The sequence below is a fragment of the Diadema setosum genome, chromosome 2 (genome assembly GCF_964275005.1).
Source record: "Diadema setosum chromosome 2, eeDiaSeto1, whole genome shotgun sequence".
NCBI classification, from domain to species: domain Eukaryota; kingdom Metazoa; phylum Echinodermata; class Echinoidea; order Diadematoida; family Diadematidae; genus Diadema; species Diadema setosum.
In genome coordinates this window covers 213,650-501,686 of record NC_092686.1, presented here as the reverse complement: position 1 = coordinate 501,686, position 288,037 = coordinate 213,650, and the positions used below count along the sequence as shown (strand labels likewise).

The window sequence follows — 288,037 nt, the reverse complement described above, 5'->3', positions numbered from 1 at the left end:
AAATATACTTTTGTATGAGGAATCACAGACAGGGCCAGTTGAACATCCATGGCATGTTGCACACCGTAAAGCGATTCGGTTTCGCGCCAGAAAGCGAAGAAAAAAAAAAGTTCATGAGAACTCGATATTCAGAAATGCACAAACCGACTTCAGCTGAAATGCTACTTCGGAAGCAGCAATGTCTGCTGGACAGCAATGAATCGCTCCTAAAATTGAATTAATTTTGAGTGTGTCATAAGTATATGTATATATATATATATGTATATATATATCTATATCTATATCTATATCTATATATATATATATTATCATCAGAAAAGAACTCTTGAGAAAGCGAATCGCTCGAAAATTTGTGTGCCGAAATAAACTGTTTGTGAATACAGCATGAACTTTGTTTCAGTTTTATTTTTGAAGATATTGTCACACAAACACGTGGACAACTTACTCAATATAATATAATATAATATATATATATATATATATATATATATATATATATATACATACATACATATATAATATGTATACATGTGTGTGCGTGTTACAGCAGAAATGATATCAAAAGTACAAATGTACTTACAGTAATGTTACTTCCTTTCTACTACATCAACCTGTGTTAATCTATTATGACTAATGCAACTTACTGCTATTACTGCTATTACTATTCCTGTTTAAGATAAAAATGAAAATAAGAATTATAATGGTAACAATAACAGAAAATGTTTCTCGTACTGTGTTGCATGTGTGTGTGTGTGTGTGATTTTTGTTTCTTTTTTGCTTGCTTACAATGTTTAAGGTTTCCAGCCAAATTGTAATTTTCGGAAAGCAAAATAAATTTGAGATGATCTGAGTCCTCTCTTTTATTCTTCAGCTGGACTGCGACCATTCAAAAGGGACAACGTGTTACCTGATATCTCTTCACTATTCGTATATTCTTACAAATTTGATAATAATTTTCTTATTAAGAATTGTGAATCTATTTGGGAATTTGTGTCAAAAATCGATTACCTGCAAGCGACAGTTTGTTCGTGCGCTCGATGCTGGTATAATTCTACGATGGTATAGTTCGTCAGATTCCTGAAGTCACTTTCTAAAATGCTCCCCATGTTAAAGTGGTATAGTTAGATTTATACAATAAGAACAAAAATGATGATGCTAATGATGATTATGATGAAAGTCATACATTCATAAGGATGATCGTGATAATGATAATAATGGTATAATAGTGATCATCGTGATAATAATAATAATAATAATCGTGACAGTGATGACATGAAGAAGAAGTAGAAGAAGAAGAAGAAGAAGAAGTAGAAGAAGAAGAAGAAGAAGAAGAAGAAGAAGAAGCATATTAAGCTTGATTATTACTTTCATCAACACCAGCATAAGCAGATTTGCCATTGTTATCATTTTTATCAATAGAAGAAGATACAGAAAAGCTTCAGATCAGATAGGCACGGTTGTGAGGACTTAAAATCTTGTTATTTGTGCAGGCCCAGTAAAGGCCAAAGTTCAAAGTCACGACTCTTTAAGTTTTTCCCTGCGTCGGCGTTGTTTTCCTTTACACGAACACTTCGCCTGCCATGCTTCAAGATTGGGCTTCCAGACGCTTTCACTCGGAGTTTTCACATTGGCTAATGCGAATAATCCATCAGTATTTGCATATTGTAAGCCACAATCAAATAAAGAAAACATGGCCCGTTTTTCTGTCTCCCTCTCCATTTGTAGACAAGACAACCCGGGTGTGAATCTTGGGTGGCCAAAGTAAATTCACTGTCCTCATTCTTATGCACATCTCTGTTTTCTGGCTGTTCTGTATGTGTGTGTGTGTCAGTGCGTGCAAGCGATGGTGTGGCGGCGTGTGTTTGTGAGTTGTATCGCTAAGATGTTTCCTTCCAAAATATAATGTTTTTATTTCTTCTTTGATACACGCGTATAGAAAGAGATTAGTCCTATGATATATCTCCTTCTTCTTCCTCATATCTGCCTCCTTATTCTCTTTCCGTCTCTGCTTTCTTCTGGTGCTTTACCACTTTTCTTTTCCCCCTTTTTTTCTACTAGTCACGTCGTTTCCTTTTTCTCCCCTATCTCACGGACTCTACCTTCTGATATTTTCCTGAAAAATTTGAACTGTTTCTCGATTTTTTGTCAATCTTTTATTTTTCTTTCTTTTACAAATCAATCCATGACAAAATAACACAAATTTCATTACAACAACATAAATTCCATATTGCCAATATTACGAATGAAAAAGAAAGAATTTTGTATGTAAAAAAGGAAAAGAGACAAACACATCAAACAGAAGGGAACAGCCCCACCAACCCCACTCCCGGTGAACCCGCTCACTCGAATCTCACTTACTCAAATGTTTTAATAAAAAAAAAATGTAGCGCTGATACTGCCAGGAAAATATTACTGGTGTGCAAGGAAATAGAAAAACACTCGGATACAAACAACACCAAAACTTCAAACAATTACATCCTACAGTCTGCCAGATAAAATGATTAAAAAAATCATAAAAACAAAGTGCTACACTTAAATTTCCTAAATGCTTAACTCTTCCCATTTACGTAGCCCTATCTTACCAGTTTTAATCGCTAATTCCTTTTCTTGATCTTTACAATCTATGATCATTAAAATTGATTTCTTTTAAATTCTTTGTCCCATGTACACACACACACACACACACACTCACACACACACACACACACACACACACACACACACACACATACACACACATACAACACGTTTGGGGTTTAATGAAATATTTAACAGGTGGATAGTTCGTTAGAAGCTAACAAAGATTTCGTATTTTACTGCTATTCTACAAACGATTTTCTTTTTAACACCGGCACTGGTTTTCTGAAAAATATCTATGTTATACCTGGTTAAGAAGATGTTTAGTTGCATTTACATAAAACAAAACAAAACAAAACAAGACAAAACAAAACACTTGAGAAGTTTTCTGTTTTGAACGCTGTGATTAGTGTCTGAATAAGTAGATGACCATTTGTGACATCATTATACGGATCATGTATTATCAAGATCCCCTGTGTATAAGAGAAGGTGTATTTAAGAGCTCAGCGAGTGGTGATATGTTGTATTTCCAAGAAAGCAATTGTCTGTTTGCGTAGACTGGTCTCAAGCTTTTGTTGTAATACTTTACCATCGTCAATGACTGCGATCATCAGTGGCCGATGGGTTTACAAAGATGTTCATTTTCCACGAGAACTTCTCAATTTGATCGATCTAGAAATCCGACTCCAGGCAGCTTGGTCAATGCGGTATCCGTTCCTGCTATCTACACTCATAAGTACGTACATGATACAAAAACACAGACAGACATAATCCTTACCTAATGAAATATAAGAAACTTTCTCCACAGAGAATCTCGAATAGTTTATTCTCAAATGACTGGATTATTGATATAATACAGGCATCGATTCGTTATGATTAAAGGGGCTGTACAGTACTGATTGAGGTGAGGATTCATGTTTTGAACAGTCCTAAGTGAGATAATGAGAAACCTCTTATGAAATATGAAAATGCATGTAATTTTAAGACGGATTCAACGTTTATTTGATGAAAAGTGGTTTTCAAATGGCTGAGATATCCCAAAAAATGATGATCATAAAAGACTACAGGCCACGCCTTTTATTAGGATCTCTTTGTTTCACCTTGTTTTTGGATATCTCAGCCATTTCAAAACCGATATTCATCACTTTTGATACCCCTTAGAATTGCATGCTCTTTGACATCTCATAGAGTGGTTTCTGAATATCTCGCAAAACGTTAAAAGCTAAATCCTCACCTCGACCAGAACTGTACACGCCCTTTAAAGTACGTGTTCAACTCTCACAAAACAATCATGCCGAGCAGTAGAAATCGTCACTGCTAAATTTGAGTTATTTACTAATTTATGTAGATGACGGAGTTCTGTGAAAGAAGCTCATGTTTAAATGTATAAAATCCGTTATACTTAGTAACGTTAAAGTGTATAAAATGTACAGTTGATATGCGTACAGATTATAAATTTTCTTTGCAGAGAAACTGCTTTGTTACCTGAACACATTTTGATGTTTAGCTTGAAGTCGTTGAAGCTGCTACACGTGTCCTTATGGAGCTTTTTTGTGTTAGAGATCCATGTTTGTTTCAAAGAGACAGCTAAGAATTGATAATGAGAAACTCTTTAACTATGCTGCTGCTGTTTTACGCCGCACATCAGTAAGAGAATTGTTTAACCTGGTTTATCTCCCCTTGCATTGAAAGACATTTTACAACCATCTATGTTGTATTCATGCAATGGGACTTGCTTTCTGTCTCGAATGTAATAAGTCAAATTAATGATTTCCTTGCATTGAATTATGTGCTCATACCCACGATGCAAACACGGTTGAAGCCCAGCATATGAAATGCCATGTTTCAAATGATGTTGTAGGAAGATTAAAAATGTGTATTGTATAAGATTTCTGGCCCTACACTTACATTCTCTTTCGACAACTCGTACAGGTAAACATGACATGATGGGACGATCTTTTGATGGAAATGTTTTATCTTTGCCAGAACGGGAAGTCGTGTCTGAACTGTCAAGGCGGGACGTCTCAGATTAAACGATAACATTCACTGCATCCTCGATTTCTCCTTGGATGTCGATTTGATTGTCGATTAGGCAACCGCCTGGGTGCTGCTTTGACGACAGCTGACACGACAGTTCATCCACGGCACGCTCGGCATTGCCAGTGTAGGAAGCAAGCACAGGATAGTGAGTTCCTTTTTCCCGCACATTTTTTTTCTCCCCCTACTATTCCTCTATCCATCTCTCCCTCACTCCCCTCCCTCTCTCTCCCCTCCTCAGACTTTTTTTTTTTCACGTACGTCTCAATCTTATTCCTGCTTTTTATGGTTGTTTTTTTTTTTCCTTTGTAAGCTAGTCACTATTTTCTTCCTATTCATGTACAGTACACATTCAAGAATTAAGTTTTAAATTACAATTTATATGATTAATCTGTATCAGTCTCCCTGAACTCCACTTTAACATTCATTTTATAAATGGCTTGAAATAGAAAGCATTATGATACTAGAAGATCTATTTTATGTTGAGAGGATTGTGGCTGTCAGTGTGAGAGATGGTCAATGGTAAAAGAAGAAATGAAAAAGAATATTTTGTGTGTTACTCAGGGACATGGAACTACTTAGTAATTTCCTCATTTTCACACCTCAGGTATTTCACAAAGATATCTCCCTACAGTCACACACACACACACACACACACACACACACACACACAAATACATGAAATGCAATGAAATATAACGGGGGGGGGGGGGAAACAAGTGAAAAGGCTGAACATTAAGAATTTAGTTACTTTTCTATCCAATGCAAAGGGAGCCAGTGTGTATGAAAATGACGGAATCGCTTTTTTATATTGTCGAGATTAACGAGAAAATACATGTATGACAAGTTGATTAAAATGTATATGGCATACAGATATTTTATCTCATAAAACTGAAATATACTCAACATGATAATGGAAGCGATCATACGAGAATCACGGCCAGTTGAAACAATGGCAGCTTTTTTTTTTTTGTCGCATTTCTTGTATTTCCACGATCAAATTAAAAATCAAGAGAGACACAAAGCAAAACTGACAATCAACAACTGCATTATGGGCCTATTCATTTAATAGCCATTGTCATCAACGTCAAGAAAACTTGAAATAACTAGTGTATCATTCACTGAATATCATCCTTAACAGTTATTTACACGTGGGGCCCTACCCAGCACATGTAACTTATACAGTGTACTTGTGCATATTCCATGCTATTTGATAATGAATCATCAATATCAGTGATTACTGTTTGCCAGCTCCTGATTACTTCAGTTGGTTGGAAAAGGCAAAGCAACATTTTTATTCCGACACTTAATAATGGTGTGTTATAGGTCTTATCACACTTCATTACACTCCTCCATATCTACACACACACACACACACACACACACACACACACACACACACACACACACAAAGACACATTCTTGCTTCTTTCCTACTTTTGACGGGACATAATTCTGTGGATGGATATTGAAATATACTGCATCAGATGAAGGAGGTATGATACCTCCTTGATCAGATGAAGACTGTTAACCCCTGGCAATGAACCCTTTCAATGGTTCTGGAGTGCATAGTGATGTGATACCAATATGAAGACTATACCTTATATATTTCTCTCACTTTGTTTGCAGTCTTGACTAACTCTCACTAACCCCCCCCCAAAAAAAAAAAACAACAACAACAACAACAACAACAACAAACAAACAAACAAACAAACAAACAAAAAACCAACCACAAAAGAAAAGAAAAGAAAAGAAAAGAAAACAAAAACAGCACACAGTACAAAATTGATGAAGAAATGAGGCAACAGTCGCAGAGATCTGTCCAATGAAATATATTGCCAATGTATAATTTACAAATCACATGTTATCTTAAATACCATCCTTGCTCAACATGATAATCAATGGTACCACTGCACTGTTTAAAAAGATCAGTGCACAGCAAGGAAGTTATTTGACATTGCTGCATACATGTAATTATTCATTGCATAAAAAGAGTCAACTTGAGTCTGTATATAGTCTACTGTGCACTTGTTATCACCAGGAGATCTTGTTATATAATTGTAATGCAGGTACCCTAAGACAGAGTGGCAAGACACAGTGCCGAATATTGTCACCCGAGAATTGTATTCATTTGCCAGAGACACACAAGTACAGCCAGACCTCCAGGCAATGAAATTATTTGATTTCCTTGTGGACAGAAGACTCTTCTTGTACAACAAGACTAATGATGTGTTTTTTTTCATTGTTTTTTTTTTTTATTGTGTGTTTATACAATGTGGCTTCTTATGCGAGCATGTGTGTGTGGGTGTACATAGTTCTCAGTTGTATGCAATATGTTATCACTATGAAGGCCTGATGTACACAGTAAGTCACAAAACATTGAAATGTGATATCGATGCAGTATTTCAATACTCCTCTGCCTCTTCTTGTCATAATTACTTGTACATCCTTTGCCCCACCCACCATGTTCACAAAAATCTACTAGAAAATACAATTTTTTAGTAGACAACCACATATACAGATAAACAGCCAACCAGAGTTCTGAGAACATGGGCACTAAAGGATTGGTATCATGATGTGTGTAGGAGTTCAGGCATCAAACACAGTGGGGAAATCCCCATGACATCATATCTCAGACAGACTGAACAGTTTCCCAATTTACAACATTGCTAGACTTTGACCCTGTATCTCGGACAGGAGGTAGCATTTCAGATAGAATATCTACCAAGTTTGTCATACCTTTAAAGAAACCTCCCTTTCATATTAAAATTTCATGAGGATAAAAGTTATCTGATTTTCTTCTCACCTTCATGACCTCAATGTTAACCTTTTTATACATTATCATCTTCACTGTCATACCACATATTTTTGTTCACTATACACCTTTACCTATCATCATCATTACTATAATTTTTTTTTTCTTAAATCATATGTATTTTTATTTTCTATATTGAGGCGGGTCTAAGATTTGGGAATTCCAGAGTTTCACATCACTATTTACCTCCCTGCCTCCTTTTTTTGCCATGCTTTGTCATAGAGTAAGAATGTAAATAGAGACTGCATCAGAGGTGTCACTCCCATTAGACCTTGGAGTGTTTGTTTTATAATGTACCTACATGCACCTGATGGAAGTCGTCCACTGAAATGTATCTTGTAAGACACAGTATTGTGAAGCTGCAGCTCAATTCACATCAAATATGTTTTAATGGTATTTAAGTATACATACAATGTATGTCTATGTTGCCCCCATGAAAAGTACACAATGAATAGGACAATGTATGTACACAAATATCAACACTTCCAAGGATCAGAATTTACAAATACATCATTTAACCGCCTCTGATGTGCATAGATGACTTAGAACTTCCCCTAGTCACTTTGAGATAATAATGAATTAAACTTCCTGTTAGAGAGCCTTTCACCTACAACATATTTGCCCAGTTATTTCCATAGATGCATAGTAATGACTATGACATTCCAGTAAAGTACATGAAATCCCAGTACAGAAGGTGTGCTGTGCTTTATCTGACATTAAATTCAACCACCAAACATTACACAAAGAAGCATGAAAAACACAATCCTAAAAATACTGCATCCTGGTGTGTTGCCATCAATATTTAACACTGCAAGAACAAGCCAAGTGCTAGTCACAGCACATTAAAAAGTGTTTCAACACACGGAGGGTAAATAGGCCAGGAATACAGTGCCTGAGTGATAACTGGTAAGACTGCCATAAAAAGTGAACACTACAGGTTGAATGCTAGACAATGTAGGATGAACTCCTCATTTTACATCCTGTCAGTAATCACAAAGATTTCACCAACACTTGTGAAAGAATTAACAATGCTGGCAAATGCTTGGTTCTGTGGATATTGGTGGCTAAAAATTCAAATCAACAAAGAGTATGCAATACAGGCACAGAAAAATTCTAGAGTGACCACATCAGCTTAGTTTTACACATTTCAGACTACACGATGGCACTCTAGAGAAAAACAACATGATCTGCCATTATATGTCTTGTAAGATAAAACCACTTCATCCCACATAACCTCAATGCTGAGAGGGCTTGGGAAAAGAAATTCTCTTCAAATGCTCTTCAGTCCATATTTCTTCTTTTTCTTTCATTAGCATCTCTAATTTCAACTGCAGTATGATCTGATACCAGCATGAAAGGTGAGAAATCAACCACCATTCCTGATTTCTACTTTGATTATTAGTGCTGGTAAAAGTTGAGGTCAATTTTAGCACACCAAAGCCGCTAATCTCTTCCCAAAACGTAGTATCACAGACTTAACAGCACAACACAACACTGGACAGCTTCGTTCCAAGTCAACCAGCAGCATGTAGCCTGACATATCATTTGCCTGAACGTGGCAAACACATGTGCACAGTATCATACAGTATGCAACATATTATTAGTTACAATGTACAAATACATGTATGTACACATGGTGCAGTTCACACAACTATGTGTGAGACTATCAAGTTGTTTTAGATTATCACACACTAAAAGAGTAAAACCTAGTTGTGTAGTACATGTACTTGCTAAAAGCTACGAAATCCACTCAACTCATATAATTACATCAACTTGTTTGTCATTAGTTATGGTATACCTGACCCACAAAAAAAAAAAAAAAAAAAAAGCCACGTCAAAACTAAAAGACAATCTGGAATCAAATGTCGATGTGACAATTTACAAAAGAAAATGTCATCAGGAAAACAACAGATTATTGTCTCAACAAAAAAAAAGTGCAGAACAGCTATTTATCCAACAGCCGTTACTTCGTCTGCAACTGCATTATCATCTGTTCTTAAATGTGCTCTTCTTTTTGCTTAGAAAATCAAACATTTAGTCACAAAAAAAGAGAGATGAAGAACACCTTATATTTTATGTATACACATGTACTACATAAAACGGGCAGCATCATGTACCATAGGCCGGTGTCCGGCATGAGATAGCCCTTTTTCAAATGATTTCTATTAGAAATATCCTACATACAAGCAATAACCTCAGATTTTCCTCCAGGGGCCCGTTGCATAAAACTCCAACCGGATTTTTTTCCGGTTGAAATCACAAAATTCCGGTTGGAAGCTCCCAACCAGAGTTTTTATGCAACGGATTTTACATTCCTAGATTAGCAACCTTAAAAAATTCAGGTTGGGCAAATCCCAACCTGAATTTTTTAAGGTTGCGAAAAAAGTTTTATGCAACGGGACCCTGGACACCAGATTTGCGGGAATACATTCATATCTTGTCAATCATAAAAGTGAAACTACTAAACTTGCACTTTTAGGGATGAGCACTTCCCCATGTGAAGAAGAGACATTCTTGCATAGCTCATCAGCATCAGTCATTAATTAAGTCTGTTTTTGTTTACACTGATACAAACTATTGTAATTCTTTGATCACAATTCAACAGATTTTGCCAACAAAAGTTATTGTGAGGATGCTACAGAAGAAATTACCGCTCCTTTTATCAAATGTAACTATTTTACAAAACTGTCTTCTCGCTGATAAAGCAAAATCTTGACCTTCACTAACTACAATGGATGTAGATTTATTTCACAAATTAACAAGGAGCAACAGAAATTAACCGAGAGAAGCAATAAGTTTTTTAAAAAAAGACAAAAAGAGGGAAAAAATAATTTCACTGTTGTATCTGAGACCTTGCAACATATTAAGAAACTTGTTGTTCCTATTTTTCTGCACTGCCTACAAATATAGTAAAATACTTATACTCATGGTGAAATGTATCACACCATTTGCTTAACCTCAAACCTTTAAATGGATATGACTTTTAACATTTATTTCCTCAAATCACTTAAAAATCCTCCTTTTTCTTTTCAATCTCTTGTCTATTTACCTCCCCCCTGACTTTGTTTCCAGATCTCTTGTCTTCCCTCGACTCATTTTTCCCTTGGTTAGACATCTAGGCTGCAGTGCTGGAATGGACTCCATTTCTGCTTTATACATAACACTAATTTTCACTCTCATCGGTTTGCTCATACACCCACTTCAAGATTTCTCACTTCTCACTGCAATGCCCTACCCACCCTGTAATATGATGACTCAATTCCGAAGCCATGCCAACGATGTATTTGCTTGACTTGGCATCTGTTGATGGCACCTAGTACTTCTTCTTCTTGCTGCCTGCTGCCTTCTTGGGGGCTTGCTGCGATGCTGCTGCATCCAGACTGGCCTGTGCTGCACTCAGATGGCCAAAGCAGTAGATGACGTTGAGGATGGGGACGATGATCCAAGGAATGTTCATGGTCATGAAGTAGAACCAGAAGTAGAGTGGGTGGCCATACTTGCAGTGAATGAGTTTGTCACGGTACTCCGTCATGAAGAAAATGATGGTTCCTGAAAAGAGACACCCATCCAGAAAATAAAATGCCAATGTATAAAGGAGTTTTCATCAGAAAATTATTAAGTCATCTTAAAAGCAACAGGTTGATTGTAGATTGACTTGTGAAAATATGACAGGTTTATTTTGCTATGATACCAGGGAATTGTAACACACCATATGTTATTGAGCTGTATACCCTTTGCATTCCAAGAGCATGTTTAATCACTCGCAGTGGGGAGCAATGTTTCATATTATTTTATGGTGGAGAGCCATGTCCCTGATTCCAAGCAAGCAGCACAGAGTCATGGCTCATACAACATACCTTAGAAGATTGTGTAAGTCACACAAATGAATCCACTGTTAATCCCCCAGAGAAGCAGTTGTAGTTGTTACCTACTTAGCTAGTTGTTTGTGAACAAAGAAGTCCTACTGGGGTAATCTGCTATCATTTTTGTGAAGTTTTCAAATAAATCTGTCACTCAATACTTAACACTGGGTTTGTTTGCTTCCCTGTGATAGTACATTGTAGATTAAAACATTGATATTGGCTGAAATTTCAGGGGGCATATTAAATGGAGTTGGTTGTCAGATACCATAGTTCTTTGACTGAATTTATCTTGCTTAGCTGGCAAATATGTCCACAGTAGTGTATGCTCATCGGTAATGGTCAATTCTAGTTGAGCGAGGTTCTTCAGCTCTGTGTGTGTGTGTGTGTGTGTGTGTGTTGTATATAAAGCTGTACACAATATGCTAAAGGAATTATAAGCCAAGCGCAATTACACTAAGTACTCGACTGAGATTGAGATGTACATACAATGCATGGCATCTAGCTGAGCAAACGGGTTCGGGCAGTCAGATACTGTCAGTAATTTATTTGTTATTCCCCTCAAGCTTTGCACAGACTGGCAATCATGTGTCCCACTAGTGTAAACAGGTGAAAAATGGCTGTGTATATAACATTCACAACTGCTGGTCTTTAAGGGTTAGAGTAGAACAGAATGTTGAATCATGAGACAAATAGTTTCAGAAATTTAAAGAACTGTTCACATTAGGTGAAGTCCTACATAGCCTGCTGACAGAGACAACAGCAAGTAATTAGGTCTGATATATGTGAATTAATAAGATCTAAGATCAATGGGAATTTGTTGGCAGTAGAAGGAGAGAAAATCTGGTGAATGAGGTGCACATCACTAGCAACAGACACCTATGGTAATCAGAACATTTCATCCCAACAGCATACATCTACTACAGTGACTTTCTTTTCTTCTCCTTCTTTATAGTATGACATGATCTTGCTGGTCGATACCGTTTGCTAACTATTGCTAGTCACTTGGGTTGAACCATGCGGAGTTGGCATCATTTGCCTGTTTTCTTGTGTGAGTAGGTAGGAGGACCAGTGCACCTGGTTAAAACCCTGCTCTATGCGATGAATGAATGAAGAGGGATCTTTTACATATATATGTGAGTCATGACTAACTCACACAATGGACTTCCATTTAATGTCCTATCCGAGGGACAGAGTTTTTTGCCTCTTACTAGAGGGGACAGTATGATAACACATAACACTGCTCAGCTAGACTCGGGAATCAAACCCACGTCATAAGACGCCTGCTGCATAAACGTTCTATCGGAGATAACTCAGGTTGACTTTTCATGATTTTTTCTCCCTGTATTAAAGTCATTGGTGGAATCATATCAACCTGAGTTTTCGGTTTTTTCCAGAGTTTTTCTTGAATAAAACGTTTCATGCAAAGGCCCTTGGATTAAAAGGCAGGCGCTCTACCGACTGAGCTGAGTCACTGTCCTGGCTTTCTTATCAAGAGACATCTCTTGAATTGTGATAAAATGTGACTCAAATCACAAAACCACCAAAACTTGCCAGAAGTGGATTTTCAGTTAAAGACACACTCTAAGTTTTGAAATGATGTATAACTCAAAATAAATGGACTTTTCTAACCTATCTCAATAGTGGAAAGAAAGTACACATTCTGGAAAAGGGCTTACTGAGAAAAGAGGCTCTGAAATTTAGGGTCTATTCAAGTGTCTTATCTCATTGCCCTGTCTTCTGTGCAATGAATGGGAGGGGGGGGGGGGAGGGATGAGATGGAAAACTCTGTAGCAACCACAATGAATGGATTATCTGATTAAGCTGCAATTTTTCACACTCAATGGGCAAATTGTATTCATGGCTGACACCAACTCTTAGTGCAATAGCACATTTCCTTCAAAAGTTATTACAATTAGCAAAAACTGTAAACAACGCAAATTCTGAGATTTTTTTTTGATACCAAGCTTAAAATCATAAAGAAGGAATATCGCTCTTTCAGAAAATGTACAAAACTTATGATTCACTAGGTTGACACATTTTAACTGATTTGAGTGCTTTTATCAAACTGGGGGTACAACTTTTTGATGGTTTTGTGAAGCATGGTAACAAATAGTAAACCTCTCTATGTAGAATAGTTGGAATTGATCATGTTCTGATACTTAACATCTTTTGAAGAAATATGGTGAATTGTGACATATGTCTGTTAGCTTTTTGGGTCCTCAACTAGATGCCATGAAGAGAGAAAAGGAAGATGGTTGGAGGGAAAGGGGACTACTGACCATAGAGCTGTCCAGTGGAGACCAGGAGCTGCAGCAGGTAGCGGCTGGGGAAGCGGTTGAGGTAGGCATAGATAATGAAGAAACAGACAGGTCCCTCCAGCCAGGCTGTCACTGTCTCCACACAAACTGTGCAGTTGTCACCACTATATACAGATATTATGCAAAGTATATAGAGGTGTACATAAAAACGTGATTGTCGTTATCAGCGGTCCAGAGCCTTTCTGACATCAAACACTAGATGGCAGCAAACTCACCTAACTCCATTATACAGAAATAACTTAAGATATGAAGGATTGCTCTTCGGCACAAGATGTAACCTCACATCAGTGGAATACTCAGGGATGATGAAAATTGTATCAACTTCAACATACTTGAGTACAAATACTGGTAGATCATGAAGGCCATACATGAAACTTGAATGTTCTCGGCAAATGTGAGACTGTGACGAGGTGACATCGCCATATATTTGCTCCAAAAAGCAGCTTTCAATCCTGTTTAACGATACCAGCATACATCAAAATTTGATGTCTTTAGTCTAGCAATGCTTCTTTGATCCAGAAATTTGTATGGATTTTAAAGGATTTTTTAATCTTTCGGCAGTTAGGGTCAATGATTTTTGGAGTTCAAGCTGCATGTATTTGAGGTTTGCATACGTGCTCTAAAGCGCATGCTCATGCTGTGCTCTGGTGAGGTGCAGCGTAGCTGGAAGCTGCTGAAGTAACAAAAGGCTTCTATAATAGGAAATTGGGTAATTTGCAGCATGCGTGTATAATGGGTGGAAAAGAGCTGCTTGATGGAGGTCTGCGCTCTGCAAGTGCTTTTCTTATTTTCCCTTGTTTTTGCATCAGATATATGCTGCATATTGGTGTAATACAGTCACATCACTAGCAATGAAAATATGTGGTGAACAACTGAGTGACCTAAGAGTGATAGCCTACACCTGTAGCGATGAAAAATCTCTTCGTGTATGTGGTAATAAAGTTAGTAACCAACTGGGCATAGACTGATTTATCAATTGATGACTACTGGAGAGTAAAGGTCAAGCAGAGAGAGGCCAAAGTCTGTGGTACAGTCCATGGAATACCTATCACACTCTTTGGCCTTATTAGTAGTGCTCCATAAGAGGCATGCTCTATTCATACTGATAATAAGACCCCGTTTACAGTGCAGGGCTGGGCCAAGCCCGGCCTCAACTGCGGTACTCGGCCACGCAATTCTGTCCGTTTACAGTGGAGGGCTTGGCCCGGGCTTTTGATTCAAACCTTTCAATATTTTGTCGTAGTGGCACTCTGCTTGTAAACAAATGATTATTACTGGGAGTGCGCCGGCCGCTATTTGGTACCGTATTTGGCCCAGTTTGTGTTTACAGTGAGAAAAGCCCGGGCTGAGCCCAGGCCGAGCCGCGGCCAAGACTACCTCCAGAGCTTAGCCAAGTGCGTGGCCGATTTTGGTACCGCATTTGGCTTTTTGCGCGTTTACAGTGAAATGAAGGCCGGGCTTGGCCGTGGCCGAGCCCGGCCCTTTCACTCACTGTAAACGGGATCTAGTGCTTAAAATGCCCATATACATGTACTTATGTAGCACCTATCAAACAATTTGATCTACTACTGTTCTTAACATGGCATGTGTTAATTAACTGATAGTAAGGCTTGCACAGTCCATGCAACACCTATCAAACACTTTGACCTACTACTGTTTTAAACAAGGCATTTGCTAACTGATAGTAAGGCTCATACAGTTCATGTAACACCTATCAAACACTTTGGCCTACTAGTGCTCTTCAAGAGGCATGCACAAACTGTGAGTATCAGTCTTTAATACACCAAGCTGACACACATACTTCTAAAGTTACAAAAGGGTTTTTCTCTCCACATCAATGAATTTTGTTTTTTGAGGATCCTGATCTGAACAATGCACATGTTAAGCAGGATCTGAAGATATTTGTTCCATATACTAACATGACATAGCGGCTGTCTCCTTTTCCATACTCCTTCCCTGCAAAAATGAAAATTACAGAAATTGGCAAGTGTTATGTGTCTGTCTGTTGCAACTAATAAAATCATTTCTCATTCTCAACATAATTATCATTGCAATGAATGAATCATGCTTAGACATAAGGTAGAATTTCAGGAAGCCAATTTTGTGAAATTAACATAATATGTGACCACCTAGCACAAAACCCACAGAAAGAAACAGATTAGGTTTCTCTGTAATGGACAAAATTAGTCATTTGGCTTGACCCACTCAAATTTTAAAAGTTTTCTCTTCTTTACCTACTGTCAAAATTTGGAGGCTTAAAACTGAACTGAAATCAAAATATCAGCACTTTTTCCAGACATTTTTTTTTTTTTGATGGGTGCTGTTTGCTCTATAATTTTCATTGATACTTTTGCACAACACACCTCTTTAAATACTCTTTTCTTCCATTTCTATGGAACTGCACCTCCTAAGTCTCTCTTACATCAATCACTCTTTGAATGAGTTAGGATGACCCAAGCTTAACAAGTTATATATCACTGTAAAGCCTAGAGCTTACCCTTTCATACTTTGCAGAAAAGTGACATATCATTTTGGCCTACTTTTTGTGGGTAGAGCCGGGCGGTCACATTCTATTTCAAGTGTCATTCCGCTCTCTTATAAAGCACAAAGAGCAATTACATTCCATTAATCAACAGAAGTAAGAAACGATTTGAACAATTAGATAACAAGTGTCCAAGATAAGATCAAACACTTTTTTAAAGATCATTTTTGCCTCCTAGGTCTACAGAATAACTCATGATGTAGGTAATAATAGATTCATTAATCTTTCCATAGCATACTTGAAGTTTTTTTAAAACAAATCTATCACTCGAAACTAGATGATATATTTCTCTTTGTTCTGTAACAATGTGACTTTTTGAAAAATCACATAAACCACAGACCCACCATGTCCATATATCAGTTAATTTAGCTGCCTTGTAGTTAGCTAACTTCGGTCATAGCTTGAAGATACGGACTGTGTAAATGTAATTCATCAAAAAGCTGCATCACTTCGGTGATCCCTCGCATTTATCCCCAAGTTGAATTATCCTTCAGGTTTATGCCAGGTTCAAGTGTGTACGTGTGTGTAACACACAAACACACTGCTATAGCTTCTGACCATTTGAGCATTGAGAATTTCTGGGGTTTCTGGCACGGACACTGAAGTCCTATCACTGTGTGAACGTAACCCGTAATTACACTGTGTGACTGTAGGAGCTTATTTGCCCAATATTGCTCATAGCTGCAATAAATCATAAGTAACAGTACAGACAGTGTGAACACTGCTATCATTTACACAGCATTCAGAGGTTCATTTGCTAAAGGGCAGCAGTCAATAACTTTAGTACCGCAAGTCCACATGCTGTTTGAAATCTTGTCATATTTATCCCATCTCCTATTCTTATTTAATATGTTTTGCACACATTTATTTAGCAGTATTTTACAGCTGTATAAAATATTTGGATTGGTCAAATTGATAATTATTGTATTGTTAACAGTATGTTTACATCAAAGCTTGAAATCTTATTGTAACAACAAAATCATGAATTTGTACTTGCAAGACCTATCAGTGGAGACGACAGCAGCAGGATTTTGATGATAAAGCAATCTTATCAGCATGGTTGACACTTACATACTTGACCAAGGAAGTCAGTTTTGCTGGGAATGCTTTGGTAGAAGATGCTGAAGTAGCCCTCAAGAAAGCAGTGTATCATGCCACACAGCCCAAACCAAGCCAGCATCAGTCGCTGCCCCGTTGGTACGGCGCGCCCTCGTACGTCCTTGGCACTGATGAACCACACAACCAGGAAGATGACAGCAAAGGCTGGTAGAGCAATGCCCAGAATGGCTACATTTGACAATGAGTTGGGGACATAGTCCTTGACAACCATTGTTGATGGGTTGAACGGGTGGCTTTGGTTCGTTGCCATGGTGAATGGACGGCTTCTTGATTTCCTTGTTGATATACACTGTATAATGACCCCAAGAATGAAAAGACATGTGAAGTAGGAACAATCAACAGGTGTAAAATACCTTGAATCAATTATAATGTAGATAAGTATTGTGTCATCAACAGCAAAATATCACACAACACAGCATCACTTCAAACAGATTAAACATTTTACCAGCCAATGAGAGTGGATAAAAGAGACCAGTGGTGCCAAGGTATACATCCTATGTACAGTGTACAGTGGACTCCCGTTATAACGAAGTCCTCGGGACCGGCAGTTTTCTTTCGTTATAACGAAATTTCATTATAACCGAATGAATAAACAATAAAAATACATAGAGTTGATAATGTTGCGGCCCTAAATTTTATTTCGTTGTAACCGGAATTTCGTTATAACCGTGTTCGTTATAACGGGAGTGCACTGTAGTATGATTCATTTAGCTACAAACACAGTTCATTGTAACAGTATACAGTCCACCAACCTTCAACAAAATTTGCAGTGTCTTAACAGCCCCTTTTGAATGCTATGCACTATACAGCAGCACTTCCGTGATACAGTCACCACAGTTCTCCACACTCTCTGCTACTACATCGTATGCACTGACCTTTTCAACACGCCAGCCAAATGCAGCTTTGGAACAATTTATAATTCTTTTGAACTGACTTGTGAACGGATAAGATTGGTTATCACTCCTGTAACTTGCTAAACAAACATGTTGGTACAGTTAGTACAGCATCCATTAAATGGACTTTGAGTAAACTATGATATAAGATCAGAATACAAACAAGGCCTTTAAAGGAACACAAACACACCTATAGCACAATTGTGCATTTATCGAGTGTGAAGAACAAACCATGTCCTCAGAAAGGTGCATCAGTTGAATTTCTCTTTTTTTTTTTTCTATTAAGGCTGCAATACTTATTCCAAACAAATCCCACAACAAATGCAAAAACTGGTCAGCCTGATAAATGATAATTGATAATACATTTTCTCCTACCACTTGAAGCACGTGCCATGTTTACACTTGTCCTGGAGACAGACTGCTATGCACGAGTATGTATGTACATGGGGGGTGTTTCATAAAGCTGTTCTTTACGTTACAAACGACTAAAGAACGACTGGTGATCAGTTCTCATGTGCTATACTTATCAAAATTTCAATAATTCAGCACAAAAACTGATCACAAGTCATTCTTAAGTTGTTCGTAACTTTTAAGAACAGCTTTATGAAACACCCCCATTCCGCTACATTGTACAATAATTAGATACAATGTCAGTTTGAAACAGAAGAAAGGAGATAAATATCTAAGCTGAGCACAAGAAAATGAGATGTGGGTATGAATAAATGCGTACCAAATGTGTTGTATCTTGTAAGGTTGTCTTCAACGAACATAATTTTGAGCCCTCATGCACTGTACAGTACATTGATCAGCTAGTGTTACCAGCAGAACCAGTCCTTTGTAGTTCTTGTGTACAATATGCATGTGATATGCGACAAATATTATGTCTATGCAATGTGTAAAAGATGAGTGCCTTTACTGCGAATCTGCTACTGCACAAGTGGAAATTTCTGCATACAGTGTATGAGTACTTCTTCACACTTAACTATACGCAGCCCAGTCACTGTATACGCACGGCGTCTGGTCGGGCTACTTCACACTGCATGGTAAGATGAATTTTGTGTGTTTAAAATTCATGAAATCAAAATACAAAATAATACTAAATCTACCTGTATGAAACAAACAAAATACCTGAGTGTTTTGATTTTTGCGCAACTTTTGCACAAAATGAAAAAAACAACAAAACCAAAAACTGCAAAATTGTCCACTATATATGAAGTAGACCTAGTCAACCCCTTGCCCATTTACGGTATTTCATAATAAATGTACAAGAAAGCAAATGTGGGAAATCATGACTGTGTTACTTTTAATGTACTCTTGTATTAATGAAACTTTGTTTTGTGTTTCCACATAAAGCTTGCTATAGCCTAACTGTACAGATGTGTACCAAGTGAGTGAAATAAAATAAAATCTGAACTGGGAAAATCTTCTCACACAGAACGCAATCCAAATGTTCCATCATTTAATGGGGTTTGCTTGTATTTAAATATCTACCTGAATCATACATGTACGTGGACACATGTATCAAAGTGAACATTAATGGCATTCAGAATACAATGCCTTTGCAAAGAGCTCTACAGTGAAAATATATCGGAGCTAGTGTGCAAAGTCTCTACTACTCACTAGTACAATCTAAAGCATATAGTGACTGCCCAGCATAAAACCTAATTAAGTAGGCTAGAATTTTTTACATAGGTTTTACAGATTAAGCTTTATGCCTTAAAACACATTGTTACTTGTTGAAAATGAACCATCCTAACCCATTAAAAAAAATCAGTGAAATAAAAAAAAAAGTTAGGCCAGGTTTCACAGAAAAGGGAGAAAAGAGGATTTAAAGATTTGGGTCATTCATGCATGCTGTACAGAAGTGACAATGAAAATCTGTTTTCAGTTTTGACTTAAGCCAGCGAATCCTCAAATGAAACACTTGGACAATCATCTTTGGCAACAAAGGACAGCCATGGCAAAGGCAAGATTTCATGTTTTCCCCTCCCCTACCCTCCACGCATAACCCCCTATTTGCCAAATGTGTGAGTGCCTGCATCTGTGCGTAAGCTTACAATGGTAGGGTAGTGTAGAGTGGTATATAGCAAAATTAGTGGGGGATGACATAAGGAAGTCTTTCCAAGCCGTACATTATTAAGGCCAAGTAAAAATAACAAAGTACTTTCTCATCCCTGTGCACGATCAAGATTCAGTGCCGCTTGAACTTTTTTCCTATCGATCATTTTTCAAAATGCCAATGAAAGTATCCGAAATTTCTGTTTCATGTCCCAGTCCACATCCATCTGAGTTGCCATATCAACTTTCATGACATCTGGGCAATTCTGTATGGGAAGGGCAAAAACAGCAAAATTCAAAGTAAAGTAAATGCTCAGAAATTTAAGTTTCCCATACAGACGGATTGTTGTATTTACGGAAACAAAAATCCCTTTTCCAATAACTTTCCCCGTTTTTGTTCTACACACTTTTAAAGCTGGAAGACTATTTACTGTAAAACGAGGAATTTTCGCGTGCACTTTAATTTCGCGAATTTCGCGAGCGCCAAGATTCGCGAAATTAAAATGCACGCGAAAGTTCTTGTTTACACTATATGCATTGAACGCCAGTGGCACTTCGCGAAAATTTCATGCCACGAAAAAGGCTGTCAGCTCCAATTCGCGAAAATTTCATGCCGCGAATATATGTTTTACAGTATTGTATAAATCTAAAATTTTACAATATCAAATGAAAATTTAAAATGAAACAACTTAAGCATCTCTCTGCTTTATCCATACTTCCACATATTCCTTGTTATGCTTCAATAATCACATTTTATGAAGCATTCAGTCACTGTCATTATATTTTTTTGAGAAATTTTCATTTTTTGAGAAATTTTCAAAATCTACTGACAAATTACAATTGACATAATTCCGTTACTATGAAATTGAAAAAAGTTTTCTCCTGAACAAACTAATCACTGATTTTTTCCCCGCTTATAAATTTTTTCTCTACATGTGACTCCCTGAAAACTCACAAAACATTTTGTGAAATATCTCCTAATATATATACTTTTCTCATGTACAAGAACTACATGAAGACTGTGCTAACTGATCATGATTTAGGTTTGCTAAAGATACTCATTCTCAAATGTTAAAAATCATACTGAATTCTGAGATATCAATGTATATTTTCTTGCTAAAAATATAAGTATAGTGCTGAGGGACTATTGAATGGCTGTGATACAGCATAAATTGAACAAAGATTAGAAAGAAGAGGAAGGACACAGAATTTCTTTAAAAGGAAAAGAGAGCGCTGCTACTGACAGAGAGAAATGAAGAGGAGAATTTTGTGAGGAGAGAGTATTCAAGAGAAGGATCATACATAATATAATAGAAGTTATAAATTGACATGGGATGCCCACTGAATGTGACACCTTTGTGATCTTTCTTTAATGCTAAAGACTTTATTAAGACTAGAACGTCGAGAGTCTGACCTTTTATTCAACATGTCCCTGTTTTCATCCTCAAGTCCTTTTAATCTTTAATGGTACCGGTAGATGTGTATTAAAGTCTATGACTATGACCTTCTTTCATCTGTTTCTTTCATCTGTTTCCTAGATCTTTCCTCCTCAGAGACACTACAGTATTTTGATTTTCTAAGTATACTTCCCATCCTAAGAAGATTTTATATAAAGTCGATGGGCTTCTGCTTGTAGTATGGTTGAGGGGTCTAGATATCGCGCACGAAAATTTGTGATGCTCTTATAATAAAAATTATTCCACAAGCGTACCTGAATTTCTCAATAAATATCACGAAAATGCAGACAAATCACCTCCCAGAATCTCCCGATGATACGATGACGGAGTAGTGCGCTGTCGCCGTTGGTATGTCGGACTTAATTTTATGCGTTCAATTTCTCGGGGTATGTAAAGGTCGCGCAGCTGCCCTATGTAGTTTCATGCGTGAAAGTGTCTGCCCCTCTCTGCGGCTGTAACGTGCTTCGGCTTTCGTAGAATATCATAAACGATCGATCGAACAAATTACGAATTCTATCGGCTACGATCATACGAACGAGACAAGCGAGACGACACGTCTAGGCTACAACATCCTTAAAAAAGATTTTAAGCTAAGGTAGGTAATGTACAAGGTAAAAAATTGGAAGTTTAGTGAAAAATTTGTTCGAAAAAATTGGAAATTTAGTGAAAAATTTGTTCGAAATCAAAATTTCTTACCTGCTTCCTTCTCATGTTTAGCGGTTGTCAGGTACAGTATGTTTATTCCATGTGCGTATCGGCAAATTTTGCGCTTAGTCCTACGCGTAATATTGCTTGCTATACGCAGTTACGCTATGCGCGATCATTAATCCCTGCGCGAGACCTAGTACCCTTACTATACCTTTATTCTTCATGTTACCACATGCTGTAAACGTTTACAATCCAGTTTCCTTAGTCAGTAGTGCCATTACTTATTTACAGTGTATTTTATCATTTGCTTTCAGGAAGTCAAAATACCACTTACTGCAAAAGAGGAGATACATTGTACTCTTGTGAGTGAATACAACAATCAACATGGCAATCAAATACAATTGTACTCGTCTCAGGAAGAGAAAATTGTCAAAGTCAAGAAGAAAGACAGAGACAGGAAACTTGTAGGAAATTTATAGGCCAAGTCATGAATACAGTCAAAGATCAAATCACTGTCATATTTCTGAAGACGTCATTTGGAAAATATGTGGCACTGCACTGTGCTGTGCACAATGCACGTCACTGCACTGGTAGATTAAGATAGAGTCTAACGTTATACATTTCTACTGAATGAAGCTGAACTTCTATCAACACAGCTTGTTGTAAAAACAAACACCTGGGACTATGGTCTCGGGGCCGGGGGCACGTGCTTGGTATACATCTTTTACATGCAACATTCTCTTATCTGGACATACGATTCACACATTTGAGCCAATAATACAATCTCAACACTTATAATTATGTATTGTATGCCTTATAAGAAGTGGGGGACAGGACAGCAACAAGGTCGTAAAACCACTGCAAATTACCTTGTTCTTGAGAAGCTCGAATACACCGGTCGCAGTAACTCGACGCACAGCTGGACTTGAGGGTAGTCTATCTGCATGCACTGCCTTGCGGATGGGCCCAGGCTTCAGAAACCGCTGTGTGGGAAGCAGACAGAGATTGAATGGGGAAGACGTCGTACGACTCCAAGCAACCAATCAACAACGTCTAGTTTTGTACACTATGTCAAGGGTTCAGCAGGCGTACTAAATTCTAGACTTGCTACCAGACTCTTTTGTAACTTCCATGCATAACACGTCCACTCAATGTGATAATCATTGGCAAAGTCTCAAGAATAATTATTCATTTTTAAAGTCCGGATCAATTTTCACAAAATTATAGCAAAAGACATACCATCGATAGCCGTGGCAAATTCATAGGGCAAAATGTACTTTTCTTTCGGACTAATGTTATCAGTACAGTGGGAGATACTTTACACCACTCTATATGAAATTTAAAGAGCATAAAATTCTAAGAGAAATTAAAGTTTATTTGATTAGAATCGGTTTTTAAATGGCTGAGATATCCAAAAACAAAGTGAAACAATGTGTTTGTAATAAAAGGTGGGTTCCGCCTTTTATTAGGATTACTTTGTTTTTGATATCTCAGCTATTTCAAAACCGATTGAAATGAAATAAAACTTATTATTCTCTAACATATTTCATAAAAGTTTCTCATTATCTTAAAAAAAATTACAATCCATCAAAAAACATTGAAAACCTGGCCCTATCTCAAAAGAAACTAAACCATCCCTTTAATAACAATAATGATAATAATTGAAATAAGGGAACTTTGTGATAATCATAACTTTCATTGTCGGCATGAAAAAAAAAAATCATTATTGCATTATTATCATCACTATCATCAGTTTTATTTCAGTCGTTATTCTCCACGAGCGTTGAGTGGTATAAAAACTGATCGTGAGGGATATTTCGGGTGCATGCCGGATAAAAACATCTCGTCCAAAGGACGGATGCAAGTCAGCGGCAGGATTGCTTGCCCCATAATCTGGCATCATGACGCGCTCTAAAAACGCAAATGTTGAATCAACATTTAAAAGGGCCGAGGAGTGACAGCATTTTTGAAGTGTTGCATCCAACTTTTAAGATAGCATTTTAAATGTTGAATCTAGCAGGAAAACCAACACTTTGAAAATGCTGTCACTCCTCGGCCCTTTTAAATGCTAATTCAACATTTGTGTTTTTAGAGTGGGGTTACCGCAGTGCTATAGTGAATATTGTGCGGGGGGGGGGGGGTATTAGGCATATAGCTCACTCTGGCATAAACCCTTTCTTTCCCAGTGACTACTTTGAACGATGTGAATAACCCTACAAGATTTTATTTGCCAATGACGGATCGCAGCACACAAAGGGTTAAATGATTTTTCCCCTTTTTTTTTCACAGAAGATTTCTGGCCAGGAAGATTGCTGTGATTCTTTTTAATGTCTCTTATATTGTTCCATGCATCTGTCAACCAATCAACGTCTGATGATTCAAATTGTCTTTTGGATTAAAAAGCATCATCATTATATCGTCATCACGCATGCTGTCTTTATTCACCATCCCGCAAGACGTTGTACTTCAGCTGTGACACCACCACCCTTACTATCTCAGATCCACAAGATGGGCCCGGAGTGTATTAAAATCTTTTTCTTCGGGAAAAGTAAAAAAATAAATAAATAAAAATAAAAATAAAAATTGATCGTTGTTAGCTAGACCATCGTTTGTCTGTTTTTGTTCCTGTACGAGGAAGGACTGTCGACCAATAGGTTAATTACAAAACATGAGTTTAACAGAAATGTGTTTATTCCTCTAAATTTTACTACAACTCTGTTCCAGCATTATATCTATCATCGAGATCACAACTCTGATGATTTTCACGGGCTCTCCCATAAGATCAATTCATTTTTTCCAATACAGACGACGTTTTACAATAGACAGGTCTAACCCCTAGAGGAGAAAAGGGAGCAATAATGTTCCCCAAGACATTTTTCTTGTAATGACACCAAAGTGTTTACATTAATTTGTTAGCTTTTCTGTTATTCATAACCATGCATGTTGTCTTATACTTTGCGCGATTCCTTGCCTTAGCGGACTCAGGATTGAAACGGAAGCTAGGCATTTGATAAATCAGGGTATTAATCATACCATGCAGTAAAACTGGTCAAAAACTGGTGAAGAAAACCCAAAATATTACTGGACAGTAACCAGAATTCACTCTGCCTCATCCAAGTACATGCTGTCTTATCCAGAAACTAAAGAGCGCCCTCAAGTGTCGCCTGTCGTGAACCCCAGCTGGTCAGCAGAAAAATGGATAACTAAATAAAAAAAATAATCATTGGACATTACGTACTATACAGAGCATTGTAAAAGTGGGTATTTTCGCGCGACTAATTTTTCGCGCTCGGCCGGTTAAGAAGAATCTCATGTTTTTAATTCCGTGGAAACAAGACATCATCCTGGAACAGCGCAAACGAAAATTATATTCGCGTGCTTCTATAGTGCTATTCCATCAGTGCTTCTGGTTGCTCGAAATGCGCGAAAATTTCAGCACCGCGAAAATTTCCACATTTACAGATACAACACGATGAAGTAACACGCAATTACGATTTAGTTGCGACGGATCTTTTTGTTCTTTCATTGTGAGGAAGATTTTTGTTTCTTTTATGACCATAGGCTTATCTTAAAGTTAACTACGATATCTTTTCCGTATACTGTTTTAAACTTTTCCTCTTCTGTGCTAATAAACCAGTAAGATCATGAGTGTTCTTTTCATGTCAAGTTCAAACTTATATTTGCAGAACAAATCAGTTAAGAGAATGGATTTACTGTTGTTTAGAAATATATTGAAGACTATTAATTGATTTTTAGTTTGCTAAAGAATGTCCAAACGTAAATGACAGTTATGATAAGTTTATTGAAAATTTTAATATGTTATAATTATTGTGAATGTTTTCCCCTTAAGATTTTTCTTTATAACAAATAATAAGATAGGTACAAAAATAAACTTACAAATATCATTCGTAGTTCAAAATAAAAGTATCAAAGTGAAAATTTAATGCTTTCCTCAACACAGGGTGATCTTAATTTTTTTTTTTTTTTTTTTGGAGGCATAGGCCTATTATCAATATAAATGAGGGAGGAAAAACACGATGTTATGCCAAATAATGTGTGTTTTGAAAATCTATTGTTCAAAACAGGACATAGCAAATCAAATCAATTCTATTAATATTGGTGAAAAATTGTTAAAGTCAATCTCTACCCCCATCTTATTAATTAATGAGTTTGTGTCATGTTAAAATAAATGCTATTGTTCAAAACAGGACACAGCAAATAAATTCAATTCTTATCTTATTAATATTGGTGAAAAACTGTCAAAGTCAATCTCTTTAAACCCCACCTTATTAATTTCAAGAGTTTGTGTCATGTCACTTGAAAAGCCATGATCTCCTCACGTTATATAATATTATAAAACATCTTCGTTAATTGAGATATCAAAAGCCAGTAGGCCAGATGAAAATTAATCATTATCTCCTCGTCTCATCAAAGATTGCATTCAATTATATTGTTGATATACTAGTAACTTAAACATGTCATTTGGCGTTGATGAACTTGATAAAATAGTTCCTTTGTTCAAAAAAGATTATCCAAAGATAGTATTGAAAATTACAGTTTTGTAGCTCTCCTGTCTGTTTGTTTTTTGGTTCTTTTTTTGGATAAACTGCTTGAAATACTTCTGTATGACAACATGTTCTATCTTATCAAACCAAGGAGAATATTCTAATACCTGAACACTTTGGTTTTCCGAAAAATCATTCAACTTCATTGAATTTAATATGTTTTACTAATTTTATATATCTTACAAGAAATTGATAAAGGTAATAATCTGAGGAGTATTCATGGACCTCTTTAGCTTTCGACATCGACCACCAGATCCTATTCACAAAGTCTGGTTTATGGAATAAGAGGTTTACCTCTACTGACAGTGTTTTTTTTTTTCTAAGTAGGCCCTTAGTGAAAACAATCCGATATAGGACCTATGTGGTGGTTGATGGTGTCTCCACGCAAGGAGAGGTAAACCTCGGTGTATATCAACTAAGGCTCTGTGCTGGGGCCACTGTTTATTTTTTGAATTGTTTCAAAATGTTGAAATTTTCTCTTTGTGCTGATGACACCGTATATTCTCATAGAAATGTAAACACAATATCTACTACATTTTGAATAATGAATTACAAATGTTGAATGAGTACGTGGTTTAAATGCATCATGTATTATTTTTGGAATTTAAAGGGTGTGTACAGTTCTGGTCGAGGTGAGGATTTAGCTTTTAACGTTTTGGGAGATATTCAGAAACCACTCTATGAGATGTCAAAGAGCATGCAGTTCTAAGGGGTATCAAAAGTTTATTCGATGAAAATCGGTTTTAATGGCTGAGATATCCAATAACAAGGTAAAACAAAGAGATCCTAATAAAGTTGTGGCATGTCGCCTTTTATTATTAGCACTTTTTTTCATATCTCAGCCATTTGAAAACCAATTTTCATCAAATAAACGTTGAATCCCTCTTAAAATTACATGTTCTTTCATATTTCATAAGAGGCTTTTCATTATCTTACTTAGGAATGTTCAAAACATGAATCCCCACCTCAACCAGTACTGTACGGTCCCTTTAAGAAAACAAAATGCTTTATTTCACTTCAAGAGGAAGAACATTTAGGCCTATTTAAATTTGAATTTGATCACGAATCAAAATGTTAGGACTTTAGACTATGAATGGAGGGGACGTGAGCAGGGGGGGGGGGGGGCGGGGGTGTTCTCCTCCCATAAGGGATCTTCGACGATCTGGCGCACAATTTTGGTGGAATATCCAGGGACTAATTTGCCTATGAGGGAGACCAAAGAGATCAAAATGTGGAGGAGTATAATACGTATCCTCCACTTACACTAAAAGGAAGGGGCAGGGGTTGGTTGGAAGGGGATGTAAGCCTATCCCAGGGTCCGACATGCATGAGGCATTAAAAAAAAAATGATAATAATAATGAGGGATAACAAAATGACATGTTTGCCCCCCTCCCCTCCGTCATCATTTTCATAAGGAGCAACTGCCCCTTGCAGGGGTGGATCCAGGAATTCCGTGAAAGGGAGGCGCCTTTACAAAATTAAAGGGGGTGCACACCACCCTCCTCCCCACTTTTTTTCTTTTCATTTCTTTTGTTTCAACCATTAATAAAAAGGGAGCCCATGCGCCCCCTCCGGATCCGCCGCCACTGCCTTGTGTCAATTCATACTCAGTAGTAGCTTGTTCTCTTTCTGCAGGCCTAAATTGAGAAACACTATGTCTTGGAAATATTATTCTAAACATCCTATCGTGGTAGGGTCCATAAACGATTTGCTGAGTCACGTTGTGTACACTCTCGAGTGTCCTTGAGCACGCTTGCAGCCCAGCATGCATAATCAACTCGACGCTTTGTGTTGCGCAATTTGTGTCTCTCTGCGATCCGGTACAATGTATTCTTGTAAGCATGCAGCACAGGTGCATGCATGGATGCTTTTTTTACGGTCCTACTAACTGACGCAAACTAATGCAAACTAATGCAAACTAATACAAACTAATGCAAACTAACGCAAACTAATACAAACTCAATGCAAACTCAATGCAAACTCAATGCAAACTACTAATCAATGCAAACTAATGCAAAATACTAATTAATGCAAACTAATACAAACCATGAGCGGTGAAAATTAGGGTGAATTACAGTACCTGGACCTGGCTCTTCCGAGGCCACTCTCACGTTAGTCCTCTCGAAACAAAAACTAGTATCGATCAAGTAATTCCATTCTATCGAAGAATGACTAACGCAACTGCTCAACAGTCAACACTAACTTGAAAAAAAAAAAACATTTTATGAAAATATCATTAAATTCATATTTCTTGACCAAATAGATATCGTTTTGAATATATTTCGCTTTCAAAATTCAGAAAATGTAAAGCAGAATGATGCCCAGAAATACGGATATTAATGATCGATCATAAATGCCGAAATACTAATTGATGCAAACTCGACGCAAACTCCAAAACACAACGTTATCCTATGCGAAAACAACCTATATCGATTACAAATATCGGGAAATAAAACCCCGAAATACTAATTAATGCAAACTCAACGCAATCTCCAAGACACAACGCTATCCTATGCGAAAACAACCTATTATCGATTACAAATATCGGGAAATGACACCCCGAAATACTAATTAATGCAAACTCAACGCAAACTCAAAAACACAACGCTATCCTATGTGAAAACCACCTATATCGATTACAAATATCGGAAAATGACACCCCGAATGCGCAAACTCCAAGTCACATTATAACGTTTTCCAATGTGAAAACAATGTAAATTGATCATGATGATGATGATGATGATTATTATTTTTATCATTATTATTATTATTACTATTATTTATAGTGCGCTTTTCCCACAAGGCCTAAAGCGCTTACAATCAATTCAAAACATGTACGACAGTATGTGTTATTCGATAAATGTTACAGCTATGAACTACGAATATCGGAAATTGACACATCGAAACACTATAGTAATGCAAACTCCAAAACAAAAATTTTTCCTACGTGAAAACTACCTAAATTGATTGCAAATATCGGAAAATAACACCTCGACATTAAAAAGAAAAAAAAATGGTCTCACAGTATTCTATCACAGTCCTGTATCAAATTTCACTCTTGCAGAAGCGCAAATCTATTTAACACCAGATTGAATTGCAGTTTCAAGTTAAGATTGTTTCAAATGCTGTTAGACTGCCGTGGGAATATTTAGAATGCCGTAGGAATATTTATGATGCAATTTTATTTATTTGTTTATTTATTTATTCATTTATTTATTGCAATTCTTTATCCAGAGTAGCCTGATCAGCATGAAATATATAAACAGTATAAAATATTACATTTCAAAACAGTATAAAGTAAGCACACACATCAAGTATTTAAATAAAATAATATCATACAATCACACAGATTTAAAATAGACTAACTGCCAGTCTTCCTCAGGGCTCTGTTTTCATAAAAATCCATGAAACATGAACAACATCAACAACGGTAACAACACCAACAATAAGAAAACAATTTGTTTAAAAATAGATATTACAAATTGTAGCTGATCAGCAACGGGACACGTAATACAGTCAAATATAAAAATGAAGTGAACGCACATGTACAAAAATCTGGAAATACGATAAAACAAACTGAACATCTAGAAAGAGGAGAGGAGAGGAAATGATATTTCCTATTAAGCGGCTGCAATCAGAGTGCAATCAGAGTCCAATTAGAATACTCTTCGAATGCAGATCAATACTTTCCATTTCGAATGCTTCTCGAATGTTTTAGGCATTATGGGTAAAACATTCGAGCTGGCCTCAAGAATGGGCCCGAACACACTAGGAATGTCGTCAAAATTTTTAGAATGCACTTCGAATATGCAGGAATGCAGGAAGAATTTTCATTCCAACGACATTCCGGCTCATTCCGCCTCTGGTTGGACGGGGTATCAGAAAGAATTTTAAAATCCACATTAATTTCATCAAAGAAATGGGCCGATAAACATTTTTTTTTTTCTGCAACACATCTTTACCTTCTTTGGCTATCAAAATAATCATCGCTTGTTTTTGAGAAGCGAATAATTCCCATATTGATACGCTTCACTTTAGGCTACTAAATATCCTACAACCGGTCAAAATGTATGTAATATATATGGGTCAGAATTTTGAACGATGTACAATTGAGCCAAAACAACGCAAAATTTAAAAAGTAGGAAATCCTCAAAATAATTTATTTTATCTGATAGAGTATAATTCAAACATTAATATGAACCCAATTATACTAGGAATTTCCCAGAGGAACAAGTTTTTTATTCACCGCGGAAGTTTACCATGTCCAGAGCAGCGAACGTCCGTGAGGAATAGCACTGCACATACATTTTGAATACCATTTAACATATGCTTGCAACAATCTGATTCAGGTCAAAATCGTAACCAAATATCTTATGGGACATAGTGTTGACAGAATATTAAGCTTGTACTCTTAACCTGTACGTTATGGTAGACAACTGATTATTTAACCAAATACGTCATTTCTGTTGAAATATTACTCTTCCGCTATTCACAAAATACTTTCTCCAATTTACGCGCATTTTACAGAAACTCAATATTTCGACCTCTTATTTCACTATCCCTTACTCAAAAATGATAAGATACTTTTTAAAGATGTATCTGATCTGGGCAGTCTCTATAACCCAACAAATATAACATAGTTTTCATCAGGGAGGTTCGCATATAGCTCACGGACGGTCGGAGCAAACAAGATATTGAACAATGCAGTTCTTTTGAGTTGGAAAAGCATTCTACTCACAACAAACAGCGATTTCATGTCGAGAACAAACTCCTCTGCAAAGTCCTAAATAATTACTACCGATTCTCAATTATAAAAGTTTGTTTATCTTTCCATGCTGAGGAATGAAAGAAAACACTTTTTCCATCTCTCGTACATGAACGTACAAACGTACGTATAATCTCAGTGATGTATCTGTGCATCCTTAAGAACGAATATAATTTATCAAAATTTTGTAATCATGAAGTAAAGATTTAGCTCCTAAATTTGTTATCTAAAGTCTACAATGCAAAATTTGCTTATAACGAACATGGTCACAGCAAAATATGACAATTAAGAATTGACATAGAAAAACAAAATAAATGGGCTCCGTTATCGAATACGATGTTTAGCTCGGGAGGGCAAACGAATACCTTTCAATGTGTATAGGAAGAAATCCCTCTGCGTTTGCTCCTTGTGTTACACACTGTTACCAAGGAGAATTAGTGTTATTTATTCAGAAATGATATACGGTCCGATACTCCGAAGTTTCGTCATAACAAGACACAGTAAGTCCATATAACTTGGATGGATGTTTGCGACTTCGATATTATACAATATTGTTCGTTACAACAAACATTTTGTATAAGCGCGTCATTTCGGAGGATCGCTATTCATACGGTTTGTCAATCCGAAAATTGGTTAAGGTTCGTATAATTATGAAGCTATATTATTCGGTAAATGATAGAAATCTCCAAAGGTTAATCGAAAGGATTGTTAATTGGAACATGAAAAATCTGGTTCGGAATAAGAACATTTTTGATAAGAAAAATCCTGAAATAACTACGAACCTTTTTTTTTTTCATTTTCGGAATAACAAACCTTTGGACATTCGGAGTAACGAGTCTTTGGAAGAGCGAACGCATCAAAGTGCGACCTTACGCTCTTAAAAAGAAAAGGGTAAATCAGCGTTTTAAAAGGGGCGAGGAGTGACAGCGTTTAAAAAATGTTGTATTCACCCCTTTTCTTGCTGTATCTAGCACATCTAACTGTTGGATTCAGCTGGATAAAAGGGTGAATACAACATTTTAAAAACGCTGTCACCCCTCGCCCCTTTTAGATGTTGATTAACCCTTTTCCTTTTAAGAGTGTAATCCTGTTATTTAATCATCACTTTTTTAAAATGTGTTTTCAAAGTAAGCACAAAAACACAAACAACTTGAAGATCTCTCTGTCTCTTTAAGGTAAAATAAAAAAAAAAACAATTCGGACAGAACTGCAAAGTAACATCGCTTTTCATTGATGAGTATAAAAAACACCATGTCATGATAAACGGAAGATTTGCGTGTTTTCATCAGACAATAAATCGTATAATGCATTATTTTTGGTCGCTTATGACGACATTTCGACGAATAAAAAATAAACAAACAAACAAACAAACAAACAAAAAAGCTTCTCCAGAGGAATTTGGTATAACGGGACTGCACTGGCAATTCTTTTCTCTGTGTGTTGGAGCTCGATCCCTTCTCTGTTTCTTCTCATTTTCATTCAACTGCTTCCACGTCCTTTTGAAACTTGTACGTTTCTTCTTGACACATGCCCATTACAGACTTCTTCCTTCATTTCATCCTTTTTGTTTCAATATATTCTGAATGTTACTGCGGAGCACTTTTCTGTTTGGTCGCAGCATGTTCAGGCTACTTAGGGAATGAGAGAAAAATCGTTGTGAGGAGAAAAATGAGAATGTATTCAAGGCATGAAATATTATGACAATCACAGCGAACGTCCGTGGTGGAGACCAAAACTGGATGGCAGCTGGAACCTTACTCAAAAGAAATACACGAGGAGCATCTGTCACAAAAAAAAAGTGGCACTGTTCTTCTATCTCCTACTATGTAATCCATGGACATATTCTACCAACGAACATCCGTGAGCAAAACGTTTTCCTTTTGTTATTACAGGTAAATCGAATGCTGAACGTTATTCACTTTTGGGTATGAGAAACTCAGTGATTTGGTAATATTTTCAAGTAACATTAACTTAATGTATACAGTGATATATTTGTAATTATCAGAAATTTCCTTTCTCCGACCGAACGTCCGTGAGCGAAATTTTCAGAACCTATAACAGTGCAAATTGTCTCCAAAACCTCATCAGAAAGAAATTCAAATGCACAGAAATTACAGATTACGCAAAATTCCATTTTCCTTGTTTTCAGTGTTTAGCTGTTTTTATGTAATCAGAGGAAAAACAAGCATAAATTTGTGAGTAAATTCTGAGCTGCCTGTTCATCACGATCAAATACCGCCTTTAAAATTCTGAAACTACTGCTCTAAGCTCATTGCTTACTTTGTAAAATTCTATTTGTCGCTATTGGAGCTAAAAGATTTAAAGAATATAAGGACACTTTCGAAACAAGTTATCCCTATCGGTCGGATTGCATACGTCACGAACGTTCGCTGATTATTGTCACGGACGTTCGTTCTGTATACTACTACACAGGGTCATGTTCCAGGACGGGTAACTAATCGACGGAGAGTACGTAGCCTTCCTATCTCTTTCCAAAAATTGAAAAGGTATTGTCAATGCAAATTATAAGAAATTTGACACTCTTTCAGCATATATATTGCTCAGAGAGGGATTAGAGGGTGAATTTTCAGAGAAAATAGGTTTTCGGTGAATCGTTATGTTCCAAAAACTGCAGACGAGCCCCAGTCCGCTCTAAACATGACATGCAGCTCCTCGGCTAGAGAGCCAAAGGTAAAATGTATACCTTCGCCATCAAAGCAAGATGGTGCCCCACTCGATAACGTTTTAACCCTATAAAGCCCAAGGGGGGCACATTGTGCCCCCCTACCAGATTTTCGTTTACCACTCCTTCGCCCTTAATCCGATTTCAACCAAATTTGGTGACTTTTCCTAAAATCTTATTGCAAACATTTTGATACATAATTTAGCTATATTTGATGTTGCTGGTTGCCATGACATTCATAAGCTGACAACCATGGCAGTCAGACTTTGCATCTTTTTTCTGTTCCCATTTCATTTAACAGCATTACAGTGTATGAAATGAGTGTTTCTTGGCTGAAATTTGTTGAAGGAGCAAAATTTGAAGCAATTATGGTCCTGGAACGTTTTTCTTATTATTTCCTTTGTTTTTATGTGACAAAGGCATAAAACAATAGATATAATAGAGATAATTGAACAATAATATTTTCTGAAGATTGCCCTTATATTTTGAGTTATTTTGATTCCTTCACCCAAGTTATGCCTCTTACTGAGTATATCATTAGTTTATCATATTATCAATTTGCAATCTCAAAATTCCAGTATTATGCAAATATGAAATGCCATAACTATACATGTACCCATCCCAAACATTTCATCTCAGGTCTCATAATGTATCACTATGTTGATATGAATAGCGCCCCCATGTGGTGACCTTGAGAAATTTCAAACATAAAAATAACAAAATTCCACTTGCGTATCATTTGTGGCAAATATGAAAATGGTTGGTCTATGATAATGGGGATAAAGAAATTATTCAGAAAATCATGTTTTTAGCATATTTCCTATGTATTTCTTTATATTTCGGTAAATAGCGCCCTCCATGGGTGACCTTGTGAGAAAATTCAAATGTACGGTCATGTAGAGTATGAGTTACTCTACCTAGTGCCAAATATGACGATGATACATCAAATAATAAAAAAGTTATATAGGAGGGCACAATGTGCCCCCCCCCCCCCCCTTCGGCCTGCGAGGGGTCAAAATAGCTTGGGCTTAATAGGTTTAATCATCACGGATGTTCTGTTTTTTCAATTCAATTCAATTCAAAGTTTATTTCATTTTCCGACAAAACATAAGTTACACTTCTTTTGACAACAGAGAATGAGGTAAAAAGAACATTATGTATTGAAAAGAATGTACAACAATTGAGGACCTTATAGTAATTATACATTGTTGTAAAAAAGAAACAGAAGTGATCGAAATGAAGTATATGTATAACTTTGCTTAAAGTGTGAAAAATGGAGAGACCCACTAAAAAGACAGAGCTTGTAGAATGTGGGCCCCTCTGGAAAAATAACATCAATGGGAAGATTAATTGAAGCATCATAAATACAAAAGGGGAAAAAAAGAAAAAAGAAGAGGAAGAAGTCTGGAAGCCCACTGAGAATTAGATTCACAGATAAATTCATTTACCTTCGTAGACGCAAACAAACATAGAAAAAGACTAGACAACGAAACAACTACTGAAGAAAAGGCTGTGCGGGACAAAACTGAATGGACAAGACTAACAAACAGAAGACAAAATAGCAAACGAAAATGCACAACAGAGACAGCGATCTTCGACAGAAGCATGTCAAGAGAAACAGATGATAGTTGTGGAGAAAAAAAAAGTGATATTGTAACGCCTGAAAGGAGAAAAGCAAGGAAATGAAGGGACGTATGAACAGGAGCAAGACAGAAATTCAAGTCTTTGACGCTTTGGGCGATAGCGTAGATGGCAGCAGACATCCAAAAGAATACAAAAGAATACAAGTTATTCTTCAAAGAGGAGAAAAGGTGAGTAAGTCAGTATGTGAGAAAGAAGGCCAAATGGCTAGTTCAGTACTGTAGAGTCATACGATTCCAATAGAAAGGACTTCAGTCTCCTCTTGAAAGAATATATGGACGGGGCGTTTTTTATATCATGACTCAAAGAATTCCAATAATTTGGGCCTTTGTAAATAAGTGTATTTTTAGCAAGGATCGTGCGTAAAAGGGGTAAATGAAATTCATTGGAACGCCTAGTGGGATAGTCATGAAATGATTGGTTTTTGAGGAACATAGAATCAAAAATAGATGGAAGCAAATTGTTGCAATAATTGTACATAAATTGGCCTAAATTATACAAAAACAGATCTTTAATTTTTAAGAGCTTGTTAGAGGCAAACAACGTGTTTGTATGAGAACGTACAGGGGAATGGCAGATAACGCGGAGGGCTTTCTTTTGCAAGAGGGACACTCTTTCAAGTAAATTCTGATGCGTATTGCCCCAAACTAAAACTCCATAATTCAAATGAGGCAATATTAACGACGAATATAACATAAGTAATATTTTTTGTGGAATATGAAATTTCATTCTATTTATAACACCTATATTACGCGATATTATGTTACAAATATTATCAACATGTGATTTCCAGGAAAGTTTATCGTCTACAGTGACCCCCAAGAATTTAATATTTGATACTCTTTGTAGATGAGAATCATCTAAAACTATATTTGTGTTTAAACTGTCAACAGTACTACTAAAAATCATATATTTCGTTTTTTGAGCATTGAGTGATAACTTATTAGCTCTGACCCAGTTTGTCACTTTATTCAATTCATTATTGATTTTGTGACCGAGAAAATTAATATCGTTATGGGCGAAAAATAAATTTGTATCATCTGCGAAATGAATAAAAGAGAGATCATCAGATACGCGACAAAAATCATTTATATAAATAATGAACAATAACGGCCCTAAAAGACTTCCCTGTGGGACGCCACATTTAACTTCTCTGATAACTGAATCATTATTTTAAATTGTAACAAACTGTTTTCTATCAACTAAATTACTCTTGAACCACTCCAAGGCCTTCCCACGTACTCCATAATGCGATAATTTATAAAGTAAAATGTCATGATTGATGGTGTCGAAGGCCTTGGAGAAGTCCAAGAAAATACTAACTAAATGAGAATGATTATCAATGGCATGAACTACTCTATCAACGAAATATAAAAGAGCATGCGAAGTACTATGTTTCTCACGAAAACCAAACTGAGAGTTTGTAAAAACTTCATGTAGCTTCAAAAAATTGATCATTCTCTTATAAATAAGTTTTTCTAAAACCTTAGACAGTGAGGACAATAATGAAATTGGGCGATAATTGCTGATTACAAGTTTATCGCCTTTCTTAAATATTGGTATTACTTTAGCCAATTTCAGTTTATCGGGAAACACACCGTTAAGGATTGACAAATTAAATATGTGAACAAGTGGATCAGCAATCGAGGAAATAACACCCTTAAGTATAAAATTATCTATCTCATCATAACCAGAACTTCGTTTGTTCTCAAAAGAGGAAACTATATCAATAATTTCAAATCTATTAGTCGGTGTAAAAAATATGGAATCAGAATTGCGCTGGCCTAAAAATTCAGTAAAATGAGTTTCTGTTGCAGGAATAGTTTGAGCATAATTTTCACCTATTTCACCTATTTTTGAAAAATAGGAATTAAAGATATTTGCAATATGAAGAGAATCATTAATCAATTCATCATTCATTTTAATTTTGTCAATGTCAGAGTTTTTACTCGGAACATTCATGGCCTGTTTTAGAACTTTCCAAGTATTTTTCATATCAAACCTATATCTCGAGAATTGCTTGAAGTAATATCTTTTCTTTTCAGAACGTAAAATCATTGTCAAAGTATTTTTGTATGATGTGTATCTATTCTTCGATCGCTCGGTTTTCTCGGAGATTAGGCTAAAAATGTCATTTTGGTTCGCATTTGACAAGGGATGGACAGAAACTCAAAACATACATATTATCGTGTGGCTAGATCTTACTTGATTACGACTCAGAACAATATCGCCAATAACGTTTAATGTTCTGATACGATCTCTATTAGTAGGCATAAATAGCGGACGCACGTCCGTGACGAAAACTGAGTATAATCTTGCATAAAAGAATGTTACGTCCCATGTACAGTCAGTAGACGTACAATTTTTGCACTGAAACACCAAATTTTCGTATACAGTTGGGACAACAAAGTGGAATTTGCAGCAGCTATAGAAATAAAAGCATCACGGACGTTCCTCAATTTAGGGCTTTGATATTTCAATTGTTCTCTGTAATTTCATACGTGCTCATAAAGTTCTTATAGTTTTGTGGTAAATACCCATGATATGTCAGATCCAGAACACGGTCAGATAGTGGGGGCGCTGTGCCATAGTGGATATGACTCCCGACTCCCGATCGGAGGACCCGAGTTCGAATCCCGCCCAGTGCTTACGTCCTTGGACAAGATGTTTTTACCCACTGTGTCCCTCTCGACCCAGGTGTATAAATGGGTACCTGGCAACGCTAGGGTAATAATAATGGCAGGGCCCTCTGGTAGAGCAGTGTCAACACTGAAGAGGCTACCCTGGGTAAATAAGACCTTATTATTATTATTATTATTATATTAGATTATTGTGAAAATAGCGTTTTTACCTTATTTTTAAGTTTTAAGTCCCTGTCAAATGCAAAATATCAGTCAAAAGTCACCCAACAGGCACCAAACTATACATTTCCTGAAAGGAAATTTACCAGGCTTTGAGATGACATGAAAGAATCTGGTTTCTTAGATCATCCTGGTGTGTTCTATTCTAAAGGGAAAGAATGTCATAAGGTGCGAAAATTGGCAATTGTACATCCTTATCTCTCTCTCTCTCTCTCTCTATATATATATATATAAGATATATATATATATAATTTTCGCACCTTATGACATATCTATTGAAACAAGGAAGGGAAAACTGACCAGAAACAAATAGCAAAAAAAAAAAAAAAAAAAAAAAAAAAAAAAAAAAAAGCTTCTGACCACACGAGCAAAGAGAATTAAGGGTTTGGGACGAACACCGAACTAAAGCTTTCAATAGCTCAGTCTGTAGAGCACCGGTCTAGTAATCCGGAGGTCTCGGGTTCGAATTTTCTTTGCTCAAAATTGTCATTACATATATATGTATATATATAATATACATATATATATATATATATTCATTTATATTTATATATAGACATTTGCCCTTATTTTACTGCCAGATCGTATATATTTTGTATTCCGCGAGGTGGTAGCCTACATCTTTAGATGATCATTTCCAAATGGTAAATTGTATAATTGTGTATAAGCATTTTATTAGCATTATTCGTAAGGTATAACATCTATTTGTTTATAATTTCATGAAATGAAGTTCTATCATAAATAATTAGATATTTTCATGAGATAATATCAGTATTATCATATTACCATAACACAGACAAACAGACACACACACACACTCACAATAGTTCACCGTAATAAAATTTGGGATTTTTTTTTAACGAAAATAAAAAGGAGCAAAAATAAAATGGCAATGGTATGTCTGCACGTATTGACTAACGTCAGTACAAAAATGAGAATGATTTCCTGAATCGTGGATGAGTGAGCACACATCAAAGGCAAATTTGGTTACTTTTTAAAAGTATATTACGGTCTTATTTTTTTTTTCGGGGGGGGGGGGCTGTCACGTATGCTGTTTGTTGTGTATTGTATATAATGATTAATCGCTGTTGCTGTTTCATTATCCATCACTTCGACCCCTTCACATCAACTGTGACGCTTTTCATGTTGTTCTTTTTTAGAGGAAAATAGCTGTGTCTACTCTCATTAAACTGCAAAATCCATTTAGTTTAGGATTGTTGTCAGATAATGCAGCCAAGATCTAGCAACCCATGTCGAGTTAGAATAAGAAAGAGTAGTTGTGTCTTCATTGAGTAAGCACGTACACTTTAAAGATGGAGTAAAAACTGCAAAACTATACTCTTGATATTGAATAAGGGAGTGGTGGTACAATGAATCATGAAATAACAACACCACTAAAACATTCACCGGAAGCAGAATGTTGTATACCCCACAAAAGTAACTTTTGTGACTTTTGAAAAGTGACCATTGTCACTCCTACATGACTATAAAGATCACTGTCATTATTTTCCACATAGAAGTTTGTCAATAAGTGTAGCAATATCCCTGCGAGTCGATTTTGCTTAAAACTTATTTTTTCGTTAAGTGAGATAATTTTAGGGGAGTGTGTATATCGGTTTTGTTAAATACTGTTGAATAAAACAATACATCAAGCCAAACCTACCAAACTTTCAATACCCCATGAGATAACGACATTTTAAAATAAAAAGGCATAAGATACATACTATGCAGTTATGAATTCAAACATATAAGCAGTACTATCAGTTCGGCCAACTTTTTTATATTGAACGTATATCATGTTAGCATTCAAAAAGATTCCATCCTCTTTTTTTATCTCCCATTTCATCATATTTTCTTCATGTATTTCAAAGGAAGGCGAAAGCATTTGTCTTAATCTTTCTTTTTTTTTTCTGGGGAAGAGGGGGCGATGATCTGGGGCCCGTTCATAATACGTGTCATTAGTGACAAGTTGTCATAGATGTGACAAGCTGCTGAAATCCTTGCATCTGATTGGCTGAGAGCGAATTTGTCATAGAAATGTAGTAGTTGTTACTGATGACAAGTTTTATGAAACGGGCCCCTGATCTTCTGTATGCGTTTTTTTTTTTTTTTTTTTTTTTTTTGGGGGGGGGGGTGGGGAAAGGGGAGGGGAAGGCCGAGCATGTCGATTCAATAATCTATTAATTTCTTTAGGTTGAATGAATGGAGGGCCAATCTGAAGTTGTGGCTGACCTAGGTGATACTTTCTCTCTGATGATAACGTAATCGTCATTCGCAATACTGCACAGGTCACGTTGTCATCATCCTATAAACCTGCCAACCCTTAGCTATCATCGATGGTTGTGGATAGTAGGCCTATAATCACTCTGCAGAAGTTAACGAAACAATAAAATCAATTGTCAGCTGAACTATAATATTCCCATTCGGGTCCAATCCCGATCCCGATTGTGAAAGATATTGTATCTTATCTCAACAGCCCGCATTGGTTCGCGGTATTCGTATTGAATTGAATACTTGAATTGAATAACTGAAACGGCACTGGTCTTACACTCGAGACACAGTGAACAGTTCCAGCACGTTTATTTTCATATTTCACTTGACATCAAGATACATCACAAAAAGAATACAAACAAGCGAGATACAAAATATGATATAAGTCGGGTCGTGAATAGAAACTGTGTCAGCATGTACATAAGACAATTGTCTATAACGTGTGAAATATGATGGAACCGCAAAAGCAAAGTTTGTAAGCGCAGGTTCCAGGAAAAAATTACCAATGTAAATTTGCTATGCAATCAATGGAGATAGGACACACAGTAATAATGACGAAACTATATGGAATCTAAAATATTTTTATCAAGGTACAAAGGGAAGAAGAAATAAAAGAGGAGAAAAAGAAAAAGGAAAAACAAGAAACCACAGAATAAGAACTCAGTGAAAACATAGCATATAGATACACAAGTATACGAGCACATATCTAGAATCAAGTCCATAACGACTTCAAAATGTAAATACTGATGTAGGGATTATATAATGGGATAATAAACCAGAGGTAAATCGATCGTACACTGCAGGTTAATGCGTCATACATTGAATGAGGGTACTGCAGATAGCATATTAAAAAATTCTAATCAGGCAAGTTATATTCATTAAGTAACATTGATTTTAATGTTTGTTTAAATGTAAACATATTAGAACATTTGATTAAGTCTGCGGGAAGATCATTCCAGAATTTGGGTCCGGTAAAAACAATACAGTGTTTTTGACTAAGGAGTGTGCGAGTACGTGGAAGGTGAAATTAGTCTCTTTGTCTTGTGGGGTAAGCATAAACTGCATAGTTTTTTTGTTTTACTGAAACACGTGGATTTATACCAACGACGTAAATCCGTACTGAGGAGTGGGGAGGATGGTCGGCGATAGTCATCATCACCACGAATACAATTGACAAGGCCATAACCGGACCGGCGCAGCCTTGTGGGGGATGGGGGGTGGGGGGGGGGGGGGAGAGAAGCTTGGTGGGGGCTGCATGCCCCCCCCCACACACACACACACACGCACACTTTAAAGGGAACAAATGTTTGCATCCCCCACTCTTTTGCATGAAATATAAAGTTGGAGGGAATTAAGTGGCAGCAAAAGTGTGACGACTTTTTGTTCATGCAGTATGTTTGCTTTTTTATTGCTTGTCAGCCGACTTTCGGCGGAAAATCAGACCTTAAATGTAGTAAGACTATTTTGTTGCTGTTTCTATTTGTCTTTTGATTTTATTTCTTCTTGACTGACAGGCGATTTTGACACCCCCCCCCCCCTTTTCAAAAACGTAGCTTCGCCCTGAATAATGCCCAAATAAAATCAATAGAATGGTAAGATGGATCTCCATTTCTTTGTATGTAATAATGCAGTAGATATTTTCACGTAGCTAATGTATTTTTCAATTTTCTTGATTTAAGTCATTAAAGCCATCATCTCCAGGGGCATCGTTCCATTTTAATGATGCTGGGTGAGGCAGCAGCTTGGAGTTTGAATATCTGTCCAAGGGAGCCGAGCAACGGAGCGGGGGAGTGTGTGGGAGGGGGATACCCCCCTCCGACACGAGGAAAATTGTGCATTTTCAGACTTGAAATTCGGCAATCTGGTGCAAAACTTTTGATGAAATTTTGGATTTTTCCTATCAAAAAACAAATACGATAAAGAAATATTCATAGATCATTGAATGACTTAACCGTGGTATCTCAGCTCTTGCTCCGCCTGTGCGACATCACTGTGTAGGCCTACTAAATAGTTGGGCCTATAACCGGTGAAGCCAGGATTTGATCCTGGCGGGAGGGTGGGGGGTTAGATGCGAGGGAGCGAAGCGACCGAACCCGAGCGAGCGGAGCAAGCGAGGGGGGGGGGGGGGGGAGGATGGTGCGGGAGGGGGGATTCCCCCTACCATGGCGCGAACCTTTCATTTTGATGTTGTACATGGTGCAATTTCATGCATGTTTTTGCACGTTTTGTCGAATTGAAACAGTCCCACTTGTTTAAGGTAGTAATACATTTTGATGTTGATTATTATTAAACAATTTGGCAATAAAATGGTATCATTTAAATGGACATCTTGTATTAATTATTACACCGAATATCATGAACGCGACCGAGCTCGAACGAGCGGAGCGAGCGGGAGGGGGGGGGGATTCCCCCTGCCATGGTGAGAGCATTGTGCAATAACATGATGCATGTTCTTGTGCGTCCCACGATTAGTGGGGGGCGCAAGCGATTTGTGGTTCAGATTTTTCCAAAAGCACCAAAATTTGGCACACATGTAGCCCAAACCATACTATTTCGATTTTTGATGGGCGCCAAGAAGGGCGCCCTCTAGGGCGGCCATATTGGCAAAATCCAATATGGCCGCCATATAGGTTTAAAGGTCACTTGCATTTAAAAACATAGAAGGGTTACAATCATTTGAAAAGTAAGGTTAAGAGGTTTTCTGGGTCAAGGAATTCGAATCTGAAGTTGTTTTCATGGTCTGAAGTAAATTTTTCCTTATAAGGTCACCTTAAGGTCATATAGGGGTCAAGCCATTGTATTCATAACAGTTTATTGAAAAAATGGCTTGCCCGTGGTCAGTATTCCAGGAATGCCAGCCTTAGTAATAGAATTGCAGTTGTCGACGGCTGAAAAAAAAAAGAAGGCGTATTTCTTGTGAAAGGCGCCCTCCAGGGCGACATATTTGCAGAATCCAATATGGCTGCCACCTACGTTTAAAGGCCAGTATAACAATTAAAAACCTTTAAAGTGTTACAATAATTTGAAAAGTCAGCTTTAGAGGTTTTATGGGTCAAGGAATTCGATTCTGAATTTGTTTTTTATGGTCTGATGTCAACTTTTCCTTATAAAGTCTCCCTAAGGGTCATTTGGGGTCAAACCATTATATTCACAATAGGTAATTTGGCTTGCCTATACTAGTAGTCAATATAGGAGGAATGCCAGCCCTGCTAATAGAATTGCAGTTGTTGAGGGCTGTGGGAGAGGGAGAGGTGGGCTTTCTCACGAGTAACATCAATATATCTGCTTTCGTGTTAAGATTTCAATCACTAGGTATACACTCACGAATTATAATAAGATCCCTTTCTGAGAGTAATTAGGTTTAAGGCATCTTACTCAGATCCTTATTTCACAATTAAATTTGAAGACTTTCATAGTAACTCTACAATTTCATTTTTAATGACTACTTACGGTGATTTTTTTCTGCATCATTTCAATTATGGCCTGTTATAATATGGCTACACAAGTTTTTAGTGAGGGTCTGTCCAAAGCTATGAAATATCATAGTTCATGTCACAGTCATTCTATTAATCATTTTTGCATTACAGGCGCTAAGAAGAAATGTCCTCACCGACTGGTCATATTTGCGGAATTCATTTGCTTTAATGACAGCCAAAAGAGCTAGTTTGAATTATGGGTAATGCCCTTTCAAAAAGTTTTCAAGATTTGATTATTGGATTATTTTCATCTTCATCTGCAAGGAATGCAATGAAAATATACATATATAAGAAATAGGATCCTATTGCTACCTAATATATCAATAGTTTAGCAATAAGGAGGGGGGGGGGGCTGCTCTCTATATTACCAGCGTCCTTGACGTTGCCACTAAAAAGAGAAGTGTTTTTATTTCTCTGTTGTAGTTCAGGGATCCTCAGTCACAGTAGATATTCATAATTCAGATTTAAATTCAATGGAATAATAATTATGAAGATCACTCCTAATCTGGATGAAAAAAGAAAAAAATCTGAAGTGTTTAAGAAAGTTTTTATTCAATTAAATTCAATTCAATTCAATTTTATTTCCATTTCCATTGAATAAACAGAAATATATATATATATATATATATATATATATATATATATACAATACATTTACAGAACATGTTTGTAACAATTTCAAAGAAAACGTACAAGTGGTCACAAGTAACAACAGAATTTCCTTTCTAAGGTATATACATATACCTAATACAAAGATTGGAATGGAAATGGAGGGTCCCACTAAAAAGCAAAGCTTGTAGGGTATGGGACCCTCGAAAAATACGTACACAAAATCAAAGAAACCAATGTCAACTGACATGAAATTAACTTAGGAAGGAAAAAAAAAGAAGAAAAAGGAAAGAGAAAGAAAGAAAAAGAACAAAAAGGGGGAAATGAGACTATGGTACAACACACGCCATCGTGGACACAAGCATACTGTACTTCATGATGGAAATGCAATAATAAAACAATAAAACGCTCCCTGGTTTGATATTGCGATTGATTGGGTGCATATGCCGGTATGAATGCATAGGATTGTATATAAAAAAAAAGAGAAAGAGAATAGACTCACTGTTGTCTGGTACAATAAAAGAAATATCTTAGGTAAACTTATGTCAGACAGATTGTTTTCCTTAAAAGATGATTTCTGTGTGATATCATAATACTTCTAAGAACATCAGGTTGGCATCAATTTGCTATTTTCGAACTTGTGTAAGAAAGTTCGACTCTAATGTCCATATAGGAAATGTGCCTCCACAGCTAAATATGCCGTTCAGAGAACATGACGGTCCTGGTAACGCCATTTAGGGAACAAGCATATTTCACATGTGCCACAGTGACACCATTAACAGGGTACAGATTAGATATGCTATAGTACAACTTTCATGACACCTTCTAGGGTCTATTAAGATTCTATCCAAAGTGCTTGGACGCAAATTGGTATGATATCACAAGACTTTATAAAATGGTATCTCGTTGGTCTGAAGACTATAGGTTGCAACTCTACTCTCCTCAACATCTCTATATACGACGCATCTGGAGACGAGCCCAATCTCCGGGATTCACAGGAGAATCGAACATTTTTTATTTTTGCAGAAACTATTTCCGTCTTTCAGCTCTCCGAGACGTCTATGTGAAGTCTCCATCACGGTGGCCATGTCGTGGGGACTAAATTTGTCTGCAACAGCTTCGAGATGTCCCCGCATCTTGTGGAGACCGTAATAACATAATGGCGACGAATGGGGGAAGTCGCTGAGAAAAGACGTCTCTGATAAGTCCCTGCGACTGTAAAAGCCGTGCCAACATCCTCGTGACTTCCAAGCAAATAAGTTGTCCCTTTGTTTGAAGACGTCTTGGACGTCGCCCTGGAAATAATTTCTTCGAGACGCTGGTATTGCGACAATGTCTCCTCCCGTCAGATAGGCCCTCAATCCCCTCCCCCACCCCCACTCTAAGTTTGCAGCAATATCAAACTACTGACCATGGCTCGTCTGACAACTGCTCTACATTGTGCATTTTCACCTTCGTTCATTCATTCATTCATTCATTCATTCATTCATTCATTCATTCATTTCATTATCTTTTTTTTTCCCATTTTCATGTTTTCCACCTCCCAATGCATACCTTGAAACAGTTGTGGTGCAGAAGAATGAAATTTGGTTCTGAAGCATTGCGGAGAGCGGCTGATAGTACTAGTGATTGCCATGTACCTGTGCCATCTTTCCTCCAGCTCCACTCCCTGAAGTCAGGGATCACATCATGACCCATGCTGTCATGATTCCAGTAGAAACTCACTTGCAGCAGCACTCATCTTCAAAATGTTGATACAGCGCCGCTTGAGCAGATAGGGTGGTTTCTGATGATCTGCTCCCACGTTATGACGAGATGATGCCTACCCTCGACGCTGGCTGCCCCAAAAATCTTGTTGCTCATCAGTCCTTGCTGGACATGAGCACGATTATTAAAGTAGTTAATGTGTCAGTGAGCTCTGGTTTGCTGACCCATTATACTACTTAGGCATTTTGCATGCCTCATCAAAGCAAGTCTGAAGTAATGTCGCACCCTGTCAGTGCCTGATGTTGTGCTCTGGAAGAGAGGTATGCTGTACAGGAAAGAGCTGAAAAGGTCTCTATCTTTTCAATACCACGGACCATGACGACCCACCCGTAACTCAGATCAAAGGGATTTAAAAAAAAAAGAAGCATACTACCGAAAATGTAATGTTATGCTCATCCGTGCGATTGTACACTGTTTTCAGAAAATGCTTTCAGAAAACATTATGTCATCCTTTGTGAGGATATCTTTGCGTAGATCACATGTAAGTTGTTGGAAAGCTGAAGGGTTGTGAGATCACAATTCCTGTTGGATATTTCCGTCTCGAATCAGGTGATCAGGATGAGTTGTCCGTCCCATTTATTCTTGGATATTTGTGCGCTGATAAATGAGGGCAGTTCTTTATATTTCAATCTTAATTTTCAGGAAGACGCTACGCTCTTCCAATCATAACTTGAGATTTGAGTGGTGCCATCACCATCTCTTGTCAGAGGACTGGACAGTGTTGCTGCGCAAAAATGTAAAGATTATTCTTCAGGGTCAGTATCCCATACAACATCAATAGGTGTTCAGTTTCCCTAGTCTTTTGCGCTTTCAGTACAGAAACGGTTCCGTTTGATAAAAAGAGAATAAAAAGAGATGAGAAAAAAAAAACTTCAGCTGAATAATCTTCACCTACTCTGATGATATACTGCAATTAAAGGACTTTAATGATCGAATTTAGTTAACTGCCCCTAGAATATTGGTCTGACCTGGATTGAGGAGCTCGATTCCTTGGAAGCTTCGGCCATTGCTTCCTTCACTGAAGAAGCAGACGCTGTCTTGTCAAGGGAGAGCAGGCGTACACCAATTCAGCAGGAGGAGAATAATATCGCTTGCCAGCTGGAAAGTTATGTAATTGACCATGAAAGGTGACGAGGTGGCTCAGTCGGTAGCGTATGGCTTGCGGTCCAATTGTGTTACGGCGCGGGTTCGAATCCCACTTATCTCAAGTCTAGCTGAGCAATGGTGTGTGTGGTAGAGGCACAACACTTTGCACCTCATCACTTGGATATAAAAAGTGGAAGTCCCTTGTGTGAAAGAATCACAAACCCAGACACATGAAAAGATCCCGAATCGGCATTTCGTTATCGGAAAACTCAAGGTGCATAAATCGGTAAAGTGGTCCACCAAAGTACATACAACTGACCAGCTAGTTGTATACGGGCGTATCCGGGCACTTACCCCCTGGGCAACCACCCTCCGGATAACTACCACCCGGATAATTACCCACCAGGTCTATTCCCCCTTAGGGCAACTACCCCCCGGACAACTACCCTCCTAGGGCAATCACCCTCCAGGGCCATTACCCCCTAGGACAACTACCACCCGGTCATCTACCCTCCTAGGGCAACTACCCCCAATGGCAATTACCCCTAGGACATCTACCCCCCCAGATAATTACCCCCTTGGTAACTACCCCCTGGATGACTACCCCCCGGATAACTACCCCCCAGATAACTACCACCCGGATAGCTACCCCCTGGATAACTACCCCCCGGATAACTACCCCCTGGATAACTACCCCCCGGATAACTACCCCCTGGGTAACTACCCCCCGGATAACTACCCCCTGGGTAACTACCCCCCGGATAACTACCCCCCGGATAACTACCCCCCGGATAACTACCACCCGGATAATTACTCCCCGGATAACTACCCCCAGGATAAATACCACCCAGATTACTACCCCCCCCCTTAACCATACCCCGAACCCCGCCCCCGAAAGTTACCACCCGTTGTAATTTTTCCATAAGTTCATAACACCATATCAGAAGATGCACCTTTCTCTTGCACTGTCATCATTTACTCTTTTGGCTTGTCATTTTCTACCGTTATAACACATTAGACGATAAACATAAGAAAAGGAGAGTTGATTGCACTGCAATTCATATTCCCTTAACATTAGCGAGGGTCCCTTCGATTAAAGCCATAATTTCTGATAGGATCCGGGCACGGTTTTATAAAAGTTATCAGTCCTGATAAGCTGTCGGTTCCACACAATTACCAATCGTTGTAGGTCGATCAAAGCAGGTCCATGGTAACAAGTCAGTGACTTGAGCTTATCAATCAAGCAGAACCCATGGTTTTATTGAAATTATTAGAGATTAACAAGATGTCATAACTGGCAACTTTTATCAAACGGTGCCCTAATCTGTCATAAGAGTAAAATTACAGCTTGTTTTACATACAAGTAGAATTGTGCTAGTTTTCAAATTAAATGTTCTCGACACTGAAATCAAGTTCAAATATAAGTTAGTCTGATTAGAAAGAGTAAAATATTACGAGTTTAACGGTATTTTTTTTTTTTTTACAAAACACCCCTAGTTGTTAACGAAGTCTTTTGTCCTGCACCCTCTTTTTGAATAGATCTATAGAGAGTTGTAACATAGTTGACAGAATCCTTTTTGCATTATAGGGCTGCTCTGTTTTATCCCGGCCATTTCAAGAGTTTTTTTTTTTCACAAAAATTTGAAACCTTCTTTGAATAACATGCTCTTTAATATTTTGTAAGGGGTTTCTAATTATCTCACCCAAAAGATGTTTAAAACCTGAAGTTAGGTCTCGACTAAAACCAGACGATATGAAAAAATGTTGTTTTTTTTTCCAATTCAAATAGCAAACGTTGTTCGAAAATAAAAATGAGAGACGTAATTTTCTGGGGGAGAGTTACTGTAAGAGGGGTGATTGGTTGGAGCCTAATTTTAATAAGGAGTAATTGTCAAGGGAGGTAATGCTCCGCGGTGATCATACCAAGGAGGTGACAATCTCTTCCCACATCCTTGATAAGTACTAGTAATTGTTAATGCCCAATGATGCAGTAGGGCAATTCTGAAATGAGCGTTAACGGTATAACAGTAAAATAGTTACAAAATTGATGAAACAATGCAAAGAAAGCAAATTAAGACAGAGACGAAGTACACAAATAAAGATACAGTGAACTCCCGTTACAACGAACACGGTTATAACGAAATTTCGTTATAACGAAGCAAAACTTCTGGTCCCAAAATTATCGCCATTAAAGTCTATGGTACAAAATTCGCTTATAACGAAGACGGTTATAACCAAATTTTCGTTACCACGCAGTCTTTTCTGAGCGCCACTGACAAAGAAAAACAAAAGAAATGTGCTCCTTTACCACGAAATGCGGATCGCATTCGAAAATGCGTAGCGGAACAAGCATTTTTATAGCGTCTCTGCATGCATGAGCGAACGCTTCACATCATTGTATGTTCACTCCGTGTATCACGCACAGTTTCCGAGGGGAACTTGCGTTATTGTAATACATGTACAATAATCTGAATTCAGATAAGGTTTGTTTCATTGTTCCGAAGTCCTTTGATACAAAACACACAGATTTTGATACAACTAAATGTCCGTAATAGTTCGGAAATGAAATATTAAGCACATTTTGGCGTTATTCCAAAGGTTCGTTAATCCCATGATAAAATATGGTTCTTATTCTTATTCTTATACGGTTCGTTAGTCCGAAAATGATAGGAATTCAAAACGTTCGTTAATCGGAACATTACAAAAAGAATCGTTAATCCATGGTGGAAAAAGGTGAGTACACTAACAAAACTTAAGAATTGCAATCCTTATAATCGTCTTAAGATAAATAAATCTTCGAAATAACTAACCTGTCTATTTTTTTTTTTCATTAACAAACTTTCTTCGGAATAACGAACCTTATTTCATTTCGGATGAAAAAGCCTTCGGAACAACGAACTTTCTGAATAGTGAACCTTTCTCATTTTTTTTATTTTTTTTTTTAATTTATAGTTAACCTTCAGAATGACGAACCTCATTTCATTTTCAGATCAACGAACCTTCGGAAAATGAACAATATATTATTTTAACTTAAATTATGAACTTTCGGAATAATGATTCTTCGGAAATGCGAACCTTCAGATAAACAAACCATCGGAATCCCGGGAATGGCAAAACTTCGGAATAAGGAGCCTTCGGAGTAACGTAGTTAAGTAAAAAAAAAAAAAAAAAAAAAAAAAAAAAAAAAAAAAAAAAAAAACCTTTGGAATATCGAACTGTAACCAAATCCTACACCGTCATTTTCTACACATGTGTGACAACACAAACAACTTTATGCTCTTTTTAAAATGTAATATTTAAGCGAAATTAAAAAGGTACTCTCCCATTTCACATAGCTTTCCAGCGTATGATGAGGATTCAACAAACAGAAATTTATTTTTATGCGTGGTTTCCTTCTTTTCGTTATACATTGCATATTATTATAACGATATTTCGCTAAAACGAAAAAACAAACAAACAAACAATTGTCGGTCCTGGGCATTTCGTCCTAACGGGAGTGCACTGCACATGAACACACACGAGATAAATCCCTTGTAATGAGAGAAAGAGGAAAGGTGAGTAATGAATGACAGGAATAGACTACCTTCACGGTACATGGACAGAGAAAAGCGAGAGGGAAGAGGAAGATGATGGGTCAAAACCAGGGCACGTGAGGTATGAGATATAAGCTCCTCAAAATAAAGAAGTGTTACATGGAGTTGTGGTAAACGATAGACGATTGTGGTTTAAAAAAATGCTAACAGTGAAGTGTAACATTTCTTCAAAATGTCTTTAGTTCAATGGTAAAGGCATTCAAACTTAAAACTTCTTTTATACTACTATCAAGAGAAATCCGAAATTTCGGAACAGTAAAAGAAAATACAGATTTAGCGAAAATAGTTTTGGTTAAAGGCATTGACATTTACTGGATTACCGGGTAGGATATGCAGGGACAGTTTCGTTTTTGATGAACATAGAGTCAAAATACAGAAGGGAGGAATTAAGCTTGTACATAAATCGTCCTAAATGCAAACGATACATATCGTAAATCCTTAAGATGTTGTTTTCATAAGATGAAGTATCAGTATGGCATCTCCGTGATTCCTGGCAAATGATACAAAGAACTTCGTTTCCTGTAGTAATAATATTCTTTTTATTAAAAGTAAAAGTTGGGGGGGGGGGCAATGACCCGGGAGGTAGTTATCCAGGGGGTAATTGATTGGTGCACTGTCCTGGGGGTAATTTTCCTTTTGATAGTTATATAGGGGAGGGGGAGTTATAGGCTTACTTATCCGGGGTAATCATCCACGGGAAGTTATCGGAGGGGGTAGTTATCGGGTGGAAGTTATATGGGGTCTAGTTATCGGAGGAAGGGGTAGTTAACCTGGGGATAATTATACTGGTGGTAATCATCTGGGGGGTAATTATCCGGAGGGTAATTATCCGGGGGGTAATTATCCGGGGGGTAGTTATCCGGGGGGTAGTTATCCGGGGGGTAGTTATCCGGGGGGTAGTTATCCAGGGGGTAGTTCTCCGGGGGGTAGTTACCCAGGGGGTAGTACTCCGGGGGGTAGTTATCCAGAGGGTAGTTCTCCGAGGGGTAGTTACCCAGGGGGTAGTTCTCCGGGGGGTAGTTATCCAGGGGGTAGTTATCCGAGGGGGTAGTTATCCAGGGGTAGTTATCCGAGGGGTTGTTATCCAGGGGGTAGTTTTCCTAAGGGGAAATAGCCCTGGGGGGTGATTGCCCTAGGAGGGTAGTTGTCCGGGGGGTAGTTGTCCTAGGGGGTAATTACCCTGGAGGGTAATTGCCCTTGGAGGGTAGCTGTCCGGGGGGTAGTTGCCCTAGGGGGGAATTTTCCTGGGGGTAATTATCCGGGTGGGAGTTATCCGGAGGATGGTTGCCCAGGGGGTACTGTTCCTAGAACCGTATACGGGCTATCCAGCTATCTCGTCAGACGGAAAAACGAAGACAAAATAAGATTAGGCGTGTTATTACCCTATTTACCATTGCACCCTGATTCGGCACCTTGGAATAGGGTGGCGGCCGTATTTAAGCATGTATACACATATATATAATATATATATATATGTATATATATATATATATATGTATATATATATATATATATATATATATATGTATATATATATATATATATTATATATTGAAACAAAGGAAGGAAAAACTGACCAGAAACAATTGATAAATAGTGAAAAATTTGACCAAAGAAAATGAGAAAAGAAAACGAAACCAATGGAAGCCCGTGTTCTGTGCTCAAAGATTTCAACTTGAATATAAATATATATGTATCAAATATAATTTTTCATTTATTTTTCATAATCATAATTGATATGTAGGGGAATGGAACCGCTCTTGGCCCTAATTGACCATTGAAGGAGTATGGAAGAGGTGACAGATGGGACAAAATAGGGGTACCAGTGAACTGCAGTTTAATGCTCACAGACACCATTTCGAAAAATGCACAAAATGCCTGATTTAACCCTTATTTGACCTTGAAAGTGACCTTGAGAGGTGAGAGTAACCTTGAATTGCAGACATGATATTTAGAATCACATTCTCTTACCCCGTAAAATCTCCCACATGGGATTCATAACATTAATCAACCTTTTCAATTTGTAACTGCAGTTGACCCTTAACCCGGATGGCGGCCATATTGGATTTCACCAATATGGCGGCCCCAAGGGTTATTAGTCTTGGCGCCCATCAAAAATTGAAAGAGTATGGTACAAGGGACCTATGAGCCAAATTTGGTGCTTTTGGAAGAATTTGAACCAAACAGCCCAACTAGATGAGAACTTTTTGCGTTTCGATATTATAAAGGGTGCTATTTGGTGGGTGTTTCGGCGTGTTTTATTGGGGTCATCCCAAGAGACCGACATCCACGAGTCATACGGTCCACGAGACCGACATCCAAAATAGGTCCATGAGTCATACAGCACATGAGTTATACGGCTCACGAGTCTTACAGCCCATGAGTTCGACACCACGCACAAAAGGCTCACGAGACCGACACTAAGCAAAGAAAGCCCACGAGACCGACACTACACAATAAAGGCTCACGAGACCGACAGTACGCACAAAAGGCTCAGGAGATCGACACAAGGCAAAGAAGGCTCACGAGACCGACACTAGGCAAAGAAAGCCCACGAGACCGACACTAAGCAAAGAAGGCTCACGAGACCGACCGGATGAACAGCGCCATCTACATGTCAATTACCTGTACAGTGTGTTCATGAAGGTGAAAATTACATACTGGCGGGTGCAATATCGTCATGCTATCGAGCGAGAGATTGTAACTACATTGTATTAAAGTTAACATCACCATCTACATATCAACGATATCAAATAACTATGCATTCTACACGTGTGGCTTTTAGAGGGCAGTTCTGTCACGCTACAGGGAGAGAAATTGTTACCAATTTATCTTTTTAAAAAAAAAATAAAATTGTCCTCTTCATGGGACCCCCCCCCCCCCAAAAAAAAAAGTATGAAGAAATAATAGAGGACAAGAAAGATGTATGGTTTGATTTTAGATGCCATTGTGCTATTTTTGATAGGCCTTCCCAGTTTCCAGATAGACGGTGGACAGAATGTAAGTTTTTTTCGCCCTTTTCTTTCTTGCTTCTTTATTTAAGTATTCCTTACTATTACATACATTTACATTTACATTTACATTTCATTTATTTCCACATCCTGATAAAAAACATACAAGTAATACTAGAACAAACACATACACAGTAGAACATTGGAACAATACAGAAAAATGTTCAACTTATAACAATTTCACACCATACAAACACAACATAAAAGCAATTCGTTCAGTTTGTGGGGGGATCAACATAGACCGTTTGGTCTTTCTATGGCTGATCCCAAGTATTACAAATAAGATAGTTACATTGATGGAATACAAACAGGAAAACTATACTACCGAAAAAGCACGTACATTTAAGAAGGCAAGAGTCTCCATAATGGCATGCTTATACACTGAATAAAACTTGAGACTTATAGCATATCTTTATGAACAAGAAAAAATTTATAACTTCTTTTAAATATTGACAGTCTATTAGACAACTTTATTACATTTGGCAAATCATTCCATAACACAGGTCCCGTATATTTAAAAGTATATCTTGAAACACAGTATTTAACATTTGGGATATGCAATCTATTCATCTGTCTAGTATTGTAATAATTCTTATTTTGGATGAAGGAAGTATCAAGAAACTTTGGCATAATGTTGTTCATATATGTGTACATGAAAACAGCGAGAAAGAATTTGTGCATATCAAAAATCGTCAATAAGTTATGCTGTTTAAATAAAGGACCTGTGTGGCTAAGGAATGATCGATTACTAATCATACGAATTGCACGCTTTTGTAAAAATAAAAATGCGCTCTAAGAGATACTTTGCACAATTTCCCCATATTATGTTACAGTAAGATAAATGAGGCATAATCAAAGTATAATATAACTTTGTAAGAATTTCAGAGGGTACGATTGCACGTATGCTATTGATTGCACCTATTGCTCTGGAGACTTTGCAGCATACTTCGTTGACATGATATCTCCATGTTAAATGATCATCAATGATGACTCCAAGAAATTTGGATTAGATAACCTATCCTCCTACTTATATCCGCCTCCTTCATGTCCTTGGAGTTCAGTTTGTAATTGTTTTCTGTAACTATAATGTACGACATTTCAAAGGATGAAAACGCTTTATATCGCAGAGATTCACCTAGATTTGTGGCTTGTATTGAATCATTCTCCTCAAAACGGTGCATTTTTCATGAAATAGAATGGCTGATTTCATGGATTCATGTTCTTTTTTTCCGAATCCTTAACGATTCCTTGATGTTATAGACGATTACATATTATTTCTGCGAATTTATACTAAATCAACAGCTTTGCAGATGACTGTTCCCCTAACATATCATGCAAAGCAAGTGTGCACTGCAACAGTAGCCATTTTGTGAAACATTTTCTTGTAAACTTCAGTGTGGGAGGGGGGGGGTGTCCCCCTCTCACGGTGAGAACTTTTCACATTTCGATGATGTAAAGGTGTAATTTGATGCATGTTTTTGCGTGTTTTATCTATTCTGCAGTCCCACTATTTTGAAGGTAGCGATATATTTTGATGTAGATTATTATAGAACAATTCGCCTTAAATGGTATCCTTTAAATAAACTTCTTGTATTAATTGTTACACTGAATGTGCATGAATGCGACCGAGCTCAAGTGCGTGGGTCGAGCAGGAGGGGGGGGGGGGGTGTGGAAGGGGGGAGGTGTTCCCATACCACGATGAGAACTGTTTGCATTTTTGATGCATGTTGTAAATGGTGCAATTTTATGCCTGTTTGCGTGTTTTATTGACTTGAAACAGTCCCACTTGTTTAACAGTATATTTTGATGTAGATTAAATTGAACAATTGCCTATAAAATGTTATCATTTAAATAAACTAATTGTATTAATTCCTGCAATAATTATCATGAACGCTGTATATTAAACAATTCAAACAGAAAAAGCAAGCACACGACAGCGTAGACAAGGAACGTTTCTCCTCCCACACGAAGGTGATTTTGCATTTTCAGACCTGAAATTCAGCAATCTGGTGCAACATTTTGGTGCAACACTTATTTTTCAGCGCCCCCCCCCCCCCAAAAAAAAAGGAAATAAATTGGGTTTTTTTCAGGGAAGTTTTAAAATCACGGAATTTAGCTCTTATTCCGAGTGTGCATCATGTGTGCGTGTATGTACAAAGTCTATAATAAGGTAGAGCTTAAAGAGAGGGTGTGGGAGGGGGATTCCCCCTCCCACTCGACGGAGCTTTTGTGTTATCAGAATTTAAATAAAGCGATCTGAAGCACACTTTTTGTGGAAAATTCACAAATTGTCATTCCCTCAAGTGTACTTAGTCTGTAGAGGGGACCAAGCAAAAGGAGGGTGGCAAGATACCTCTCCTATATTCGAGGGAGCTTTTATCAGTTTTCAAACTGAAATTTAACAATATGGTGCACACTTTTGTTGGAATATCTGGAAATTTGTCAATCAGAGCGCTTGAGAAAATAATGTATACATTATCCTACAAGACAGAATACTGTTCAGCTCTGTTACCTCTCTAAAGGCGGGCGTAAGAACGGGTGCACGTCACGAGACCGACGTCCACGAGTCATACAGCCCACAAATCATGCAGTTCACAAGAGTCATACAGCCCGCGAGTCATGCAGCCCACAAGTCACAGCCCATGAGTCCGACACTAAGCAAACAAGGCCCACGAGACCGACACATTACGCGCCATGTTGTATCTGTCGAACTCGTGGGCTGTTCCCTACGTAGTGTCGAACTCATGGGCTTTATTTGCCTAGTGTCGAACTCATGGGCTGTATGACTCATGGACCTGTTTTCAATGTCGAACTCGTGGGCTGTGTGATTGGGTGCACGTCACGAGACCGACACCCACGAGTCATACAGCCCACAAGTTATACAGCTCACAAGTCATACAGCCCACGAGTCATACAGCTCACAAGTCATACAGCCCACCAGTTATACAGCCCACGACTTCGACACTGAGTAAATAAAGCCCACGAGTTCGACATCAAGTAAAATAAGCTCAGGAGTTATACGGCTCACGAGACCGACACTACGCACAAAAGGCTCATGAGACCGACAGTAAGCAAACAAAGCCCACGAGACCGACACTACACTTAAAAGGTCCACGAGACCGACGCTACGCATACAAGGCTCCCGAGACCGACATTACGCAAAAGAGGTTCACGAGACCGACACTAAGCAAAGAAGGCCCACGAGACCGACAGGATGAACAGCGCCACCTACAGACCAATAAATTGTATAGGGTGTCCTGATAATAGCAGAGGAAGATATGAGAGATGGAAAAGAAGAGTTGCCATCTCCGGCAGGGTGTAACCCCATCAGTTGCCCCCCCCCCCCCCCCCATGAAATGATCAGGATCTTTAATTGTGTTTGCATGGGTGTTTGTTTGTGAAAAAAAAAGAACAAAGTACAGTAAAAGTGTGTAACAGATCTTTCCACAGTAAACCTGCGAGGGTGTTGAATTAGTATTAATTAAAAATAAAAATAACGTAATCGTCTATTAAGGTAGCGAAAGGGATTCGGAAAAAATTAGATGCATCCATGAAAACAGCTATTGTATTTCACGAAAAAATGTACTGTTTGCAGGAGAATAACACAAGCCACAAATTGAGGTGAATCCCTGCGATATAAAACGTTTTAATCAGTAGCATTACATTATAGTTACAGAGAAAAGTACAAAAAGATCTCACTGCAAAACTTCCAAGCAGGACAGTAGAATATCTAACATAGAAAAAGGAACTAGTGAATCGGAAAAGAGAAGAGGTAAAAATCAAATCCTGTCCATCTTCTAGCTAAAAACTGGGAAAGCCTATTAAAATAGCACGATGGCATTATCAAAGCTCTAAAATTAATCCATACATCGTTCTTGCCCTCTTTTTAATTCATTTGTGGGTTGTTGTTGTTTTTTGTCGCTTTTTTTGGGGGGGGATGAAGAATACTAATTCTTCAATTTTTTTTTTTTTTTTTGGGGGGGGGGGGCATGAAGAACACAATTCTATTTTTCTACTTGGAAACAACGTCACTCCCTGACACACTTGCCCCCCCCCCCCCCGTATGTAGAAATACATGTTTGACGTCGTTCATAATTATGTAGAAGGTCACCATCTTTCAATTGATAGCATGACGAAATTACAACCGCCAGTATGTTATTTTTCCGTTCATGGAACACCCTGTACAGGTGATTGACATGTAGATGGCGCTGTTTATCCTGTCGGTCTCGTGGGCCTTCTTTGCCTACTGTCGGTCTCGTGGGCTTTCTTTGCTTAGTGTCGGTCTCGTGAGCCTTTTTAGCTTAGTGTCGGTCTCGTGGGCTTTCTTTGCTTAGTGTCGGTCTCATGAGCCTTTATTGCTTAGTGTCGGTCTCGTGGGCTATGTTTGCTTAGTGTCGGTCTCGTGAGCCTTTTGTGTGTAGTGTCGAACTCATGGCCTGTATGACTCCTGAGCCGTATAACTCGTGGGCTCTATGACTCATGGACCTATTATTGATGTCGGTCTCGTGGACCGTATGACTCGTGGGTGTCGGTCTCGTGGGATGCCCCGTTTGCTCAATGATTCAGGAAATGGAGGGGGTCAGTTATGGCGGTATCATTTGTTGTTGTTCGTTTTTGTTTTTTTTGTTTTTTTCCTACGTAATTTGCAGATGGTCCCACGTAGCGCGCGTCATAGCATGTATACCTGTAGGGCTATGTCACTTGACGTTGTCAACGTTATATAGGCTATATTGATTAAAGAGTCGGTGGCCCTGGCTTATTTTCAGTGCCAAATACTGGAGGATAATGGTAGACATAATTCAAATACTTACACAATGCATTATTTCGAAATTTGACCAGACGTAGTCAAGAATTTAATACAGTCTGCCAGTTCCAAATCGAACTATTAATCAAATTCAAAGCTTCGTTGACATTACTCACGGTAAGATGATAATGGGATATGCCAAATATTTCATACTGTATATCAAATGAAAGAACTAAGGGAACATAAAAAAAAAAGACATGAGATCGATATGAAAGCGAATCGCATGCCTCGTAAACTGTGACGTAGAAAGACTATAGTGATATACAGAATAGTAACATAAGATTATAAAGGGTAGCATGAAGAGTGTATTAAGGAATTTTATTTCATAATAAAACATTTATCTTCCTGGAAACTTGAGTTGTTTCTTTAACACAGATTTTTGTTTCATATCGCTCCATCAAGGAGGTGCTATAGGCGAGCTTCATGTCATTTTCCTATCAGATAACATTGTGTTTTGTGGTTTTCAGTAATTAGTACTTCGGGTTCCCGATTGGTCGTTACCTTTGCCTTAACAAAGTGTTACGAAATTATTTAGGGGTAAAATTTTCCTGGAAAATGTCCATTTTTATATAACATAATTTCAACAAAAGTATCCCTGTGATGAAAAGTGGAAATAAAGTTGCCACAGAGAATAAAAGTAACTTAGAAAAAAGTAATCTGTTTTTTTGTTTTGTTTTTTGTTAAAGAGTCTGGGCAGGAATTTGGAAAAAGAAGGATACTAGCGCAATGATCTTTTTAACAGAGTAACTATTTTCACTTTCTCAAAATATATAGATGTAAAGGAGTCCAGCTGTTTGTATTTTCTCTTTTTTTTTTGTTCAAGTCATGTAGACTTTGATACTTTATTCCGTCAATATGATTCCAGTTTTGTTACAGTGTATGACAGGGTGTTAAGAAGACACTTCGAACGTCAAAATATATTCTATGGAGAATAATTCAGTAGGTGAGTATTGAATATAGACTAAATAGCCGCAAATACTTATTTCACTTCCATGGAAATCCAATATCCCCGTAAGGACATGGGCCAGCATAATCCTCCAAATATACCTGACTTCTTTTACCTAATTTAGCATTGTTTAGTAAGGAGTTGAGTAAAGTACATGTACCTGTAAAAGGCCTTTAATGTACCATACCTGCCGCTTTTTATTTTCCCGATTACTCTATTTATCAAACATATTCCATTCCTTTTCTAAATATCTTTTTCATACATAGAAGTAATACAAAGTCAATTCAGCGAACTAATTGATGAAGCTGTAAATTAAAGACGAACAGGGAGCTCTATTATCACCTGTACACCAAGTACCATAATATCAAATATTGTGGCAATATGCCTATTGTTGGATTTTGTCGGTTAGTTGGCTACTTCTATAAAAATAATAATGTATAACAATGACTACTGTCGTTGAAGTATATGTTGATGATATTACGCGCATTGCATTCAACTGAAAGATTCAATATGTTAGGAAACAATACTTAAGACTGATAATTATGTGGAACTTTGTTGGCTTTGACAATGGCGCAGACATGACACACCGCAGCGATAAAATAAACATAAGAAATTGCGCCCCTTCCGACATACTGTCGATGTGACTAAGTTATTCATAAATTGGTTACTATTATGATCTACGGTGCATTTTGTTTTACCTGTTGTTGTGAACAAGCATCTATGAAAGTATTAACATACACATATAACTCAATTATCAATTTAGATACACTCATATGTACTATTCCATGGTTTCGGTACAGTCATCGACAGCAATTTGTAGGAATCAGATTTTATAAAGAAAATCGATCAAATGCGCTCAGGAGTTTGCATTGACGACCTGTTAACCCTATAAAGCCCAAGCTATTTTGACCCTTCCCACGCCCAAGGGGGGGGGGGGCACATTGTGCCCCTGTATAACTTTGTTATTGTTCAATGTTTCATCGTCATACTTGGCACATAAGTAGAGCATCTCATACTCTACATGACTGCACATTTGATTTTTCTCAAGGTCACCCATAGAGGGAGCTATTCACCAAAATATGAAGAAATACATAGGAAATATGCTTAAAAAAATGCTTTTTCTGTATAACTTCTTTATCCCAAGTGTATGTGTTTAATGATGGATCAATCATTTTCATATTTCCCACAAATGATGTGCAAGTTATTTGTTATGGTTGAAATTTCTCAGGGTCATCACATGGGGCGCTATTACGTAATAACAACATAAAGACATACGTTATGAGACCTGTGATGCATTGTTTTGGATAGGTATATGCGTAGTTATCACATTTCATATTTCCATAATATTGGATTTTTAAGTTTGCAGATTGATAATGTGATAAAGAGATGATATTAGAGTTATAACTTGGGTGAAGGAATCAAAATCACGCAGAATAGAACGGCAATCTTTGGAAAATACTGTTTTTTCAATTATCTCTATTATTTCTATTGTTTTATGCCATTGTCACATGAAAACAAAGGAAATAATAGGAAAAATATTTCAGGGCCATAATTACTTCACATTTTGCTTCTTCAGCAAATTTCAGCCAAGAAACGCCCATTTCATACACAATATATTGTTAATTGGAATTTGAACAGAAAAATACGCAAAATCTGACTGATATGGTTGTCATTTATGGTTGCCATGGCAACCAGCAATATCAGATATAGCTAAATTATATATCAAAATGTTTGGAATAAGATTTTACGGAAAGTCACAAAATTTGGTTGAAATTGGATTAAGGGCGAAGGAGTGGCGAATGAAATCTGGTAGGGGGCACAATGTGCCCCCCCCCCCGGGCTTTATAGGGTTAATCGATCGACACCTTCCTTTCACGACGTGTTTGCAGGACTGTGATATTACTGAGTCTAAAGTTCAAAGTTCATTTTACTCAACAACCCATATTCTGGCTATCGGGGTCCAATTAAAAGTCATATTTCACATTATTACTTCAATAAATCAAACAGAGTTGCAAGTAACTTTAAGTTTATACAAAACAACTATGATAAGGTAAATAGGAGTGAAGTGCGATTGATGAAAATAAAAACAAAGAAGAATGTACAGAAATACACAGTTTGATAATAGTGAACAAAACAGGAAGGAAAATATGAAGAGAGATGAGACAGAGAGAGGATTAATAAAAAGTAATAGGGAACAGTGAGAAGGACACAAAGCTGATGACAAATTCCTTGGACATATTAACAATAAAAGAAATACGAGTGACATATCATTGATGAAAACAACAAAAAAGATTAGATAACGTTAAAAAAAAAGTACAGAAATATATTCAGACAATAGGTGAACAAAGAATGAAGGAAATATATGGGCATGCGAGAGCAAGAAGAGAAAGGAAGAGAAAGAGGGGAGAGTGGGAAGACAAGTTCCGTAGATTACTCAATATATAGAAAGCACGGCCTGTAAAAAGACATAAACAAGTAACTAAGAGAAGGTCGAAATATACTCATGTAGGCCTACATATGTCATTATCAATTGTAAAACTTGGTTAAACTAGAAAGAACTGCCCTCTTTTCACAATTAGATAATTGATCCACCTTCATTTTTGGTATTTCCTGTGATATCTTATGAAGTATTTCTTTTGCTGTTCATTGAAGAGGCTGCAATGAAAAGGTAATGAAATTCATCGCCAATATCATTCTTATTGCAGTGGGTACAAAATCTTTAATTTCCAGGAATGTGATTATATTATCTTCCAGAAACAATTAGCAATTTGGGATTAACACAACAGAATTTTCATTAAAAAATTATCTGAGAATCATGTAAGTGTTGGGAGTATTTATCAAAATAAAGCTCCTGCTTGATAATTCGAGAGTTCTAAAATAGAGAATGAAAATTCTTCTACATCACTACCCAAACTTTCTCTTGAAACTGCAATTCAATCTGGAGTTAAATAAATTTGCGCTTCTGCAAGAGTGAAATTTGATATACAATGTATGTGATAGAATACTGTGAGACAATTTTTTTTTCTTTTTATGTCAAGGTGTTATTTTCCGATATTTGTAATTAATTTAGGTAGTTTTCACGTAGGAAAACTTTTTGTTTTGGAGTTTGCATTACTATAGTGTTTCAATGTGACAATTTCCGATATTCATGATCAATTTACATTGTTTTCACATTCGAAAACATTGTGACTTGGAGTTTGCATTAAGTATTATTTCGGGATGTCATTTTCCGATATTTGTAATCGATATAGGAGGTTTTCACATAGGATAGCGTTGTGTTTTTGAGTTTGCGTTGAGTTTGCATTAATTAGTATTTCGGGGTGTCATTTCCCGATATTTGTAATCGATATAGGTTGTTTTCGCATAGAATAGCGTTATGTCTTGGAGTTTGCATTGATGTTTGCATTAATTAGTATTTCGGGGTGTGATTTCCCGATATTTGTAATCGATATAGGTTGTTTTCGCATAGGATAGCGTTGTGTTTTTGTGTTTGCGTTGAGTTTGCATTAATTAGTATTTCGGGGTGTCATTTCCCGATATTTGTAATCGATATAGGTTGTTTTCGCATAGGATAGCGTTGTGTTTTGGAGTTTGCGTCGAGTTTGCATCAATTAGTATTTCGGCATTTATGATCGATCATTAATATCCGCATTTCTGGGCATCATTCTGCTTTACATTTTCTGAATTTTCAAAGCGAAATATATTCAAAACGATATCTATTTGGTCAAGAAATATGAATTTAATGATATTTTCATAAAATGTGTGTTTTGTTTTTTTCAAGTTAGTGTTGACTGTTGAGCAGTTGCGTTAGTCATTCTTCGATAGAATGGATTTACTTGATCGATACTATTTTTTGTTTCGAGAGGACTAACGTGAGAGTGGCCTCGGAAGAGCCAGGTCCAGGTACTGTAATTCACCCTAATTTTCACCGCTAATGGTTTGTATTAGTTTGCATTAATTAGTATTTTGCATTAGTTTGCATTGATTAGTAGTTTGTATTGAGTTTGCATTGAGTTTGTATTAGTTTGCGTCAGTTTGCATTAGTTTGCATTAGTTTGCATTAGTTTGTATTAGTTTGCATTAGTTTGCGTCAATTAGTAGGACCCTTTGTGTGCGGTCCGGGAATCCTGTAATCAAGTTTAATGACTGTGGCCTATTTACCTGAATCTTAGCCATTCCGGTAAGTTAACGCGTTTAATGTTGTTAGGTTTATTCTAGGTTAGGCTAGATCTAACGTTAGGCATAATTTACCATTTGCAGATGAAACAAAAACCCAGCATTCGTTAGTTCTAACGTTAAAATGTGAGTTAACGTAACGTTAGGCCTAATACTGTAATACTTAATAGGCCACAGGGCTAGAAACAACCACTGTAAAAATTTGAATCCGGCGTCTAGCCGTAAGCAAGTAGGCTATGAACGTTAGAGGATTCTAAACCATTGTCAATGTTAGGACTAGATCTAAGTGTTGTTAAATACAAAAAATGCGAACAATAGTTATAATAAAATGTTTTCGGATTAAACCGTCTAAGTTAACTGTTAACGTAACTATACACAGCCCAGTCGCTGTACATGGTACGTCGCGACAGGGCTGTACGAGCGCGACCACCAACCACTAGGAGAGCGACGTAATCGTATCACGATATAGCTTTGAATTTTGATACTTAACATCATTTTTGTCACCTCAAACTCATCGAGTATACTCTTCAATATTTACTCTGCATCTGATGTTATCAGTATTCAAATGTACGCAATGAAACTTACTGAAATTGATCATCATATCCAGCATGTCCACACGGTACACAATCTTTCACGCCAGGCCTGACGGTACACAATCTTTCACGCCAGGCCTTACTATACACGTCGCGACGTACAGCGACTGGGCTGTGTATAGGTAGGCCTGGGGCCCGTTGCATAAAACTCCAACCGGATTTTTTTCCGGTTGAAATCACAAAATTCCGGTTTGAAGCACCCAACCAGAGTTTTTATGCAACGGATTTTACATTCTTATGTTAGCAACCTTAAAAAATTCAGGTTGGGCAAATCCCAACCTGAATTTTTTAAGGTTGCTAAAAAAGTTTTATGCAACGGGACCCTGGTGTGAAAGATTGTGTACCGTGGAGTTTGCGTCGAGTTTGCATCAATTAGTATTTCGGCATTTATGATCGATCATTAATATCCGTATTTCTGGGCATCATTCTGCTTTACATTTTCTGAATTTTGAAAGCGAAATATATTCAAAACGATATCTATTTGGTCAAGAAATATGAATTTAATGATATTTTCATAAAATGTGTGTGTTTTTTTTTTTCAAGTTAGTGTTGACTGTTGAGCAGTTGCGTTAGTCATTCTTCGATAGAATGGATTTACTTGATCGATACTAGTTTTTGTTTCGAGAGGACTAACGTGAGAGTGGCCTCGGAAGAGCCAGGTCCAGGTACTGTAATTCACCCTAATTTTCACCGCTAATGGTTTGTATTAGTTTGCATTAATTAGTATTTTGCATTAGTTTGCATTGATTAGTAGTTTGTATTGAGTTTGCATTGAGTTTGTATCAGTTTGCGTCAGTTTGCATTAGTTTGCATTAGTTTGCATTAGGTTCCTAGTTTGTATTAGTTTGCATTAGTTTGCGTCAATTAGTAGGACCCTCCTCCGGAGGAGTCTTTTATTTTTTGACGTTATCGCTCTCCTCCGTGAAGCCAGACGCAGTCTCCGCGGAACATTTCCCCGACAACCAGATACAGACCAATCTTTCGGTCAACATCCCAGCCTGCCTAAAGGAAAAATGTTTTGCACTTTTGTACAGACACGACCGGAGACAGGCTAACCATGCGACCAGCCCGAACACTACGACCCCGAACAAAAGGAGCGCCCCGGCCGGCCCGGGATTACAGTCATGCTACACATCCCCATGCAGCCCTGCCCAACTGCAACGATCTTACGTTTATAGAGAGGTCTATAGTAACTGTTACATTGTAGATTCTAGTTCTCGTCAGAAAGATCCCCAATATAGGATCAACAACCCTAGAATGTCTATATTATCTAGACTCTAGACCTAACCTAACGCCAGTAAGATTCTACAAATATGATCTTAGGACACTATGTGTTCTAGATTTCTAGATCTTATCTAACGTTAGTAGTAGTAGAGTTCTACTTGTAGTAGGCCCTACACATAGACAAGCATAGGATCTTAAACGTTAGGTAAGCCTAGGTCTATAGAAATGATCTAGACCAAAGTCTAACGTTAGGTCTATAAACTTGGATAGAGTTTGGACAAGACGGGCCGCAGACGGGCCGGCTCTAACTTGTTAGGCGCTAACTGCGCCGGCGCCCCCGCACTTGCTTCTGTAGGCCTACCTAACTCAGTTCGGGAAACCCACTCACAAGGGGGCCCCTCCTTATAAGTAACCCGTCCCCAGTAACCCCGTCCCCCTTATAAGTAACCCGCGGGGCGCGATTTTTTTTCCCGTAACCCTAACGCGTCGAAATTGCCAATTGTGGCACTTGAGCAAAGACTATCAGTGTACTAGTTGGTTGCGATACTTGTGTTGCTTTCTTGTATACAGTACCATGGTCGTCTGCTAACCACAGAATCAGATTAGAATGTGAGAATGGCACGCCGCCTTGTAAACTGTCATAACAACGGCTTTGTGTGTGTGTGTGTGTGTGTGTGTGCGTGTGTGTGTTGCGTGTGTGTGCGTGTTTCCACTTCGCCATCGGCATCGCGTTCTGCTTTGCCGTCCGCTTACACTACTGGTATTCCTGTGGTTTTGTTCGCCGTCTGCTGACACTTTTCCTTTGTCTCGCAAGACTTGCGTTGTTAATGATAATAATAAATATCATTTATAAAGCGCTTATTACAATGTTTCTAAGCGCTGAGTGTCTCGATGAAAACATTAGAAAAGAGAAATTCAGTCATGGAGTACAAATTGTTGTTAAGATGCAAACTCGAAGTTTTCATCAATATCTTGCAAAAGTAAATTGGAAATCTAAGCTTGGAATGAATTATGATATAAGTATTATATAGGCCTATATAGGCGTACAACTGCAGCAATTGCTATTGTTAATATTGATCATGTTTATTAAGCCACGCAGAATCAGATTCGAAGTGGGCATTATGTCTAATTGGGTAACATGAATACACTACTTGGTTAATTTGGGTTTATACTTCTCCAACCTCACGATGATTGTGCTTTAAAAAAAAAAATGATTCAGAAAGGCGTAGTAGGCTCCTTTTCAGTTCAGGTTCATGTAGATCAAGATATATGATTAAATTCTCATGCACTAACATCCAAGATGAAGATGGGGAGGGAAGAGAAGCTGGGGGAGAGTAATCATCGATTTCGATCGATAAAATCTCTATATTAATATATTAATTCAATCAGCTTTATAAAGGCATTTTGAAACAGCATTTATAAAGCAAACACCAACTCATTTTCATTCTAACATCACGTACGGTTTGAATTGATCTATCAATATAGATATATAGGTCTATATTATTTGATGTTCACTTCATCATTGCCAACCCTATAGTTCTCCTCATCAAGTGCCTCGTTACCTCTACCAAAACGACCATCAGTGAAGGAAACCCAAACCCAAAGAGAAATGTGGATTGAGTGAAAGCAGCAACATTAGTAAAACACATCAGTGACAGTTAAAGGAAAATCGCACAATTGTAAAAGATGCAAAAGTTATGCATTTTTAACGTTTTGATGTTGGTACAACTGGATAAGGGGATACTATAAAAACCGCTTTCAGAAAGTAGGGGGAATGATTACTGCCTTTTAAACTTATGTCAGTATCAGTCAAGTTGATGGAATGTGTAATATTCATGAAAAATGATTTCTTTGTGGAATTCTCTTCATGTTTTCTTTACATTGTTGTCCACACATGACGTCATGGACTCTAGTAGTCTCCTTATCCAGTGATTACAACATGCACCAAAACTATAAAAATGAATAATTTTTGCATTTTGCATTTTGGGTTTTGGTTTCCTTTAATATCAAGCAATCATCACTACCATCATTGCTTCAATTAGATTATAAAACTGAGGGATCGATCACAGAAAAGAGTTCTGTGGGATCGACCATAAACATCATTACTATCATTTCACAACTGGATATCATCTTATCATCGTCATCATCACCATGCTACTCGTATTACCATCGTATACAAATTACCACAAGCAATCTTCCTCCACCATATTGCACTTATCAATACTTTTTTTTTCATGTCACCAATCCATCAACAACTTCACGAAATCTCTTGCATATTTTCAGCTTCATCATTTTCATCAGTCTAAATAAGCATTGCGACTATCAATATATTCCTACTCGATCCCTCCCTTCAATGCCCACATGGCCTAGCACCCTTATTGTAAGTCGATTCAATGAAATGATGAAGATAAATGATAGAATATTAAAACACTGATTTGTTTGTTTGTTTGATTGTTTATAAGAACACTAGCCGCATTCACACGTGTTAGCTGGTTACCGAGCGCGCTCCAAAACTCGAGTTCTTGTTATACTCGTAACATTTTATGAAACTTCATGATCGATATATTAGATATAGAAACAATCACCTGGCATTAACTGGTGTCAGATTCCCAGGTGGGTTCATGAGTTTATGAGTAATACACATTTGTGGAAGCGACTTGAAACGATCGTTTTATAATGTGTTGTTATTTGGCACAAATTAATTTCATTTATTCTAATGGTGAAGGACAACCAAAAGAAAATTAATCTACCCGATATTAGCCAAATTTAAGGTCTTTTCATTAAGTTGGAACATCAACCATCTGTTCAGAGTCACAGACGCTACTTACGCGTTTTTATAATATGCATTTATAGGAAACTGATATACGTTTAAACGATGTTAGCCATCATATTATGGTGTCCTATATAGCTCCATACCAAGCCTGGACAAAAGTACGGAATCTATCAGCAATGTTGCAATATGTGTGTGTGTGTGTGTGTGTGTTTTCTTTTCACCGAAAACTCGAGGGCGGGCGCCTGAAAGTGCAATGATTGCACCTTCCATGCACTTTGTGTGTGTGTCTTTGTGTGTATGTGCGAGTGCGTGCAATGTGTGTTTGTGTGTTTGTGTGTTTGTGTGGGTGTGGTAGGTGTGCAGTACATCGTTACTTGCAAAGTTTCGTGTATGCTAACGTAAAAATCGTAATCAAGAGTTATTCTGAAAGAAAATGAAAGCTAGGTCACAGCTGGTCGTTGTTCACGTCTGAAAAAGTAAACATTCTGGTTATAATCATAAAAGTGTCAGAAATTGTGCACTCTATTGTTAAAGAAAAATGTTTGGTATTCAAACTTCAGCGTGTTTTATGAACACATATCTATATATTCAAGATTGAGCCTGCTGTGACCTAGTTTAGCAACCATGTCATAAAGCATTACAAATTTTTCCCCTTAAACGTGATACAACAATGCTAGCAACTATATATGAATAGGTGGTAGACGTAGATATAAGGTTTAGGACATTTGCAGGAGTAGGGTAGGTTAGATTTTTATCATGATTTGTACCTTGAGGTGCTCACAAGCGCTTTATTAGATCTTAAACTGAAATACTGATAAACCAACTGGCCGCGACTTCAAAATGACGTCAAAATCACGTCCATTTCCCTTGTTCTTGAAGAAAAGGCGTCTTTCAGTTGTATTTCTTGTTTTCTTTTCCAATATAGGTTAAAAAGTCATGAATTGACGTGTAAACGACGTGCTCATGACGTTCTGACGTACATATTGTCTTTAGAATTGTGATTTACACGTCATTAAGACGACTCTTATATGACCACCAATGACGTCTTTTGGACAACTTCCCTTTGAGCAAAAATACGACATATTGACGTCAGTTTGAAACGTTAATGTGACGTCCAGTATCTTTGTTTATTTTCGTCTAAAAGATTTTTTTGACGTCAGTCTCGTCTTTAAATTAGTAATTTACACGTCTTTATGACGTCTTTGTATAACAACCCAGACGTCAGAAAGACGTCACAAATATGTCGTCTTTTAGACGTCATCCATTTGAGCAGAAATACGACTTTCTGGCGTCAGTTAGACGTCTAAATGATGTCTGCTTTCTTTGCTTATTTACGTTAAACAAACGACAATTATTGCGCCTTTCTGAAGTCTAAATAATGACGTCATTTTTATATCTTCCATTTGAACAAAAATTCGTCTTATTGTTGACAGTTTCGACGTCTTTCTGACGACAGTAATGACGTGATAATGTCGTCATTCTCACGACAGTATGTCGCAAAGCAAACTGATATAACTCTAGGCCTAATTATATGACGTTATAAAGACGTCGAAAAACTTACGTAAACATAACGTTAATATGTCGCTAATATAACGTCATAAATACGTCGCAAAACAACGTAAATTTAACGTCATAATACTTCATTGATATGACGTGATAAATACGTTGCAAAACAAACTGATATAACTCTACAAAACTATAATTCGTAGGCCTAATTATATGACGTCATAAAGACGTCACAAAACTGACGTGAACATAACGTTCACATGTCGTTAATATAACGTCATACATACGTCGCAAATCAACGTAAATTTAACGTTATGATACGTCATTAATATGACGTGATAAACACGTTGCAAAAAAACTGATATAACTATAAAACTCTATAATTCGTAGGCCTAATTATATGACGTCACAAAGACGTCGCAAAACTGACGGGAACATAACGTTCACATGTCGCTAATATAACGTCATAAATACGTCCCAAAACAATGTAGCCTAAATTTCACGTTATAATTCGCCGTTAATATGACGTGATAAATGCATTGCAAAGCAACGTAAATTTTACTTCACTTATGCGTCGTAAATACGACGTGAATAATACGTCACAAAATTGACTTGAATTTTACGTCTTTAGTTCGTCGCAAAACTGAAGAAAATTTCACGTTAATACGTCGCTCATATGACGTCATAAATGCGTTGTAAAACAAAGTATATTTTACGGTATTAAGACGTCATTTAAATAACGCTATGAATACGTTGCAAACCAACGTAGATTGCGTCATTAATACGTGTTTATGACGTAAAAATGACGTCGCAAAATTGACGTAAATTTACGTCATCAATATGTCACCAATATTAGGTAATAAATACGTCGCAAAACTGACGTAACACATCAGGAGGTCCATAACATGACGTGATAAATTCGTTTCAAAGAGACGTTGAAATCACGTTATTTTCTGGTCATTTTCAGACTTGCGACAACTTTGACCATGTAGTTGCGACCAAATTGAGACGTCTTTTTGACCTCCGTCTGCTAGCTGGGATGTTCATAAAGTTTGTTTCATCCCTTTCTGCCAATTCAACCGCTCATATGACTACTTTAGTATTAGTGATATATGTTTTTCCTAACCAATTTTTGTGCATTTTCTGCACGCATCCTAATGCATCCAGGCTGTAGAAATCGACAACTTTGCTGATCTGAGATACAACGTCAAACGATCAAGTTCAATCAAGTTCAATCATAGTTTATTTCCAATCGAAGAAAATCAAAACGTAATGCAAAGTATACATATCATAAAATGATATTGTCTACACTTTTACAAAAGGTTCATGTAATATACGAAATAAATTATACGTTGAAATAAACGTTGAAACGTTGAAAAATAAACGTTGAAATAGATGAATTTACAGGTCTGAAACCTTAAGTAAGGGGAAGTCCAAACTAAAGATAACTTCTTAAAAAAAAAAAAAAACCCTTGGCAAATAAGAACATATTATTGGTTAAAGATTGAGGAAAACTTTCTTAAGAAAGGTATCATTCTAATTTTCAACAAATTATAATCGATCAAGAAAATCAGGCACTCTATGACGTTTCCAGCGACTTCCTATACAAGAGAATAGAAAAGAAAGTACATGTATGCAAAATTTCATATTCTAACGTAAAGGCATCATTTACCTTTTGCATATCATGAAACAAAAACCCAGCATTGGTGCTTCAAAGTAGTTCTTAAATGTGCGTTAGGGATAGAAACAACCAATGTAAATATTTGAACCATTATCATCGATGTTATGTATTTTTAGATATATGTGTACAATAGTTAAAATAAAATGTTTCCAGATTAAACCGTCCACAGTTATGGTTTAGTGAGAAAAATAGTGATATCTCCTTATATTTCATGCTTTATTGAAAACGTTTTATATGGTGGGATGTGGAATGACCTACACGTGCATCAAAAGTGATATCTTGAACATTTTTTAAATCACTGTTTTCAACGGTAAACAGGACCTTTAAAATACATGTTTGTATTCCATTTTAAATTCATCCTCTTTAGTAATCACTCCAAATATTGTACATATAACCTCTGTGACATCAGTTCTATTACTTCATCAAAACATCATGGAAAATACATTTCAAATAAATTTCTCAATGATATCTTTACAAATGCCAACGAAGGAGAAAATTATCAAAATACTCTTCATAAATTAAGTGACGAGCACATCAAAACACCACTTTTCTGCGGGGGAGGGGGGCAGAATGAATTTTTGAACACTGTGTAGGTGATTAATTCCTAGTGGAGTCAACATCTTGGTTTCGAACCAATGTTGGCTCAGCCTTATACATGCACGTAGTTATGTCTTGCCACGCTGGACTAACTATTCATGTAAACGTCACATGGATGTTGGCACAATGTTTCATTGAATACTGTCATTGCTTTTAACATGTTTAAACCTTAGATTTTTTATGTGATACAAATGCGATCCTATACACTAACCCTTCACAGAAAGCTGTTAATGCCATCCTAACAGTTGACTAGCAAATTACTATATCATACACTATCTCAGCTGTTGTAAAACAAAAACAAAAGAACAATCGTATGGATATAATTTATACGGTTTTGTCAAAAAACATAGACTTACATTTTTGTACGTTCACACACGTATACACATATACACGCACACACACGCACGTAAATAGCTTTCGAGATTTTTATATATACAATCACTTATTTAGACGTAAAGATGTATTAATCTATATTGTTTAAAAGTTTTATATAGTTATTATAAATCTGATACATATTTACACACTTGTGTATGTTAATGCACACCACACCCAACACAACGTTGATTTATACAGATTAATATTCCTGACAATGACATTGACATTGTATTGCTGTCTATCTCTTGTGTGTTTATTTAAACGTGTGCTCTGTATATTGTATGTATCGATGTAACTTGTATGCATGCTAACAAAACAAATTTCCAGAAACGGACAATAAAATCGATTTGAATTGAATTGAAATGAAATTTCTTTTACCTCACGGCCTATGTACACATCATTATATCAAGCAGCACTATTATCCTACCCCCCCCCCCAAAAAAAAAAAAGAAAAAAAAATCATTCGTGGCTTGTCAACGGACACCACCTGACGCTCACTCCACTTTTGAGGCTGCCGCGTAAGGCAGCCCATAAATAATCTGAACACAAGTGATCGCTGTCAGTGAAAGTGACCAGTGATTTGTACCTTTGATTGAAAAAGGCACCCTCCCGTGTACCAGGGAGGTGAGAGAATTTTAGTCTCACCTCCCTGCTAATATACCAGCAAGGTGAGTCACCTCCCTGCTTATGTTGTACACGATATACCGAGTGCTGAGTTTTGTAAAATGATATACTTGCTAAACGGCTTGCTCATGTGAAACGTCTTCGAATAAAGCTCCAATTTACCATGTACGACTTGTGTCCTCACTTCTCATTTTCCTCTGGAACTTCGATTAATGGGAACGTGTTACTGTTGAGTGTATACTTGCAGTGCGAACAGAATAATACACACAAAAAAAAACTTTAAAAAAATGATATTCTTCATTAGAATTTCATTGATATCAGGCCCATGTTTACAATGAAATTAATTTAAACAAAAATAAGCAGCTGAATTCTTATCTCTTGTGCTTCTAAATCACATTTTTCTTACACACAGTACAATATAGGCCTATATACAAATCATACCATGCGTAGCGTATTACTTGACACAGAATTCTGCATGAATATCTCAGAAAAGGCTTTCTGATTACTTAGTAACTTCAAGCCAATCCATATCTGCCTTACGCACACACTTGTGCTGCTGAGTCACCTTCTTTTTTAAACACACACACACACGCACACACACACACACCTACACACAAACCCGTTGTTATGTTTGAAGGGCGTGCCATTCACATTCGAATCTCATTCTGTGTTAACAGACTACCATGCCAGTGGTATATGTGTACATACTGTTCAGCAGTACAGTTAAGTCCAAGCGCATGCGTACAAAACCAGCCAAGTACACTGATAGTCTTTGCTCAAGTGACACAATTGGCAATTTCGACGCGTTAGGGTTACGGAAAAAAAAATCGCCCCGGGGCACCCCTTATAAGGAGTCTCCACGCTTTTTTGCAATGCAACGCGAAAATGAAAGGGCTGCGGCAATTCGCTTGATTATGTCCATAAAGCTTCACAAGTTTCCTAGTCACTCACGGAATTTGAGCAAAATCGGTTCGAGGCATCATATCTAAAATCATGGATTTAAATGCGATGTCAAACGACCCATGCGAATGCTGAAATGCGAGTGATTACTGGCGTGAGTGTCGCCAGGCGCGGCGGCGCGGCAATGCTTGAGTGCAGACACGTGGCGACTGACTACTAGTCGCGTGGGTCGGGGGTGCTACAGTCGTGCTAGCTAAACCAGAACTCTGACAGTTGGGCCTAACACCTCTAGACTCTATCTCTATCAGTCAAAATGTTAGAGCGTTTCTAAATCTTATTAGGACAGTCTACTTTTGCAGTAGGCCTAGACTAAATAAAGTTTTCTTTCTTCTTTGGCATCTGGTTTTTTATTATGTTTTTTTTTTTACTTTTGAATAGTGTTCATTATATTTATTGCAGAATGTCTGTGAAGACTGACTTGCAGTGCCTGGTTGAGTGCTTGAAATATCGTCAAGATGATCCCGAAAGAGAAAGGGATACTCTGCTGACCATAGCATCACTCTGTTCTGGATCAAGTAAGACTCTTTTATACTGACCTTAAACTCCCTCTGGGTTCTAGTACTTCTACATGTATCTTGCATCACAAAACTCACAATAACTCATGCAGATCAGACTTAAACTCTTTTATTTCTGGTACTAGATCTGAAAGTAAAAATGTCCTACTCCTAGGTCAGCCATATTGACCCTTTTTTTTTAAAGACAATATTTTCTGATGTTCTAGTACATCTAACGTTAGATCTATCGATCTAAAAAGGCTTCAGATATCTAGACCTGTAACAAGTAAAATGAAAGTGGTGATTGAAAATTTTTTTGACCTGCAGTCTGATGACATTTCATTTCTGCTGCGCGCAGTCTTCTACAGTAAAGTGTACAAACCCTATAAAATCTTTATTAAGCAGTCGTATAGGGGTAATCTTAAAATTTTGACTGTCAAATATCAGGACAACCTGATTTATTATTAAGCCTGCCATTATCTGGTTATGGTTGCTATGGAAGCTTTAGGGCAAGTCCAAGACAAGGTTCCCTCAGAAGGCAAAATTTCATCTTTGCTCAATATTGACATGTTTGGTGTAATTTTGAATCTTATGAGTTTAAGTTTTGATTTCCATGGAGGAAAAAAAGATTTTATTTAAATTTATGCAAAATTCCAAGGGCTTCATTTGCATAAATGTGAAATACAGCGTTACGTATGGGACATTTACAAAATTCATATCTATTCAAAGGAAAGCAGATATTCGATTAATATTTGGACATAAGAAGTTCATCAAATAAATTAACTTGGTATGAAAAATTTGGGATTATGCAAATGATTATGCAAATTAGCTCGTGTCCTATCACGAGATGTCCCTTACGTAACAAATTGAGGTCATTTTTTAGGTTTCTGAAAATTCTAAGGTTTTCTGAGTGCCCTTCTGGAAAGTTCTAATTGTTTAAAAAAGTTAAATACCTTAAAAGAAAAAATAGTAAAAGAAATATTTTTTATCAAGCAATCAGATAATGTTGAATATGGGACAAATGCGTTATGTATAAGACATCCTCATACATATTGCATGTGAATGCATGTAGCTAGCTGGGAAGCTCTCTCAGTACACAAATGGTCAATCATCCTGCAGAAAGCATCCCAACTTTGCAGCTACTTTTGAGTTATAGACATTTTAAACAATACATGTACTTGACTGAGCAATTTTCAGAAAGGGGGAGGGGAATATGGCAAACTACACAATGAAAATCAGCATTAAAGGGATGGTATAGTTTTCGTAGAAATGGGGATTCGGTTTTCAACATTGCATTTACGTGTATATGAATTATTAAAGAGCATATGATTCTACGAGGAATTCAAACTTCTTTTGGTGAGGATCAAATTTTAAATGGCTGAGATATAAAAAAAAAATAAAACAAAACAAAGTAAAATGAAGTGGTCCTAATAACAAGTGGGACCCATATTTTATTAGGACACCACGTTTCTGGATATCTCAGCCATTTCAAAATGGATTTTAGTCTTGTTATCTTTGAATTCCTCTTAGAATTGTATGCTCTTTAATATTTCATAAAAGAAGTGTTAATTATCTTATAAAAGTTGAAATCGGAATCCCCATCTGAACCAGAACTCCCTTTAAGTAGAGACCTCTGATTTAAAGGGTACTGAAACCGAATATACAAGCAGATTGAAAGACTGCAGTTTAACTATATGGGGTACTGTTCACCACACAATGTAGAGCTCCAGCTGCATTGTGTGTTACGCCATTTCCTGACCCACTTCATCTGACACACTCTTTCTGACACACTTTTTTTGCCATTCATTTCGTACACGGGGCAGTTTTCATGAGACGGGCTCTGTTATTGGCTACTGTGCTAATGAATATCCAACAGCCTTACGATTTCTTTTTCATAATGAGTCACTCGGTCTGATTCTGTGTCTGTGATTGGCTTTTAGCTATTGACTTACGCGTGGTATCGTGATATCGATCTCCTCAAGGGGGTCCATGACGATATCTGATTACCTGTGTGCGTGTGTGTGTCGAATTGCGTTTTAGTGTCAGTGAGTGTGGCAGAACTTCTGCAGGTCTCCTGTCCATTTCTCTCTCTTTTTCTCTCTTTTGCTTTCGTATCATCTTATCTCTGTTATTCTTAGAGTACAATCGTATTACCACAAGTGTTTTTTCCCCATTTTTGAAGTGATTATCTCGTTTGCAACAATTTAGAGGTGAGTTTTTGTTCGAGTGTTTGTTGAGTTTTTGTATTGAACACGATGTAGATTATCTACGTGTGTGCGAGAACAGTCATACTTTGTGTGGTACCCACTCGTTTGTTTTTCGTGTGCATTTTTACCGTACAGTGTCTTCATTGTTCGCCTTCCAAGCAGCGGGTTTTCACCCTAGTTTTCTTCAACGTAGTTTTTTACCTCAAATTTGTTTGCGGTGCAAGATGTTCAGTGTATTTTTTTCTACTGTAAAATGCCATCGTTGATGATCTCCATGTATTCATTACTAGTTTTCCACCTCCGTTTCATTTTGTGTACAACTAACATTGATCTAAAGTCTAACGCAGTTAGCTACAAAGTCTGCGATGTCTGTACGTTTGCTGATCAAGATGTGTTTTTTGTGAGCTGGGAGTGACTATGGTGGGAATGATATTCAGGGTTTTGCTGTGGTTGAGATGATAGTGATGATGATCATAATGATTCTGGTGATGATATACGAACCCTTTTGATGATGCAGTTTATTTCGTGTGACCATGACGTTGATGATGGCGAGAACGACACGAGTAGCCTAGCCTAGGCCAAGGACGAGAGTGACACTGTCCACGGGGGCTGTTGCTCGCTCATGCACAGGAGTGGTCTAGAGACCTGCATTTCATCATTTTCTTTAAAACCTTTTGGTTGTTCACTTGGGTGAGTGCTCCAAAAATTCGTTTCTCTAAAGAAACTCAACCAAAAGCTTGACAATAAGGTTGCACCAGGGCTACTCTTTAGTAAATATTAGATCTAAATGGCGATGCTAATTTAGTTTTCATTTAGAACTCGATGATATCCCATTTTCTTTGCTCATTTTTCAAATAATAAATTATTTAGAACTGTACTTAAATTCTGATGTACTGCATTCACCATTGTAAAAATCAATAAAAAAGAGCCCGCTGAGCAGGTGTTTCATTCTATCCTTTTCATTTCCTCCCTATCGTGTTGGTTTCCTTCCTGTCACTTCCTTCTTAGTTTGACCCTGGATGGAAGAAAAAAAAATCCCATCTTGCCATGTAAAGACAGAACACACATACCATCATGAAATATTATGACATTAGAATAGTTTTAAAAGATTATGTACATCATCAAAATTCTTGTGCGTGAAAATAAATAATAAATGAAAGGTGATTTCTTACAAAGCAGTTCTTTCAAATGTCCAACAGCCTCAGAACAGCTTCGATAATGAAGCTAGTGAAATCTGAAAACTATCGTCATGGCAACAAGTGATATTGATAGAGAATTCTGCAAAAACTGTCACAAATTTGATGTTTACATTTGTCTAGTTTTATTGGATTAGGTCATGAAACTATAAATGCCACCGATAAAATCACAATCGCTCTCAATTTGAACAGAGGCAGTAGGGTAGGAATGACTCAGCAAACAGCTGATTATTTATGCGTCGTATCCATGGGCAACTGCGGGGTAACTGCAAGAAGACGCACGAAGTTTAGACTTGAGTCAAGAACTATAATTTATTATTAATTTTTATTCAAAATATTTTTTTCTTTGGATTGCAAAAAAAAAGTCAAAATATTTCATATTACGCTTCTAAAATGTATTATGAATATATGAAGTATTTTTATGGTGATTTCATGAAGAATTAGAATTATTATGAATATATTATAAATACTAGACGGGCTGAACAATGAAGTCTAATTTTGCCCCAAGAATTTGCAGCCCACCGTACCTGCTGGTGGTGCATTCCTAGCGTTCTTGCCGCACTCTCCCAGCCACGTGCACGCATGCATGCAACGGTCACATAGAGTACACGTTTAGCTACTTCACCGATCTCACTCCTGATCTCTTGCAAAACTTTCACAAGTGCAGAAAATTCTCTCGAAACTAAGCCAGACATGAATTTGGAACATACATTACAGTGTCAAGACCTTTTCAGTGGACTTTGATTTCGCTATTTGTCTGTTTAGCTCTTGAATGTACGACTTCTTACGTCCGATTTGTTTTTTAACTCACCACGTGGTGCTGTTTTTTTCAGCCCCATGCTTCCTCCATATGCACACATGTTGTAAACACACACAAGCCACCGGCACCGCGATCGAAGTTTGAGCGATAGCGATAACATGTGTGGAGCAGACATGCGGATTTCAGCACAGATGAGTAGTTGAACGTATCACGATTGTAAAACAAATATTTTTCTATGTCTCTGCCAATTTGAATTAGGTTATCTAAGCATAGATCGATTACGATTTTATTCTAAAATAGATTAGCTATTTTTTCATAATTCCTTCACAGTTTATTATATCTTTTCATAAAATTCACATGAATAGTGCTGTACTGAGTCAACTTAAGTGCACATTCCCACAAGTGTACATGCATCATCCCTCCTGTCGTGGGAATGACACAGGCAGTTTTTCAATGACGTATGAATACCCTTCGCGTGTAGATCGTGCCGTAGGGAAGATCGCGCCCAAGTTCACTGCCGACTTACTAGGCAGGCACGAAATTACAGATTACACAGAGGCCCAAGGGTACTGGAAGCGCACGTAGTAGCAAGACCTACACGTGGATGAGGTTAGAAATTGCCGCGCGCCTCCAGCTCACCAGCTCCTGGCCGCCTCTTATTGGCCGGCTTTGAGCGCGACGTTCGACAAGCCATACCATAGTCTTGAATATTCATTAGCACAGTAGCCAATAACAGAGGCCGTCTCATGAAAACTGCCTCGTGTACAAAGTGAATGGCAAAAAAAGTGTGTCAGAAGGAGTGTGTCAGATAAAGTGGGTCAGGAAATGGCGTAACCCCTGCATTGTAGCCATAACACATGTAGGTGATGATAATGAAGCTCTTTGAATAATTCAAATGAGTGTTTCTTGCATTTTTTTTTATTGCAAGTGGTAAACAAATTGTCCTTATTCAGTTACCAGTACTAGTAGTTAAGTAACCACAAAAATCATAGGTAATAATACATACTGAGGGGTGACTCGAATCAACGACCTGATTGCTAGACAGACATCATGGGGTTCCACATAGCAGGTATTGCATATTTATTAAAATTAATATTTCTTTGGTCGAGTTGTTTTTTTTGTTGAAACTGAATGGCAAACTGCCCTTCTTCAATGGAAGTAACCACTTTATTATTCAAATTTTAAGTACCGTAAAACGGGGTGAATAGGGACAATTTTAATCTTGTCATGATTGTATTTTTTTCCATGCAGCCCAAAGACTCGATCTTATGTGGGGATTTTATGTCCACCTAAAATACGTTTAATTTGGTATTATGAAATGAAATAAATATTAGGGGGGAAAATCATGTTTCTTAATAAAATGGTGCTGTCCTTGACCCAGAATTCGGGGTCAACAGGCACAACGCTAGTTTTGATCCAAAAAAAAAAAAAAAGTTGTTTAGAGGCAGTTTTTCCACTCCATCCAAAAGATTTGATTAAGGGAACACCTATAAGAGAGTTTAAATATAATACAAACATTTCAGAGCAATCTGTTCCATTGTTAAAATCTTTAAAAAAAATTGCAACAGCCCAACAAAACGAGCTGACATACAAAAATGTGACCCATCAGGTCAAAGGTTAAGATTGGAAAGTAAGTCAAAACTATACTAATCCTTTGAATGCACTCAAATATTAACCCGCTTCTTCAAGTGGCAAATCGTGATGTATAATGTTATTCAAACACTCTAGATTCAGTGATACTTAACTCTAATGATGTTGGGGTATTTTGGGAGTTCTTACAGTAATTGTAATCTGGCACCTGAAGTATGGGTCTGACCCAAACAGATGTGTTAATGGCATTGAAACATGCAGAAGATAAAGAAAAGGGTCATGAAATACATGTGCAAAAGTCCTAGCCTGTCTTAGGTAGTGAAAAAAAAAAATTCCTAGAGGGTGGGTGGGGGATGGGGTTCCCAGACCCTGCCCTAGTTAGGGTTAAGACAGCAAAGTTCACTCTCATCTATGAATACAAAAGTGAAGCCACATATCTCAAGATCTTATTGCTCTTTTGTCAATAGATTTAGAATGAAAATTCATACTTTTGGAAATAGCTGGACATAAACATTTCAGGGCAATTTATAACATTATAGTAATCAATCATACAGAAAGTTTAAAGGGCCAATCAAACGACGCCATGGTGTCCCTATCACCCCATTCTAACTGATTTTTTGCCGAAGAGAAGAAAAAACATGCTGTCATAAATTCCTGTTGGAATAATTATTTCCAATTCTAAGGTGTGGTGTAGGACCTAACAGGCTAGGTTCATGCATATTTTCAGCGAATTTCATTAATCAATGGCCACAGGAGCAGAAAAGTTTTGACCACCCTGATTTTTATGCCTCCGCCACGAAGTGGTGCCGGAGGCATTATGTTTTCGGGTTGTCCGTCCGTCCGTCCGTCCGTCCGTACGTACGTCCGTACGTCCGTCCGTCCGCTTTCGTTTACGCGATAACTTGAGTAATATTTACTGGAATTTTACCAAACTTGGTCCAAGTATGAAGTATGATGGGGCAATTATTTTATTAGATTTTGGGTGAAATCGGCTAAAGGTCAAAGGTCAAAGGTCAAGGGCAAATCATGAAATTGTATCCGTTTACGCGATAACTCGAGACTGGATGGAGTAAATTTCACCAAACTTTGTTGGAGGATGATGTATGATAGGACAATTACTTGAGTAGTTTTTCAGTGAAATCGGACAGAGGTCAAAGGTCAAAGATCAAGGTCAAATCCTAAAATTTATCTGTTTACGTGATAACTCAAAACTGGATGAAGCAGCTTTCACCAAACTTGGTCCAAGAATGATGTATGATGGGAAAATTAGTTGATATGATTTTAGTGACATTGGCAAGAGGTCAAAGGTCAAAAGTTCAAGGTCAAATGTTGCAATTTCCCCCATATCTATGCAATGCCCAAAGGTATTTTCTTGAAACTTGGTGTGGACATGTACTACTGCGTAAAGATTCTCCAGAGAGAGTTTCATGTCATAAGGTCAAAGGTCAAAAGGTCAAAGATTAGGTGAAAATGTTGCAATATCACTTTTCTCGCAAATGGTTCAATGTATCTTCGTGGAACTTGGTACATACGCATGTACTGACTGGCAGGGATTATCTAGGGAATTTAGGGGTTATGGGTCAATAGTCAGGGGTCAAAGGTCAAGGTCAACTCCTCAAAATTTTATTATTTCCCTCATATACTAGTATATGCAATGCTTGCATTATTAGTTTCAAAACTTATTACATGCATTACCTAATGGAGATTCTCTTGGAAATTTCCAGCCAGAAGGTCAAAGGTCAAAGGTTAAGGGTCAAAGGCCAGGTTTCAATGCCCCCCCCCCCCCCCCAAAAAAAAAAAATCCATTTTGTACCGTCATTACACTCTTTCTTCATACCTTGGAAATTACTCAATGCATAAACTTATACAAAGGTCTGTCAGAATTCAAGTAAAAATTCTCAATTCCCCAAATATGTGTACCTGCACTCTTAAAAAATTAAAGCAAACTCAGTTCAAGACATTTCTGACAAACCTGTCATTTCAATATTTTGCCAGTTACGTGAAATTGTCATGGATCACACATTGTGAAGACATTGTACTATACGCCTATTGGGAGAATCGTGCATTATGGCGGAGGCATCAGTCGCCATAGCGACATTTCTAGTTTGTGATATTTTTGAAAACTTTTTATTTGGACCTCCTGTGCCCTTAAAGATTTTTTTCGCATCAGGTGGACCACTTTCTGGACATTGTGGGATGGTCCTTCCATCCTGTGATAAAAATGAGACAAAAAGTTCAAGCAAATATGAAACATGCAGATTCAAAAAACTTTCCTCGGTTTTGTCCCTTAGATTCACCTTGCTGCCCCTGTTCACCCCGTTTTACGGTAGTATCCTGATAAAAATACAGGGCATGCATATACTCGGGTGGGTCATAAAAATATAAAATATGATTATTACGGTTAATATTTGGGGAATATTGTTCCCTTGACAATCTGGATCAGTATTTGAGTAATTTCAACTGATTTTGCTTCAATAATTATGCAAAATATCCATAAACATGGTTCTCCACACCCCAAATGAATGCGGGACAAAGTGTCCCATACGTAACTGTCCCATGCGTAACACGTCATGTCTGTCTTTGATTCGAACATGTAATTAGAGCTTTTTGCCTCATGACATGAAACTTACCTCTGATAATTTTGAGTGTTGTTACTTTCATCACATTGAGTTTCAAGTTGTAGAATGAAATACTTTCAGAGAGTTTAGAGGTTGAAAAAAAAATGTAAAAAAACAAATTTTTGTGGTCCCATACGTAACCTCATTTAGAATATAATTATCAAGGTAATTTTTCTCCATTTTTGACATGATTATTCTCCTAGATATCAATCACAATGGTAAAGTTCAATATGATCAAAGGCCATTAACACTATTTTTCAGGTCATAGAAGTCTCTGAATGTCCCATAAATATATGTATACGCTCGTGTTATCTTGGACTTGCCCTTTAGATCCCATTTTTGTATGGGTCAACCCCACTACATGTATCTCGTCACAATTGTGAAATTTTGAGTTTGCTAACTACTGTAGGCCCTATACTGCATTTTGAAGAAATTAAACAGTGCAGTACTGCAGAACATGACTCGTGAATCTCATGTGTTCAGTGGCATTTGCTGTTGAATTTGAAAGCAGATTTTCAGGTAAATACCGGTGAATGCAGAACTAGCTAAAAGCACTCTGAAGCGCATACCTCTGCAAAGCAGGTTTTTTTCACCGAGCAGGTTTTTCCACCACTGATCTTGTTCGAGCTTCCATAGAGATCAGTGCTGAAAGTAGCCCACTTTCCTAATACAAGAGCTCGCACCTTAGTGCACGCATACAAACCTCAAATACATGCAGCTTGAACTCCCAAGTTCATTGACCCTACCTGACTAAATATCAAAAATCCTTCATAAATTCCATATATAGATTTCCAGATCTCTACCAAAATTTAATCATTGTGTCATTTTCAACCTTTCCTGCAAGTTTCATCTAAATCCGGTCACTACTTTTTTTTTTAGTTATTTTGCACACAGACAAACAAACAAACCAATTTCACCCCTTTATTTCATGTGAGGACTCAAAAAAAAAAAATGAAACTGGCCAGGTAAGTCAATTTTGAGTTTTTCATATTTTTTGAAAGAGCTATTCTTCTTTTACATTATTCCTACATGTAAGTTTAGGATCATAAAATGAAGTGGAAAGTGTGTTTTCAGCATTTTTCTACAAGTTTTTATCTTTGTAGTGAAGTGTGATCAGTTATGTCTTAGAGGCCCCTTTTCATTTCTTGAAAATTCTTTGCACACACTTCACTTTCAACTCTAATAACTTTTGACAGAGTAATGGTACTGTTTTGAAAGTTTGCATATGGGCAGAATATGTTAATAGAGCATGCTCAATTTGAACTTAATCTGACAATCTCTTCATTGTTGATGCTCTGGTAGTTAACATCGTCCCATTCATCGCACAGTTAGCACGGCTTGGTAAAGATTAAAAAGCGTTTGATTAGACCCTGTACTTCAGAGCCTCTTTTCTCAGTTCACACTTTCTCAGAGAGTGTTTTCATTTCAATATTAAGATGGGCTAGGAGAGTCAATTTTAATTGAGTTATACATGATGCACCATTTTAAAGCATAGAATCTGCTCTTTCAGAATCTGCCCTTAACTAAAACTTCATGTCTGCATATGGCGACTTTTTGTTGGTTTTGTGATGCAGGGTCACATAATGGTCTTGCAATATTTCCTGGTCATTTTGTTATATTTACACATTCAAACATATCACAGTTGTACAAATGATGTGTAAAATAATTTTCCAGTTATAATTATTTGAATTGAACTTGTGGAGTGGAATTCTACATCATGCATAAAGTTTACTGTTTATCCGATCCTCCTAAAGGTGAGGCCCAGGATTTTCTCCGAACATGTGGTGGACTGACTTACATCGTAAATATCCTGAGTGCGGCAGAGGACAATGATATCAAAGTTGCCACTTTGTATACACTGGGATGTGCTATTGAAAGAAATGGTAATGGAGGTAGTTCAAGATCATGTCTTTCTCCTTATTTATTGGTTTTCCCTGAAGTAAAGATGGCTTTATGGCATGGCAAATTCCAGCTTTAATATTCAATGGGCTTCTTGGCAAGATACTTAAGAATATTGCTAAAAATGCTTTATTCTCTTCAACATCCACATATTTCTACCTGATATGTTATGTCAATGTATAAATGACAGTAAATTGAAGTCATCACAATGACAACTGGACATACTATAAAACATTTTCGCATACATGGCATTTTCACAAATTTCCTGAGGAGCCTGGATTCACGAAAGTTAAATGCATGCAAAAGCTTTCGTCTACACATTGCATTGAATACCAGTGGCAATTCATGAAAATTTCATGCGAAAGAGGCCATGCATCGGCTCCAATTCGCCAAAATTTAATGTATCTATTTTTACTGTACTCGGGCTATAAGTTTGCTACCATTTAAAGTCCTCTCTAAAGGTTTTACAAACATATTGTATGGATCTTTCTACAAACAGAAAAAACACAGAAAAAATACATTTTGTCATTTTATGTAGAAGGAAGGAAGGTATTATTTATGTTTTTGTCTAGTTCTTGTAGTAGTGTGAATCAATGACCCATTTAAATACCTATTTTCCACGAGAAATTCCAGTCTAGAAAATATTTATTCAATTTTATGTAGTACTTCTCTGTTTTGTTTTAATCATGCCCATTTTCTGTGTACTTTCATGCAGTTTTCTCTCAGTCCAGACTTTGCTCGGAGGCAATGTTCAAATTCCTCTACTGCCAGCTTAGCAGTGTGAAGGCAACTGTCAAACTAAGGAGATCATCAATCTTTCTTCTCATGTGTCTTGTCACCAACAATGGTAGGCACATATTTTGCACCACTGAATTTCTGTTTCACGTAATGTTTGTCACAGGGCATGACATCTATACTAATATGGTATCACATTTCTATTATTCTACTGAAACCCAAAGGCAAAGGGCAAGCCTTCGTAAGAACGACTCACTGCCTGGACTCTCTTCTACAGCTCTTCAGGTTAGTGTGGACGATTTTTATTATTATAACTTAAGTTTTACTGTGCTGTGTTCAGTGATTGGCACATGTGCTGCAGGACTATATTTGCCAGTTGTCACAAATGTCTGGAAAGTACTTGTCGATGAATCAATAGACATTACCTAATCCATATTATTCCTACAACATATCAACAGTGTGTCGCCATGACTATCTGTTGGACTGAGACACAATTGCTACTCTGGAGTGTGCTAGATAATCCATAGGGTCAAGTTGGGAAGGCTCAGTGAATACCGATGAAAAAGCTTTAATAGCAAGTCAAAGAGATGGTATAGTATTGGAGATGAGGGCTTTTAACTTTTTGTGAGATACCAAGAAACCACTTAGAAATAGTACAGAGCATACTATTTAAAAGAAATTCAAAGCTTATTTGATGAAAATCGGGTTTTGGAATGGCTGAGACATCCAAAAACAAAGTAAAACAAAGCAACTGTAATAAAAGGCGGGTCCCACCTTATATTAGGATCCCTCTCTTTTGGATATCTCGGCCATTTCAAAACCAATTTTCATCAAATAAACATTGAATTCCTTTTGTAGAATTACATGTTCTTTCATATTTTATAAGAGATTTCTCAATCTCTCACCAAAAAATGTTAGAAACATGTAGTTAGGTCTTAACCAAAACTGTACAATCCCTTTAAAAAGCTAAGTGCCTTGGCATGTAGAGACTCAAAAAGAAATTACCCCCAAAGTTAGTTGTATGGTAAAAATCAATGAAATAAAGGTAAGCGGTCAGTGCATGTTGATAAAAATCTGACAGTTTTTAAACAGTAAATGTGACCATGCAGCACAAAGCCAACAGAAAGTTGCATGCACTGATTTCGTGTGAGGACTCGGGTGAAACGGGTCAACCTAGTCAATCTTAAGTTTTCTATATATTCTGAAAGAACAATTCTGTGTAATTCTAAGGTTTGTGATCATAAAACAAACAGGAAATTGTGCTTTGAGGAGTTTTTCTAGAACACTTTTTTTTTTTAAATAGTGTGATTAGGTGTGTCTCAGAGTCCCCCTTTCATTTCTTAAATAAAAACCTTTACACTTTCACTTTCAACTCTAGCAATTTTTGAAAAAGAAAATGATGCTGCTGCTTTGAAACTTGGTATTCCTCCTGGTGGATAGAATTATATACCGTATACGAGGAATGTTTGCGTGCATTCTAGTGTCTCGAATTTCGTTAGAGCCAAGAATCGCAAAATTAAAATGCACGCAAAAGTTCTTGTCTACACTATATGAATTGAATGTTAGAGGCAACTCGTGAAAATTGCATGCCTCGAAAATATCTTGTTTTACTTTGATAATCCCTTCATTGGGCCATAGGATCTATGCATAAAAGGTAGCAATTGCTTCAAGCACACGCACAAGCTTGTCAAGGAAAGATCAAGCTCAAAAAATCGCTAAGATCCATTACACGCATAATCTTTTGCTTGTACTGAAACCTTTTGTTTGCCCTGCACCATGGCGTAAATCGCGGGGGGGGGGGGGATGGCGGGGGGGGGGGATGAATCTCCCCCCTTCCCCGAAATGGAGGAGGGGGGATGGCTTGTACAATTATCCCCCCCCCCCCCCCTGAAATTTGAGGGGGAAAATGGAGGGAGCAGAAATGTGATTGAATCAATTTTGGCATATTGCATGACGTTCGTATGCCCGCCTTCAGACAGGTAACAGAGCTGAACAGTATTCTATCTTGTAGAATAATGTACAGTGTATACATAATTTTCTCAAATAGTCAAATAGTATAGGCCTACGTGTAAACATGCTATGACAAGAGCAACTCGGGACCATCTGCAAATTATGTACGAACACAAACAAACTTAATACACTTTAGATTGACAGATTTTAAAATGTTTCATCTAAAGTGTGCACCAGGTCTGTTACTTCAGTTTGCAAAAGTTCCGTGGGTGGGAGATATCTAGATACTTTCAGTTAACCGAGGGTTCCCCCCCCCCAAAAAAAAAAAGGAAAAAAAATAATAATAATAATCATGTACACTTCTGGGATTTAAATTTTCCCAGATTACCTCATAAATGTGTTTCGAGATATTTTCATCTGAATTCTAAAAATGCAAAGGCACCCTCTGTGAAGGGGCGTGGAGGGGGGGAGGGGCAAACATATCATTTTGATCTCCAGTGATTCCTGAAATGAGGAAAATTTTCTTGCGTTTTCTGATAGAAAACTGTCCAAATATCTTATCCAAAGTGTGCACGACATTGCAGAATTTCAATTCTGAAAATGCAAAAAAAAAAAAATAAATAAATCTCGCGTGACACCGAAAGGGGAGGGGGTATCCCCCTCCCCTTCCGGTCCTTTTCCTTTTTTCTTTTTTATTTTTTTCTTTTTAAATTGACAGATTCCAAAATGTTTTATCTGAAGTGTGCACCAGGGGCCCGTTGCATAAAAGTTACCATTATGGTAACTTTGCCATCCAATGGTAACTTCCATGGAATTCTTGATTTTGATTGGCTGTTGAGTATTGTTGCCATGGTAGATACCATTGGATGGCAAAGTTACCATAATGGTAACTTTTATGCAACGGGCCCCAGGTCTGTCACTTCAGTTACAAAAAAGAACACAAAAGATCCACCGCGGGTAGGAGCTAGGGGATATCTTCTTTCAATCAACCCTTTCCCCGCTTTGTTTCCCATTAAAAACATTAGTGCACTTTGGGGATTGACAGCTTTCCGAATTTTCCATTAAAACTTTTCACTTGTATTTGTATTCTAAGAATGCAAAAGCCCACTCGTATGCGGGGACGTCGATATTGGAGGACGGGGGGGGGGGGGCAAACATGTCATTTTGTCCCCCAATAATTCCCGAAATGGGTAAAATTTTCTTGCGTTTTGTTTAAATATCTTATCCAAAGTGTGCACCAGATTGCTGGATTTCAATTTAAAAAACTGCAAAATCTTTCGTGCTTGGGAGGGGGATACCCCCTCTCAAACCCTCCTCCTCTGTCTGTGCCCCTTTCCCGAGCCCTAGTACACTTTTCAGATTTACAAAAAATTCTGAATAATTCTGAGTGCACAAGATTTATCACTTATATTCCGAAAATTCGAAAGTTTTTTCATGTACAAGGGGAATATCTACTTTTAATCTACCCTTTCCTCGCTCACTTCCCCCATCACAGATCAGTTTTTTTTTTCCAAATATTCCATCAAATATGCGTATACCATATATCTCAATTTCACCCAAAGCCAAAAGCTCTCTGATACGGGAAGGGTGGTGATAGCACTCGCCCACGCCTTCTCCCTGCTCACCCGTCCCCTCCCCCCCCCCCCCCATGCATACAAGTAGACTGTGGCTACACTTTGAACATAGACGGTTTTCTAAATATGCCACAAAATATGTGCACCAAAACGTTTAATTATGCAATCAGAAGATACAGAATCTCCCTCGTGTAGGAAGGGGGGGGGGAAGGGCTTATCCCCTCCCACCTTCTCTGATTGACAAATTTCCAGATATTCCAACAAAAGTGTGCACCAGATTGTTGAATTTCAGTTCTAAAACTGAAAAAAAAAAAGCTCCCTCGAATATGGGAGACATATCTTGCCACCCTCCCATTGATTGCTCCCCTCTATAGACTTAGTACACTTTTGGGAATGACAATTTCCGAATTTTCCACAAAAAGTGTGCTTCAGATCGCTTTATTTCAATTATAATAACGCAAAAGCTCCGTCGAGCATGTCGAGTGGGAGGGGGAATCGACCTCCCACACCCTCCCCCTAAGCTCTACCTCACTAAACTTTGTACATACCCACAGATGATGCACACTCGGAATAAGACCTAAATTCCATGATTTTAAAAAAGCCCTATTCATTTCTTCAATTATTTATTTTTTTTTTTTTTTTTGGGGGGGGGGGGTATTGCATCAAAAGTTTGCACCAGATCGCTGAATTTCAGGTCTGAAAATGCAAAATCACCTTCTTGTGGTAGGAGAAATGCCCCTTATCTACACCCTTTTGTGCTTGCTTTTTCTGTTTGAATTGCAGACAGCGTACATGATAATCATTAATCGTAAAAATTAACACAATGAGTTTATTTGAATAATACAATCCGGTGCAGACCTTTCCGGAAGCATTGCGTGCGACTTGTGAAGAACAATTTTTACTACCCGGAGGTCCCCGCACATGACCCGCACATGCCAGTAACTAGCATGTATCTCACCCGTAGTCGCCCGGAGGTGCGCACGCAAATCTTTTTACCCGGCGCAACCATGTTTAGGCCCTGTCACACCTTTCCGGGCATGCTATGCGGGCTTGTTGTTTGTGGGGATTTTCCAGCATACCGGACAATTTCTGAGGGCAGACAAGGATTCGGCCGAGTCAGGGCATGTGTCTTACTAGCTGGACGCGTTCTACTTAAATTCTACTAACGGGTATTATACTGTGTGACCTGTGTACCAGTCGCGTGGGTGCTGACAACTCAGTGAAGGAATTCCTCGAAGGAATGGCAGAATTAAGTACCACAGAATGTCATTATCTTGGCTGCATACGGGGGCTGCAAAGTACTTGCGTGGGAGTTGCCTGTGAGGTGCTGCCGCTAAGGGCCTCCTACTGGCGTTCTGCGTCGACCTCTCCGGGCATCCCCGCGACTCACCCGGAAGAAAAATTTGGTCTTGCTCAAAACTTGGCTGCGGTTAAAAATGGGACTTGTGTGAGCGCACCTCCGGGCAAATACAGGCGAGATAAGCGCTAGGTATACTGTCAGGTGCAGACCAACTGCGGACAGCTCCGTGTAACAAATTTGTTTCCCCGCAAGTCTAGCCGCAAAACTTCCCCAGATACGGTAGACAAGGCCTTGAGCATGCTCAAAACTTGTTCCGAGTGAGTCGCGGGGGTTCGCTCGCAGAGGTACACGCAGTACACCAGTAGGATACCCTTACTGGCAGCACCTCTCAGGCAACTCTAACGCAGGTACGTAATTGTACTTTTCAGTACCTGTAAGTCGCTCGTAACAGAAAACGGATCGGTTTCAAAGCTCTCAGGCAGGTCACAAGGAATACATGTAAGTAGAAGATAAGTAGCACGCGTCTGGTAGGTAAGAAACAAGTGCGAAACTCGCGAACATTCTTGTCCGTCCGGGGAAATTCTGCGTGCTGGAAAATCCCTCCTCGCAACAAGCTCGAGTAGCTTGCCCGGAAAGGTGTGACACGGCCTTGACATTCAGTGTAAGAATTAATACAAGAAGTTTATGTAAATGATACCATTTAAGGTAAATTGTTCAACAATAATCTAGGCCTTACATCAAAATATTCTTCTACCTTAAACAAGTGGGACTGTTTCAAGTCGATAAAACACGCAAAAACATGCATCAAATTGCGCCATTTACAACATCAAACTGCAAAAAAGAGTTTTCACCGTGGGAGGGGGAACATCCCCCCCCCCCAACCCTCGCTCCCTCCGCTCACTCGGGTATCAGTATATGGTCGCGTTCATGATATTCAGTGTAATAATTGATACAAGAAGTTTATTTATATGATACCATTTTATTGTTTAATAATAATCGACATCAAAATATATTGCAACCCTAGCATGTACAACATCAAAATCTCACCGTGGGAGGGGGGACGCTGGTCCGGTTATGGGCTTGTAATCGTGGTGATGGTGACTAACGGCCGATCATCCCCCCCCCCCCCCCACTCCTCAGTACGGATTTACGCCGTTGCCCTGCAAAATCAATTACTTGCAATTTCAATAAAAGGAACGTCGCGCCTGTACGTGCTAACACAAGAACAAAGACAGGTTTGAAAGAATGTATTTGAAAGGGCGCTTGTGTGCGGAAACATTTCTTGACATAGCAGAAGAGCTATAAAATGACACTCATAAATGCACACACAGACACACACGTATGCTGGCTGATTGTCATCACTTTCCCAGCTGCTGTTTATAGCAGCCCAGGGCCCCGTTGCTAGAAACTTTGCGTTTTTAAACGCAACTTGCAACTGATTGTCACTGGCCAATCAAAATCATTGTTGCATGCATGTCTTCTTAATAGGGCAGACCCTGAGCCAATCAGAATGGTTGTTTCAAAATTAGCAATTATTTGCAATTGATTGCAACTTTCTTGCAACGGGGCCCAGATCTGCCAGATCGCACATGGAGAGAGGTCTCCTTGCTCTCTACAGATGCCAGACATCCTACCTGTTTCTAATCACATTTCGCATTCTAAACACCAGACATTCCCTGTGTGAAAACGATAAATTTCTAATATATCTTAGGAAAAATTTCTGTAGATATATACCACTCCTGCACAACTTTGGCCTTTATTTTTTGAATATGAAAATGATGCACAAAAGCAAACCTCCCACTTTTAAAATGCAAGAAATTAAGCTCGCTTCACAAAGCTCGGAAAATCGGAAGCGATTGCTATAGCAAGAACAAGCAAAAGGTATGTATATGTTTTTAAGCAAATGCTTGGTCTCCAAGCAATTGCTTGTGCTTGCTATAGCTTTTCTAGGAAAAGCTTGGAAAATCTGAAGCAATTGCTTGTTTTTATACATTACCAAAAGGCTATAGCACAAGGAATTGCTAGTTTTTATGTATACGGCCCGTTGTCTTTGGTATGAAGTGTTGCATCCTGTTTTGTTTTGGGTTTTTTTTTTTGTCCCAATCACTGCACAAAGCACAGCTCAATAAGATAAGTGCTTGAATAGACCAGTGACTGTACTTGAAAACCTCTTTTCTTCGTACATTTTTCTGGAGTGTGTGCTTTCTGTTCATTCTTTAGAGTAGATTAGGAGAGTCCATTTGAATTCAGTTCTGCATCACTTTAAAGCTTGAAGTCTGTTCTTTCAGAAATTGCTCTTAACTATAAGTCCGTGTGGGCGACTTTTTGTTGGTTTTATGAAGCAGGGTCTCAACCATTCAAACCCAATGTGTAACTCATTGTTTACAAACAATATGAATTACATATTTTGATTATAATGGCAGATTTACAAAAACGAAAAAATGTAAGATTTTACCAATTTTTTTTTTTTTTAGGGGGGGGGTTGTTGTTATGTGTTCTATGCTAAAGTTGCCTGAGTACAATAGAATTACAATTAGCACCCTCTATTAATTTGGTTAATTTGTGTGCTGTTGTATGTAATACTATGTCTGGCACTCTTGAGTTTAGCAAGCAAACTGGAGCACACGAAAGAAAGCTAATGTCATCAATACAGTCAGCTTATATGCAAACTTTAAAGGACAAGTTCACCTTCATAAACATAAGGATTGAGAGAATGCAGCAATATTAGTAGAACACATCAGTGAAAGTTTGAGGAAAATTGGACGATCGATGCAAAAGTTATGAATTTTAAAAATTTTTGTGTTGGAACCGCTGGATGAGGAGACTACTAAGGCTCGTGATGTCATATGAGTACAACAGTAGAAATAAAATGTAAAGAAAATTCAACATATTTTCACTTTTTTTCGCATAATAAAAGAGCACTTCACTTGCCTCTTTCTAAAGGCAATGGGAATAATATTACCCATAACGTCAGTAACAAGTCAAGGGAATGTGTACTTTTTTCAAAAGATGAAATTTTGTGAAATTCTCTTTCTATTTTCCTTATATTGTTGTACGCATGTGACATCATACACTGCAGTAGTCTTCTCATCCAGCGGTGACTGCACAAAAACTTCAAAAATTCATAACTTTTGAACGGATTGTCCGATTTTCCTCAAACTTTCAATGATGTGTTCGACTAATATTGCTACATTCTCTCAATCCTTATGATAATGAAGGTGAACTTGTTCTTTAAAACAGCTAGCTATAAGACTCATTGCTTTTGTAGGTGAACTCCTGCTTTTGTAACTTCAAATAAAAAAGAAGAGACTGATTATAAGTATGAAAATTGCTGTGAGTACAGTAAAGAACACAGTGACAGACTGTATAGCGCAGAGGAAAAAGATGCTCAAATGGCTGTCATGGCCCGAGGGGCCTAAGAGGAGATCTCATGAGTCATTTCTGTCAATTCCATAGATCCTTACCTTGAAAATCATGTTGGTGTAATAAAGTTTCTTCATTACTAAGAATATCTTTTCATAATAATGTTTGCAGGTTTGGTAATCTGTATGGTCCAGGCTAAAGACAAGTAGTTTTGCCAAAGGAATAATAACAATATTACACTCACAACTAGTTCGTATGACATGGACCTATGTATCTGTCCATGCAGATCCTGTAATGTCCTCTCAAAAAGCTACTGCTTCGTGGCATATAGTCTGTTTTTATCAGCAAGTATAGACAATACTCTCTTAGGGATCCATCCAACAGGGTTTGTGATGGCATTGTGATTTGATAGTAAATTGATTGCATCCAATAGGGATATGATAGGATTGATAATATTTGATATCACCATTGGTTACAGGAATTTTCCAGGTTTGCAACTACCATTCAACCAACCATTAAAGTGTGATGGAGATGATTCTCTAGAGCTGTGGAAGGATGTTGCAAGCACACTGTGTGGCTGTGTAAACAATCCACAGAATGGTGAGAAGCAAGATGTTTAAAGAAAGCCTCTTCATTAGCATCATCAATACACTATACATTTGTGCTATATGACAAGCTCTCTACAGGTCAAGCTGGATGGGTACCATCTTACCAGCAAATAATTGCAAAAAAAAAAACCCCAACTTTCTGTATGAACAATACCTAATGTCCAAAAGCACACCCACTTCATAGGACCTAAATGAGCCTGTGCACATTTTTGTCATTTTTGTCGAGCCCACCGGAGGTGAGGGGAGACCCAGGGATCGGCTGCGGCGTCCGTCCGTCCGCCCGTAACGCTACAAAAACTTAAATTACTTTGTACTGAGTGCTTCAATGTCAATCAAATTTTGAGTGAGGAGTGTTTATGCAAAGTTACACATGCTACCAAACAGGAAGGTCACCTTAAGGTCAAAGGTCATAGGCAGGGGTCAACGAACTGTAAGGGGCCAACGCTAACTTTTTTTACGGCACATTTCTATTATGGCCCTTAACTTTTGATTGGTATTTCCATTTATGACCAAACTTGGATGGTAGGTGTCCCTTGAGGAGTTGAAGGTTACCACAAGATCAAAGGTCACAGTATTGGGTCAATAAACTTTTAGGGGCCAATGTTATTTTTTTACGGCGCGTTTCGATTATGGCTCATAACTTTTGATTGGTGTGTCCGTTTGTGACCCTTGGGAAGTTGAATGTCACCACAAGGTCAAAGGTCACAAACAGGGGTCAAACTTTTAGGGGCCAATGTTAAGTTTTAACGGCGCATTTCAATTAAAGCTCAGACTTTTGATTGGTATGTCCGTTTGTGACCAAACTTAGATGGTAAGTGTCCCTTGGGGAGTTGAAGATCACAAGGTCAAAGGTCACAGACAGGGGTCAACAAACTTTCAGGGGCCAATGTTAAGTTTGACTGTGTTTATACCGAACATAGTGTTTTTTCTTCTTCTTTTTCTGATCATGTTCTCTCTAACAATCAAATTGTATGTACACCATTTTTGTCAATCACATTACATTGTTTTCACAGGTATTGAAATATACTGTTCCATGTTCTTTTTGGGGCCATATTCTTTGCAAATCTTGCTTTGGAAAGCTCTTGTTGTACTAATGCTTTGCCTTGATTCCATTTTATAACAATCAAAGTTAGATTTTTACAAATGTGTTGTGGTACATTTGTGGGAGAGACATATTTCAGCACTTGCCTTGTTGCCTCAATAAACTGTACATTGATCAAAACAGATGTACAGATATGAAGTCTCCAAAGTACTTGCAAAGTGACAGATGTTTCTTCTCTGATGGTAAAGGGAGATGTTTATCACTGATTAGGTAGATACCATGAGTCAGCTCAAATCCTCAATAGGCAGTATTAATGCATAGATCAGAAGATAGAAAAGCACCTCCATAAAATGGGTATTATGTTGAATAAGACACTTGTTTCCAACAACATAAATATGTTTCCAACAACATAAATATATTTCCCTTGAAATTACCATGACAGTGTGTGGATTTGCCGGTATTCAGTTGGGAATAGTATAGGTGTGCATCTTATGTAAAATGTTTAATAATGTTGTGCACGAATCGATTCATATTGTGAGCATGTTTCAGAATGTTTCCATAATTGCTGACATATACTTAAGGGGGGACATATTTTTTTAAATCATCTATGTGTCCATCTTTGTGTAATTACTTATCTCTACCCCTGTAACTTTGCAATAGCTGAAAATATATGAAAACTACAAACGCGCTGTATGCATGTAGATACGTACAGTACATCTAATCAGTAAAATGAATTGTGCCTGTTAACACTTAAGTATTACCTGATATAATGCCTCTGGTTAAAAAAAAACAACAACAACAATATAAACTGCTTTTGCATCTGCAGATGAAAACCAGATCGAGTGTGCGTCATCCATTCCAGCTACGTTATACATCATGTCTCACACCCAACATTCGTCAGTATTACAGCTGCTGTGCTCATTTATGTCTCTCCTAACAGCTAATAATGGTAAGCCTATATGGAATGAGATGAATTAGTTTTAGACTTATCTTGTGGAAATACCAATTTCCTTGTCTTTGAAAAGCTAAATGCTCTGCTCCCTTGTGGCACTGAGGAATCCCACAGTACATCTGTGACAGAGATTTTTTGCATGCGCAGAAGTTGTGTGTGTGTGTGTGTGTGTGTGTGTGTGTGGTGCATTGGCGATACAGAGAATTAATTGCTATATTTAAAGCATGTTAAGCACAAAAAAGGCATGATGGATATAGGCAAAAGTCTAAATGTAAGGAAAATATGTCGTTTGTCTCCTATTATGCACTGGATGAAGCTGTAAATCAAGACCGCTTCCACATGTTGGGTGGCCTGGATGTCAGTGTTAACAAGCTTACAAGCGTCATCGCAGAAATGAAGGCAGATCTCAACAAGGAGAGTATCCAGTCAGCATCAAGTTTGATCTGCATGCTCAACTCAGCCACTGCAGATAATGGTAACATGATGTAATTTGAATGAGCCTAATTTGTCATTATTATTCGGAAATCAGATTGTGCTCTGACTCTTTAACTTCTGTGATTTTTTTGCAAGGGTTTTAAATGTGGGCAACATCTGATCCTTAGGAGCTTCTTGAAATTTCCTAGTCTTAATTATACATGTTAACTGATAAAGTATATACAAAGTACAAGTAGAGTTTCTGCATGTCTTCAGCATTTTAATATTGATAACTTACTATACTTTTCTAGAGTAGTATGCATGTATTATGCTGTTTTGAAGAAACAAGAGTGTGATTAAAAAGTCCTTTGTGTGGAAAACAACACTTGGATTGTAACAGACACTATGTTATGTGTTATTTACAGACAGTAACTTGCAAGCCTTATCTAAGCTGAAGGTTGTGCCACTCCTGCTGCAGCTACTTGCCCTTGATGTGATTAATCAAGATCTGAAACTAAAGGTCATCCTCACCCTTGGCTGCCTTGTGGCAACAAATGGTAATGTTACTATCAATTGTTGGGTGTGTTTTTTTTTTCCATTCAGTAGCACAGTGTTCACTTAAACCCTTTTTACACTTGTGTTTCTTCACCCCGAACTTTCTCTGACCCAGGACTATCGTTAGTCCCGTACCAATTTTTTCAGCTTTTTACACTGGCCAATTAGTCCCGTACTATCTCTTGTCCGGGGCTAAGGAGAAAACTGACCTTTTTACACTCGTATTTCTTGGCCCCGGACTTTCCAAACCACATGAATATTCATGATTACGCTGTGCACTGTACACGTACACGCACGCACCGGCAGCGCTTGATAACCTCGTTTCTGATTGGTCAGTGGGGGTCGGACTTCGTCTCCGTCGCTTAGCCCCGGATTATTTTTTCGTTCTGTTTACACTCACTTGCTTGGCACCGCAACTGCGGTGCTAACCCTGCTATTTTGCAGGGCCAGATAGTACGGGATTATCGGTGGGGCTAGCCCACTTTGGCAAAAACGAGTGTAAACAGAAAGTGGGCTAAGGATAGTCCCGTACCAACGGTGGGGCTAAGGGGGGGGGGGGGTCTAAGCAAAAATTTACAAGTGTAAAAAGCCCTAAAGTATTCTACAGGGTGGTCCACAAGGAGTTTGGGCATTTCAAAGGAACAAGCTCAAATTCTTGTGCAACGTCCATCCTAAAAGGCCAGTAACATGCTATGCAACATTCTCAAGAATAGGCAACATTTTCAAAATAATCAAAGTGTAATCACACGTGAAAAGTGTAGTGCACTGTATGCGCAAAACTTGAGATACATCCAACTACCATTGGTACAACGTACTATAAAAGTCTGTGTGCATAACATAACACAGAATCAAACGTAAGCAGCACAACTGGAAATAAGTTGCAAAATACTTAGTATTGTGCGCGCTGTGCGCTCGTGATATGCCCTCTGTTGCTGTGTACATACAATTTCTGCATTATTCTCACTTTCAGAGCTTCCAATGTGCTCAAATTTCAAGTTGTGTACCACATTGGTGTTTAATGCTTGAGCGCCCAGAGTTTCAGTGTATGTGCCGAAGGCATTATGGCTTGGGGTTCTTCTGTCTGTCCTTCCCACAGCTCAATAACTTTTCTTGATTCCTGGCCCAGAAAAGCTATATGATGTGAAGTAAGATGTGCTGTTCACTTATCGAACTTTGGCTGAAATTGGTATTTTCAGTTGCGACATCATGTAGAAATATCTGACTGTGATATATTGATGGGAGCAAAGATAATTATAGATTGACAGTTGATTTGGTTGATTCATGAGAAGTTGAGGTGTTTCGATCTGTTGACTGCACAGCAGTCGAATAGCTGATTTTTTTTTTCTGTCTCTTTGATGATTCAAACTTCTAAAGCAGTAATCAAATATGTGTTGACAAACCTTAACATGGAAATCTAACCATCAGTGTGTGTCATTAGTAGTTCTCCCATGGTAAAGAGAGGTAATTTGTAACACTACTGCATTATGGCAACATTTTGTTATAAAAGGGCTGTTATCACAGAACACACAAACGATTTTTGAAGGATGCAAATTTCTTTGCAGAAGATTGCCAAACCACCGTGGGGGATCAGAAGCGTCATCAACTGTTAGCTGGAGTCATTTTTTAGTTCAGCGAGAATTTGAAAAAAAAAAATAAGGAAATCCGGCCATTGTGTACATTTTCTGCATTCTGGGTCACGATTTGCTTGCGACTTGAAAAGTTTTATTGCAAAATGAGCAAACTCCGTTCTTGTTAATTTGAGATATTTGTCATTAAAGCTGCTAGAAAAAAAAAAGAACATACAGGATATTTTTAATCATAACTTCTAGAATATTCCTTATCATGTCACAAGTGTGGTATTACTGGAAAGGTTTAATTTTACTCTATCTCATGAAGGACTTTGAAATGTTTAGAAATGGTGCTCATAGCTCGTTTTGAAATAAAACTCTTCATTTCTTCTGAAAAAAAAAAAATGTCTTGAAGCCGTAAATATTCCTGTGTGCACAGCCTACATTACAAGACATGCACAATGTTTGCAAAATCTTTGAAACTCATACAGACTAAAATCTCGCGTATGTCCGGCGAAAGCACCAAAGTACTTCCGAACATTTAACGGTTTATCTGCAAAGTGTTCACATACTTTATGAGACATTTTCATAACAAACATTTGGTGCATGCCAACTTGGGGGCAAGTCTGATGTCTGACATGTATAAAGCACATGCATGGCAAAGATGTGTGACTTCATAATGACTTAAATTCATTTTATTTTATTTCACTTCATTTTTTTTCTTCAAATTAAAATTGCAACAACATTGATTTCTTAAAAGCCTACTATAGAGAATGAAATGTTTAGTCACAGCATACACTGAAAATGACTGTACAGTATGGCATATTTATATGTGAGAACCTAGGGAAATAAAGGCAGATGCTTGTGTGGGTATAGGTCCCCCCCCCCCCCAAAAAAAAAAAAAAAAAAAAACGAAAAAGAAAATGGAACGCAGATACACACACACACAACAAGAGTACATGCACAAACAAACAAACAACAGAGAAAAGTGAGAGGGAGAGAAAGGAAAAAGAAAAGAGAACCTATTTGACATCAAGACAGCTAACTGTCCATGGAAACATGTTGCCTATGATTACTGATTTTTTTTTTTTTTTTCGCATTGTCAGTTGTACATTATTCCTGTATGTGACTGGCCGTAGTTTAGCAACGCGGTACACACGAGCATACACGTAAGAACGACGAACAAACTGCGCAAAATGGTTCTTGGCTCTATTACCAGAAAACAGTCAAAGAAAAACTTCTTTGAATCCTGGACTCTGCCATTTTTTATGCCTCCGCCACAAAGTGGTGCCGGAGGCATTATGTTTTCGGGTTGTCCGTCCGTCCGCTTTCGTTTACGCGATAACTTGAGTAATATTGAATGGAATTTTACCAAACTTGGTCTAAGTATAAAGTGTGATGGGGCAATTACCTGATTAGATTTTGGGTGAAATTGGCCTAAGGTCAAAGGTCAAGGTCAAATCATAAAATTGTATCTGTTTACGCGATAACTCAAGACTGGATCAAGCAAATTTCACCAAACTTTGTCCGAGGATGATGTATGGTGGGACAATTACTTGATTAATTTTTTAGTGAAATCGGACAGAGGTCAAAGGTCAAAGATCAAGGTCAAATCCTGAAATTTATCTGTTTACGTGATAAGTCAAAACTAGATGAAGCAGCTTTCACCAAACTTGGTCCAAGGATAATGTATGATGGGGCAATTAGTTGAATAGATTTTAGTGACATTGGCAAGAGGTCAAAGGTCAAAAGGTCAAGGTCAAATGCTAAAAATGCTGCTATTTTCCCCATATCCATGCAATGCCCGAAGGTATTTTCTTGAAACTTAGTGTAGACATGTACTACTGCATAAAGATTCTCCAGAGAGAGTTTCATGTCATAAGGTCGAAGGTCAAAAGGTCAAAGGTTAGGTGAAAATGTTACAATTTCACTTTTCTCGCAAATGGTTCAATGTATCTTCATGGAACTTGGTGCATACGCATGTACTGACTGGCAGGGATTATCTAGGGAATTTAGGGGTCATGGGTCAATAGTCAGGGGTCAAAGGTCAAGGTCAACTCTTCAAAATGTTACTATTTCCCTCATTTACTAGTATATGCAATGCTTGCATTTGTTATTTTTAAAACTTTATATACATGTATTACCTAATGGAGATTCTCTCGGAAATTTCCTGCCAGAAGGTCTAAGGTCAAAGGTTAAGGGTCAAGGCCAGGTTTTTAAATGCAAAAAAAAAAATAATCTATTTTATATTGTTATTACACTCTTTCTTCATAACTTGAAAATTACTCAATGCATGAACTTATAAAAGGGTCAGTCAGAAGTCAAGTAAAAATCCTCAATTCCCCAAATACATGTACCTGCACTCAATAGACAATTATAGCAAATTTTTTTTACTTACTTCAAGGAAAGTGAACATTCAAGATATTTCTGACAAACCTGTCATTTCAATGCTTTGTCAGTTATGTGAAACTGTCATCACACATTGTGAAGACATTGCACTATACACCTACTGGGCGAATCATGCATTATGGCGGAGGCATCAGTCGCCATAGCGACATTTCTAGTTTTTTTTTTGTTTTTGTTTTTTTCAAAATTTGCATCCTTGGCAAATCGTCCACGTCCTCAGTGAAATCAGCCCCTAGTACATTGTACTGTGTTCCATTGTAGTGGTGATTGTTATTGTGCTGACGCCCTTAAGTATAATCAACTTGCAGAGGAAAGCCAGAGGGAAGTGGTGGAAAACAAGGGCTTGAGACTTCTGCTTAATACTATGATGACCAGTCAGGAAGAAGAGTGCATTAAGACTGCAACCTTGGTTCTACACTCTTGTGTAAATGATGGTAAGCCTTGAATAGACACCTTTTTCTTTTGATTGTGACATTAATGCTGACCCATACAACTCAAAATGACAGGTTTTAGGCAGAAAAGCAAGCATTCGTATAATGAAAACATGAATATGCAAATGTATAATCATGTTATATTTGCATGCTTCATATTTATGTTTTGTATATTAGGTACAGTCAATCTAAATCTGTCTAACAGCAGCCACCCAAGGGAAAATAAAAGAGTGGCCACCTTATATAGACACGTTATCCAACTTTGTGTTCATACAAGCCTATAAAGCGTGTCCCAGAAAAAACGAAACCGTGTTTCCATGCAACTTTTTACTATCGAAATCATAAACTTTTTTTTTTGAGATATACATCAATGGAACGATATACTTTTCTTCTTTCATTTGATGTACAACTTATTGTTCATCGTTCATGCATGACTGAGTTAGAACAACGAAGAGTGGCGTTATCAAATTTTGGTCCCTCCTACCGCTCCGAAAGTTTTGAGCTGCACAAAATATTGCAAGCAGTGAGGAGCGGACAATTTTCCGCTCCAGCAAAGTTCACCACCGCTCCAACAACGCCCAGCCAAAGTTTGGCACCGCTAGACGCAAGTTCGTGGACGCTTGGGTCCGCTAGGCCAACGCAGAAATCTAGAACTCTAGACCACCGCTGCTTCGCCAGCTTTGCCCGGGCGGTGATTAAACGTTGCACAAACTTTGGTGGAGCGGTTGTAAGCGTTTTACGAGCGGACACGGGATTGCTGGAACGGTGTCGGGCGTTGAAGCAGCGATCCATTGCGGTGATGAACTTTGGTTTGGCGTTGGTATGGAGGTGTCGGAGCGGGACCAGAATTTGGCTATAAATACGGGGAGAACAGGAACAGGAGCCCATTTGGAATCGAGCTGCCGTTGAGTGCAGACCTCATTTATATCGAATTTGCTCAAAGTTACAGTAAAACTGTACTACCATGGATGCTGAGAGACTTGCTATGATTGGTGCACTAGTCCATGCAGCAGCAGAATCTTCTAGGAGGCTGCTGCCTTTCCTTCTCCAGCCTTCCTCTTCTTTTGTCCACGTGGCATGATGAACTTCAACTATCGACTTCTATCAAAAATCTATCAGAACTTCTATCAAAGCGATCCGTTCAGCTCCGTATAGTCAAAAGCGGTATGCCGCTAAACCAACTTTAAACCCCCGCCGAGCCAACGCCCGCATGCGCAGAACGCCGCTCAATCAACGCTCGCGTCACCGCTAAACCAATGCTAAAGCAACGCCGGCTTCAGCGGTGCACCGCTAGGCAACGCCCGTGTTTCCGATTTTTTTTTTTTTTTTTTTTTTTTTTTGCATTTTGTGCGCGGTGACGAGCGTTGTCGAAATTCGGCCCCCTCTCCCTACCATTCAAGGAACGCTCCAACAAAGTTCGGGCGGTGTGACCGGGCCTTTAGACAGTGGGCTCGTCTGCACCATTGAATTCACACAAAACAACCGCAGTGCTACAGTGCATGTTGTTCGGGGGGGGGGGGGGGGAGGGGGTATTTACAGAGAATGCTGTATGAGACGGAAAGCCCTTTGTTGTCATTTATTTAGAATAAGCTATGAGACTTAAAGAATAATTGAAGACTAATATCGTGAGTATTCTCAGGCTGCACGCAGTCCAATGGCTATGGGAAATCAACATTACAACAACAATACACATTTTGATGATTTTGTACCTCAAACTTATTTTACTATTTTCATTCCTCGAATATCTACATTTCCCTCACGCGTGGTTAGTCCTTCATCACTGACAGGGTTTTGAAGTTTTTGAAGGGGGAAGTGAAGCAGAAAGAGAGGGTACAACACTTTATTTATCACTGAACTTGCGCTTCTAACATTTCAAAGTTGCAAGTGCAGGGCAGAAAGGTCATCTTTTCTTTTCTTTTCTTTTCTTTTTTTTTTGGGAGGGGGGGGGGGGCTCGGAAGGATTTTTCGGTTCGTTACTCCCACCCCACCTTTCCAAACATTCCTCCGATGAACACCCTTTGCTCTGTACATAGTTAGCTGCATGGTCAGGCAAGCTCATGATCATGTGCTGATTTACGACTGTATTCACAACCGAAATCGTCTGGAACAATCCCTTTTAACTCCTCCCTTCATGTTTGTGTAAATTCATTGAAGCATGAAGGCCATTGTTATTTGCCAAGTTGGGCAGGTGTTGGGAATTCTAACTGGCTCCTTATTTACTATCTATCTATCAGGGTAAAATGGAAGCATATTCTAAAATTCAGTTTTCTCGAGCAGGCGTATATCATTTTTAACGCATAGGATATCAAATGAAAGGAAAAGAATGAATATTAAGGTTATGATTTTTTTTTTTTGCAAAAGATTGCTGAAAAAGTCTGAAATACTCATTCAAAGTCGCCATTTGCTCTTGCAAATGAAAATTAAGTAGCACTACTATCTATTCTAACTCAGTCATGCACAAATTTTGAACATTGAGTTGTGCATCAAATGAAAGAAGAGAAGCACGTGTATCTTTCAATCTATGTACATCTCATAAAGCAAATATATGATTAAAATCACAAAGAATTGCAATGAAACTCGGTTTCCTTTTTTTTTTTTCTCGGACACGCTGTACATATGTGCATGTATATCATCGTACATGCACACATGTGTTTCATGCATTGGACAATACCGGTGTTTATCACCGGTTGCACAGTAGCATGTGTAAAGTCATGAAGAAAGCTTAAGACTAGTGCATTATTATGACTGAATGAGTGATGAATGCAGTGGTGGCGATTGCTGAATGTTGCCCATGAATGACTGGCACGGCTACAAAGCAGAAAAACACGCTGAATTATCGGCTTGACTACGGCTCCGTCGGGTCTGTGGCAGCCATAGACAGATTTAAATCTTCCGCGGGAAACAAAATTTCTGGCCGCTGGTCGCGTTAGACAGGTGGCCACTATACACAGGGTCTTTAACAAGGCTTTTCTCTCGGGGATTTTTCAGTGGTCACTTTAGAGAGGTGTGACTATAATATACATAAAATATTCAATATATACAAATATATTGCATGTTGTTTTTTGTTATTCTAACCAAAATGCACTTTGCAGTATGTACAGTCCAGTTATCATTACTTGCACATGGTAAATGGACAGTGATATGTATGGCTTGAACACATTTGATTTGAGCTTCTCTCTTCGCCCATTCTGTTCATGCATTCTCACATACACATATTCAAGTTAATGCCTTGGAGTTGGAAAAGACTTTGAGTGAAACAAATGATGGGAGGTTGGACAAAGATGAGGAGTGCTATGAAGAAGATGTCAAACCTGTGAGACAAACGGAAAAGAGCGGTACTGCAACTGCCTGCAGCATACTTGAGGAGAAAATAGCCAGTCTTCAGGAAGAGCTCTTGCAGGTAAAAACTTATGAAAATTAGATTTAATCCATGAATGATTTACACAAATTGGCAATATATCCAAATTCCCCGGAAAGGTTATTTCCATGTACATTTGTATATTTGCAGGTACAAACATTATGTTAAGAATATATGAATACTATATGAACTATCAGGCTTTTATGTTATACGTTGAGGAATTAAAGTACTTTAGATTATCAAAAGCAACAAACTAAACTGTGCATTTTAATTAATCATTTGTAGATTGTTAGTATACACAGTTGCTATCTCAGCCATGGTGAACCTGGGGCCCATTTCATAAAACTTGTCATCAGTGACAACTGCCACATTTCTGTGACAAATTTGCTCTCAGCCAATCAGATGCAAGGATTTCAGTAGCTTGTCACATCTATGACAACTTGTCACTGATGACAAGTTTTATGAAACGGCCCCCTAAACTTATATCCAAAATTTCACAGAAATGCCTCCCCCCCCCCCTTTTTATTCTTCAGGAAAGACAAACGAGAAGAAGACTAGAGGATGAAAATGCAAGCCTGCAGATATCTGTAGAAAACCAAGAAAGCAGTGATGATGCATCTGATCAAAAGCTGCATGTGGAGGCCAATGGAGAGGATGCTGTTACGCAGACAAAGGAATCTACAGCTTTGAAAGTTGGTCATCAAACACACTGTACCAGTTTATCTGTGTCTAGGTTTCAGGAAGTATCAAAGGCAGATGAGGATTGTAACTGTCTTTGTAAATATACAATGATAGATTGACACTGGTGTATAAACTTGTGGCAAATCTATAATTTTCCCCTTTTTAAAGTTATGTTTCAGGCAATTTCTCTCTCATTAAACAGATTTTGAAGGATCCATTGATGGATACTTGACAAATTTGGCAATTTGTATTTGTCAAGGGGCTATAACTTTATCAGAAAAATTATCATGGTAGAATAGTTCACCTATAATGAAAATATGCTACTTTCATTTCCCTAATGGCACAGATGTGTTATGCAGGTATGCTACATGGCTCTATACTTTCAGGTATGTTTAGAGCCAGATGAGACTGATAATCAGGGCAACCAAAGTCTGTCCTTGCTGCAAGAAAGGATGAAAGTACTGGAGCAGAAGATTAAGAGTTTGACAGGAGTAACGTCTGAGGTGGAGATCAACAGAAATGACGGAGCAGCAAACAAATCAGGTATTTGAGCCATAACACTGACCCTTGTGCTTGTAATTAATGCACACCTCGGCTTTTCTGTTTGAAGATCTATATCAGTGACAGTCAATTACTTTATGTGCAATCTTGTGATTCTTCTGTGTTTGAGTAATATGTTTCTCATGCCACTTGACAGTGTGTTGTGATGGAAAGTTTATGTATTACGGATCATTCTTAAAAATGCTTATGACATGATAATTGTTCAGACTGGCTCCTTGATGGATATATGCTATTTGTGATATGATTTTCATTGCTATTTATGATTTGATTTTCATGAGAGAGAAAATGAGAGATCTGATTCAAATGTTAATGATTTAATAAGTATCTCTTGCCAGGCCTTCAAAGATATGCAAGTGAGTTCGCTTGAGGAAAGAGTGTCATATAACATGCAACGTGGATTGCAAGTGATTTTCTTTCGCATTTGTCATAGATTCATCCGTGACAGTTTCAGATAGTGAGTCAGGAAGAGAAGAACCTTCAAATTCTGATGCTGCTACACTCAAGACTAATGTAAGATATTGCCCAAAGAAGTTGAAGGTAGTGACAGGTGATACCAGAGACAGGTCACTCCCCAAGCAAGCGCAGCCAGTGCAAGAAAAAACAGAGTCTCTTAATTTCAAGGTCCCACCTCGTCCATTGACAAGATGCCGACCTCTTCAGCTGGTGCATGGCTATGTCAATGTTGGTGATTCATCAGAAAAAGAGCAAGTCTTACAAGGAAGAAAAAGGGAGAGTCAACATGATTCTACAAAAGATGCTGTGAAACACACCAAACACTCATGCATGAATCAAGAGAATCATCCATTTTTGCCCATCAATTCAGCAGAGAGAGTGAAAATCAATCTTTATAACAAAGTCCAAGAGAGTGATTTTGTGAAGAGCCAGTTTAACCCAGTACATCAGAGACAGTTTGTCACTAAGTCTAATGCATTGACAGCAAGAGTTGGTGTTGAACAGTCTTCCAGTTATCACAGCCAAGTAGCAGAGAATCAGGATGGTAACAACTCATCTGACACCCTTTCCATTGCTGACAGTGCTGTAAGCAGACTTGACGTGCATCTTTCTCACCCAGCCAAGCACAGTAGTAGATGCCAGCAGTCCAGCATCTCAACATCCAAAACAACTGGCCATGAAAACGACAGCAATGACATCACACAACGTACCAACACTCAGTTTTCTGCTGCTGAAAACCATCTCTTTATAGTGACAGGACAGCCAAATGATTCTGAGGAAGTTGTAGAGTGCCTTCCTGCAAATGCCACTGATGTCAGCTGTAGGGATACTGCCACACTTGAATTTAAGCAAAAGATTGAGGCAAAGCCAAAGAAGACAACTCAGAGAACAGCTGCTGGAGAGATAGATGCTGAAATGGAAGCCAAACTGAGACTTATCCCAAAAGTTATCCTGAAAAAAACTCCACTCAAAGTGAAGAACTTAAAAATGTTTACCTACACGTATGATGAGCACCACAATTTGGATGACAGTGAAACCACTGTTAACAAGAATGAACAAGCATCACCTGAACCAGGACATGATAGACAGCTTGCAATGTCATGTTCCCCTGGTAATAAATGTACTTCTTCCAAGCACATCAAGAGTAAGAAGTGTTACACTGTCCGCTATGTACATGGCAAAATCAGATGCAGCAAACTATATGGCTCCAGGGCATTCAGAAGTGGGTCATCACTCTGCCGCAGTTCCTGTCCAAGTAAAGGTTTGAAATGTTCCATACCTCTCAGGTATTCGATCAGTATGTCATTTGTTTTCCTTTTTCCAAAATTCATGTGGTATTTCCCCTAGCTAGAATAAACGAAACAAGTGCTATTTAATGTATGTGAAGATGTCGGTATACAGTATATCTCGTGTGCATTTACATGGACCCTGCACGTTTATTCCCAAATAGTGAACAAGCACACTGAATATCATTGATTATTTTGCACATGGACAAACAAACCAACGCTGATGAAAACGTATAACCTCCTCCCTTGGTGGAGGTAATTACTTGCAGTTATACAAGTCCCAGTTCGTGAAGAAAAGCAGCAAGATACACAATGTGGTTACCATGTTTTTGATATGTTAGTTATTATTAAATGGTTAAGATATAGACCCTCATATTTCATTCTTTTCGTCCATAAGATGGCAAACATTTGAATCTTGTTGGCCAAAGGAAAATAATATGCTGTGATGAGACCAATAGCAATGAGTTTAGATCTGATACATAAATCATGAGAGTTCTCTATACACTTTTTTTTTGTTGTTGTTTTTTGTGGGGGGAGGGGTCAACCAACTGTAAGCATAATGAAATAAATAGGAAGACTGTAGGAGCAAAGCACTAAAGGGACTATTTTCTTATCTCTGTTCTTGCAATCATGGAATCACAGTGGCATGGCATAGAGAGACTGCAGATATTTCAAAACCCACATAAATATTTGTAAAGGTTTTTCCCGATTTATGTCCTATTCAATTGGATATTGATTTAAGGGCATAAGATACGAATAGTGATACCATTTTTCATAGCATATGCATGGTGATTCTAAGCCATATGCCTGCTTTTCTCTGCAGAATCTCAAATCAGGCACAGTTTGCTAAATGTCTGCATATTCTAATACCATAGTCATCTCTCCTATTCCAGAGTTGAGGACATGGCTTCAATTTCAATCATCATTTCTTTGTCCAGGTAAGTGTCTTTTTTGTTCTTCCTATTAAAAAAAAAAAAAAAAAAAGCAATTATTTTCATAACCCGCCCATATACAGCTTGTCCCAGAAAAAAACGAAACCGACATTCCTTGCAACTTTTTACTATCGAAATAATAAATTTTCTCTTTGAGATATACGTCAATGGAAAGATAAACTTTTCTTCTTTCATTTGATGTACAACTTAATGTTCATCGTTCATGCATGACTGAGTTACAACAACGAACAGTGGTGTTATCAAATTTTCTTTTGCACGCGCAAATGGTGACTTTAAGTGAATTTTTCAGACTTTTAACGTTACGTTTTCGAAAAACAAACTTCATAACCTAAATATCCATAATAATTTTCTTCTTTTGTGTGAGACCTTATGCATCAAACATGAATAACGCATGCTTGAGAAAAATGTGCATGAAAACATGCTTCATTTGTACGGATTCTATACGGGTAGTCAAAAAACAAGCATTCAGCTCTCCCGACTTAGCATTAGACAATGGGCTCACCTGCGCAAAACAATGGCAGTGTTACATTGAATGTTGTTTGAGGGGCGGTGGGTGGGGAGGTATATATATATATATATATATATAGAGAGAGAGAGAGAGAGAGAGAGAGAGAGAATGCTGTATGAGACGGAAAGCCCTTTGTTGTCATTTATTTGGAATAAGTTATGAGACTTAAAGAATAAATGAAGACTAATATCGTGTGTATTCTCAGGCTGCATGCAGTCCAATGTCTATGGGAAATCAACGTTACAATAGTGGTACTGTACACATTTTGATGATTTTGTATACCTCAAACTTATCTCACTGTATTCATTCCTCTCTACATTTCCCTCACGAGTGCTTCTTCCTTCATCACTGACAGGGTTTTGAAGTTTTTGAAGGGGGAGGTGAAGCAGAAAGAGAGGTTATATCACTCTATTTATCTCTGAACTTGCGCTTCTAACATTTCAAAGGTACCAGTGCAGGGCAGAAAGCCATCTTCTGGGGGGGGGGGGGTTTGTTTTGTTTTGTGGTTGTTTTATTTTTTGGGGGGGGGGGTGGAGGGGGCGGGGCTCAAAAGGCTTTTTTGGTCGATTACTCCCCTCCCCTTTCAACATTCCGCTGAGGAAGACCCTTTGCTCTGTGGTTTGCTGCATGGTAACTCCCCTCCCCCTTCAACATTCTGCTGAGGAAGACCGTTTGCTCTGTGGTTTGCTGCATGGTCAGGCAAGCTCACGATCATGAGCTAATTTACCATCCTATTCCGAGCCGTCTGTAACATTCCATTTTACCCCCTCCCCCCCCCCCCCCCTTTCATGTTTGTGTAAATTCATTGAAGCATGAAGGCCATTGTTATCTGCCAAGTGACTCAGGCGTCGGGAAAGCTAACTGGCTTCATTTTTACTATCCATCTTTCTGGGTAGAATGTAAGCATATTTTAAAATTAAGGTTTCTCGAGCAGGCATAGATCATTTTTTACGCATGAGATGTCATGAAAGGAAAAAGAATGGATAATGATAAGGCTATGATTTTAATTTCTTGCAAAGGATTGCCAAAAAAGTCTGAAAAACTCATTCAAAGTCACCTTTTGCTCGTGCAAATGAGAATTTAGTAGCATTACTGTCTATTGTTCTAACTCAGTCATGCATGAATTATGAACAATGAGTTGTGCATCAAATGAAAGAAGAGAGGTATATTTTTCAATTCATGCACATCTCAAAAAGCCAATATATGATTATGATCGCAAAGAATTGCAATGATACTCGGTTTTGTTTTGTTTTTTTCTGGGACACACTGTATAGTCTTTAAAAGAGTATCTAGGAATTAAAATGAGCTCAGGTTCACTAAACAATGGGTTAGTTTGTTGGTCTGTTCATTGCAAAATGTCGAGAATCATACAGGTTAATTACTGCCTCAGTTCTTGAGCAATAAAAAACCTAAACCTTGGCAAATGTGACTACTATTATAGGCAGATGTCAAAAACACCTTTGTCTTCAGTATCAAATAATCATTGCCATGGAAACACAAATTTTCATAGAAATCTTACCCAATGCTATGGATCAAACTTTTCTCTTGTTCTTAATACAATTGAATGAAATTCAACACGTTATCAGTGTAATGTGTAATTGTGCAAAAAAAACATTTTTTGTGAATGTCAAGAAATGCAATGTCACGGTAACAGCATTCTGTAAAAACCATATAAAATTCTGTGGGTCATACAAAATTTTGTGGATCAAGCTAATCCAATTTTTCAAGTGATTCAAACAACATCTGACACATCTGATGAGCTTAAAGTAAATATGTGGAAGACACATTTATGGTGTCAAAGTCAGATAAGAGGGGGATTAAATTTAAAAAAAAAAAATATGCTTACATTTTTACCCAGAAATATGCTTACATTTTACCCAGAAAGATGGATAGTAAAAATGAAGCCAGTTAGCTTTCCCGACGCCTGAGTCACTTGGCAGATAACAATGGCCTTCATGCTTCAGTTTTTGTATAATAAGAAATGTGGCACCTATGATGATTGTGATATAAAGTTATGCAGCTCAAATATTTAGTAGCAAAAGTGCATTACCATGGTAACAGTGCATTATGGCCTCCTAAATTGGGGGAAAATAAGTCTTGCGGATGAAATTTCTCCAGTTTTTGGACAGCATTATATCAAATTTGGTACACTTGTTGACTTTGAGGCATATTTGTGCAGGACAAATTTGCAAGAGTGGCAGAAATGGCATTGCCATGGTAACAGAGCATCATGGCCCCATACTCAGGAATAGTAAGCCTTGTGGATGGAACTTCTCCATTTTATTTGTGGTTCAAATAAATGTGCTACAAATGGCATTTGCTTTTTTTTCTAAGAATGGCAGAAAGTGTGTTACCATGGTAACAGTGCATTATCGCTCCTCAAATCAAGGAAAGGCCTTTCAGATCGAAATTCTCCCATTTTTTTTTCTTGCTTGCATAGCGGCAGCAAGACATAGGCATCGCTTTTCCATTTGTGTGTATTCTCAATATAAAAGTTTCCACAACTTGAGCTATGACCACCAAACTCATACCACAGGTACATAACCTAAAAATGCTGGTCAGGTTTGAATACATGTGAACTCCAAGAAGGTCAAAGGTCAATGAACTTACATTGATAAACACCACAATTTTATATAGATATATATAGGTCCAACCTATTCACAAATTGCTATTTTATGCAGTGACATTGCATGGCATTTTATATGATTAAGAAGAAATGTTGCACAAACGATGACCATTACAAAAATTTGTGCAAGACAATTTATTAAAAGTAGCAGAAGTGCATTGCTGTGGTAACAGTGCATTATGGTCCAAAAAAAAAAAAATCAGGAAAATGCCTACCAGATGGAACCTCGAATTTTAGTGCACTTGTTGAACTGGATGCAAAGTCGTACAGGACAAATTTGCAAGAGTAGCAATAAGTGTTTTTTCATGGCTACAATGAACTGTGGTCCCAAAATCAAGAAGAAAACCTTAACAGATTGCAGATTCTTCTCCAGTTTGTAAGGAATTTTTTTGTTTGTTTTTATTGTTCCATATTCCACATTTCAACAAATACATAATCCATAAACGTAATACAGAAGCATGGATGAATTGTCAAATACAGCTTGTAAGATAATTTAACATGTGAAATACGAGGAATCTACATAGAAGCATTGCTTGTATGGTGTAGATTCCCAGATGCGGATGTGAGATCAATTCTTACTTGATGTATACAATTGAAGGAATGACAATTTGTGAATTGGGGAAATATAAACGTTGAAGAATAGAAAAGGAAAAAGAAAAGACAAAGAAAACAATGTCCGCGGCACAAGACTTCTTGTGAGTTGCGTGGTCACCCCAGCGAGGTACAAGTCAGATACAGTGTACAATAGCAGAAATACAAAATTCAGAAGAAATTTGAAAGAAGTGGCATAATACAAGATGGGGCTTTTAAGAATAGCAGAAATTATGTTGTCATGGTAACAGCTCATTCTGTACTGTGTAGTATTCTTGACAGTGTGCTGGTAATGTCTTTAGAATCATTTTACATGTCATGATTCTCATTATTATTATCGTTATCTGTATTATTATTTTCATTATCATGCTCTTTAATACCATCATTGTCATTACTACTGCTACTCTTAATGTGATCATGACAAGAAGTATGATAGGCAATACTCACTCTTTACCTGTGATGTTTTCACATCTTGAGTAGATAACATCACATGAGTTATGATTACATTGCGTTGTGTAACTTGCTCTCTGATATTATCACCATTTGCATGAAGACATACTACTAGGATAAGCCAGTATATCGCTTTCAGAGTGTGTATCAGTTTTTGAGGCTGCATGTACATGTAGATAAGTAATTGAGGGATACTTATGCAATATCCCATAAACAAACATGATGAAAGTTGCTGATGATCATTCAACACTTTATTTCATCAATTTGTTTTATCAGTATTTGAAGACCTGATGTAGCTGTCTATTGCGTCAATTACATACATGGCACTCTAATGGCATCTCTGGTCAAAAATATAATTATAGAGAGGAAGGAAACAAAAGGAAAAACAAAACAAAAATCTCTTCTGTATGTGACATTCAAATTTTGTAGGCTGTACCCCACCAAGAAGTAGCCCTCTTCTTGACAGTCATACTCTGATGCCTTGCCTCAAGACAAACCAGGCAGCACTGTGCAAGAACCACAGAAGACTAGAGCAGGCCATCACACAGTATGTTGCCAGGAAGAAAAATGAGCTAGGACTTTTGTGAGTTTTCCCAATCCATCCAAACAGCCTTACAATGGAATGAGTAGATTTCTAGATTAATTTTCACTTTTAAGATTGCTGCATTTATGTGCATGTGCTTGCAAATTTTGAAGTCACTTACATGTACAATGAAGCAATATGTGAGTTGATCTAAAAGCCCTGTATGTATTTTGTTTTCTGGTCATTCATTTAAATTCTTTGATGGATATAGAAATCATCTGAAAGCAATGAACTCGACATGTTGCATAGAGCTTAAGTGCACCAGTGAATAAAAACAGAACGTGTCAGTGATCAAAACCTTATGTGCAGGAAAAAAAAAAATCAGAGAAAAGGGTAGAAAGCAGCATTTAAAATTCCATTTTGTTCTAAATGTGTCACAAAAATCAGTACCTATGTGCATGCAAAGATTAACCAGTACATCAGTTTTCAAATCTGTTCCATGTTTTATGCAATCTATGTCATTTTTATGAAACTTTAATGTATTACTTTTATATTGCATGGGATTGGTATAATATTGATTGCAGTATGTGGTTATTCCTCTCTGCTAAGAGGATATTTCTTTGAGATTTTGGACTTCAGCTTTGTACTTTTAAAGATACAGTGGTTGCATTCAAGCTGATGAAAGGTTGATTCTCATCTGACCACCACCGTCCACAAGTGAATGTGCTATTGGCAACTTATACCTAAGTACAAGTACCTTGTGGTTTAATCTGTAAATGTGCCATCCTGACTATTTAGTCAGCACTCTATGGAGATTGTTTGTTCTAATTCTGTTGTAGTACACATCAAATATTATACTGAGGAGTTGAGATTCCCCGTAAGTTTTACAATTTTCATTAGTAATCTTTTTCAGGTGCATATGTACAAGCCTTGCCTTTAGTCCAAACATATACTAGTATGTGTGTTTTGTTCCAGTACTGTAAGTGATAAAGATAAAATTGATATTGAGTAGGAAAACACATCCCTTTTTTTTTTCTTTCTTTTTTATGAGTGAGGGTCTCAACTTATCTTAAAACATGGCTGTTTGGATATGACTCAGTAGATCTGGTGTAAGAAGCAGTCACTGGTTAAAAGTTACACAAAGTTCATATTACAAAGATTAAAGACATTGGATTTTAATCATATTTTAATCATATGCAGTCATAGGTGAAAGTGTACATAGAAATTATTTGTTAAGCTACATTGATATGGTTGAGTTGGATTTATGATATAGATGATTCATATGCTAATCAGACTTTGTTGGCATTGCATTTGTTGTATAAAGGGGAATGTATTGAGATAATGTTATGGTTGATGTTTCTTTATTTACAGATCAAAGAACAGGTTGATAGGTAGGGATTTCTGTTTTGTTGGAATACATCAAGAATAATTGAAAAAAAAAATAAATATAGGCCTAAATAAAACGCAGAAGCAGTTGTCAGATTGTGGCATTGACATGCTGTAAACGCCATATAGCAAGACAAATTTGTGAATGGTTGAATTCGTGATGGTGGAGTACAGTACAGAGAAATGTGTGCGTTCATGTCACAATTGTGTAGGTTTAGGAGTATTTTTGCGGGTTTTTTGGGGGGTTGTGTTTTGGTGTTTTTAAATTCTCGAATAGCACCCGACACCCGACTCGCGAAATTTTTGAAAATAAAAATAATAAATAAAAAAATAAAATACAGTATTTGTACATCTGACCTGTCTGATATACAATGTATACGCAGACTAGCATCTCTGAACTAGTGTGGCAAATCAATTTTTCAAACAAAACATTACATCTTATCAAGAGTGCAGGCACAGCTACAACATCTTTAACACACTACAGTATACAGAGACACATCATTTCGTATTTGATGTCAAATTTTGTGATGCCTACTACAAGGAATTGTATTTTGCAGTTAATCTTGAAAGAGAGAGATCGATTGTTTCTCATCAGGATTATGTAAGTGATGTGTGCTTTTTTTAAATAATCTAATCTATTGATTTATTTATTTCATGAAGTGTTAATTTTTATTTGCTATTTTTCAAACTGTGCCCCATTCTATCAAAAGATATATTATTAACTGTAAGTCCTGAAAATCCACAATAACTTTCTGAAATCAATCATAAGAATGTAAATCTATAATAACTTGCATCTCTGTTTTATCAAGAGACCTAATGTACCTAATTGAAATCGATTATACCTTCCTCCCAAATTAACTATAATTTTGCAAATTCAATCATAAATTATCATTGATTCAAAATCAGCTATAATCGAGATCGTCTGGGTAAACTCAGTTGTAAGGTAATTTACTGAGGAAAAATTGCTGAGAGTTACAGTGTAAGATTTTTGTATTCTAACAAGGGTCTTATCACAAACGTTCGTCAATCTAACTTCTAATTTTCTCTAACATTTAGTTCCATTTCAAGCCCCTAATATGGCCAGTTTCTTGTACATAATGGCACGATTGACATGAATTGCTAATGTAACTGTTGTACGTGAACAGTACAACAGTAGCAGCAATCATCCACCTTGCTCACCCGCCGCCTTACGGGGCTCAGCGTTGACAGCCTATCAAGTCAGCAAGAAAACATTACATGAACACGGACTTGTAATAAGTTTCTGTAATTTGTCAGTGTTTGTCAATACTCTCATAAAGATTTTATGTAATGCATACACGACTCTAACCTTCAGTCAGATTGCAGATATCTAATTATTACCCATGCATTCTATTATTAGGTAGATTTCTGGGGTTTGTCAGCGCCACACACACACAAACACAGGCAGTGTACACTCTGCGCTGCATTGTGCATGCATTGTGCCTGTGTGAGCACTTTGTGTTCTTTGTTTTGTGTGTACTGTATTGTTTTTAAAGCATTATTATTGATTTCAATCGATGTAACTCTAGATTGATAAAACGGGGCCCTGGTGTAGTGTACATGTAAATGCATTTGAATGCATATGAGAAACGTGCTGCTAAATTTTCAACTTGATGAGCTCAAATGCATTTGTCATTGGGACTATATACTTTACCTATGTACTTTATTGTAACAACCCTACACACTAGTTTTACACTACAGGGTATTATTCAGATTCAAGTTACTCAACATAATGTGTTGTGTGTCTTAACCTTATCCATTGTACAGTGGATATTTTTGTGTTTAATACAGTACCCCTTCTAAATCTAATTCAATTGTATGTCAATCCATCATTTCATGGAAGATGATCGATGCTCAATATTGTGGGTGGGCAATATGTTAATGTGTACCATTATATGTCATTCAAGGAAAGATGAGGAGACATATTATTTTCTGACACTTCAACTTTGGTACTCACACTGCACTCTGACATATCAAAGTGTGTAGTATTATGACGCCTGGTTTTATAACTATATTTATTTTTTCTAAAGTAACATATTATTTGACTTGTATTATGCAATTCCCATATGTATTTCAAAAATGAATGAATTCCTTAGATGAGTTTGGCAAATTACATGCTGTAGTTTTCTGAATAATGTTTTCTAGCTTATCAATTGCAATGTACACTGTGACAGTGTTTTGAGATTTATATATACCAGTATATGTGTGTATGTACATGTATTATGTGTGCTGTGTGTGTGTGTGTGTGTGTGTGTGTGTGTGTGTGTGTGAATGACTCTGCTACACATAGTACAGAAAGTCTTTTCAGCCTGATTTTACAGTTGCATCAAAAATATAATGGCTTTAAAGCAAGATTGATTTTGACATTTGACAGTAATTCTTCCATATTTATGTGAAATTTGAAGCATATGGACATTGATTTCCTTCCTCCCCCTCCACCCCCCCCCCCATGTGAGATGCTTCAAAATTTGATTTAAACCACAAATTCAAATCTTTTATTATTTCATTTCATTTTATATGTGACCATGCATTACAAAACAAAACACCAAAAAAAAGTTGCACGCACTGATTTTGTGTGAAAACTGAAAATACATGTAGGTGAAATGGGTCAACCCATCCGATCTTGAGTTTTAAATATTTTCTGAAAGAGCAAGTCTTCTACATTATACCAAAGTTTGGGGTCATAAAACAAACAGGAAATTGAGTTTTTAGCAGTTTTTCTCCAACACTTCTTGGAGGAATAGTGTAGGTGTGTCTTTAATATAGAGTCCCCTTTTCATTTCTTAAAAACTCTGTCCATACTCTTCACTTTCAACTCTAATAACTTTGGATAGGATGATGCTACTGCTGTGAAAGTTGACATTAATCATTTACACAATGTGTTAATAATGATTGCCTAATTTCAGCATAATCTGGTAATCCCTTTATTGTTGTTGTTCCAGTGGTTTACATTTGTGGGCTTGTTTGTTTGTTTGTTTGTTTTTTGTTCCATTCATCGCACAACTAACACTGCTTGGTATTAACCACTTGAAAAGACCTTGTACTTCAGAGCCTTGTGCTTTCTTTCCAATACGAGGCCCTGGTGTAGTGTACATGTAAATGCATTTGAATGCATATGAGAAACGTGCTGCTAAATTTTCAACTTGATGAGCTCAAATGCATTTGAGCCATGAATTTAATCAAATCAAGCCCTGTGCTTTCTTTCCAATAGTAGGATAGGTTAGGGTAGTCCATTTGAATCGAGTTATACATCATTTAATTTTTATAGCCTAAAGTCTGCTCTTTCAGAATCTGCCCTTAACTAAAAATCCATGTCGAGCGACTTTTTGTTGGTTTTGTGATGCAGGGACACATAATAATAAATACTTTGTTGTTGGTGGTGTTGTTATTGTTGGTGGTGTTGTTATTGTTGTTGTTGTTGAATAGGTGGTGCAGGTTGATGTACTAGTATATGCTTTTTCCTCCCTTTTTTTTTTATTATTTTATTATCATTTTTATGCCTCCGCCACGAAGTGGTGCCGGAGGCATTATGTTTTCGGGTTGTCCTTCCGTCCGTCCGTAATGAATTTTGTGGACAGCGTAACTAAAAAACCTTTTGAGGTATCCTAATGAAACTTCGTATGTATGTGTATTAGGGGGTGAAGTTGTGCCTATCAACTTTTGGGTGCACATGCTCAAGGTCAAGGTCAAACACGTAAAATTCCATTATTTCCACCATATCTATGCAATGCCTGAAGATATTTTCTTGAAACTTAGTGTATACATGTATTACCCAATTAAGATTCTCTGGTGAAGGTTTGGGGTCATGAGGTCAAAGGTCAAAAGGTCAAGTAAAAATATTAAAACTTCACTTTTTTCTCCGTACCTTGGAAATTGTTCAAGGTATCTTCATGGAACATAGTATACATGCACTGACTGGCAAGTTTGCATTGAGAAATGTGACTACATAGAGAAGATGGTAACAACAACTTATGATATTCCAATATATGAGTAAAAAGTAGACTGTACATACAAGATCTGAAATAGATTACCAATATGAAGCGTATTATTGTTAAAGTGGCAATTTCAGCCTTTTTTGGGGGGAGGGGTCAGTCAGGAGAGATGATTTTTGGTTGTTGTAAAGCCATGGAATGTTACATTGTATTATAAGCAAAAAAAAAAAATGTGACTGTGGTTTTATTTTCATGCTGGTTTCTTGTTGACCAAAATTACACTTTTACAGTATTTTATGTCACCCATTATCATGAAATTAAGACTCCAAACATTATTTTGAGATTTCCCGGTTTTCCCGATTTTCCAGTGTTAATTAATTTGTCTCACTCACCTTTTTTTCAGTCCTGTGTGCAACATGATTACATGAAATATCAATCCATAGCATTGTAAGACCATAGTTTTGCTAGGACAGAATGGGTTAGTGTAAAAGTGGAAATTTTGTGGTGTGAAAATATTTCATGCATTTTAAGCAATACATGTATGATACTAGCACAGAAATGACAGCATACAAATTTTGTGCTTATGATTTGTATGTAATCATTTTTATATTTAGATTCTGCTCAACTAAGATACAATTCATCTTGCCCAGCAGTGTGACTCTTGAAAATTTCTTTTTTTACAGTATTAGGTTGGCTGCTATTTAGGGAAAACATGGCATTTCACATACTTTTTTTTTTCTCTGTGAGATAACATTCTTTACAGGTTGTAGGCAAGTGTTGTAATAATAGATTTCAACTTTATTGAAAGTTTGTTCAATGGAAAAACTGCATATTATTATGCCATAAATTTCTCTTTTGAGTCTCTCATTTTACTCATATGGGCACACAGAAAAAAAATAAACAATTTGTGTGTTTATGCAGAACGTGCATAAATAGTTTGAATATTTGCAGTTCATATTGTGATTAACTTCTGTTATTCTGTGGTATGTTGAAACAAAATTTGCATTATTCAAATAGCAGAAAAAAAAAAATATTCAACAAAGACAGTAGTACCTGGTACAGTGCACTCCCGTTATAATGAACAGGATCATAACGAAATTCCTGTTACAACAAAGTAAAAATAAAAATTGTAGCTGTTTTGCCATCAATATATTTTCAAGACTATATAAATGCATACAATGAGTTCTTTTCTCCCCAAGTACAATTGTAGTGCTATTTTCCCACACTGCATTCTGCTCAGACCCAAAATGGGGCCATCGTGTATTCTTATTTGTAAACGTATACATGATTGTGGTTCCGAAATTTTGAAAATACATGTATTTTGCTTTCATCCACAGACATTTTTACTCTTACATGCATGGTATGAAATCCATATTCTATCAGATATCTATACAGTGCACTCCCGATATAACAAAGTCCTTGGGACCAGCAGTTTTATTTCGTTAAATTAAAATTTCATTATAGCTGACCAATACAGTACAAATGTGTTGCGATTACACCGTACATAGATGATAATCTTTTGAACTGAATATTTACATCGTTGTAATGAGCATTTTGTTTTAACTGTTTGTCATAATGAGAGTACAGTGAAGAAGATCTTTACTCATGGCCTAGCTTATTCTGGCCACTATGCTGGGGGATATTCTATCTCAATATTTCCTTTTTCGATATAGATCATGCACAAGAGATGCCGCAGACATGAAGCACACTGGACTCCCAGTATAACAAAGTCCTTGGGACTGGCAGTTTTTTTTTGTTATTGTATCAAAATTTCATTATAACCAAACAAATAAACAATAGAAATACACGAGTGGATAATGTTCGCAGCCCGAATTTTGACTTCGCTGTAACTGGAATTTCGTTGCAACCGAGTTCATTTTAATGGGAGAGCATTGTACTGTAAACAGGCCAATTGACACTTTGGTTTAGAATGGAAAGAAGAAATAAAAGCAAAAACAACATAATAAAACACTTGAATTTGCATGAATACAACATTACAGATGCAGATTTATTCATAGTAAGGCAACTTTCACAGATATTCAAAGTGTAGTTACAACAGGTGTAGCTTGCATTTCATTCTTTTCCAGCACTTAGGCATCCTGACTTCAATTTGTTTGGGTTATAGAATATATTCATTTATATCAATCAATGACATCACACAATGATCAACAGAAATGCCTATGCCACATCTTTGCAACATTATACATGTACATGTCTAAATTCTCTTCAGTCCATCGGCATATTGTTTACATGTAATTAGCATTTAAAGCTAATTCACTCTTCTTTATAGTCTATACCTACAAGTATAGCCTCATGTAGAAATGTAACATATTCAGATACTATACAAATATAAACTAATAACTGCACAATGAAGGAATGAATGAAATATGCCATACACAATACCCTTCAAATGAGAAGATGGAATGATGTGCGATGAACAATTTTGAAATTGCACAAATACAAAGGCATCATTCGAAAATCATAGTAAAATTTATAGTTGAATTCACTTGATGCCATGAACAGAATGCTACTGCGGTTTCAAGTCATGATTAAATAATTACAAATCATGCTTGACTTAGATGGCATTTCACATTACAGATTCTTTAAATACATGTACAGCAAAGCTTTACCACCTTATTTAAATCTGTGTAGTACCGGTTCACCTACCATTGAATGCAAGATGCTTTAATACAGAACAAAAAATGAAAATTCCATACACTCTAGGTTCAAGTATTTCTAATCAATAATTTTTGTGAAAGGAATATCTGCACAATACTTCTGCCATAAATCAACATGATGAAACAAAAGGATTGCTAGGTTTGAGTAGCTAAATGTCTCTTATAGGATTCTCCTGCATATTAACAGAAATTTGAAACAACCGGGTAATCCAGGGGGCATTTCTTGAAGCGTTTTGTCAGATATTTTTTCCAACAAATTGTTATAAGCTACTGGAATTCTTGCATTCAATTGGCTGGGAGCAAATTCTTCTGACAAATTTGTCGGACAAAACACTTCTTGAAATGCCCCCCAGACTTGACTTGCACGAGTCTAGGACATGTCTTCGCACACCTTCTAAGACAGAGGTACACCATATAGAAGGAACCTTTTCTGCAAATGCGAGACATTTAATAAGTAATCATTTTAGGGGAAGAAAATTGCTATGCACAGGATAGAAAAAAAAAAAAAAAATAATGCCTCCGGCTACACTTCATGGCATAAAGAATGAGGTCCCTGGACACGGATGGCTACTTGGAATGCAAAAGGACTACAAGATACATTGACAGGGCAAGATTATACCACCATTCATGCACAATCACCACTTCTATGTGCTGGTGAGACTAGGTTATAGATCATGTATTAATCCCTAGAGGCAATACTCATTCACAACAAAACTTCTCTTTTTGATCAATTTATTGTAAAATGCTTTGGGGAAACCACATCATTTCAACACTGATCATAAGAAAAAAATCTTACGTGCAAGGTTTTAAACAAGGTTACTGCCTCACAACCATACAGTCAAAAAAAAAAAATACTTTAATCATTATTCAGTCCCCATAACCAGGCTAGTGATGCTCATTTTAGGTGTTCAAAGTCTGAAGACACTAAAACTTGTTTGTCCATACTTAAATGATAATGGACTTGACATGATCAACCACCTAGAAATCGTGAAAGCCAAGTTCCCTCTCAAAAAAGGGGAAAAAAGGCCCCCCCCCCCAAAAAAAAAAAAAAAAAAAAAAAAAAATCTGAGAAATCATAATACCTCTTACCATCAGAAGTCCACAATGCTCTAGCAAATGTCATTTTTCACACCAACATCTCTAAATACAAGGAAGTCTTATCAAAACTACATTGTATTCTTCCTGCATTCCTCACATTTCTTTAAACTGTTATTACACCCTAAAAGAGTAAGTTTATGAGAACATGACATCAAAATCTACAGAAAAAAACAAGCCAAACAGTTGTGACTGAAGTTGGTATAAATTTTTGGTCCAAAATTATACTCTAGAATAATAACATTCAGGAACACTGTACACTGAATGCAATGCTCGGTATCGCCAATGCATAGAAAACTTCTGCTCAGGCTGAATAGTCTTGTCACTGATGCACTGGAATTCTACGGTGCCACTGTCGCTTCCAGTTGTCTTGTGCACGTTGCAGTTCCCATATGATTCAATGGAGTTATTTGTCTGCTTTCTTTGCTATAATTTAGCTTTAAATGAGTTGAAAGTTCTAATTTTTTACTGGTTTGTGGTCACTAGAGTCATGGTTCACTACTGCAAGGCTTCAATGTGCTGGTCACATGATGGAAAGCAAAGAAATCTTCAACAAAAATACCCCTGGATAAAGACAGTTCTAATGTAACCTGTGTGCATATGCAGCCAAAACTGGGGCAAGCTTGTCCCCTGAGTCATTCCATAATGCATCTTGAATGCTGCTCTGCACACAGCACCTAGGTTCTGGCGATACCGAGAATTCATCATTATACAAAAATGTCTGTGATACCTACAATACATACATGTTCACAGGTGAGAGATGATACAATGATTTTATAGTAAAATAGCAAATGAATGAAAAAATAAAAACAAAAATGGAAAGCTGTACATGAGTGGAGTATGATTACAGATATTAAGCTAAGAACATGGAATTATATGCTTGGTGTGATCTAGATATTAAAGTTGATACCCAGAAACTGCTATAACATACATTTAGACTAAGAGATTCTCTTTTTAATATCTTGCTAAATTGATTTTGTTTTGCTGAATATAAACATTGAGCAATACCATGTGATAGCAATAGCTAAATGTCATAAATTGCAATGACTGCAGCAGAGGTATCACTGGTACCCAAAGTTATGTGTATTTTACATGAAATTGCCTGTAACTCTCGGTCAAGAACAGTTCCAATAAACATTACATAGCATCTCATTTTCATCAGGAAAATATTTCCCACCATAGCAATGCTTGAAAACTTGGAATAGATTTGATATAAATTTGCACGAGTGCACCACTACATCCAAGTAGTGTTTGACATTGAAAGCTATACTGCTGTTGAAGTGATACCAGCCAGTCACAGTTCCTACAACTGAAGGAAATATCAGTATTCAATGCATCAAAGTTGGGATAGGTTATCTCTATTTACAATGTACTAACAAGGAATGTCAACTGATAAATCCAATGTGGGCATATTCAGAGCATACAGTGTACATAAAACAGCAGCACCTGCAAAGTTAAGAAAGAGATCATTACTACAAATCATTGCTTCATTCAGCAGCATTACGTAACAGCTCAAACTTCTTTTGAAAAATAACCCAAATGAGTTGGTATGGTTGATCAACTTTTCAATATAAATGCATGTGTGTTCATAAACAAGACTTGCTCCTTAAGTGCAATAGCCTCAAATTCAACTTTTGGTTGAGAGAATAAGCAAAAAGTCTCATTGCAAACAGAATTTGTTTCCATTTTGATTTGTAAAATATCTAGTAGTATTCATATAAAGTAACCATGGCATTATTAGTGTTCCCATTTGAGAAAATATCCTTCAGAAGTACATTGCATTCCACTAGCACACAATCCAGTCTGGTGAATACAACATAGAATGGCAGGATACAAGAGTAAAACCTCTTATGTAAATATGTTCCGTACATATATAGAGAATTTTATAATACATTGGTTGTATAATGTAGCTTAATACCTAACACTGAAAATCTACCAATATTCCAACACTCCTACACCATCAGTGAATTTACTGGTACATATTCTCTTTTTTTCTCTCTCTCTCTCCTTCTTCTTCTTGTGTGTGTGGGATACAGTGACAGGTATCCCTTCAAACTAGTACTTATTGCAAATTAAGCACGAAGTATGAGCAATCGATTAGTAAAATCTGAAAACTCTGCGTGAATATAATTTACAGTACCTTACATTCAATGTGTCACACATAGCAAAGCTCTGTTTTTCAAGATTCACAAGTTTGTTGCCTGAATTTAACTTTTTCAGCATACCTACATTGTAAGCTAACTGGATTCATTCTTCTGTTACACTTTCCCTGATTTTGCAGCTACACAAATTGTATTCCATTTAACTTTGAAATCAGTTATTTTGAATTGTAATCATTCTTTTATTTAGTGAGCCTTAAGAGACAAGAATCACACCCTGTAATATCAGCTAATTAACCCTAGTTTAACTGGGCTATTTGAGACCAAGTTTTTACTGGGGGGGGTCAATTTGACCCCCCCCCCCCCCCCCCCACTTCAGATCTCGGCCGCCGATCGCCACAAAATTTTGCCTGAAGATAGAGCTGGATGTCAACTACAGGATTACATGGTCATACAACAAAAAAATATCGGTTTTCTATTTTTAGTGAATTAATTATGCAAATTTACGCATGAAATCTTATTTTCACCAATAACTCCATTAGAAATACTGAAGGACTGCTAAATTTTTGTGTCAGAGTTCCTCAAGACACATCCAACAATTTTCATGCAAAAAAATAGCACAATCAAAATCAGTTTCTTTTGTTTTTTTATTGTTTTGTTAATTTCTTATGCATTTTATTGTTTTTTCGACCTTTTTGTTTTCTATTGTTTTTAGCCAAAATTTGTTGCAGGCACTTTTTCAAGCTTATCTACATTAGAATTGATTAATTTCAATGGTTAAAAGTTGAAATAATCTAATTTATATCAATTTAACAAAAAAAAAACACAATTTGCATTGGATTTGCACACGATTTCATGAATTTGAGCCATTTTCGGGTTGACATGCATATGCAAAACATTACATAACTTCAGAACGGTGTACTCAGACGTCGCAAATTTGGTCTCAAAGTATGCGGGAGACTTCAATGAAAAAAGTCATGAAACGACACGGCAAAATCTTTGCGCGTTGCGGAATCGTAGCGTGAAATGTCGAGGGGGAGTCAATTTGACCCCCCCAGTCAGAATAGGGTTAAGGATATCTATATTTGGCACCAATTGTATATGACCTTGCATCTAAGAATGACCTCTTCAGAATACAATGCCTCTAACAATATCTGATGTGTATTTGAAGAGAAACTGCAACTGTGTCTCCTGTCACCATTTGTATCACTTACACTATGGGAGCATCTGCACATTCAATACACCAGTAGTATACATGTACTTCTATCAATTCACGTCAAATCAAGTTACTTTCATCTGCTCTAAATATCAATATGCCAAAGAGAATAAATTTTACAGCTCGTTAGGTTCACCAAATGGAATATAAGTCAAACTATCTTCAGCGCTAAAAAAAAAAAAAAAAAAAAAAGAGTCCAGTGAAATTTCTCCTGTAAGGACAGAACATACATTCCACTTTACTTCTGCTTGTCCTTAGATGTAATGCTTGCCTACGAACTTGATTTTAAAAAAAAAAAAATTTGGTTTGAACAGCCTGTAGGCAGGGTATTTTTCATCCATGGTATACACTATCTGGATTACCATTCTAACTTAGCATAAAATTCAAGCTTCAGAGGCCAGAGTGGTATGAGAGTTGCATGTAATCCTAAACAGGATAGTTTATTTGATGAAATTGAATGATGATGAAAGTATAGATATGAAATTACATAAATGATCATAATGAAAAGTTGAGGAGGAGCTGTCATCGCCAAAATTAATACAAATGGAAGGCAAGGTACATATAAAGACAAACTTACACGAAGGTTTATGAAATTCATCTATGATGCCTACCACTCTACATCTGGCCTGAGAAACATTACAAAAATAACATCTCTAACATGTTACCATATAAACATGGCATAAGATGAATGGCAGAGATAGGGAAAGGTCACATCCAACTCCCTGCCAATGTCTTACAAACTTTATAAGGTGATGTGCTTCATCTCTGATAAATCTTTGGCCAGCAGTGCGTATGCATCTCGTGCAGTCTTTATGTTGGCTTCTGCATATACGACAAGAGATTTCTGAAATTCCACAACCCGTTGCCTGTTGTAGTTTTGGAGCTGTAGAAATAACAAAAGATGAAAGTGCTTCACAACAAAAACAAAAAGCATCATGTCTATGTCTTTTCTCTACAGTCAGCTGAAACACAGTGTGCTAAGACAATCAAGTTCAATACTCCTCCGGAAGCAAACATTGACAGTGAGTTTCTGATACAATTCACCCTCTGTGATGCTCAGAATAAAGGCAAATCAAGTTTGTTTTGTGTGTGTGTGATTTACAGTCTCAAAATAGACTTTAGGTTTTCAACACCCCACCATGCCCCCCCCCCCCCCTCTAAATAAAACAGACTATCAATTGAACACTTTAATGCATCCTGCCTAGACAATGGTTATGCAAGTCATAGTTATATTTGAGACAGCTACCCAAATCATTATCTAGGGCAGAAACATGCCAAACTAATATTCCACATTTTGATCAAGTGAAACACACACACACACATTAAAGTGACCAAATATAAGTGCACTGGTATTCTCCTAAATTAGAAACTTGAAATTGAGCAACATATCTTTTATACACACACTTGAAGGATGAAAAAAAAAAATCATCATTAAAACTCACTTTATCGCACTAGATAAATTCACTTGCATATCATAGATTTAGATGACTGTGAAAGTCAAAAGCAACTTGGAAACAAAATTACTTGAAATTATATGATATGATGCCTGTAAATGGCACGATGATAACAAAACCCACACACAAATTATTGTATTTCATACTGATTATGATATGATGGGAAAGTGTTTGGACATTATACTGTACCTCTTTCCTGGCTATGCTTGAAATGTCATTGAAATCCTTCTCTTTCTGATCCTTCACTTCCTCAGCCTGTGTGTCAAAGAGGCATTGTACAGGGTCAATGTATTGCTATGCACTGATGTGAGAATGAAGGTCCAACAGTTTCATTCCCCGTCAGGTTTTGAAATTCCATATACATTGTACATAACTTAGTAGCTGTAGGGTAAGAGACGGGTCTCAACTACAGGCTCCACTGCACGCCTATGGGGTTTACAATGACAGCACAGAGGCCAGCAATTAACACTAATACACTCACATCAAGACTTGTCACACAGGCAGAAAGGAAGATGAATGTGAGATCAATTTAAAATGTATGCAACATTGGAGTTACATCTCATTCATTGCAAAATACACCATGCACAAAAATGTTTAGTTTCAAGATTTCCTGCACATGCATCTTTCAAGTATTTGGAATTCTTTTCACTATAGATACTAAAAAGGGTTTACAGCTAACCTCCTCCCCACCCCCTTACAAATGGATTAGTAAGTATACAGTTGGCACACTCTCTGAATAGAAAGGTACCAGGTAAACACAAATCATTATTAAAATGCATCATATGCATACATGTATCCAGTGCATTCAGTAAATTTGTCCAGTACTTATATGCATCCAGTACTTTTACCACAGGTCACATGATCAAAAACGGATTGCTGGCCCTGTTTTATAAAACAGATGATGCACATGTCTTTTCATGCATCAGTAGAAATAGTGTGCATGCAGTAACTATCAATGGTACTTTGACTAAATCCACTCGGCATACCTCATGGGTTGAACAGTACCTTATGAACAAAATTTCTACTGATGCACTGAGACTTGCACATCATTTGTACAGTAAAACACCGTGTATCATATATGCCATCAGTGTAGGCCAACAGGCTCTATAGTTGTAAGTCTGTTCAGTTGTTTTGTTGTTGTTTTTTTGTCAGTGGCAAGATATGAATATGATGCATGTCAAAATTGTAAGTACTCCAATTATTTTCTTGATCCTCAATCTGAGCACAATGATGTACAACTGCATGTCTAAAGAAAAAAGGGAAATATGTAAATGACTATACTCACAGCTGCCTTTTTCTGAGGGTTGGCTTTGTTCACTGTCTTCACTGCATTATCAAACTCTACAAGTTTGACTGTTCTTCTGTGCAACATTTCCTTTAATGGAAAAAAAAAAACAACAACCGTATTTGTACATGTATATATGTGACCACACATGCACACATGGAACATGTTACTGTACAGACATTAATCCAATTAAATTAAAATCTTGTAATAACTGTCAAAAGACATCAGGGAAACAAAAAGGCATAAATTCAGCAACTTGGGAAAAAAAAAATATATATATACCTTCTGGTTCTAATGAGAGTCAAGATCTCATAAAAATGTAAATCAATTCTCTATGCTTCCACAACATAAGTACAGATACACCCTACAATATTAAAGTGAGCATTATCACTTATTATGAAGCTTGTCTTTGCTACTAGTATCTAAAAGGTGTCTCTTAGTTTGCAAATTCCCTATCAAATTTTAATCAAGACATATGATTGAATTATTACTCTACTTTATTCAAAATTTCAGGAACAATTCTCTTCAAATTAATATCTACATGTATGAAAGAGACAATAGCACATGTTAGCAATACCTTTTCAGCTTCTGCATATCTGGCATAAACATCAAGGAAAAATCCTAACGAAGACTCATGGTTTGCAGTGAACACATCCACGGCATGAGCATAATGCTCCATCGCTCTAGCAAACAACAGCTGTGTCCTAACACAGGAAGCGAGACAGGGTGAGAGAAAGAGAATCAGACAAATATATTTACGGCAAATGGAGAGGGTAAAATCATACTGGTGGAAGCAACATTAAGCCAATAGTTTCACTACGAGTACCATCACTTCTAATGGCTATTATTATGTAGATTTTCTGAAACTGGTGATTAACAGCTGCAATAATTTCACAGATAGGTGTTTTCAGGGCCTCATGAGAATTTTCTACTCTAGTTTGAATTTTTCCAAGAAGTGAATCATCATTAATTCATTGACTACAGGAATCTACCAAGCCTTGTACAATCGTCTGAAACATGTGTATGATTGAAATATAACAAGAAATAAAATGGCTATAATATGTATCAATCATTCTTTATCATTTACAATCAAAAAAAAAAAAAAAATTATTGAGCCTCAAAGGCATGTTCTGGCATTGCCAAAAGTTGGAGGTAACAGACATTTTACACTTTACAAATGATAATATCAAGGGTTTATATTTGTTTGGTCTTAAATAACATTTCAGTAGTTCACAGAGAATACAATAATCCAATATTTTACAGTCATTTGCTTGCATATATATAATATGTATATATATGAAGAGTTTTATTGCAAAACGAGCTAATTCCATTTTCGATAAATTGAGATATACAAATTTGTGATTGAAGCTGCCTAAAAACGAAGAAAATGATAAGAAAATACAGGATATTTTTAATCACAACTTCCAAAATATTCCATGCTACGTTACAAGTGAGGTATCACTGGAGAGGTTTTGTTTTGCTTTATCTGCTGATGGACTTTAATACTTTGAAATGTTTAAACACGGAGCTCAGCTCATTTTGCAATAAAACTCTTCATATAGATATAATATTTGTATAGCACAACACAATTAATGAATATTGGCGACACTGGATATGGCAACTCAACTGAGAGCATCCATTACCATACTGTGTTTAAGCAATGCAACCACTCCAATATTTACTATCTCTCTCTTAAAAAACAAAACTAAAATAATAATGATAATGAATAAGATATTGAATCCCCAATAATGTATGGGATATACACTCACTGGGTTCCTTCAATGAGCTTTTCATCTTTCTCTGCACTGCTGACAAGACACAAAGCCGTAGAAAAGTGGTTAAGTGCTGAAGATAATCCTGTATAACATGGAGGAATGAAAGCAAGACCAAAGACATTAGAGTGAGTAATGCCTTGAGATGCTAAAATGAGCTTCTGCTTCACGCGAAAACAGCAAGTTCAGTTAATATCACTGAGAAACACAGTAAAAGGCCTCTGTTTCCCTTTAGATTCTGTCTCCCAACTTGAAATGTCACTGAAAATGATAAATTCTCACAATGATTCAACTACAAGCTAATCACAAAGATTAACATGTTACGTACATGATATGATTGCTTTTATTCCTGTAGAAGGATGTCTACACGAGAGGGAGATTAAAAGGGAAACTGATGGTTGATGGTTGGCAGTGCATCATGTAGGGTTGCAGTTCTGAAAAGAACTTATTAGGATTCTTCCATGGTGGAGTTCTGAAAAGATGTGTTCAGTATGCTTTCTTGGTGGAGTTCTGAAAAGGAAGAAATAGCATTCTGCACGATTCATGTTTCAGACAGTTTGACTATCTGAGTAGTTAGAATTGCCAAAACTCAACCAAAAGGAGATAATGTCAGTCCAATACATGGTGTATACAGAAGCACAAAAGTACCTTGTATCTATCTTTATATGAGTAATTAGGTACCGGACATGACAGATCTACTGCAAACCCAAGTTTTTACCCTATTGTAAAGGGCCAAGCATCACAAAAACAACAAAATTATCAGGCCCTAATTTTATATGAGAACTCAAAATACGTAAAATAGATCAACCTAGTCAATCTTTAGTTTTTTATATTATCTGAAAGTCAGAGCAATTCGACATAATCCTTAAGTTTGGGATCATACAACCACAAACATTTTCTTTTTCATTGTTTTCTAGAACAATTTTCGAATAGTGTGATTAGGTAAGTCTTAGTGGCCCCCTTTGATTTCTTTAAAAAAAAAAAAAAAATACACACTCTTCACTTCCAACCCTTATCAACTTTTGAAAGGAGCTGATGCTACTGCTTTGAAAGTTAGTACGATGGATGGATACAGTAAAACTTCAGCTTATTTGATAATCCCTTAAATGTGGTTGATACAGAATTTTGCATCCCATCCTGTTTTTGTCCCATTTATTGCACAGAGCACAGCTTGGTGAGATTAAGCCCTTGACTACACCCTAAATATCAAAGCCTCTTTTCAGTTCATACTTTTCCAGAGTGTGTGCTTTCTTTCCATTACGGCCGTAATCTGGCAGAACTGTGTATCTCTTTTAACCCATTACGCCAGAAATCGGGTTTAAAGATTCAATGTTACACCTTTCTAAACTGGGATTGGCCTAAAGAATTTGTTTCCAGCAAAAAAATGACAATTTTACCTTTTTAAGTAGTAATTATTACCATTTTAAAAAACTTACGCAGATTTCTGCCAGATTAATCGTCGCCAAATTTTTGCGATCGTAATCTGGCAGAACTGCGTATCTCTGGTCACGTGCCCGGGTTGATCAGCCAGAACTGCGTATGTCTTTGGCCATGCGGGGGGTTTTTCAGGCAGAACTGCGTATCTCAAGGAGATACGCAGTTCTGCCCAATAAGCATGTGTTTCATCAGGCAGAACTACGTATCTCTTTTCGTCGTTAACCACGTGCTTATGAGCCAGAACTGCGTACCTCCTAGAGATACGCAGTTTTGGCTGATAAACACGTGGTTTATCAGCCAGAACTACGTATCTCAGTCTATTTTCTGCGGATTGTCTATCGGATTTTACCATCCACCTCCCTTACTATTCAGCGGATGCAGTGTCAAAACAATGAATATTTTAGATCGAGTACATTTTTTTGAAATATTTGTTCACATTGTATAAAGTAATTATTATTGATTCACATTCAATTTCATTTTATCCATTCATTCGTATGTGGAAAATAACTTGCTTTCCCAAAATATTGTCCGTCTGTGTTTATGTTTCAGTCTTATTTAGCGGCAAGAGAAGTACCGCTACATCAAAAGCCTGGCTGCTTCTTGGGTCATTGTAGATCTCGTGAAGCATTGCATTTGGATTATTAAAGAATAATATTAGACTAGATGTTAAGCTGTATGTTCATCAAGACTGCAGTTAATACATTGTAGACCGTCTAGACCGTAGTCTATTCAGGCCAACGATACACTAGACATCTAGAGACTAGTAGAGCGGTATAGGGATCTGCATACGATAGGCCTACTGATCTCATCATTCCTACTCTATGCCCAAAGTAAGAGTATGCCTAGACCCTTTTGGCTGAAGGCCTAAACTCTATTTAAACTAAAGAATACTAGGAGCTAGGCCTGACTAACAGTTTATTTACAGCTTTTAATATTAGAAATAGAAAATAGACCCTAGGTCTCGTTTGTGCCGACTGTACTACTAGCCACTCCTACAGTACTACGTTACCAGGGTAGTAGTGTTCTACTCTCTACGCTGCAGGCCTAAAACGTACTAGAACTCTCAAACTCTTTCTACTCCATCGTACTGACTAGGTCTATGTAACATCCAGACGTCTATTTTGGGGCGTCATTAACAGACTAATATCAAGGAAAATTAGTTTATAGTCTAGACTCTAGATCTATATCCAGGTAGGGGCTAAATCTAGAGCTAGACCGTCTATTGGGGATCTAGTACTAATGTTATAGTAGATCTAAGAACAACGTAAAGCCGTAGAACCTGCCTATCTCATGACTAACGTTAAGTCTATAAAATCTATAGGCCCAACGTTAGGGGCCTAGCATATAGTGTCTAGTAATAGTAGTCCATAGATCACAGATCCAGATCTTAGTTTCAGATCTATTTTTAGGGCTAAATGGTTATAATTTAGCTTTTAACCTGTAGATTCTAGATTGTTCATATTACAGACTTAAAGAATATTTATGCCGAATTAAATCTAGAAAACTAGAAAACTGAGTAAAGACAGAATAACCGGCGATTCGGCCCAAGTAACGGTAGTAATGTACAACTCTACCGGGAGTACCGTTACGGTACCGGTATTAAAAAGTAAACTTGAAAAGTGTTAGTATCGGCCAATTTCTGACGTCTTTAGGATTGAATCGAAAATGCCATCGTTATGGACGGTATCCTAGATATTCATTAAACTTCTCGAAATCAATCCCATAGATCCAAGCCAACTAACGGCTTATTACAATGAAAAACAAAATGAGAAGCTATGGATTAGGGTTACAGATACAACTATTGTTGTTCGCGTGACCTACCGCACAGTACCGTTAGTGCACCAGTTTTCGACAGGACCCATATTTCGACACCCAGCAGATAATTCTTATTAAATTTTATACTCAATACAAACGTCTGACTGCAACAATCAACCAAGTTATCAATCACATTTCTAGTCTTATATAAACAGCGTTTGTCACTTGTCATCATTACCCACGGTAGAATATTTAGGAGAAAAGCAACACAGTGTCAGCAGAAATGTTGATGTCAGCCATGTTTAGGGGTTCAAAACAATATGACGCATTTTGTATACATCGCCGTAAAATGAAATTCACCCATGCCGGTTATCTTACTTTAGTATCAGTTTGTTTGCCAAATCCTGATGTTTGATTTCATAATCGTCTTTAGTAATTTCATGGCTGAATTCATGATAAATAAGCAAACTTGTAGAAAGAGTTGGCTTTGAGAATGTGGCACCAGATTTCGACATTCCCATATTAAGACACGTAATATAGAGGAAACAACAAGTTCTTGCGCTGGTATGATTGCTTGTTTGCATCCACAATGCAGTGTACGCGTACTGTACGCGCCATGTGATTTATGTGTGATGCGCGCTGTGATTGTGTCGAAAAATGATGCTGGGTGTCGAAATCTGATGCCAGCTAAGGCGTGACGGAAATCACTTAAGAATTGAACACGAGTGCATTAAAATGGGAATTCGTTCAAGGCATATTATTATTGGCCTTTGTAGCTCAACTTCATATCGAAATTCCTAGGTAAAATGGTGTAGTATTGATGGTAAACAAGGAAATGTGCTGAAGTGTCGAAAACCGGCACCCTAACTGTAAATTGATTTCACGTACACTAACAATGGACAAGTGCTGCAGTACTAAGTAGACCCTAGGCCTACAGTTGACTGGAGCGTTTTGTCAGACAAGATGCAAACTATAACGTTTGTTAGATCTAGAAATGCTCTAGGCTTAAAAAACCCTAGATTGTAGCAAAACTTAATAGTAAGGCATACCGCATATTGACCTGTTTTGAAGCCTGCCAGTCTATGAAGGGAAAGAAAGTGGCAATTTCCCCCAAGAGTTGAGGGTCATTGCTTTTGGATCCATTGCTTTAGCGTGACTGTCATCGTGTACTCTGTGCTAGCTATAGTAGCTTGCTACAACAACGCGCAGAGCGTTTGTCACTAACAAGGCCGTGCAGGCGCGTGTTAAGATATACCATGTCCACGCGGGATGCAGGAACACCTTGGTCCAAGCGTTGTCGTAAGTCGACTTCCGCAGTTCTGCCTGATTAACATCGGAAAATTCATTTCGTATCTCGCCTTACGCAGTTCTGCCAGATTAATCGCCCTCTCTCCTCAGGAATTTTGCCAAAATTACTTTCTAAAAATAACTTTCTGTACCGAATCACAACTTATTTTTTGGCCCACTTGAAAGAGTATGAGAAAAAACACACAAAACACTCAAAACCTGAAAATCGACCAAAATCGACTTAGGGAGTTCTGCCAGATTACGGCTGATTATTTAGATAGGTTAGGAGAGTCTTTGCATTGAGTTATACATCATTTAAAGCTTAGAGTCTGCTCTTTCAGAATCTGCCCTTAACTTAAAATCTATGCCTAGCGACTTTTTGATGGTTTTGTGATGTAGGGTCACATATCAATCATGTCTAATATCCATATTGGAATAATCTTCCTGCAAGTGTATAAGATCCTTATCATAGATACAGAATTTCACATTAACCTGACATGAATATGAACACTTAGCTAAGCAAAATACGAATGATTTGGATGAAGAGGCACTCCCAACTCACGCTGCAAGTGATTTGTTCTCAGTTTGAAAACTCTACTGAGATCCTTCATGATAGGAAGCACTTGGTTGGCTCTATCCCTGTCCTTCTGGAACTCAGTGTCACTATCTTGGTGACTACCTTTCATCACTTCAGACATCTTCTGTGTCAGGTTAGATAGTAGGCCTCGCTTTACCTTGGCCCTCACTGGAGGCTGTGCAAGAAATAATAGGATATGAGCAAACATGAAATTGTGAATATTAGGTGACACACACTGTTTTGCATTTTCCAATTGGTTTCTCTTTCTGGTCACAGAAAACATTGTTTTTTCTTCTTCTTTTTTTTTTTTTGGAGGTCTACTTTAATAAAGTCACGTTCATTATTCCATTACAATTACTTGACTTGTGGAAATCTGCGCACATGATTACAGAAAACAAGGTGAGTACTGGATATATTACTTTTTTTTTTCTTTTAATAAACTTATGTGTTGCCTTTTTAGAATCCACTCACTTAAAACCACTTTCTCCTAGTCATACATTTTTCAAGGCATCTTCATCATCACCTCTCCCCCCCCCCCCCTCTCTCTCTCTCTCTCTCTCTCTCTCTCTAATAACATATAGATACAATGTTGGAGCATCTTTACATAATTTGTAGAATTTCTTATACTTGTGAATATCATCTGCTATATATTATCTCACTGGTCACTAGACAACTTAGAATCGGCATGAACTGACGTGGGATGGAACAGTAAGCACTGTATCTAAATTAGCACAGCATGTGTGAATCATGTAATTGAGGTAATCCTATCAAAATACAAACAAATACTGTGATGTATACTACAGAGAGAAGATATATTGTGAGTTTCACCCCTAGCTGAATACCATCCAAGGCATGCACTATACAGACCTTACCTCAATCTCTGTCAGAAATTTAGCCAAGGTGGAATCTTTGCCCAGCACACTGTGTCTTATCACATAATGAAGATATTTCTCTAGGTGGCGACAATCTTTGTGGAACTCATCTCCTGGATGGGGCGGGGTGGGGAGGGGGAAAAAAGAAAGAGAGTGAGTCTAGAGCTCACCAAGCATCACAGTCTCAATTTTGGGGGTGTTGCCGTGGACAGATACAACATTTGAAGAACTGCACAGCTACAAAAAGGATACTGTGCCATGAAAGTAAAGACAAGTGCTTAAACTCTTTACTGTATGTCTGCATTTAACTTCAACCCAGTCCAAAATAAAAAGAGACTTTCCAAAACAGTCTACAAAAAAGCACTCGATTTTGGGAAAAATTTGTTACAAATTGATCCATCAATGTGCAAAAAATGGCTTTTGCTACTGAAAATGATGCTCCCAGGTTCGCTAGAAAGCGAACCCTGGCTGCCCTGCCAGGTTCGCCAAAAAGCGAACCTGGCTGCAAGGTTCGCCAAAAAGCGAACCTGGCTGCAAGGTTCGCCAAAAAGCGAACTTGGCCGCCAGGTTCGCCAAAAAGCGAACCTGGCTGCAAGGTTTGCCAAAAAGCGAACCTGGCCGCCAGGTTCGCCAAAAAGCGAACCTGGCTGCAAGGTTTGCCAAAAAGCGAACCTGGCCGCCAGGTTCGCCAAAAAGCGAACCTGGCCGCCAGGTTCGCCAAAAAGCGAACCTGGCCGCCAGGTTCGCCAAAAAGCGAACCTGGCTGCAAGGTTTGCCAAAAAGCGAACCTGGCCGCCAGGTTCGCCAAAAAGCGAACCTGGCCACCAGGTTTGCCAAAAAGCAAACCTGGCTGCAAGGTTCGCCAAAAAGCGAACTTGGCCGCCAGGTTCGCCAAAAAGCGAACCTGGCTGCAAGGTTTGCCAAAAAGCGAACCTGGCCGCCAGGTTCGCCAAAAAGCGAACCTGGCTGCAAGGTTTGCCAAAAAGCGAACCTGGCCGCCAGGTTCGCCAAAAAGCGAACCTGGCCGCCAGGTTTGCCAAAAAGCGAACCTGGCCACCAGGTTTGCCAAAAAGCAAACCTGGCTGCAAGGTTCGCCAAAAAGCGAACCTGGCCACCAGGTTCGCCAAAAAGCGAACCTGGCCGCAAGGTTCGCCAAAAAGCGAACCTGGCTGCTAGGTTTGCCAGAAAGCGAACATGGCTGCCAGGTTTGCCAGAAAGTAAACTTGGCTGCCAGGTTTGCCAAAAAGTGAACCTGGCATACATCACAAAATCCTTTTCAAAGAAGAGAAAATATTAGGTGCATTTTGATGAGCCTATCTAATTGCTATCTAATTGTTTTCATTATATTTTCCTTCGGTAAATGTGAAATTACCACTCTTGGTCTTGTGTATGAAGAGTTTAGATAAGTGCACAAACATTTGTCAGTGACAATCAATTTTACCTGTGTAATTACTCTGCACTAATTGTTAATTTCAGCCCATTGGGCCATGTATGTCCATAACAAAACAAAAAAAAAAAACATGTTTTTTTTTTAAGTTTTACAAATTAAGCACTCAGTAAAGAAGAACATACTAATTGAATGCAAAGCAAGCTCATAACCCTCTTCCGAAACACTCATAAAGAAACTTCTGCTCTGTAATAATTAAGTAGTCAATTATTGTTAAAAAGTGTAAATCTGTAACAGACACATAGTGTGACTGTATGTGAGCTTTATAATTTCATAAGGATTGATTTGTTGATTTTATTTTCCGATGTTTATTTGTGATTTAATTGAAAGGTAGCATGGAACATCTCGATAACTACGATTAAGTTGGAATACTTGTTAATTAAACTAATTAGCAGTGTTTGTTTGTTTGTTTTGTTTTTTGTAGATTGCATTGCACACATATTAAAAAACGACTTTTGATAGTGGGTGTGCATGGAAATTAAGCCTTTTTGTAATTTTGTAATTCGCAGAAAGATGATAAATGCAGCCTTTAGGCCTATGCTTCTCCTATATTTTCTACATCGCACCTGAGAACTGGATTGTATTCGGCTATCAATAGTATTGATAGATATAGCCCTGCATGTGGTGTGTGAACATACATACATGTAATTATCCATACATGCCAGGGCTGTCAACACGGGAAACTAGTTGAGAGTGAGACTCCCATAGGCCAATGCTATAATTTAGGAGTCAAAATGCGTGAGATCAATAGAAATGCATGGAAATGAAATAAGTTTTAGATTGAGTGAGAAAGGACCTCAATGCATGAGAGTTAAAATTGGCAGCCCTGACGTGCACATGTATGCAAAGTTTGTATGTGCTAGGCTTTGCATTATGCGTAACAAGTTTGAATATTTTGCACACTACACAGCATACACATGAAGTGGAACATTATCATTAAATGCAATTTACGTGTAATGGTAAAGCAAGAACTGTAACTACCGGTACACAATCAATGCAATATTTTGCAACAACATTCCCGCATGCATATTGATCAGAAGAAAGCTATATAAAGTTATAGGGCCAGTACCAGGTATCACACAAACATTTGATGAAGTCCAAATGTCAAATTGACAAACACAAGTAAGTCAAATGCTCACAACTCGTAAAAGGATATACAGTAGTTCTGGACTCTCAATCGAAATGTTTATTCACAGCTCCTAATCATTGCATGATCACCATCCAGTGCACCACTGGCCTCATCCTGTGAAGTAAACAGTTTACATGAGAATATGGGATAGACTTACAGTTGTACAAACTACGTACTATGAAATCCGTTTAACAATATTTGTGAGTCAGGACACTGCTCTCTTGTCACAGTCGTCATCTTATGGCGAGTCCTCTTCTTCAAATGGCCATGTTCACGATGAGCAACATATACATGCTGGTTTCGGAGGATTTATATTGTGGGGATGGAAAGTGTGGAACGATGTCTGGCCCATGTCCATCAGTGCAGGGGTCAGAAAAGGTCAAGACCTAGCCAACTGCCAAATCCACAGAGGGTTCAGTGAGTGGAATGTGATAATTCAGACACACTAGCACAGTGTCTGCACTACACGTAGCTATACAGTTCTCATGGCAGCGTGTGTGCAAACCAAGGTTATTGATAATGTTTTGGTGGGAAGCCACTTGTATGAGGTGTATTAAACTAACAATCCCACCTCATCCCTGCTTGTGAATATACACGTGTATCATACACTTGAACATTATAAAAGGGGATGGTTAGTACAGGGCTGCCATAATTGGAAACTAGTTGAGAGTGAGACTCCCATAGGCTAATGCTATAATTTAGGAGTCAAAATGAGTGATATCAATAGAAATGCATGCAAATGAAATAAAGTTTTAGAGTGAGAAAGGACCAAAATGAGTGCTAGCAACTGTTCAGTGGGAATGCTGGGGGATGATTGTTCCAATCCTTGTGGGATAGAGTACTTTATATACTGGTATCTATTGTTGTGTGAAAATTATTTGCTTGAGAATTAATGGTCTCATATTTAATTATTATTCAAGTAATGTGCAGTTCAATGTTTCCAGGTAGCATGCCTGACAGTGATGGGGCATATACTGCACATTACTTGAATATGAGATCATTCTGAGGCAAATAATTTTCATTCAACACATACTCATAAAAGAATCCCACAAGGATTGCAACAATCACCCCTCAGCATTCCCACTGATTCCCACTGATCAGTTTGGTAATACAGGCTATCCCCTGTAAGTATGCATTTCAGTTAATTGAAACAGGTTTGTTTAGTATTTGCTTGTTCATGTGTTTGCTTGTTTTGGTGATCATGGCGATCATGGAAATTTGACAGAACTCCACAGTAACATACCCAGTTTCATGTTGATTGTGAAGTTAAGGCAATTTAGATGATTTTGATAATTTACATGTGAATGCTGGAAGCTTAATAAGAATTATAGTGAGCTGCATTGGTTTCTTTATTGTCCTAGAAGCTGCCTCTAAAAATCCACTTCTTACATATAGACATACAAATATCAGGATACTCTTTTGCTCAGGCGTATATATAACTTAAGCTTAACAGTTGGGCCGTGGGTGTGTCATTCATGGTGCGGCAACTGATCTCTTATAAGATCAGTGATGCAGCTTGCTTGGAGCATACATAGCCCAAAAAAGCTGTATGGTGTCTTCAAGAAAGCACATTGAAACAGCATCCATATCCATGATTAATGGTAGTGAAACGATCGTATGGCATGTAGGCCTACACAGCAATAACACTGCTTTGGCAGTACCCTGTAGGCCTATGTTTTTGGTAAAAGATGATTTAATTCATCCGTTCCAAGAATAATGAGCGGGGTATTACGTAAACAGGAGAAATCAGAAATTCAAAAGGAATGGTGCTAAAGTATACTAGTGCATTAAGATAAGTACTCAATTAATGAATGAAAATTCATTAGCATTTGATGAGGACTATAAGATCACAAATGAAATTGGGATCCTTGTTCAAGCAACATACAGACTCATACATTTGCTATGGAGAGCAATTACCTTCACATTGACATATGAAAATCATTACTCAAAGTGAACAGAGGGGCTACATTGCATCTGCAGACATTGATAACAGGAGGAAACCCATACTTGATATTCATAATCTGTATTTTTTGACATCCTTTTCTCAATTGAGTTATTGCGTGTGCTCTTTGTGCGGTGTGTGATGTGCGTCATGCGTTAATTTTGTACTTTCATTTTCTTCTTGAAAACCCCATGACTGATAGTTCACCAAACTTGGCAGGTAGCATCCATCCCCAGGGGAATAGAATCTCAATTTATGCAAATGGGCACCTTTAAAAAAAAAAGTTATTTATGAAGTTTTCAGGTGGAGAGGCAGTCCTTTACATTGATCCAAGTGTTTTCAATTTCTTTAAAGTTTTTTTTTTTTTTTTGGTGTGTGTGTGTTTTGCGTTTGTGTTAAGAATTATTTAAACGAAAAGTGCAAAGATGATGGGATGTACCCATGATTTTTTTTTTCTTTTTTTATGTCTAGAACGTCTGGTATTATTTTATAGAAAGCTGTTTTTTTTTTAAGTCACCTTGATATGAGGTCCTCATCCTTTTCATCCAATTTAGCTATACTGCCATGTAATTGATTAATTGTAAGCCCTAGGGATCTCACTAATCTGGCTGTGGTGACAGAACAATAATGTTTGTATAGGCCTATGCCAGAATGAATGTATTTGCAAAAGTTAAGGGTCCCTTTAAGACACCCAAACTTGGTGGCACACAGAGTGTATGGTGCACACAGCAAAGTGCAGATACAGTGGGCTAATGTTACTTTACTCTCCCCTGACCATGAGTCTGGTGAATGTTTTGGCCAAGTCTTATCAAGGTGACATTCTTTTTGACCCCTGAACTGTACAGGGGCAAAAGTTAAATACTTTCCCCACAATACAGCATACACTGGACACTCACAGAGCTACCAAGTCTCACGCATTCTGAGGTTACGCCATTTCCTGACCCACTTTATCTGACACACTCTTTCTGACACACTTTTTTTGCCACTCAATTTGTACACGGGGCAGTTTTCATGAGACGGCCTCTGTTATTGGCTACTGTGCTAATGAATATTCAAGACTATGGTATGGCTTGTCGAACGTCTTGCTCAAGGCCGGCCAATAAGAGGCGGCCAGGAGCTGATGAGCTGGAGGCGCGCGGCAATTTCTAACCTCATCCACGTGCAGGCCTTGCTACTACGTGCGCTTCCAGTACTTTTTTTTTCAGCTGCTTAACCCATCCACGTACGGGCCTCTGTGTAATCTCTAATTTCGTGCCTGCCTAGGAAGTCGGCAGTGAACTTGGGCGCGATCTTCCCTACGGCGTGATCTATACGCGAAGGGTATTCAGCATACGTCATTGAAAAACTGCCTGTGTCATTCCCACTAAACAGGAGGGATGATGCATGTACACTTGTGGGAATGTGCACTTAGTTGACTCAGTACAGCACTATTCATGTGAATTTTATAAAAAGAAATAATAAACTGTGAAGGAATTATGAAAAAAAAAATATGTTTCTGTGTATTTTATTCATAAATCCTCTTCATTTCAACCCATCTGTAATCACATATACCCACTTATAATTCGACGTGTCCATAACGTCCTGGAGCCGCCTCCCAACCCCAAACAGATAGCGAAATCAAAGTCCACTGAAAAGGTCTTGACACTGTAATGTATGTTCCAAATTCATGTCTGGCTTAGTTTCGAGAGAATTTTCTACACTTGTGAAGGTTTTCTTTGCAAGAATCTGGAGTGAGATCGGTGAAGTAGCTAAACGTGTACTCTATGTGACTGTTGCATGCATGTATATGCGTGCACGTGGCTGCTGGGAGAGTGCGGCAAGCAAGAACGCTAGGAATGCACCACCAGCAGGTACGGTGGGCTGCAAATTCTTGGAGCAAAATTAGACTTCATTGTTCAGCCCGTCTAGTATTTATATATTCATAATACATGTAATTCTAATTCTTCATGAAATCACGATAAAAATACTTCATATATTCATAATGCATCTTAGAAGCGTAATGTGAAATATTTTGACTTTTTTTTGGCAATCCAAAGAAAAAATATTTTGAATAAAAAATTAATAAATAATAGTTCTTGACTCAAGTCTAAACTTCGTGCGTCTTCTTGCAGTCACCCCGCAGTTGCCCATGGATACGACGCATAAATAATCAGCTGTTTGCTGAGTCATTCCTACCCTACTGCCTCTGTTCAAATTGAGATCGATTGTGATTTTGTCGGTGGCATTTAGTTTCACGACCTAATCCAATAAAACTAGACAAATTTAAACATCAAATGTTGTGACAGTTTTTGTCAGAATTCCCTATCAATATCACTTGTTGCCACGATAGTTTTCAGATTTCACTAGCTTCATTATCGAAGCTGTTCTGAGGCTGTTGGACATTTGAAAGAACTGCTTTGTAAGAAATCCCCTTTTATTTATTATTTATTTTCACACACAAGAATTATGATGACTTACATAATCTTTTAAAACTATTCTAATGTCATAATATTTCATGATGGTATGTGTTCTGTCTTTACATGGCAAGATGGGATTTTTTTTTCTTCCATCCAGGGTCAAAGAAGGAAGTGACAGGAAGGAAACCAAAACGATAGGTAGGAAATGAAAAGGATAGAATGAAACACCTGCTCAGCGGGCTCTTTTTTATTGATATTTACAATGGTGAATGCAGTACATCAGAATTTAAGTACAGTTCTAAATAATTTATTATTTGAAAAATGAGCAAAGAAAATGGGATATCATCGAGTTCTAAATGAAAACTAAATTAGCATCGCCATTTAGATCTAATATTTACTAAGGCATAGCCCTGATGCAACCTTTTGGTTGAGTTTCTTTAGAGAAACGAATTTTTGGAGCACTAACCCAAGTAAACAAACAAAAGGTTTTAAAAAAATGATGAAATGCAGGTCTCTAGTCTAGACCACTCCTGTGCATGAGCGAGCAACAGCCCCCGTGGACAGTGTCACTCTCGTCCTTGGCCTAGGCTAGGCTACTCGTGTCGTTCTCGCCATCAACGTCATGGTCACACGAAATAAATTGCATCATCAAAAGGGTTCGTATATAATCACCAGAATCATTATGCTCATCATCACTATCATCTCAACCACAGCAAAACCCTGAATATCATTCCCACCATAGTCACTCCCAGCTCACAAAAACACATCAGCAAACGTACAGACATCGCAGACTTTGTAGCTAACTACGTTAGACTTTAGATCAATGTTAGTTGTACACAAAATGAAACGGAGGTGGAAAACTAGTAATGAATACACGGAGATCTCAACGATGGCATTTTACCGTAGAAAAAATACACTGAATATCCTGCACCGCAAAAATTTTGAGGTAAAAAACTACGTTGAGGAAAACTAGGGTGAAAACCCGCTGCTTGGAAGACGAACGATGAAGACACTGTACGGTAAAAATGCACACGCAAACAAACGAGTGGGTACCATACAAAGTATGAATGTTCTCGACACACGTAGATAATCTACATCGTGTTCAATCAAAAGACTCAAACACTCGAACAAAAACTCACCTCTAAATTGTTGCAAACGAGATAATCACTTCAAAAAATGGGGGGGAACACTTGTGGTAGTACGATTGTACTCTACAGAGATAAGATGATACGAAAGCAAAAGAGAGAAAAAGAGAGAAAAATGGACAAGAAACCTGCAGAAGTTATGCCACACTCACTGGCACCAAAACGCAATTCGACGCGACACACACAGGTAATCAGATATCGTCATGGACCCCCTTGAGGAGATCGATATCACGATACCACGCGTAAGTCAATAGCTAAAAGCCAATCACAGACACAGCATCAGACGAGTGACTCATTATGAAAAAAAAAATCGTAAGGCTGTTGAATATTCATTAGCACAGTAGCCAATAACAGAGGCCGTCTCATGAAAACTGCCCCGTGTACAAAATGAATGGCAAAAAAAGTGTGTCAGAAAGAGTGTGTCAGATGAAGTGGGTCAGGAAATGGCGTAACCCCGCATTCTGCGTGAGACTCGAGCATTTAGGGTCTGTCTCACGATCTCACGCATCTGGTGAAGTCTGCAATTTGGGCCAAAAATGAGGAGCATAGCTCAAAGGATTAAAGTGATAGTTGCAATTAAAGGTATATTTCCCTTTTGCCTTTCAAAATTAGTAAAAAATAGTCACTAAATTAAAGAATGCACCAGATCGCATCATTAAAAGCTAATAATTTAAAAAAGCTCCCTACCATGCTTTGGGAGTGGGACACCCTCCTCGTTCGCGTGCGCATGCGCGCGAGCGCCGAGACGCCGAGTCATAAAAATCTCACTCATAAAAGTTTTTTGAACTTGGCATCTCTGCACTCATTGTGAACATACAACTTCCTGCATTGAGAAAGTATAGTGTCCAGGGCCCTTTTCATGAAACTTGTTATGAGTGCCAAATTGCAATTATAGCTGTTGTAATGAAATCCTTACATGATTGGATTGGCGCAGAACAAATTTGTCACAGAAATGTGGTAGTTAATGTCACAGATAACAAGTTTTGACTTTGGACCCCTGATTAAGAATATTGTTAACAGGTTCCATACTTCAGTTGCTAAAATTTTTTCAGTTACCCCTTTTTCCTTTAATAGCAGTGTTCTAAACTGTTTTGGCATTGTGATATTGTTATGCCCTAAAATTGAAATCAATATTTTCTTGATTTACCCTTGACTTCAACAAACCTCAATTATAAGGCTTTACATTGTTTCATTAGGTGATCATATTCGTGTCATGTGGTCGCATTACCTACTTTTCGTGAATAACATATCCCAATATACAAAGAGTTGGGTAAGCAGAGACTCCATACCCTCCCCATTTTCGACTGGCGATCTCCCGCTGAAAGCCCATTTTCGCAAAATCTCCCGTTCTCCCGATTAAGATTTGATTTCTCCCGCCCTGGCTCTGTGTCTCCCGGTGGAAAGGATTTCTTACTTATTGCTATCGTATGTTGAAAAAATAAGCCTTAGATAGCACCAGAGAACATCTAAAACCCTAGGAACTTCGCGCTTCGCACACATCAACTTGGAGTCTCCCGTCTGTTAGGGGTTTCGGGCGGGAGAATCTCCAGATCAGAAGGTGCTTGGGGTTGGAGTCTCTGGGTAAGGTCAGGTCATTGAATGCAAAGTATGCTGCTTCCAGCCACCCAAGAAAGGGTATGTGATTGCAGTCTGATTAGTAAAACTTTTTTTTTTCAATGTTTTTATTGAAGAAAACACATGACATACAAACAAGAACAAAACACTACATGCATTATAATATGATACAAAATATCAAACAAGGCCTGACATTAAAGACCTAATAAAATGGTTTGGACATTTTTTTCTTAATGATGTAATAATATTAAATGTTAAATTCTAAGTAATTCTATGGTCGTGCGGGTTTTTTTTACTGTTCTGAATTTTGTTCTACATTTGTTAACATAATAGATGCAATTTCCTCGGTTTTGGAAAACTTTCTATACTTTGGCACTATCACTTCTAAATTGTGATGACGTCTCAAGAACAGAGTCGTCGATATTGATTGTCTGGTTGATAGCCAGTGAGCTAGCAAGGCTATGCTAGTGCAGCACAGCGACAGCCGGCCGGCGGCTAGCGCTGGCGGGGGAGCGAGCTAGCGAGCGCATAGCAGGCGCTGCACTATTGTCATTGGCTAAGCCTTTAGACAAAAGAATATTTAATGAATTGTATCAGATTTAATACTGCCAATAATACAGATTACAACTGTGGTACGCTTGGACATCCATAATTTTTGGCAAACTCGTGAAATAGGCCCCACCACTGCGTACGTGTCTGTACTAATACTACGGCGACTCGCCTGTTTAAATACTCGTGAATTCAGCCCCACCGTGTGGCGTTCATCGGTAGGTAAGCACGGCGGTGGGGTTGCCTTCCATAGTCAATACTCGTGAATGCGGCGAAAATGACTTTCTAATATGTCCCTCGACTAATTTTACGGCCAATTTAACCATAAATACAACCCTACCTAACCCTAAACCCTAGGACCTACCCTTTGCTTGCTATAAACACACGGGTACGGTGCACGCGCACTGCGGTGGGGCCTATTTCACAATAGCCCCACCACCACTGCGTGTCTGTACTAATACTACGGTGACTCGCCTGCTTTATAGGCCTAAACCTACTCGTGAATTCAGCCCCACCATGGCGTTCATCGGTAGATAAGCATGGCGGTGGGGCTTCCTTCCACAGTATGATTTGTAGCATAAAACAAAAACTACTCGACCAAAATTGACGATCATTCTTGGTATCGTTTTTCTTAGAGAATGGCGCATCTAAATTACTGATAACAAATATTGCAGAAACTGACCATGGGAAACTGGTTAGGCCTTTTTTTTTTTTTTTGGAGCCACGACCCACCCTGTACAAACATATCTTTTTAGAGTGTAACCTCTGTACTTCTCGTATTCCAAACAGGCTTTTGCTAAACAATCAGATCACAGATGCGGTGTGGCTAGCTGGGGCAAAATTAGCCCATAAAAGCTTTATACGCGTGTCTTCAAGGGGACTCATCGAAAAGAGCCCATATCACGGGATGAAAACCGTTCAAATTGATATACAGAGAGAAATAACACTTAACAAAGAATAAGAAGAGAAGATGATGGAATCATAAAAAGGGAAAATGATGATTGACAAAGGATAAAAGGGGAGGAAAGATGGAAGATGAGATGAAATAAGAAAGATGGAAGATGAGATGAAATAGAACAATACTGTAAATAACATAAGGGGAGGAACAGTGGGAAAATATGACAAGATAATATAAAACATAAATGACATATCATAGGGAAAAGGATAAAGATTAACAAGGTATAGCTCAAGGTGTATAACTCCGTGCAGACATTGCCTTACCTCAAAGATATGTAAAGAAAAATGAACTCTTGTCAGTAAGTTAGAAAATTGGTGTGTTTATCTGTTTTTTTGAACAATTCTATTAAATGGTACCATTGATGACTATTATGTACAAAAAAAAACAACAACTTCAGTCTCCAAATTGCTTCATCGAACTGAAATCAGAATCAACCTAAGATGAGATAGAAATGGACAAAGAAAATGATGGGTAAGCTAAGATAGACAGCAAGGAAAGAAAAAGAAAGAGCTACATCCACACAGATTGGAAGCTCATCGCCCGAAAATAAAAACTAAGAACAGCTTTTCATTTACTATGATTTTTTTTTACACTGTAGACGTTCAAATTCTTGTTAACTATCAAATAATAACAAAGAATCAAGTCAATGCTATTAAATTTCAGTATCAAGAAAAATTGAAGTTGCAACAAACGGAGACGCTATAAGGAGTACAAACACACAACTTAGGAAAGCAGAATGGTGAAAGTAAAAGAAACACACGCACACACAAAAAAGTTAAGACTGATGTTAGAAAATACAGATTACGAATAAGTATAGGCCAACACGTACTGTAGGAATCTCCTCTTGTAAACAAAGCTTTCAGAAGCAATGTCTATAATGAATATTAGCCCCTCCGTCCACTTTGAATCATGATTTTTAGGTTAGCCTGAGGGTAAAAACATTAAATGTATCTCCATAACAGTTATTAGTCATTCATGAATTCCAATACGAATTGGATCTTGGACACGACACATCTTTGCTGCATTGTTTAAACAATTGGGATCCCCATTTTGAATGCTAGTGCCTTCATAATATTTGTGAATTCAGCACTCATTTTGTACCCTAGTAGTGTACAATTTGCACCATTCTCATAATTCCAATTTATTCTCCTGTTAGTTACCCAAACCATTATTTTTTGAAATATCTAAATCATTTTTCACCAAAAGCATATTGCTCAAACAATGTTTTGATACAAGGCATATGTTTATTGCAGGCCGATAATGGATATGGATGCTGTTTTCAATTTGTCTCCTTGAAGACACCATACAGTATTCTGGGACTACTAATTTCGCCACAGCAAGCCGCACTGCGCCCGCGACCTGCCTGTTCAGTGAAAGCACACTGACATATGCATAAATGCAAAAGAGTATCCTGATATTTGGAATAGAGTAACATATCACAAGTGGGTTTAACCAGGTTTAAAAAGGACCAATTACTGGGAATCAAAGTTATATTTGCGACAGGACAATAGCAAAACCATGTTTATCTCTATGTAAAATATCAAAATAAAAATTGCCTGTATCTTCACAGTTATCCTTAAATTGGGTATGATTATGTAGTTCTGTCAAATATCCATGAACACAGGCCATCTCCAAAAACAAGCCCACAAAAAATAAACATGTTTCAGTCGTGTTTCATGACGTGTATAAATTTCCATGATCGTCATGATCACCAAAACAAGCAAACACATGAACTAACAAATACTAAACAAACCTGTTTCAATTAACTGAAATGCATACTTACAGGGGATGGCTACTCTTACCAAACTGATCAATGGGAATCAGTGGGAATGCTGGGGGTGATTGTTGCAATCCTTGATCATCCTCCAGCATTCCCACTGATTCCCACTGAACAGTTACTAGCCATCCCCTTTAATGTTCAAGTGTATGATACAGAACTGTATATCCACAAGCAGGGATGAGGTGGGATTGTTAGTTTGATATATTTCATACAAGTGGCTTTGTCCCACCAAAACATTGTCTATGGCCTTGGTTTGCAGACACACTGCAATGAGAACTGTACAGCTACAATGTAGTGCAGGCACTGTGCTAGTGTGTCTGAATTATCACATTCCACTCACTGAACCCTCTGTGGATTTGGCAGTTGGCTAGGTCTTGACCTTTTCTGACCCATGCACTGATGGACATAGGCCAGACATCATTCCACACTTTCTATCCCCACAATATAAATCCTCTGAAACCAGCATGTATATGTTGCTCATCGTGAACATGGCCATTTGAAGAAGAGCACTCGCCATAAGATGACGACTGTGATAAGAGAGCGGTGTCCTGACTCACAAATATTGTTAAACGGATTTCATAGTAGTTTGTACAACTGTAAGTCTATCCAATATTCTCTTGTAAACTGTTCACTTCACAGGATGTGGCCAGTGGTGCACTGGATGGTGATCATGCAATGATTAGGAGCTGTGCCTGTGAATAAACATTTCGATTGAGTGTCCAGAACTATATCCTTTTTTGAGTTGTGAGCATTTGACTTACTTGTGTTTGTCAATGACGTTATTTGGACTGTACGTATTAAATGTTTGTGCGATACCTGGTACTGGCCCTATAACTTTATATAGCTTTCTTCTGATCAATATGCATGCAGGAATGTTGTTGCAAAATATTACATTGATTGTGTACCGGTAGTTACAGTTCTTGCTTTACCATTACACGTAAATTGCATTACATGATAATGTTCCACTTCATGTGCATGCTGTGTAGTGTGCAAAATATTCAAACTTGTTACGCATAATGCAAAGCCTAGCACATACAAACTTTGCATGTGCAAGGCCATGTATGGATAATTACATGTACAATGTATGTATGTTCACACACTCACACACACACCACAAGCGGGGCTATCTATCAATAGCCGAATACAATCCAGTTCTCAGCTGCGCTATAGAAAATATAGGAGAAGCATAGGCCTAAATGCTGCGTTTATCATCTTTCCGCGAATTACAAAAAGGCTTTCCACTCATACCCACTATCAAAAGTCGTTTCCAAAGCCCTGTGATAAATGTCTTCCAGAAAAGTTGCGTTTATTGATTCATAGCAAATAGTAATCATAGCTAGGCTAAGAGGGTGTATACTCTCGCGATATCGCACAAAAATGGATGTAGTACGCCATGGGGCCTCACATGGAGCCCAACGGCGGCCATTTTAGTAATGAAACCGCAAGCTTCATAACACGTGAGCCTATGGAGGGAATCCTACCTTCCTTTCATTTTCTTCATTTTAAGGAGACACATCACAGCGGTAAAACTGCGTATCAGGCTTCAAAATATCAGCAGAAGTATATTTTCTGTTGATACATTAAAAAAATTTGAAGTAATGCCACTACTTTTCAATCTGTAGTGCATCAAAGTTTGTGTTTGAGCTGAGAAACGCCATCTATCTCTTTCTCTCTTGTTTTCATTGTCTTTTACGGGCAATTCCATAATTACAAACGTACATTTCGTACACTTTAAAAAGCTCTAACAACTAGACTTGATTTCATTCACAAGATTTGATACTTTTAATTTCTAACACCCATCTCGAAGGTAAAGTGATCACAAAATTATATTCAATATGATCAATACTTTGACCTTGATATGATGAAAATAGGGCCGTTACAGACGTACCTGCATGAGTTGAAATTTCTGACATTGGAATGTAAAGTGGAAAACTCTGTGAATTGTGGGGTACTTTCCAGCAAATTCATTCTTTTCATTTCAATTAGATGTTAAACACCCCAAAAGTGCAGAAATTAAGAATTTTTTTTTTAAATTAGCAATTAATTGCACCCTTTTTGTGTTACGGACGTACAGTATTTTACAGACGTAGAAAATTTCCATTACAGACGTACGTTTTGAAATCGTTATTAATTTTATTATTTTGATGGATTTATTTTAAGATCCCTTTACCAGAATTCAGTGACTTCTCATGCTGTAGGGTCTTAATCTTCATAATTTGAGATGACAATCGCATTTTTTTACTGAAATCTGCAAAAACCTTCCCCAAATCATCACCTTGCATACAGTTCATGCTTCACTGAGCAACAGGATGATTACATTATCCAAAGAAATATCCTTTCATGGTAAATTAGCTTGTCAGTTGATCATGTTGTAGCCTATTTCATTTTGACAAACACATTATTGTCTAGAATATTAATTTGTAGAAAAGAAATTAATTCAATATTGGAATCAGATTTAATTAATACCACCATATAACTATCTAGGGATCCATTACTCATGTATGCAGTACACACAAAGCAGTGCAGAAATGGTTTGCGCCACACATGAAAAATTGATGGTGTAGGCCTACTATATTTTGCAAGCATTTCAAACAAAATCCTTTCAAACATATCTGAATTGTAGACTCTATACCTGATCAAAGTTTTGAAATAAATAAAAAAATAGATACATTTGTACATAAAAACAAATTGACAGTAAACTATCATGAACACCAGAATAATAATCTTAATGTGGATTTTGAAAATGTGGATTTTGAAAACATATCATGGTGTCCCTTGCTCTATGAATTGTGAGTATTCCAAAAATCTTCTATTTCTCAGCATGTTAAAAACAAAATTATACTGGTTTGTATGGTTAAAATTGAAGTAATAATTTCACTTTTTGGGGGTATTAAAAATAGTGTAACATGGAATGATTGAGATATTAATGGATGAAGGACATAATTTACAGAGCAAAGAGTTTGAATGCGAGTCCCAGACTCCAGCTACGTGTAAACTGACCACGATTGCCATCAACTGTTTGTAGTGTGATTTTTCTGGCAGTGTTTTTTTTTTGTGGTTTTTGTTTTTGTTTTTGTTTTTTTTTACGGAAAATATTTGATCTGGTGATCTGGTGACCACTTGCAGGATGCTTGACATTGATCCTGAGATTCCTGCCCTTAGTGCCCCATTTAAAGAACCTCACCAGGAAATGTTTCTATGTGATATTCATCTAAAACACTAAATCCCCAACATTTACATCAAGTTTATCATTCACTGACGTGTCATCTTCAGGTTTCTCATCTAGACTGACAATGGAATCATAGATCTTAAACCTGTCTAATTGGACTTTCCTGTATTCTAAAGCATTCAATGGTACTTTTGATACTCACATTATGCTCCTTATATACTAGTAGGCCTAATGACTGTGTGAGCATTTGGTACAGGTACAGCTATTTGCAAATAGGGGTGCCTTTGAATCCAACTTCTCTCTCAGTTGATATCATTTCCTTTAGTAATCACATCTTTTGTGGGATTCTTAGTATTTCTACCTCATAGGTTGTTTGTGGGGTTGATGTAGCTGCCCGCCCATTTTACACATATGTCATGTATCTCCAAACTGCTTTTTTTTTCTTCTTTTTTTTTGCAGTACTCACTATCTTGTCCATCCACTGAGAACACACTTTCGTTGTACACCCTTACCATGACAAAAAGCCACTTTATCATTATCTGCATTGATAGTTTCCTTCTACTTTTGTATCAAGGAAGACTTGGCTTGACCTGGGTATGGGTACATCTGAAACCACATGGATTGTGGGTAGTTAAAGGTATTTTTTGTTTAATCCTAATCAAGATATGCTCCATAATTATGTAGATCTACATGTATAGATGTTTTGCTTGTGTTGTATAGCTCATCTGACACAGTAACAATGCTCTTTGTTTTACTCTCTGTCTCCTGATACATCGTGGCCAAAAGATGAGAGATCTATGCAATTTAGCATTTCCATATACTTTAGGTCTTTCTCGGAAATTTTGAATATGTGTGCAATGCGATTTAAAAAACAACAACAAACAAACAAACAAAACAAACAAACAAACACTGCTAATTAGTTTGATTAACAAGTATTCCAACTTAATCGTAATTATCAAGATGTTCTATGCTACCTTTCAATTAAATCACAAATAAACATCAGAAAATAAAATCAACAAATCAATCCTCATGAAATTGTAAAGCTCACATACAGTCACACTATATGTGTCTGTTACAGATGTACACTTTTTAACAATAATTGACTACTTAATTATTACAGAGCAGAAGTTTCTTTATGAGTGTTTCGGAAGAGGGTTATGACCTTGCTTTGCATTTAATTAGGGTGTTCTTCTTTACCGAGTGCTTAATTTGTAAAACTTAAAAAAAAAAAACATTTTGTTTTTTTGTTACGGACATACATGGCCCAATGGGCTAAAATTAACGATTAGTACAGAGTAATTGCAAAGGTAAAATTGATTGTCACTGACTAATGTTTGTTCACTTATCTAAACTCTTCATACACAAAACCAAGAGTGATAATTTCACATTTACTGAAGGAAAATATGATGAAAACAATTAGAATAGCCTTTTGGAGATCAAAATGCACCTAACATTTTCTCTTGTTTGAAAAGGATTTTGTGATGTATGCCAGGTTTGCTTTTCGGCGAACCTGGCTGCCAGGTTCGCTTTTTGGCGAACCTGGCGGCAAGGTTCGCTTTTTGGCGAACCTGGCAGTCAGGTTCGCTTTTTGGTGAACCTGGCGGCAAGGTTCGCTTTTTGGCGAACCTGGCAGCCAGGTTCGCTTTTTGGCGAACCTGGCGGCCAGGTTCACTTTTTGGCGAACCTGGCGGCCAGGTTCGCTTTTTGGCAAACCCGGCAGTCAGGTTTGCTTTTTGGCGAACCTGGCGGCAAGGTTCGCTTTTTGGCGAACCTGGCGGCAAGGTTCGCTTTTTGGCGAACCTGGCAGCCAGGTTCGCTTTTTGGCGAACCTGGCGGCCAGGTTTGCTTTTCGGCGAACCTGGCAGTCGGGTTCGCTTTTTGGCGAACCTGGCGGCAAGGTTCGCTTTTTGGCGAGCCTGGCAGTCAGGTTCGCTTTTTGGCGAACCTGGCGGCAAGGTTCGCTTTTTAGCAAACCTGGCGGCAAGGTTCGCTTTTTGGCGAACCTGGCGGCCAGGTTCGCTTTTTGGCGAACCTGGCGGCCAGGTTCGCTTTTTGGCAAACCCGGCTGTCAGGTTCGCTTTTTGGCGAACCTGGCGGCCAGGTTCGCTTTTTGGCAAACCTTGCAGCCAGGTTCGCTCTTTGGCGAACCTGGCAGCCAGGTTCGCTTTTTGGCAAACCTTGCAGCCAGGTTCGCTTTTTGGCGAACCTGGCAGTCAGGTTCGCTTTTTAGCGAACCTGGCGGCAAGGTTCGCTTTTTGGCGAACCTGGTAGCCAGGTTCGCTTTTTGGCGAACCTGGCTGCCAGGTTTGCTTTGTGGCGAACCTGGCAGCCAGGTTCGCTTTTTGGCAAACCCGGTAGCCAGGTTCGCTTTTTGGCGAACCCGGCGGCCAGGTTCGCTTTTTGGCGAACCCGGCGGCCAGGTTCGCTTTTTGGCGAAACTGGCGGCCAGGTTCGCTTTTTGGCAAACCTTGCGGCCAGGTTCGCTTTTTGGCAAACCTGGCTGCCAGGTTTGCTTTGTGGCGAACCTGGCGGCCAGGTTCGCTTTTTGGCAAACCTTGCAGCCAGGTTCGCTTTTTGGCAAACCCAGCAGTCAGGTTCGCTTTTTGGCGAACCTGGCAGGGCAGCCAGCGAACCTGGCAGTCAGGTTCGCTTTTTAGCGAACCTGGCGGCAAGGTTCGCTTTTTGGCGAACCTGGCGGTCAGGTTTGCTTTTTGGCGAACCTGGCGGCCAGGTTCGCTTTTTGGCGAACCTGGCAGCCAGGTTCGCTTTTTGGCGAACCTGGCGGCCAGGTTCGCTTTTTGGCGAACCTGGCGGCCAGGTTCGCTTTTTGGCAAACCTTGCAGCCAGGTTCGCTTTTTGGCGAACCTGGCGGCCAGGTTCGCTTTTTGGCAAACCTTGCAGCCAGGTTCGCTTTTTGGCAAACCTTGCGGCCAGGTTCGCTTTTTGGCAAACCTGGCTGCCAGGTTTGCTTTGTGGCGAACCTGGCGGCCAGGTTCGCTTTTTGGCAAACCTTGCAGCCAGGTTCGCTTTTTGGCAAACCCAGCAGTCAGGTTCGCTTTTTGGCGAACCTGGCAGGGCAGCCAGCGAACCTGGCAGTCAGGTTCGCTTTTTAGCGAACCTGGCGGCAAGGTTCGCTTTTTGGCGAACCTGGCGGTCAGGTTTGCTTTTTGGCGAACCTGGCGGCCACGTTCGCTTTTTGGCGAACCTGGCGGCCAGGTTCGCTTTTTGGCGAACCTGGCGGCCAGGTTCGCTTTTTGGCAAACCTTGCAGCCAGGTTCGCTTTTTGGCGAACCTGGTGGCCAAATTCGCTTTTTGGCAAACCTTGCAGCCAGGTTCGCTTTTTGGCAAACCCAGCAGTCAGGTTCGCTTTTTGGCGAACCTGGCAGGGCAGCCAGGGTTCGCTTTCTAGCGAACCTGGGAGCATCATTTTCAGTAGAAAATGCCATTTTTTGCACATTGATGGATCAATTTTTAACAAATTTTTCCCAAAATCGAGTGCTTTTTTGTAGACTGTTTCGGAAAGTCTCTTTTTAGTTTGGACTGGGTTCTTCTCAATATTCACTTTGTGCACCCCCTGAAGCTTGGTCATAATGGCACTCAGAGAAACTCACCTGGTTCAAATCCAGTCCATTTATTGTTCTCTCATGATTACAATGAAGTCTGATGAATCTACTTTATGCACTACACAATGTTTGCTGGTTACCAACTTAAATTCCAAAGACATCAAAGCATTTACCTTCTCTTTACCTTACCATTTGCCTCTTTTTTTGCTTTAATACCACAAATCAGTTTCATAATATTCAAAACAAAACAAAAATCAAATCTGGCAAACCTGTAATCATGGCAATCAAGTTAAGTTATGGAATGTTAAAAGAATCAAACATTTTTATCAAGATGCAGAAAATTGAAAGAGGCAATGGTTGGTGTTCTGATCTAGTGCAGACTAAAGTCCAGATTAGCGGCTAATTAATTGGCAAATAGGCAAGGCCTAACTTTTGGTATTCCGATAGCAGTTTTCGCCATGACCCCAAACTAAAGTGTGAACTAAATCATATACTCTTTAGTTTCCAGCGACAGGTAGTTTTTAGTCTGAAATAACTCAACAGTTTGTACCATATCGTACGTACTGTGGCTTGACTAGTAACGGCTCATCCATTGAAGCCAGGGTGCAATGCGATGGTGATCGGAAAATTCTACTCAAATTCCACAGATTTTAACAGTGCATATTGTGTCCGTACATACGTAACTGTATCTGCCAGTGTAAAAATCTTTGAAATGCAGTTGTTAACTTTAAATCATTCTCTTATGGCAACAGGATGTGGTAATTAGCAAATTTTCTCACCATACACGTACGTATGAGTCTGTAATATCAGCTTGTCAGGTATGTTGATTCTTCTTTTTTTTTCTGTTAAAATAGGTCCTGATTAAGTTCTGATTAACGAAGCTTGGGTTAACTTTAGTTCAGAGTTTGTTTTTTTAATTGTAGATCTCGGTAGAAACTTCCTCAGTGGTTGTTCACTTTCCGCACAAGACTGTCATGCCAACGTACATTACGTATGTATGTAAGATGTGCAGTCCCCAAGCCTCTGCAGTATGCTGATGAGCCCAATTTCACAGTTTTTTTACAGCTTGTTATTGGTCTCGCGATTCAGGGGACTGTGCCAGCGTGAGAGAAAAAGCTGTAGTTTTGGCAGTGTTGTGCTTTGTTTGTTGCATCAGCCAAAAAGTGCAAGTCTTGTGTACCAGACTCTTTGTTGCACATTTTAGCTAAGATGAATATTCAGTCTAGATTTAGTCTGAGGTTTAGGAAGGCCTTGCTATCAGAATAACAACTACTGATAATCTACACTTGAATGATTTCTTCATCTCTGATAATTTGAATATGATATGGTAGTAACTAATATCACTGATTTCTGAAACCATGGATGGGAAACTTAAGAATTCCTTAACTTTTAAATTTCATGCCCAATTTTGATGGAACTTCTATCACTCTGTTCATCTAATGATACTGAATTCACTGTTCAAACCAACTTAAATGCCATGTGGAATCAAATCTAGTTTTCTTTGTTATGTACATCAGACACTGAGAAAATAGCAAAGGCATATTTGGTAAAACGTGACGGTTAAGACAAGAAAGCATGATCTGCCATACACAAATGTAATTTGACACTTTTTTTTTTTTTTAGTTATTACAGGATTACACCTATACTTGGTAACATGGTCATTTTGCCCAAATGTACTATCTAATATGAACTAACCTTTCATCTTTGTGCTCTCTTCTCCAAGTTCTTTTTTTGACTTTGCAGCTGTGTCTGCAGCTGAAGCGACAGGTTTTGGTGGTAAAGGCGGCATCTATATATGGGAAGTAACCACAAGCAAACATGTGAGATCAGCATGCACAGTCATTTACGTACAGTGTGTAACTTTTTGTTGTAAAGTCATATTTTCCGCTTGCATAATTTTCACTTAGATTTTCTTCATATTCTCTATGAAAAAGATTATCAATTATCACATTTATCCAACAAAAAGAAGTGTGTGAAATTTTCATTTAATGTGACTCCCTATCACACATTTGCACTTTGTTTGGTCTGAAGTAAGGATCAAACATCAATACATTAACAAAAACATTTTGCTTATAAATTCAAGAATTCTTTTTATAATTCCTGTAGTATAATTCTAGCAACTGGAGAATGAAAAATAATAACAAAAAGTATGTGCGTATTAAACACCCTTGTACTGAATCATTGCTCTACCTTTAATGTTCAGGTGAATTCATCTTGATTCGATATTCAGTAATTTAGCAACCAGCCTAAAAACCTGATATTTGCCAAATACTGCAACACATTACTCCAACGTAAAAAAAAAAAGCAAAAAAAAGCAAAAAAAAAAAAAAAGCTGTTAAATGTCTCTTAGGGGCAACATGTGTGGGTTCACATGCCTGCAGGCAATAGCAGTATTATGTCTTTACTTTTGTGTGCCCTGACTCTCATGTAGTCTCCATTCATTTCATTTTCATTTTGTGTAACGTGTACAGTACAGTGTATCCTTTCTAATGTTCATTCTGGTATTTGTTTCATGTTTGCAATGTTTATGATATGTATCCTACATGTGTACATTCTTTACCTGGTCGAATAAATAATGATAATAATAAGATGCTTAACTCTTTTATAATGTTATCACTAAAGATTTTGAGAAATAACAAGCTGTTGTGCCAATCATTTGATGTAAATTCTGCATGGTATGCTCCCTGAAGAATGTAATGAGACATACACAACAGTATGCCCATGAGAAGAAGGCCTTGAATACATGCCATAAATGGTGGGAAAAGACAAATCATATCACATCTGGTTTTGCAATGAGATTGTTGCCAAGAAATGACTCAAAAAAAGAAAAGAAAATGAAACCAAGAAGTGTTACAACACTGCATAAATGTATGTATGCTGGTGGTAAGCATACAAAATTGTAGGTGACTCTTTACAATAAACAGACATCCTTGGGACTAAGAGCATGTGATGTAGACACAGACATTCAATAGACATATGAAAGCAAGCTTTGTGAACTCCTATCCATGTCAATGTAGAATTTTGATTGGTTGACCAGCGTATACTCCACTTCCATACCCTATTTTTGTTGACCTGAAAACCAAGGTTGTCATCAGAATCATGTGGTAGGCCAAACCACACAGAGTGGCTGTATGATCTACATTGTACTATGCACAGTACACTATCTACTGACAAGGGTTTAAGACTAGTCCTGAGTATACCGTAGAGAGGTGTGTATGAGAAATGTGTGTTATAGCAAAATCAGTGTGTCCTCAACGGGTTTAAAAAAGAGTAAAATGAACATATCGTGGGATACCTGGTATACCAGCTTCCCGTGGCATCAACTGATATTATGAAAACCTGGGGTGGTATTCTGAGGCCGTAATTAACTTCGTTATTAAGTCGAGAAGTTAATAGGCCCTTAATCATGGGCAAAATTGGTATTCTGAGGACGTAATCAAGGTATGATTAAGTCCCCTTATGATTATCTTAGGTTTCTCCCATCTAATCGTTATTCCATCCAACATGGGCAAAATCGGTATTCTGAGGATGTAATTAAGGTATGATTAAGTCCCCTATGATTATCTTAGGTTCCTCCTATCTAATTGTTATTCCATCCAATCAGACGCGTTGTTAGAAGCCAAAATGATGATCACGCGCGCAAAATATGCCCTCAATGCGCACTCCTCCACACACCCCTGTAATTACAACGCAAGAGCTCCGTGCGCACACTCCGGTCTTTGATTACAACCCTTCACCTACGCACACGAAGAGCTCACATAAAATGACAAAATTCCTCAAAGATCACCTATATTTCTTTTTTTCTCTGAATTCTATGGATACCATGACAACAAGACTCAACCGCTCCTCGGTTACCGAAGACGGTAAGCATCATTTTGGCCGAGAAAAAACGCCGAAATGCGTGATATCCGAGTAGTTAATGACACTCTTTGGTATCATTAAGTTTTCCATTAACTTTCATACTTAAACACACGCTCAGAATACCGATTTGTAATTAACTCTGTGATTAAGTCCTCTTAGAAGTGCATCATTGTGCATCAATACGCGCAAGCGCGAAAGACTTTCCCGCCAAAACGCTTGTTGTCATGGTAATTAATAGACCCCCTACTTAATTAAGTTCTCAGAATACCAATTTGGTAATTAAGTGCGAATCAGACACTTAATAAGCCCTCAGAATACGGCCCTTGATATACCAGGTTCCCGAAATGTAGGCCAAGGGTGTGTTTATGCTCAATTTGCGAAGGCAGAATCAGCATTTTGAAACGCTAATTCAAAAAGCTGATTCAAAACGCCGTTCACGAGAGCACTGTTTATGCTCACTTTCTTCGAGCCTTGGAAAGAGCGTTTGCAATTGCTTCGCTGATCTCAGCAGAGACAGGTCAAATTGGGGCGCGCGTTTTTTTGAAAGTTCGGGCCTGAGTGCGTGCATTGTTCACGTTCCGTAGCATGTCTAATATAATTTCGATTGCTTTCCTAACATGAACTCTAGACAGTGATGGGAAATACAAGTTTCTATTTCATTGACAAATTGTTGACAAAGTCGGAATGTATGATAATAGTGAGCTCTTCATGCATTAATTCATAGTTATGTCTGTCACCATGTACAGTAATGTACCAACAGGGAGCTCGAAGGATCAGCACCTGCAAATTGTGTTGCACAGCACGTAGAGTTATCGAAAGGTCGGCTGGCCTGGCGCGCTCATTTTCAAGTGAACCGGAAAGGCGATGAAGATGACGTCATTTAAATGCGTTTGTGATGTGAGTTGCGTTTATGCTGCCTCGTCGAACGTGATTAGTCAGAAACGCCGATCGTAAACGCACCTTTTTGTGATGTGAGTTGCGTTTATGCTGCCCCGTCAAACGTGATGAATCAGAAACGCCAATCGTAAACGAACCTTTTTGTGCGTTTTGGATTGGCGTTTTGAATCTGCGTTTCTATCAAAATGAGCATGAACGCAACAGCGTTTGGTACTAAGCGCGTTTCAAAAGCCCGATTTTGGCCCCCAAAATGGAAGCATAAACGCACCCCAAGAGTGCCTGCATCATGTGGCCTAAATTCATATTTACAGTGTATTTGTGTTATGCTGCCCAGAAAAACGGCTTTGATAGAAAGATCAGTGTTTCTTCTTTCACTATCAGTTTTCTTTCTGTATGAAAACTGTGTGTATTACAGTATTACAGTAGTGTGCACCTATATTGCTATAAAGCCCGTATAGTAGCGATCAAGGCAGAGCTCAGTAGATTTTTCTACCTATATTCCAATTCTACCTCCTTAGCAATCTCTTCCAAATGTAACAAAGTCAATATTTGAATGGTACAACACACTGTCATTTCCTGTAGAAGACAATGTTTAAACCAAGCTAGCATTTGTGTATAAGTCACAACTGCACGTAAAATACCAGTAGGTTGGAAATTCTAAAGGGGCTCTATCAGGAAGTACCTTACAATATAGTGTCGACTGAAGGAGAATAAAACTCTCTTGATTCTCTCCATGTGACATAAACACTGTCAATAGACACATAATTTTTGTTGGTTTTCAGGGATCTTTAGTCTTTAATGATCAGAAGAATATTTACATGTAGTTTCAGTCACTGGTAATTACATGATCCTCTAACAAAATGTTATTCTGATGATAAACTGAAAATCAGGCATTGTCTGTGCTGGCAAGAATTAGGTCTTGGAGCATACAAATTGCTAGAAACTGTGTTTTGAATCAGTTGAATGTGGACAATGCTATTTGTACATCACAGATGCTGGTTACAAATAGCAGGGCTACTCCTTAACCCACTGAGGACGGACTGATTTTGCTACTACACGCATTTCCCATAGACGCCTGCCTAAGTGTACTCGGGACTCATCCTCAACAGGTTAATTATCAAATCCATTACATGCATTCCAGCAATCAAACCACATCAGTGTTCATGGGATGATAAACAGAATTCTCAATGCAAATTTGTGTTGACTCTTGAAGATGCTTTATATATAGAATCATTCTTAGGAGGCATGAATTTCAAATATATTCAAATTAAAATGTGTGGCTTGCATTTTCAGTACACGAGGCTTTTTTTTTTTAATGGACCCCCCCCCCCCAAAAAAAAAAAAAAAGGAGGAAACAGACAAACAAACACGAGAGTATTTTGTAGTGTATTAGAACTGACTGTGAAAGACTGCTTTGTGAAGTATGAAAGAAATAAGACTTTTCTTTTTCTTGTTCTCTGCAACTTTGGGATTTTAACGTTCTATTCTTTTGTATAACACTCACTCTACTCACTGAAAAAAGTGAAAAGTATGGAGAGTAATGTAAGGACAAGCTCATAAGCTTCACATTTAGTTTCAAACATAATCAGAAAGCTTGCAGAACATGTGGAGTATGATTCACTGAGTCATCTCTTGATCGCAGACTATAAAAGGAGAGACTGATTATAGTGTATAGCCAGGAGTTGTACTTACTATGATACCACCGATGTCATTGTCTGTGCTGAGACAATGCTGGAGCCACTCAAAGTCTTCATAGATCCTCTCTACTGTCACCTCTGTCTGGTCTTCTTCAAGCTGTCATGCAGTAATACAAATTTTATATGTGTTTAATACTTTGCATTCATAGTCAGGGGGAACACAGGAACATACATTTACATACAGGCTTACAATGGCCTTCAAATACCTGATCTCAATGACAGAATTTACAAAAAGACTACAGACTTGTTCATTGACTGAAGTCAATGAGCATTTTTCAAAAGTTCACTGACATATATCTACATGTAAATTGCTATTAATGCGTACAAGTACACTGTATCTCAGTGTGCTGTGTGCATCGTGCATTCATCTTTGGAAGCATACGGAGTACTGTATACGCCATATAGGTGTATTTCGCGAGTCTAGATTTTCGCAAATAGAGAATTCTTGACGATTTCACGAGTGGTTAAATTTGCGATTGTGGAGTCCTGATACTGAATAAAAAAATGTACACACGTACGTCACATTCACATCGAGATCAGAGTCAATATTTTTGCGTGTCTTTAATTTCGCGAATAACACCCGACTCATGAAATTTGCGAAAATAAAAACCTCAAGAAATATTCGGCTCATACAGTATGCCTAACTGGTGGGTATCAACGAAGCAATCCTATACCCATACCCATACCCATGAAACAAATGATGATAATAACAATTGAAGGTTATACTGCTGGTGGGATTCAGTACATAGATATTGACAAATTCTTTGTAATGTGGTTTTTGTTGCTGAAATTGTTGCTGTCATTGTTTATTGATACAGGCACACACACTCCGAGTGTGATTATAAACATGACATGTATTATTTCATGAAATAATGCAGAGTGAAAACGTACCCAATTGTGAAGACTGAGACAATACTGATCAAATTCAACTTCCTACTAAAAGGAAATAAATACCCAAATAACATGCATGTTCAAATACATGTATATTGCAGATATGCATCATTGTTTTTAATTTGCCACTGATCTGTAAACTTTGTATTTAAATTTTGTTCATACATGGGCAGAGCTAAGCACTGCATTCTTTCATTCCCTGCTCTTCTTATTCTCTTTTTTTCCCTATTTTCTTTTTTTCTTTAGCACATATCTGCCTTGATATGTATCATGATCAGAAAATGTTTGTGTAGGTTTATAATGCGTATCCGGGCAATTACCCCCAGAGGGCAATTACCCCCTGGCTAGATACTGGTTAGTGGTAAGGTTAGAGTTAAGATTAGGGTTAGGGTTAGGTTTAGTGTTAGGAGTTTGGGTTATGGTTAGGATTAGTTTCAGGATTAGGATTAGGATTAGGGACAGGGGAAGGGTCCAGGGTAATTGCCCAGGGGGTAATTGCCCTAGACCCTTTATAATGTTTATATTCCTGGGGCCGTATTCTGAGGGCTTATTAAGTGTCTGATTAGCACTTAATTACCGAATTGGTATTCTGAGAACTTAATTAAGTAGGGGGTCTATTAACTACCATGACAACAAGTGTTTTGGCGGGAAAGTCTTATGCGCTTGCGCGTTTTGATGCGCGTGCACTTCTAAGAGGACTTAATCACAGAGTTAATTACAAATCGGTATTCTGAGCGTGTGATTAAGTATGAAAGTTAATGGAAAACTTAATGATACCAAAGAGTGTCATTAACTACTCCGATATCACCCATTACAGCGTTTTTTCTCGGCCAAAACTATGCTTACCGTCTTCGGTAACCGAGGAGCAGTTGAGTCTTGTTGTCATGGGATCCATAGAATTCAGAGGAAAAAAAGAAATGTAGGCGATCTTCGAGGAATTTTGTCATTTTATGTGAGCTTTTTGCGTGCGTAGGTGAAGGGTTGTAATCAAAGACCGGAGTGTGCGCACGGAGCTCTTGCGTTGTAATTACAGGGGGTGTGTGGAGGAGCACGCATTGAGGGCATACTCATGCGTGATCATCATTTTGGCTTCTAACAACGTGTCTGATTGGATGGAATAACAATTAGATGGGACGAACCCAAGATAATAGGGGGCTTAATCATACCTTAATTACGTCCTCAGAATACCGATTTTGCCCATGATTAAGGGTCTATTAACTTATCGACTTAATTACGAAGTTAATTACAGACTTAATTACGGCCTCAGAATACCACCCCTGGTGATTTTTCAAATCTTGGGCATGTTTTAGGAATACCATACAATTTTGTACTTCCAAACTTGGTGTTTCTATCCCTCTATGGGAGTCAGTCCCATCTGTTGTCAATCTGGGAGGAAGTATCCACACAATGAGTCTGGGATGTCACTTCCTCTTTGCCAGACTGAAGCCTTGCTCTCTAGTATGGTCATGAACTACATGCTAAACCTGCTTAAATACAAACTACTGTCAGGCTCAATACACAGACTGGTCCTAAGGACTGAATATTAGAACTTTAGAGGAAGTTTCCTTGACATTGTGTGGGATTCTACACCTTTAATTCATGAATGAGGGTTAAATCATACTCCTACAAAAAAAAAAAATATTTTAAAAAATCTATCTTCGCCTCCCCCCCCCCAAAAAAAAAACACCAAAAACTAGAATTATCACGAAGGTGATTAATACCCCCGCCCCTTGTGTTGCTTTATAGTATGTGATGTCATGAGGGCAATCATACAAACAAAATGTGACCACAGTTGCTTGAGTGCTATGGTTACCATGGCAATGCATTGTCCGATACAAATACAAAGGACAATTTGCAAAATTACACTTAAATGATAATGATAATGATAATGAATAACATTTATATAGCGCTTAATTCTGATGTTTCTAAGCGCATTGATCCGGGGGGAAAAAAAAAGAAGTATGACATTAAAATAAGATATAGCATTATGTAAATATACGTATTATAATATAACATGCAGCAGCAAAACAACATAATTAAAGTTGGGTAAACAGATAAGTTTTCAATGATGACTTGAACTTATCAACGTTATCAGCATTACGAATATGGAGAGGAAGTTTATTCCTGAGAGACAGGGAAATAACAGAAAAAGCCCTATCACCATAGTGGGCCCAGGTGCGGGGACCATGTGATAGTTGGAGAGTGGAGGAAGAACGAAGAGAACGGGTTGAAGTGGAGGAGCGGAAAGAAATTAAGTCTTTGAGGTAAGATGGAGCAAGATTATTACATATCTTGTAAACGATAAGGAGGATTTTGAAGGTGATACGTTGATGTATGGGGAGCCAATGGAGGGATTGGAGAACAGGAGTAATGTGGTCAGATCTTTTTGTAAGGGTTACAAGCCTAGCAGCTGTGTTTTGAATTCTTTGAAGTGGTGCAATACTAGAAGCAGGGAGACCAACAAGAAGGGAATTGCAGTAGTCAAGGTGGGAAGAAACAAATGCGTGAATGAGACGTTCAGTGGAAGACTGATCCAATAACTTACGGATTTTACCAATTTTACTGATACCCCAAGCAGCAGAACGACATGAGTTCTTAATGTGTTGTTGAAAATTCGATACAATAACTCCGAGATCTCTGACGGACTGAGAGGTGGGTATAGTACTGTCTTCGAGGGAAAATTCTGTGAGAGAACCACCTCGCCTAAACTGAGAATGAACAGATAAAAATTCTGATTTAACACAATTCAATTTCAAATAATTATCACATGACCATTGCTTAATATCCTCAACACATCTACTGAGTTTGCAGAGTGCTTCGACTTGAGTATTTGGTTGTATGATTATATAAATTTGAGTATCGTCGGCATACATAACATGTAGAATATCTTCATGAGAGTTGATTACAAAAGACAGAGGGGCTGTGTATAGAATGAATAATAAAGGACCAACCACAGACCCCTGGGGGACACCATGTCTGGAGGGAATGACTGAGAAAGTGCGCCGTTAACGTTTACCATCTGGTGGCGGTCATGTAAGTAAGATGAAATCCATCTCAAGACTGTTCCCGTAAGACCAAAGTTGGACTCTAATCTGTTCAGAAGAATCACATGATTGATAGTGTCAAACGCAGCAGAATAATCTAAAAGCAGGAGAGCAGCTTCGTGGCCTTTGTCTACTGCTAAGAGGAGGTCATTGAGTACCTTCAATAAGGCGGTTTCTGTGGAATGAAAGTGCCTGTAGGCAGACTGACTAGTAGGAAACAACTGGTGTTCATCGAGGTGATCTCTGAGTTGGCGAGCCACCACTTTCTCAAGAACTTAACCAATAAAAGACAAATTAGCAATGGGGAGGAAATTGTTCAAATCATTATGGTCTAAACTAGGTTTTTTCAAAAGGGGCAATATGTGAGACCTTTTGAAGTGCTCAGGAACTACGCCAGATGACAATGAGAGGTTCAGAATGTGAGTTATTGCAGGAAGAAATTCATCTAGACACTCTTTTAGTAGCCATGTGGGAAGAGGATCTAGAGAACATGACTTGGACGGAAGAGAATTAATGAGACGTTTCACTTGTGACTCAGTGATTAAAGCAAACTCTGAAAATACACACTCGGTGTTTACATCTATATGAGAGGAATTTGTGAAAAAGATTTCAGGAGACACTGGGAATGAAGAAGCAATGGTGCTAATCTTGTTGTCGAAAAACTCAGCGAACCGATTGGCCAGTACAAGATTTGAAGTATGGTCAGGAAGAACAGAATCCGGATGTGCAATTGTGAGTTTTTTGATGATGTTGAAGAGTTGTTTGGTGTCCGCGGCAGCAATCTCCTGTCTTAGGTGCCTTGACTTAGCGTCGGCAAGGCGGTTGTAGTAGGACTCACACTCTTGCCGATACAGCTCTCTGTCAATGCAAAGACCAGACTTGATCATACGGCGCTCTGCGCGGCGTCTGCGCCTCTTAGCCTCCTTCACTTCTGCCGTGTACCAAGGATTATTCGGCCGCACTGTTACTGATCTAGTCTTGAGCGGAGCGTACTTGTCAAGCAGTCTTGTTACATGAGAGTTGAGCTGCAGGACAGCCTCGGAGGGACACGCTGGCTCTCTGATCTGGGAAAGTGATGCTGCAATGTCGTATTTAAAGGAGCAGAGGTCCATAGACCGTAGATTTCTGGAGGTGATCTGCTTCCTAGGATTCACCGGGCCTTTGAGGTTGAGGGTGGTGATGACGGCGGAGTGGTCAGAGGGCAGAGATGTAACAAGATTCACATTCGATACAATATTGTCGACTTTTCTGCTAAGAACTAGGTCAAGCGTATGTCCGGCTTTATGAGTTGCCCCTGTAACATGCTGTTGAAATCCTAAAGAGTCGATGGTGCTTAAAAAAGACACAGCCAAATTATCCGAGCAATCATCAACATGTATGTTGAAATCCCCGAGCAGAATGGAACGATGGTCATCAATTGCCACTGATTCCAGAAGTGTAGGGAATTCTGACAAAAATAAGTTATTTGTTAAGTTGTTCTTAGCAGAAGGAGGTGGTCTGTAGATGCCATATACTCTGAGAGCAGATGAATGAGAAAGGTTGATTGTGACATCAAGGAGCTCAAATGATGAGAACATGAAAGTGTCATTTTTGGAAATACGTGTAGTTGAACGGACAAGCAAGCAGATGCCACCACCTCTGGAATTTGTTCGAGGGCAGTGTACAAAAACAAAGTTTGGAAGAGAGGCCTTCAGATCTGCAATTATCAGGTCGTCTTTTTGTGTGCCAGTTAACCAAGTCTCAGTTATAACGAGAATATCGAGCTTGGCATCTACCACTAGGTCACATATGTATGCAGACTTGTTGTTCAGGGAGCGAGCATTCCAAATACCAATACGAGTTACAGAGGATACAGTATGTCACTTACTGTAGGCCTAGATCTTGTCCGACGGTCTGTAACGACACGAGATGATAGATGTGGTTTGTGAGTTCTGCGACCACGATGTGTACGACGACGTCGTCTGATGCCGAGCTCACAGATCCTTTGCCAGACATCTTGATGAAGAAATTGGTCAGCACCTTTATTAAGGTCATGTAATGCGTGAACATCATAACTTACACGGTGGGGTGGATCGGAGTCGTGATGCATACGTAGGCTTACATTGTCGCGTTGGTGATGGTCCGGCTGAGTCGGGCCAGGATTCAGCTGTATGTCCCCACATAACAAGATAGAAAGCTGGGAACATGCATGGTGGTTACTATAGTAAGCAATTGGATGACCATGGTATTTCCACGAGTCCGGTTTGGTGGTATTCACGCACTTAAAGAGGTCCAGGGGTTGAATGAACTGATCCTCTGCGGATGAAATGAATGGTGACAGGACTGCACAAAAGACGAGAAGCCACCTGCAAAACCCATCCATTGATGATGATTGCTCAAGTACAAGAGTCAGTACACACTGAATACAAGAGTCTGTTTACACAGGAATTTGTGTCGGCTCACAAGAATGGATGAAAAGCTGCTTGGTAATCTCCTCCACTGATGGTTGTTCAAGAACAAGAGTCAGTACACACTGAATACAAGAGTCTGTCTACACAGGGATCAGTCTCCACTGAAGCAAAGTATATATGCAGAATAGATACCTGCACCCATGTACAAAATGGTGGCACAGGGTAGTAGAACGGCATAGGAATAAAATACAAGAGAATATAACAAATCGTACACCAAGAATGCACCAAAATTGTCTAGGAAAGCCCCAAGAACAACAAAAATATTATGTTACAAATTAGATACAAAACACTCAACATAAAACACTTTACAGGAGGAAATATTACAGAGCCCGATATGAGTGGGGCTACCTAGACCAGGCGCACACCAAATAAAGGACAAGTTCATCTTCATTAACATAAGGACTGAGAGAATGTAGCAATATTAGTAGAACACATCATTGAAAGTTTGAGGAAAATCAGACAATCCGTTCAAAAGTTACAGTGTATGAATTTTTGAAGTTTTTGTGCAGTCACCGTTTAATGAGAAGACTACTGCAGTGTATGATGTCACATGCGTACAACAATATAAGGAAAATATAAAGAGAATTTCATAAAATTTAATCTTTAGAAAAAAGTACACATTCCCTTGACTCGTTACTGACATAATTATGTTATGGGTAATAATATTCCCATTGCCTTTAGAAAGAGGCAAGTCAAGTGCTCTTTTATTATGCGAAAAAAGTGAAAATATATGTTGAATTTTCTTTACATTTTCTTCATTCTATCGTGTACTCATATGACATCACGAGCCTTAGTAGTCTCCTCATCCAGCAGTTCCAACACAAAAGTTTTAAAAATTCATAACTTTTGCATCGATTGTCCAATATTCCTCAAACTTTCACTGAGGATGTGTTCTACTAATATTGCTGCATTCTCTCAATCCTTATGTTAAAGGTAGGGAATCCCATTTGCATGCCTCAAATGAAGAGTTGTATAAACACAGTGGTATGTTGAAGAGAGTATCATTTTAGAAACTCCCATAAAGTATTGAAAGTGGAAGGTAACATTTAATACATTTTTATTGACCGTTAGATTTTGAATTGAATTTTTTTCGGGGCTCACCGTAAATTCCAGTACATTACTAGGCTACCTTTGCAGACCCATGCACTGCATGTGTGTCCATCATGTATATTTTGTGAAGGAAGTTCATCAAAACTTACAAACATTTCTATATACATTCTTGCCACACACTCTAAATGTTATTACATCAGCTCTTATACTTTTAGATTTGTGTTATAGATAAAAAAATACAGAAGACTGCAACAAAAAGGCTTAAGTGTGGCTGACAAACAGAACTACTGAGTAGTTGAGTTTTGTGCATTATTCAAATTGTAGATAACTGTTGACTTCCAAATTTCTCAGCAGTGGCCTAAACAAGTCCCCCGAGGTTCATATTTAATGTTTTGCTGCATTTTGGGAGGTCTGTAAAAGGTATCCCCTACCTTTAATGAAGGTGAACTTGTCCTTTAAAGAGCATCATACATACCAAATTTCACCTTCATACAAATATGTAGATTAAATGGTTCAATTTGATACAAAAATGAGTGGTTACCATGGTAACACATTTTTCTTATATCAATACATTGGTGTCTTGCATAACTACACCTCCCGATCATCATACATACTAAATGTGACCTACCCCTTGAATGATGTGGAAGTTATTCAATCCACAAGGTTTTGGTAAAATTATGGTTACTATGGCAACGCTTTGTCTGACAAACACAAAAATTATGTGTTCCACATCTATGCCTCAAGGCCATAATGCCTACCAAATTTGATTTCAATCGCTTCAAAACTGTGGAAGTTGTTCACTCCACAGGATTTCGAAGAAAACATGCGGTTACCATGGTAATGCTTTGTCAAGTACAAACACAAAGTGTCTTGCATAACTACACCTATAGATTATCATAGATACCAATATTGAAATTGATTGCTTAAATACTATGGAAGTAGTTCCTTCCACATGGTTTTGGTAAAATTGTGGTTACCATGGCAACGCACTGTCCGACAAACACAAAAAACATGTCTTGCACATCTATACCTCAATATCATCATTTACCCTAAGTTTCATTTAAATTGCTTCAAAACTGTAGAAGGAGTTCGCGACGCAAGATTTTGCAACAGACTGACCGACCGACCGCCCGACTGACCGACTAACATCACGGTGATACCCCCTTCACACTAAGTGTGGCGGGGGTATAAAAATAAAAATAACAGAGGTTTTAATTGATATACAGGACCCAATACAAAAGATGCCATGCTCACCCGACTATCGTAAGTTCCCCTTCCACGCATTCTAGCAAACTATAACCAGAGAACAGGCTTTAAGAAAACTTCAGGGACGGGGGGCAGCTTTGAGGGCCTCAAGGGGGTATGGTGTCCATTTGTGTATTTTATTTGTTATATAGGGTTTGTTTTTTTCAATTTGGGGAGGGGGGATGTTCTGGCCTCATTGGCACTGGGGTCATGGTGCCAATTTCTACATATTCTGTCACCCTGGTGATAATGCTTGTCAAGTTTTTGGCAAATGTGACCAGATGTATTGAACGTTTTGAAGAAGAAGAAGAAGACAAATGTGCAAAATCAGGCCCAACTTAACCCCCCTACCCCAGCCCCACCCATCCCTGGATCTGCAATGAATAAACTTGAACCCACAGTAGGTGCCTATAGTCACCGATCTACTTACCGTACTCATAGCACTACTTAGCTGATCACCTCTGGTTCTCTAGAAAAAGATTAGTAAAGATTGTACGGTACCATACGGTATATATTTCATCAAGCTGGCAATAATGCCTACCAAGTTTGAGAAAAAATTTGTAATGCATCATAATGAAAGCCATGTCAGGAAAATAATTGGGGGGAGGATTGGCATATCAATGCTATACTTTCAATTGACATATATTTCTTCAGAGATTACTGGTTTTATAGTTCTGCTTTCACACAATATGTTTTCATCCACTGTTAATGCTCTTTTAAATCCCTGAGTTGGCATACTCTGTCAATCTTCCCCTCATCATTGGATCAAGGCTAAAAAGTATTTTGCATAATAATACTATTCTGAAGCACAGCTTGATGCACACTCTAACTAATACCCCTCTCATAAAACATTACCACAATTGTGCAATTCATATAGACACCTAGGGAGGGAATAAAAAAGGTTATACAGGCATTGTATATGAGAGAACAGAGATGGAGTTTGTACCTTAAGCGTCTTGATTTTGAAGATGATGTTTTCTCCATTCTTTGTTGCATCACTGATGGTAACTTGGTACCATGGTTCAAATGGCTCTGCTGGAGGCCCATCCCCATTTTCTTCGACTGGTTTGTCCTGGTGTTGATGAAAAGAGGTTTAAATCAAACAGAAAGAGAAGCATGTAAACATCAAGAATTACAGTACATAATTAACATGAGACAGAAGTAGAGTCAATGAGAAGGACAGAAGACACTGGGAAATAAATGTAAAAAAATTAATGGCTTCAAGTTTACCTATACCGTACCCTGAGTATTATAAGACAGCAAGATATTTTTCACACGGGTGAAGGTTCAGGTGTGAGTTTTCTTCAATCTGTCTCCCTCTACAAATGAAATTTGTTAAGATTGCAACTGCTGATCTGTAAATGAATAATGTCGGAAAAAAGTAACCAGTGGAACTCAAATTACTGCTTTCCAACATGTTTGTTAATTTACATATCAGCAGCTTTTGCGATCTTAACAAATTTAATTTGTAGAGGGAGACAGATTGAAGGAACTCACACCTGAACCCTGAGTATTAAATGTTTGCATTAAAAATGTCATGTAGAATCTATCTGAGGCACGACCTCTGCAAAATATTAGAATTCTTGTCCCTCCAATTTTTATTAATTGGGGTTTAAATATAAATTTAAAAGAATAGATAAACAAAAACAACTAGTCAGACTAGTCAATCACCCCATTCTTTCAATTACGTCTTGAATGATAGTGATGCAACGCACGTGAGTGACTGATTGACATGGAATCTTGATATTATTTGTAAAAATGTACACGAATAGCTAGAAGGTGCACACATCAGTACCGACACTTATAATACAGAGCAGAACTTAAATGCGCAGAGCGCAAGTGCCAAATTGTTAGATATATGATCTGATTTATTGAAATGTGTATACTTTCAAGGGTTATGTGAACTATGGCTGTTTCTGTGTGTGTGTGTGTGTGTGTGTGTGTGTGCATGTGTGTTTGTGTTTGTGTTTTCTTGCTGGACACACTATGATTTCAAGTGTATTGGGACACTTTAAAGCCATTACATGTATTTACAATGTGCACATGGGCAAAAAAAAAAAAAACAGCTTTGGTGCTTCCAAATATTTCGAAAATGTGAGTTAGGATAGGGATAGAAACATCCAATTAGGAATGTAAAATGTTACTCAGTATAACCATATTAATTTAGTATTGTTAAATATCATGTGAACAATAGTTTCACTACAATTTATAAACCATTACAGTTATGGTTCATTGAGAAAATTAGTGATGTCTCCTTAAACATTGTGGCTTTATTGAAAAATTTGATATGTTACCTGTATTGCAATACAACTGAATTATACATAGTTTATGGGTCTTTCCATAAAGGTTTGGGCACATCTAGGCAAAATCTCATTACCTGCACATGTACATGTATGCACCTACAAATGCAATTTTTACCCAAAGTTTAATGCTTTATATATGAACCTGTATGTATGAACATTACAAAATAGAATTTTTACCAAAAAATAAAGAAGTTACTCTTTAAAATTTTATCTAATTGCAGGGCTGGAATCAATCGACAGCCATCGACGGCCATGGCCATCACTGCCTCTTTGGTTGGTCGTGACATCCCCAGCCCTAACTATACACAGCCCAGTCGCTGTATTAGTAGCGACAGGGCTGTACCGACGTGACCCACAACACGAAGAGAGTTCAGCGATCGCATGCGATTGCTTTGGATTTTGATACTTTAGATCATTTTTTTGTCACCTCAAACTCATCTAATGCAAATCTCCAATAATGAGACTTCATATCTACGCTATCAATATTGAAATTCACATTTTACAACTTACCAAAAATGTGCGAACGGTACATCTGATAATCGGCAGTTCACTCGATCTGTCGACCGTGCGTGCTGCTACCAGAGAGCGCACGCACGCAATAGATCGCTGCACTTCCAGCCACGCACACGCACGCAATAGATGCCAAGTAGTCAACTCGCCATCTTTTAATTCTGCAACGATGAACCCCGGCGGTCGGGGACTCCTGCGCTGTTCTACTGTGCGCTAGAAAGTGCCATTTTTTTGTTCAATGGACTTATTGTGAGGGCTCTCTATGGACTTATGAACCTTCTGTAATAGAAGCATGCACTTAACGTAACGTATAGGCCCTACATCTTTTATAAGAAACGTATGAATTTTCATAAGTTTTGTAGTCGTGTTGTGGCTCCCCACTTTGAAGGTGCATGCCTCGTCTGTCAGACGCTGTATTCGCACAGCGTACTTACAGCGTCTGGTCGGGCTACCCCGGCCCTAGAGTATTCTCAAGGCCATAAGTTTACTTGCCCTTTTTCTTTTGGCCGTCATGCCCCTGTGGTCAAAGGTGTGCCCTTTTTCTTTTAATCAAAATAAATAGATGGAAATTTTCTTCTTCCCATCATTATGGAGAGTGGACATATGTGTGTAACAAAAAAAAATCACAGTGTAAACTTGCCGCGACCATTTTCCTACATATGTGAGATGGATGAGAAGTGAAGAGAAGTTAAGGGGAGGTCTCATGAGCACTGCGGGGAGCCTCCCAAGTACATATGTACCCCAGAGGTGCTCGTGAGAGGGAGATCCGAGAGTGCCTTGTGAGACGGAGCCCTCCACATAGTATGAGCAGATTTCCTGGACTGATACATAGACAGATTTCATTTACATATAACACGGCTAGAAATCTATAGACCTCCCTGTTTATACTGTAGATCCACTGTGTAGAGCACTATTCAAACCTTTACAGCGCTCCTTCACACAGTTGTCGGGCTGGTCATGGTTAAAGTCTGGTGAAAACTATTCATAACTTCAGTGCCAGAGGAGGCAGAGGTCTACCCCCCGCGGCCCTCTAGATAACCCGGGGCGCTCCTTCACACAGTTATGAACGGATACGATACTGTGGCACTGGCAGTGTGGGTTAGCAGAGACTCCAACCCAAAGTACCTTCTGATCTGGAGATTCTCCCGCCTGAAACCCCTAGCAAACGGGAGACTCAAAATTGATGTGTGCGAAGCGCGAAATTCCCACACAGCCCAGTCGCCGCTGTACATACGTAGCGCGACAGGGCTGTACCAACGAAGCTCCAAACACGAAGAGGGTCCAACGATCGCATGCGATCGGATTGAATTTTGATACTTTAGATCATTTTTTGTCACTTCAAACTCATCTGACGAACAAAATGATAATGAGACTTCATATCTATGCTATGAATATTGAAATTTAGATTTAATAACTTACCTAAAATGATGGGTATATGCAGCATGTGTGAACGGTTCACGAACGGTACATCGTCTTTCACGCCAGGCCATTTCCAATATCCGGGAGGTCACATGATCTGAATGCCCTTTCTAAAGGTCGCGCTGTTGACCGTGCTGCTACACCAACACTCAAGCAGCGCATCACACGCACGCAAAAGATTTCCGCAGAGATCAAGGCGCCATTTTGAATTCTGCAACGATGAACCCCGACGGTGTTAGGGAATCCGCCAGAAAGTATCATTTTTTGGTTCCACGGACTTATCACGAGGGCTCTCAATGGAATTACGAACCTTTTGTAATACAAGCATGCACTTAAGGTGAGTAACGTTTGGTATCGTGTATATTGTTTACAAAGAACGTATAAATTTTCATAAGTTTTGTAGTTGTGTTGTGGTTCCCCACTTTGAAGGTGCCCGCTCGCTGGTCAGACGCTGTATTCGCGTAGCGTATTAACAGCGTCTGGTCGGGCTAGGGTTCTAGATGCTTTCTGGTGCTATCTAAGGCTTATTTTTTTCAACATACGATAGAAATATGTAAGAAATCCTTTCTAACGGGAGACAAAGAGCCAGGGCGGGAGAAATTAAATCTCAAACGGGAGAACGGGAGATTTTGCAAAAATAGGTTTTCGGCGGGAGATCTCCCGTCGAAAACGGGAGAGTTGGAGTCTCTGGGTTAGGGAGAACTCATCGCAGTTATCCCCCTTTTTTCTCTTCTTTTTCTTTTTTTTTTTTTTTTCCATTTTGCTGGGGCCATGGCTATGTATGCATGGCCCTAACTGCGACCAGCCCCAACGCGTACAGCGTTGGGGCTGCGCCGTTTTTCGCATTCAGATCTTAATGTTGTAGTCTCTTGCTTGTACAAAACGGGTGCCGTTCCGGCGCTATATTTCCTTTATTTTTCAACAAAAACTACTAGGAATACTTACATGGGTCGATTAAACCTAAATGATTCCAATCGGCGACTGTTTGATGCATTTCATTGCTTATGATGCAGAAAATGTTGTCTTTATAAGGCGAATTATCGGCTATCCTGGGTTTTAGGGGTCTAAATTATTTTGGGCTTCTAACTTCAGCACAGGCATAGATACGGACTATGGAAAGCCAAATAGGATTAGGGTTAGGGTTATAGGGTTAGGGTTATAGGGTTAGGGTTGGGGTTAGGGTTGGGGTTAGGGTTAGGGTTAGGGTTTAGGGTTAGGGTTTCGGTTAGGGTTAGGGTTATGGTGAAACCATTTTGGCTTTCCATAGTCCGTATCTATGCCTGTGCTGAAGTTAGCAGCCCAAAATAATTTAGACCCCTAAAACCCAGGATAGCCGAATTATCTTCAGCTCACCGATGCTCACTAACATGACTAAACTCACAATAACTTGCACAAGCGCACAAGATGCAAGTAGGTAACCTAGGCCTATCTATTATTGCTATTCCTAGAATCTAACGGTTAAGCGTTAACAAAAGTTTTTGTTGAAAAATAAAGGAAATATAGCGCTGGAACGGCACCCGTTTTGTACAAGAGACTACAAGTTAAGATCTGAATGCGAAAACGGCGCAGCCCCAACGCTGTACGCGTTGGGGCTGGTCGCAGTTAGCATGGCCCCTGCCCTGACCAGTCCTTGGCATGTCATTTCAGTTTGATGGGGTGTCATTAAATTTAAATTTTACATGCCTAACGTTAACGTGGTTACGCGTCGTAGCTTTGTGGAGTGAAGTCTGCCCATCACTAACCACTAGATACCCTTTGACCCTGGTTTCACTGCTGAAAAGGTATAACGCCGTTTTAGACTCTAATTTCATTTTGGACCTGCACATGCAGCCTAGCCTAGCTAGCTAGCGACCCATCTCTCAAAACAACTGATAAGCATGGTAAGTTACGATTAAATTAGAGCTTACCGTCATGACAGCTGAGCAGCACTGTTGCAGACTTTTGGCTTCCAGAGTATAAACACCTGTGTGCGTGACTTCTTATGGTTTTACTTCCGGAAAGTGTTTACACCAGTCCTAGATCCTCAGTATCGCGTATTGGTGAAATAGGTAAAGGCATTCTCAGCGCATAACATACACACTTCAATGGAGTGCCGAACACCCATGGGTATCATGAGCAGGTGAACGATGGCTGTACGTGTTTCGTGCATGCACACAAGCACAACGAGTGTGCGCGTATTGTTGCAGTGTGTAGGCTGTTGTGCGTGTGGGGGTGGTTCATGCTATCATTCTGTAATCGCGGCCACTGCCTACTTTTGAAACATATTTTCAAGACTGTACACAAGTCAGTTTGTTTCGTGGGAAGTACTAGTAGAGCGCCACCTCCGGTCAGGAATTAATATGTTAAAAATTGGTGTCTACGAAAGAACAATCATCTTTTGCATCTTTCATCACATTTTCAAATGTTTTGCATCTGAAGTAATTTTCCCTCATGATAATATCAATTAATATTGATGTGTCTTACCACGAATATTATTGTCATAGATGAATATTATGTATACATTGGTACGTACTAGTACTCCATTTGCTCTTGAATATACTGCTCCTAATGTGAAACCTACCCCATTGCTCATTCCCATACCGGTACCGGTGTATTGTGTTGAAACTTGAAATCAGGATTTAGCATTGTTTGCCTTTTGTTGATTTCAGGTTATTTCCCATGTTTTTCTCTATCTCCCTCCTCTCTCTCCCCCTCTGTTCCTGCTCACTATTTTTATCTATCTTTCTGGGTTTCTTTTATCATTGTTTATTCTCTCCCTCTCCTCTCTTTTCCTTTCCCCTTCTCTATTTTCTCTCCCTTCATTGTTCTCCTTTCTCCCAATGCTGGACTTCCCTCTCACACATTAATGAGACACAAGATTACAAGTACCACTATCAGGTTCAAAGTTATTTCTTGTCCACGTTTTTGTCTGTTCATTTTATGAATGTGAGTACATGATTTTTTATGTTATTATTACATAAATGATTTGGAATCCTAGCTATTCCTGTCCCACTTTTTTTTTCAATGTTTTCGACAATTTTAGGTCTTTGCTTGCAAATACAGTGTACTGTATAGGTATGTGTATATCACAAGGAACAGATGGTTAAGTTCAAGCAGTGTTCCAGGAATGATATTTATAAATTTTTGAAGGATTTCTTTTCTTTCGGTAGATATGGTCAATGAACTTGAGAGTTCAAGTTGCGCGTACTTGAGGTTTGCATATGCACACTACAGCACGTGCTCTGTTCAGGAGAGGTGTCTTACAGCTAGAAGCTGATGATGTTAATAAAACAAAAGGCTTCTACAATATTGGGGAAATTTGGGAGTTTTCAACATGTGTGTATGGGTGGAAATGAGCTGCTTGGTGGAGGTCTGTACTTTACATTAAACTATTTTGACTTTTCAAGAGAGCCAACATCTTCAAGTGTGCACACCCATGCACACGTGGAAGAGGGCTCGGCATGTAGATTTCCTTTCTATGCACATCTTTTATGTTTCACCTCGTACAAATAATGCAGACCCTACTAAAAATGAATCCCTCATACCCATGTCCATAAAAAAACAAGGGAAAATACATTAAAAAATAATATACAGAGATATTAGTGTTTTGCATGAAATCTTGCTACTTTGATCCAAGCACTCACAAACACACACACACACACACACACACACACACACACACGCATCTGGTATCAAATATCAGTCTTTCATGATTTGTCTAAATGTTGAGACAACTGTAGCTACCATAATATTTTGCTGTGCATTTATGTTTGTCAATTCTGTTAGTCAACTGTTGATCATTAAATAGAGTGGTCACTAACAAATAAATGCACATGTCCAATTTAAGGAGCATTTTTTTTTTTATTCCACTCCCTTCCTCTTCATTTGTGCATCTATTTGACTCATTTCTTGCAACACATATTATTCAAGCACCCTGTCATTTCACATGTGGGTTAAATAGCCATATATTTTGGGACTCCATAGCAAATGAAATTTCATTGTTCTTTCTTCTCAAAGTTACACTCAGTACATAGGAATGACAGTAAATTTTTGAATAATTCATACTTAGTGTTTATTGTTATGATCATTGTGCCTGAAAAGAGAGGAAGCCATTCTAAATTCTTGAAGCCACTTTATATAAATCACTGGTTTTCAGGATGTTGCTCAACAACAAGTATGACAGAGATATCTTATACATGTACAATACAATCAAATGTGGAAAAAAAAATACTTAAGTCTGCCATCTGGATACCAGGTAACTCTCATATAATTGTCATTTGTATCAGATCAATTCAACTGAGAATTTTTCACTTTTCAACCAAGTTGGTAATGATTTGTATGTCTTTATGATGTTGAAATGTCTTTCAAACTTACAACGGTCAAGAGAAAGTTGTTTTTTTCCTGGTTGGCTTCAAATGTGTGTAGAGTGTATACACAAAAATGCCTTGAGTTCTTCGGAAGAAATAACATAATTCTTATTTTTGAACATGGATGAAAATCCAATATAACCTGTCAGCATTCACTACAAACAAATATTGGCTTTTCTTTATCTTGACCTCAAAATGACATAAATGTCACAATTGACACTTCATAATATCTAAACCCAGTTTCAGAGGTATGCTCATTAAACACAATCATTCAAACTCATGTCACCCTATACATGTACTTGCTAATCCTAGTATTGCTGAGACAATGCTTGAAATTACTGATAGCCTACGCAAACTATGTCGACTATCTGTTTTAGAAAGAGGGTTAGGGGAGGATCTACGTTTTCTCCATCACTGTTATGACTGTATATTCTTCTTGGCACTGTATGCTGTATACCAAACAAGTCCTGCTACTGCTGTGGCAATGAGTTCAGTGCTGACCCATGGTCCCTTGGACACACCCTGGAAACAGGAATTAGGAAACACAATTCAAAAGTCACATACAGTTATGCATATATAATATACAGTGCACTCCCATTATAACGAACATGGTTATAATGAAATTCTGGTTAAAACAAAATAAAAATTCAGGGCGAAACATTATGGGATCTATATGATATTTTTATTGATGATTTGTTCGGCTATAAAGAAATTTTGATATAACGAGAGAAAACTGCCGGTCCCGAGGACTTCGTTATAATGGGAATCCACTGTAGGGTTGGGGGTACCACGTATCGTCACCCTAAGGATCTGTAGCTTGTTTATTCAAAAAATATAATACAAATCCGCCTAATTCTTACCTCAAATATGACATAAATACTGCAGTTTTGAATGTCATGACCGTCTCGTTGATTATGAATCTCCGTTTTAAAATAGCGCAATTTTAGTGCGTGCGTTCCGTTTTCTTCGCGCAGCTAAAAAGGGAACCTTGCGATCGGCACCCCCTCCCCTCCATAGGTATACACGTGAATTTCACAGCATAGGTAATACACGTGAATTTCACAGGCCATAGGTAATACACGTGAATTTCACAGCCATGCGTCGTTACTGAGCGGATGTGTAATTTTTAGCATGGTTTGTTTGAGTTTGATTTTCGTTTCTTCGTTTTTATTGTTTTTATAGCTAATGACACTTTATCCCGTGCATACTTTTTCGTTCTATACGCAAACAGCCATGATACGCAGTGTGCCGATGGGAAGGTGCCCTGCCGATAGGTGGTGCCCCAACCATACACCTTAATTTAAAATGTTAAAATACATTTCTGACTATACTTCAAGGAAAAACAAATCCTTGAATTTCTTAACCATTCATATCATACAGTAGTAAAATGTACTCTTCAAAGCTTTTTCTTCATGGAATGATTCTAAAGCGACATTCAATTTTTTGAATAAATGTGCTGTGATCCCAGGTTCTTTTTCAGGGAGTTGATGCCACTTGAAAACTATAGTAAACACACACATGATACCTTTCATGTGCACTTCTTACTTTGATTTGCCTATTAAATGCCTATAAAATACATATTGCATGTCTAGGTATATCAATGATCATGGAAATGAGACAAACTGGAGCCTCTCCATGTTGAGGAAGAGGAAAATCATGTGGAATGTAATTGTCAATTTACAAACAGTAGGAAAGAATCCTTCCTTTCAACAACAACAAAAAATCATTCTCCTCTTCAACATTATGCTTGACACACAGAGTGCAAATAAGCTAGCACCATCTTGCAGATAGAGAAACAATCATCTGGCATACATTTCTTCTGTAGTTCTAATAGTTTATCTTTCGGTTACATTCTTAGCGAGCTTTACTCCCTTTGAGTTTTAAGTATGGGCCAGTACTTACAAACAGCTTTAAAAATCTTCTTTTTTCCATTAGGACTACACAGATTTCTCCACTTATTTTGCCACCACACCAGCAACAGAAAGTTAGATATCCTATTACTTTGATGAAGTTGCCTTAAAATTTGGACACATGTGTTTGAAATTAGTTTATTGATTATTTAGAGTCTGGTTCTACAGGCAAGATTCTTGAAGAAGACTCTGTGGTATTACATGCTAGGATGGTCATATCTACTCTCAGAGTAGAACCGAAGAGGATAATGACATTTGAAATGGCAGTTGCTGATGTTTGGGTCCTGTACCATTTACAAATGTATAATGCTAAGCAAACATGCATTTACCTCACTGGTCATTGTAAATTCACACTATGTATCGCACTGGATGATTTCCTACTTGAACATACAAATGCACAGCTAATACATGTACTTACAGGGTGCTCAGCTGGAATGGTGAGAAGTGGCTTCACTTTTGATTCTTCTCCTGCTCTTTGTGCCTGTGAATGACAAAAATATATATACATATATATATAAATATATATTTTTTTTTGGGGGGGGGTTGTTGTTGATAGATCCTACACACTCTACAAATCATTTCTCATCATTTCAAAATCACTGCCAGCAGTCTCAGAAAGCAACCACTGACTAGTAATCTAGCATGATTATCATTTTTAAACCACAATAGTCAAATCATATTTATAACTCATAGACATTTAACTGTCATAATTCAATTTTGGCTTTTAAAAAAAAAGGGGGATTCTAGACAAGTTGGTCTGAAAAAAAGTTAGTCTGAAAAAAAAGAGTAAATTTCACAAACACAACCGAAAAACTTTGCTTAAATTGGATAAAAGTTATGGAAGTTATGAAATTGCGAAGTTTTTCTAATCTTCACAAGCCATAGAGTTTATGTATAAAATCTTGTAATTTCCAATCTTATGTTTCGGAGCATCCTGCCCGTTTCAAATCTTAACACATCTGACTAATCATTACATTAAAATCATTCAGTCACAAAATACAAAGTTGTACCATTACGGTGTATGCTTTTCACTTTCTTTGCACAGGAATTCAATTTTTTGCCCTCCACACAATGAATGGAAAATTGTGAGGTGATGACATCATCAGTTCAGTCTCACATTCATATCAACTGTTCGGGAACTGTTCTGCAAAAGTTAGTGAATCTATAAATTCCAAAATTTGCTTACTTGTAATTTTTTTTTTTTTTCAAATCAAATTGTTATTGCTGTGCTTGTAAAATGTGTTTCTGTCTTTTCTGATTAACTTCAAACTGGTCCAAATTCCTCTGTAAAAGGAAGACTTCTTAGAATTTCAAATAAAATGAGAGAAAAGTGTATGTGGTAAAAGAAAATATGCACATGATGTATTTGGCTCTACACGACACCACACAGCACTTCTCAATACAAGGAAATTCAATGCCATACCTTCCTAAGTGCGCTGAATCCTTCTTCATCATAAATGCGGACATTGTAGGTTCCAGATGGAGCCTTTTTATGCTCCTCAGTCCAGCTCACCTACAATTTTCAAATGATCAGAGTAGGTATATGTCAGATCACTGAAATGGTAACAGAGCTTACACATTTATTTATTTATCTATTCAGTTGTATTTAAAAAGAGAACAGGGTAGTCACGTTCAGGGCCCAAAGGCCTGCTTTTCAAGTAAGCCCTGTTACAAATAGCACACATTGCAGTTAAAAATCACATAATACAACAGCAACAAAAGAGAAAGTAAATGAACATGTAGAAACAAACAAGATGTGATATCTACATAAGTAAAAAAAGATACAAAATTAACAGATAAGACCTGCAAGAAATAATCATAGGCAAGATCGAATAAATCACGTTACCAAATTGTACAAAACAATGAACAAGAAGTGATATGCTAATGAGTAGAAAATGATGACATAAATGGTATCCCGAGGTACCAAATAAAAACAAGGAAAAGTAGAAATTACGCGGTGCGTAATATATGTCCCCGCCGGAAGTAGCATTTTGTAACAAAATGTGCAATATAGGTAAAAAATCAAGGTCAAAGGTCAAAGAAATCAAAGGTCAAAATTCTGTGTAGCAGTTTTGAAGCCCTCACCTAGTGCCATCACATAAAGCAAATGGAATCGAAATTGGGTTAGAAATGGCGAAGGAGTAGCATTTTGTAGCCAATGTACAATATAGGTCAAAAATCAAGGTCAAAGGTCAAAGAAGACAAAGGTCAAAATTCTGTGTAGGAGTTTTGAAGCTCTCACCTAGTGCTATCACATAAAGCAAACGGAATCGAAATCGGGTTAGAAATGGCGAAGGAGTAGCATTTTGTAGCAAAATGCACAATATAGGTCAAAAATCAAGGTCAAAGAAGTCAAAGGTCAAAATTCTGTGTAGAAGTTTTGAAGCCCTCAACTAGTCCATCATATAAAGCAAACGGAATCGAAATCGGGTTAGAAATGGCGAAGGAGTAGCATTTTGTAGCAAAATGTACAATATAGGTCAAAAATCAAGGTCAAAGGTCAAAGAAGTCAAAGGTCAAAATTCTGTGTAGAAGTTTTAAAGCTCCCACGTAGTGCTATCATATAAAGCAAACAGAATCAAAATTGGCTCATAAATGACAGAGAAGTAGCAAATTGAACATTTTGATCACACACGGACGCACACACGGACGGACACACGGACAGACGGACGGACGCACGCACGCACGCACGCACGCACGCACGCACAGACACACACACGTACGGAGCCCGTTTCATAGTCCCCTGCTCGAACTCGTTCGGCGGGGACAATCATCCATTTTGTTGAATCATTACCTTTCTTTTTTTTTCAAAAGGTTGCACCCTGGGTTGCCAAAAAGTAGAAATTATCTTGGTGCTGGAGCTACTGTAGCACGCTCTAGCCATGCACTGCACTGCACTGCACTGCACTGAAGCACACACTATTGCTAGCACAGCGTACCATGCATGCATAGTATAACATGCAGTGGCATGGGAATGACTATGTCCATGCACACACAGTGCATGCATTTCTCTGCGGCTGTCCTCGAGCGGACGTGAGGTGGCACTATACAACGTGGTACCCCGGGGTAACGCATGTTGCATCAAATACACTTACACGCTTTGTTAACTCCGCCAAGGGAGGAGGTTATGTTTTCGTTACCGCTGGTTTGTTTGTTCGTTCGTTCGTTTGTCCGTGTGCAAAATAACTCAAAAAGTAGTTAACGGATTGGGATGAAATTTGCAGGAAAGGTTGAGAATGACACAAGTAACAAACAATTAACTTTTGGTAGTGAACCAAGAATTTTTGGGGAATTTATGAAGGATTTTTGACATTTTGGCAGGTAGGGTCAATGAACTTTGGAGTTCCGGCTGCACGTATTTGAGGTTTGCATGCGCGCACTAAAGTGCGTGCTCTAGTTTCTGCTAGTTTCTGCAGCTGAGGGTTTATGACGTAACAAAGGCTTCTATATTAGGAAATCATGAGACTTTCAGCACACTACTACAAACACTTTCAGCATGCTATAGCAGGGCTGCACACTGGCGCCGGTCCGACGGTCAAAGACCGGTAAAAGTCACTGTCGGACCGGTAACTTTTCAGGAAATCCACAAGTTACCGGTCCGACATGACCAGTAGGAAAAAAGCATTGGTGGGGTCAGTAGAAAGAAAAAGAGCAGCCCCGATCAGGAAGAAACAGAAGGCAAGATATCGCACTGTTCAACAAGTTTTACGCAAGTTTTCGTTTATGTCTACCGGTGCAATTTGTACAGTAAACATATTAGTTTTGAGCACTAGCAGTCGACCAGTTATTCGCGCTCGCTTGCGCATTTGGCGCTTTTCACGCACTGCCATGCAATGCAATACATGCAAAGCATGTATTGACCGATTCGGGTTCGTTGAGGGCAGCAGACATTTTACGGCACAGGGCGCAGCCATAGTGGGTGTATCAGCCGACCCCCCCCCCCCCCCCCCCTGCTCTCCCCCAGTCAGACCGCAACGTCCTGAAAAGCCTTCGCATTTATCGTACGCGTATGCATGGACCTCGCGGACATGAATACGTGATGAGCTGGGAGACCACATTTTTAGAGTGTCTGTAAATCTAAACGACATTATCAATCTTCATGATTTATATATCGATAAAAAGCTGAAGAGTTGTACTTTGATGAAATTCGACCACTTGAAAGGTTATGACATATAAAATATACTGAACAAGGAAATTATAAAACACAAAATTTGCATATTTTTCATTCTTCTTAAGGGGTACACTAGATCGACGAAATTAAGGTGGACCGAAATGGAAGAGGTATAAAATGAAAGAGGAAATATCATTCTATGAAAACATAATGACTTTATGTGGACTGATCCTATGAACGGGTCAGGTTGGCGAATAAATCATTGCGTTGTAGAGTTAATTTTTGACGAGATTTCAGTTTGCCGCGAATACGCGTTTCTGATTGGTTAATTCCCTCTGAGTGGAGAGTGGAACGCACCTCGCGGAATGACAGTAAACGTGTACTCTACACACGTACATAACAGTAATACACTGTGTGTAGATGACAGTGTAGGACCCTATATGGTGTGTGTGTGTGTGTGTGTGCGCGCGCGCACAATGTGTGTATACGCGCTCAGGTTCAGGCAACTGCAGCTGGGTGTAAGATCTCCACGTAAACAACAAGAACAACACTCCACTCTGATCGACAGCTCAACTTTGGCTTGAACTTTTTTTTTTCGGCACAACTAGATAAGAGTAGAGTGCATTAATAAATAGCATACAAATCAATAATAAAATATCTAGCACTGTGTTTGCACACATGAGTTCTTTGGGGCTCTCTTTTTGGTATTAGAATAATTATTACTTATTAATCCACTGTATACATCGCTGAGTAATTTATCTAATGATACCCTGGGAGCGCATGTATCTCAAATTGCCACACTATGATTTTTACTCGACGAGACTTTCAAATTTTATTGTTTTGTAAGCGAGGGACCAATTCAGTTCTTAGTGTGCTATTATAACAGGTATATCTAAAACGTTGACTATCATTCATGTGGTGATTCAACCTATGAACGGGTCGGGTTGGCAATAAATAGAAAGCCTTGTTCTAATTTGTCTCAGGGTCGTTTGGAAAATATCGATATAATGCAGAGATATGAATAATGATATCATAAGCTCATTTTGTATAATGTAAGCATTAAAAGGTGTGATTTATTTCAAATATTCACAAACCATGTCAATTAGTCACGGATAGTAGATCTTCATGTCGCCAATAAGTGAATCTCGTAGACCATGCACTTTGTCTCTGAATTATCTCGCAAAATCTCGGGTGCTGAGAAGGACATGCGCAAAAACCTGCGCGTACGATAAATTTTTGATTTGAGCTCATTAACAGCAGCGTTGCGGTCTGACTGCCCCCACCCCCGGGCAACATGTTTATCACGCACTTGTAACAAAGGTTCGCGCACTGAGCAAGCATTCGCGCACTCAGTACGAGACGCCTATTGGCTAAAGCAGTTTTTCATTCTGCGCGCGTGCTAATGTAGGGAGAGGGGTGCGGGAGTGCGGAGGGGGGGGGGGGGGTCGGCTGATGCACCCACTACATGGCTGCGCCCATGCCAAAAATACACATAGCGCGTCACAGAATCGGTCAATAGAACAGTGTAACTGCTTTTCGTTTGCTTGCGATCGGCGGTCATGCCAGACAAGAAGCATTGATAGAAGCGCACGCATTTCTGAGTCATTTTGCTCATGATTTTTTAACGCAAGATCAATCCGATCCCGGCTTCGCAGCAGCGTGGCAGTTATGTTAGAACTAATTTACTTGTGTTGATTTTTAGAAAAAGTAAAAAGACATTCGATATTCAACGATACAGTAAATGGATCTGATTGCGTTTATTTTCATTTTACACAGTCATTTCACAGATGAATATTTTCATTCGTTCAGAATGGTCTCATAATGAAGATAGGCGTAAAAAGGATCACGAAATCGGCCCTTCCGTGTACTTTTTAAGAACGCATGCACAAAATGTGAAGAGATAATACTAGGGAGAAAAAAAAATCATAAAATCATCGCAGTCCCGCTTACATTTGAGGTAGAAATCGTCCCAAAAAGGATCATGAATTCGACCGGCCGCGTTGTATCTTTCAAAAGCTTATGTACGAAATGCGAAGAGATTATAGAGGAGAGGAAAAAAAAAATAAAGGACACATTTGGTGAGTACATCATAAAAGATTACAGCCGAATAACAATTCATGAAATCAACGCAATCCCGTTGAAATTTGAGGAAATAACGGGCGCAATAAGGATCTTGAATTCAGTTCTGCATGCCGTGTTTGTTATCAAACACGCATGCACAAATGCGACAAGATTATCGGGAGAAAAATAAAAAACACATTTTTACCTTTGGTGCGTGCATTACAAAAGATTACATCTGAAGTAATTCATGAAGTCGCCACAATCCCGCTGATATTTGAGGTAGAAATAGGCGCAAAAAGGATCGTGAAATCGGCCGTGACGTACACCTTTTAAGAACGCACGTACGAAATGGGAAAAGATTAGCGGGAGAAAAATAAAGGACACATTAATTTCACCCCTTTTGGCGTTTGCATCATATAGATTACAGCCGAAGAGTAATTCATGAAAATTCGCAATCCCCTTGGAATTTCAGATAATAATAATAGGCGCAAAAAGAATCTCAAATTCGGCCCTGCATGCAGTGTATAATTTTGAAAACGCATGCACAGATGCGAAGAAATTATCGGGAGAAAAATAAAGAACGCATTTTAAACCCTTCTGGTGCATGTATCACAAAAGATTACAGACGAAATAATTAATAACATATCGCAATCCCGCTGATATTTGATGTAGAAATAGGCGCTAAAAGGATCGTGAATTCGGCCGTAACGTAGATAGGCATGTACGCAATGCGAAGTGATTATTGGGTGAAAAATACAGGGCACATTTTCAACCCCGTTTGGCCCGTGCATCATAAAGATTACAGCCGAATAATAATTCATAAAATCATCGCAATCCCGTTGAAGTTTGAGGAAACGATAGGCGCAAAAGAATCATGATTTTTGGCCGTGTCGTGTATCTTTTAAGAACGCATTTACGAAATGCGAAGAGTTTATCGGGGAAAAATAAAGGACACATTTTCAACCCCTTTTGGCGCGTGTATCATAAAAGATTACATCCGAAGTCATATATACATGAAATCATCGCAATCCCGTTAATATTTGAGGTAGAAATAGGCGCCAAAAGGATCGTGAATTCGGCCGTGTCGTATACCTTTAAAGAACGCATGTACGGAATGCGAAGAGATTATGGGGAGAAAAATAAAGAACGCATTTTCAACCAGTATAGCTGGTGCGTTCATCACAAAAGATTACATCCGAAGTAATTCATGAAATCGCCACAATTCGGCTGATATTATTTTGATGTAGAAATAGGCGCTAAAAGGATCTTGAATTCGGCCGTGTCGTATTCGCATGTACTGTACCAAATGCGAAGAGATTATTGGGAGAAAAATACAGAACACATTTTCAACCCCTTTTGGCCCGTGCATCATAAAGATTACAGCCGAATGATAATTCATGAAATCATCGCAATCCCGTTGAAGTTTGAGGAAACAATAGGCGCAAAAAGAATCATGACTTTTGGCCGTGTCGTATATCTTTTAAGAACGTATTTACGAAATGCGAAGAGTTTATCGGGGAAAAATAAAGGACACATTTTCAACCCCTTTTGGCGCGTGTATCATAAAAGATTACAGCCGAAGTAATTCACAAAATCATCGCAATCCCGCTGATATTTGAGGTAGAAATAGGCGCAAAAAGGATCGTGAGTTTGGCCGTGTCGTATACCTTTAAAGAACGCATGTACGGAATGCGAAGAGATTATGGGGAGAAAAATAAAGGACGCATTATCAACCATTCTAGCCGGTGCGTGCATCACAAAAAGTTACATCCGAAGTAATTCATGAAATCGCCACAATGCCGCTGATATTTGAGGTAGAAATAGGCGCAAAAAGTATCATGAATTCGGCCGTGTGAAACATCTTTTAAGAACGCACTTATGAAATTCGAAGAGTTTATCGGGAAAAAATAAAGGACACATTTTCAACCCCTTTTGGCGCGTGCATCATAAAAGATTACAGCCGAAGTAATTTCTGAAATCGTCACAATCCCGCTGATATTTAGGGTAAAAATAGGCGCAAAAAGTATCATAAATTCGGCCATGTGGTGCATCTTTTAAGAACGCACTTACGAAATTCGAAGTGTTTATCGGGAACAAATAAAGGACGCATTTTCAACCCCTTTTGGCGCGTGCATCAGAAAATATTACAGCCGAAGTAATTTATGAAATTGTCACAAACCCGCTAATATTTGAGGTGGAAATGGGCGCAAAAAAGGATTGCGAATTCGGCCCTGCATGTCGTGTACCTCTCAAGAACGCATGCACAAATGTGAATAGATTATCGGGAGAAAAATAAAGAACCCCTTGTAGCGCGTGCATCAGAAAATATCACACCTAAAATAATTCATTAAATCGTCGCAATCCAACTGACCACCAAGAGCAGGTTACGCAGCAAGTTCGTGTGCCGATGTTTAGAAAAAGTCACAAACGCATTTGACACAATCTGAATTTGTTCATTATCATTTTACACTGTAATTCACAAACAAACATTCTATTTTTTCCTATTTTTTTTTTTATTTCTTGTGCAATATATAATGCAAGATTTACAAAAAATATTAATCTGTAGAATGTACATGGGTGGGGGGGGGGGGGGACGTCCATAAAAAAAAAAACAAGAAAATGAGTTTGCAAGTCATTTAATGTTTTTTCAGGTTGTCGTTGTTGACCGGTAAATTTTCTGTTCGGACCGGTAAAAAATGGTAAAACGGGGCATTTACCGGTCCGACAGAGACAGGTTGGACCGACAGAAAAAATGGGTTAGTGTGCAGCCCTGGCTATAGTATAAGTACGTATGGGTGGAAATCACTGATATCTCTATGGAAGAACAAGATCAGTAATGGAAATGAGCTGCATGCTTGGCGGAGGTCTGCGCTCTCAGAGTGCTTCTCTAGTTGATATTGCAAATAGGTTTACACAGTGATGATGGATGTAAAGATAGCGCTCTTATCACTATATGGCATACAGAGTTCAATGTTTGACAGAAACATTACAGTATCCACCTTAAAAACAAAATTATTTTGGTTAAACACTTTTTAGAGGAAAAAATAATGGATGAATTCATATAAGACCATTGCTACATTAACAATCTAGCAAGCTTGTAGGCAATTCCGCGATTATATTCGTAATGTATTCATCTTTTTCCCTTTAATAACAAAACTTGGAAGAAAAATATCAAAGGAACCCACTGTCATTTTCATTTAAGTGAATTTGATTGTCTCTAGTCCCACATGTACATTTTAAATGATGGTTTGAGATCTCGCAAAATCGATAAAAAGAACAAATAACATCTACTAAATTCGAAAGACCTTTATGATTTCTGAAGATCCATGGCACTACATTGTAGTTGATACCTATATCAAAGATTAAAATGAAGACATTTCTTTTATTGCTGTCATGTTCTCCTAACTGCAGAATTGCCCTTGGGCATTTGAGTAAATACGGATACTCTGGTAAGGGGCTAAATGCATTGTGTTGTGGGAATCATTTTAAAGTCCTTAAATGTGACAAATGAGATATTATGATATTTTACCTGATATTTGTTGTCACCAGATTTAGATACAGGCAGCTGCATTCCTTCCACCTCTGCATACAGGAAAAGATTCTGCAAAACACATCACAGACAATAATAGATGGAGAATGGGAGGAGCATTATGATAAAATATAACAAATATTGTTCATTTGAATAACATCAAATGATCAGCTACACAATAACTATGTTTGAAATGTGAAGTTGCTTCATCAGTTTTTTTTTTTTTAAATGATGCAAAATCAAGTTGATTCACTTCTTTATCGCCAGGTTGTACTCTTACATGTATGTTGTACATAATGAAGGATTGTTTAGCATGCATACAGTTGCATTTGATATAAAAAGGTACGACACAATAAAAAAAAAGCTACAGCTTAAAATGTAGTAACTTTTACATTTCACTATGCAAATCTAAGGACTCAAAGGTCAATAACGGCTTAGGTCATGGTCAAAAAAAAGGAAAAGAAACGACAGACAGCCTGAGTTTATACACCTGACCATGGCCTGCTGAAGATTTGCATCATTTCTTATACATCAAGAAGATAAAAACTACACTATTTGTACTAACAAATACATGTACAAGTACTTACTGAAACACCATTTTTGCAGGTAAGCCCAAATTCCACCAGGAACACAGTTTCTGAAGACAGGGCTGCATCTGTTGTGGTGTACACTTGATTTGTTGAGCTTGCACCAATGCAACTTTCAGCTATGAATTAAACAAGAGGAAATGGTCACTTCCTTGGTTCGACAAATTTATCGTGTACAATGTACAAGTTGTAGCTATTAGACAAACATGATTGTTGTCAATCAAAATAAGATCTAGTTCTTTTAAATTGATGATAGATATTTACAGTCAATTACTAGCAGTTTGAATTTCTCTGATTTTACTCGTGGGCATACGCAATAACTGGTCACTATTGTAAGATGTCCAGTACAGACTACAACATGTTGACTAGACTTTGCACTGAGCATGTAATAGAAAAGGTTTCTACACACATCAATAGTTTAAGCCACAGACAATGCAACTTCAAACAATGTAGTTGAAATGGACACTTTGCACTTCCAATAATCTGATGTGGCTCAATTTACGATTTTAGGGTCTATTTCTAGTTAGTGTCTAACCAAATTGTTAGTGATAAATTTTATGTGATATTAAATTACGAACATAGGATTTACAGCTGTACAGACAGTATACCCTGTCATTGGGTGTCCGGACAGGTTGTGGGACCGGACGCGTACTGTAAAGTGCGTCTGGTTTAACAATTGACGCACCTACGTAAACAGTTGTTTGTCAGTGAGGAGCTGTGCGTAAATGCGTATTCAAAGTAAAATAAGCAAGTCAGTACACGAGAGTCTTTAGTGTCCGGACACTCAACCCCCCATCCTATGTCATAATTTTCAGGACTTTGTGAATATTTTAAACTGGTATTTGATAATTTTGGACACACAAAAAAAAAAAAAAAATCCTCAGAGTAGGCCTAACAGAACACTACAGTCTGGAATTCAGAGCCACCAAAAAAAAAAAAAAAAAGCCAGTGATACGATCCACTCGATCCACTCTCCTACTCCTACTCCAATCCAAAACAAAATTACGTTATGTCTTAAACCGTCACACTCACATCACATAGCCTCATACAGTGTAGACATATAGACTAAGCCTAGGTTCTATATAGAGTCTAACGTTAGGGCCTACACGGCTACAGTACGTGGCCTAACGTTACAGTAGGCCCCTCTCCTACTCCTCCTATTCCTATCCTAAACAAAATTACGTTAATGTCTTAAACCGTCACACTCACATCATAGGGCCTACTTGGTAGGCCCTACCTTCTTCTTTCTTCTTTTGTTGACTTCCTCCAGTCCTGGAGAACTGCGTATAGATTCGCAGAAATTTAGTAAAATTTAATTGTTTAATAGGCCTACATCGATTGTCACCGTACCGTACACTGAAATGAACGTATGGGACCGTTTGCTCTCTACTGTACTGACTGTATTCATGCATTTGGAACCAAATCTTTTGTTTAGCGTAATTTAGACACATAACTTTTGTGCAACGACCGGTGCACTGCAAAAAAAAAAATCACGAAAATTTTGGCAATCCATGACATACCAAGGCTGAAAAAAGGTGCAAAGGCGACGAAACATGCACAGACGATAAGCACACGCTGGAAAGCCATGACGAAAGGAAGCGACCAAAAAGAGCGACACGTAGATAATTGTCAGGGCACGTTCATACCGCCCCCCATTGTTGCATGGTGCCTGCGCCTGTGGGGCAGCTCGCGATATGAACAATGGCAATGCAAGCGATAATACCGTTGGAAAAAGGTGCGTTCTCACCGACCGCTCAAAGACGTGTTTGATACATGAACTACAGACGTGTAGGCCCATTTCTGTTTGGGTGCTGTTTTTTATGGTGATTTCACGCAGGGGGCCTGTATGTCTAACAAAAGAAAATTTATGAACTGACAATGCGACGCACCTAGCTCATTGCATTTACCCATTGTAAGAGTGTCTTGTAAGTGTTTTTGATCTTCTTTGGAAGCCACTTACGGTTCGGATTCTGCATCTAACAGTTGTTAGGGCCTACATGCACGTACAAAACGATGCCTATATTGATGCGCAGAAACCCGGAGGAGGGAGATTGATTGAGTTGGGGAGAATGACAACTTCAATATTGCAGCTGATGGACAAATTGCCCTACATCGACGTAAATATGCACTGAATTGATTAGTATTTTAATAGTAGCCATGATTTAAAAAAAAAAAAAAAAATCATGAGAGTACATACTCGAGACAGGTGTCATCTCCACTACCATGCACCGAGCTACCGCGGCCCGACAGCAAGTGTTGGTTTTAATCCTTATACTAAGTAGCATGCAGCGGATACTGCGTAATTATTCAAATTCACGAAATGAATATCTCGACAAAAGAATCTCATTAATTTGAAAAATGCAATATTGTCTACACTGCTCAAATCCTAATGGATAATGTAAGTAGGCCGATAAATCCTGCAATTGATACGGCCTATCAAGAGGGCTGAAACAAGAGGATGTGGATTGAGTGATGTGCATAAATTCATATCTGAACACAATCATGTGCTGTGAAGTTTTTAGGAATAGGGGGATTTTCATTGTTTCGGTCCCATCAATCACTGGAGGATCGAAGAATTTATGACGTGCATTATATTTTGCATGAGAAAAAAATGAATAATAATGTTGTAAAGAATGAAACACAACACAACTCAATTACAAAGGAGCAAAACGAAAGTACACTGAAATACTACAGCATATCACAACACATTGTTTTTATAAATCATAAAAGGCAGCTATACAGGCCTATACATTTGATTCAACAAAGAAGGAAGACTGTAAGCATAAGCATGGCTTGACTGGGTTGCGACCTCATGAAGTTAGCTTAGGTTTAAATGCCTCTCTCAAAAGGTAGATTTTACATAAGCATAATACTGTAAATTGAATATTTAGTGGGAATATAGATATATTTATATACGGCAATTTGGAATCTATGTATATCAATATTAATAGTCTACATTTAGCTGCTTGAATAATAAACCATTAGGGTATACGCTAATTAAAATAAGCACTATGTGAACATACAATCTGACTGTATATTCTTCTTTTTTTTTGGGGGGGGGGCAATAAAAACAACGAATTCATTTGCATCTAATAATTGCCCGAAACAATACATGCAATAATATTATTCATTTTTACGTAATGAAAAATAGTGCATTATATGAATGATTTTGACGCCAATGGGTATCGCATGTTAAGATGGCAATCTGAATCTGTCTGGATATGAAAGAGTTGGTTATATCCTTTTGATCATGCCAGGTAACGTATGATATTCAAAACTGATATTAGAAATTTGGTCGACATTGTAGTGCTATAAGATATGATAATATCACATATGCCATCTATGCGAATGCTGCATTCATGGATTGAGAATGTGAAGTATTTTATGATAATTTATTGCAAATGAAGCATGCACTAATTTTCAGCAATTTAGAATTTAAACCGGTTTTTAAGGGTGTCAAAATTTAAGTGAGAAAATGAAATATTTTTTTTCCGCGGAAAGTATACATTTCATGAAACGTATAGGCCTATAAATCATGGACCGAATTAAAGATATCATTTATATAAATTGAATAATAGCAGTCCGAAGATGGAACCTTATCGAGGGACACATTTTGTTTTCGGTCGTTGCAAATCTGTTGTTGTAAATTGAACATGTCGCCCATTTTTCAAATAATCTACGAACCATATAAATCAAAGCATTCACTAAATGTCTCGCACCATAAAGGACAGAGTTTATACACTTAACTATTGTGATCGCGAGCTATAAATGCCTTACTATTCAAGGTCCATTAACAAACTGAAAGCAAGAGATTATTAAGGCAGAGGGGTGGAGATGTGTTATGACACATCATCAAGGTTGTCTCTTTTAAAAATATGTCTGACAAAGGAACCAGTTTTCAAGTTCACTGTCACTGCATGGCAACCAGAGATATAGCCTAGTGGTACGCATACTGTCGCTGCCCTGCAGGAAAGCAGTAGATGACAGATTCGAATCCCGGTGGTTCCTTCTTCCGACATGTTTCAGTTGCGATCTTACACATATCGTATAGACAGATACAGTGAGACAGGTGCTAAAAATCTGTCATATATAATCACATCTTCTCCCCTCAGCTTTATAGTAATCTCTTGCTTTCACTAAATACGCCTTGCCGCCTTGGACTATTCAACATAACAATGTCAGAGTTTCAGAGCCTGGGTATTGGTATTGTTTCAAGTTCATCGTGTCACTGCCGGACAGGTGGGCAACCAAGGATCCTGGTTGTAGTGCGTACAACAGTGTATGTAGCTACCCGGAAAGCAGTATAAATAAGGTGACAGTCATATTCGAATCCTAGTGCTCCTTTCCCCGATGTTTGTTAAACATATTGAAAACTTTCGGTCATCTGCGAAGCCGCGCTTCCGCGCGAACGCTATAATAACACGTAAAACGGGTCAAAAATCGACGCATTTTTCCACAAAATCTGCCATAACTTTTAAACTATTTAAGAAGCAAACTTGGGGCGCCCGGATTCTGAAAGTGGACACTTTAGGGATTATTTATGTGTATATATCATTATTGTAACATTTGTAGCAGTGACGTAAATTTGATCAGAAAAGTACCTTATGAGTAGATTTGTCTATGGCGAACAGTCCAAATTTGACGATTTGAGCATATTTTGCCGTCTTGCAATTATTCTTCCACACGGGATATCTCGAGAACGGAAAGTCGCACGAACTTGGGGCGCACGGTTTCAGAAAGAAGAGATTTTGCCCATTTTTGTGATATAAGAATCTTGTTCATTGGTTGAGCAGTCCTGACGCAAATAAGCAGTAAAGCTAGACTACCCAGTCACAATTGCTGTCATAAGGAACGTGTACAATCCACACAAAACTATCATGTGTGACGAGACTACCAACGAAAATTTGAGCCGTTGACCTTCACTGTCTGGCGTCGTCAGCAGTGTGAATTCCTGTGATTTCAAGCTTTTGTTTCTCGCCAAATATCATTTTCAATGCAATATCAAGATACAGTTGTATGTGAGACATTATCTAGATACGTAGCAGCCTTATGAGCAACATAACTGTTAAGTTTGGGAGCAAAAACAACCAAATATATTTCACATTCCGTCTCATTTTTCAATGATGGCTCTAGTCGGACTGGTACATTTTCTTCGGAGGAGGTAATAATGTAAGTACATGTAGTTGCAACGGTCGCTTGCCACCTGCTGTCTGCAATCGGGTGCTTTACACGTGTTGTACACAGGTAATCAACTGAAATAATGTTGTAAAGAAATGATAAGGTCCTATACTATCATATCTCAACTGTAGATTTAACCCGATTTCTGCCGCCCACACACCAACCATGCTACACACACAACACACTACGTGTGAAATTATGTGAAGATGTCCCTCCACGCACGGTGCTGCAGGCCACCCCCATTAACGTGTCGACTGTCGAATAGCCACTCGCCCAACACGCACTCACTTTCTCCAGCGTCTGCTACCTCAGATTTTCTGCGTGAATTAGGGCGAAAGTTTTCAATATGATATAGATCAGCATTGCGACTTTATAAATGCAGATGTACAGAGGGAAACAACTGATGGCAATCTGTCATAGCATAAAGACATATTCTTGACAAATCAAAGAGTTTATTAAAGTTGATCAAATTACAGTTTGATCCGTTGAATAGACATGATATCATTTTCTAGACGTCACAACAGGACAACGATATGAACAAATTTTAAGAAAAATTCTACAAGATTCCGTATTTTATGTCAGAGCACATGACATTTCTTTCCGTTATCAGTGACAGATAGGGGGGGGGGGGGGCCACCGGGCGCGCGCTCCCTCTTTGTTTTTTGTTAAAACAAAAGAAATACAAAGAAAAATGGGGGCGCGGGGGCGCGTGCGCCCCCTTTGATTTTGTAAAGGCGCCTCCCCTTCCTGGATCCTGGAATTCCTGGATCCACCCCTGTGGTTATTGACATTATGTTGAGAGTATCATGTTTTCCCAGCCAATTTCATGAGATTGTAATTCGTTTTCATATAAGTGCATTCAAATCGTATGTTTGGAGCGGCCAAGTGACTTTGGTCAAACGATCACATTCGTTTTTAGGCACCCAGATTAATGATCACAAGTTCGATTTCGGATGTAAGCATTTTCGTGTTTGGGCATGTATTTCCAAGTTTGTGCATTCCAATTATATAATAGTGCATCATAGGCCTAATGTGTGATCCACATGCAGACGTTTTTAACATTAAATTTAAAACGCAGTACAAGTAATGTATTTTTTAATGGAAATCGTACAGGTTCAATTTGAATGCTCCTTTTATAAACTTGTTTAACGATAATATGTAAATTTGCACACTTACGAAGTTGAATAACCATTGCCGTAAATACATGCGCATTCAAATGAATTAAAGTGCGCAAATGTGAAATCCGTTGCCATATCAGTTAATTTGAACGATGAGAAACGAATTTGAATGATATTTCGATGTCTGAGCAAATTTGACGAAAATGAATGCTTCTAATATGAAACCGAATGACAAAACAGTGAGATTGAATGGAAAAACTTATATCATTCCAAGAAGGTTCATGAGATGGGAGTTCGAAGTGACTATACAAAACAGCTGCCAATTTTCTAAGGATGCTTAAAAGAATTCGATAGTGCACGGTGCCTTTGATGCGTTTCATGTCGCCATCTTTTAAAGCAATCCGAATGTTTACTTTGAACGTTAAGTAATACCGGGTATACTTTGCTTGTTTGTTTTAAAATAAAGTAAGGTTTTCATTCAATGATAACGCGTATCAAACAGAAGGAAGTCTCGTCCTGAAATAATGTGCACAGGTGTTATAAGGACCTGTCACACCTTTCCGGGCAAGCCTTGCGTGCGACTTGCGAAGAACAATTTTTGCTACCCGGAGGTCCCCGCAGATGACCCGCACATAACAGTGCCTAGCACGTATCTCACCCGTAGTTACCCGGAGTTGCGCAAGCAAGTCCTCTTTAAGCGCAGCCAAGTTTTGGCCTTGTCACAGGTACCTTTCCGAGCAAGATACGCGGGCTTGATGCGTGTGGGGATTTTCCAGCACGCATTAAAATTTTTGCAGGCGGACATGGATTTGGGCGAGTTTCGCATACGTCTTACCTGCTGGACCCGTGCTACTTACGTTCTACTTGCGTCCATTCCGTTTGACCTGCGTGTGTAGGCGCATGGGTGGCGACTGGCGGGTGAGGGCTGACTCGGTGAAGGAATTCCTCTGAAGGAATTTGATATGGCAGATGTCCCATGACAGAATGTCATGCATTGCGGCATAAAAGCATAGATCCACGGACAACTTACGTAGGCCTACTTCAAGCGGGTCAACTGCCTGTGACTTGCGACAGCTACGGGCCTCCTATACTGGTGTTCTGCGTGGACCTCTACGGGCAATCCCCGCGACTCACCCTGAAAAGTTTTGTTCATGATCAATAACTTGGCTGCGGGTAAATCGGACTTGCGTGCGCACCTCCGGGCAACTACGGGCGAGATACGCGCTATGTACTGTCAAGTGCAGGCCAACTGCTGAGAGGTCCTGGCAGCAAAAAAAAAAAAAAAAAAAAAAAAAAAAAAAAAAATCCCCGCAAATCAACCCGCAATGCTTTCCCAGACACGGTGTGACAAGGCCTTGAGCATGTTTAAAATTCGTTCCAGGTGAGTCACGGGGGTTTGCCCGCAGAGGTACACGTAGAACACCAGTAGGAGGCCCTTAGCAGCAGCACCTGATCGTAATGATAGGCAACTCATACGAGCGGCTTGTGCCGAAAGGGTGGGTTGGGTGGTGGCGCGTCGCGTTAATGGGAACACCACCCTTCGTCCAAAGCCCCCCCCCCCCCCCCGGTTTTGCCGAAAGGGTGCGTTGGGAGCGTTGGGTCGCGTCGCGTTGACTGGAACCCCACCCTTCGTCCAAAGGCCCCCCCCCCCCCCCCCCCCGGTTTTGCCGAAAGGGTGCGTTGGTACTTTTTCTCATGTAATATTAAAAGACGAGTTTTGAATTTATATTTAACCTTCAAACAACCATTTCAAAGACGCTATCGTCCGGATCGGTTTACACTCTATTACCACTTGGTCTACAGCCAGTTGGTCTAATAGACTGTTTAATATCAGTTGGTCTAGTCATCATTTCGTCCAATTACTGTTTGGTCTAATTGTTATTTGGTTTAATTATTATTTGGTCTACAGTCAATTCCTCTAATAATAGCCATTTGGTCTATTATTGGTCTAACATCAATTTATATCATCAAATACCGATTTGGTCTATTATGAGTTGGTCTAATTCCATTTCGTCTAATCATCAAATGGTCTAAAATAAAACCAAATTTGTCCAATATAAATTTGGTGTACACATCATTAATTTTGGTCCATTGCCCAGTTGGTCTAGCCTTAGTCTGTCTATCATCATTTAGTCTATACCCATTTAGTCTAATAACCATTGATCTTATTGTCATTTGGTCTAATAGCCAGCCTCCTGGTCTAATCAGGTACCATTTGGTCCAATCATCGTTTCGTCTATATGACAAACTGGGTTATTATTACTATTATTATTTTCTTTTCTTTCTTTTTTTTTTGGGGGGGGGGAGAAAAAGAAAATATGTTCATACACACGAAATAAGATTAGGGTAAAGTTTAGGATCCCTCGCCCCTCCCCCATGGTGCCAGGCCAGCACCCCCAGCAGCTGGACTATAGATAAGCCACTGATTATCCACATGATCCATGCCCTGTAATGTATATAAAACAGAAACGGATATTAGACCAAATGGATATTGGACCAAATGAACACTGGACGAACTAAATATTAGATCCGGACGATAGCCTCTTAGAAATGGTTGTTTGAAGGTTAAATATAAATTCAAAACTCGTCTTTTGATATTTCATGAGAAAAAGTACCAACGCACCCTTTCGGCAAAACCGGGGGGGGGGGAGGGGGGGGGGGGGCTTTGGACGAAGGGTAGGGTTCCAGTCAACGCGACGCGACCCAACGCTCCCAACGCACCCTTTCGGCAAAACCGGGGGGGGGGGGGGCTTTGGACGAAGGGTGGTGTTCCCATTAACGCGACGCGCCACCACCCAACCCACCCTTTCGGCACAAGCCCATACGAGCAGGGTACTAGTACTTCGCAGCTGTAACGCAGGTACTTCGCAGCCCCCGTATGTCGCTCGTCACTGAAAACGGATCGGTTTCGAAGCTCTCAGGCAGATCATACGGAATACACGCAAGTAGCAGGTAAGACGGAATACACGCGGAATACACACGCCTAGCAGGTAAGATGCAAGTACGGAACTCGCCAACATCCTTGTCCGCCTGCAGAAAATTTTCCTGCGTGTTGGAAAATTCCTACTCGCAACAATCCGCGTAGTTTATCCGGAAAGGTGTGACAGGGCCTTAATAAGAGTTTTATGCTGTAAAATGTTTGAAACGGTACCCTCTCGGAACGCCGATTTTATCACTTTCTGAGCAATTCCGACAAATAAAACTGATACAAATGTATTATGGTAGCATGATCTTCAAATGATTGTTTATACAATAAATATACATCAATATGATAGATTAACTTCAAGATGCGCCCAGTCGAGAAGTTTTGAGTTTTATTTCATCAGTCTTTGCGCAATATCTCTTCGCGCATCCCCATGTCTTTATCATGAAGTATTTCAATAGAAATGTCGCTATGGCAACTAATGTGCCTCCGCCATAATGCAAAAAAATATATATATATATATGTATATATATATATATATATATATACATTATATAGAATGAAATTGAATAAAAATCACATGTTTGTCTCGAATGTGTTGAGTGTTTACTTTCCTTGAACTAGGTTTCATTTGGACGGATGGCTAAATCGTTTAAGAAAAGGTATTCGGGAATTCTGAGCATTTTTACTTGACCTTTGACCCTCGCCCTTTGTCACCCCCCCCCCCCCCCCCACCCCCACCCGCCAAGATTTCTTCAAATTAACTCTATGTAACATCCATTTTCATTAAATACTTTGAGCTAATTTCAAAATATGGGGAAAATTGTGACATTTTAACATTTTTACTTGACCATTAACCCAATGGCTAAAATCTTTCCCTACAGAATCACTATGTAATGCATTAGTATACACCAGTAATGCATTAGTATACAACTGACCTTTGACCCTTGACATTTGACCCCATTACCTCAAAATTCCCCAGAGAATCATTAACAGGCAGTACATGCATAATATGTACTAAATTTCATGATAGACATGCCTTGAGCCATATGAGATATGGAGGGAAAAAAACATTCATACAGCATTTTCACTTGAATGTTGACCTTGAATGTTGACCTTTACCTTTGACCCCCATGGCCCAAAACTTTCCAAGAAAATCTTTGTCTACATTGCAGTAATATACACCACGTTTAAGGAATATACCTTCAGGCATTGCATGGATATAGGGGAATATAGTGCAATTTCTTGACCTCTAACCTTGACCTTTGGCCCCACTGACAGGCAGTACATGCTTATCATGAACTAAGTTTCATAAAGATTCTTTGAGCCACTTCCAAGATATGGAGAAAAAAAGGTGAAAATTCATGGCGGAATCAGGGGTGCCCCCCCCCCCCCCTTGGGACCCAGGGGAAGGGGGTTAGGAGTTGTCCTAATGGGGTCCAAATTTTACATTTTTTACTTTTTCTTGAAAGTACCATAATAAATTTTCACCAAACTTGGCAGGTAGCATCCATAGGGGGATAGAATTTCATTTCCATCATATGGGCACCATGCCCCATCTGGGGGGCCCCAGAGGGCCTAAATTGTAAATTTTCATCTCTTTCTTGAAAACCCCATGATGAAGTTTCACCAAACTTTTGGCATGTAGCATCCCTAGGGGGATATAATATAAATTCCATTGAATGGGCAACCATGCCCCACCTGGGGGCCCAACCCACCCCCAGTAAGGAATCTTTAAAGATTTTCTCTAGAACCAGAAGTGATTGAGCTAAGTTAATACAATGAGTCAGTATTGATGACTGTTGTTTCAAGTTTGGGTGACACGACATATGCTCCTACGACAAATGCTCCGACGACAATTACTCCGAAAAATGCGACGAATGCTCCGCGACATTTGCTCCGGCGACAAATGCTCCGGCGACATTTGCTCCGCCGACAAATGCTCCGGCGATATTTGCTCTGCCGACAATTGCTCCTGTGACAATTATTGCTCCTACGACAATTGCTCTGGCGTCAAATGCTCCGGCGACATTTGCTCCGGCGATAATTGCTCCTACGACAATTGCTCCTAATGTGCGACAATTGCTCCGGGGACATTTGCTCCGGCGACAATTGCTCCTACCGCAAATGCTTCGACGTCATATAGGCCTAATGCAAAAGTCTGAAGGTACGTCTGTACCTTCAGACAGGTACGACATTTGCTCCGGTGACAATTGCTCCTACGACATTTGCTCCGACGTCATATGATGCAAAAGTCTGAAGGTAAAGACAGGTACGACATTTGCTCTGGCGACATTTACTCCAGCAACGATATTGCTCCTATGAAAACTTCTTGTACCACATTTTAGTACAGTCTACTATGTCGAAATATTGGGTCCCGTGAGATTTTCTTGCCAAATTGATTATTTTCGCTAACTTGGTCAATTTGGGGGTGCTGAATCCAAAAAACGTTGGTTCCATTTTTTCCGACCACGTCTTCAGTCGCCATTTTGAATTTCAAAATGGCCGCCATAGCAAACTGTATTTTGACCCAATTTGCATAATGTGAGCATCATATGAGGTTCAGATTTGATGCAAAAAGCATGTTTGTGATGTCAGACATTCTGATACACCATTTTCTAATATTGTAGCTAGCTTTGATACATTTTTTAGGCAGCCATCTTGAAATTCAAAATGGCCGCCATAGCTAAATATATCTTTACCCATATCTCAGGTTGTAAGCACTATGTAGAGTATAAATTTTGGGCAAAAAGCATGCTTATGATGTCAGTCGTCAATGCTAATATGTACATTTATTTATTTAATGATGGATCATTTTCCTTAGCGGCCATCTTGAAATTCAAAATGGCTACCATAACAAATGTAATTGGACCGGTATCTCATATCGTATGCATTGTGTAAGGTTCTAATTTGGGGCAGAGAGCATACGTATGTTGTCAGACATTCTGAAAACCTTTTTCTGATTCATTTTGATATTAAAGTTGGCCATCTTGAAATTCAAAATGGCCGCCATACCAGAATGTATATTTTGACCCATATCTCATGTTGTACGCAATACAGACAGTTCACATTTCGGGTATAAACCGGGCTCATAATGTTGAACATTCAGATGCACTTTTCCCCTCCCTAAAATTGCAGATAGGCCTAACTTTCAAGGCTGCCTTCTTAGAATTCAAAATGGCTGCTTTTCAGCTAACTTTTAGACATATCAATGTTAATGGTGGCTCACGGTGTACATTCTTTGAACACACACACACACATAGGGCCTATACATTCTGTAATAATGAATTATTTTTATTGGTCGCCACTCTTGAAATGCAAGATGTATTTCGACCATATTTGGTGCTGTAAGATCTTTAAACTGCAAACCCAAGCATGGTGAAACACTCATGTATAAGTCAATCACTTCAAGTGTTTCCTGTCCTGTAGGTACACTGTTGTGTTGAAATGCAAAAATGCTGCCATGTGAAACATTCCTTTAAAAGCATAGCATTTGGGTAAAATTTGTGAATGGGAAATCATGTGATTTTGATGTTAAAGGTCCAGTTTACCTTTGGGAGCAGTGATTTCAAAAATTTTCAAGATATCATATTTGATGCAAATGTGTAGGTCTGTTGTATCATAAAACATCCTACCATATGAAATATTTGCAATAAAACCTAAAATGTAAGGAGATATCAGGGTTTTTCTCAATAAACCGTAACTGTATACGGTTTAGTCTGGAAAAATTTTTATTATAACTATTGTTCACATTTTGTGTATTTAACAACACTTAACATCGATTATACGGATTCAAATTTTGACAGTGGTTGTTTCTATCCCTAACTCACATTTTAGAACTATTTTATAGCACTAATGCTTTCATCTGCAAATGGTAAATTATGCCTTTAAAAACAAATGACTTTCAAAAAGACACCTCTCAATAACTGTGTCTGACTGACTAAATAATGCCCAATTTAGACGATTTGGTTGTAAGAACTTACAATATTATTCCTATATACTCTAACAATTCATGGGATAGTCACTTAGATAATTAAATGTTTTCTAGGCTCATTCCTGCACATGTTTAGAAACAGCACTCTAAAGCTGTACACAGGGGAGAATTAGTTCTAAATTCTTCCAGAAATAATGACTTTTGCATTTCTTGCTTTTGAGCATGATAATGAATTCTGTGGCTACCGTTGATTTAGGAAGTTCGAAGCATCTTATAGTAATTGAACAATTTATGCATACCCTTTCGAAATATCTACAATCTAATATATCATATTTATATGTATTAGAGGCACAAATTAGGTTGTGAGAGTTTACGAGGTTCGTTCTCTGGTTATATCGTTAAGTCTCTACGAGGGTAAAGCGGGAAATTGTCCTGATTGAAGTCATCCACGCCATACTTCTGGAAGGCACGGACTGCGTCAAACCACATTCTGCATGATTCAAGGTTTAGATACTTCTTGGTCCATCTGCTCTTGGAGACATCCTCAAATTTTCAACTTCAGCCAGCACCATGAAAGGCATTAAAAAGCAGACCTTTAGCTGTTCCTGTTTTTTTCGCAACAAACTGCAGAGCATAATCTCTCAAAATTGTCAATTGTACCTTTATCATTTCCTTTTCCGGTGATGGAGCAGACAACATGCAATGCAGTAAGTGAAGCAAACCTATAAGATCCATCAGGATAATTGAAATGTTAGAGTCTACGTAATAATCATCAACATCTCTGATTTTCTCATTGCTCTTCTACATACAATGGAATGAGGCTATCTCTTGTGAGTGACGGGTGACAGTAACTCCCAAGGCATCTTTGATGAACTCTTTTTTTTTTTCTTTCCATGGTCTCTGTGTCAGATGGAATTGACTGCTCAGTATTTCAACTTTCAGGCTTATTATTTGGCTCAGTTTTGTGAGTTTCTAAGGCATTCATGGGTAGGAAAAATGAACCTTTAATAGGGAAAATGAGGAGAAGGCCATAAAACAATGAGATGAAGAGTGATTGTGCAATTGCTTAGAACTTATACCTTTCAATAATTGTATCGTTCAGCAATGACCGGATAATGACAGGTCTACATTTATCAGGCTGTAGAACCAGTAGAAATGTTATGAAGAATTTGCGATCCCTTAAGCTTAATGACTTTGGATCCAATCTTACATGGTGTATTTTTTTTTTCGCACGAGCTGAATGTCTGGCCTTTCTCACAATATTGCGGAGATTAATATATTCTAATTCTCGCAGATACAAATTCTTAGTACAAAACACTAAAACTACCCTTTTCATCTCTTTCTAGAGTATCTCCCTTGAATGTTTCTGATATCTGACTACCAACCAGTGGCAACCACCACATTTATTAGCTTCAAGGCAGTGTCAATTTCTTACATTGACCTTGTGTGATGATCTTCTAAGTTGTGGAGGAATTCTGATGGATGCAAGGGCCACAGTACTGAGCTATCATTACTCCTTTGTAGTTTTAGAATAATTGGCTGTACAGCAATAAGCATCTTGGAAGTCTTGATAATAAAGATGACCCACTCAAGGGCAATCAGGAAAAGCCTACTTATTCCTTCTTCATTCTGTGTTATTCCAGAAATAATTATATCTATCAAACCTTAAGTGTTTCAGTTTTGGCCAACAAACAAGCTTGTGAATGGGATGCCTGGTAGGGTGACCATAGCATTTCTTGCCATTGCGAGACTTTTCCTCGTTTGTCTTCATTCTCTTGAGGCAGCATCAAGCTTTTTAAGATCACCTTCAATTGCATCAATGCTTACTTTTATACGAATATTCAATGATTTGGATTGAATATAATCATTAACGAGGTTCCACAACGCAAAATAACGTGTTGCCTGAGAGGCAAAAACGAACCGCTTTAGCGCGCAGTTTGCAAACCGCATACCCGCCTGGCTATATGGGATGTATAGCTTACACGCTTGCCCACACTATCGGACAGTGGTATGCCCCCTCCCCCCTTACGCAGTTCTTGCCCCTCAGCATCTCTTGATGACGTAATTAGAACCTCATCCTTAAATTTTGAATTTATGGCGGCCATTTTGAATAGAGAGATGGCTGTCATTCTGCGTGAACTGGAAATAAATTCAGTCTAACTAGGACAATTTTGGCACATTCATCTAAGGCGCTTACCACAGTATTATAATTATGTTTTTATGGCGGCCATCTTGAATTTCAACATGGTGGTCTATCTAATGATCCACAATTAGGAAACAGCTGTGCTGGACCATTGGACACCACAAGCATGTGCATTCTTAAAAATTTGATGCTTCTACAATAATTGCAAACTGAGATATGGGTAAAAATGCTATGGCGGCCATTTTGAATTTCAAGATGGCGGCCTACAAACTCTACAAAGCAATCCACAATATCAGAAAATGATATATCAGAGTGTTTGACATTATAACGATGTATTTTGCACCAAGTTTGAGGTTTCTACAATGCTCACTTTATGAGATATGGGTAAAAATACAGCTTGCTATGGCAGCCATTTTGAAATTCAATATGGCAGCCTACAAATTGTACCAAAACAATCCACAATATCAGACAGAGATTTATCAGAGTGTCTGACATCACACCCATGCATTTTGCACCAAATTTTAAGCTTCTACAATGCTCACTCTATGAAATATGGGTCAAAATACAGTCTGCAAGGGCGGCCATTTTGAAATTCAAAATGGCGGCTGAAGACGTGGTCAGAAAAAATGGAACCAAAGTTTTTTGGATTCAGCACCCCCAAATTGACAAAGTTAGCGAAAAAATCAATTTTGGCACGAAAATCTCACGGGATTACATAGTAGCCTCTACTATTTGCTATACAAAGGTAAGACATTTACTCCGGCGACGAATGCTCCAGAGACATTTGCTCGGACGGTCCTCCGACGGCTATTCGTTCCAACGGTTCGATAATTGATCTGGTGAAATTGTATCAGACGAAATTTGTTTAGAAGATGAGACAATTTCAAGGGTGAAAAATGCCCTCCTCACAATTTCTCCGGCGGGGGGAAAAAAAAAATCTTCCTGGACTTCTCCTAAGAATGATACATGTTTTTGTTTCTTTGTTTGTTCTAGTCATAGTTATTGCATATTGACTCTTTTTAAATTACTTTTGAAAGATCAAATGGAGAATCCTGAATAAAGATAACGAACGAATGAAACGAAATAACAAAAATACAGTCAAACCTGCCTTAGCGGCCACCTGTCTATAGCGACCACCTGTCTATAGCGGCCACTGAAAAATCCCCCCGAGAGAAAATCCCTGTTAAAGACCCTGTGTATAGCGGCCACCTGTCTAACGCGGCCAGCGGCCACAAATTTTGTTTCCCGCGGTAGATTTTAACCTGTCTATAGCGGCCAAAAACCCAACGGAGCCGTAGCTGAGACGATAATTCAGCGTGTTTTTCTGCTTTGTAGCCGTGCGGGCAACGTTCAGTGATCGCCACCGCTGCATCCATCCCTTATTCAGTCATAATAATGCATTAGTGTTTAGCTTTCTTCACGACAATACACATACACTAGTGCGCAACAATTTCATATGTACACCGACATGAAACACACGGTGTGTGCATACGTGCACACATACATGTACATGTAAGGATACAACGATGATACACGTACATGTAAGCAATGCACACAAAGCTGATTACCTGTCTATAGCGGTCACCTGTCTATAACGGCCACCTTTTCCGTTTCCCTTGGGTGGCCGCTATAGACAGGTTTGACTGTACATAATTAAACAAGGAAACCCACATTTTCTTCTTCTCACAATATCATTAACTCAAATTACGCTTTCACATACTGATCAAAGTCTCTGGAACTTTCCTGAAAGTGACACAATAGATTGAAGGTCAATGTTTCAAGAAAAATGTGAGATCGTATTTTCTTGATATTAATAATTGGTATTGCAGGAATGTAATCTTCGTATTTTGTATACTCCCTTACTCATAATCATGTATATTGCATTGTTATAAGCTGCGTAACGTGATAATTCAATCTTGTCACATTTCCCCCATTATTGTTCGTCGTTGGATATTCAAACTGTGTGCTTGTCAAGCTTTTGTTTCAGGACATTATTCGTAACGATTTGGAAAAGACTATACAATATATAGCGCACACACACCCACACACCCGCACCCCCCCCCCCAGACACACACACAAAACAAATTTGTTTTGCACGATGACGTAGCGCAACGCATAACACGTAATTCACATCAACTCAAACTTGTATACATGCTAAGATAGTGTTCATTCTATCTTTCTTTTTTCTCTTTCTCTTTCTTTCTCTTATTTTCTTTTTCTCTCTTTCTTTCCTCTTCATTTCTTTCTTCATTCATTTTCTTTCTTTCTCTCTCTCTTTCCTTTCCTTCCCTCCTCCCCTTCTTTCTTCATTCATTTTTACTTTCTTTCTTTCTTTCTTTCGTTCTTTGTTTCTTTCTTTCTTCTTCCTTTCTTTCTTTTCTCTGAATTCCTTCTTCTTTTTACTCATTCTTTCTTTCTTTTTTTCTATTTTTCTTTCTTTCTGTCTTTAATTCCTTCTTTCTTTGTATTCATTCATTCTTTCTTTTTTCTTTATTTTCTTTGATTTCTTTCTTTCTGGTATTTTTCTATTATTCAGACTCACTTTTTCTGCGACTTTCTACAAAAAGAGCTTTTTTTCGGACTTACGGTGGACCCTCTTGATAAACAAAATAAGGAGAAATCTGTAGTTTTTTAATGACTATCTAATAATCATTATTTGAAGACGTCTCATACTTTCGTTCCCTATCATGTTATTCTGTTTCCTGAATTGTTTTCATCTCGACCGAACTTGTGCAGTTTTATTCTATAGACATTTTGCTTTCGATCATACCTAGTTACCATGTGGCGTCACAGCTGGGAGGGGGCAGGGGCTAGACTGCCCCTAATGAATTTCAAAAATTCACAAGGGAAATTCAAAAATTCACAAGGGAAAATAAGAGGAGAGGAAAGAAGAAAGAAAGCGGAAGGGAAAGGGAAAAGAAAGAAGAGGAAAACTGAAGGACGAAATGAGAAAGAAGAAAGGGAAATGTAATATAAAAGGGAAGAGGAAAGAAAAAAAGCTAGAGTCCTTTTTTCTCGTCCATCAGGGTTGCCGCACGCTGAGTGTCCATGACTGGCTCCATTGCAATTGCTATTCCTTCGCTTCTTTGCCATAAGTACTCTTTTTCGGAATGAAGCGTGGTGTCGTCAACAAATTACAAAAATGCGTTCAGCAGAAGCAAAACATATGCGAGAAACACAGTCCAAAGAATGCAAAGCAAAAATTCTCATGAAATTGGGATGTTGTTTGACTGTTTGTTAGTTACAAGACCATTCAAAATTTCTTTCAGGATCCGAAGTTGATTTAAATTAGAGACAACACAAAACATGTCGATAGAAATTGTTCTGGTCAACGATCCTGCAACTAAAAGAGATCACCTAATAACCTCATTGAGCTAACCCTAAAAAACAACAACCCTTTGTGATATCTCTCTTTCATGCTAAGAGCACGAGTACATTGAAAAAAATAGCCAGCGACAAGGGTATTTGTTTAAAGAGTACACGCAATCCAAAACATCCCTAACGGGCTTTTTGTTTTGTTTGTTTACTGGTTTATTTTTTTATTCATGCATGGGTGCAGGGAGGCGCCAAGGCGCCCCCTTTGATTTTGCTTTAAAAAAAAAGAAAGACAGAGAAAGAAAAAAAAAACTAAAGAAACAAAAAGAAAAGGGAAAGGAGAAGAGAAAGAGCGAGGATAAAAAAAAAAAAAAAAAAAAGATTGCCCCCTGATTATAAACCTAGATTTAGCAATGTTACAGTTCGCTGAATTATGTTAATGGTAATGTTTGTTTGTTTGTTTTTTGTGCTTGTGTTTGTGATGTAATGTATTTTTGTAAGGCAGCTCACCACAAGCTTTGCTTTTTTGAGGTTCTGCCTTCCTGTACAATAATTTCATGCATGTGATTTCCTACATGAAAAAAAGATGGAAAATAAATGTTATACAAACTTGAACTTGAACTTGAATGTTTCATAGATACGTATTTTCTGATTTTGCTATTCATGTATTTGTTATTTTGTCAATTGTAAAAGTCATATCAGTTTGTTATTTTGAAAATTGTGAAAGTCATATTATTTCGTTATTTCCTCAATTATGAAAGTCATATACTATTTGTCGAAAATTTATTGTAATCTTTTTTGTTTGGATCAGATCAATAAACTCAATTGAATTGAATTGAATTGAATTGAACACATGGGCGCCGGAGCGGGAGACAGAGTGGGCCCTTGCCCTCCCCCCCCCCCCCCCAAGAATTTTTCTTCGGGGGGAACGAATGTGCCCCCGGAAGGTTAAGAAATAATTGAGAAATCAGTCAATGAAAGACAAAATTAAACAATAAGGCACTTTTCTTGTCTAAAACTTGTCAATAATATAACTGAAAATTGCAAAATTTTCGCCCCTGCTGGACGGGGCGCTTAAAATTAATGTATTTCAATTTTAATTTAATTTTTATTCCAACGCTGACGGTGTCGTGTTTGATGTTCTTAACTTTCATCTGTCGCTGGAGCAACTGTCGCCGGAGCATTTGTCTCCGGAGCAAATGTCGGAGGAGCAAATGTCGTACCTGTCTGTACCTTCAGACCTTATTTGCATCAAATGTCCTTCGAGCAATTCATCGGAGCAAATTTCGCCGGAGCAAATTTCTTACCTGTGTGTACCTTCAGACCTTTACATCATATGACGTCGGAGCAAATGTCGCCGGAGCAAACGTCGCTGGAGCAAATGTCGCCGGAACATTTGCCGTAGGAGCAAACGTCGGAAGAGCAAAGGTCGTACCTGTGAGTATCTTCAGACCTTTGCATCATATGACGTCGGAGCAAATGTCGTAGGAGCAATTGTCACCGGAGCAATTGTCGCCGGAGCAAATGTCGTACCCGTGTGTATTTTCAGACCTTTGCATCATATGACGTCGGAGCAAATGTCGTAGGAGCAAATATCGTCGGAGCAAATGCCACTAGAGCAATTGTCGCACCTTAGGAGCATTTGTCGTAGGAGCAGATGTCGCCGGAGCAAACGTCGCTGGAGCAAATGTCGCCGGAGCATTTGTCGTAGGAGCAAACGTCGCTGGAGCAAATATCGCTGGAGCAAATATCGCCGGAGCATTTTTCGGCGGAGCAAATGTCGCCGGAGCATTTGTCGGCGGAGCAAATTTCGGCGGAGCAATTGTCGCCAGAGCAAATGTCATGGAACCCAAGTTTGTTCACGGCAGAATCAGGGTTCCCCCCCCCCCCATGGGACCCAAGGGAGTGGGGTGGAATGGGTCTAAATGGTGATGTGAATTGTACATGTTCATGATCGTTGAAAACCCCTTGATGAATATTCACCAAACTTGACAGGTAGCATGCCAGGGGGTTAAGATCTCAATTTGTTCAACAAGGCACCATGCTCCCCTTTGGGGACCCGCGGGGGCCTAATCCCCCCCCCCCCCCCCAATATTAAGGAATATTTACAATTCTTCTCTAGAACCAGACTTGATACAGCAAAGTTACTTTGAGTTTGTACATTGATGACTGTAGTACCAAGTTTGTTTATTGCAAGGGGGGGGGGGTCCAAACGCACCTCCAAAATTGTTCTCTAGAATCAAAGGTGATAGGGACTTCAGTCTTTTTTTTTTCAAAACTGCATAGTCCAACATTCTATAAAGTACAGTGTAGTTGGCAGGTATTTTTACCAGTGTGATGGAATGTGCAAATGGACACCATGCCCCCAGTTCTCAAAGCTACCCTACCACAGGTTTCCAATGTTCTCAGGTAAGAGTCTGCAAGAATGCATGGAAGGTGAACTTGCGATACTCAGGTGAGCGCAAGACCTCCAGGTCTCTTGTTGAATTAGGCTGTCCACAAAATTCAGTGCAGGCGGATAGAAGAACAGATGGAAGGAACCATGAACGGACTGACAGCCTGAAAACATTCTGCCTCTGGCGACACTTTGTGGCTGAGGCATAAAAATACAGCTCATCCTAAGTAGGGATGGCAAAAAGTAAACTCATGAAAATATTTTCCATAAAAAGTGACTTCAACCGAAACTGTTATTACAAGATGACAAAATGAACCTGGGCCCTGTTTTATCAAAAGATATAATCGATTGTAAATTCCCTTACCACACAGGCTGCCATAAACTTATGATAGAAATCAACTATATAATGAATTATAACTCTTCATTAAACAGAGCCCTGGTACTGCCTGTGGAAAACTACAAGGTAGAAGCATAAAAATGCATTATCTGCAAAGGACATGAAACACAAGTATACATGTTTCATCAGTGGACACAGTTCCATTTTATTTGCATTACAACAAGTTCAATTCACTGACAGAGACAATACTTTCATGCACTGTAATGATAATATCAATCTCAGTGAAAAATATGGAACTCTTCATATCTGATACATAGTTTCACAAAAAAAAAGAACACAAACACACCAAGAATCTACATCTGTATTTGTTCTTTACACAAAACACTGTACTATGTAATCTCTCAATATATTTCACATCCTTGCACATGATTAACTTGTGCACTAGTTTTAGTACTTGCCCTGTCACTTGAATAATTAATGTCTTGCAATTTTTTCTTTTCTTTTTAAACAAAGTAAGACACATATTACAGCAAACAATTTCAACAATAAAACACATGTAATAATTTTGTATGTACACAGTACTCTTGCACAATTAAAATATGTATGTAGCTTCCTTGCCACATGTTGGCAATATCGTAATCCAGCAGAAACCTGTGGGCATCATTGAAAGAAAATCCAGTTTGCGTATCGGTAGTTTTGTTTTGTTTTGTTTTTATAGCAGTGGAGGGATAAGACTATCTGACATACTGCAGTGACTTTACCTATTACTATCATTTGTTAGTCTCTCAACCATCAATCCCTGCCCTCTTATGCCAATTATGTAACATGAAATTAGCTTATCTACTAGAAGGAACAGACATTACAAAAAGAACTGTTTTTAAAACAGTGTCAGGGATGGTGTTTATCATAACGATAAATTAATTTGAGTAGGCTTTTGCTCCAGAGTATTCTTGTCTTACATTGTACCTTTCCTAATATATATGAATTGATTGTACATATACTAAGAATATTGACTTACACGGATTCCTGCCATTTTACCAATAAACTGTCTTTAGAATGACTGCAGAATACCTCTTTTAACATGTAAAAGTTTATGCAAAGTTTGCACATGAAGATTTATTATCTATGAGGCATTTAACTTCAAATTATCACTATACAGTCCCTTTGGTAAGAATGACCATTTCCTCTCATCAAGCATGCAATAGCAAAAAAACAAGTCAATTACACACTCATCTTTGTACAGTACTATCATAATGTACGCATAGAAAAATACCACTAAACAAACTGTGATACCTTACATACTGTCATCATGCTCAGGAATATTTGCAAAGGATGTCATTATTTTCAATATTTCTGCTCATCTACGATTATTTAAATGGACTGGCAGGAAAAGAAATATCACTGTCTCATATTTCACGATATACATCTGCAACTTTTATCTACCTTTCTATTTATACCTATGACCAACTTACCAAATCATATTCAGGTAGTCAGTGAAATTGTTTCAACTGCTTTACCGTAACTATTGGTCACTGAACTCTTCGAACAATTACAATGTATTACTGCTTTTTCACTTGATACTCGAAGCAAGTCCAATTAGAATGGGTGTTTGACACATTTGATATAAATTGATATACACAAATACTGAGAAAATAATATGCCCAATATACAATGTACTCCACAGCCTATCCAAGGCACATTGATATGATCTTTAATGTCCTAGCTTATTCTAACTTGTCTCAAACGTTTTAAAAGCTCCTAAAGCCAATAACATAACACAATTTGCATTTGACCTTGTGCTTCACTAGACCTGTATCAAAAGCACACAAGCATGTAGACTGAACAATAATATCTTTATTAAAGCCAACTTTGATTTGAATATCTTCAAATGCTCTTTGATTTGATGACCTTATGAACTTCCTTAGATATTTCCAAAGAGCAAAATGGAATTGTTCTATAATGGGACCGTCAGGTCCAGCCTATTTACCTTGTTACATCTGGACCCTCTTTGTACAGGTAAACTTGGAACACATCCACGATTGCACACTATATGAGCATGTTCACATCGCAATAAATGATTGCACACTATATGAGCATGTTCACATCGCAATAAAGCAAAACAAGAAACAGGAAATGCAATGGGAAAGTGCCGAGAGTAACCTAAAGAAAAAAAAAAAAGTTATTCTCCAAGCTTATCAAATTTTATTGATTTGACAATAATTGTGTCACATACACGATTATCCCTCTGTTGTGTTATCATAGACTTACCCAATCAAAGCTCTGATAATATGGAGCACACATGTATGTAGTACAACTCCTCATTGGGTGTAGTCACTTACTGTAGGCACACCGTGTTATTAATGGAGACGTATTGAGAGTGGTTAATCAAATCAGTAAATGTACCATCGTAAGTTTTGACATGGTGCAAGATTTCGCCCACTGTTTGGACCTGGATTAACAATTTTCCTCATTACATTTGCACAAATTCTTTTTTGTTTCATTTTTTTTTGTCCAAAAATTTATCTTGTAAAAATAGAAACTTTTAGTGCTCTCGGTTAATGGGTACAGGTTACGTAAGACCGAACGATTCACCTTGTTAACCCTAAAGGGGCCGGGCTTTTTTGGCTATGCTCAGACCGGGGGGGGGGGGATTCCGCCCCCCCCCCCCCCTGAGATCTCGGCCATCGGTGGTGCGATCGCGATGAAATTTTGCATGCGTGAGACCCGCGTCATAATCTACAAGATTGTGTTATAAGATTTTTTGAAACAATCAATTTCTAATTTTAATTAATTAATTATGCAAATTAAGCTCAAGGTGATATTTTAGCTTAATTAAAAGCATTGAGAGTCTAATTTTTGATCTGTAAATCTGTTTTAGCATATTCAACAATTGTACATCACAAAAACTTCCAAAACTCATCTCAATTCTTATGTATTTTATTGTTTTCAGAATTTCTTATGTATTTCTTTGTTTTTCAACTTTTGTTTTTTCTTTGTTTTTTCATTGGAAATTGTCACTGACCACTTTTCTACCATAATTAGCACAAAATTAATCAATGAAAGTGATTAATTGTAAAAATAATCAGGTTTTTATGCCTTTCATGACAGAGCACCGTTTTCCATAGGAAATGTACACAAAATCACAAAATTGTGCCCGTTTTGGAGCGACATTCCGTTACAAAAATGGGCGTGGCTTCGCAAAAGTATGCGCGGACGTTGCAAATTTGGTCTCAAAAGTTGCGCGAGACTTGAACGAAGAAAGTCAAGAAGCCTCGCGATGAGGCCTTCTCGCATTACAGAATTATAGCGCGAAACGTCGAGGGGGGGGCGGATTCCGCCCCCCCCCCCCCCCCCCCCCCCCGGCCCTTTTAGGGTTAAACATATTCGACCTTGCTACAATGGCACTCCCCTGTACAATAGAAACCCTGTTGTAACTATGCCTCATTTCAAGTAGGACATATTTTACGCTTTATCACTTGAACTGCACAAATTTTCTATCTTGGCCTTAGCCTTACTGAGTTATAATTGACTCAATTCACTCTTGTGTAGACAATTGTGAACTTATCAAATTTCACTGAATATCTCATATCCCTCTTGGGTCATGCAGGTACCTACACTGAAATGTGGTACTCTGTAAAAGCCCTTGTAAACCTTGAAAATCCCCCAAAGTGACTTCTCCAAAATTATTATTTGAATGTTGTTTAATGCTTACAGCTGTCAACTGCATGATTTCATGCAGCAAAATTCATTTTCCAATACCATCACGGCAGCAAATATTACTGCAAATGAATGTGTGCAAAGCACAAGATTAAGGCTTTCTAAAAAGCAAAGCAAACACAACAAAGAGATGAATGTGTATTAAACAGAAATACAAGGACAGAATGACAAATTCTTTTTAAGTCTACGACAGTCAAACACCAATCACTTACAGATGATTAAATGAAGAAAAATGAAGAAAAAAGAAGAAGTCCAAAGTAATTAAGAATTTAAATGTTGAGACGTCCTATTTGCGCAAGTAAAAGAATGTATCCTCACATAGCAAGAAACATTATCTTTTAGGATAGTTATTTTTCAATTAATATTATGTGAAATACAAGCAAAGTAGAGGAATATCTCAAGCAAACCTCTTAAAAGTAATCCAATTTGCTTGCAGATATCATTTTCACATGTCACTAAAATATATCACACTTTTTAAAAACATGTTCCCAAACATTTCTGTATGATAATGTCAAATTCCCTTCTTAATCTTGTAGTTTGAGAGCAAGTCTAAGTTTAAAGAGCAATTTGTACACATATCATGTCAAGTGACTTCAGTACATAATGTTCTATCATCTGGAAGCTATGGTGTAATACCTAAATATGTAAAACTAAACAGAGAATGGAGAAAATATTCTCCTCTATGATCTATGGCATATTCATCTGTGGTATAGAGTTGTCTACGAGGAGATATCAGTGTGCACTATGCAATGGATATCAACACACATTGCTATACACTGCAGCAACATACAACAAAGTTACTGACCTACATATTTCAGCAGAAAGTTTTTTATGCATTGCAAGCACACATTTCTTAGACAGGACCACTTTAGAATATGTAATGATACATTGATGCATTTATTTGCACAAACAACATGCAACCTTCATAAATAAAGGAAACAAAAGAACACACAACAAAACACAGACTGTAAAATACAAACAAAACTCCATAAATAGACAAAATGATCCATTTTATACTAAATGACTATTGAAGAGTGTGCTGAAAAAGCATTATAAAATCAAACTGGACAGAGCTGCCAAATGACAAACAGAAATATCAAAAAATATTAATAATTCAATCCTTATGCTCCAAGGCACCTTAAATAGCTTTACCTGTCCAGCCTTTTCACTTGCATTTTGTTTTCCAACAAAATCAGACCTAGATGTAGATTTTCAAGCCCACTCAGGTGTAGCAATGTGCCTCAGTCCAACAGTGAAGGCCATTCAGACACATAGGATTAAGGAATTAGGGGATTAGATAATCCCTATTGATTGTCACTTAGTTTTCCAGACATCTGCACCAATTGGCAAACAAAGCACAGTAAGGGTGTAAGGATGTGTGTGTGACAATTTTGATACTAGACAACTTGTGTTACAAATCCTTCACTCCATCACTGTCAAGGACGTAAGAGTATCCACATGATTTAGTTGAACTTGACTTATAAAGTGTCCAATACTGACAAAGGCAGAACTAGAAAAACACATCCCCTCGTAGGTGTCTAGTGTCTGATACAACATACATAAATACAAGTCTTTTTTTTTTTGGGGGGGGGGGGATACATCATAACATCATATTTACACATAAACAAATGCATATTGTATACACCTTTATTTTCTGTTCCTGATATCCTGTCTAGTTTTGAAACGAAGAGTCATAAACTGGCAGACAAATATCACCATTGTTCTTTTTTACTTTTCCTCACAAAGATATTGTACATTTGACTCTAGAATAGCAAGCAGAAAACTCCACAGATATCAGTGTGATCGAACAGAAATAATCTGATGACAAAAACACTGCAGTGTTAAATGTAATCAATTGAAATATAACATGCCTATCAGGTAGGGGAAGAAATGTCATGGAACATAATGAATTGTTTGCATACATACTGGCCACCAAAAACCAAGTTATGATGATTAGAGAAATACTTTCTGACGAACACATTACTCATGATGACACCATTAACTAATTGGTGTATGGCAGTAAGCTTGATTAATAGAGGCCACTCAATTCAACTTCTGCCCAGGCACACATAATGTTGACTCCTTTGTACTTGTTGGAACTTCAAGCAACAGGGACAGTAGGGTTATCTGGCCAACATAGCATACAACTATGTTTTATGCCACCTACAAATGACATACACTAAGCACTGTTGATACTAATAGCGACAAGTTTGCAATCATTTTGGTCAGATCAACAGAAACTTCAAAGCTTTCAACTTGCATTTATGTAGAACAGCAAAATTAAGGTGATCATTTCAAGTAGCCAACCATACAGCTCTTTGAAACAAGTGAATACTAAGGGAGAATGGTCTCAGTTTCACAAAATACCAGCAGTCTGTTCTCTTTGGACCACTTTATGTTACACAACAGACTGGAATTCTGTACTGTTTTTGGTCAAATTACACCGTAAGAAAATCGCTAAAAATGGGCATAAACAGTAAACGCAAGACTAGGTGATTAGGTGAAGGAAACACATAGCTTTGTGCGCAAAGTTTGTATCCCAGAATCTATACTTCGTATTCCTTGCACCAAAGTAACAAAAGAATTCTTACGCAATACAGAGATACAGACAAACATAATAAATAGTCTAAAAACATTGCAATTCATACTTGTTTGGAAACAGGTAAAAAAAAAAATCAATCAAACACAAAGTCAGTCAAGAACCCCACAGTGGAAAGCGGGTGATGTCAAATCCTAAAATAAGCGCTTTTCAAACCTGTCATAAAAAATGTAAAAGAAGAGGAGAAAAGATTGAATATCATTAACAATTTGAAACTTTGTGCGTGTAAGAAAACATTAAGAGTCAATTAGGTATCTCTAGCATTTTATGATCACAATCTTCTATTCAGTTTGTAACAAATATTGTCTTGAAATTACAAACTATTAACTGCAAAACAATAAGAATGTCTTTTTGGTAAAATACCTATCTTCACCAACCTATGGAACTTCTGTACAGCAGAAGCTTAAAGGGGATGGCTAGTAACCGATCAGTGGGAATCAGTAGGAATGCTGAGGGATGATTGTTCCAATGCCCCGTCACTGACCAGGCACGCTAACCTGGAAACATTAAACTGCACATTACTTGAATATGAGACCATTCTGAAGCAAATAATTTTCACACAACAATATATATATATAATGTACTCTTAAATAAATCCCACAAGGATTGGAACAATAATCCTCGAGCATTCCCACTGATTCCCACTGTTCAGTTACTAGCCTTCCCCTTAAGGTTAACATACTTTTCTGTTTCTATCAACATACTGACAATATATCACAATTATAATCATGTGCTGAGTGCTAATAATCATTACCATCATCATTAACAATCATTATTTTTTTTTTTCATTATAAGCATACATGCAATACAAACAATATGTGACACAGACATCAATCAGAGAGCCAGACAAGAGAGCTACTGTATATTCGATAGAATAAAGTTTGTGAACTTTGGTAAGAGAAGGAAAATTGAAGATAGAAGACAGAGTAGGAAAAGCTACTTACGAATGGAGGCTATGAACACCACCTTCTACTTGAGCTGAAGGAGATCTTCTCTCAAAGCGTACTTCTCCTGCATACATCTTCTCTCTGTGAAGTAAAAAAAACACAAGGTAAAGACAGTAATGGACACTTTCAATAACTAATCAGCAAACTGCTATCAGGGAGGAGTAAAAATAACTGCTCTCCTGTGATGTCATGCTTCACACTGCCAAAAACTTAAGGGCTTTATTACAGGTGGTAAAAATTAGACATCCATGCTAGTACATGCTTAATCACAGTACATTATTTGAAAGATCAAATATGTCAGACTTAAAAAAGGAGCAAACTAAAATGCGAATATGTGCATACTATGGAAAAATATTACGTTTTTAAGAGGACCTAATTTTCACTTCATTTCATGACGCACTATAACAGAACCATATCTATGACTTCTTTCCTAAACTGTTAGCAACAAATTCTAATATTTCATTCAAAAGTTTATGTTAAAGTACAGCTTGTTATTTAATGAAATATGAAACTTTTTCTTTGCCTTATAAATACTGTCTTGGAGAAAAAGCAGTGCCAAGCATGGAATTAAAGCATAAAGGAATGTTAGACATTCCATCATAATACTTTATATTTAAACCCAACATGCCTTTTCATGGATTACAAAAATATTTCGCTCTATCTATTACACTTTCTTGTTGCTACTTTTGACAAGCAGATATTTCCAAAACAGATATCAAGGCAATTATGGCTACTTCACATAAAGTCTTGTATAAAGTCCATATCAAACCATTTCTAATGTAACCTGGAAAAAAAAAATGAAATGATTAACAAGTTGAACAACTGATTGGTTTGTGGTGAATGTGCTTGTCCAAAATTAATGTTCTAAAAACAACTTGTAACTCTTCCAGACTGAAGAGAAAATGAAAAAGCAGGATGAACTTTAAGAGCAGGCAAACTGTGAGATTCATCTGAATAATTCTTCATGATGGTTGCCATGCTGTCATGATTTCATTTATTGTGCAAAGCATGATATGGCACACATCAATGCTCCTTGTGGCCAACTTCAAAGGCAACAAAAATGTCTCTTCACTTTTCCATAAAACAGCATCTGCAGAAGTCTGAATTCTGAAACATCATGTATTTCAAACAATATATTTCATTGTCTAACCAGGCAATTTCTGTTACACTTCAAGCTTGCTGACTTTACCCTCAAGACATTTGTTCAAACAAGATAATCAATATAAAGCCTTATAAGACACCCTGTCATGTGATGTCACAAAGAATCACTTTATAATGACAAGGTTTAAAGGTAATAGTGTAATACCAGAAAGTAAGATGAAAAGAGGCTGCCAGCAGAAAAAGACAAGCAAGACCAGCAAACAGACAAATGATTAACATGCAAACATTGGCAACAGCAAGAAGGTGCATGATCACTGTGTTCTCACCTGAGCTTAATGAGACTGCGAGCCCCAATATCTTGGCAGCCATGTTGGATACCAGCGATGAGATAGGGAACAAACTTCTGGATGGATCCTTTGTCTACGATAGAACCAGAGACTCCTTGAGCCACCTTCAGCTTGTCCCGGTCACTGCCAACATGAGGGAATAAACTGAAGATTAGCAACTATCACCTGGAAGTTGTCTATATGTATATTCTATCATACTGTTGATAATACCTTCAAGTTTGTTAGTACGAAGTGTGATCATGCATTTTCAAAAAGAATATTGGACCCTAAATTTGGTACTGGCCCCAAACAGGTCACCCCTGGATCTGCTATAAACAAGGTCCCTATGTCCCCCTGGGCCTCCAAAGGAGCATGGTGCCCATTTGTACACATACACATGAGTATTTTATCAGTCTAGCAACAATAACTGCGGAACAGGTGACAAATTTGGCTAGGCATTTTCAAGAAAAAGATGAAAATGTGAAGATTTTCCCTGCTTTCACCCCTCCCTCAATCCCAATGCACTTTAAGAACAGGTAAACCCCATGATCTATTAAAAAGAACTAACAAGATCATGCACTCAAAAAAAAAAAAAAAATGATTACTTACAACATTTTAACTCAATCATTTCTGGTTCTATAGAAGAATTAAAACAAGCAAAAAAAAAAAACCTCTAATATGAGGGTTCTGGGCCCCCTGGGAAGCCCCAAACTGGAGCATGGTGCCCATTTGTAAAATACATATTCTGTCACCCTAGCAAAAATAAAAATTTGACCAATGGTCACCATGCATTTTCAAGAAGGAGATGAAAACGTGAAAACTAGTGCCCAATATGCCCCCCCCCCCAAAAAAAAAAACAAAAAAAAACAAAAAAAAAAAACCTCTGGATCCACCTGAACACAGTTGAAACTAGAGTCAATAATGTATTTATTCATAGTCCTAACTTAGCTCCATCACATCTGGTTCTAGAGAAGGCACAAACCGGTTTGGTGGGAAGTTTTCCTCTTCAAATCTCAGTCTGGTAGATCTATCATGAATCACTCATTGTTCAGAACAATCAGTCGTATTTGGGATGTACAAAGAGGAAGTTTGTGCAATCACTTCTCCTACATGGAATATCCAGTATATCCCACTAAAGCATTTTTTTTTCTTCTTCTGTTTTCTTGAAAATCCATCACATGGATTTCAAGAAAAAGTTGAAAATGTAACAAGTACACGGTTGTAACATGGGACAGACGAAGGATACAGTAACAGCTCACCTGGGGCTTTGGCTCAGGTGAGCTTTAAATAGGACTGAAGTATGCTTGATCACTCTTCATTATTTTATTTCATCTTTTGAAGATTTGCTTGCCCTCTGAATGGCAATTGTTATTTTTTTCCATTCAATAGTCAAATTCTATTTGCTCTTTGCCACATTTAAGCTTACAAAAACTTCTAACAGTGACATGGAACACAACAGACACGCTAAAACCCCAAAGGACTACAGAGCACAAATATCAATCATTCTCTCTCTCTCTCTCTCTCTCCGTCTTTCTAACTACTTCTGAGTAACTCCAAATCATGAACGAGACATGAAACTCGTCACACTGACGAGTTAGGTGATACGCCTGGGGTCATCAGATGTCGGTCATCTGTGATCGACAAAGAAAAGAATGTGATATAGGCACCTTGAAGTTATATTGAGCGTGCATGCAAAACGGTTTCTCTAACCACTCGGCCACGGGACATCCACGGAAACGGTAAGGCCGAAAAAAAATGTATAGATATTACAGGGGGAAAAAGTCAATGCCCACTCAACAATTGTGGCCGCGTGAACATGTATTGCATTGCTAGAAGGAAATGCGGCCTTGTAACGACTGAGGTCGCTGTGCCATTTCTGGCAATTTCGGAAAAATACGTCCCGCAGACATAAAACCTATAATCGGCTGATTTTGATACCTTGCCTTTAATCACAATTTTCAGTGTGATGACGTCATCAAAGTACAAAACAATGACATGGACTTGAAAGACAATTGCTCAAAGTACAACACCTCCGTTGTCGTCATTACATACATGACAGAGTCAGGATGCAACATTCTGCAGCAGTCGAAGCAATGTGGTCTCCAACACAAAACAGAGGGATATTGTGTGTGTGTGTGTGTGTGTGTGTGTGTATAGGTGCGTTTATATACGAACGTAATTTCTACATGGACGAATGTGTAATACACCATTGAAGAAAAAAAAAAGTAAAATAGCTAGGTATTTTGTTTCATGATCTTGTGGGGTTCGAACCCGCACGAGTGCAACCTCACGTCTCTGAGACGGCGCCTTTAACCACTCGGCCATACGTCTCGACGAGAAAATATGAGGAACGTAAACTTATGTATGTGAAAGATGAATCAGGAATCGATTCGTCCACATTCCATTCTCATTTTCAGTTTTAAACTGCAAAATTGTCAACCTCATGAGAAGATTTCAAAGAACAAAATGCATGATTACTGCAGCTTATTGTCTCAGCTACAACATACTTAAATTTCAGAGGAAATGAAGCAAAATCAGCTGAGATAAAGGTGCTTAAACGTTGTCAAGTCAATGGATGGTTAAAAAAAAAATCACTTCCCATAGACATAACACGTAAACTTGTCCGATTTTGCATCTTTACTTTTAATCACAATTTAAAGTATGATAACGTCATCAAATTTCAAAACCATGACATGGACTTGAAAGGCAAATGTTAAAAGTACAACATATGTGAATTTGGGATAATATTGAGCTTAAACAACAGAGATACGAGCAAATGAATGTTAGAAACAGTACCTCAAAAAAATTAATTCCACTTTTTTGATTTCAGATGATGATATGATGACGTCATAATGTATTTCGGGAAATATTGATACTTGAAACGTTATTTCCAATTCATATGCTTTTGTAATATGCAATAAAAACATAGGGTCAACGGACTTTTTAAAGAGCTATTGCGAAATAAACAAAGACATGTTTTTCGCTATATTTCCATATAGACGCGCACACGAAATTTCAACTTTGACGCCAGCGCATTCCTTTGTTATAGGTCAACATCGATCGGAAATCAGTGGATATTGTTACTCAAAGTATCAGGAATCCAAATCAGTCAAAAAAATTGCATTTTCATGTTGGTTACGCCCTCTGCGCGCGAAATTGCGTGGACGGACGCGCACGCGAGAAAATGTTTGAAACGCTTAAAATTGTCTGAAACTTCGAGATTTCCCATTGGGAAGTCGTTTTGAGCCTTTTAAAATTTTGACGCGCGCGAATGCGCGCGTAATGAAGACCTGGGTAACTAGCGTTAAAAAGTAAGATAGAGCGTGACCTGAACTTTATGTCCACCGAAAATGACGCAGAAATTACATCTAGTTATGAAGTTATGATCGATCATGTGACAAGGTCCGAAAATCACAAAATGGCGCCTAAATGACGTCATAGATATGTTACTGTCATGAAAACCTTATTGTGGCTAGATATTGTTATGAGACATGTTGACTGAAAATGTCATGTCATTCCGTAATGTCATTGTTGAGATATTGACGACACAAAATTGTCCAGAAAGAAAGAAGAATAAAAAAAAATAAAGAGAGATTTTGACAATCACAATAGGTGATACGCTGATAGCGTATCACCTAAATATAGGGATCTTACATATTCCCAAACAATCATCTGTTGTTAAGGCTGGGACATCTTATAGGTACATTCCTTTTGAGCTTTTTTTTTTTTTTCCTGGTGAAAAATGTCACCTATTCAGTATTCTAAAATGAGATTTGCTTTGAGACTCCACTTGGAATATTGACAGCTTATTGGTTGTCAACGCTTATTACATCAAAATCAGGGGATAGTCAAATGTACAACACTAAAATTGTGCCTACTGTACCATACATTTTCTTTGATGTGTCGATGTGTGTGTATGTGGAATCTCTGTGAAAAGAATAAGTTCAATGAAATATGTGAAAATAGAAGTCACATATCAATCAGTGACTAGAATTTGGCTCACCTGAAGTATCTGCTTGCTGAAGAGCTGTTTTGCTCCATTGCATCCAGAGAGCCCATGCCTCTGTACTTTTTCAGTCGGACACCGTCTGAGAAAAAGTATTCACCTGGAGCTTCCGTGGTTCCTGCCAGAAGGCTTCCCATCATAACTGCAAGGAGAAAGACAATTTCAGTGGTCTCTGTGGCTGGCCATTCAGGGTATTCAGACACAAAAAATTTATACGAGAACGGTATAGCTATACCAAAATGGTACAGTGAAACCCCGTTATAACGAGGTCCTTGGGACCGGCGATATTACCTCGTTATAACCGGTACCTCGTTATAACCGTACTCATCGAAAACAAAGAAAAACATTAGCACATTATACGCATCAATGAAACTGAAGAACATCCTTTGCGTTGTTATCAAACAATTATGGATCACTATTATTGAGAGAATAAAGGGAAACTATTTGCGAATTAAACGAAAAAGTAGGGGTTGAAATGAGTTAATTATTGTAACTCTTGTTTGCTAAGTTTTTCTAAACACTAGCGCAAATAGAGTAAAATACAGGCGTTGTTTACCGTAACTTGCGAGGTATTTTTACGCTGTTGGTGCCTAGCGGGAATGCGATGATTTCATGAATCATTTCGGCTGTAATCTTGTACAATGAATGATTGTTGCGCCCGAAGGAATTAAAAGAGCGTTCTTTATTTTGTTCCGGAAATCTCTTCGCGTTTTGTACATCCGTTCTTTAAAAATATGTGACAGGATTAAATGTGGAAGGTTGTGATCCTTTTTAAGCAAATCTGTACCTGGTAGACCATTCTGAAAGAAAGAAAAATCTTCATTGTGAAATGCAGTGTTAAAATTGTGATTGGAACGAACCCAGATTTATTCAAATTAAAAATGAGTTTGTTTCTTTTTCTGATTTAGCTTAACATGCGTCATTCAACTATTTTTACGCTACTGTCACCTGGCGAGATCGCGATGATTTCAGAGTAACATACATGCGTTGTTTACCGTTAACTTGCGAGGTATATTACGCTGTTGGTGCCCAGCGGGAATTCGATAATTTCATGAATCATTTCGGCTGTAATTTTATACAATGTATGATATCGTTTATCGAAGGGATTAAAGAATGCGTTCTTTATTTTCTTCCGAAAATCTATTCGCGTTTTGTACATCCGTTCTTGAACTGTTAAATGCATTTGTTTCTTTTTTCGAACACCGATTAAATAGGTTAACTTGCGTTATTCAACTATTTTTACGCTACTGTTACCCGGCGAGATCGCGATGATTTCATTAATTTTTTCTGCTTTAATCATACACACTCATATTTAAATTATCATTTGTTAAATGATAATGAACAAATCCAGATCTATTCAAAATGATAAATGCGTTTGTTTCTTTTTCTCAACACCGATTAAGTAGGTTAACATACGTTATTCAACTATTTTTACGCTACATCACCCGGCGAGATCGCAATGATTTCATTAATTATTTCGGCTTTAATCATACACACTCATATTTAAATTAATTTATCATTTGTTAAATGATAATGAACAAATCCAGATCTTTTCAAACTGTTACATGCGTTTGTTTCTTTTTCTTAACACCGATTAAGTACATTAACATGCGTTATTCCAACTATTTTTTCGCTACTGTCACCCGGCGGGATCGCGATGATTTCATGAATTATTTCGGCTTTAAACTTCCACACTCATATTTGCTAACCAGGAAAAGAACTGGAAGTCTGAACTAAAAATGGAAAGGATATAATGATGAGTTGCACACGCATTCCAATTGTCAATTTTTGGCCACAAGTGTAACTACATGAAAAGTTTTTGAATGCGTTATTTTTTTTTCCTCGTTGCGCTGTGGTCTGACCTAATATTACGCAAGCGTATCTCGCGAAAAAGAAAATCGAATGATTATGTTTAGGCCTACTAATTTAGTAGGAATATCGGAAGGCATTCCTGTGTTTTATCGTGTGGTTTAGAAAAAACCATGGAAGGAACGGTTTTGGCAAAATGGGAAAAAGACGTGGATAGCGTGAATTCGGTTTTCAATGTTTCGTTTGTCGCGTGTTTCAAAGCGGCAATTCAGTCAAGGAATGGAACCTCGTTATGTCCAATCAAATTGCTTATGTTTTTCTTTGTCATGATGCACCGAAATTGTCCTTGTTATAACCGGAATCTCGTTATAAACGAACTCGTTATAACCGATTCGTTCTGCCATAGGTTTACACGCAAAGGAAAACGGAACCGACGCGATCACCTCGTTATAAGCGGTACCTCATTATATCCGAACTCGTTATAACGGGGTTTCACTGTATAGCTATACCAAAACGGTATAGCTATAGGATGAATCTGTTATGTCTGAACACTGACTAACAAAACGTTGTATGGCAAAAAAGACGGCCAGAGCACCGTTTCGAACTAGACCTTGAAACAAATCAGCATTCCATCGTGTCCATTGTGCGTCTGAACGTATGGCGACCATAGAACAGTATAACTGGGCAGGGCTTAATGGGGGCGCGCGCGAAAGGTGACCCTATACCTGTCACTCATGACCATAACAGCATGCGCAAAGAGAAACTGCACGTCTATACGATGTTTTCCAGAATGGTCGAAATTACAGTCTGAACGGTCTGTCAGCTATACGATGATTCTTTATACGTTGTTTCTTTATCGAGTTTTGGTATGAACTGGCTTGCATCTGAACAGGGGTAAGTTGTACCCTAACCTACATCTTCTTTCAATGAGTTATTGTTCGAGGACATTTCAAGGAATGAGACCCAAAGTCCTGTGGGCAATGACATGTGTTTCAATAAAAGAAGGCAATTTGAAAATCAATTCAGTGACATCTGTTTTGCCTATCTCAGAGTGAAAAGGTGCATATACTCAGACCTGTACAGGCCTCCTGCAGGATAAAACAAAACAAAACAAAACAATCTAAACCTTACATCCTATGTGAAAATTAACATAAAAAGAACAAGGAAATGCCTTTTCCATTCAATTTAGCTGCCTCTTTTTTTCTTTATTAAAATTGTGTGTGTGTGTGTGTGTGTGTGTGTGTGTGTGTAAGATTTGGGTCTTTTTCTTGGGGGGGGGGGGGGAGATTGAAGGGATTTGTGCAGAAGGCTGTCATACCATTACTCCACTTAACACTTTATAGTATGGCAACAACACATAAGAATAAGTAATGTCATAAATCTTGAATACCAACCTGTAGAAGCCCCTAGAGACAAGGCCTTCGTGATGTGACCCACAGTTGTGATACCTCCATCTGCGATGATGGGAACGCCATAGTTGCGTGCAAACTTGGCAACCCTGTATACTGCTGTGCCCTGAGGGCGCCCCACAGCCATCACTTCAAACAAAGAGAAAGGAAACGATCACGTCGTTACATGTATGTTGCAGCAACAACAAAGAAAACAAAGTCACAATAGCCAAGGAAATGCTTTTTAATTTGCCATTCTCATTAAAAGCAAAAACAACAAGAAAACAAAGCATAACACTTCCTCTGCCTCCACATCAGGGCTTAGGCTGACTAGACAACCAAAACCACAACACTGACAAAAACAATACAGTAAGGACATATGCAATCACTCTGATAAAAAGATCACGACAGGAAAATATACATACAAATTTCATGTATTGTGGGGGTTTTTTTCTCTCACTTTTTTTTTTTTTTTGGCTTGTTTTGTTTTGTTTTGTTTTGCCACCCTGGTCCAATGATGACTGAATCATTCTGATGCCATGATTACTCCTTACGCTACAAATACATTGATAAGATGCGTCACAGGTAAAACATTGGAAAGTAACATGCTTGGGATATACTACAGGATAAACAGCAAAACTATCATGATTGCATACATTATGCACTATGTGTTATGCGCTACATAAGCACTGCCAATTATTAATGATTAGTTTATGCCATGATCATGCAGCCATCTACTGTCAATCACTAACTGTGTATATATGATGGCACAAACTAGTTTGGTGGGAAGTCTTCCTCTTCAAATCTCAGTCTGGTAGATCTATCATGAATCACTCACTGTTCAATCAGTCAAATTTGGGATGTACAAAGAGGAAGTTTGTGCATCATTTCTCCTATATGGCATATCCAGAATATCCCACTAAAGGGTTCTTTTTGTTTTTTATGCTCTGATTAACTTTTTCATCAGCTACACCATAAGTGTTCTCATGATTTGCTTGTAATTTGAGCATAAAGACACTGATACTACTGTGTATTACAATTTTGTAGTGCAGCTGCATACACATGTAGAAAGCTTCAATGGACCTGGTATCACTATAGCAAAGTCAAAGCCTCTCATATGTGACAAGAGACTAGGGGGTCTCACGATCATCCGCTCATCCCAGTATGGCAAGTTCATTTTTTACAAATCTTTTGATGCCTCCCGGGGGCATGTTGTCTCTCAAACTGGTGGACATGTCTGCTCAAAATTTGACTATTCATTTTGAATCACTTCTGGTTCTACAACATATTATGATTTGAAAAGATTTCTTAATTTAGGGGCTTTGTCTTGCCCCCCTCCCTTCCAAGGCATTGTACCCCTGGAGGTCCCTAAAGTGGGGAATGGTGCCCATCTGTGCGGATATATATTCTATCAAGCCAACAAGTTTGCCAAGTTTGGTGAAAACATTATGATGTGTTTTGCAAAAGACAGACGTGATAGAATTGGGCATCAATATTGCCCCCCCCCCCCCTCCCAATGCCCATCTTCCAATTTGCCAGTCACCGAGCTACTTACTTGCAGTTCCAACTTAGCTTGTCATTTAACATTTTAGAGAAGATTTGTAAAGATTTGGTGCTTCCCTCACCCCCAGCACTGTACCCAAGAGGCCCTCAAGAGGGTAATGGTATCCATTTGTATAAATATGTATTCTTTTACTCAAGCAATATAGTACCTGTCAAGTCTGGTTAAAATTTGACCATGCATTTTCAAAAAGAACTGAAAATGTAACATTTGGGCTCCACTTCGGAACCCCTCTATTAGCTATGAACAAACTTGAAGCTACCTTCATCAATGTACCTGGTACTTACTCATAGCTCTGTCACTTCTGCTTCTAAAGAAGACTATTTTAAAAGATTCCTTAACCCTAACTAGGCCGGGCTATTTAGGTAGATGATAGAGCGGGGGGGCCTCCCAGGCCCCCCCCCCCCCTCCAGATCTCGGCCGTCGACTGCGCGATCACGACGAAAATTGGCACACACATTGCCTATGATGTAATCTACAGTACCACGAAGTTGAATTTTTAAAAAATTATCATTTATGCTAAATCATGCTAATTTATGCATAATGATGCATGAAATCAATTTGGTATAAATCACTAAATAAAGCTCAAAATGGGCACATTTTTTGTGTAAATGTTCTTTTTAGTGTCCTGAGCAAATATAAGAGAAAAAACTGTGCCATCAGAAAAAATTTCCTAAGTAATTTATTGTTTTTTGAATTTCTTATGTATTTCTCTGTTTTTTGACTTTATGTTTTTCATTGTTTTTTCGATGAAACTTGTCCGCGACATTGTTCTGATCAAGAAAATATGTTATTAATTGATTTTAATCAATAAAACCCCAAAATAATCATACTTTTATGAAATTTGCCTGTAAGCACAGTTTGCATTGAAATTGTACACGAATTCACATTTCTGAGCAATTTTTGGTCTGACATGCACGTACATGTTCATGTGCAACTTCAGAACCGCGTGCCAAGGCATCGCAAATTTGGTGTCAAAAGATATGGGAGACTCGAAAGAAAAAAGTCATGAAATGTCGTGGCGATAGCCTTTCGCGTTAGCGATACATCGCGCAGAACGTCGAGGGGGGGGGGGAGGGGCCTCGGAGGCTCCTAGTTAGGGTTAATTGTGGAGGGGGAGGGGTGAAATCCTACCACCCCCCTCCCCAGGGATGCTATCTGCCAAGTTTGGTGAAAATCTGTCTTGGCCTTTCAAAGTTTACACTGTCATGATGCATGAAGGACACTGGACACCAGACTAGGAATGATTGCAATAGCTCACTTGAGACTTTGGCTCAGGAAAGCTAACAATCTTTGCCTTGTGATCTGGAAAGTGCTGTTACAACATGAAGTGATTTTGTGCTCAGAAAGGTGCTATTAGGCATTCCAATTTTTTGGCAATGAATTCAGCGCTTGCAAATGAGCAGCACAAATAAACCATGCAATGTTTTTTTTTTTTTTTTCTACACACTGAACAGGCATAGCACATAAAACTACACATTGAAGAACAAGTTTCAGCCAAGATATTACAACAGAAACGCTCCTCTTGATTCATGAAGCTTGGATAAGGATATCTCAACAAAGAGGTTTAAATACAACATTAAACAGACAAATAGGCAAAATATTTTCTTAGCAAAATATAATTTCATGAAGAAAAACAAAAGTTCTGTTTAAAAAAAAAAAAATCAAGCACAATTCTGAGAAATTAAGTGATACAGACAAACCTGTCTATAACAGCCACCCAGAGAGACAAAAAAAGTGGCCTTTATAGACTCAGAGGGAATTGTTTTTAGTGGTCATATACGGCAGGTGGCTGCTATAGACAGTTGGTCACTAAGACAGGTTTGAGTGTACATCAAACTTTCACAAATGCCTATTAACATTATGGCTACCATTTGTCATATTCTACAGGTTACATTTTGATTTAAATGAATATTACAAAGACACATAGAGAATGAATTGAAACTCATGACTATTTTTGTAAGATTTTCATGCTCTCCTTCTCTTGATTGAAACTGTGAAACAGAATGAGGCAGAAAGAAACAAAAGAAATAATGCTCTAAACTGTGATCACATGCTTTGAAATATACAGAAAAACAAAAATTCTGGCAGGAATATAAATCTAAATGTGTGAAGGCAGCAAGTATGTTTTTGTGCAGTTTTGCATCTCTCATATTTTCTTGCTCCTCATGTTAAATTATTAAATTCTGCATCAATATTCCCCTTCACTGCAACCAAATTAACATACACCATGTCTCCTGCCTACATTGGAGAAAACTCTCTCTCACTTTTGTTCCTGTCTTTACCTGCCTATCAAAGGGAAAGAGTTAAGTTTTCAGGGTTCAATCAGTTGACTCACTTCAGTGTCAACCATACTTCTTGTATGTTTTCTGGCAAATCAATGTAAAGAATGGACAAATATGTAAATTACTCAGAGAGCACACTGTGTAACCAAAGATGTCAATCCATTCACAAAGGAGCGTGAAGTATAGTTCAGTAAAAATGAAGTAAATAACCAGGAAGATGAACTGGCATGAAAAGATTGGTATTGTGATGATGCATGACAATGAAAATTGTAATTGCCAGAACTGCAAAGAACTGTACTCGTTGCCAAAGTACTTCAAGAAGCAGATATTCTCTTTATGGTTATATGGGGATGTACAGAGAGAGAGAAAAAAAAAGAAGCATCCACTACTCTCTACACTGTTATGCTCTTTTAGTTTCCTTGTCTGAAGGAAAGACACCTGGGACAGTTCAGTTTCCTTGTCTGAAGGAAAGAATTGGTTACCTGGGACAGTTCAGTTTCCTTGTCTGAAGGAAAGAATTGGTTACCTGGGACAGTATGCTTGCTAAACCTGGCTTTGCTATATGTGTGTGTGTGTGTGTGTGTGTGTGTGTGTGTGTGTGATCCACCCCAATACCCCAATATAAAAATGAACCTAAGAAATGAACCTAAGAAATGAGGGTAAAAATCAAAATAACTGAACTTAAAGACTTGAAAAAAATAGACAGACATGGGAGTGGCAAACAGGTGTACAGCTATATGTGGCAGATGATAACTACTAATAAAAATAAAAACAAATACAACAAAGCAGTGACATCAATACGACATATATGCTCTACTTTGGTGTATGGACATTGCACTATCACAATATGACGAAAGGCAACAGACTTACAGGTAGATGTTAGACCGCCCTCCAAGCCACGAGATGTGGACTGGTTTTGGGATGCGGACGCTTCCGTCGCAAAGGTAGAGGAAGGGGTCCATGAGTGGTTTGTTATTTGGGAAACGTGTGTTAGCGATTACACAAAATGTTAGAGGGGAAAAAAATGAAGAAATGTGATGAGTGAGAATAAGATTGGTGAGAGAGAGGGAAGGAAAGGAGGGAAGTATTAGTTTCTACATCATAGAATTATTAGTCTGTACACGGCATTTCCTGAAACAACTGAATGGCGCCGTCAAACATTCACACAATGACAGACCATTGAGAGTGGGTGGGACCATGTAATGATAGGTGTAACCAGCAAGACACAAGTGACATGATAAGTAAACACTAAAAGTCACACACATTACACTACTTGTAAGTCGGTTGCCTTCTACATCATTCCTTTATGACAAAACATTGTTTACATTGTCTAAACATCCAAGACTTCAATATCATAAAAAAAAAAGTAGTTTGGGGGCAAAGAGGATATGCAAAAAGGAAAATAACAAATAACAAATAAATAAACAAACCATCCTTGATTTGACAGCTTTTTTTTTTACAGTCCCTGCTAATTGCTTGCTTCAATCTGGCATCCACTAGGGCATGGACAATGTAGATTTGCCAAAAACTCATTCATTCCACCACCTCTTACAATGTCCTTAACAGATTCTGTTTGCCCTCTTTATCATTCTGAAATACTTCAGAGCATTTACACACCTTCAGGAGAGGGCAAAATTTCCATCTCCAAATTTTGATAGAGACAAAAAATGTGGACACGGAAATAAACTTCTTGGCATGTTAAAATCACTAGTGATATGTAGCAACCAACAACATTAGCTCTGAATGAGGTGATTCCATGGAGGCGACAGATGTCCCACAGCCTGATTCATCCCAGCTGGTAGCAGTGCCCAGGAGTAAGAATTTGGGAGGAAGAGGAGGATCCAGACATGATGGCTAGCAGACATCATAAAGAACCCCAAAGTAGCCTGGAATTTAGAACATTATTTCCTCACATTGTCCATGTTACTAAATGGTTGTTGGAAAGTCATCCTGATTGTCCTAGTCCATGATTTTACCACTCCTGGGCCCCATTTCAAAAAAAGATGTTAGGATAGCAACTCTTGCTGGAATGGCAACTTACACAGTAACAGCCAATCAGGAAGCTGGATTCTTGTCATTGCAATGACAATTGCCATTCCATCAGTTGTTATCATATTAACTTTTTATAAAGTGGAGCCCTGGTGTGATCCTACATGTGTCCACGATATGCTGCTACAACCAGCCATTTTCCACAGAATTTCGCTCCCTTCTTGAATGATTCCTTGGACACCCCCAGGTTTATCTGCAGTCAATACATATACATTCACAGTAATGTCCCAGGAAACCATGCAGAAAGAATGATGACATAACTTGCTTCCACATCAGCTCCTTATATATGTCGGGGCGCTAGTGGACATCAGCTCTTGCCAATGACATGACCCTAATTAAGTTCTGTTGCACTACTGATTGACCATCCATTTTTGTTACAATAAAAAGGAAGTCTGTAGGCAGGAATAAATTTTCTCTAGCACCAAAAACATGCAATTCCATATAATACTTTCAAATCTTAATTTCACATGTGATAGATGTTCCTCTTTAAGATTTTTTATTTTTTTTTAAAGTTGCTGAAAATTTGTCAGCCATCAAACACATATGCACCAATAAATAAAAAAGAAACTAGAAATGTCGCTACGGCGACTGATGCCTCCGCCATAATGCATGATTCTCCCAATAGGTGTATAGTACAATGTCTTGACAATGTGTGATGACAGTTTCACATTACTGGCAAAATATCAAAATAACAGGTTTGTCAGAAATATCTTGAATGTTCACTTTCCACGAACTGGGTTTGCTATAATTGTCTATTAAAGAGTGCAGGTACACATATTTGGGGAATTGAAAATTTTTACTTGACTTCTGACCGACCTTATTATAAGTTTATGCATTGAGTATAATTTTCAAGGTATGAAGAAAGAGTGTAATTACAGTACAAAATATTTTTTTTTCATTTAAACCTGACCTTTGACCTTTGACCTTCTGGCTGGAAATTTCCAAGAGAATCTCCATCAAGTAATACATACTATGTACATATATTAAACACTTTTAAAACTAATAATGCAATCATTGCATCAAACTAGTATGCATGTATGAGGGAAATACAGTAGTAACATTTTGAGGAGTTGACCTTGACCTTTGAACCCCTGACTATTGACCCATGACCCCTAAATTCCCTAGATAATCCCTGCCAGTCAGTACATGCATATGTACCATGCTCCATGAAGATACATTGAACCATTTGCGAGAAAAGTGATATTGCAACATTTTCACCTAACCTTTGACCTTTTGACCTTTGACCTTATGACATGAAACTCTCTCTGGAGAATCCTTACGCAGTAGTACATGTCTACACTAAGTTTCAAGAAAATAACTGCGGGCATTGCATAGATATGGGGGAAATAGCAACATTTTTAGCATTTGACCTTGACCTTTTGACCTTTGACCTCTTGTCAATGTCACTAGAATCTACTCAACTAATTGTCCCATCATACATCATCCTTGGACCAAGTTTGGTGAAAGCTGCTTCATCCAGTTTTGAGTTATCACATAAACAGATAAATTTTAGGATTTGACCTTGATCTTTGACCTTTGACCTCTGTCCGATTTCACTGAAAAACTAATCAAGTAATTGTCTTATCATACATCATCCTCCAACAAAGTTTGGTGAAATTTGCTCCATACAGTCTTGAGTTATCGCGTAAACGGATACAATTTCATGATTTGACCTTGACCTTTGACCTTTGACCTTTAGCCGATTTCACCCAAAGTCTTATCAAATCGTTGCCCCATCATACTTCATACTTGGACCAAGTTTGGTAAAATTCCTGTAAATATTACTCAAGTTATCGCGTAAACGAAAGCGGACGGACGTACGGACGTACGTACGGACGGACGGACAACCCGAAAACATAATGCCTCCGGCACCACTTCGTGGCGGAGGCATAAAAAAGAAACTTGAGATACGCCATATTTGATGTAAGTATTGTGCAGACATTATTTATATGTATGGCAAAGGAGCTGAAGCAAAACATGTGATGTACAAAAACTCAGTAATGTGCAGTAAACATGCTTGTGAATTGTATATATGTGAGTACACTGGTGCATGATGACACTGATGTATGAGTAAACAGATGGCTCTCTGCATGTATAATGTACATGAAAAGCATGAAAACAAATGAGAACTAGAAATATCTGTTGCCAAGCAACAAAATCCCCAGAAATGAATTTCTCATGTCATTAAACGTTAGGGACTATTAAAGAGATTTACAGTGTAAGACCCCGTTTACAGTGCGAGGCTCGGCCACAGCCGAGCCGCGGCCGAGCTCAGCCCCGCTTCAGTGTAAACGCGCAAAAGGCCAAATGCGAGGCCAAAATTGGCCTCGCATTTGGCCTCGCTCTGGAGGTGGTCTCGGCCAAGGCCAAGCCGCAGCCGAACCCGGCCTTTTCTCAGTGTAAACGCAAACTGGGCCAAATGCGCGGCCAATTTTAGTCTGGCTTCCAAACCCTCTGCCTGTACTATTTCGCTATTCAGGATATTAACCCCCTCAACGTCAAAAACTAGTATAGTTTAAGGTGGTTTTGTCCTGCAAACGATTTTTTCCTTCGGCAAAGGCCTTTGCCCGAACGGCGACTTCGTCGCTACAGAATCCAGTTGGCAAAGAGTCTGAAAACCAGACTATACCAAATTGCGTTTGTTTACAAGCAGAGCGCCACTACGACAAAATATTGAAAGGTTTGAATTAAAAGCGCGGCCGAGCCCAGCAGTGTAAACGGACAAAATTGCGAGGCTCGGCCGCGCAATTGAGGCCGGGCTCGGCCCCGCACTGTAAACGGGGTCTAAGAGGTTCATGATGGACCTGGGATTATTAAAGAGATTTACAGGGTAAGAGGTCCATGATGGACCTGCATACCAAAGGAAAAAAAAAGTCAGAAAGTGTGGCCAGCAGAGTACATACAAATCAGCCACCTACAGTAAATATGACCTTTCATCTTATAAAAGACGGAACACTGAGGGCAACATCACCAAAAACAACACGTGTCTACATTTGACCATCATAGACCCACAAACAAAATTTCAACAACACCTGTCACAAAATGTAACCTGTATGGTGCACAACACCAAAAGTTACAGACAGCTAGATTAATTGATAATGCAATTCCATATAAAATTTAAACAAAATCTGTCCAGAAATGCAGCTGAAGAGGCCAGACACAAGACACCAACCAAAATATGCTCTTTCACTGTATGTATAAAAGGTAGAACACTGGGGGCAGCATCACAAAGAAAAAAAACAACAACTAAGAATAGGTGCAAATAAATTACTGACAAAGATGTTTTCAATAGGCTCTACATAAACTTGTCTCATGTGGGTAATGTCTTCTTAATCTCTTGCTTTCAATTGGGGCGGTCTTATTTCTTTCACTGCCAAAACACTGAACATCATACAGAGAGAGAAAGAGAGAGATACACATAGGATGCAAACAAACACACTGACACACACAAAAAAAAAGACACGGAAAACAGATAGTAGTAATCCGTAAGGTACAAGAGAAGCACATGTTACAAGTAGCTCCACTCATAATGTTTATACCTATAGTAGAATTTGAAATAATATCCAAAATTTGGTTGGATACACATCTAAGTTTGTCATTTTTGTTTCCCTGTTGCTGCTTTAGGCTGATTCCAAATTCTCAACTTACCTTATATTAGTAACAATAGTCCAATGTTCCAATGCAGTTCCACTTGTATGCAACTCACCACACATAATTGGTGGCATAGTGGCAGGAACCAATAGGTATATCCTTTGCACATACTGGAATACAGGATGCCTTAATACTGCCCTTGCACAGTGTGACAAGACCTTCACTACAAGGGAGTTCTCATGTGCACATGCTTGATCTCCTGAGATGAATAATCCCTTTCTCAATGTTGCTCACATGTTCACTGAAATTTAAGACATCACTTTCACTATGATGAAAATGATATAAGCCTTTGTAAATAATATCACATCCAAAAGAGAACAAAAACAGGAGAACAGATGCAGCTCAGGGCTAATTTTGTCCTAAATAACCCAAAATAAGTGTTTTAATTGACCATGCGACACGCTTTGGAATGATGGCACAAGTTGAGAGGCCTACATAATAGCTCCATGCACTAATCTAATCATGCCATGGAAGACATTATATCAAAGCCATGATGTACAATGATATCAATATTACTACAGGTATTACTCCACTTGTACATAGCCCTTCTGCTGAATGACAGTGGAACTTTAAAAAAAAAAATAGTGTGACCCGTAGCTTGCATTACATACAAAGTACCTAATCAAAAAAGGCATCACTAGAATTTTCTTTCACATTCTTTGTTTTCTTTTTGTGTGTTTTTTTATTGCCTCTTCTAGACCCTGTTGTGCGAGATGTGACTAGTGTGAGTTAAATCATTATTACCCTCGCCAAGGAAGGTTATTTTTCATCAGCGGTGGTTTGCCTGTTTGCAAAATAACTCACAAAGTTGTGAACAGATTTGAATGAAACTTGCAAAAAAAAATGATAATGACACAAGGAACAGATGATTACATTTTAGTAGTGATCTGGGATTTTTTTTAATGGATTTTTGAAATATTTTTTTTATTTTGGCAGATAAAGTAAATGAATTTTGGAGTTCAAGCTGCACATATTTGAGGTTTGCATACATGCTCTAAAGCATGTGCTCTGCTTGGGCGAGGCACCATGTAGCTGGAAGCTTTTGACATAAACAAAAGGCCTTTATATTAGGAAATTGCGCGATTTTAAGCATGCATTTATAGTGGGTGGAAATGAGGTGCTTGGCAGAGGTCTGCACTCTAGGAGTGCTTTGTTAGTTTCAGTTGAAATGTCATGGTGTGCTTGTTACGTTGCATGCTTGAAAGAGAACATTTCTGTCCTCCTTTGAATGTTCCACAAACAAGGCTTTTTATCTTTAAGAAATGATGCATACATGTAATCTACCCACAACCTGTGGTACAATATCTTCTTACCTTCTTGTGTAATACAGATTGAGCCACTCCCCATGCCAACCCTGAGAGCATCCACTCCAGCCTGAATCAAGCTTTTTGACTGGGCTACAGTTACAACTGAAGAAAAACACAAAATAGATCTTACATTAACACAGGGAAAATTGGGGCAGACATATGAACTAGTTCATGATAGCTACAAAGACAACATGACTATGACAGAAAGAAGGTCAATCTCTGCCTGCTGCCTAATCTCAATTCATATTTCTTTATTGCAAAATCATGATTGACTTTTCCACAAAATAAAATCAGGCAACAAATCTGACAATGCAGATTTTGGGGCTGCCTACCTCTGCAAATGAATAATAGACTAATGCATAGAGTCAAAACACATGCACTGATCAAAAATTTTTTAAGTGTACATTCTAAGCATACTAGGTCCTATTATAGGAAAAATGTATTGGTCTGAATGCAGGAAAAAAAAATATTATATTTAAATGGTAAAACTATATCAGTTGGTAGCTCTCAAATTTTGAAATACAACATTGCTCTCAAAACACATAATGAGCAATCAAATAAATTAAGTTGTTTTTCTAAAGATCTGATTGATGAAGAATACAGAACTTTTGACCTGATGTTTCTCTCAGTCTATATCACCAACTGAACATCCTCAAAAAGCTTCATGTGAAGAGTTAGGGAAACGTCCTGTGTAAACAACAGTCACCTACAGCTACTTTATGGATTACACTAATTTCTCAACCTCATATGACACTCATGAAATTATTCTAACTACCAAATTTAAGAAGATATTGATTATGCATAGTTACTTACCATTACCACCAACAACCTGCAGAGAAGGATATTTTTCCTTCATGTACTTGATCATGTTGACCTGGAATATTGAGTTGCCTTGTGAAGAATCCTGAGAGGCAGAGGAGAGAGCCAAGATGAGAGGCGGAAGAGAGAGAGCCAAGATATAAAAAGTTTCAGGAACTGTACACAGTGATGGAAATAGGGATTTTCAAAAAGGGTTCTGAATCAGCACAGAGCACAAACTGGTATTCTGGAGTTGAACACTCAGATAACCTACATTCTGCCGAGAAATAATATGCTGTGATTCAGGATGTAACATGGTAGAGATTTTTTAATTCACTTATTTTTGGTAAAGTCCGATAGTATTTGTGGTGTCATGACAGACTTGATAATCCCTAGACTTTCAATCTTCATGTGCAGAGTTTTCAGGAGCTTCTTCATTTGGTAAGAAGACTTATTTCAGAGCCAGGATAATTGATGTTAAAATTACTTTCTGGAGACTTTTTGATGATATGAGGTTAGGTTGACAGTTTTAAGACAAACTAGAACCCTGGGTGTACTATGGGATGAACGAGTGTTCACAGCACACAGCTGCTACCAACTCCTAGATTTATAGAAGGACATTATCACAAAATATGACTACATTCCTTGGGCTTCCTTTTGCTCTGTCAACCGATAGTATGAGGGATCATCCACAAAGATGAATTCATTCAATATCCCTTTATTTTTCAAGAGCAAAATGTTATCTGTTGAAAATATTACCCTTTATACCAGTCATTTCTAACTTTTTTTAGCTTCTGAGAATATATGGAGCAAGTACCATATTTCCCACAAAAATTTGATGCCATGATCACTATCAAAATCAATAAGCATTAAAGATGACAATATGTAGAGAGGAATGCAAATAAGAGGAACCAGCTTTACTACTGGAGAGAAAAGTACTGCTTGATCTTAGATTTTGCATTGATGACTACCTTGCATGAATTAAACAGAGAAGATAGAAACATCATTTTTTGTACATGCCACGAGCATTATCATCATTACAAGCTATCTCTCATGAGGTTAGGATGAGTCAGATATTCGATGAGCTGGGGACACTTACAAGGACCACCACATCAACCCCAGCTTGGAACAAGAGCTCCAGTCGATGTTTGTCCTCTTCTCTGGTGCCTATGGCTGCCCCACACAGCAGCTGCTTCTTGGAGTCTTTGGATGCTAGGGGAAACTCCCTGTGCTTCTTCAAATCAGTGCGTGAAATGAGTGACACCAGCTCATCTTTTTCATTCACGATGGGAAGTTTGCCTAGAGTTGATGAGAACATGAAAACAGGAGGGTTCAAACACATGTGTCCTCAATAATTACACAATGTATAACATGAGCACATTAGCGTGCAAGCAGGCCAGTTTATTCAGATCACAAGCTGTATATCTTGCTAACACCATGAGGTCATTTTATGCAGTTTGATCATCTTTCCATCCCGTTATTGAAGGTAGGGGATACCTTTTATAGACCTCCCAAAATGCAGTAAAACATTAAATATGAACCTCCGGGGACTTGTTTAGGCCACTGCTGAGAAATTTGAAAGTCAACAGTTATCTACAATTTGAATAATGCACAAAACTCAACTACTCAGTAGTTCTGTTTGTCAGCCACACTTAAGCCTTTTTGTTGCAGTCTTCTGTATTTTTTATCTATAAACACAAATCTAAAAGTACAAGAGCTGATGTAATAACATATAGAGTGTGTGGCAAGAATGTATATAGAAATGTTTGTATGTTTTGATGAACTTTCTTCACAAAATATACATGATGGACACACATGCAGTGCATGGGTCTGCAAAGGTAGCCTAGTAATGTACTGGAATTTACGGTGAGCCCCGAAAAAAATTCAATTCAAAATCGAACGGTCAATAAAAATGTACTATATGTTACTTTCCACTTTCAATACTTTATGGGAGTTTCTAAAATGATACTCTCTTCAACATACCACTGTATTTACACAACTCTTCATTTGAGGCATGCAAATGGGATTCCCTACCTTTAATGAAAGCAAATACCAACTGAGAGTAAAAAAAACTTCCTCTGGTAATCAAAATGTTCATATGCAAACAATTTCCAGCAAAAAAAAAAAAAAAAAAAAAAAGGATAGTGCAAGTGCAGTACCGAGTCTTTACTTACTTTTGTTTTAGAGGAAGCAGTTCCAATAAGTCATTTCATTTGTTCTCACTGTTATTCCTCTATACATACCTCTGCAAGACATAAGTACACATGTAAAGCTACAAGTTACCTAGCAAGTTTTTCTGATTCTCAAACTGTGATCTTCTGTGTGATACGACACTGTATACTTATGTACAGTACTTTCTTTACCTGTATGCACTGGATATCCTCACTCAGAGGAAGCCACTGACATTACTGGAAGGCTTCAAACTAACTAAAAATCCCAAAATAAAAATAGAACAAGGGAAATTCAAAGAAATCTATTTTCTCCTCTGTAAATGGTATCACTTACTGACCTAAAAGCACTTTACACTTCTACCATTTTAAATAGGAATCTGAAAGATTGGTTTGGTCATTGCATGAAATTAAACAAGGTATGACAACACTCAGGCAAACAGAAAAGGTATAGCTATTAAAAACTTTTAACAGAAGGTAACATTATTCAACAGTATCCTCATCTAGGAAAATTCAAATGAAGGTTACGTTCTTGCCTTACAGTTGAAAGCATTACTGCAAAAGAAATGTTAAAACCATATTTCCTGCACTGTTAAAAGATACCTTTCTTTGCTTTCTGAAGAAGATCATTAGCCTCCTTCAGGGTGACGTTGGCGTTGGCAACCACGAGGTCCTCCCTCCTTGTCATGACAGTACTGAGAGGCTTGCCATAACTCTCTGGCTTCAGGAAATCAATATCTCTGGCAGTGACGATACCAAGCAGCTTTCCCATAAGCCTGCCTGAGTCTGTGATCGGTATGCCTGTCATGGTCAAAGAAGACATCACATATCATCCATTAAATTACCAGAACTACCACCTCAGACACACACAGATAGAGAACAGAACAAGAACTTTGGAAGACATTTCAACAGCAAACTTTTACACTTTTCACAAACTTTCATCTCCAGCTACTGTCAGGTTGTAATATTCACAGAAATCCAGTATTTACAGTTCTAGTAAAAGGATTTCCATTAAAGTGCTGATACATGTAATTACCATTCAAGAGCGGATAATTGTATCTACATATGTACCAAAAGATGGTAGGGATGAAATAAAGGTGGTATTTCCTTTAAAGCATTCATTATGACTCCAGTCTGACTTTATTTGTGACAGAAATTGTCATTCAAAATTCTAAAAGTAAAGACTCTTTGAGATGATACATGAAAATATACATCTGATAGATCCTTTAAACTATTAAACTGAAAACATTTTAAGCCAGAAGACAATTATTGTTCCTACACAAACCTGTGAATATTAATGGTGCTAAACTGTGAGTTTGGAAAAGTGAGAGTTAGACACATCAAAGAAAACAAGGATATTTTCAAGGTATTCATCAACACTAGTACACAGCAAAACTTCAGAAGCAATGTTATTGGCTCATTGCCATCCACATCCTCATATCAGTTTTCAAAGTTAACTCAGCATGTCAAGACTGACATTCTTTCTCCAGGCATTTACATTGCAGTTGCTATGAATTTCAGAAGAGTGCTCTGAAAACAGACTACAGTGTGACTGATTTCATTTCTCAAAATGGAATATTGAAACCTTTGATAACTTACAAATGTATGATATCCCAGCAGCATAGCCAATATGAGTTATTCATGTCTGCCAGTGACCATTATATGGTTTTATATTGTGTAAAAGGGAGAAGCTGTAAAACTCCACAATTCCATAAGTACAGATTTAGACGTAAAGATTTTGATGCTTTAAATCATATGGAGTGAAATACATGTATATACCTAACCAAGCTCCCTTTCTGCCAATAGCTGTCTTGAACTGAATCTGAATATTAAGGTTCTGGATTAACTAGCACCTAGCAAAAACAGTAAGGGTGAAAAACAGGTCATCCCCAAGATTGACCGAGGAGATACTTACTCTAAGTCTAATACGTAAACAAAATGAAATGAAAAAAGTGGCCAATGAGAGTGGGATTAATAATAATGGTTGTAATAAGTACAGAGCCCTGAGAAATAGCCTCACAAGTAGAATATGTCTTTTGCATAAGAAAGAACATATTGGCAATTGTAATGACAGGAGATAGGGATAAGAATGAACTTTGGTCATCTTTGAAATCTTTCCTGCACAATAAGCAGAAATTTAGTTCCAACATCCCCTGTATCAGAGTGTATGGCTCTCTTATTCAAGAAAATGAACAGAATTGTTAATGAACTCAATAGATATTTTGTGTCGGTAGGAACCATCATTCAAGGAGAAGTAAAATCCTCCAGTGAAAATGATTTTAAAGATTATTTGAAATGTTCCAATAACCCAAAGTTTGAATTTTCAGAAGTAACTGAATCAGAAGTATTATCTGAGTTGCAATCCGTATCAGAAAAGAAAGCAACCAGACCAGATGATAAACCGGCTTCATTTATACATATGGCAGCACCATACATTGCTAGATCTCTATGTTACATAATTAATATAATGTCACTCAAAACAGGTAATATCCCTGAGCAATGGAAAATAGCTCATGTTGTGCCTATAATTAAGGCTGGAGAAAAAGATTTCTACAGACCAATTTCAGTTATCTAGGTTTTAGCCAAAATTGTCGAGAACTTTGTTCCGAACAAGCGCAGAAATATCTGATTGATAATGGTATATACTGCGATAATCAATCGGGCTTTCCTCCACTTTTTTTGACTAATACCGCCCTCTTGAATGTGTCAGAAGATGTTCTTGATATGAACAATGGAGATAGAACAGGAGTTGTTCTCCTTGATTTGCAGAAAGCGTTTGATTCAGTCGATCACTCTATCCTGCTGGTTAAACTGAGTTTAATTTGGGTATGTCCCCTTATGTGATTAAGTGGTATAGGAATTACCTGAGCTTACGCAAGCAGTATGCTGAATTGAATGGGATTAAATCGGACACAATGGAAATCTTGTGCGGGAATACGGATCCCGCAAGGTTCTCATCTCGGACCGCTTTTATTTGCAATATGTATTAATGATCTTCACACCGTTATACACTGATGACACGTGTTTATACTATGGTGCCAAAAATGCTGCGTCACTGGAAATGGCCCTTAATGAAGATTTAAAGTTAATATCAGAGTGGCTTGTTTCCAATAAACTCAAGTTCAATATAAAGAAATGTGAATTTATTGTTATGGGATCTACTAAAATACAACTGTTATTCTAAACGATGAAAATATACCCAGAGTATCTTCATGTAAACATCTTGGTATGATTTTAGATGAGAATTTGGACTGGAGTCTACATATATGGGCTGTGTGCAGAAAAGTAGTTTATAATATGTATCTGTTGAAGCGAATTTCCAGTTTTATTTCACAAAAACAAGCAGTCATTTTTTATGAACTTACGATACAATGCCATATTGATTACTGTGACACAATGTACTGCAATGCAGGTGTAACCTTATTAAGAAAACTGCAAATATTACAAAATCGTGTTTTGAAAATAGTTTTAAATGTAGAGCCTCGCTTATCAAGTTCTCAGTTGTACAGTATATATACTTAAGCTGGATGATATTAATATGAGATTTCGGAAGAGAGAAGCAGTTATGATGTATAAGATATTTAATTTTTGCGCTCCTACATATCTCTAAGATAGATTTTATATCGTTAATGTGCAATATAATTCAGAGGTATCACCAGAAATTTTTCTTTACCAAAAGCTCAGACTAATTTTCATGCATAGAAGTTTATCTTAATATGTTGTATACATATATCTCCTGTTTTTATGTACTGTATGTGATTTGTTTTTACCCGTTTGTACTTTTAAATTGTGAAGTGTCATGAATTTTATGAACGGACCCATTGAAAAACAGTTATTGCTGAATAGGTCTTTCCGTGTTGAAATAAATAAATGAAATGAAATAATTGACAGGCCTAACTCAGTATTGCTTCAGAATTCATTGAAACCACAGCATGAATACTTTTTTTTTAGAGTCAATCTCAGCCAGATTTGGATCTTTGCTCACATTATCAGACAAACATACATTTGCATTTACCTCAGATACATTTCGGCTGCATTACCTACCTCATTAACAGATATACGTACTGTACAGACTTCATATATAAGAGTAAACCCATTCCACAGACAGGAAACGTCAATGCTGCATGGATGGTGCAAATTTGACATTTTTTCCTACCCTTTACCTGGTGTATTAAAAAAAACACACAAAATAAACAATTGAATAAAAAGAACAAAGAAAACAACAAGAGACCCACAGGACTAATGAGTATAGTAAGGGTACTAGGTCTCGCGCAGGGACCTAATGATCGCGCATAGCGTAACTGCGTATAGCAAGCAATATTACGCGTAGGACTAAGCGCAAAATTTGCCGATACGCCCATGGAATAAACATACCTGACAACCGCTAAACATGAGAAGGAAGCAGGTAAGAAATTTTGATTTCAAACAAATTTTTCACTAAATTTCCAATTTTTTGGAACAAATTTTTCACTAAATTTCCAATTTTTTACCTTATAATTTTACCTACCTTAGCTTAAAATCTTTTTTAAGGATGTTGTAGCCTAGACGTGTCGTCTCGCTTGTCTCGTTCGTATGATCGTAGGCGATAGAATTCGTAATTTGTTCGATCGATCATTTATAATATTCTACGAAAGCCGAAGCACGTTACAGCCGCAGAGAGGGGCAGACACTTTCACGCATGAAACTACATAGGGCAGCTGCGCGACCTTTACATACCCCGAGAAATTGAACGCATAAAATTAAGTCCGACATACAAACGGCGACAGCGCACTATTCCGTCATCGTATCATCAGGAGATTCTGGGAGGTGATTTTTCTGCATTTTCGTGATATTTATTGAGAAATTCAGGTACGATTGTGGAATAATTTCTATTTTAAGAGCATCACAAATTTTCGTGCGCGATATCTAGACCCTTCAACCATACTTAGTATCTGAGTGGCCCACTTTGCCTTCATGGCACTTTACCTGAGGCAAACTAAAGGTCCCTTGGGCTGCAGCCTATTAATTTTGAGCATTTGAGGGCCCCATACCAGGGGAAACTCTATTGGAAATCACCATCATTCATACCAACTGTAATTCATTTCCCCATTGATGATTCCAACAAAGTTTGGTCAAAATCTGACCACCACTTTTCAAGTTTAAGAAAAAAAGAAGTCAATATGTTCACACACGACACACAACAGGTAACAGAAAACACAAACTGCAGGAAGCACAAAGCACACCAAGCATTAGATGGTGAGAGATCACAAAAGCTCACTTTAACCATTTGGCTAAAATGAGCTAAAAAAGGTGAAACGATTTCAAAAGATACCCATTTCCAATCAACTTGCTTTTTTTTGTACGATGCTGTGGTTCCTAACACCTTCTTTTCTCATATCTAAAGATCAATTCAATATAGTGTCTGGCATCAATAACTACTGACATATTTAGTCCAAACACCTGAGAATGGAGCAAGATTTTTTTTTTAAATATGAAATATCAGCATTCTTCTTTCTCCATTCAAAATTTACATAGATCCAAAATTTCATGTGAGGATGATACATTTCAGCACAATTGGAATTTGTAAACCCAGCGCTTTTTTACCATCCTCACTCAAAAAAAAAAAAATCATACAGAAAGGTTTGTATTCACCAGGGTGGTTTGAATTCAGTCCATGGTTTATGCAAATTTCTTCTGTGTAAACGGATGTGACAGATTACGTACGCCAACAAACATCCAGTGATAACCGTGTGTTGATACTCATGTGTGTACGGCATGCCGTTTTGAGGCTTATTTTAGTCCATGCAGTAAATTTAGACCATGGTTTTGATTTAAATCACCACCTGTGATACGGGCCAAAGAGTTTCAATTACTTCTACAAGCACTTCATGATATTTGATTACTTGCTCAACTACAGAGAGCTTACAAAGTGCAATTTCTTTATTTAAAAAAAACAAACAAGAGATCCGCGGGTCTAGTGCTCACCTGAGTATCGCAAGTTCACCTTTCACGCAGTCACTAATCTAAATTATTCACAGCTCTACCAAAATTTGACCAGGCATTCTCAAGTAGAAGATGAAAATGTACAATAAGGGCCCAAATTTTTTAAGATTCCTTAATTTGGGGGGAGTGGGGCCCCCTGGGGCCCTCTGGGTGGGGCATGGTGCTCATTTTGATAAATTGAGATCCTGACCCCCTAGGGATGCTACTTGCCAAGTTTGACGAAAATCCATCATGAGGTTTTCAGGAAGAAGATGAATATATACATTTCAGGCCCCCCTTTGGACCTTCCCAACCATCCCCCCCCCCCCCACCCCTGCCCCCAAGAGGGGACCCCTGGATCTCCTATGAACAAACTTGAATCTACAGTCATTAATGTACTCACTCATAGTATTATCTTAGCTCTATAACTTCTGAGTCTAGAGAAGATTTTTAAAGATTCCTTCATTTGGGGGGGGGGAGGGGGTGTGGGCCCCCCTAGGGGCCCCCTGGGTGGGGCATGGTGCCCATTCCAACAAATTCAGATCCTAACCCCTTAGGGATGCTACCTGCCAAGTTTGGTGAAAATGGGTAATGGCGTTCTCAAGAAGAAGATAAAAATGTACAATTTAGGCCCCATTAGGACCCCTCCTCACCCCCCCCCCCCCCCTGGGTCCCAAGGGGGGGCACCCCTGATTCTACCATGAACAAACTTGAAACTACAGTCATCAATGTACTAACTCATAGTATTAACTTAGCTCTATCACTTCTGGTTCTAGAGAAGAAGATTTTTACAGATTCCTTAATTTTGGGGGGTTTGGGCCCCCCGGGGGCCCCCTGGGTGGGGCATGGTGCCCATTTTAACAAATTGAGTTCCTAACCCCCTAGGGATGCTACCTGCCAAGTTTGATGAAAATCGGTCCTGGGGTTTTCAAGAAGAAGATGAAAATGTAAAAAGTTTACGCACGACGCACGACGGACGCCGGACGAAGGGCGATCGCAATAGCTCACTTGAGCCTTTGGCTCAGGCGAGTTAAAAAAAAGTTTAAATCAAGAAAAGAATGGAGACAGATTTGATACCGAGCACAGTACCAAGTATCAAGTACAGTACCAAGTACGGTGACTTAGGTAAATCTTTATAACAGGAATCAACACAGTTTGATATCCTGACAGTTAGGTCTAGAGTTCAACAGAAAACTCACTGGAGGCAAATTCTCCATGAACATCAGGTTCACTTTCAAGAAATGAAGCTTGTTAAGCTGATGAAGGCAATATGATATCAAGTGCGATTTTGACTGATCAATACGATTTATAGCCAAAACATGAAAAGTTTCAGAAAAATTTGATTTACAGCACTTCTGGACATACATACAGTATAACTGGCTTAGAATGAAAGAAAATAATAATTATATAACAAGATATCAATACATATCCTATTATCTTACCCTAGTCTCAGTACTCAGTACCTGAAAGGGACTGTGATAAATATTACAAGTTAGACAGGATTTCTCAGTAATCACTGAAAATTTACTTGTATTTCTTGAATTTTCTAAAGTGAATCATTGTCACTATTACAAATCTGCAGCAATTTCCAATTATCATGCAATGCATATATAGAAGGCACATGAACAATAATTGATGAATGAAATTTAGGCCTACTGCAGTGATCTATACAACAAATTGCTTTGAGAGAATAGATGATGATGATTTGCATACTTTTCTTAGTTAAATGCAAGCATCAACTTTCTGTTTCATTTTTACATATTTGCTACAACATACAGCATGCATGATCACAAATAATCTATTATTATGACCTCTCTTTTATAGTGTGTACATGTTGAAAACATATGATACAATTTTCTTGCCTAAAATATAATTGTGACATTGAGGCAAGATATGGTTGCATTATCTAAAAAAAAAAAAAAAAAAAAAACTGAGAAATTTGAATAGTCAATATATTTTGGTTCATATAAATGCTGCCAAGATTGTGTTGATTTCAATTTGTGAGAATACAACCCCTCACAGCAACAGCAATGGATGTGAAATGAAACATATCGGTGGGGGGAGGATTTTACAGCCTGACATAATCAATGTGAGTCAAAGTTTTTGAGGTAACACACAACTTTCTCATGACTCAAAGAAATGTTAACATTTTAGAAAAGCATCAGCAATTAATTTGGATGAAGAAAAAGAAACCATAACCATACAGGCACTGCCACTCAGCAGATGTATCAGTAATACAAAACACTCCTCACTTTTGCTTAGTTTAACCAGGGAGGTGACCATGCAGGGAGGTGATAGCACCTCCCTGGTTTAACCTGCTGCTGGCATTGCATTGAGAGAAGGATACATTTAATTCTATTAATTTCACTTCCATTTGTCCAAGACTGAACTAAATGTCTGCAAGCATGAAGCAAAAAAAAAAAAAAAAAAAATGTTCAGGCTATTCTTCACAGTGATATTAAAATAAATAGTTGTGGTGTTCTGGTTCACAAGTTCTTGTGCATTCAATCAGTGAAAACATTCATTTCAGAGAAAGTAAATGATTGCAGAATAGAGAAAACCAAGATATCATTATACAAACCAGAAAAACTTCATGTGAGTTTGCAGATGCACATAGCGGTAAACTGAGTCAAATTCTCGAGGTTTTTAAATCTGAACAAAAGAAATGATCTCCCTCTCCTTCATCTCTTCTCAAAGGAATTCCTTTCCTAAACTCTTGCATTTCAAAGGCAAATCCATGATGATGTCAACAATCATGAAAAACAAGATTGTCACTGTCACTGCAACTGTCATATGTCTTCACCAAATCTAAATATGCGTTATATCCACGAATCATTACATGGTGAAACCTACAATGAAGGTTTTTACACAAGTTTCAAGTTTCAAGTTTATTTAACCAATTCATTAAACATTTGACATTTTACAAAAGGATACAGCATTAAGAATAATGAATGGTTTGGGACCCCAAAAGAAGCAGAGCTTGTAAAAAAGGGGTCCCGGATAAACATATAAAACAAAACATACTAAAGTTTTAAGCATAACAAGAAGTATAATAGTAACATATTTACATAGGACAGATGCAACACAAGCACACATACACACGCACACACACACACACACACATTCAATCACACAAACACTTTTGTACCTAACTACATTATGCCACAAAATGAAATAAAACTTCAAATTGAAGTGTATAAACATAAATCATGATAGCAGTCTTTGCCTTGAAGCTGCACACTGAAGTGTACAGTAACTGTTTTTAATAGTACTGAATGTCAAACTGTTTGCACTCTTCTGAAAAGTGATAGACCAAACTGTTATCCTGTGAATTTCTGTTGAATCTGACATTATTTTGTTGGGAAAGCCCTGTGCATGCATTTCCTAAAGAATGTTAAAAACATGACCCTGCACTTTTGACATTGAGACCAAAACAAAGACACCCGTAGAATATTCTTTTTAACTTCCACTAAGAAAAATACAATTCAAACTTGACGTTTCACATGAAAATCTTGGTAAGGTAAATGTGACAATGAGCTAATTATTTGGAATTTGTACGAGTTCCCTTAAATGAAATGACAAAAAAACAAAACAAAAAAAAAAAACGCCCACACATTTTCACTAACCAAGGCACATTCATACATAGTACTACGTACGTTCTCAATTTTGGAAGTAAATAAATTATGAAGTCAGAAAATGTCGCTATGGCTGCAAATGGTATGCCTTCGCCAAATCGCATTACTCTCTCAATATATGTCAACATTACATGACAGTTCTACATCACCAGCAAGAAATTGAGGACATGTTTGAAAGTTTGATGGTACAACCCTACTGTGTTGAGTGGTTATATCCATTTAGTCCTTGAACAAAGTTTCATTTGACCATTGACCCTTGAGGTTTGACCCCCATAGACCACAACTTTCTGCAAATAATTACTAATACTGATGAGATAATAAGAACCAATTTTTATGACAATATGTTGAGAATTTGTGAACTTGTAGCATTTTCATTTGACCTTTGACCTTATGGTCCAAATCTTTCCATGCGAAATCATTATGCAGTATTTAATGCATGCATGTACCAAAATTCAGTTAACCCTAATCCCACCGGGTTTTTTGAGGGACTTGAAACCACCAGGGGGGGGGGGGGGGGGGCTTTTTGGCCACCCCTTCAGATCTCGGTCGTGGATCGCACGTTCCTTGTGAAAATTTGCACTAAGGTAGAGGCCAATGTAATCTACAAGACTGTATAGTTTGATTTTTGAAATTTTAATTTATGTATCTTATATTAATTAATTTAGGCTAATTTATGCAAAAAAAATTTTGCCTATAAATCAAAAAAATAAAGCTCCAAGACTTCTAATTTTGGGTGAACATATTTTTTTCAATATCCTCAACAATAATATTGAAGCAAAAATTCAGCTTCATGATTATTTATGTATTTTATTGTTTCTTGAATTTCTCATGTATTTCTTTGTTTTTTACTTTTTGTTGTTTTTTTTTCATCAAATTTGTTGCAGAAACTTTTTAAAGCACAATCAGGCTAAAATAAATCATTATCAGCCATTGAAAGTAAATTTATTTTTATATGAATTAATTGCAAATTAATTTGCAATTAATTCTTTATTGCAAATCAAAAATTAATTGCAAATTAATTTGCATTTTACATCGGATTTGTACACAAAATCATGTTTTTGAGCAATTTTTGGGTCGACGAATTTTTTTCAAAGGGGCGTGGCTTCAAAATGGTATGCCCGGGAGCGACAAATTTGGTCTCAAAAGTTGCATGATACTTGAAAGAAAAAAGCCATAAAATGTCGCGGCGAAAGCATCACGCGTTGCGGAATAATCATGCGAAACGTCGAGGGGGGGGCCAAAATGGACCCCCCGGAATAGGGTTAAGTGTACATATTGAGTCATTTCCAAAGTATGGAGAGAAAAAAAGTGCAATTTCAGCATTAAATAATGTATCTTAGCATTTCATCTGACGTTCAACCATTGACCTTTGACCCTGAGACCCGAAGCTGCAATACTATTGTAAGTTTCATGAAGCAAATGATCATCACCTGGATATATACACCAATTTTTATAAAAGATGTTGAGCCATTTTCAAAACATGGAAAAATTTGTGAGATTGAAGGATTTTCACTTGACCTACAATTGTATGACCTCATGATCCAAAACTTTCCCTACTGAAATCTTTATCTAGTAATAAAATGTACACACATACCTAGATTTTATGAAAATACCTCTAGGAATTGCAGACAGACAGGGTAAAAAGTGAAATTTCAGCATTTGACATTGACTTTAAAATTTGACCTTGACACATATGCCCCAAGTTGATAGGCAGTTTCGTCCACTCACACATTTATACACCAATTTTTCACCAATTTTTCAAAATACATTGTCCACAAAATGTATTGCAGGTGGACATCATACGGATGGACAACCTAAAAACATGCCTTTGGTGACACTTTGTGGCAGAGACATGAAAATTATCTCTATTCTGTTCCACCTGGTACATCTTCAAGGAAATAATATCCATTTTTATACAACACCCAATAAGAATGTAACCATCTGGATGGTCGATTGCCAATCACATGACATTTAGTTAAAAGTTCCATGATAGCACACTGTGGCTGTCAGCCGTGCAATTTTGTTCGAGCAAAAATTGATAGCGCATGGCTGATTTCACCCATTTCCATTGACTCCCATGTTAAACTCATGATTGACTCCCAAGTTTTTGTTCCATTGCACGGCTCTGATGGCACAATAAACAAACATTTGCCGCGCGCACTCGACAATTACAAGCGTGTTTACAAGCGCGTACTTTTGACACTCATTTTTGTATAAAACAACTTCAACCAACTGGCTTCGCGTACGTACGTATACACGTACACGGTGACTGTGACAGTGCAGCTACTCATTCGTCTTTCACATTTCTGTGCTAAATTGAAGAATCTTTGTGGACCACATCTGTTGACGTTTGAGGTGTTGATTAAAACAAATACTAGTAGTATATGGTCTTCACTTGTGCAGTGGCACAAGATTTCGCACTCGGTGAAAGATGAGGCACACTATTATCTATCTAGCCTCTATCTTTCACCTCCTGCGAAATCTTGTACCATGGCACTCGTGACCATTTACTGTTTGTATAAAATGTAGACAATGCAGGGCAGATTCCATGATATCAAACTAATCAACTTAAGTCTTAAACTCTGACGAAATGAAAGCAAACAGGTGGAAAATTAATCAAATCTCCATGGAAACATCACTTTCACACCCTTAGTTAGTGGGGAATTCACTGCAAAGATACAAAATAAAGATAGACACAAATTTGAAAGTTCAGACACAGAAACTGAGATTAGTGATTTGTCCATCCTCCAGATGTGAAAAGATGTCAGTGGTTGGATGATAATGATGAGAATACACTCAGGGTTATAACCAATATAGATACATGAATAAATGGAAAAATGAATAATCACACAGGCCTGCAAGTGACTTAACAGAGTTCTGAACAGAAGCAAGGTGAGCATTCTAAAATTTATACCAAGAATCTTGTGCGGCAGATCTGCAGTAGCTGGGATTCCTACAAGAATGATGGTACATAAAAAATTAAATAAATAACAACGGAAACTAAAAATGGAGGAAAAGATGAATAGGACAGCTAAAAAGGGAGTTATATGAGGAAAAAAAAATTCAAAACCAGAAATAACATACATAGGTGAAAGAAAATACCTATCGAAATGAAAATTCATGAAGGAGAATGATGAAAGCACACTTGAAAATTGCAACAACATACTGACTTAGTTAATTAAATACGTAAACAGACATGATATGTAATTAATGTATTGCAAATGTTGTAATGATGGCTTTAAGATGTCATTGCTACTTTTTTTATCAATTCAATGAATCCATTAGATTTCAGTGAGTTCGTTTACCAACTCCTCATGAATTACATGTGATACTTACACAGACTACATCGCACCAAAATACAGATTCATTGTATAAACCACATTCTCCAAAGAAGAAAACTCTGGGAAAGTCTCATTGTGACTGAATTGCCTGTAATCACTAATACTATACTGATGTCTTGAAATGACTGCATATTTATTCAAATGAATTATATTTTTGCATCAAGTGTTTTATTTCTCAATCAGTCACAATAAAAACAATTTATTAATTTGAATAAATATGCAGTATCGGCTGCATGCTATAAGGCTTAGTACCAGCACTGTCTGTTGGGCGAAAGCTGGGTGGTCTAGTGGATAAGATCTGTGCGGTAATCAGGAGGTTGTAGGTTCGAATCCTGCCCAAGTATGTATGCCCATGATTTTCTATTACGGCAAATGTTGTACTAAACACTAATTAATCCGGTGCATCAATATAGAGCAATTTGTCAATCACTTTCAATATTTTGTTGTGTTAGTTATCTCAACACAAGAATAAATGAAAGCCAATTCATCAAATGAATCCTATACTGTAAATGCAGAAATTTCTGCGGTACATTAATTTCCACATATTTCGCGCTACTTCCAGCTAGTGCACATTCTGAAACTCGCCAAAATAACGTCACAAAATATCTTCTCTGCACATCCTGAATGGGTTGACAACTGCGCAGCACAAATTCAAGACCCCGCGAATAAGTTTTTGAGCCACTCAGGGCGAAAATGTAATCGCGCAAAAAAAAAAAATCAAAAAGGTTTCTTACAACAATTTCATTACAAGCATCATATCTGAGATGATTTTATGGCATTGCAATTGTTATTGCCGGTTGCTAAAATTTGGCCTCCATGATGATAATGTGTAAGTAACAAGGTGGCGCTACACAATGCAATAACCCAGAGTATGACAGTATTCCCAGGTTACAGCGTGCAGCATCATATGAGAAATCTGTACTGTGATCACACATACAATCCAAGACATAAATTGCAGGCAAAATAAAAATTCTACATGTTGACTGGCACATTATATGCAAAGACTAGAAATCTTAAACCCAAACCCTACATACTGCCATCTGGAACTCAAATTCCTAAAATTACGTATCTAGAATTCCCCTCTCCATGAGTCACAATATGTAAAATTAAAAACAATGTAACTAACGTGTACTCACCATCATTATGAAAACAGAGAAAACAATTGCTCAAAAAATGAGAGAGTAGTTTGATCCACAAGATTTTATGCAAAAGACCGACTGCCCGACCAACGGACCGACCGCCCGCCCGACCGACCGACCGCCCGACCGACCGACCACCCGCCATCAAAGTGATTCCTATACGTCCATACACACTATGTGTGGGTGGGTGTGACTAGCAAAAGCAATACCGGTACTTGCTTTGAGGGAGAAAGAAACTGTCTAAAGTATTGGTAATAACAATCAGTATGTCTTTCTCTATTTCCAGTATACAATGTAGCTTTAACAGTATACATTAGTCTCCTCACTCTGACAGCACTTGTCTTGTCTGAAATTCAACTTGTTATACGCAAGAAGTACCATTATCTCTACATTTCCTCAAAAGTTAATTCCTGATATATTTTCCTCATGATTGCATTGAATATACACCAAGCTGTTTGTGATAAAACACCACTCACAACAAATAAAGTGGGGAATCCCATCAAATAAAATGGACCACATATTGGTCTAGACACACACGTTACGAACAACAAATGATACCGTGATCGTCACATCTTGGTCATTTGGCCATTTGTACTAAAATGTATATATATCTATTTTCACAGCGACAATTTGACATCCAAAGATTTTTACAATTTTTTTTTTTATTTCCTATAAAACAGCTTTACCATTGAGGTAAATTCTCTACAGGAAAGTACATGTTGGCTACAGCAGATCACAGAGACATCACGACTAGTGCCAACTTTCACTGCAGGGGGTTTCCTACAAGTATATTCTTCTTAATCACAACTCCAGAAATAAAAAGTATCTGAGCACTCAAGGGTTGACATGCTAATGCTTGACTCTTCAAGAGTATTCTCACTCTTCTACAATGTACATTAGAAAAGGAGGCAATCTTTATCCACAAAGTGAAATAAGCTTGCAATAAACAAGAATGCAGAAATAGGAAAAGTATCAACACATTCTGGACATAGTCTGTAATCAAACATGACTGTAATACGTGGCACCATAGTTCATCAGGTCCTTTCAAGAAGTTTGTGCACCATTGCACATTTACATAGCAGTCTTTTAGCGCACGCGTGTGTGTGTGTGTGAGTGTACACTGTCTTTACATGAGGGTCAAAGAGAATAGTTCTGCAATTTTACCCTGGCCATAGTACAACGTACATGCATCTGCAGTTATCAAATTTCATTTGTGCTTCATGATTGCATCCCAGCTTACCCACTTCAAAGACAGAGAAAGCCGGTGGAATCATAATTTGTGAAAATATGTGGCATGAAATAGGCAAGAAGGTGGGAGTACATGTAAGTACTGATTGAGCAAAGCAGCACTGACAGTAATTACGGCATGAATTAATGATGGTTTAATACACACAACAGAGGCCTTGAACTAAGAAATCCCTTGGTAAGGACTCCAATGACCTCTCATGAAGGCAAACTGGACCTTACTGCAGTAAGAAAAACAAAATATGATGACAAGAATAATATTTGCACAGAGAATGGTATACATGACTAGACCAGTAGTAAATAATCATACAGGGACATTTGATTACCTGAAAAGCCATGCCTTGCTTTTGACTCAAACACATCACCAACTGTAGCATCTGGACCCAACACCACAGGATCCATGATGAATCCTTGTTCATATTTCTGTGTGGGAGGCAAGGACAGATTAGAGAGAGATATACAACGGCAGATGGACCAAGAGATAAAGAGACAGACAGACAGATAGATAGATAGAGAAGAGAAAATGGGAAAGAGAGAGGAAGATACCGTATCACATAATGAATAGTATCACACAGAGGTTAATAGGGAATATTCATAGAAAAACAGTCAATAAAGCATCAGTCATCATGAATTCTCCTATCAACATGTGAGGTTTGGAGAGATTTGTCCTCAACTTTTGCATTACATGGCTTACTTTTTTTTCCCCCACAATACCTAATACACAGCTGCCACTAACTTTTAAAAATGTGTTCCTATTCTTCAATAAAAAAAAAAAAAACTGGAAACAAAATTGAGTGAATAAAAAGGATGATTTCTTCTGGGAGATTAAAACAGTGTGCAAATTTGTTTGAAGTCAACATCAAAGCTGTCCTCCTGATTTTCCGTATATGTATATCCATACACAGTGCAACAGATATAACTCCACAAAAAAGGGCAAAGCTTAATTTATCTATTTGTTGTTTTTATTTGATTTATTTCAAAGTTACAGTTGACTTCAGTCAAAAAAAAAATCCAACAAAAGAAAAAAAAAAACAATCAACATTTCAGCAAAATCAAGTGGACATTTCATAGAAGTTGCTTAGAACTTATGAAATATTAGCACTAGGCCTCTTTCGATAGTCATTTTGGATAAGATGTCTTTATAAGTGACTGTGAAGAATGCAGAATATAGCCTGGTCATTGTGTGCACATGAAAATTTCACTATGACATTGAATGATAAAAAGGAAAAGGCAGACTACTCGCCCGTAAGAACATACTGTATGCTTTCAAATTTTGTTTCAGGTATTTTTTCCTATAAAATAAAAAAATATAAATATATAAAATAAAAACAAACAAAAAAACAAAAGAAAACAAAGATCTATTTTTCATCTTGTGCTTAGAAACACTGTATTAAGCACATTACAAATGTAATGTATTATCATTATTATTATCATCATTATTGTCATTTATTATTATCATCATTATTATCATTATTTATCTGGATTCTCACCTTGACCTTCCTGACTTCATTTGCCTGGAATTCTGGAGTGCAGTTGTGATGAATGATACCAATACCTCCACATAACTGTTCAAAGAAATAACATGGATGTAGAATTAAGCTTATACACTGCAGAACACAGAAGATGGGGTTATACTGGACGAAATATCAGAAGAATGCCTTAATACAACATTGGTTCTTTTTAGGACCACATCGGTTCTATCAGCATTCTCTCATGAAAAATCAGAGGGATTAAAGAGAGCAACTGGGTAGATACTTGTGTGTTGGATCAGGGAGATATACCGCTATATTTACACAAATATTCTCCTCATTGTACATTCTATATATTGGAGACCATTTAAATTGAATAGTTCCTGCTCAAGGAAACAAGTAATTTAAATTAAATATGAACTCTCCTTGAGAAGAAAGAGTGGCAAACATCAAAGAAGAGGAATGGCTGTCTCGTTTGATTCTCTTTTTACTTCCAAGCTCATTTATCGATTTAAAGTCTTGTTACCATCTCTCAATCACATACAGACTTTAGCATACATCAGCTACATGATATCACAGAAGAAGTAATCAGCATTCTATTTGTCTTTGCTTGTAAAGCACTTTCATTTCAAGGTTTCTTTAGATATTTTACGCTTTCACACAATCACAACTTGCTTCATTATCAAGCCTATGTAATTTGGTTTTATTGGCAGTTTCAATCACTATTTCAAGGCATCAATGATATATTCCTTTAAATAACAGCATTGTAGTTAGCAGTTTAACAATATAACTGCAAATTTTGCACAGCAAATTATCTCCATTGTATTCTCCCACTCTCCTATCTTCAGGCAAGCTCATGTGGGGAGCTTCTACGGTCACTGCTGTTTCCCACAGCAACAGTATTCTAGCATGAATTGTTTTTCTCCCCGACAGATGAAAGAGCTCATTAGCATACAGAAGCGCCAGGATGTGCACCAAACTATGAGCAATCCAAACACATCATGCATGGCTATGACAAAACTGCAGCAGCTAGGGACTGATAAGGGAAAATAGCAGGACTGTGTAGTGATCAACATTTAAGAGATAAACTACGGTAGTCCTCCAACCAAAACAAGGGAAGTGAAGTGCAACACGTGCTTGTTTTATCATATCTCAGAGATATCAAAAAGACATTTGGCGATAGCATTGTTTTAGTGCACATGTAGTTTTCCATTGCACTGCCTATGGCTGAAAAAGGACGGAATATAGTGTGACAAGTTTGTTGTGGTTATGTGTAGTTCTGTGCTCTTCCATCCATAAATAATTTGAAGTTTTCTGACACTATACAACTTACGATGATTGGAAGCATTAGAGGAAAACAACAAAAACAAGATAGTACACAAACTAAGCCAATAAAACAGATGTCCCCTGAATATGACTTTGTTGTCAGCTTGTAAAAGTACAAAATGTAAAAGAATTTTAAGAAATCCTGCACACAAAGCACTAAAGTGGCCTGACATCAGAGGGACATTTCATAAAGCGTTTTGTCAGATATTCTTTTTTTCTTTTTCTTTTTTGGCAAACTGTTATATGTAAGCTACTGCATAGTTCTAGGAAACCATATGAAAAAAAAAATGATTATGTGATCAAACCATATCAGTGCAAGTATGGTTTAGCCATGAAAAAAAAAAAAACATTTACAAATGTAACTTCTGTAAATCAAATGACTATGATATAGTTTTGTACAGCTTTATATAAACTACATGTACATAACTAGAAATGTTGCTACGGCGACTGGTATGCCTCCGCCATAATGCATGATTCTCCTAATAGGTCTATAGTACAATGTCTTGACAATGTGTGATGACAGTTTCACATAATTGGCAAAATATTAAAATGACAGGTTTGACACAAATGTGCTGAATGTTCACTTTCCTTGAACTAGGTTTAATTTGATGAATGACTAAATTGTCAGAGTGCTCGTATTTGGGGATTTGAGGATTTTTACTTGACTTCTGACCCTTTTATAAGTTTATGCACTGAGTAATTTACAAGGTATGGAGAAAAAGTGTAATTTCAGTATGATATTTTATATCTGTATTTAAACCTGGCCTTTGACCCTTGACCTCTGACCTTAAGGTTCCAAAGAGAATACTGTTGGGTAGAACATGCATAACTAGAATTATCACTGAAGGTGATTAATACCCCCGCCCCTAGTGTTGCTTGGATGTCATGAGGGCAATCATACAAACAAAATGTGACCACAGTTGCTTGAGTGCTATGGTAACAGTTGGTTCCAGAAGGTTTGGGTAAAAAGTGTGGTTACCATGGCAACACATTGTCTGATACAAACACAAGGGACATTTTGCATAACTATACTTAAAGACCATCATACACACCAAATTTGACCTACATAGCTTGAATGGTTTATTTTGATACAAAAATGAGTGGTTACCATGGCAACACATTTTCCTTATACTAACACATTGGTGTCTTGCATAACTACACTGTGTACACCTCCCGATCATCATACACACTAATTTGACCTTAATTGCTTGAATGATGTGCAAGTTATTCAATCCACATGGTTTTGGTAAAATTATGGTTACCATGGCAACGCTTTGTCCGACAAACACAAAAATTATGTGTTGCACATCTATGCCTCAAGGCCATAATGCCTACCAAATTTGATTTCAATTGTTTCGAAACCGTGGAAGTTGTTCACTCCACAAGATTTCAAAGAAAACATACGGTTACCATGGCAACGCTTTGTCAAGTACAAACACAAAGAGTGTGTTGCATAATTACACCTATAGATCATCATAGATACCAATTTTGAAATTGATTGCTTAAATATTATTGAAGTTATTCAATCCACAAGGTTTTGGTAAAATTATGGTTACCATGGCAATGCATTGTCCGACAAACACACAAAAAAAACATGTCTTGCACATCTATACCTCAATATCATAATTTACCCTACGTTTCATTCAAATTGCTTCAAAACTGTAGGAGGAGTTTGCGACGCAAGATTTTGCAACTGACCAACCGACCGCCCGCCCGACATCACGGTGATTCCTATATACCCCCTTCACACTAAGTGTGGCGGGGTATAAATATAATATGTAATAAGTTTCATGACGATACCTCGAGTTATTTTCCAGATATGGAGGAAGAAGGGAAATCTAGTACTTTCCCTTGACCTTTGACCTTTTGACCTTTGACCTTTTGGCAAGAAACTTTCCACAGAATATCTATTGGGTTTAATACATGTATACGTATATCTAGTTTCAAGAAAAAATCCTGCAGGCATTGCATAAATATGAAGGAAGTAGTGACATTTTGAGGAGTTGACCTTGACCTTTGACCCCCTGACCTTTGACCCACCACCCCCAATTCCCTAGATAATCACTGCCAGTCAGTAAATGCATATACTATAAAGTTCCATGAAGATACCTTGAACCATTTGCAAGATATGGAGAAAAGCGTACAATTTCAACATTTTGACTCGACCTTTGACCCTTGACCTTTGACCTGATGACCCGAAACTCTCTTTGGAGAATCTTATTTGGCAGTTCATACATACACTAAGTTTCAACAAAATACCTTCAGGCATTGCATGGATATGGGGGGAATAGTGAAATTTTGAGCATTTGGCCTTGACCTTTTGACCTTTGACCTTGAGCTTGTGGACCCAAAAGTTGATAGGCACAACTTCACCCCCTCATACATATACCTGCCAAGTTTCATTAGGATACCTCACACGGTTTTTCGGTTATGCTGTCCACAAAAGTGATTACGGACGGACGGAAGGACGGACAACCCGAAAACTGCCTCCGGCACCACTTCGTGGCGGAGGCATAAATACAATTTTCCAATCTTTTTCTTTCTGGCAACTTTTATCAAATACATAACTAGGGCTCTGTGCATTGTATGAGATCTTATTGTATTAAAGTTTTCATGAGTGTATGCTCACAGCCATCGCAATCGCCATGGATGACTCTGTCACGGTATCCATGGGAGACGAGACCAGAGGTGCCTTCAGTGTGATATTCTTTGTCAGTTTGGACTGCAGATCCTGTCAAGAGAGAAAGAAAAAAAAATCACACCATTAAATTAAATTAACAAATCATACACACAATGATGTCTCATTGTTCTCATAACAAAGAAAAAAGAAAAAAATGAATGAATAAATACTGAGTGCATGGAAACAGTGTAAGCTTTACTGGGCACTCATATTTTCACATATAATATCTTTATTAAATTCAATACTGAAATTACAGTAATGCCCTCTACTCACCACATGCTTTGCAACACACAGGTGAATTACGTATGGTTTACAATGTACACGATAGAAAGATAACTACACCTGTACATGATATCAATATGGATTGTGTAAACTCAATTACAGCTACAAATGTACACTGACAAGTTACAAAATGTGATGCATGCCCACACACAAACATACACGAACACACACACACACACACACACACTCACATACCACATAAACACACTCATGCACACACCTATGGCTGTAATACACTAACTGTGTTTACATACATGTACTATATAAACAAAATCACAAATGTGCTCATACAGATGTATTTGATTGCAACAAATTTATTTTGACTCTTTTCAACTACTTCCTGTTAATGAGATGTTATCAAATGCTAATATCATCAGGAGCCTGTTAAATGTATACATATTTAGGTATATTGTAAACTGCAATCATTACTGAATTATAACAGCAGACATGAAATATTCAGTCAATTTCAATTTTCAGTATTTACGATGCAAGTTGTTGCTCGGGTAACTACAATTGTTGCAGTTTGAAATCTTAATTTGTGCAAATGCATCTCCTTGGGCAGAGTGCCAGGCAAGGCCATTTGAGCATAGATCTGAAAATCCTGGGGGGGGGGGGGGGGAAGCCATACAACAGGACTTGACACTTTAAATAAAACATAGACATGAAATAGTATAATGTACAGAGTGTATTATTAGAAAACCATATAAACACAAGTCATATTTGACTATATGTCTGCAACACATAATAAAAGAACCATGGTCTGGAATTAGAAGAGAGGATTCTGGATAAAGATAGCATGAAAGAGAAACCTAGGGCCTACCAGGGAGGTGAGCTGGGCCTACAGACTGTAGCATATCATCAGAAAAGGAAGCACTTCTGACATTTCAGTGGCCGTCACAGAAGTGTCGTAACTCACTCTCCAAACCCAAACACTGTGTCAACGGCCGGTCTGTTAATTAAATTAGGTACTCAAAGAGATGCCCTACTCCCATCCCCATGTTGAATTCACGTCACCAGCACACATTAGGCCCGTTCACAAACAACGAAAATCGAAATTTCAATCGCGATCCAAATTTCGATTTTTTTTTCGACCGTTCATACACAGGGAAAAATCGCACTTCGCAGCAAGGGAAGAACGATCAGTGGCCAAACTGCGCATGCGCGAATCTTGCATGACCGAAGACTGACCCCGCCGCAGTCCCAATAGAGTTTCGCACGCGCTACGAACGATGGGATTAAAAATACCGATTTCCGAATCTCGATCGCGCTCACACACACGACGCTTGGCAAAATAATCGCGATTATTCTGAAAAATCGCACTAATAGTGCGAGTTGGATCGCGATAAGGATCGCGGTAATTAGTGAGATTTTTCTGTCCACACTGGAAAAAATTTCGAAATTTTGATCGCGATAAGAAAAGCGATTTTTAAATCGCACTTTTTCCCTTGTGTGTGAACGGGCCTATTGTGTCTAGGCCTTTTCGAAGCAGGTTTTGGTTCTGAGCAAGTGACTGTAAAGGCAACATAAATTTCGTCCAGTAGTCAAGGCTACACTGCTTCTCTCCTCAAGCAGGAGACATCCTCAGCTGTGCACTTTGATGTTAATGTTCTGGATATATTTGGTAGGGAGACTTGTGCATGGACATTTGGCATCTGTGAGACACATAAATGCACCTAAGAAATATGGCGAAACCACGCTTCTGTGAGTGCCCAATCAACTGCAAAATTATGTGCGCTGGCATTTAGCTGCACAACACCCCTCATACACACACTGTAGCACCTGACTATAAAGTAGGAAAGCTGACTCTTTTCTCCATGAAAATGGAGTGAGAAGAGAGATTGCAAGAAAGCATGCTTGAGAGATGCATTGTACAATATACAATGTAGCCGACAGTGAATCTGTGAGGTGGTAAATTCCTTCTCAATTCTTTTCTGAATCTCTTTTTCTTTGAAAAGGATAGGAAACCTGTAATAGATTACAAGGTAATTGGACATGTACATGTATTTCTATCAAATAGAGTATTTTAACGAAGTCTATAATGGTTTATGAGTCCAAATCTTGATACAAGATATGAAAATGCCTTTAAAAAGGGCAAATGTTCATTGATGACTTGATAATTATTCAATTTGAAGTCCTACAGTGTATAATCCAATGCTTATTGGACTTGCTGACTTGTATGTGTAATAATAACATGTAGATACAGGCACATGACCTGTAAGATTTTTTCTGGGAATTTTCTTTAAATATATGTGACCGTGCATCACAAAACGAACAAAAAGTCGCACCCCTTGATTTTATGTGAGGACTCAAAAAACGTTTTAGGAGATTTGGTTTTTGGATGAATTGGATGTGCATGTGATTGAATGCATGTGTTTGTTTAGGCTTGCGTGCACGAAAGAGTTGACCAAATTCCTATTTTTACTTTTGTTATCAAAAACTATGTGGATTGACAACATGAATGACTTACACAAAAATCAAAAGATTCCATTTTCAGATGTTTATTATAAAAATAAAATGACATCAGCTATTGCACAAATGAAAACGTGACATTGGATAATGTGACATGTGTTGGTAAATGACATTAGCAGAGCAGAGGTAGAACAACTATTAACATGCTAGGCAATATGAGTGGCGCTGTTTGTATAGTGGAAGGCCGCCGCTGATACATGACAAAATAACCAACTCACATGAATTATGAAATTGGAATTAAAGTTCCGAATGAGTTCCTGGATAAGTCTTTGTCCGAACGCGATTCTATCGTGCGCACAGGAAGCTGTGGCTATCGCGATTTGACGAGACTGTCAGAGGTGAACTCGCGAAGTTGAGGATGGTGTATGGATGAAAAGGGGGTCTCTACAGGCGGTAAAGAAGTTGATATGATGACGATGACCGCTGGAGACCCTTAAAGATGCGACGCTCCGTACAATGGGACTGAAAAGTCAAGACGGAGGTAAAGAAACGATGTTAGTGGCAGCTATCAACGATTGCTTGACAGGATGGTGGGTCGCCTGTAGATGTCGTGTCTGTAATTGACGGGATAGTTACTGGCAGCGGTGAGTCGTGCCGGTAGTCGAGACGGCCAGCGGTGGCAGCAGTGAGTCGTGCCAAAAGAAGCCGATGTTCGTAACGTTGGAGGCAAGCAGTGTGCCAATGAACAGGTCAAAGTTTGTGACATACATGATGCGTGCTGTGGTGATTGAGCTGGGCTTCGAAGTAACAACGTCAGATCTTCGTAGCGAGAAGAGGACAGCAGCCGCGTTGAAACATCTCAGCTAGCAGTTGATTGATGCAGAGCATGATGATGACAGTACTGACTCGAGCAAGATCTTAGTGCGAGTGATTTGATGGTGTGCAGAATAGAGGATCGCGTAGTGGCGTTCCAAAGATGCGCGTATTGAGGTGCGAACCTCAGGTCGCCATTGGTTATTTTAAAGGGGTCATGCAAATTAATATGAAGAAACTTTACGCATAAACAATAACTATGATTGGATTTATAACTACCGTATGAATATTAAAATATGCCTATCAACGCAATCTACACCTGACCGTGAACTGGTCTAAACCCGAATAAGAGGTCAGCTATTAACTAGGTCAGCAAGCTGACATGGAAATTTCCACTTTCACTATCTGAGGCTAGGGGAAAATTTAGTGAAATCTAACGATACATAAACAGGGGCAAAGAATTCAAGGGATTTGGGTTACAAATACAGTATTTAGCGATGCCACTACAAGGTGAAATGGGTCGACCGAGTCAATATTGAGTTTTTCATATTTTCTGAAAGAGCTATCCTTCTTCTACATTATTCTTTAATTTGGGATCATAACATTGATGGGAAAGTATGTTTTCAGCAGTTTTTCTACAACCCTTTTTTGGGGGAGAATAGAATGATTGGGTATGTCTTAGAGTCCCCTTTTCATTTCTTGAAATCCTTATTTAATACACACTCTTCACTTTCAAGTCTAATAACTTTAGAAAGGATAAAACTAGTGCTTTGAAAGTGGGCATTGATAATGGACAGAATGTGTTAATAGAACATGCTCAATTTCAGCTTAATCTGATAATCTCTTCATTGTTGTTGATCTGGTGGTTTACATCCTGCATTTTGTCCCTTTCATAGCACAGCCAGCATGGCTTGGTAAAGATTAAGAGCTTGAATAGACCCTGTATTTCAGAGCCTCTTTTCTCAGGTCACGCTTTTCCAGAGTGTGTGCTTTCTTTCTAGTACTGTAAAAGCTGCTATTTTCGCGAGAGTTTAATTTTCGCGAATTTCGCGAATCACAGATGGATCGCGAATTTAATAACAGGCGAAAATGTCTCCGTGCGCCCTGTTAATAGTGCATTAATGTAAGCGTCGGCATCAATTCGCGAAAACAACATCTCACGAAAATGTCTGTGGCCTCGTCATTCGCGAAAATATCTGTATGTGAAAATAACAGTGTACACAGTATTTATATAGGTTAGGGGAGTCCATTTGAATTGAGTTATACATCATTTTTAAGCTTAGAGTCTGTTCTTTAAAGACTCTGCCCTTAACTAAAAATCCATGTCTGGCGAGTTTTTGTTGGTTTTGTGATGCAGGGTCACATATGACAGGAGAAACCATTTAAATCTATTGTCATTCCTTTTAAAATATTCTCTGGGAATGTTGGTATCTTATTTACAACTGCTACAATAATACACAAAGGGGAGAATGATATTCTCACTGTATTTTTACTCACCTCTAAATGAGATTTGATACATTTTTTTTTTTACAAAAAAAAAAAAAAAAAAATTAGCTGTCCTGAGATTAGTCAGTGATTTTTTTTTTTTTTTAAGTCTTAGGGAGGGGTTCTGTCATTTGCCTGCATGCATGTCTTGTATCTACATGTATCATAATCATTATCATCACATGTACACACCACAGAGATGGATATAACTTTATGATATTGATTCTCTGGCCTCCCTCATGCCTTGAGCCATTATTTTCACACTACACCACATTGGGATGAAGTCACAGCTGACAGCTGGATACAATACATCTGTAGCTGAAACAAAGTATTCTTCTCTCAAATGGTAGAAGGTCAATCAAAAAGGCAGGATGAAAACAACCCTCTGCCTCTCAATATATCCATCACCTGTGTAGGATTATACAATGTCTTTCTTCATTTAACCTAACACTAGTCCTTCTACTCCAAATCTGACCTTCACACTAATAAATGAATATCAGACTACAGCTGCACCTTCTGATCTAGTCATGAAATATTAAGTAAGTCAATTTTTATAAAAGGAACACTGAAGGCAGCATCATCCAAAACAACAGGAGTTCAGATTGACCATATAGACCGTTTCAATTTCGATGGCCTATTCACCTACCGCCGCTAGCGGCGCTATAACGGCCGCCATAACTGGGGGCCAACGGAGGCTCCCAGCGAGCTAGCTACCCAGCGAGTTGCACTTGCAGCTAGCAGCCCAGCGTACCCATCGCGCATAGTTAGCCGGGCGCGGCCGCATGCGCCGCCGGCGGCCGCTGGGTCGGCGACCGCCGCGCTAAAATTGTGATTGTTTTACTCACTGTAGAAAAGTCATTCAGCGGCATTTAATGCCTTTCTTTTGGACAAATTGAGTAATTCAGACATATCGATCTAAAATTAATGAAAGCTTCAAAGGATCAGAAAAAAACAACACATATTGTGCAGTTGTTTGGGTGCACAAAATAAAATAACAGGCGAAAAAGCGGAAATGGAAGCTGCACGTCAGTGTGTGAAATTCAGACACTAATATATACTGACGCATGATGAATATAATATACACTTAAGTGAAACACAGCGGTATAAAAATGCACAGATTTTGGAAACAAACTTTGGCCTTTGCCTAATAGATTCTCTATTTGATTAGGCTAAATCACTGCATATTCATATTCGTGAAATAAAGTTGTTCATTTTAGAAGACAGGTTCAGATCAAAGATTTTGAGAATTAATTAAATATATATATGTATATATATATATATATATATATATATATATATATATATATATATATATATTTAAATGCTTGGTGCAATACTTACAAAAGTTAGAATACACTTCCTGGCTACTAGTATACTACATTCTATATGACAAACATTTTAAAGCCTACCACTACAGCCAAATGTATGTTTCAAGATGTGTAAAAAAAAAAATCTTATATTGTAAATTTTTACTTCTTCACTAAGCGTTCAGCATTAAATTGACCATATTCAATTTGGGCCTGGAACTCTGAATTTGAATTAATTTTTGATAAAGTGATACTTATAGATATTAAACTGCCATGAATGGTGGCAAACATCCGTTTCATAAGCATGATTCATATTAAGAAAGTTTGATTTGAAAATCACTTTTGTAGATTATGATTTTAGGCGTTTAATAGCGCGATGTTAAATGCAAGGTTACTTAGACCTTAAACAGTAGAATGTTTGGTTGTTGACATCAGGCGACGTAAATTAACTTCTTAAGTTTGTACGGCTTAGAAACGCCTAGATTTGCCTTCAGTTTGGTTTACATAGACTTGCCGGAAGTTAGTGACAACCGAAAATGATATAGGATGTAGCTAACGTTAGAGGGTTCTAGGTAGAAGTCAATAGGTCTAGACGAGTCTAGATCTAGTCTGGACTGTTGCCTAGAATTCTAGACAAGATCTAAAAAAAAACGTTACACAGACCTTACCCCACTGGTCCGAGAAAAGGCAAAAGCCTAAAAAGGTTTAAGTTAACTGATCTTATTAGTTGCTTTGATAGCGCCATATCTACTATCTAGCTCAAAACTGATTCATTATTTGTATTTAATTATATCAGTTAACTGCTCAACAGTCTAGGCTTACTATCTAGACGTCTGTCTGCGCCTAGCCATAGTTCTCCCCATGTGTTTTTTATCCTCTTACACAAATGTGAATAGATCTAATGTTAAGGGGCTTACACGCGAGTACCCAGGTCATCGCAAAAGAAATAGAGTCTAACGTGTTACAATTGCACTCACGGATCGTACCGATATTTACCTTGAAGTTCAAGTTTTGGCTACAGCCGTATATGCCATCTACCCATTCGCTCATAGCCGGTATAAGTTGCTTAATTTTATTAATTAGCTCACAAAAAAAAAAGTAGACGTTAGAGTTGTCACAAATCCAGATGCGTCGATCGCTGCCAGCGCCAGAGATAGCTAGCTGGCCGGCTGGCGCCGGGTGGTAAAAGAATTGGCTGCCGCTGGCACCCTTGCCACGCACGCACGGCGCTTGCCGACCCGGCCTGGTTGGCCCCCAGTAATGGCGTCGCCTCAAGAGGGCGCACTTCCATGAACAGTCACTTGAATCGGTCTATACCAAAGTACACAATTTCAACAATCTCAATCACAAAATGCCAATTGCATGGTGCAATTAAGGCATCCATCAAAATATGACATTTGACCTAATAAAACTTATTAAAAGGCAGAAAATTGAGGCAGCTTACTAAGTTCTGGTAGTGGTACTGTAGTCAAGACTTTGGGCAAATGGGCCTGCCATGGGCACTGGTAACATGGTTTAAATGCACACTGCAGCATTATAAAATGATCCCATAACAATTTGGATACGTGCTGAAGTGTGAAAAATCACAAGCTTGTGAGGGGCATTCCAAAAGCACGGCAACCATCATGACCACCATGTACACTTGGTAAAGTATCCTCTAGTACACATAATGGGGGGATTTGTAGATTCCATAGAAAAGAATTTCTTATTCTTTATCCTTTTGAGGGACCTTTTGTGTCTCTTTCAGAGCGGATCTCTTGCTCAGAGCTGCATAGTGACTGAGATGCCACTGCTTCCTCAAATAATTGGGAGTTTTCGATTGGTTGAACGAGAAGGTTGCGACGCCGAGCGCAAGCGTACGTCAAGGCGTCACGTCTGTATGTTGACCCGCTGCTAAAAAAACATTTCGATTTCGGGCGTCACGTCTCGTGGCGTACACTGTATGTGCAGGAGGCAACCTGTGCCTTGGGTGCATATGGGCAAATCCAAGATAACGCGCGTGTTACGTATGGGACATTCAGAGACTTTTATGACCTGAAAAATAGTGTTAATGGCCTTTGATCATATTGAACTTCACCATGGTGATTGATATCTAAGAGAAGTATAATCATGTAAAAAATGGAGAAAAATGACCTGGACAATTAAATTCTAGAAGAGAAAATATGTGCCGTTACATATGGGACCAGAAAAATTTTGTTTTTTTTGAACATTTTTTTCAACCTCAAAACTCTCTGAAAGTATTTCATTCTACAACTTGTAACTCACTGTAGTTACGTTCAGATGGCAGGCCCTAACCTCGAGGTTAGGAAACCTCGAGGTTTAGCTCTTGCCCCCTAACTACGACGTGTGTCCACACGACGAATCTTAACCTCGAGGTTAAGCTTCTGCCCCACCCCCCCACCCCCCCCCCCCCAACTACGAGTGGGTCCCACTCGATGTTAAAACCACAAAACCGGAAGTTTCAGCCCACACTGCTAACAAGGCGTCTTTCTTCTTTAGTCCAACCCTAGCTTCCTCTGTCATGGTATGCAGAGATAGCACTGCACTGATGACTTTATGCCTTTATGAAGATATTCGTCGAAAACAATTTTTTAGCGTCGGAGAAGAAAATAGAATACAGCAGCGAGTTTGACGTGTTCAGTTTCAGAGATCAAGCGCATGGGAAGAAAAGATGATGTTGTTGTGATGTGCGTCATATAGGTTTTTCACCTCGCACGCACGTGTAGTGTATTTGTGGTGTATAAAATTTACATACAGTGGGAGGTTGACCCGGAAGCAGAGGGAAATTGTGGGGGCTGGAGTTCACGGCGAGGTCACTCTTAACTTCGAGTTCGTTGTTTTTTGTGTCCACACGGTGCTTAACTACGAGTGGGGACCCCCCGCGGCTCGTGGTTAGAGCGCTAACCATAAGATTTCTCGTGGCTCGAAACATCGAGCAAACTTCGAGGTTTGCTAACTACGAGTGCGTCTTCACGGTCCCTAACTACAAGCTCTAACCTCGAAGTTTCCTAACCTCGAGGTTAAGGGCTCCCGTCTGAACGTAACTTGTGATGAAAGTCACAACACTCAAGATTATCAGAGGAAAGTTTCAAGTCATAAGGCAAAAAGCACTAATTACAGGTTCTAATTAAAGACAGACATGACGTGTTACGTATGGGACACTTTGTCCCCCATTCGTTTAGTGTGTAGAGAACTATGTTTATGGGTATTTTGCATAACTGGGTCAATCCACGTCAAATCAACCAATGGTGTTAACCCGACCCCCTTCAATTTTCTTTAAACTCGCACCAAATGTGCCCCCAAGTGTCTGACGGAAGATTCTAAAATATTTTGCCCCAAGGTCAAACGGTTGCTAAGATATGGCCTCCCATAGCAACCAATGCGTGGCCAAACAACCGAGTTTAAATAAAATTTGCTATTTTTGATTGACTGCTGCAGTCAAGTTAGATGAGATACATTGCTCATTTTCTGTAAACTTGAAGAACTTTATGATGCTAACATGCACAATATGTTACGGCACGGATCTGACATTCGGTTATTGCGCAAGAGGTCACCGAAAATGGCGTTAAGCGTCAACGTTAATGTTTTTGGGTGCATGTTTGGAAGCTGATAACTTCAAAATTCAATTAGCTTAGAACCCAATATTATGCATATATAGAGACTCTCACTTGCTCTACACACCTACCAAAAATCGGCCAAAAAGTACGCTCCGTTTTCTTGAAGGGCGCCCTCAAAGTTGGCTTTTTTCAAAAAGTTGCCAAGTTCAAGGTCACAAATCACCACTCGTCCCATCGAGGAGTGACACCAATTTTTGTGTATTGATAGACATTTACCTATATTTTCATGGGTTACCAAAAAACTTTTGTAACCGTAATGTTTAATAGCTTTTTTATGCATTTGAAAATGGTCGTAAACACCCAAAAATCGACGTAAATTGACATATAGGGTTTTAAGCATATTTCAAATGGTGATAAATCAGAGATGAAGTGCCAAGACACAATGGTATCTTCTGTGATGATAGTCTGTAACTAGTACCAAAAGGATATACATCACAAATTGTTTTGACATATTGGCAATGACCTTGAAAATGCAGCTTGAAATCACAAAAAACAGTAAATTGCTCAATTTTCCGTGACCATAATGGTGCTAAAGTGTGTTTACATCAATTTTTAGTTGTGTGCCATTTCAGTACTCATGGTGATCTTAAGCTGAAAACTGCTAATCATGTTCCATTTCTATTCTATTTCAAGCTACAAATAATATTTGAAGTCATCTCCAGATATTTTGACCTTGACATTGTTCTGAACACAGATGTAAATTCCTTAATATTAGCATTATTCCTAACACACAAGTGATTTACAACTTTGTACACCATTTTAAACTTGAATTTCTCTCAGACAGAATGCCTGATCATATTTATATTTACAGTACTGGTAGTCTGTAATGAGCATTTAGAGGATGTAGTATCAACTGATTTGTCTCAAATGACATTGACCTTGAAAATACAGCTGAAAATCATAAAAATCAATAATCGTTCAAAATACTTTGTAATACACATTATTAGAGCCTGGTGCTTACAGTGACTCTGAATTGTGTATGATTTTTATATTGATGATGAGTTACAGCTGATAATTGCAAATGTAATTTTCCTTTTGTTCCATTTTGAGCCAAAAATGATATCAAAAATCATATGACCTTGACATTATTCTAAAAACAGTCATAAATGCCTTTGAGCATAAGAATATATTCAAAACACACATAAGATACTACTCTACAACATTATTTCGAAATTGATTTTCTCGACAGAATGCCTAGTGTATGAAATTCAGAACCAGAAATTCAAAGTCAATGACATTATTAGGATGGAAGTAGTCTTGAAATTTGTTCTTTTGATCATTCTATTTTTATGGCTAAAATGTTAATGGTGATTATGCATCCATTTTCTATAGGCATACAACTTGGATAAATTGGACACTACTGTAAGTGTGTGCACTGAGCATCATAGATCCTCAAAGTACCCATTACAGACTACCTTTAGTGCAAATATCAAAATGACTAGGCATTCTGTCTATGAGAAAATCAATTTTGAAATGTGCTGTAGTGCTCAATGTGTGGTGAATATGCTCATTTTGAGGCATTATGGCTATTCTTAAATAAGGTCAAGGTCAAATGATATGTACATATGACTTTTGATATTATTTGCAGCTCAAGTGGAACAAAAGGGAAAATAACTAGCAATTATAGGCTGTAAAACACATCATTGATATATAACAATTACACACAATTCAAAGTCGCTGTAAACACCATTTTTAATTAAAGTGTGTATTGCAAATTTGAACGAATATTGATTTTATGATTTTAAGCTGTATTTTCAAGGTCAATGTCTTTGAGACAAATACGTTGATACTACATCCTCTAAATTCTCATTACAGACTACCAGTACTGTAAATATAAATATGATCAGGCATTCTGTCTGAGAGAAATTCAAGTTTGAAATGGTGTAGAAAGTTGTAAATCACTTGTGTGTTGGAAATAATGCTAATATTAAGGAATTTACATCTGTGTTCAGAACAATGTCAAGGTCAAAATATCTAGAGATGACTTCAAATATTATTTGTAGCTTGAAATAGAATAGAAATGGAACATGATTAGCAGTTTTCAGCTTAAAGTCACCATGAGTACTGAAATGGCACACAACTAAAAATTGATGTAAACACACTTTAGCACCATTATGGTCACGGAAAATTGAGCAATTTACTGTTTTTTGTGATTTTCAGCTGCATTCTCAAGGTCATTACCAATAAGACAAAACAATTTGTGATGTATGTCCTTTTAGTACTAGTTACAGACTATCATCACAGAAGATACCATTGTGTCTTGGCACTTCATCTCTGATTTATCACCATTTGAAATATGCTTAAAACCCTATATGTCAATTTACGTCGATTTTTGGGTGTTTACGACCATTTTCAAATGCATAAAAAAGCTATTAAACATTACGGTTACAAAAGTTTTTTGGTAACCCATGAAAATATAGGTAAATGTCTATCAATACACAAAAATTGGTGTCACTCCTCGATGGGATGAGTGGTGATTTGTGACCTTGAACTTGGCAACTTTTTGAAAAAAGCCAACTTTGAGGGCGCCCTTCAAGAAAACGGAGCATACTTTTTGGCCGATTTTTGGTAGGTGTGTAGAGCAAGTGAGAGTCTCTATATATGCATAATATTGGGTTCTAAGCTAATTGAATTTTGAAGTTATCAGCTTCCAAACATGCACCCAAAAACATTAATGTTGACGCTTAACGCCATTTTCGGTGACCTCTTGCGCAATAACCGTATGTCAGATCCGTGCCGTAACATATTGTGCATGTTAGCATCATAATGTTCTTCAAGTTTACAGAAAATGAGCAATGTATCTCATCTAACTTGGCTGCAGCAGTCAATCAAAAATAGCAAATTTTATTTAAACTCGGTTATTTGGCCACGCATTGGTTGCTATAGGAGGCCGTATCTTAGCAACCGTTTGACCTTGGGGCAAAATATTTCAGAATCTTCCGTCAGACACTTGGGGGCACATTTGGTGCGAGTTTAAAGAAAATTGAAGGGGGTCGGGTTACAAATTGTCTGAAAATTGGTTGATTTGACGTGGATTGACCCAACTATCGAAGTAAAATCAGTTGAAACTACTCAAATAGTGATCCAGATGTCAAGGGAACAATATTCTCCAAATATTTACCATCATCATCATATCTAATCACATTTTATAATTCTTATGACCAACCGGAGTATGCATGCCCTTTGTCCCCCATTTGTTTAGTGTGTGGAGAACCATGTTTATGGGTATTTTGCATAATTATTGAAGTACAATCAGTTGAAATTACTCAAATACTGATTAAGATTGTCATGGGAATTAATATTCCCCAAATATTTACCATCATAATCATATTTAATCATATTTTATATTTCTATGACCAACCTCAGTATGCATGCCCTGTATTTTTATCAGGATAGCTACTACTAAAAAAATTGAATAGTAAAGTGTTTACTCCCACTGATGAAGGGCAGTTTACCATTCAGTTTCAATAAAAAAAAAAAACTTGACACAAGAAATATTAATTTTAATAAATATATGCAATACCTGCTGCATGGAACCCCAGTCATCCAGTATGATGTCTGTCTAGCAATCAGGTTGTTGATTCGAGTCACATCTCAGTATGTATACCCATGATTTTTGTTGTGGCTACTACTAAAAACTGAATAACTGAATAACCGAGATATCCAGAAACGTGGTATCCTAATAAAAGGTGGTCACATTTTTCATTAGGACCACTTCGTTTTACTTTGTATTTGTTTGTTTTTTGATATCTCAGCCATTTCATATTGGATCTTCATCAAATAAACTTTGAATTCCTCTAGTCTTAGAATTGTATGCTCTTTGATAATTCATAAAGTAGTTTCCAATCATCTTGTAAAATATTGAAAACTGAATCCCCATTTCTACGAAAACTATACCATCCATTTAATGCTGATTTTCATTGTGTATTTTGGCATCTCCCCCTCCCCTTATCTGAAAATTGTTCAGTCAAGTACATGTATTGTTTCAAGTGTCTATAACTCAAAAGTAGCTGCAAAGTTGGGATGCTTTCTGCAGGATGATTGACGATTCGTGTACTGAGAGACCTTCCTAGCTAGCTACATGCATTCACATGCAATATGTATGAGGATGTCCCATACGTAACGCATATGTCCCATACGTAACATTATTTAATTCGGTGGATTCCAAATACGGTGCGCCACCTATCGGTTGTAGCGGACAGGCCGATTTTCAACTTTGGGGTCGACATCGCCCTATGCAGCTAGAGCTACGCTGCAGCGCAGCAGACAGTGGCTGCATGCGCAATGCACTGTTTACTGTACAACTGTACTGGCCTAGCACCTGGCGATCGGTATACGCGGTAACTAGAGGTAGACGTCTGCGGCGTTACGGTCGCATCGCCACAAAGCACAGCGGACAAAAAAATGGCAGACCCCCCAAACCCAAGGCCCAAGGCATGTGACCACGCAGAATCGGAAAAGAAACGAAGGTGTGTACGATCAGCGGATGGGACTGAAGTGAACTTGTACGATAGGCCAGTAAGATGGACTAGGGATCTGACTACCTACTATGCCTGATCTGTCGCTTGGAGATGTGTTTGCCTACCTTATCAAACAGTGTGATTGGACCCCAGAAAGGCTAGCAAGCTTCAAAAAAGATGATGGCTACCTTATGTTTAAGGACAATCACGTTGAAGATGTCCATATGGGACACATCCAGAACCACCCAGACCACATTTACATCAAGGCAACTGTGAAGCCTGAGCAGCGTCAAATGGCAGAACAGTACGCTACATGGGTACTACTCACAACAGACGCTTTAGTCCATTCTGCTGGCTGTGGATGTGTTGCAGCGTAAGTTTGCTTTTTCTGTGATTTGTTGATTTTGTCATCTGTTAATCATGTTAGGGCCTAATCATCTATCTCTCGATCTCGCAATCGATATCCGGCCAACCCAGCCCAGGCGACCGCCTGCCCGGCGCGGCCGGCTGAGCTGAGCTGCGCTGCTGCATGTGCATATAATGCAAGTAATTTTGATGTCGACTTTTTCCCATGAGGCATTGCGGATTTTGGCCTGTCCGCTACAACCACTAGGTGGCGCACTGTATATGGAATCCACCGAATTGCCTAATAAGAAATATTTCTTTTACCATTTTTTCTTCTTTCTGTGATATTTATCTTCTTTAAACAATAAATTAGAACTTCCCAAAAGGGCATTCAAATAACCTTAGAAATTTAAGAAAAAACCTAAAAAAATGACCTCAATTTGTTACGTATGGGACATGTCATGATATGACACGAGCTAATTTGCATAATCATTTGCATAATCCCTAAATTTTCATACTAAGTTAAACTATCTGATGAACTTCTTATGTCCACATATTAATCAAATACAATTTGCTTTCCTTTGAATAAATATGAATTTTTATAAATGTCCCATACGTAACGCTGTATTTTACATTTATGCAAATGAAGCCATTAAAATTTGCATGAATTTACATAATATCATATTTTCCTCCCTGAAAAACAAAACTTCAACTCATTAAGCTTCAAAATGATACCAAACATATCAATATTCAACAAAGATGAAATTTTGCCTTCTGAGGGGACCTTATCTTGGACTTGCCCATAAAATGCGGAATTTGTGACTTGTTTTTTTACTTGTAACATTTATTTTGTCTTTCACTAGATGCCAAACAAGTATCGTGGGATGAATTATGTGGATTTTAAAACATGATGCATGGTAAGACTACAAGGTAAATGCACTGCACCAGGACAAGCACCGAGATGTGATTGCGTAAAACATTACGTGTAAATGCATGTGTGGGACTACAGTATACAGTTGCAAATTGCAGAACAGTGAAAGCGGGCAAATAAAGTAGGTGCCAGAGGCTGTAGTTTGTATGTCAGCGCTGCTGCTGCGACGTATCAAGATCATAAGCTTTCATGTAATTAGAATATATCAATATTCTCTCGAAAGAAATAGGAAAACAGGTGAACTGAGCACGGATTTCCCGAGAGTCATCGTGCTCTTTCGAACGATTTTCGTCTATCGCGAAAGGAGTGTGACGTCATAGATAAGGCGGCTTGAGCGAGGCGCAAGTGAATTGGGTGGACGGTGATAACCAGAGTGAACGTGTTAGAAAATTGGGCGATGAGCCGAGGGTCGACACTCACGCATGCGCAGTACGTAAAAAATATGTCAACCCATGGTGTCGCCTGGCTCAACGTGCAAATCGAAAAGTGCCTAATCATTACCGGTAGGCCTACATGTTGTATACATTCTGCTGTAAAAGGGCGTGGTCCCTAATGAACTGGATAAAGTTTACTGCTCTTGGTCATTGAGGATCGACTCTCTCCACACAAAGGAAATACATAAAAGTAGGATTTGAGCCTCGAGCACAATTGCATTTGGATGAAAATCTTGAAATTTCAAAATTTGGGGGATGATCTGCAAACTATAATGGCAAGTTGTGAGGGTATGACATGCTCACTTTGCCATTTGCATACAACGATCATATTGACCGTTCAAGAACTGTTTCCAGAAAAATGAGCGAATCTTCAAAATGTCATAACTTCTTTATTTTTCACCTAAATTTGAACAAAGTTTTACTGTTGTAATACCTGTAATATTTTACTCTTTATTTTCAGACTAACTTATATTTGGACTGAATTCCACTGTAAGAAGAACAGCTCCTATCTGGTAGGACATTTACAATTCATTGTAGGTTTGTAAATTTGCTGCCATTTGGCCTTGAACTTTGACCACTCATCCATGCAATTCCAGGCAAGCACACTACACTTGTTTATCAATGTCTATCCTTCTAAATACTAGAGTTGGACATTCCTATTGAAGTTAGCTCATAACTTCTTTCTTGGAAGGCCGTCCTTTAAATTAACTTGATTCTGCATAGTAAATCAAATGCTGGCTAGCAAAGAGATGGCTCAGTGGCAACTTGGATAACTGTGCGCCTACATGTACTACTGATCAAGCATGCATTATGCCGCGTTACCAGTGTGGCGTAGCTGACTTGTCAACTGGGTAAAGGTGTCATTCTTGGAATACTAACACATTGCAACCAGTACAACTGATACCTTTACCTTTCATTTTCACAATACACTGTATTTGTAATCTTCATACACCTACAGACATGTACAATGTATGACAATGTACACGTGTACATGTTATTAGTGAATCATCCTGCTACTGAATTTTATGTGCAGACAGATTACATAAGATACAGTGTACTTTAGAGTTGAAATGCAAAAATGACAAAGTTTTATTATAGTAATGTAATCTTGGATTTTGCTCCAACTTACAGCTCATCTTGCATACACATTCTATTTCATGTTGCTCAAATGTCCTACTCTACACCATCAATCAACTTTATTTGATACACTTTAATGTATTTATAATCAGTGTGTAAAAGCCATCAAGTTAGATTGACATTGAACAATGATTTTGAATTCAGATACGTGTAGATCTAAAATTATACATCATTCTTTCATTTTCACTCTCATACTTAGTCAATTACAATGTATGAAAGATACAATGTACAAGCAGATTGGGAGATAACCAGACACAAGTCATTCCAAGAATCCTTCTCCCTAGATATTCAATGGTGAAAGATGTTACTGATTTGCAAATAATTGAAGATGACTGCTATTGGTTTTAAACATGCAAAAATGAAAAAAACACGTCAATAAAGCTTCCATAAAACTTCAATTGAATGAGGCATACATTTGTACTGTACATTGTACAGAAATTGAATGAGGCATACATTTGTACTGTACATTGTACAGAAATTCATTTCAGAGGCTATAAAGAGTGTGTTTGTGTGGAACCAAGAAGATGGTAAAGGTGATCATCATGAAAATCATACTACAATCATCATGAACGCATACATTAAGGATGTTGTTCATATTAAATTTGTCATTTTACACAATATTTTTTTTTTCCAGCGAGATGCTGTATTTATACATTAGCAGCATTCAGACATACAAAATAGCAGGATGATGATTGCGTTCCATATCTTGAGGTTTCTTGCAAACATTCATAAGCTCAGAAATAGCGGGAAAGTGATCACACTCCAAATCTCAAGATTTTTGCAAACGTAAACAGGGTCTGAAATAGCCCGCTAATTGTCAGTCTATAAATCTATTGTTCTTACAACTCACAGTGGTTTGGTGCACACACTGTTGTGCACTTTGAATGATGGGATATAGAATCTCAAGATTACTAAGTCCAGCATTCACAACGTCACGGGGAGGTGGGTGGTAATTAGCATGCTAATTCAGAAATAAGCCCATAATTTTTCTTGGGGTTGATCACATTAATTTGTTTTTTGTCCACACATCGTATGCGAAAATCTTGAGATTGCGATCACAATGCAAATTTCAAGATTTGTATCCCACTAATTTGGATCCGTGTGAATCTCCCTATTATGACTTCAGTCACATAAAAGGTAATCAACTTACCACTTCATCTGATGTGAAATCTATGTAGCCTGGTAGGATCAGAAAATCACTGTACAATTGAAAGAGATAAATAATAATAATCATAAGTTTCATCAAATTGTATAATATATTAAACATCAGCCTCTGAAGATGGCAAAATACAAGGGTGTTGCAAGCTCTGAGTAGTATATGAATAAAAGACAAATTGAAGCATGTTATCATAACAAATCCAAAATTCTTGAGGTACCGTCATACCCAGGGAGACAACACTGTGCAGTGCCCCATCTAGTGTTCATACATTCAGTAAGATGCACAGTTACACACTGCTATGGCCATTATGGCGGCAAAATTTTAGTTGTCTGCAATATAATAATCCCAATGTCAATTTAGCCCTGTTTATACAATGTAGCTTTTTAAAGCCATAGTACCGGTACAATTCACAGCTGTACAAAAGCACTTGGAGAGCGCAGACCTCCACCAAGCAACCCATTTCCATCTCCATTCATAACCCATGATAACCCAGGTTACAAAGCTGTAAGAAAAATAATTAGACTTTACTGCAGCTTTTTAGCAGATTTTTATTTGGTATTCCAGGGTACAAAAATTGAAAGTCACATCATGTACAGACAGCAGCTCGACCAGACTCCGTGCATACACATGATACAGCGACACGACTGGGCTGTGTACAGTTAGTATGGTAGCTCTACTACACATCAACCACCCTTTTTTAAACCGACCGCGTAGTTTTGGCGCACAGAAAGCTTAGAACGCACTGCACTGTGCGCAGAGCACATAAAAATGTATTGGCTTTGACCGTTGATGAGGATGTGTGGGAAAATGCGAAAATTCATTGTTCATTAATGCATGATTTTCCCAATAGGTCTAGATAGTACATGTGGACAATGTATGATTACATTTTCACAAAATTGGCAAAATATTGAAATGACAAGTTTGTCACAAATGTGTTGAATGTTCACCTTCCTTGACCTAGGTTTAATTGGATGAATAGGAGAGCATGTATCTAGGGATTTAAGGACTTTAACTCGACTTTGACCCATTCATACATTTAGGCATTGAGTAATTTTCAAGGTACAGGTGTGGAGAAAAAGTGCAATTTCTGAATTGAATAGTAAATTGTTACCATTTTCATCTGGCCCTTGACCCTAAAATTCATAGATAATCACTTTCAGGTAGAACATGCATAATATGTACTATGTTTCAAGATAACTTGAGCCACTTCCGAGATATGGAGGAAAAAGTTAGTTCAGCACTTTCACTTGATCTTTGACCTTTTGACCATTGAGGCAAAAAAAGAAGAAAAAAAAAACTTTCCGGAGAATTTCTATTAGGTTACACATGTATGCATACACCAAGTGTAAAAAAAAAAATTACCCTGCTGGCATTGCATGATAGGAGGGAAATAGTAAAATTTTGAAGTGTTGCACTTGACCTTTGACCCCTGACCTTTGACCCCATGAACCCTACATTCTCTAGATAATCACTTCCAGTCAGTATATGTATATACTATGTTCCATGAAGATACCTTGAACAATTTTCCAAGGTATGGAGAAAAAAAAAAAAGAAGTTTTAATATTTTTACTTGACCTTTTGACCTTTGACCTTAGACCTCATGACCCAAACTTTCACCAGATAATCTTAATTGGGTAATACATGTATACACTAAGTTTCAAGAAAATATCTTCAGGCATTCAATAGATATGGTGGAAATAGTGAAATTTTATGTATTTGACCCTGACCTTTTGACCTTTGACCTTTGACCTCATGACCCAAACTTTCACCAGAGAATCTTAATTGGGTAATACATGTATACACTAAGTTTCCAGAAAATATCTTCAGGCATTCAATAGATATGGTGGAAATAGTGAGATTTTATGTATTTGACCTTGACCTTTTGACCTTTGACCTAGAGCATGTGCACCCAAAAGTTGATAGGCACAACTTCACCCCCTAATACACATACATGCCAAGTTTCATTAGGATACCTCAACAGGTTTTGATAGTTACCTTGTCCACAAAATTCATTACGGACGGACGGAAGGACGGACGGACGGACGGAAGGACGGACGGACTGACGGACGGACAACCCGAAAACATAATGCCTCCGGCACCACTTCGTGGCGGAGGCATAAAAAGGAGCGGCACCGCGGGGAGCTGAAAAGAGGCCACGCCACGCAAGTTCAACGGCGATATTTTTGCACTGAAACTTCGAATTGAAAAGGGAACAACAGCATTTGATAGTGCCGGATTTTCTCAAATCACGTAGGTCAAGTTTTTACATGAATTTCAGTGTAAAATATTCTTATCAAGCAAATAAAAATTAGGCGGTCGATGAGTAGTAGGTCCAACCATATTTACAGTATTATTAGTATACAGACAGGTGCACCTCACATACCATGGAGCTACTACTAGTACATAAGTAGCTATTATGGTTGGGTGTTCATAATATCAGACACCTAACGTTTTTCTATCAATAGAAACTTGAAAAATCTCACAATTTGCCTGAAATTTTACTCACGTGTGGAGAAAATACTCCGGATTCACAAGCGCGCACTGAAAATGCGATCTGAGGTACGCGCTCTAGATGGCGGCTTCGAACGCGTGGGGTGTCATTTTTTCCGCACTCAGTTGCCGGGCTCATATCGACCGACCACCCCTTCCTCTATTGACAATACGTATAAAGCGTACTTAAACGCGTTTTTTCGACAAGCTGCTGTTTTTTTCTAGTCGTAATTTTTTCCCCCAATAATATTTGAATATATTTTGAATCCTTCGATATTACTTTTGAAGGACTGTTTGATGAATTTGACTTGATTTTCATTAGGAAACTTTTCATCATAATTGAAATAAATTAGATGAGTCGGTTTGTTTTTTCACATTCATTTCTCGTTTCTGCATCAACTCGTACGGTCGTAGCGGGCAACAAAATGTTTATGTCATGCGTATGTGTAACGTGTGTGCACGATCGTACAAGCGGCGGTGACAATTTTGCGGTCAAAATCGTCAAATTTATTACGGAAGGATACTCTACATCTAACAACGAGTCAGCAAAGGTAGGCCTAGTTATATGTAGTTACACGATAAACCTTATTCGATTTTGCTAAATTTCGGTAATTTAGAGGGAATACTTAGTTGTTTTCGCCACATTTTACTCGGTAGCGTAGCCCAGTGAAGAATCGAACACCGTTGCGCGTAGTCCCATGCGTACATTTTCTTTCTGTACGCGCAATGCCATTATACTGTAAAAGTGGATATTTTCGCGCGACTAATTTTTCGCGCTAGGCCGGGTCAGAAGAGTTTCGCGAGTTTTTAATTCCGCGGAATCAAGACATCACGCACAGGAACGTATGGCAAGCAAAAATATTCGCGTGTTTTTATTTTCGCGCTAATTTCTGGTTGCGCGAAATGCGCGAAAATTTCAACACCGCGAAAATTTCCACTTTTACAGTAATGCGCGGTCGGTCGTTATGGACCCGGTCGGTGGGTTGGACCCCTACCATACTAATTAGTAGCTCCATGCACATACAATGCACAACTGCTAACAAGTGCTCCTATCCTGGCCCTGCCCTGTCTACGGTGCAGTGCTCCAACGTTTAATTCCTTATTTCATTTACAAATTACAACTGTTAATGTTCCAATATCCGTATATTTAGCAAGAAAAACGAACTCATTTGAAAAACATCGACATCGTGATTCGTACGTGATCTCTACCTAACGTTTTTGGTAATATTATTACGATTCATCATGAAAACAACGTTGCCAACTAACTTGTATGTAAGACCATCACCGCAGCCAAACAGCTGTTGTCCAGATAGCCCGTCGTCTTCGATTCCAGGGTCCATCTCACCATTTACCAGTGGTTTTGACATTTTCTACGAGAATTCGGATGTAAAACTAAAGAAATGCAGTTTTTTTCCTCCGCGGCCAGACACAACACTTCGAGCTCGGAACTGCTAGCAGCAGGAAAATGCGTGTAGTATACCTGTGTGTACGTAGTAGGGATGTTTGAGCATACTAGCAGTAATGCAATAGCATGCAGCCATACATACGATAAGCTGTTGTGTGTGTGCACAATGGTACATGCGATGTGCATGGTGAAACTTCATTCATTTCACACGTGCTAACAACGCGCGCTGGCGCACAAACCATTTATCGTACAGCCAATCAGCAAGCTGTCCGTCGCGCCAATGCTAGAATTATTGTGTATGTATGTAAATAGCTTTCTGATGCCTATCAAGATCATTGGTGTTGAAAGTTGAAAGTTGAAAGTTGAAAGTTTATTTACTCACAACCCAAACTCTGGGTATCGGAGTCCAATGAAAAACATATAGCACATTATAATATCAATAAATGATAATTGCAAATAACTCTGAAAACTCTACAAAACAACTATAACAAAAAAAAAATAAGAATGAAAAGCGATTGATGAAAAGAAAAAAAAAAATGTACAGAAATATACAATATATACACGATATATGGTTTTAAAAAAAGGGAAATATGACGAGAGAGAGAGAGAGAGAGAGAGGAGAGAGAGAGAGAATGGATATGGAGGTGAAAAGGGAGAGTGAGAAGGACACAAGACTGGTGAATTAACAAAAGATATACGAGTGACTTTTGGTTCAGGAAAAAAAAAAGAAAAATAGAAACAGAAAAAAGAAAAACGCAAAGACATACGGAAATGAATTCATACGCTAAGTGAACAAGAATGAAGGAAATATGGAGACGGGAACGAGAAGAAGAAGTAGAGAGATGGAAGAAAAAAGGAGGAGAGAGTGAAAAGACAAATAAGTTATATATCAATTGTAAAGAAGGCACAGCCTGTAAA

The 288,037-nt window shown here is 38.0% G+C and overlaps 5 protein-coding genes across 5 annotated transcripts; 1 reads left to right on the top strand and 4 right to left on the bottom strand.

The window, feature by feature from the left end:
• Window positions 1-10,736: 10,736 nt before the first annotated feature.
• Window positions 10,737-23,254, bottom strand: LOC140238581 (3-beta-hydroxysteroid-Delta(8),Delta(7)-isomerase-like). Its single transcript, XM_072318485.1, has 5 exons — window positions 23,197-23,254; window positions 17,224-17,560; window positions 15,530-15,566; window positions 13,572-13,714; window positions 10,737-10,978 (listed from the first exon to the last, which is right to left on the bottom strand). Exons 2-5 carry the CDS (start codon window positions 17,519-17,521, stop codon window positions 10,743-10,745), a joined length of 714 nt encoding a protein of 237 aa, XP_072174586.1. The 5' UTR covers window positions 17,522-17,560; window positions 23,197-23,254; the 3' UTR covers window positions 10,737-10,742.
• A 41,258-nt stretch (window positions 23,255-64,512) lies between these two features.
• Window positions 64,513-118,134, top strand: LOC140246121 (uncharacterized). The gene is made up of 16 exons (XM_072325558.1): window positions 64,513-64,586; window positions 75,315-75,430; window positions 85,535-85,663; window positions 86,395-86,526; window positions 86,639-86,699; window positions 95,080-95,201; window positions 97,078-97,200; window positions 97,520-97,678; window positions 98,043-98,174; window positions 102,455-102,580; window positions 105,799-105,977; window positions 106,469-106,627; window positions 107,003-107,159; window positions 107,608-108,891; window positions 109,810-109,854; window positions 114,474-118,134. The coding sequence occupies exons 2-16, from the start codon at window positions 75,316-75,318 to the stop codon at window positions 114,629-114,631; spliced, it is 3,081 nt and encodes a 1,026-aa protein (XP_072181659.1). The 5' UTR covers window positions 64,513-64,586; window position 75,315; the 3' UTR covers window positions 114,632-118,134.
• A 9,360-nt stretch (window positions 118,135-127,494) lies between these two features.
• On the bottom strand, window positions 127,495-178,455 carry LOC140238572 (sorting nexin-5-like). The gene is made up of 11 exons (XM_072318475.1): window positions 178,358-178,455; window positions 173,165-173,290; window positions 163,534-163,635; window positions 158,779-158,872; window positions 137,431-137,543; window positions 136,544-136,733; window positions 131,500-131,587; window positions 130,308-130,434; window positions 129,731-129,820; window positions 128,635-128,700; window positions 127,495-127,874 (listed from the first exon to the last, which is right to left on the bottom strand). The coding sequence occupies exons 1-11, from the start codon at window positions 178,361-178,363 to the stop codon at window positions 127,734-127,736; spliced, it is 1,143 nt and encodes a 380-aa protein (XP_072174576.1). The 5' UTR covers window positions 178,364-178,455; the 3' UTR covers window positions 127,495-127,733.
• Window positions 178,456-180,270: 1,815 nt separating this feature from the next.
• On the bottom strand, window positions 180,271-194,649 carry LOC140238562 (translocon-associated protein subunit delta-like). The gene is made up of 6 exons (XM_072318465.1): window positions 194,515-194,649; window positions 192,995-193,113; window positions 192,408-192,479; window positions 184,130-184,219; window positions 183,125-183,187; window positions 180,271-181,318 (listed from the first exon to the last, which is right to left on the bottom strand). Exons 1-6 carry the CDS (start codon window positions 194,579-194,581, stop codon window positions 181,214-181,216), a joined length of 516 nt encoding a protein of 171 aa, XP_072174566.1. The 5' UTR covers window positions 194,582-194,649; the 3' UTR covers window positions 180,271-181,213.
• A 24,991-nt stretch (window positions 194,650-219,640) lies between these two features.
• Window positions 219,641-287,142, bottom strand: LOC140246120 (inosine-5'-monophosphate dehydrogenase 1b-like). Its single transcript, XM_072325557.1, has 14 exons — window positions 286,981-287,142; window positions 283,216-283,264; window positions 264,795-264,896; window positions 260,861-260,935; window positions 259,697-259,793; window positions 244,653-244,850; window positions 242,981-243,180; window positions 241,897-241,987; window positions 241,090-241,185; window positions 230,237-230,380; window positions 227,031-227,175; window positions 223,028-223,171; window positions 221,598-221,681; window positions 219,641-220,809 (listed from the first exon to the last, which is right to left on the bottom strand). The coding sequence occupies exons 1-14, from the start codon at window positions 287,079-287,081 to the stop codon at window positions 220,788-220,790; spliced, it is 1,548 nt and encodes a 515-aa protein (XP_072181658.1). The 5' UTR covers window positions 287,082-287,142; the 3' UTR covers window positions 219,641-220,787.
• Between the last annotated feature and the right edge of the window lie 895 nt (window positions 287,143-288,037).

Excerpts from the sequence above, each read along its gene's own strand:
- LOC140238562 (XM_072318465.1), bottom strand. The coding sequence starts at position 194,581 with ATGGCTTTCCAGCGTGTGCTTATCGTCTGTGCATGTTTCGTCGCCTTT. Across the intron at positions 193,114-194,514 it reads TGCACCTTTTTTCAGCCTTG|CTGAAAGTTGCATTGGTGCA; the intron begins GTATGTCATGGA and ends TTTAATTCATAG. Across the intron at positions 181,319-183,124 it reads CCATTCCAGCTGAGCACCCT|GGTGTGTCCAAGGGACCATG; the intron begins GTAAGTACATGT and ends TCCTGTTTCCAG.
- LOC140246120 (XM_072325557.1), bottom strand. The coding sequence starts at position 287,081 with ATGTCAAAACCACTGGTAAATGGTGAGATGGACCCTGGAATCGAAGAC. Across the intron at positions 230,381-241,089 it reads AATCTGTATTACACAAGAAG|TGATGGCTGTGGGGCGCCCT; the intron begins GTAAGAAGATAT and ends CTTTGTTTGAAG. Across the intron at positions 221,682-223,027 it reads CGCAGTCTCATTAAGCTCAG|AGAGAAGATGTATGCAGGAG; the intron begins GTGAGAACACAG and ends TTTACTTCACAG.
- LOC140238572 (XM_072318475.1), bottom strand. Across the intron at positions 163,636-173,164 it reads TCAAAATCAAGACGCTTAAG|CTTGAAGAAGACCAGACAGA; the intron begins GTACAAACTCCA and ends ACTGCATGACAG. Across the intron at positions 131,588-136,543 it reads GAGAACAAATCACTTGCAGC|GATTATCTTCAGCACTTAAC; the intron begins GTGAGTTGGGAG and ends CATGTTATACAG.
- LOC140246121 (XM_072325558.1), top strand. The coding sequence starts at position 75,316 with ATGTCTGTGAAGACTGACTTGCAGTGCCTGGTTGAGTGCTTGAAATAT. Across the intron at positions 75,431-85,534 it reads ATCACTCTGTTCTGGATCAA|GTGAGGCCCAGGATTTTCTC; the intron begins GTAAGACTCTTT and ends ATCCTCCTAAAG. Across the intron at positions 102,581-105,798 it reads ACACTCTTGTGTAAATGATG|TTAATGCCTTGGAGTTGGAA; the intron begins GTAAGCCTTGAA and ends CACATATTCAAG.
- LOC140238581 (XM_072318485.1), bottom strand. The coding sequence starts at position 17,521 with ATGGCAACGAACCAAAGCCACCCGTTCAACCCATCAACAATGGTTGTC. Across the intron at positions 15,567-17,223 it reads TGACTTCCTTGGTCAAGTAT|GGAAGGAGTATGGAAAAGGA; the intron begins GTAAGTGTCAAC and ends TCATTTTTGCAG. Across the intron at positions 13,715-15,529 it reads GGAGACAGCCGCTATGTCAT|TGGTGACAACTGCACAGTTT; the intron begins GTTAGTATATGG and ends ATCTGTATATAG.